Genomic DNA, 288,358 nt, shown 5'->3' on the forward strand with positions numbered 1-288,358 from the left:
TACAGTCCAGACGTAAGAAACTGTCAATAATAATATAAAAAATAATAAAATGGCAAAGGTGAACTCAAAGCCCACAGTGTGCCTGCCACATGGGAGGAGGTAGGCGCGAAGGGATGGGGCGGAGGCGTAAGACAGGGCCCAGCACACGATTATGATCCACCTCACCAACCAAACTCACGAAATCTGTAGCCCATCTTCTTTTGTCCTGCTGGAATACCGCAGGCTGGAGGGGAAAAAAAAGAAAAGTAGATTTTACTCACAGTTGGGCCTGACGCCACCTGCTCCGCTTCAGAGATGGACTTTGTCCTAACGTCACAGCTGGGCGCGAGGGGGCGGCGCCGCTGCAAGTTGGCTTTTATAGCAATCTGATCTCGCGAGACCCAATCCAGTCTCGCGAGACAGACTGGTTCCTAAGGGCGGGGCCTTTCCCCCCCACTCAGGAGGAAGGAAGAACTCAAGACCTAAAGTCCTCTCTTTTGGCCTTCCTTTCCCATGTCCACACTGCCCCACTGGGAGTGAAGGGTTCTATTCATGAACTTCTGGGCGGCATCTTCAAACTGCAGCAGAGGGAAATAGAGTTGGGTGGGGTGGAATTCATAGAGATTTTCGATTCTGGAAGAATATAGATATGTATTTATTTATTTACGATCTTGTCCCAAAGAGGATACACTCATGCATTATTAGGTAAGAAACGGGAAGTTTGCAAAGGCCAGTCAGGTTTGTGGAGAACAGCTTGGGGAAAAATCCTGCAGGTGTCAATGTGCCTGATGTATCTGGAAAAGTGTGCCCAGAACAGTGGAACAAGCAGAAAAGGGACGCACTAGTACAGTACGCTGGGGCCAGGTGGAGAGCCAGGAGGGAGAAACTGCGAATGTTATGAACTTTTCACCTGTGACCAGAAGCCACAATGAACTCTTGAAAATCTGGCTTCTTATTGATGAGTCTAGCCACACATGAATCAATTTATTAGCAGACGTGCTTGAGGGCTCAGCAGAGTGAGATCAGGTAGAATCAAATCTACCTCTCTTGCACACTGTGAAAAGTCATGCAAATGTCTTTTATAGCAAGCTCAGCAAGAAAGGCTTTCATACACCTGTTGATAGATTTATGCAGGAAACTAGGAAAATAGAAATGGCTGTTCAGTACAGATAGAAAGCAGCCACTTACATTTGACCCACAGTATTCATTCCATTATAAATCTTTTTGTTATATAGGGCACTTAAAATGAATGATTCAGATGAGGGAAGAGTCTGAGCCCTACTATGTAAGAAAAGCTGGAGCCAAATTTGTGTTGAATAAAAATTACTTGACTAATGTAACCCTTCTATTAATTACAATAAAAATATATGAAAACAGACAAAAATTACTTGGTTTTAAAAATGAAAATCAGAATATACTCACTACCTTATGAATGTATCTGTAACCCTTCTAATCACTGTGACAATAAAATCAAATTTAAAAAAATGAAAATCAGGTGTTTTCTGTAGCATGTTAGTTTGTCCTTTCTTTCTGTAAGCTGACAAAAAACAATGTTTTCTTTCAACTTGTATTTATAGCACTATTTAAATCCTGTATATGCATTTATTCTAGCTCACACATACACAGAGACACAACATAACAAAAAACTATAGCTACTTGAGTGAAGGAAGTAACTGACCTGCAAGCTGATCTTGGAGAAAGCAAATCTATCTAAAGCAGAACATTCTAGCTACTTGAACTTTGAGTCATGCATTGTGACTCATTGTCAGTGATTAGATTCTGGATGGGATGATTTTCATTATTGACTGACACATGGAGGAAGGACACATCAAAGTACCAGAATGATGGTATAAGTTAGATTATAAAAGTATAGTTTTCAACTCCTGAAATATCTTGTAACCAGAAAAGGCTATTTGAGGAAGACACTGACAATTCAAGTTAGTTTTTACTTTCCTCCTCCAGACTTCCTAAGGACTTACTTTTAATTCCCAGTTTACCCCTCATCCACACTTCCACCCCACCCTGCCACGCTGTCTGTCCTTTTTCAGAGGCAGATGGAATTCTTAATAGGCAAAGCTGCAGTTTCCTTGGATGGTGACAGGAAGACAAATAACTAGGGAGAAGAACGATTCAAAGAGGCTTTCAAAATTATGTAGAGCTCTCTTCCTCATGAAAACGGGTTGTATTTTCTTGACTTCTCTGTTCCTTTTAACCATTTTAAATTACTTTGTGGGATATTTTCCCATCGTGAAGCCTAGGGCAACAGGAAGCAGCTGGCCATTTCGTGTTGAAAGAAGGCAGACCACAAGGTGACTCTTTCACCTCCATGGTTAGACACACCCAGGCACATCTTATGATGACTTTGGGGGTGGGGGATAAACAACCACTCATTATAGACTTTTCTCATCATTTTCATGTAGGTTTCAACATTGATTTTGATAACAATTGATAAGTCCATCCAGTAAAACACTACTTTTTTTTGTCAAGTTAAATTTAAAATCTTCATGTCGAGTGGCAGTGGTTTGTGCCTGTCATCCTACCCACTTGGAAGACTGAGACCTAAATAGTCATGACTCAAAGACAGCTTGGGAAGTGAAGTCAGTGAGACTGTCTCCAATTAACCAGCAAAAAACTGGGCTGGAAGTATGGCTCAAGTGGTAAAGTCCCAGCTGTCATCGAGCTAGCCAAGCAAGTATGAGGCCCAGAGTTCAAAATCTGGTACTGGCAGCAGCAGCAGCTACAACAACAATGATTATGTAGTCCTGATAACATTCTAGTACTCGGCAGGAATACAGAAGAGAGTAGACAGAGAACTTAATTTTTAGAAAATATTTCATATAGGACAGGTCTTTTCTCCATTCTTCTCTACCTTTACTCTTTGTCTTTCCTTCTGTATTCCTCCCTGATTAATAGATAACTATATCAATTCTGGTTAAAGCCTGCCACTGTAGTACTGCATCATATACATGTGAACTACAGGAAGATAAATAAATGAAAAAGCTTCTTTCTGAATTTGAACTTCTAAGTTTTCCTACAAATGAATTCTTGTAAATGACCACAGTGTCAACAGAGATTAGGCAAAGACAAGAACTGATTTTTACTATCATACAAAATTTGGTCAAATGATTGGGAGGGGTTGGGGAAGGAAAATGGGGACAAAAACATGAGAAGGGGTATCAGTGTGTAAGAAGTAATGCATACTACCTGATAAATGTAACTGTAACCCCTCTATACCTTATCCTAACAACATAATAAAATTAAAAAACAAAAACAGAAGAAATCCTCTCTGGTGCTTGGTTGAAAACACAGGAACACACAGGTGCTGTTCTGTGCCTTCTAGCATCATATACAGCATGTCTTTTCACCCACCAAAAATACTGTCTTCTGCAGTAATTGAATCTGTCACTGTCAAAATATGTTACTTGCATTTATCTAAAAAACATTGCATACCTTAAGATAATGCAAGGAAGAATTGGGAATGGCTAGAGAGAAATATATTCATTGGAGCTCTTCAAAGACAACAAAAACAGCAACAAAAAAATCCTTTATCAATTCGTTTATCTATTTATACAGGCATGTATTTGAGATTTGAGTTAGAACATACAATCACATGCAGACTCCCCAAAATAATTCTGATGATGCTGTTACTGGTCCCCAGAAGCAAAGGAATAAGTACCTTATTTATCCCCAAATGATCTCAGCCAATTTCTTGCTGACTTGTGACCTAAAGTGAGTTGAGGATTTTACTGAGAAACTCAAGAGTTCATTTCTGCTTGCTTTTTATGTTAGAATAAAACTAAACTTTTGGCTGGGTGCCAGTGGCTTATGCCTATAATCCTAACTACTTAGGAAGTTGAGTTCTGAGGATCACAGTTCAAAGTCAGTCCATGTAGGGAAGCCCATAAGACTCTTACCCCAACTGACCACCAGAAAACTGGAAGTGATGCTGTGGTTTAAGATGGTACAGCACAAGTGGATCAACAAGATGTGGTATTTATACACAATGGAATTCTATGCTGCTATCAGAAAGAATGACATCCCCTCATTTGTAAGGAAATGGAAAGTCTTAGAAAAAAGCATATAAAGTGAAATAAGCCAGACTCAAAGGAACATAGGCTCAATGGTTTCCCTCATTTGTCATAATCAGTAGAAACCTTGTGCTCTTCTAGCAGAGATTTACAATAGAGCAAAACCTAGATACATAAGGTCATATAGTATGACGCTAAATGTAAGGACCTCCAGGATATAGAAACAAAAGCCATATAATGAGTGGTTTTTGTCCTTAATGTACTATGTTATTTCTCATTTCTTTTGCTGTCCCTTGGTTATCTCATATGGTTACAGTATTTCACTTTGTTATTTGATATATTGTATATATGTTTATTTGGTTATTTGAAATAGAATAGGGAAGTGGGGGAAACAAGATGAGGGGCAGGAGATTGAGGGAGGGAAATTGGGAAGAAGACATGAGAAAGGGTATCAATGTTTATGAAGTAATACATCTTCTATCTGGTGACTATAATGTAACCCTTCTATTAATTACAATAAAAATATATGGAAAAATGGTACAGCACTAGTGTTGAGTGTAAAAGCTCAGAGACAGACAGCATCTAGGCCCTGAGTTCCTGCCCCACAACCAACAACAACAATAAAAAACTTTTAATACAATTCTTTAATACGATTAAGTTGATTAAAAGTATGTATCAGATATTGAACACTTATGATTACATCCTATATATTTATGATTTCCCAATGTGAAATCATTTATGAAAACATGCAACTAATAGTGTTCTTAAATAGATCCACATATTATCATGTAGTAGAGTACTTGTTTTTGTAACTACTACCTTTTCTTCATCTATTTTTGTTGTTGTCAATAATGGTGATTAATGAGGAATAGTCTTACTACATTGCCCAAGCTGTCTCGAATTCAGTCTCCTAAGAAGCTGGAACTATAAGCAGATGCCACCTAACCCAGCTGTATTTACCTAGTTTTAAACATTTTAAATACCTCAACATTTTGCTTTTGTGATGGAATGTTTTATGTTCTCTTGAAGAGGTATACTAGTGTTTTTCTAGTTCTAACCAACAACTACATGTACAAGTCCTATCTGTGTCACAAATAATAAAAAGTTTATATTTTGGGGGGCTATAAAGACTTTTTGTCCTTCTAGCCATACTTTCAGAGGTTTTGTTAATTGTTTTACTACTGTCCCTGATATTAGCTTGCCAACAATATGCAAAAATAAAGCTGGGACTGTGTCAAAAAATTCACTGGCCTACATTCACCCGCCTTTAAGCAAGGAGCCTTTACTCAATAGTGCTCCCCATTCAGCGCCTGTGCCAGCCGGCGGAAACAGCTAGTTGTTGTCTGAAATGAAGAATAATTGGAAACATGGTGCCTGCTTCTTTTCCTGCAAGTAACAATCCATCCATTTAACATTCTTTTGGTGCTCTTGAATGCTCTGGGAGACAGCCTTGTGTTTCCTACTCAGTTGAGAAAAGCTAAGTTAGCCTGCTGTTAATGTGGAACAACCACCACCATCTTATAGCCTGGCTCCTCTGCCCAGAGATGCTTTCCTTGCTGTTTGATGTGGACTGGAAGATGATAAGAGGAAAAGAATCATTTGATAGACAAAGAAACAAAGTCAGAAAGAATAAACCCTTACCTAAGGCCCAATACATGATATGTTGTATACTTGCATTTCTTTTTAAAAAAATAATTATAATTTGTATACTTGCATTTCTTTTTAAAAATAATTATAATTTTATTATCTTTATATAGTTATATAAAAGGGTTTCAGCTCAACATGTCAGTCCATGAATTCATTGTATCTTGATCAGTGTTACCCTTTCATCATTCTCCCCCATCTCCTCAATTTTCCTAGTTCCATTTTCACATATATGCATTGAATATTCACCTTCTTATTCTTTAGCCAATCACATGATTGATTATTTTAACCATTCCATAGATATATAAAAAGTTATGGGCTGGAAGTGTAGCTGAGTGGTAGAGTGCTTGCCTAACGTGCATGAAGTCCTGGGTTCAATTCATCAGTACCACATAAACAGAAAGGGCTGGAAGCGGCACTGTGGCTCAAATGGTAGAGCACCATCCTTGAGCAAAAGAAATTCAGGGACAGTCCCCAGTCCCTGAGTTCAAGCCCCAGGACTGGTTCTAATGTAGTTCAATAAAAATTTATACTTGCCTGACTAGCTTAGGCTGGCCTTGAACTTGATTCTCCTGCCTCAGCTGATTCAGATATACACCATCACATGCTTGGCAACCATTCTCCAAGTCCTGGTTGCACTATGGATCCTAAAGCTTATCCCATATGTATTCCACACAGGAAGGAGGAAAAATGAAACATCAATAGTAGTCTCCAACTGAATTAGACTTTAGGCCTCACCCACTTCTGTTTATAACTGTCTACCTCAATTGTAAATGGAGATGAAAAGATGGGGCTTGTAGCTCAGTGGAAGAGCACTTGTATAGTTCTACTGAGGTTCTAGGCTTTCTTCCTGACACCACAAAAGGGGGAAGGTGCTATGAGAAGATTATTAATTTTTAAAACTAGACACTTTGCCACCTCAAGCTTAATCAGGGTAAATAGATTGCATCTAGCAACCTCTGCCTTTTGTAATTTTAATTCTGTTCTCTTATTCCTATTTGACACATATCCATTTTCCAAATTATGCATTTTCAACCTTTTTGTTTTTAACATAGTATAAAAGTTCGGCTTCCCAAAAGGGTATCCAACCCATTCACATTTGTTTACTTTCATTCCTTCCATTTTATTTTTTTCTGTTCACCACAGATTGTTTTCTGACATATTATTTTTAAAAATAAGTGCTTTTTTGCATTAAATAAATGCCTTTTTCTTCTCCTTTTCTTGGGGGGAGAGAGCGCCATTACTTAAGAAGGAAATCAGGGCCTTGCATTCTTACTCAGCTTTTTCACTTATGGCCAAGGCTCTGCTAATTGAGCGCCACCTCCACTGCTGGGTTGTTGCTAGTTAACTAGAGATAAGAACCTCTGCATGGGCTGGCAGCTGAGAACTGAGATTTACAGATCTAAGACTCCTGAGGAGCTAGAATTTTTATTTGTGGAAATTGCTGGTGCCTGGCTCAGATAAATGCCTTTTTCTGACATAACTATCTTCCTGAGTCTCCAAGATTATCAGTGATTATGCTAAGGAAGAAACACAATTTACTTACATAAGGTCATTTGGTGCTCATTTTCCTCATTTGTTTTAGCATTATGTGTAGAAAGCAACAAATATTTGGCAAGCTCTCTCCAGCAGACCTGGAAAGTCCTGGCTTGAGCAAACTGCAATGTAGTTTCTTGCTCTTTTCCTGGTTTACCTATTGAAGGAAAAGGTAAAGCTTTTATCCCAGAATTCCAAAATCCTCCTTTCAAAATCCTCATATTTCTCTTAGTCTACCAAACGCAAAACAAGTTACAACAATGATAACAACCCTGGGGTACATTTTTGTGGCTCCCTATTCCCAGCACATTTGTTCTTGAAGAGATTGAAACTTTTTCCCATGAAAGCGAGAATCTTGCAAAGTTGGTTATAGTTCTGAAACAGACTTGCAAATGAAACCAGGCTTGAGATTTCTGGTAAAATGATTAATCATTTTAATACTCTTCCACTTACATGAATACATTGCTTCTGAAAGAAGCCATTTTTCCTCTTGTCTAGTTCCCAGTGATAGCTTCCACTTCATACCACAGCAGGACACTTGCTTCCTAGGGGAACCAAGGATCCTGAACTTAGCAAACAGTACAAGTGTTACCAGTTAGATAGGAATGTTGCTGTTTTCACCATGGGGAACAATATGAAAGAAGAAACCCAAGTTTTATTAAAGCCATATAACTTCTCCCCAACTTCACTATTCTAATTGACTTCATTCTTAAATATTATTATTTTAGATCTCCTATGGGTATGATTGGGCTATAAACTGGTATGCATTTTTGTTAAATCTTAGAATGACAGTTATACAGAGCATGTTCTAAAAATGCTTAGTAATACATATAAAATAAATAAACTGTTATAAATAAACCTTGAAATAGTTGGTTCATGGTATTGGGCCTTGTGCTCTCTTCTGAGAGTAGATTGTTGTGACTCCTACCTTACAGTATCTGCTGCTTGTCATATAATTTGGGGGCAGAGGGATGAAAGACCAGTTCTGCTGCTGGAAATGCCTCCATTTCCATCGCTACCACCTTCTCACAACAATTCGATCCACAAGAATGAGGTATAGTGGTCATAAGGAGAAAATAATTAATAAGTTAGTTAATAAAATTTAAACCTCTATTACACTATGAAAGGAACTTGTCTTATCACAGTCCCAGAAGTGAGAGAACTTTGAGGGTGACAAAGAAAAACACTTGATCAAAATAAAATTACTAGAAAAAAAGGTAGATGAATGAACATGACCTTCTTATTTGCACTGTAGAATGTATGTAAGTATGATGTACTGGCTAGTATCTGTTTAAACATGAAGCTTCAGGTACTGGGATTAACTCAGTGGTGGAGAAAAAGTTTAGAACGTAAAAGGCTTTAGGCTCCATACTCAGGACTTAAAAAATTAAAAAGAGGGTTCGCCAATGTTAGAAATAGCTGGGGATGTTGGGGTTTCTCATAGGAATAAGGACACCAACTCAAAAGGAAGTGGGCAAGGCAAAATATACTTCTGCAGAAGAGTGTGCCATCAGCTAAAAATCTGGCAAGCATAAACCAAGAGCAGGCAGGCTGATCCTTTTTTATCTCTAACCCAGCAGGCCCTGTCCCTCTGCTCAGATTGGCTGAGCTCAGATTCACAATCTACAAAAGGATATGGCTTAATAAATGGGATGTATTTGGAAATTCAAGGAGCTTCTAACAGGATGCCTTAACAGTGCAGCAGGAAAGGATGTAATTAAAATGTAATTAACAAGGGCCAAGTCAGGTGGCCAAAGCAGGAACTTAAAAAAAAATGATGTCATGATTAACAGAAAGGAAGCAAAATATGATAGAAAAAAAGCACTTTTCGGATAAGATTGGCTATATGTTGTCAATTGTTGAAGCTTGATGATGTGTTAATAATGAGAGAGGTTAGATGCATTTTTCCTCTTCTTTCTACCTTTTATGCATGCTTAACACTTTGTGTAACAAGTTATTATAAGAATATTTTTAAAAATTAAAAAAAACTGGTCTAAACTTTTTCTGAAGAAAGAGACTTTTCTATGGAGGAAAGCCTTCCTAAAAGGGGCTTTATAATGTATTCATCAGTGGAGTTCAAATCTGATCTGAAGCCAGATGTGGTTTGGGAGGTGAGAGCCAGGGAGCTTGTGAGTTCAAGGCCAGTCTCGGCTACATAGTGAGATCCTGCCTAAAAACAAAACAAAAAAAGAGCAAACAAAACTGTGCCAAATTCAATTTATTTACGTGCTTCAAACCTGGACACGAGTCCTGCAACTGGTATTCTACAACTGAATTTGGAAAAATTAAGCTTTCATGAGTAGCATTTGAAAATGTTGAAATTAAAAAGTTCCAGTGGGAGAAGATAATACTTGCCAGAATTCATTCCTCAGTTCTCTGGTTGTTTTTGTTTTTACAAAATCTAGTTATTTGCACTTTCATGTTTTTTGGGCCCCCAAGGACTAAATGGAGAATCGGGACTTTGTGTAAATTAATCCCTAAAATACAATTCATCTTATCGCTTAATATTTCTATTGTTTTCTCTAGTTAAGAGAGGAAAAACCTTGAGAATTGACTATATAATTTTCTAAAAGCAAAAGATTTTTCTTAGGTATCATAGAGAATCCACTTAAGACACAGATTGCCTCCATTGCTTAAATAAATAAAGAGTATAAATAAATTAATCATTTTAAGAATCTATTTTATAGTGTCACTTCTTTGTGAAATTTCCCAAGTAAAGTATCACATTTTTCATTTTCTCAACTGACCTGCTCTGAAACAATGAGCTGCCATGCTCACTTTCACCTATGTGCTGGATTACAGAAGTATTCAGAATGCTTGTCTAGGGTGTAATTTTAGTGGTCTGACTGCACACAAGAAAGGCTCTCAAATGCTAGCGAGGTAGGAATGCATTGATCCTCACGAGTCCTGTTGGCTCAAGGTGATCATGTCATGCTTTGTGACTTTTTTTATTGTTCTGCTTAGGTTTCAACCAAATTTTCAGGTGACTATGAGGTGAAATGCATGGTGGAACTTATCACACAGTATTAAAAGGATGTGGAGTGGATTTGCTACTCAAAATTAAATCCTGAGAAATAAATTCCTCAAAGGCATTGAATGTATAGGAGAAAAGGGAAGACAATACTTTATCATTAAAAATCAATCCGATATTTAGGCTAAGTGCCTCTTGCGAAAATTTTCTTACATTTCAGTAGCTTGCAAATCTTGGTTTACAAACTACTTTCACACTCATTATTTTCTTTGATCCTCTAACAACCAGGGAGATAAGAAGACAATCTAAAGAAGGAAATTGCATCTTGGATTTAAGCACTTCCAGACGATCTCCACTAGCTGGAGGAATACAGTGATGCTGAAAACTATGCAAGTCACTAAGTACTCTGCCCTCTCCTACCTGCTCCTGTGGCTGTGTTTGCTTCTATGGAGCGTTCAAAGAAGCAAAGACCTGGTGAGTCTTGGTGAAGACCTGAGTCTTGATGAAACACAAGTTTTCATAATGAACAAGCAGACATTGGCTATAAAAAAAAAATGAAGTAGGCCAGGAGTTTGGCCTAGTGGTAGAGTGCTTGCCTAGCGTGCATGAAGACCTGGATTCGATTTCTCAGTACCATATACATAGAAAAAAGCTGGAAGTGAGGCAGAGACTCAAGTGGTAGAGCTCTAGCCTTGAGAAAGTCCAGGGACAGTGCTCAGGCCCTAAGCTCAAGCCCAGGACTGGCAAAACAAACAAACAAACAAACTTGGATTACTTTAATTAGCAAGTAAGATGATGTACGCTCTACCCAATGCTCTATAATTGTGTTTGTAGGTGCCCGAAAATCCTGGTTAAGTAGAGGTTTCAGAAATTTTCCAGCTAGGCAATCAATGTTCCCTGGAAAATCCCATGACTACTTCTTGCCCAGGAGGAAATCCAACACAATCTTGGACAGACCCACAAGGACACACGGTTGCTTGAGGAGTACTTGAAGCTATGAATTTGCTGAGGAGGGCCTCTACCACTTGTACCATACTGTGAAGCCTTACTGCTTTTGGTTGATTTTTAGATAGAGTCTTGCTTTTCTTGATGTGCAAGTCTGAAATATGATCTTCCTACCATTGCCTCTCAAGTACTTAGGATTACTGGCATGCACTACCACACCCTGTTTCTTTTCTTTTTATAGAATAGGGTCTCTCCAGTTTTTGACTGGGCCGACCTTGAATCATGAACTTCCTACCTCTCAAGTAGCTGGAGAGGAGCTTGTTCTTGAGCCTTCAAGTTCTCAGTGGCTCCTGTTGTGTCTCAGATGGAAAACTGGAAACCTATGGGAACTTGCCATGCCCTGACACACTGTCAGGTCCCCTGAGGCATCAGTAGAGGCCACTAAGAAGTGTCTTTCACCTCTGCTGGTTTACCTAATTTGCAAAAGGAGTAAAGGAAAAATGTCCAGTATTTTGGAGAAGACTGCTGAATGGACTCATTGATTCTATATGGACATCAACAGTCTATAGAAATGATATGATCACATTAATAAATTCTGAAGCCCTGGCTCAGGTCTGACATGTTCCAAATTCATATTTGCTTCAGACACAAAATTCAATTCCAAATGTCTGGTCTTTGTCTTTTCAGCAGAATAGGTCTATGCTTGGAGATAGCTGCAGACCTCTCCCTGCCTGTTCCTGCCTTTGTCTTTCCTACTGAGTGGCATATTCCCTGGGAGATCTCAGGATAGTTCCAAAGCCTCGTTGGGTAGCTGGCCATCATGCTTTTACAGAAAGTACCCATGACCAGCCAGGTTCACCAGCATATGGACAGTCAGTTCTTTACAGTCTTCTCCAAACTCTTCCTTTGTTACAGTGTCCACTGGAATGAGCCATGGAGCTAAGCAGGCAAGCATATTCAATAATTTCAATCAAATACAGTACATAACAGATTCTTTGAAAGTGCTTATTATTATAAGCATTAGTATCTACCCACCATAGTATCTACCATCTTGCTCTTGAAGCCACCAGGGAAGACTGAAATCACAGGTGCAGGATGGAGTGGCTCCTCATGCAATAATGAATGCCATCCAAGAGGATGAGGAGACAATAGGGATCAATTAGGTTTCTGACTTCAGCCAGGTGTCAGTGGCTCATGTCTATAATCCTAGCTACTAGGAAGCCTGAGATCTAAAGATCATGGTTCAAAATCACCCTGGGCAAGAAAGTCCATCAGACTCTTATCTCCAATTAACCACCAGAAAATCAGAAATGTCACTGCATTGCTGCTCCAGGGGTTGAAAATGGATTTATGCTGAGTCACCCCAGTTTTCATTTCATCCAGTGATGGTGAGCATAATTTCTGGAACGAGCTTTTATGACCTTGGGAAATAGAAAAAAATATCCCTGTGACTTCTATTCCCCATATGTGACGTTATCATGAATTATACTGCTATCCCCATTAGGCTGAGGAGAAGACTAAATGCATTCACACGGGTGAGGAGCTTAGAACATTGCCTGGCGTGTGTTCTGTGCTGGAGAAGTATTAACTCTTCTCCTCCAGCCATCTAATAGTAATCTACAGTGTCTGCCCTGGATATGGCGAGATATTGAGACATAAAGACAAAAATGCCATGTGTGATCTCCATGGTTATATAATCTACACTCTCAGTTGCTGTTTTATGTACATTTCTTTTTTTCTTACCCAGAAGTTGGAAAGTACTTAATAAATGTTGCTGAATGTATGATTGTCTTTGGGGGCAAGAAAGGCTGCTAGTCATTTTGATCGCATGACAGCATGTAGCCGTGTGTGCTCCATACCATGGGAGTATTAGTTATACTTCAATGATCACTTGAGAAGAATGAATGCTGAGATTGATTGAGTATGTGGACAGTGAGGGGGGAGGGAGAGGAACTGAGGAGCTAGAGGTGCACTGGTGGAAGTCTTCCAAGAGGCAGAATCATTGAGCTCAGTGCTGATCAGAGAGTGGGCGTCCGCCAGTATGAGAAGAGGGCTAAGAGTGTTCCAGGCAGAACGAACATTGTGTGCTGAGTTAGAGAGGCGTGAAATAGCACAATACATCCAGGGAGCTCCAAGTAGGCAAAGTATGAGTGGGGCCCATCCTCATTGTGACATACAGTGTACATTTGTTAAGGGAGTATTTGAGATTTGAGGCTATGAAATGAAACAAAACAAGGGAGATATTCTTTGCATCACTGTCTTTTAGCATTCACTAAACAACTGGTTAAGGACTAAATGACTAGAGTTTTAAGTTGTTCAGTATGGTACTTGCTCTGGGAGGAATGCTGTTGTTCTGTACTGGTTGCTATATAAACAACCCCTTCTTGACATCTGCTAGAAGAAATCCATTTTAATCTTTCTCTTCTCTTCCTTTTTCTCTCTTTCTCACCATCTCTTTTCTTCCCTCCCCCACTCTCTGTCCTCTCCCTCTCCCTTCTTGTCTCTTCCTTCTCCCCTCAAAGTAATGAGGATGAATTACAAGTAAAGTTGCTTGGTATAGGTGAATATATTTTTGCATAGTAACACATTGCTCTAAATCAAAGGTCAGCAAATCACAGCCTGAGGGACAAATCTGCTCCACTGCTTGCTTTTGTACTTAATTTTTATTGGAACACAGCCTTGATCATTTGTTTACATGTTGTATGTGACCATTGTAGTGCTACTAAAGCAGAGCAGTATAGTGAGTGACAGAGACTACGAGGCCTGCACAATGTAACATTACTTACCAGATGTTCCTTTATAGTAAATGTCAATCATTATTTTAGATTCAGCTTTTCTGATCTGACAAGTAGAAGCCAATATTTAAAACGAGGCCTTGAACTGGTTGAGAACCCACATAGCAAACAATAGGCTATTACATTTTTTAAAAAATTCACCATTAAAGAGAAAGAAGGTTGAAAATATGTAAGCCATAGAAAGTGTACTAACATGACTAGATGAATAGATTCTGAGGTGGCCTCAAATTTTCCAGAAACAAACAAGGTGGGATTTTTCCTCTGTATTGGTTATCTATTGCTTCATAACAAATCCCCTTACAATTTAGTAGCTTAAAACAGCTACCATTTGCTGTTTCCCATGAGCCTGGGAGTTGGCTGAGTGGTTTTGCTGACCTGGGCTGGGTCCAGCTGTTCATAGTGGACTTGCTCACACATTTGTGGTCAGCTGGTGTGTTGGCTTGAGACTGGCTGGCCTAGCATGGCCTCAGTTGGGACAGTACACAATTTCTCGTTTTCCTGCAGGCTGGCCTGGGTTTGCTCAGTGAACAGTGGCAGGTTCAAGAGGGAAAATGGAAGTAAACACTTAAGGCTCAGCTTGGACTCCACACACTGTTACTTCCGGTACATTCTAGAAGCCAGCTCAAGTCAAAAGGCCAGCCCAGATTCAAAGGATAGGGACACAGACTCCAATTCTTGGTGCAAGAAGCTGCAAAGTCATCACAAGCAACAGGAAAACAAGAAGGACAGAATTGGGACCATATTTGAAATCACAATCAATCAATTATGATCTAAAACAGCATGTATTCTGACCACAGTTTATTTTTTTTTTAAACTCATCTCTACAGTCTCTACCGGAAAGAAATATTCACCATACATGTCTCTTCCGCCCCGCCCACAGATATGAATCATGGTATTTTCAACTAAGTGGACCATTATCCTCTAGCTAATGACAGATACAGAGGAGGAGCGGAATAGAGTCTGTCAAAATGTACTATCAGATGAGGCTCAGACCCACATTCAAATGCTACTTGAAAAATCTCACCAGGGAATCAGGATTAATTTTAATGGGCAAAGAGGAACAGGGAAATCACTGTCACAGACTTAACTAATGAGTGAGCTTGGACAGACTTTGAGCATAAAGTTTACGCATACGTCTAATGTTCTTGCTAACCATTCTGTTCCCCTTCATTTCTATTATCGGGTGGTGTTAAAATTCATCATTGATGTCATAAGTATATGGATATGAATATGATTGAAGAGGCAGATTTGGGCTATTGTTTGTTATTCAAGGACCATGTAAGGATTCTTTAAAACTCTTGCTAGAAAACCTTTACAATTGCCAAACTTGCCTCGATAAATAATGTTAATTATAAGTAGTGACAGGGATATCCGAAAACTTCCTTAGCTGCTCTTTTCTCTAGACCATAGGAATTCCATTAAGAAAAGAACAAACATAGATAGCCTTTGCTTCTCAGACTATTTCAGAATCCCTGAAAATCTAAAAACAGAAACAAAACTCCCAAACCACTCAGACAAAACCACACAGCTTAGATCTGAAAATGTTCTTTCTGGGCCAAAGCCAGTCAGGGTCCTTGGTCTTATTTTCTGGAAGGCAATGCCTTTATTAAACTCCAACTTCCACTGAGCTATCACTATTGGACTTCTTCAGGGGCAACATTAGTGGGATAGGAAGAATATATTCAAAGTTAGAAAACTATTAGATGCCTGTTAACTCTGGCCCCAGGCATAACTGCAAATGAGAAGATGTGTGGGCAGATGTATACATATACATAGAGTGTATATGTATATATACATGTGTATATACATATGTGTATGTGGAAAGGAACAGAGATATTGACATTGCTGAAGACATAGAGATAAAACCTGCAGGAAGCTTGCAGATGACTGATTATGGGGGGTTAGGAAATAGAATAATCCTGAGAAAAATGGACTTCTAGATTTGGGGTGCAGAGAATCAGAAGCTAACCTTGGGTGGGTCACATGAAGGTGAAATGCTATATCCTATCTACCTGGTGGAGTGCTTAGAAATCTGGACGGAAACAAATGTGTCCTTTCCTCCCTCAGGATCTCCCACCACCTTAGGAATTCCTTACAAAACAAAACTCCTGCCAGCCAGCTGCCACTGGAAAGGAGACAAACAGGATAAGCTGCTAAGAGGTGGTAACAATGAACAAAAACCAGGCTCAGGTGAAAGGAGGGGGTAACTATGTCACCTCTCCTATCTCTCCCTTATCACGGCTCAGAGGCAGCCCAGAGCTCTTCTTTCTGCAGAGGAAGTTGTGTGTGTATGTTCTCTCAGGCCTACCTTGGCATTCCTTGATGTCTCAGGGAAGCAGATGACCCTGGCTGAGCAAGACAGTCAGCAGAACAGCAGCCCTTGATGCTGCATTTGGAAATTTCCATTCTTTGCTTGCAGCTCTGAAAAAAAAAAAAAGAAAGAAAGAAAAAAAAAATCTGAAGAGCCCAGTAGCTGGGAAATTTCCACGATGGAAAATTTTAACATATTCTTTAGCTCTAAACTATGCAGGTTTATAGACACTATTTTTTTTCTTTTGGTAATTTCCTTTCTTAACAATAATTTACGAACGTGGTAACACTGGAGCTGTGGGAATAAGGAGGGCAAGACGACCTGGAGGGGAATGGGCATGGCTCAGACAGTGGGAGGCTGTACTACATAAATGTGTGACCACCCAAACAATAGAAAGGCAGATTGCACAAGACCCACTGGTTGGGAACTCGTCCAAAATTGAGATAAGTTTGCCCTAGAGCACTGCAGAGAAATTGGTGTAGAGCCTGGAAGTAGAAAGGGGATAGGGGCAATTTTAAACAGGAGATGGGGAGAGCAATGCTAGACAGATCCCTTAGACCACTATTTCTTGCACCTAAGGGTGAATAAGAATCACCGGAGACTTCTCTGTAGCAGCTGATCATGATTCAGCAGGTCCAGGAAAGGGCCTGGGTGGGGCCCTAGTGCTTCCCAGGTCACGTTCAGGCAGCAAGCCTTCTCAGGACCACAGTGTACAGGCATAGCCAGGCAAGGCCACAAACAACAACTTCATCAATGTGAGGTCAGCAGAGCAGAGCCTAAGGTTGGCTGGAGGTGAGTTCCTTTGGGGTTGTTTTCTCACATTACAAAACTGAAGCCTAAGCGTAGAACTGAATGTCTGTCTCCTGGCTCTCCGTGGAGATCTGGCTAAGGGGAGATTTTTTGGAATGTGACACTGTCTCCCATTGCCAGAAGGATGACTACTCCAGCAGACTCAATGAGGAGGTCTTCTAGATTAGGTGAAGGAGAGAGATGTTTCAGAGGAAATTACTTCTATCCCAGACAGAATATTTGTTACACTATTACTATTACACAAATTTCCATTTTCCTAACAGGTATTTCATTTTTGAGACATAGCTAGAAAGATAAATAGGTAGTCAGACAGACAGACAGGCGAACAGAGACAGATAAAAATCAGTGGCATCCTTAGTCTAGGATATTACCACTGCTTAATTTGTAGTGTGTCTGCTATTTACATTTTGTTTTCTTTTTTCTTTTGTCAGTCATGGGGCTTGAACTCTGGGCCTGGGCGCTGTCCCTGAGCTCTTCAGCTCAAGGCTACTGCCCTACGCCACTTCTTGTTTGATAGATTAATTGGAGATAAGAGTCTCTGGTACTTTACTGCCCGGACAGGCTTTGAACCTGGATCCTCAGATCTCAGCTGCCTGAGTAGCTAGGATTACAGGTGTGAGCCACCATGCCTGGATACTATTTACATTTTTAAAGTGACATTTGTCTCAGTTTTCATTTTCAGTAGAGTTTCGGATGGTTATGGTTTCATTTCAAATAAAAATACATAGAAAAACATATGGAAGGAAAAAGAAGATTACAATCATGAAAACATGATTGAAATCAGAATGTAACAAGCATATTAACATATATAGTAAGAGTAGATTGATCTAGTATTCTATCACCTGTATATTATTTAAAAATCAATAGATTAAAATGAGTGCTCAGCCAGGCGCCAGTGGCTCACGCCTGTAACCCTAGCTACTCTAGAGGCTGAGATCTGAGGATCAAGGTTCAAAGCCACCCCAAGCACAAAAGGACCTGAGACTCTTATCTCCAATTAACCTCTAGAAAACTGGAAGTGAGGCTGTGGCTCCAGCGGTAGGATGGTAGCCTTGAGCTGAAGAGCTCAGGGACAGGGCCCAGGCTGAGTTCAAGCCCTATGACTCACAAAGAAATAAATAAAAAAATTTTAAAAAGTGTTCCTTCTGGTATGACAACTTATTGTCATACTAGGCCCAAGGATAAGGGAAATATATTAGACAAAAAGATGATTTAAAGCTTGCAGATTGCTTAGAGACTTAAAATTAGTTGATATTTTTTTTACTGTGAGGCCAAAGTGTGATTCAGCATTGACACAAGCCTCCTGATTACTTAAGTAAAATAGTTAGGATTTTTTTCCTTACTGTGGGTCTTAATGAGCAATTACTCACCTGTTTTAAAACCTACAGCCAATCAAACAGAGTTTGTTTGATCCAACAAAAGGTCACATTTTTTTAAGGAATAGTTTTTTTTGTTAATGTTTAAGGTGAAATTCATATTAAAACACTGGCTACTTTTTTCTTCATAAAAACTGGCCATTTTGAAGAGAAACATTTATGACATTGAGTAACTCTACCAGTCATGAGTAGTTCTAAAACATTTTTATCACCCCCAAAAGGAAGCCCACGCACAGTAAGCAGTTGCTGTCCAATCTTCTCTCCCTTTTCCACTCACCCCCAGAACCACCAATTTACTGTTTTTCCTATGGGATTTACCCACCCTGAATATTTCATGTAACTGGATTCCTACATTACGTGGCCCTTTGTAAAGTCGCATCTTTTTAAGAATAGACATTATAAAATAAAATTTAGCATTGAATGCTTGTAAGCATGAAGTCATTATAGGAGTTTATACATGGGGGAATATTATTATATAGATTAATAAATTGGGATTCAAATGAATTGTCTGAGACAAATATGCTCTGGAAAAGCAAGGAATAACCCTCTTTGACAAGGGCTACTTGTTCCCAAATGTCGCAGCTATAGCTCAGCTTCATTTCCCTTATCTCATACAGATGGATAGATACCCCCGCTAGTATAACAACTTCACAGAGGTTGATTCAAACATTGAATGTATTGATAGTTGCTTACAGCTGCTGTTTCTCTGGCAGCGCAATAAGTCCATGCAAACTCTTTTGAAGAGCTCATTAAAACTGCTAAAATAAAGTCTTAGAAGCAGGTGCATTCATTAGCTGAAATGCAGACGATTATGTTAATATCACATTCAGGTGACAAATTTAAAGGCATCAAAATGGTGCAGGATAAAAGAGTCTTCAAGAGCTAAAGTTAACTTCTTCCTTTGCGGAGCTCTTTGTTTTGTGAAGCATGTGACTGGCTCTAGCTTTCCAGTGCAGGATCTCCAGTGTTACCTCACTAAAACCTTTTTCAGTTTTCTATCCCCACACAATTTCCTGGGTGTCTATTTAGGAAAAGGAAGGTAAGAAATGCCTGTAATCCTGGTCCTAAGTCATTAACAACTTATGGCCTGAGGGTAGGAGAAGCACATAAAAAGATGATTCAAATAGGGAGTCTGGGCTAGGGATGCAGCTCAGTGACAGAGCTATATATTCAAGGTCCTGGGTTGATTCCCATTACCAAACAAATAACGAAATGTAGAGAATGATTCTCCATTCTTTTTCTTTTCTTTGCCAGTACTGGGGCTTGAAATCAAGTCTTGAGCACTGTCTTTGGACTTTCTCAAAACTAGCGCTCACAAGACTAGAGCCATAGCACCACTTCCAACTTTTTCTATGTATGTGGTACTGAAGAATTGAACTCAGGTCTTTGTGCATGCTAGGTAAGCACTCTAGCACTAGGCCAAGCTCTTGGCCCTCCCAATTCTTTTATTTTGCCATTTTAAATTTTCACATTATTAATTATTATTAATACATGAAGGATGTATATGACATCTATAATACATGGAACATTGAAAGTCAGAAAGTAAATAAGATATTAGTGTCAATATCTTAATATTTTCCAAAATTTCCATAACAAATATGCAAATTAAAATTTTTCAAAAATTTAAACATTATTAAAAATTCCTGTAGCACCTTTCCATAGTCAGTTTTGTTGCTTGTGAAACTGGATTACTATTTAATTAGCTAATAAGGGGAAGCTTGGTGAAGTTCTCCAGGTCCCTTCCTGCTCTGAAATATAGACTATCTGTGAAAAACTTGGTTCTCCTTCTTTAGAGAAAGAATAAGAAAATACAGAGGATATCAGACCACTTAAAATCTAAGCATGCTAAACTTGGTTTTATGTTTTCCTTCAGAACCTTAGTCAAGTGGGCCCAGAAGTAAATATATCTTGCAAAGGAAAGTGACTTAGGACCACTTCGAGGACAAATGGACTTTCGTATTTTTTAAGGTATATCCTCTGGGAAGCCTTTGTAAGATAATGCCTAACACATTTTTGTGTTTTATTTTCTTCAAAATTCTGTGCTAAAATAACTTACTGATTACAAACTATAAATGTTGAGGAGGCAGGTCCAGTATTTAACTTCTCTACTTACATGGAAGGCTCACATAGTGTGCGTTTCATAAACAGTTCAAAATTAAGTAGCTAAAAGGTCAATTACAAAGTGTAACAGTCCTGTCTTTTTGCCTTTCTTCCTCTTCAAGGTTTCTTGTTTCTTTTGGACAATTGTTATTTTCCTTCTTTCTTCTTGCACAGAATTTAAAATGAAAAGCGGGAAAATCCTTTTGGGTTGGGGGAAGGAAAATATTTGTAGTAAGTGTGTGTTGTGCAGTATTCCTCCTTCATGTGCCGGGGATATATTCCAAAATTCTCAGAAATGTCTAAAATCATAGACAGTACTAAAACCCGTGATGTAACATTTCCCCCACCTAAATCAACACTGTGACCTTCAGTTTTGCAGTTACAGGTTTGACTGCAAAATGAATCCAAAGTGTCTTTTCCTTCTCCTCCAGTCCCTGGTTTTCACTACAGATCTCAACAGACTCATACAATTTTTCCCTTTCTTTATGAAGTCAAGAAGGTTCACTTACAAGAAACACTTTGTAAATTCTCCCAGAACTGTTCAAGTCATTAGCATCTTGTGTGCTAGAGTCTGTATTAACCAAAATAAAGAGCTACTTGAACAAATCACAGCGATGGGTAACATACAGCCCAAGGATACATTGGCCACGGGGATGGTTTACTTCCAAGCTAGGATAGAACAAGATGACATAAAATTTTACCATGCCACTCAGAACTTCATGCAACTTAAAACTTAAGACTCGCCTTTTTAAAAAATTTTTCATTTCTTTCTCTTTTTTTTATCCACTGGATCCAACTCCTGTGGAGTTGGAACTGGGTGAGATAAGGAGAAGTGTCGTATACATGCATGCATATACACCTCTCTCTGTAGGTAAGAATGGCCTAATCAAGTCTCTGTTCCAAATTGCCACTCTAAATTTCACTAGCTGGGACTTAACATAGACACAGCAGCTTTGACTGCTGGACAGCTCCGAGTCTCCTTAGAAGCACTTTCCCATTTACCCTTTTTCCTCTATTTGATTTTCAGAACTGGTGCCCTTCCAGAAGCTGAAGATTCTATACAGAAGTAGGAAGGTGGTTTGAAAAGGCTTCCATCTTTCCCACAAACACTAAGTTCAGAGGGGACACTTCAGAGTACAAGATGAATGTGAAAGGCTCCTACAGTCAGGTTTCTTTCTACGGAGATGTCTCTTTAGGAGCATATCTGGTTTCATGATCTTGAGACTTTCCAAGGATAACAGTCTGTTCTACTTTGTTCCTCCCAGTTTTCTACTCATCGACCAATCAATGGAGCACAAACAGCATTATAACCACAACGCCCAAAAGGAAATAAATAAAAAGAAAATGTTGAGTGAGCCCTGCTCCTGCAACTTAAAAGAAAATAGCTTAATGTTACTGATGTAGGATGTAGTCTCAAAGAAATAGACTCTGGGGCCCTCAGGTCCCTGAAGGATGCAATAAATGAGACAAAATTTTTGGCTGGAAGACACTTGGATTTATTGGTCCAAAGTGTTCATCACATCAGGAGAGCACAAATCCAGAAAGGGAAATTATATAATTGATTTATAAGCCTAAATACCAGTGTGCTGTCTAAACCTTTCCCTATTTCATCTTCTTATGCCCTTTTGATACCTTTTAAGAAGGAAAGAAAGAAAGAGAGAGAGAGAGAGAGAAAGAGAGAGAGAAAGAGAGAAAGAGAGAAAGAAAGATTCTGAAATTATTTCATCTAAGGCCCTTGCCTTAAATGATATTCAAACAATTATAATACTACCTACAATGAACAAGGTACCTAAATTTGACATTCTAGGTACCCCTTTCGGAAGAATTTAGGCAGTGCCACAGTATTCTGAACCAACTAGATACAATAACACAAAGAACAAAAGTAGTAACAAAGATTCTTCTGAGATAGAGTATCATATGGAAACAGCCAGATAGTCTGGCTCTCCACAGTGTCTACATAGGAGATTCTTTCAAAATGAGGTGTAATGATGTAAGTGGGTTTGTGGTTTTAAAAGCCAAATTTGGAAAGTCAATTAGCTAATAGACAGAGGATAGGAGATTGTGAAGTATAATTTTGGCTAAGTAAATAGAACAGTGAGAATTTTAAATGATTATTATTTTAATGAATTGTAAAAAGAAAAGATTCAAACACAGAACAATACCAAGTTGAAAAGAAACACTACAAAGCATCACTGAAAAAATAACTATTATAAATGTTAGAGGACTATCATTTCAGACATGGACATAAGAGATATGTTAGAACTTTAAAAAAATTACTTAACTTGGGCAATTGAGCAGTCTTATTATTGATTGTCCAATTTAAAGAAACTTAAAGCCTTATTAATTTCTTTGCCGGTCCTGGGGCTTGAACTCAGGACCTGAGCACTGTCCTTGGGCTTTCTTTTTTTCATATTGTTTTCTGTTTTTCATATATTTTATTGTAATTAATAGAAGGGTTACATTATATTCACCAGATAGAAAATGCATTACTTCACAAACATTGATACCCTTTCTCATGTCTTGGTCCCCATTTCCCTCCCCCCACCCCTGCCCCTCATCTTGTTCCCCCCCTTCCCTATCCTATTTCCAATAACCAAATAAACATATATACAGTATATCAGATAACTAGGCAAAATACCGTAACCGTATGAGATAACCAAGGGACAGCAAAAGAGATGAGAGATAACATAGTACATTAAAAACAGCAATCACTCATTATATGGCTTTTGTTTCTATATCCTGGAGGTCCTTTCATTTAGCGTCATATTATATGGCCTTATGTATCTAGGTTTTGTTCTATTATAAATCTCTGCTAGGAGAGCCCAAGGTTTCTACTGATTATGACAAATGAGGGAAACCATTGAGCCTATGTTCCTTTGAGTCTGGCTTCCTTCACAATATGATTTTTTCCCAATTCTTTCCATTTCCTTACAAATGGGGCCATGTCATTCTTTCTGACAGCAGCATAGAATTCCATTGTGTATAAATACATCTTGTTGATCCACTCATCAATTGAAGGGCATCTGGGTTGGTTCCCTATCTTTGTGATGGTAACTAGTGCTGAAATGAACATTATTGTGCTAGTGGATTTAGTATGTCCTTATTTCTGGATGATTGGGTAAATAAATGCCAAGTAATGGAATTGTTGGGTCATAGGGGAGCTCTATGTTTAGTCTTTTGAGGAACTTCCATACTGCTTTCCATAGTGGTTGAATGAGTTTGTACTCCCACCAACAGTGTAGTAGTGATCCCTCCTGGCCACATCCCCTCCAGCATCTGTTGTTTTAGTTTTCTTGATCCTGGCCATTCTAGCTGGAGTGAGGTGGAATCTCAGAGTTGTTTTGATTTGCATTTCTTTTATGGCCAGAGATGTCGAGCATTTCTTCATGTGTCTATAGGCCATTCTTATTTCTTCTTCAGAGAAGACTCTCTTTAAGTCTTTGGCCCATCTTTTAATGGGATGGTTGTTTCTTTGGAGACCAGTTTTGGAGTGATTCAATTTTTTGAGCTGTTGATATATTTTAGATATGAGGCCTTTGTTGTATGATTAGTGAGGATCTTCTCCCACTCTGTAGGCTTTCTAGTTAATTTGCCAGCTATGTCCTTTGCCATACAGAAGCTCTGCAGTTTAATGGAGTCCCACTTATCCAGACTTTCTTTGATTTGTTGTGTTTCTGGGTCCTTATTAAGAAAGTTTTGACCTGTGCCAAGGAGATCTAGTTTTCTGCAGGTGCCTAACCAGTTCTGCCAGCACCACTTGTTGAAGAGGTGTCCGTGGGCTTTCTCGTGGCTAGCACTCCATCACTTGATCTATAGGACCACTTTGGCTTTTTCTGTGTCTGTGGTACTGACGAATCGAACCCAGGGCTTTATGCATGCTAGGCAAGCACTCTACCACTAGGCCATGCTCCCGGCCCAAAGCCTTATTATTATTATTTTTTTAGTACTTTATCTGAAAAGCAGAAAGGAATTAATTAGAATTATCAATCAATAAGTAATTATAACCATGTGAGTTCTTTAAAAATTAGCTTTGAATTTTCTTTTATTATTAATTTCCTTTTATTTTAACTTTCTTCTTCTGCTAAAGTAAAACAGTGGACCAGTAAGAGTGTAGCAGATGCTCAGGCCACCAGGGTATCAAGATTATGAAAATCAGATTATTCTTGGTATAGGAGATTCTGTCTATGTTCTGGATAAATTCATGCCCACCACTAAGGCAAAACAAACTCTTCAATCCAAACTTCCCATTTCACATTTTCCTAAAGCATTTAGCAAATACCATTCTTGCTTAGCTAAATCTACTTCCCTGAAAGACAAAAGAAGACCTCTTTGTAAGTAAAGGTAGATAGCATTAGAAAGAGGTGTCGATCATAGTGAGGCCCATTTTGCCTAATGATAGGACTTCTCTGAGCATCCAAATATTTCCATGAGCCAAGTTTTATTTGTTCATTCATTTTGTTCCTTCATTGTCATCTTATTTTAATGTTTGCAGTGTTGATGATCAGACTGTGGGCCTCTTATTCACTAGGCAAATACTCTTATCACTGAATTATACCTTCAATTCAAATTTTATGCTGTTCATTTTCTAGACTTTGGTGTTTAAATGTTTCTTCATGAAACAACTTCATCCCCTGAAAGATTCCTTTTCTTGCAGAGGTGAAGTGTTTTCTACTTTGCTAATTTTTTTTTATTATTAACAGCTAAGAATTGTATTCTCCCTCTTCTGCTCCTACTCTTAAACATATCTCATTGAACTCACTTTGGGGCTAGAACCTAACCGGAGGTATTCAGATTCCAAGTGTTACTCCCTTATGTTGCAAAAAAACCCCCAGAAACATTATGGTCTCTATCATCTGTGTTAAATTTAGGGGACAATGATACCAAATACTCCAGTGGAAGATCATCCCAGTTATTTTTATATAAAATTTGTACGGCAGTTCTCCTATTCTACTTACATTTGAGTAATGCGAATACGAAATTAGATGCCATTTCCTGACTTACTCACCAACTTACATTGAGAAAATACAGGTCAAATAGATGGGGGGTAAAAGACAATATTTCCTGGGTAACTAACATATCACAATGAAAGGTAATTGCTTAATCAAAGCAATCGATTTCCATGCAATAATGGCACTGTTTATCTCATAGACACTGTGACATTTAGTTAACTCACTGTTTTATCCAGGGGGAGGGGAAAGTGTTGAATAAATTTGGTAAATTATTTTTTCCACTGACATTAAAGATATAATTCCACTTTTAATTAAGAGCGGCTGTACATCATTCTTTGGGGGGGGGCAGTCATGGGGCTTGAACTCAACCTGGCTGCTATCCCTGAATTATTCAGCTCGAGGCTACCTCCCTACACTTGATCCAAGCCCCACTTCCTGTTTTCTAGAGGTTAATTGGAGATAAGAGTTCGGGTCTTTTTGTGTGCCTGGGCTGGCTTTGAACCTTGATCCTCAGATCTCAGCCTCCTGAGTAGCTAGGATTACAGGTGTGAGTCACCACACCTGGCCACTTTACTATGGATACTTATAAATATGAAGCAACAGATATCAATACTTCTGCCACTTCCTTTTATTGGTATTTATATGAAGAACAGGAGCCAGAGTATATGGAATTGTGTTAAGGTCCCACTTCACAACACTACTTTTTTCCTCCAATGTATTCAGTGACCATCTCAATTAATTAATGTGGGAAATTTCAGACTTCATTAATTGAGCACTTTAGGAAAAGACCTAATTTGAGTTAGTGAAACTTCCGAACATTAGGATATAAAAATATATATAGTAATAAATAATTCTGACAATGAAAAGAAATTTAAATATATATATATATATAGTATCCATTTATGGTGCATGATACAATCCCAGACTATAGCAGTATCTCCAAGAAGCCTACTTACTGCTAGGACTGCTTTTTAGTGGCAAGATTCTTTAAACTTGAGATCATTGAGTGTCTGATCTGAATATGTTCATTTCATATTCACAGACAGTAAGTATATGCTTGGCCTCATGCTAGAAAGATTTTGTCCTCTTGAGTTAACAATTCATTCTAAATTATCATTCATTTTGCCTTGTGGTGCTGTATCATGCTTCATTCAGCACCTGTCTAAATGTACTCATTTATTCAAAAGACACTTAACATTTATAGTGATTATGGGCATAAATTGGAAGTGACTGAAGTCTTAAGGTGAAAGTCATTTGCCATGTGGCCCAACATCAATCAGTCAATCAATCAATTGATCAACTTCTCTACTTTATCTAATGGAGCTAGTACAAGATGTTCCCATATTGGCATTTATCTACCTTTGGACTGGGTATTTCTTGGTGGTGGGCAATATCCTATATTTTATAGGATATTCAACATGATTCTTGTCCCTTTCTGTTAGATGACATTAACACTTCTATTTCCAGTTCTGATCATCAAAAATATCTTCAACATTGCCAAAGATCCCCAGAACGGGACACATTGCCACGGACTGTTACACCCACTCCCTGCTCCAGCTGGAGCTAGGATATCACATCTATTTTTTTTTGCCAGTCCTGGACCTTGAACTCAGGAGCTGGGCACTGTCCTTGGACTTTCTCAAGGCTAGAGTTCTACCACTTGAGCCACAGCACCACTTCTGGCTTTTTTTTTTCTATGTATGTGGTACTGAGGAATCAAACCCAGGTCTTCATGCATGCTAGGCAAGCACTCTACCTACCACCAGGCTAAACCTGTGACCCCACGCCTATTTGAGTCCATTAGAACACAGATGCAGCCCTATTCATCCTTCTACTATCCCCTCTCCACCAATTAAATTTAGTTTCTATCTCAGAATTGTTTCTTGATGAAATGTTCGGAATAGAACAAAAATCACCTCTACTGCCATCCACCCGCTTGAGGCACTTTGGAAAGTCCAGAATAAGGTGATTAGGATGGATTGTCTAAGAGATTTTTACAGTGTGATGAGCCATCTTTGTTTGGCCCCTCTTTGGTGTGAAATGCCTGAATCTGTATAAGATTTTCCTCCTGCTTGAAGCATGTGTTATGTAAGGCTAATTCATTCAAGTATTAGCCACTTTGGCCCCTGCTGTTCTACCAAGTTCGAGAAACACAGTCTTAGGCATGAATGGGAGGCATTTTAATTTCTGTAGGACTGCCTCTATTTATTGAAAGGAACTCATGGAATGGGTTTAATAATATTAAATTTGAAGTTTGGATGCTTGTTCATCATGTTCGAAGTAGAATATCTAAAAGGCTCTCCAGTGATCTAAGCAATTCTGGTTCACTTCGATTCCTGGAAATTGCCAGAGTGCTTTAAGGGAGGAGTTGAAAAAAAAAAAAAAAGAGTGAGGAAATTTTCCCTGTGGGCAATTGGGGAAAACAAAAATATTTTTGTGCTGTTGGGACTTCTCAGGAAAGAAGTGTTGGCCAGCAGTGGCTGCATCTGCGCAAGGGGAATTTCCACATTTGGGAAAACATGGTCATAATTAATGACTTAGGAAAGCCAAGAAAATGGACCATGTTGAAAAAATATGATCTTCGATGGCCAAGTCATTGTCAACTGATTGGGCCAGAAAATTGGATTGCTTTTGTTTTTTCTAATTTACTTTTATTGTCAAGGTGTTGTACAGATGGGTTATAGTTATATATGTAACTATAGGACATTAGTACTATATATTAGTATATTAGTACATATAGTAACTACGAGTACATTGTTTGTCAAACATTGTTACCCCTTCCTCATTGTTCTCCAATTTTCCCTCCTCCCCGGTCCTTCAACCCCAAGTTCTAAAGTTCATTTAATTTGATTGTTTTGAAGGAGATTTGCATTTGTGGATAGTTGCCTATAGAGTCTTTCTTCTGTCTAATAAATATCCCAGTGCTCTGGCATCCTAACATTTAACCCACTTTCTCTATCTCTACTTGCTGTAAGGGGATGTTTGTAGACTTGGCCTGTAGTTTTTTTGCTTTGACCTTGTCATGATACCTTGGTCTAACCAGCTGGGCTGTTTAGTATGGGTTAGAATAAAGATACAATGTAGGACTGTGGTAAGAGAGTAACATCACCTGGTCCTAAATAGCCATTGTTAACTGAGAGCTCAAAGTCCTAGAACCTGTACTGAGAACATTGAGGTGGGGGAAGGATTTGAATTTGAGTCCTGCTTAGGCCCATCAGATTTTACTGCCAAAGTAATTCACTCCTCTTGCTTCATCCTACATGGAAAGGTAAATCCTACATTGGAACATTCTTGTTTTTTTCTTTCTCCTGAACTGCTACTCTTGTTCCTCCCCTTTTCCCAGATCACTTTGTTTAAAATAGATGGGCTCTAGTTATGTTCATCTGAGTGTTCCACAGTTACCTCTCATTCTCAGGAGGAGAAATCCAGGCTAGCAAGCTCAGGAACTTTCATGTTGCAGTTTACTTCCAGGAGATTATTTGCTCAGAACATTCTTGACCTGCTTTGAGGTTTTCTTTTATCTCCATGATCAGTTTTATCATAACAGGTACAATCCTTTTCTGCCTCTTGGCTCATAATTTTCTCACGATCAGAGATAATTTGCTGGATGACAACAGATTTTTCCAAGGTGAAGGTCAAGTTTTGCAGAAAGGCAAGGGCAGTTCAGGAAGAAAAAACAAACCTTCATTTTTGACATGTTGATACAGGATCCAGTAGAGTATCAATAAAATGTGGCATATTGTTTTGTGAATCGAAAAGGCTATAGATTAAGTCATACCCTCCTTGAAAAAGCAACTCCACAAAGGCCAAATGACATGGCTTCTAAAGTTGGTTCTGTCCTGGAACTGCAATGAATCTTGATAAAGTCAACATAACTAAAACTAAAGAATCTAATTGTCCTTGACTCAACTTCAGTGAGTATTGCAATTCACATAAAAAAAATCAGCATTTGGAAATGATTCGATATATTTCCGCTTAGCTTCAAACATGTAATTAAATTGTTTAATATTTGTTTTGTGTTTCTTGGGTACCGTCATACCTTATTTCCTTTGTTTAGAAACGGGAAAACTGAAGGGCTCCTTGGATTTTTACTGGGAAATGAAGTGCCACAAGTTTAGGAGGTGATAATAGCATCCTATTTATTCTGTAGCTTCTCTGTTTCTCTAGATCTGAAGTCCCAGTAGGTCTGGCTGGATTCTCTGCTTAGAATCTTAGAAGGTAGAAGTCAAGACATTATTTAGGGTGCATTCTTAGAGAACAATGTATTCCCTGGAGGTTTGCTTATACCTCATCTAGTCTTATCTATCTTCCAAGCCATCCTCTCCATCATCACCCTCAAATCCTTTTCTTGTTTGGAATCCCTACAACTTCTCTTCTATTATCAGCCAAGGAAAATTATTCTTTTAAAGGGTTCACTGCATTGGGTCAGCCCCTACCTGGATAATCTCTATATGTTAAAGTAAATTCACTTGGGATTTAAATCCCTTCACAACAGGTTCTAGTTTAGTGATTGGTGCTATAACCCAAGGCTGAGAAGGTGGCAACTATCTTTTAGAATTTTACCAACAGAAGGAAAAAAAATCACCCAGTGAACTTAAGATACTACCTTGAAACAGACTCCCAAACAATATAGAACCAAATAATATAACTGGTTATTTTATTCTCTTAATTGTTTTGTTTAAAAATATATCTAGGGCCCAGGAGTGTGGCCTATTGGTAGAGTACTTGCCTAAATTGAACATGGGTTCAATACACAGAAAAAGCAGGAAGTGGTGCTGTGGCTCAAGTGGTAGAGTGTTAACCTTAAGAAAGCTCAAGGACAGTGCCCGGGCCCTGAGTTCAAGTCCCAGGACTGGCAAAATAAAAATAAAACATATCTATATGATTTATTTTTAGTACGCATAGTTAGGATATGCCCCCTTCTCCCAATTTATGCCAGAGCAACAGCAAAACTATTGCCATGGCTGGTTTTTTTATGTGCTTTGTTTCAAGGGCCTGAGTTCATCTGAGAGGTAATGGCTAGAATTGGGGCTGAACATAGCCGATATGGTAGAAAAATTGCTGTTGAATTTTGGTGCACACATACGAACACTTTCTTTTCTACTTTTATTATGTTCAATGAAGACCTTTGAGGACAGTAATTCTTTTGTTATTTTCTGTAGCCAATCTCAGAAGTTCAAACCTTGAATGATTCTGTGTGTGTGTGTGTGTGTGTGTGTGAGTGTGTACATTTATGTGCAGTATTTGAGACTATTTTGCCTCAATATAGGAATGTTTTAGAATAAGCTGGGATAAGTCTCAGCAGGATGCTGTATTCCTACTATGGATTGAAACTTCCCAAACTTGATTGTTGCACAATCCAATGTGCTAAGACCTCTCGGATGCAGGCCACTGAACCAGAAACCTAGACCTACACAAAGCTTACCTTGGGATTTGAAAGGCCTGCAAAAGGCTTCAAGGATCATAAAGAGAGATGAAAGAAGATGGTCCATTAATTTCTTTGATTTTTATCATTTTACCTGGAGGACAATCTAATGAAGACAATCTAGTATTTTGGTTAAAAGAGTAGAGATGGGTTCAGCCTTTGGGAAGAAAAATATATAGAGAGAAACATGAAAGCCTAAGGTTTCTTTCAAGAATATTTTGGCTCCTGTTGGGGACCGACTGTGGGGTCAATGACCTTGGACCTGACCTTGGACCTACGCAACTGTATACACAAGGAAGTAACTCTTATCATGATGACTTTAAGCAATGTCAATCAGTTCTTATCATGATGACTTTAAGCAATGTCAATCAGTTCTTATCATGATGACTTTAAGCAATGTTAATCCTTTCTCAATTATCCTATATGTGATTTGTTTACTATTTTGTATGAATGTAGCCTCTGGCAGTTCCCTAGTTTTAAGAAGAGTATTTAAGGTCGGAACTTAAAATAAACGACACAGTCTTAGGCAGCAGTCTGGAGCTCACAGTCTTCTTGGACTGCTGACTTGGGCTGTAGTCCTCCCGAACTCCATCTGTTTGTTTCTCTTCCATTTTTTCCTAGTCCTTGCCCCTATTTCAGGAATCCCAATCCGCGAACCCTGGTTTGCTGCCGGCTGGCCCCGGCAGGCTCCCTCTTTTTGAAATCCTGACCAAAATGGAGGAAAGGAAAACATTTCTCAAATGACTTCTTTCAGATTCTCCCAGATCTTCAGAAAATTGTGAGAAATGCAATCACATTATTAAAGAAGCATAAAGAAGTCACTGGAGAAGGTGTTGCAAAACTGCATTGAAAGAACAACATGCTGGGTGCCGGTGGCTCACGCCTGTAATCCTAACTACTCAAGGGGCTGAGATCAGAGGATGGCAGTTCAAAACCATCCTGGGCACAAGAGTCTGTTAGACTCTTATCTCCAATTAATCACCACAAAATTGGAAGTGGCGCTGTGGCTCAAGTGGTAGAGTGCTAGCCTTGAGCTGAAGAGCTCAGGGACAGTGCCCAGGCTGAGAGGTCAAGCCCCACAACCAATTTACAAAAAAAAAAAAAAAAAAAAAAAACAGCATGATTCAGTGTGCATGTGGTGTGTGTACCTTTGGAAAACAGAACACAGAAAGAGGTAAGATGAGAGAGACTAAACTTATTATGATGTCCTAAAGCAAAACACAATTTTCTAAATAAGTGATTTTTCTCCATAAAGGATAACTCTGTGGATACTAATAATATGTTACAGATGTTATTTTTATTCCCTAAGTTTCCACTTAAAAATCTTTCCTTTCATGCATTCATGCATTCAGAAATAACTGATGAGGTTGAGTATGGTGATTCATGCCTATAATCCCAGCTACTTGGAAGGTGGATGCAGGAAGATCACCAAGAGTTCAAGGATAGCCTTGGCAAAGGTAGTGAAACTCTGTCTCAAAAAAAAAAAATGAACAAGAAGGGCTAGGAAGTAGCTCAACTGACAGAGTATCTATCTAGCATTTGCAAGGTCCTAGGTTCAATCCCCAATTCCTAAAATGAGAAGTGGGGAGGAAGAGAGTAAAGGAAATGCTTGATGAGAACTTAGTGTGGTCTTTATCTAGGTGCAAGAAACATGTCAGTGAAGCCCTCCTGGAATGGAGCTTATACTCTAATGAAGAGCAATTAGAAAGCAAATACATTTTGGTACACGACACACAAAGAGATAAATATTTTAAGTATTAGACAGTGATAGCATTGTGGGGAAATAAAACTAATGATGAAGGGGATAGAGAACCAGGTCATGCTACACCAGATGACCAGGGAAGATCACTCTGAAGAGCTGACACTTGAACAGTAATCATAATGACAGAAAGGACCTGGTCAGGAAAAGATGAGAATGAAGAGGACCCTGGGTGGAGAGGGCTGATGGTTCCAAGGTTCTCAGCATGCTAAGAAATTTCCATTTAAGAGGAAAGAAGACCTGAATGGGTAGAATTCAGTGACGAATGGAAACCAACAGAAGGTAAAGTTGAACAACAGGTAGACAGAACCTTTGGTTATTCAGATATAGCAAGATGTGGTAAGGGATTTAGATGTCTCCTCCTCCCTTCTTTTTTTTAAATGTACCCCAAGTTGGCCTCCAACTCACGATCCTTGTGCCTCAGCCTCCTGAGTGTTTGGAATACAAATTACAGATGTGATGGTAGCCAGTCCAATAATTCAGATTTAAGGGAGATAGAGAGCCATTGGGAGGTCTTAAGCAATGAAGGGACTTTCTGTTTGCAAAAAAAAGGCACTGTAAAGAGCGAGAAAGGAAGCACAGAGTCTAGGAAGCATTGTAGTGATTTGGGTGAATAATGGTGGCTTGCTGTATGGTAGTAACAGTGAAGACAGATGAAGACTGTGTGGAAGGCAGATGCAACAGGACCCTCTGGATGGCTTTTTTGTGAAAATGTAAGAAAAAGAAGGACTGGGAATGTAGTTCAGGGGTAGAGCTTTCTTGGCATGCACAAGGCTCTGAGTTCCATTCCCAGCATCTCAAAAACAAACCAACCGACAAAGGAATGCTATCAGAGCTGTTCTCTTATACTTTCAGCTCTGGCTCTAGGTGGATGGCGAGGCAGTAGAAGAGATAGGTGGGCTGAGAAGAAATGTATCAGAACCCTGTTAACTCCCTCCCCGAGAGCTGTTCTCTTCTTCCTGCCTGCTAATAGAGCCCACACTGTGTTTAGGATGACAGTATCCCAGCCCCAGTGATGAATCATGAGTCATACAATTCAGTCATAACAATCCCATTCCCTCTTTCTACATACTCAATTTCCCCATCTCCTTCACTGCTAAGAGAAGCCTTTTCTGGCTAATAAGCTATAAGGGGATAGGTGTGGTTGTCCAGAACATCATCATAATGGCTGGGACCAGATACACATCTTCTCACTTCAAGACCAAAGATATGAAGAATAAACACTGATACATTAATGACAGCGAAGTAGAAAAAAAATATTGAGTCCTGGATAGTGAGTAACTGAAGCAGCACCAGTTAGCATCTATTGCCATTTATACTCCTTGCCCTCAAATCTCTGAATAAGCCTGTTATTTAGATGAGGTTAACAGAAGAACTAAAGCTTTCCTTTGGTTATATTAAACTCGAGATGCCCTGGTGTGTGCGTGCGTGTGTGCGTGTGTGTGTGTGTGTGTGTGTGTGTGTGTGTGTGTGATTTCTGTGGCTTGAACTCATTGCCTAATACATTTGTTCAGCTTGCTTGCTCAGAGCTGGCACTCACCATTTTAACCATACCTCCAGCCTAGAATTTGCTGGTTCATTTGGAAATAAGAGTCTTACAAAATTTTCTGCCTAGGCTGGCTTTGAAACTCAATCCTTTGATCTCAGGCTCTTGAGTAGATAGGATTATAGGAGTGAGCCACTGATGCTTAGTTTGTTTTAGATATTTTTGTAGCATGATTGTCCCATGGCTTCCCTTCCCAATGGAATAAAAAATTCTAGGTATTTAATTCCATAGTACAGAATCACATAGCACATGACTAGAATACCTAAGACTGACTTTGCTGGTATTGTTCAGCTAGCAAGGCTAAAGTTGATTAAGCAGGATGGACAGGACAGTCAAGCTGAGGTGATAGAGGTCTGTGTGAGGACCAGGTGTGTCCTTGCATTTCCTGATACCTTCCATCACCTTCTTGGGGTAACTCAGGTCCAGACTAATATACTTCCTTTTAAGATGCCTTCTTACCTGCATAATCTGGTATTCATGTATTGTAACTAGATTTCCTTTCGTGATATGTAACAAAACAGCCTACTGAAAAATCCCCCACTAACTTACTAAAAGAACATAAAGTAGGCCACATTGAGCTTTTAGCACAGCTTCCGGTTGCTGATAAAAAAATCAGGTCTACAAAACGTGATGGTACCTATTTCTGTTAGAGTTGTCACCCGGTGCTCTAGCTCCAGTTTTGTACCTTACATTTCCCAGCCCATGTATTATTATTATTCCTGAACACTTTCCCTATATGCTGGATGGTTTGCATTCCATCTACAGAAAACGATGTTTTGTTTTGTTTTGTTTTGGTCACTGGCCCATCAGAAGCAGCTATTGATTTTTGTGTGGACAACCGAGTCTGCAGAATTGACTGCTGGCTCTCCATCTTCTATTCTGCCCATGCTTTGAGTGGGTGTTCTCCTGGGGTTAATTGGCAGCTCCTCGTCTTGTTCTCCTGTTTATTGCTAGGCAGCGAGGCTTGGCCCCTACACCTTTCACTTTGTCTTCCTATAATTTATTACAACCAGCTCTTGTATTGTTTTTAACAGCTTTGGATCTGCATTAATTTTTAAGTCCCCGAGGTGCCCGATGTTCCCAAACATTATGTTCTGCACTCTCATGCACACATCACTTTGTGTAATGCCAGACACCTCCTGGGATCCCAGGAAATGTTGTTTCTTTTTAAAAAGATGTGCAATTACTCCGGGATGTCCATAAAAGATCTTTTCCCGTTGAGTTACTTTCACTGTTTATTTATCCCCGGTGGCTTAGGTCAAAATATTGGTTAATAGAGTGTTGGGGAGCGGGCTTGCTAGTCTCCCCTCCTTTCTGGAAAGTGGAGGTAAATACCCACTGGCCTTACTGGAATGTCGGTAAGAAAGGGTGAGGTGTACTGAAGGAGAGAGCCTGAAATGAAAGGCTAGGGGAGGCCAGGGTGTCGTTCTCACCAAGCAAGCCTTCACAGCTCTCTCATGACTAGGTGCTTGTTCAATAGCTATAAAACAATATAGACGTCCGGCAGGACATGTTTCTGCTGGTGGCACAGGCCATCCACAGTAGAAACAATCTGTCCAAATACTCAAGACCAGCTACATCCACATTTCCTCTTCTCTCAGCCTCTCAGCTTTATTTAGTGCATTTTGATGCTGCCTCCAAGGTCAGTTGGAACTGGCTTCTCAACTCTTCTAAGAGTGCCTGGAGACCTAGGGATAGGACCATGGACAGGGGTTTGGGGGAGCAGAAAAACCAGTTCTCTTCCTGCTAAGCCCTGGGAGAGTGTCTGTAAATGGATGCACCTTTCCTTACCTGTCACTCACTTCCTCTATGCTTCTGAGATACCCAAGAAATCCCCATTGTTTGCGACTGCAGCTCCCAAAATACTGAAACATTTTCATTATGAAACATATAGGGAAAAAATGTAGAAACTAAGTTAAGCTTTGTGTAAAAAACTTCCACCTTAACGAATCCTAATATTGGAATTGTTTAAGGCTTATTTTTAAAGCTTCACGGTATAGTTGAAGTCCTCTACCCATCCCTGTTTTCCTCCTTGCTTCTTTTCTCAAAAGTAGCCATTATCTTGAAGTTGCTATAAATCATTCCCATACATACCTTTATATTATAGTATATGAATGTATTCATAAAGGTAGTATTGCTTTGTGTTTGTGAAACAAAGGGAGACCATATATCACACATCATATGGCACCTAACCTTTTGCCATTTTTAATTCAACATTTTTTAGATTTCTTTATATTGGTGAGGTAAAGAATTAACTAACTTGGGGCCGGGAGTTTGGCCTAGTGGTAGAGTGCTTGCCTGGCAAGCACGAAGACCCAGGTTCGATTCCTCAAACATACATAGAAAAAAGCCAGAAGTGGTGCTGTGGCTTAAGTGGTAGAGTCCTAGCCTTGAGAAAATCCAGGGAGAGTGCTCATGCTCTGAGCTCATGTCCAGGACTGGCAAAAAAAAAAAAAAAAGGTATTAACTAACTCATGACTGAAAATGTCTTCAAAGATCACTAAACGTTCTCTTCAGGGCGGTCACCTGTGGTTGAGGGTCACTAATCTTGGCAGTACATACAAGAGACGAGCTTATGAGTGTCAGCATGTACTTTAATGTACATTATCATTTAGCTTTCTGAGAGCTCTGTTTCTCTACATCTTATGGATTTGGGATAGTCTCAGAATTTAACATTTTTTGCTCATTAACTGATATGAAATGGTTATGTTGTTTTATTTTGGTTTGCTTTAATTGCTTTAATTGCAAGTGACAACAATCTTTGCTTGCATGTCTATTGGCCATTGGTTTGTTGTTTTTTTTTTTCCTTCTGTGATAGCCTTATCTTTCCAGGTTTATTTGTTTGTTTTGTATTGTTTTGGTGCTACTAGGGTTTGAAGTTTAGTATGTAGCATCTAATTTGGTTGATACTAGGACTTGCATTTGCTTGACAGGTGAAGGACTGCTTGAATCAAACACCCACTCCTTTTTACTGTAATTATGTTCTTGCTTTTTATCCTGGCCTGGCCCGGACCATGATCCTCCTATTTTATGCTTTCCAGTGTAGTAATGATGACAGGTGGGCATCTTTATACTCAGATTTTTTGTTGTTGTTGAAGTGGAGTCTTATGAACCTTTTGTCTGGGTTGACCTTGAACTTCTAGCTTCTCAATCTCAGCCTCCTACTGACCTGGGATAACAACAGAGAACCTCCACTGTCCAGCAGTTAGTTGTTTGCCTTTATACTGATGTGTAAGAGTCTTTTAAGATTTTTAGATACTAACATTTTGATAGTTTTAGGTCTGGGGGAATATTTTCTTTCACTCTAAGCTTGTCTTTTCACTTCATTGATGGTACTTTTTTATATTATATAGGTAAAATATATGAATATTTCAAGTTTTATATTTTTGTTCTATGTATAAAATTTCTTTCATATTCCAAGGATACGAAAGTAATCTCTTTCCTTTTTCCTAGAAATATAAACATTTATTTTTCCCTGTTATATCTTAACTTTATTGTGACATGACAAAGTAAATATACATATAAATATTCTAACATGTTTTTACTAAATGATTCATCATTTTACTCCTGACTTATTAAGACATCTCTGGTTTTGTTTTTCTATGAAAAATTGTTATTTAAGCTAGGTGTGGTGGCTCATACCTGTAATCCTAGCTACTCAGGGGGCTGAGATCTGAGGATCAAGGTTCAAAGCCAACCCGGGCACTAAAGTCCGTGAGACTCTTATCTCCACTTACCCACTAGAAAACTAGAAGTGGTATTGTGGCTCAAGAGTTAGGGCAGTATCATTGAGCTGAAGAGCTCAGAGTCAATGCCCAGGCCCAAAGTTCAAGTCCCATGACTGACAAAAAAAGATTGTCATTTAATTGTATCCTTATGTATACGTGCATATATGTATGCATGTGTGCATGTATGTATATGTGTATGTATGCATGTATTTTTGAGTCATGGAGCCTGTAGGATTTGTAGTCATCTTGCCTCTGCCTCTTGAGTGAGATTACATGCATATACCGCTACACCCAGCCCTGTTGGTTTCCTTTAGTCTATTATGTCTAAATAAGGAGAATTCATCTTCTTTTCCTACCTAGGGTAGTAGAATGAACTCAGTCATGAAGGCTTGGGGTGGCTAAATCTGAGTTTCTGCCCTCTTTCCTCTTTTGCCACCTCATTCATCTATTCTGTAAGGTCCCTTACAAGGCAACAGGAAGCTTTTTTTTCTTTTCTCTTTAACAAAGCAGTCTGTGTGTAGACATGGTGTTTTTCAGACTAGCCCACAGTTGCATACACCAAACCTACTCCTGTCTAGTGTCCCCTGGTTCCTTTCCTACTGGGCCCCACTAGACCCCTTATCTTCAACCCCATCCCTTGCTTTTTATTTCTGATTCATAGAAAATGTGTATTTGGGTTAGCTATGCTTTGTATATTTTAGTATATACTGTGGTTGTATATGGTTTGGCTATGTTCCCCCAAGGACTCAAGGGTTGAACTTTAATCCTATTTTGAGGTGTATATACAGATTAGAACCTTAATCTGTCTACGATATTTTGATGTAGGGTAATTAGAATTAAATAAGGTCACCAGAGTGGGCTCCCCTTGGTTGAAGACTGATGGCTTTATAAGAAGAGGGATGTGCCGAGCTCTGGTGGCTCACACCTGTTATCTAAGATATCAGGAGGCTGAGATTTGAGGACTGGGGTTTGAAGCCAGCCCAGGCAGTAAAGTCCATGAGACTCTTATCTCTAATTACCCACAAAAAGCCACAATTGGTACTGTGGTAGAGTGCTAACCTTGAACCAAAGAAGCTCAAGGACAGCACCTAAGCCCTGGGTTCAAGCGCCAGAGCCAGCTTTAAAAAAAAAAAAAGATGGATAGAGCCAAGAGTACACACACACACACACACACACACACACACACACACACACACACACACTCCTCATCTCTTTCTTCATGATATCAAGTGCCACATTGGGACTCTAGCACTAGGAAGGTTTACCCTCAGATGTGGCCTCTTCAACCTATAGAAGAACTAGGAGCTAAAAAAATCCAAACACTTTTTTTCTGTATAAAGTTATCAGTCTCAAGGATTTTGATATAGTAATGTAATAACTATTTCTTTGTGTTTATAGAGTTGAGTAAGGGCCTCAAAGTCTTAGACAAAACAGTACTATCTGACCAAAAAAGTAAATTGCACCATGTAGTTTGGAAAGCAGTACAAAACTGATTTCTTCCATTGCTGATACTTAATATAGCAGTTGTTAAACACATTGCTACTCAGAATTTTCCTAATGTGTTTTGTTGTTGTTTTTGCACTGATCCTTGGACTTGAACTCAGGTCCTGAGTGCTGAGTGTTGTCCCTGAGCTTTTTTGTTCAAGGTTAGTGTTCTTGCACTTAAGTCACATCTCTGTTTCTGGCTTTTGTGTGTTTGTGTGTGTGTGTGTGTGTGTGTGTGTGCGCGCGAGCGCACGCGCATGTGCGTGCGTGCGTGCAAGAGTGTGTGTTTAATTGGAGATAAGAGATATGAATCTCACAGACTTTCTTGCCCAGCCTGCCATTGAATCATGATCCTCAAATCTCAGCCTCCTGAGTAGCTAGGATTATCTGGTGCCCAGCTGATGAAGGTTTTAGAGCTGAGAAAACTGAGCTCTAGATCACACCTGAATTCATGTGACTTGATGCCTATGGACCGATAAGACCCCTAAGAGACTCTGCTAAGCTCTGCTCAGTCTCATAACCATAACCAGAAAACAAAGCCAGATAAGAGGTGATTTTAAGCTAAGTTAATGGGAAGGAATTGTCATAGGCATTTCTTCTACAAAGTGAATTTTGATTGAGGTTTAGATATTTTTTATACTAATCTCCTTATATAAACTAGCTTAGTATGTAAATATAATCAAAATAGCATTCATTACAATTGCAAAACTTATTTATTTGAATATGTAAAGCAGCCAGCTGCAACTGTAGTGACTTCGAAGTGTAAAAATATTTTGTTCTACAAATATTTATTGAGTTCCTACTGTGTGCTCGTATGGTCCTGCAAATGGATTAAACAAGTTGAGACCCTGTACATCTAACAACTTCAGTAGGCCGTAGAATGGGCAAATGAATGACAGGATAGGCTTCCTCAAAGAATGTTATTTTAGCCAGGCATAGTAGTTCACGCCTATAATCCTAGCACTTGGGAGGCTGAGGTGAATTCAGGGCCAGTCTATGTTTGAGACTATCTCAAAAGAAGAGAGAAAGTGAGAAGAGAGTTAATTTGCGGAGATAGCATACGCCTGTGTTCACAACAGCATTCTTCACAGAAGCCATTAGGTAGAAGTTACCCACATATCCACTGACATATGAGTGGATATGCACAATGTGCTACACATAGGATGTAAAATGATTCAAGCTTATTAAGGAAGGAGAACTGGGTGTGGTGATATATAATGTAATCCTTGCACTCAGGAGGCTGAGGTAGGAGCTGTTTGAGTTTGAGGTTAGTCTGGGGTAAATAGTAAAACCATGTCTTAAAACACACACACACACACACACACACACACACACACACACACACACACACACACACACGCTAAAAAGGAACTGAATTCTGCTCTATACTACAACATGGACAAATGAATCTTGACACTATTGCTCAATGAAATAAATCACCAAAAGACAAATATTGTTTAGTTCAACATATATGAGATATTTGGAAGTATCAAATTCACAGAGGTAGACAGTGGAATGGCAATTGGCAGGTTTGGAAGGAAAATGGGCTTCTTATTGGATATAGAGTTTAAATTTAATGAGATGATAACTTCCTGGAATCTTGTGCATAATAATATAAACATTTTTTAAATTTAATTTTATCGGCAGAATGATGTACAGAGGAGTTACAGTTACATATGTAAGGTACATTTCTTCTCAAACATTGTTACCCCTCCCACGAAGTGTGTGGTATATTTTACTACAGTGTGTGTGTGTGTGTGTGTGTGTGTGTGTGTGTGTGTGTGTGTGTGTGTGGTGTCTATGTGCCAGTACTGGATCACAGCTGGAGCTCTACCACTTGAGCTAGGTCTCCATTTCCCACTTTTTTTTTTTTTTTTTTTTTTTTGCTGGTGAATTGGAGACAAGAATCTCTCAGATTTCTTTTTTAATGAGGCTGGCTCAGAACCAAGATTCTAAGATCTTAGTCTTCTGACTATTTGGGGTTATAGGTATGAGCCATCAGTGTCAAGAACTAAAGACTTTTTAATGTTAAAAAAATAATAAATCAAGCCCAATGTCCAGAAAAGAGGAAGAAGAAAAAGAAGAAGAAGAAGAAGGAGGAGGAGGAGAAGGAGGAGGAGGAGGAAGAGAGAGTTGAGGGCATGGCTGAAGTAGTATTAATTTACCTGCATACATGAGGACCTGTGTGTTCAATCCCCAGTGCTACACAGATAAATAACTAAAAATTTTTCAAGTCAAAATGTTAGATGTGCTAGTGGCAGAGTGCTTGCCTTGCATGCACGAAGACCTGGATTCAATTCCTTGGTAACACAAACATAGAAAAAAGGCAGAAGTGGTGCTGTGCTCAAGTGGTAGAGCTCTAGCCTGGAGAATACCCAAAGACAATGCTTAGGCCCTAAGCCCAAGCCCAGGACTGGCAAAAAAAAAAAAAGTTAGATGTGCGAGAGCAGGGGCGAGTGAGCCCATTGAGGTCTCTTGTGAATTTCTAGCTTCTAGAAAGCCCCATACACAGTAGGCACTTGACTAATATTTTGCCTTCCTTTGGCTTTTCCTCCCCTTCCAGCATCCTACACATTCGAACAACAAAGGCCAAGTTTTGGGGACTCAATTTGGCAAACAAAAGCACTTCTCTCCTCAGGGAACCCAGGCAAGAATTTCAAATATTTGTGATCTGATACGTGTCCTGGTCACACCAACTATTCTTTACTTCTCAATTAGGCCTATTTGAACTCTTCTGGCATTTAAGTTTCCTAAAGATAGATCCGGCTTCTACTTCCCCAAATGAATAGAATCGAAATGAACTTCGTAAGAAAATTCAAAAGTGGAAGGAAGTCCGTGAGATGAAATGATTATAAGCCAGCCGTGGATCCAACTTGTGCAGGGTGAGGAAGGGTGAAGTCATTAGCCATATTTGCAATTCCCTGCCTGTCTTTGTTTCTTCTCTTCCCTGGCTATGTCTGATTCTCTGTCCTTCCCTTCCCGCCTACCCCCCTCCCCAGCTTAAACAAAAACAAAACAAAAAAAACTTGTACTTACTTGGACTCTTATTTTCCCCACTTCCCTCTGGGGTGTTTGGTTTCTCTCTTGTGATTTTCCTTTCTTCCTGCTACCTGCTGGCTTCTATCCTCTTCTCTCTCTTTCAGTATGGCTGCCCCGTGTTCTGGAACACTAGCTTGGTAACCAGGAATCTTAACAAGGTATCCATGCACAGGACTGAAGGATTGACACCCACAGGATTAGGGACTGAGAAAGATGAGTAGGGGGATTTCCACTGCCAGTTTGGGCTCCTTGTTGTTGCTTCTGGATTGGCCTTGGCCCTGGCAGACACATAGTGAGAATTCAGAGAGGACTGAAGTAGGGTCCCTCTTGCTGGAGGTACAGACCAGAGTCAACCAAAGGCCTTGTTGACCATAGAACCAACCAATGTCCAAGTTTAGAGATTCAATCATGTTACTTTTCATTACTATTTCTATAGCATGCTCATACATCCAAGACCATGTGACAGGCACTTCTCTAAGTACTTTGAAAATAATCTTTTGTCAGAGATTGGGCGCTCTATATCTGAACCTTCTCTGCTGTGTAGTGCTTGCATATCGACTGCCAGTCACATGCTTGCTGGCATCCACCCTGAAAAAGGAATCAGAATCTGACCTCTTTCTCCCCAGGGGTCAGGGAGAAGGGAATACTTTCTACCCATACAAATAGTAAGAAATAAAATATTGGCACATAACAAACCCTGTATCATCTTCCTTGTATGAAGTACTTGCTACCACATAAATAAAGTTACTGCCTTGAGACGTGTCACCAGTCAGAGAAAGTTTGCAAGGAGCCATTCAGGCCCTTGGGGATAAGGTCATGAATTTTTTCATAGTTGGCTACAGATAGAAAAGTGGTTAGGAGCAGAGGCCAGCCCTTTCTGGTGTGGGCAGTAAACTGGTCTGGAGAGAGGCCCCTGACTTTGCCCTCCTTACCCTGGAAAACCGTAGTTAAAGCCTTGAACATCGCAGGGTCCTCTGCGGATCCTGTCATCTTCCTTGAGTCCTTTTTGCTATGTTCCATATGGCTTTTTCTGGTAAGAACTGGGTGAGCAAAAAATGGACTTCCAGAAAGTTCAGATGACCTTGGGTTGCATGGACTGTGAACTCTGATTTCATTGTTACACAGAGAGATTTGGCTCTTCACAGTTTTTCGCCTCCATGCAGAGTCAGCTTCCTGCTTGCAATTCCCAAGGACTCGGTCCAGTCCACTTCCTATTGCCAATTTGCTTTTCCTAGATCTTCCTCCTCTAGGGACCTGTGGACAAGCTGGCCACAACAGTAGAAAGGGAGCCCTGGTAAGAAATGAGCTGATAATGTCTGATTTATAGTCTCTCCTCTATCTGCTGTATTCACATTTCAATAGTGACATAGAAATTTAAAAAGTGAAAATAGAAACTTAGACATTCAAAGGAATGAGCACCCAGGGTTGAATGTTAGCTCCTTGACATGAGAGGAATTCAAGGATGGCTCTTCGTTCACTTGGGATGCCATAACAAAACACCATACACCTGGTAGCTTGTAATGGACAGAAATTGAGTTCTCATAGATCTGAAGGCTGGAAGTTGAAGATCAAGGTGTCAGATTCAGCGTCTTATTGAAGGCTGCTTCCTGGTTCATAGGCAGCCATCTTGCTGGGTTTCTATCTGGCAGAGGAAGGGAAAATAGCCCTATGGGGCCTTTTTCATAAGGGCACTAATCACCATGAAGCTTTGGCCTTCTCTTAATCACTTTCCAAAATCCCTACTTCAAATGCTAACACTTCAATGATGTGATTTTTCACATGAGTTTGTGTGTGTGTGTGGCTAGGGCTGGGGGTGTCGGGTAGAGAAATAGGATGCATTTTATCCACAGCATTTAGTGTGCAGAAGTATTTCCTATATCTATATATGCATCTAAAATTGACCTATGGATGCTTTCAAGTCCAGAATAAGAATAAAAATAGCCACTTTACTACAACAGCTACCTTTCTTTGCACTGCTTAGTAGGACCCACCAAGTCTCCGACCAGATCACACAAGTGAATGAGTTCAACAGTTTAGGCAGTTTAGGAGTCAAGGCTTTTGTCAAGTGTTATTTCCTCTGACGCCACTGGGCTGCTGCTTGCCAAGGCTTCTAGGTGGGTGGTTTTCAGGAAAACCTTCTCTGAAGAGGAGGCCTGGTCTTGGAAGGAAAAGGGCCAGTATTCTGACAAGTGGGGTGTGCCTGCTCCCTGATGGCTTTCCTTAGGACTGGTTCTCTAATTAAAGGCATTATTTTTTGTGTGTGCACCCATAGTGGGGCTTGAATTTGGGACCCAGGCACTGTCCTTGAGCTCTTTTTACTCAAGGCTAGAGCTCTACCACTTTGAGCCATGGCTCTGCATCCAGTTTTCTGGTCATTAATTGGAGATAAGTGTCTCATGGGCTTTTCTTCCAGTATTGGCTTCGAACCAAGATCCTCAAATGTCAGCCTCCTGAGTCGCTAGGATTACAGCTGAGAACCACTGGTGCCCAGAATTGTCCCTTAACTTTCTTGCTGGCACTCAAGCTTTAGAGCCCAGTGTCATTTCCAGCTTTTTGGTGGCAGACTGGAGATAATAGTCTCAGACATTCCTGCCCAGGCTGTCATTAAACCATGATCCTCGGATCTTCACCTTCTGAGTAGCTAGGATTGTAGCTAGGAGCCACTGATACTTGGCTTGTTATGAACTCACTTTTGACCCAAGAGGAAAATAAAGATGTCAACTACACAGCTGTCATAGTCAGCTATTGTGGTCAGAACTTTGGAAATGGTGATATGGTGACAGCCATAAATCAAAAGCTGTCTGTCCTCTCCCCTGTCTCTCTGCTCACTGCTGTCCTCTGAGTGCTGCTCCTGAAGACCTTTGCCATTCAGCTCTTGGTGGCTCTTCCTGTACTCCTTTTCTGAAATATTCTTTTTTCCCTCTCTCAGTGCCAGACTGCCAACATGTGACTTGCATCCTGTGCAGGCTGCCATGTCTGGCTCAGCTGGATTTATAATTGCCTCTGGTTAAAGTTTAAATAGATGGGTTTTAGCCCAAGAGAGAAAAAATGTAAACAAGCCTTTCTGCAGGCTTTCAGGACTTCAGGCTTCCAGAGCTTTGGAATTCTGTGCTATGGGAAATGCATGCTCTTCTCCCTAACCTGGAGCCTCAGACATGCTGTTGCCTAGGCTGTGGGGAGTTCTCAAAGCTGGCGAGTGCCTCTCCCAAGCCAGATAGAGGCTTTTAAAGGACCTATCACCTTTCCTTTTAACTAAATTAAGCTATCAGGATGCAGCTTCCTCTTTAGCCAGTGTCTCTAACCCTCTTTAGCCAGTACACTAAGGTGAGAGAACATGGCTGGCTCCCCACAGGAAGGGAGGGAGAGAATGTCACTTTCCTGCTGTTTGAATTGTTTTCTCTTTGGGGAGGAAGAACCTGGAGCTGTTGCTCCAAGGTTTTGGAGGATGAGATAGATATACTAGGAATCACAAGAAGGGGGCTATTCTTGGACATGATGGGAGGGAGAGAGAAAAAGAAGGACTAGAGTGCCCAAAGACTGGGGTTCCTTAACTGCTGTCGTGCCTTTGAAGTAAGCAGGCAGACTGTATAGTTTGTATACTTACAGTCTGGTGTCAGGATGGATTCAGCAATAATTTGGAATGTTTTGGTCAAAGATGTCATTGGATCCTTGCTTTCCCTTCCTCAAAACCCAACAGTTCTTCAAGTTCTTATTCAAAACTTTCTATGGTCTGCCTCAAACCCCTCTTCATCTTCAACTCCCCACACCTGACTTTTCTACCCTGGTCCTAAGCTGTTCCCTGTCTCTGTAATATCTTACTATGTAGGTCCTGTTCCTGCCATGTGCAACATCTTCTCAGAATGCCTGTGGGGCTTCTCATGCTCTCTGTCCTTCCTTTAGTTCCTTAAAACCTTATGTCATTGTCTATTCATTAGCCAGTATTTGTTTGTCATCAACTTCTCCATATGATGCCCGCTCTGAGTGGAGGATGAGTTCTTCTTATCCCCTGACCTCTACTGTCCCACCTCAGCTGCAGCCCGCTGTCAGTGCTCAATGAATACTCAGTCTTCATTCTTCAACCTTCTGAAAAGATTTAAATGTTTCCAAAAATAGGTCATGGAAGGAACTTAAGAGTAGAGTCCAGGGGCCAGGAATTTGGCCTAGTGGTAGAGTGCTTGCCTAGCATATGTGAAGACCGGAGTTCGATTCCTCCGTATCACATACACAGAAAAGTTAAAAGTAGTGCTATGGCTCAAGAGGTAGAGTGCCAGCCTTGAGGAAAAAGCCCAACGACAGTGCTCAGGCCCTGAGTTTAAGCCCCTGGACTGGCCAAAAAAAAAAAGAGTAGAATCCAACAGATTGAGTTCAAATCTAAGTTTCTCCTAAGTGCCATCCTTTCCAACCCTCCATATGTAAAATGAAGACAGTAGGTCTCTCTTATATAGGCCATTGTACAAATCAAAATGATGTTTTGCTAGTAAGAACCCAACTTCTGTACCCTTTCTTGATATTAGATTTTTTTCCCCCTATGAGATATGCTGTTGCTATGTAGCCCAGGCTGGTCTTGAACTCTCAATCCCCCTGCCTCACATTTCAGACTCTCTAGTGCTAGCAATGTTAAAAAAACAACAACAATAATATTTTAAGTATTTTATTCTGGGACATAGACCTTATCGGTCAATTTATAGAAGGTATGCCATATTTTCCCATTACGGACCCAATTTTCCTTGATGAAATATTGAATTTGTAAGTTGTTGGAAAGGCTGATAGTGTAGACAGAATTGGGCTGATATAGTGATCATTAGAAGAAATTCAGTGGTGGGATGTTGATAAGGCCATTGCTGCCACTCTTTGTTGCAATTATCACTTGTAGTCCATGGCATGGAGGCTCTGTTGTGGTTCTTACACTTAAAGAAGGGAGAATGAAATCAGAGAGGACTTCCTTCATCTTCCCCTTCACCAAATGTCAATAGCTATTTTGCCTATGGGAAGGGCACAAGAATTCCATTCATCCATTCACCATATATTGATACCACTGTGAACCAAGTACTAAGATAACTGATACACTGGTCAAAGTCAATGCCTATAAAAACTTTCAGTCAGTGGACTTAGTGGAATGGGCAGTTGTGCAAGACCAACCTGGATGTATAGATAGAGCAGAGGAGACAGTCAGCATCCCAGAAACAATTTCAGGGAGGGAGGTGGCCACCTAAGCTAAGTCTTGAGGTATTAGTCCATAACTACTAACAGACAGGCACAAGCAAGCAATTCAGATGAAGGACCCTCAACTCTTGTTCCTTCCCCTTTTATCACTCCATGCAACTGGAAACCATTGCCTCTTAAGTCTTTAATCTGTGTAGCCAACTTAGCATTAGCCCAAGGGCCAAAACTACTTCCTAGGACACAGTATTATTAGTGCTGATTCTCATCACAGGCTGGCATTGGGAGCTATGCTACAGCTTTTGGTCCCCAGAGCCAGGAAACAGCTGGAGTGGTCTGAGCTCTCTGCAGTAGGTAAAGTGGAAGAGTCAAAGCTGTGTCTGTGCATTTAAGTCTGTAAGTGTGAGCACATTTGGATGGGTGCTGGATGTTTGTTGGTAGGTGCTGGCACTGCAAAGGGAAGTGGAGACTCAGAAAGCAAAGCAATGGTTCAGGACCTCACAGACCAGCTGAAAAACTGTGCAAGGAAGGGGGAGGTGGCCACAGCCTCAATGAAAACAAAAACAGGGCAGGAAATTGCATCAGAAGAGGAAGAATACCAGTGTCCTCCTTTAGAGCCACAAATGTCACAACACAAACATAAAATGTGTAATTCTTATTTTACCTAGGCAGACATGGTCCCAATACTTTCTTCTTCAGTGTCATAATATTACTGAAATAATATTTGTTGTAGCAAACAAGAATGCAGAAAAACATAAGCAGGATATTGCTTTCATTTTTTAAAAAGTTAAATGCCTCATATTTTTTCATTCACATCAGTAATTGATTAGAACTTTAAACTGGGCCTCCATATAACATTTTTCCTCCATGCACTTAAAAGTTTTAAGAGAACAAATTATGAATTGGTTGATTAACACAAATTGAGAAATTCTAATAAATATATTCTAATAAAAGTATAGGAATTGATTATGTCAGAGGATGAAATATAGATCCATGGATGCTATGAAGGTTTTTTAATACATTCTTTTGACTCAGGGTCTCAACTATGTCACCCATACTGGCTTCCAACTCACAATACTCTTTCCTCCTTCAGTCTCTAGAGTGCTAGATTACTGGCATTCACTAGCACACCCAGCAAAACTTTCATTTCAGTTCCTGTATGAATGTTAGTCTCTTTACCAAACAGAAGTAAAAGGAGAGTTTTCATTCTGATTAGATTCTTGTAACTACACACATGAAAAATTTATAGGACTGGCTTTGAGTGAGAAAGGTTTATAAATAGTTGATCCAATACTGGAATAAGCTTGGCATTTGGGTCTCAGATAAATCTTTTGAATCTATTACTTTATAAATATAGCCATAGCTACTGACATTCTAGCACCTTCCTAATATCGTAATGGCTTGAAATGGCTAGCTGACTTGCCTGTCTCACAAATAGTTCAAAGTATCTTGAATTCTTGGCAGTGAACTGGGAAAGTTTTGTGTGCTTCTGCTAGCATGCAAAATTACTTCCGAAGTGAATAAATTTTTAGCACATCCATGAGGTAACCAGCAGGAGGAATTGGAAAGGAACTTGGGGGTGAACAAAGAGAATGTGGAAAAGCAGGCAAAGAGAAGAGAAGGAACAGAACTTATGCATTCGTCACACTGTCATACTGTAGACTTGAAGTCATTACTGAAGGAAACAACGAATAAAGGAAGCAAAGAAATAAGGAAAAACAAAATAGTGGTATAGGGCTTTCTGCTGTTGCTCTTAATGGACAGAGCCTACCCAGCCTTTCTGGCTCGGCAGCTGGCAGAGAACACCAGGGTGCAGGCCTGTGGCAGGCAGTGCCCGTTCAGTGTGGCGGCTCAGCTGCAGACCATGCCTATCAATGTTGTAGTTCCACTCCCAACATGGTGTGCTACCTCAGGTTTTTATCTCTGAAATTTGATGAATGAAGTCGAGGGCAATGGAGGATGAGTGTGAAGATATTTTTTTTGCAAGTCCTGGGGCTTGAACTCAGAGCCTGACCACTGTCCTTGGGTTTTTTTCAAGGCTAGAGCTCTACCACTTGAACCACAGCACCACTTCTGGCTTTTTTCTATGTATTTGGTACCGAAAAACCTGGGTCTTCACACATGCTAGGCAAGGACTCTCCCACTAGGCCAAACTCCTGGCCCAAGTGTGAAGAACTTTATTCAGAGAAGTATCTAACTTGAAGGCTGCTACTGCTGTTGCTTTGTCTGTCCATCGTGGGTTCGCTCTGTCAGTTGTCCATCCTCTCTTCTTTAGGTGGCTCACTCTGTCCCTGTAGATGGCTCTGTGTCTGCCTCTGTTTCTCTGAGTCTAAAGATTCTTATACACTGGCCAGTGTGCAATTTGGTTGCCCCTATTATAAGCAAGTGTTTGGAAAGGTAACACTTTGGGTCCTATCACATTCTGATTGGTTGTGGATTCCTAATCAGATTTCATCTGTAAACCCTCTCCTCAGGGTCAAGGCTATTTTATCAAAACTAGACAGAGAAAGGAGAGGGCAGAGGCAATATTTCTTTCAGGTTTCAGCCTGCTAGTTCATGATGTTGTCCCCAGTTCCTGGGGTCCTGACTGATTTTCTTTTTTAGTAGCATAAATTCCCATTCCAAAATGAAATTCATATTTGGCTTCATCACAGGATTAAAAAATTTCCCTCATATAGTCTCAGTGGTCTATAAAGATGTAAAATTCTCAGAAGCTGTAAGACCCCCTAAGAAAAAAAATCTGAAAATTTAGTATGGAAATATATGCGAGGCGATGCTTTTAGATTTTTTTCCAAGCTTTTTTTTTTTAAGTCTAAATTCAGAGTCACTTTAGGAACAACCAAAAAAAAATTGAGATGAATCCATTTACTCACAAAATTATTAAACATCTTAAATGACAATTTATTCAAATAATATCAATTTAACTGAAGTGATTACTACTAGGTTTAGAAGCTGTTGAACTATTTTTTCCTATTAATGGCAATACTGGAGTTTGACCTCTGGCCCCACTCTCTATACAGACATCCTACCATTTAAGCCAAGTCCACCTGCCTTTTTATGCTTTAGCTATTTCTCACATTTCTGCTCAGGGTCAGCCTTGGAACTCTGAAATTCCCTTACTCATAGCTTAACTCCCATATGTATGGAATTATAAGTATGCATGACCATTGAAGCTGATTGGTTGAGATAGTCTTGCTAACATTTGGCTTTGGGGTGGCCTTGAACCTCGATTTTCCTCATCTCTACCTCTGGAGTAACTGGAATTGCAGGAGTAAGCCACTGTGCCTGATCCAAACTGCTGAACTTTGAGACATAAAGTATCATTTGATTTGACCATTTGAGAAGTTGTGAAGAGAAAAGCCATAAACCTCATAGTAAAAACAAACTGAATCGGATAGATAGATAGATAGATAGATAGATAGATAGATAGATAGATAGACAGACCTGCCAGCTTGGAGATAGTATTCATTTTTAGAAAAGTTATAGAAAAAAGCATTTGCTTTCAGAAAATCATCTGAGGAGAGGGGCAAGGGAAGAAGAAGAAAAAAATCTAAGCCAAGTTAATTGATCACCAAAGAGTGTTCCCCCAGATAGCCATTGCTCTGCTTTGTGAGCTTCTGTACTCCAGAGACCCCCAGCTAAATACCCATTTAGTCCTACGTATCCGTGGGCCCTGCAACATTAGATTTAACCAACAGCAAATTCAAAACATTTGTGATGAAAATTTGTATTTATCCTGAACATATAGAGACTTTTCCCTTTGTCATCATCCCCGGAACATTGTTTACTTAACATTTATAGTGTGATAAGTATTTGTTGTAAAGTATCTAGAGAGGAATAAAATAATGTTGGAGATTATGCATAGGATCTGTGCAGATACCCATACAGCCTCTTAGTTTGGTGTGGAGAATCAGTCCCTCTGGAAAGACAGTAATCCCTGACTTGGATTTTGTCAAGGATCTGAAACCTCACCCCAGACTTGTTGCACAACTTCCCTGCTTTTCTTATGTGTGAATGAGAAGAGGCTGAGTTCTGTTTTCCGATGTAAGTAAACTCTTATCTTTCAATGAGTCTCAGGCCATTCTTAAATCCTGTTCTTCTACACTGAAGACCTTAGCATCTCTGCCCCTAGAGATCCAAGTAACTTTGCTCTTTGCCCCAAATACTCTCTCCTGAAGCAGTTTCCCTTCCTCTGAGAAATGTCTTGTAAGACTGTACTGCCCTTGAACCAGACAACTTTCTTTGCTTGTCTTTATCTATCTAAATAAAGCTAACCTACATTTGCTGTCTAATTCATTCAGATGCTTACTGATGCTATTTAAAGCATCTCTCTAGGCCCGGAGGAAAACAAGATGCACTAGCTCCTGTAGGGAACCTTAAGGTTGGCTTGTCATATAAGGAATGCAAGAATCAAAAGAATCCATTCAGTCCTTACTAGCTCAAGCACAAGGCACTCCAGATATTTTTTTATTATTACAAGTAATGTTCTTTGATTTATATACATGACTGGGATGAGTCAATAGAAAAGGACTCAGGCTGTGTGTGTGTGTGTGTGTGTGTGTGTGTGTGCTTATACTGAGGATTAAATTCAGGGCCTGGGCACTATCCTTTAGCTGTTTTGCTCCAGTCTAGTACTTTACCACTTGAGCCACAGCTACACTTCTAGCTTTTTTGGTGACTAATTGGGAAAAAAAGATCTTCATGTACTTACCTGCCCAAGCTTGCTTTGAACCAAGTTCCTCAGATTTCAGCCTCCTGAGTAGCTAGGACTACAGATGAGAGCCACCAGTGTCCATCTTTGTATCAAACTTTTCTGAAGAGGAATTGTACAGCAGAATATGCTTTTCATTCTAGGCTGTGATGCTTGGCTAGACCACTCTGAGTTTGCCTGCCTCTGTCAGGAAGTAAATGAGAAAGTTCAAAACCAGCAATCACCTTAATAAGTTGACTTAGGTTGTTTTTTGTTTTTGGTGTTTTTTTTTCTTTCCTTGTTTACATCTCTCCCTCTTCAGCTATCATGTGTCACTTCATTAGAGTCCATTTGTATACTAGAAAAGCACAGGAAATTTTACAGGAAAGGAGCAGAAGAATGGAGTTGTAAATAGATCTCTACTGTGGATTTATATATGACTAGGAGTTCAGAGAGGTTTCAAATCTGCTGTTTGTTGTTCTGGCATTTCTGTGGGTTTCTCGGTTGCGTAGTAGGAGGGCGAGCTGAACGATGGGATTGTTTTAATCATGAGTGCCCCACAGCTACCTTGATGTGAGCTTATTATCAGTATATACTTGCTCAGCCAGGATTCTGTGACGTCCATTGCAGTGAGTGAGTCAGAAGCCACCAGCTAACAGGTCTATTCCTTCCCACCGTCACCTAGGAAACCATCGCATCATCCACAGGAAATGCAGGCCCAATGGGGAGTGTGCCCAGATCGGGTTAGAAAACTGGCAATGAGGTTTTCAAAGGAGGTCAAATAATAATGTGCAGAATCTTTGGTCGAAGAGGGGAGGTGGAGCAGGCTCTGAGGCATGGATTGACGTCTGTCAGGCAGAAATAGCAAGAGAAAATTAATCAGCTAAAAGCCTGTAAGATGCTTTATAGGAAGTTGACCAAGGGCAAGAGATAGGCAGACATGTCTGTGGCTATACCACCCCTGAACACACCCGTTCTCCGCTGATCTCAGAAGCTAAGCAGGGTTAGCCTGATTTGTACTTGGATGGGAGGGCTGCAGACATGATTTAATTATCCCAGGAAGCTGCCTTTGTTTGCTCAGTGGCTGAGGATATTTGCGGGGGGGGGGGGGGGTTGATAGTATAGTTTTATGGTGTATGTGAAAGGAGATGAATAAATTAACACTGCATCACAGCAGGATTTCTACTGAGTGAAATGCATGTCCTTTATTATATGGTCACTGTCCCTACTGACTTAAGAGTGAACCATGTATTGAGTTCCTTCGTGCTTTCATTGTTTTGTTTGTTGGTGCTCTGTCTGGCTTTTTCTCTTTCCTTCACCACTAATTCAGCCAAGTCCTCACACACACAGATGCATATATGTATACATGTATTTATACATATATGCAATTTATCACCCAGTAGCTGGGTATTTGCACATATAAGCTTAGTACAAAGGAGAAAAATTACCTGTCCATTTCATGTCATCTGACAAGCTTGATGTTTCCTGGCAGATCAATACTCCCATTATTGCTGTAAGTAAGAGATTCCATGTCAAAGTATGTACGCTGTCTCAGAACTTCTTGCTGTGTTTTCAAAGAGCATTCAGTCATTTTGTCCAATTACATTGCTTATCACGTGAAAATGTATTCCAGAGTAGTGGAGTGACTTGGCTAAGGTCACATAGTGAGACAGTATATATGTTAGCAGTATGTAAGTTATAGTGAGAGAAATGGAGAGGGGAGAGACAGAAAGCTTGCTTACCCAGAAGGGTGTTTTACTAATTTATTTGCCATCCCTTGGTACAATCAAGTTGACAATGAAGATTAACCATCACAAATGGATTTATAGGTTATACTTGGAAGTGATGTTCGGACATTTAGTTCACCTTCTGTTAGATGTATTTCAATCACTGTCCATACCCAATATAAAAGAAAACTTAAAATGCAATCTAGGGCTTTGGAAGTATCTTAGTAATGGGGTTCTTTCCCACTGGGTTCAATTTTCCACAGTACAAAACCAACCTAGAACATGTTCTCTACTGGATATGGTGGTTCATACTTGCAATCCTCCTCCACATGGGATATGGAATGCTCAAGAAGGGAGAGTCAGCGTTCAGGACCAATCTGGATAAAATAGTAAGCAAAGACTCTAACAAAAACAGAATACTCCCCCAAATAGCCAAACAAAAACCTAAGTTGGGTGTGGTAACACATAAATGTAGTTCTGACATTTAGGAGATTGAGGCAGGATAATTGTTCATGTAAGGCCAGCAACGTGATTGTAAAGTTAAGGCCTTGAACAGAGATCCTTTCTGAAGATAGGATCTAAAACAAGGAAGGCCAAGGGGTGTGACTCAAGTAATGAAGTATACACTGGAGGCCAAACCCTAGTGCTGTCTCAATGAGCCAATCTTTTATTACAATATCCAATTCTGAGATCAATGATTATGGTGACAGACTAAGATAGGGTACAGGGTGGGGAGTGCATTCCATTTATTTATTCTTTTTTTTCATATATTTTTATTGTAATTAATAGAAGGGTTACATGGTATTTGCCAGATAGATGGTGCATTAATTCCCATACCTTGATACCCTTTCACATGTCTTGGCCATTTATTTATTCTTAAATGTTCTTTTTCTTTTCTTTCTATCCTTAGTTGACTAATAAAAATCATACATATTTATGGTATACAATATACAAGGTATTTTGATATATGTCTACATTGTAGAATGGCTAAACCAGGCTAATTAACATATATATTACTGTGCTTAGTTGTTTTTTTTTTAATGGTGAGACAAGAATTTTTTATTTATTTATTTTTTTATTGTAATTAGTAAAAGGGTTACATGATATTTGCCAGATAGAGGTGCATTAATTCACATACATTGATACCCTTTCACATGTCTTGGTACCCGTTTCCCTCCCCCCCCACCCCCCCACCCGTCTTGGTTTTCCCCCCTTCCCTATCAAATTTCAAATATCCAAATACAAATAAGTTCAATATATCAGATAACAAAGTGAGATACTATACCAATATGAGATAACCAAGGGACAGCAAAGGAGATGAGAGACAACATAGTACATTAAGGACAACAATCATTCATTATATGGCTTTTGTTTCACTATCCTGGAGGTCCTTTCAATTAGCTTCACATTATATGTCCTTATGTATCAAGATTTTGCTCTATTGCAAATCTCTGCTGGTAGAGCCCAAGGTTTCTACTGATTATGACGAATGAGGGAAACCATTGAGCCTAAGTTCCTTTGAGTCTGGCTTACTTCACTTAATATGATTTTTTCTAAGGTGAGACAAGAATTTTAAATTTTTTCTTGTTTAATGTCTGTGTCCTTATGTCCTATGTTTACATTAAATGTCTTCCTACTGAAGGTCTCTTGTTCAAGATATATTATGTTGTTGATATTTTGTTTTGTACTGCTAGGGTTGAACAGAGAGCCTGGAAGTTACTAGGCAAGTGCTCTACCACTGAGCTACACTCCCAACCCTGAAATACATTGTTAGGTTAAAAGAGCAAGGTACACTGGCTCATGCCTACAATTCTCGCTGTTCAGAAGGCTGACATTTGAGGATCATTGTTCAAAGCCAGCCTAGGTATAAAAGTCTATGAGACTCTAATTGCCAAGTGTCAGAGTGCCAGCCTTGAGCAAGCTCAGGCCCATGCCTGAGTTCAAGCCCCAGAACCCCTGTCCCTCCCCCAAAAAATAAAGGAGCAAAGTAAGTTGTGAGACTATCTCCAATTAGCCAGCAAAATACCAGGCTGGAGGACTGAGAGTATGGCTCAAATGATAGAGAATCAGTTTAAGCTAAAATAAGAGTGAGAGGCAGTGAGTTAAGCCTTGGTCTCCATCCTCCCCACCCCGACACACACACACACACACACACACACACACACACACACACAGGAGAGCAAGGGAGAATAGAATACACTGTGCAAGAAAGCATTGGAAACATATGTAGGAAACCAAATACCAGGATGAGATCAGAAGGAGGATGGAGACATTGGTAGGGAATCAGACAATATAGTCTTCATATTTTTTCTTTTTTTCTTTCTTTGCAGATCCTGGGGCTTGAACTCAGGGCTTGAGCACTGTCCTTGGGCTTTCCTCAAAGCTAGTGTTCTACCACTTGAGCCATAGTACCATTTCCAGCTTTTTTCTATGTTTATGTGGTACCAAGAAATAGAAATACTCCATTTTAAACTGGGTGTTGATGGGTCATGCCTATCATTCTAGTAACTAAGAGACTGAGATCTGAGAATCACTGTTCAAAGCCAGTCTGGACAGACAAATCCAAAAAACTCTTCTCTCCAAATAACCAAAAATAAAAAAAGCAGAAGTGAAGACATGAATTAAAGAGTATGGTTCAGCTTTTATTACAGAAGAATATTTCACTCAGTGATACATTTCTGTTTCCAGATGAAGAATAAGGTTTCTTGGAAAGGTAAGCAGGGTTTGCTATGAGCCTGAGGCAAAAGTAATGATGAATATGGTGCATTTCTTATTTCAACAAGTCTGTACTAGATGGGATTTTCAAAGGAAACTAGAAAGTATGAATGCAACAGCTTACTTTTTTGTGGGGTCACCTGAAAGTCTCTGAGTGCTTTTATTTTCTTTTTTGCCTGTCCTGCAGCTTGAACTCAGGGCAGGGCCGGAGCACTGTCCTTGGGCTTTGTCCTCAAGGATAGGACTCTACCACCTGAGCCACTGTACCACTTCCAGCTTTTCTCTGTATACGGTACCAAAGAATTGAACCCCAGTCTTAGTGCATTCTAGGCAAGCACTGTACCACTAGGCCAAACTCTGGGCTTCAAGTGTTTTTATATTCAACATCTTTATTTTTATAACATTCCTATGTTAGCTTTCTGTCAGGATGACAAAACATCTGAGTTAATTTATTGAGGAGAAAAGGTTTACTTTGGCTCAATTTTGAAGGTTCCAGCCCCAAGTTGGTCAACCCCATGTCTTTGGGCCTGTGGCAGAGCAGCACTTCATGGTGGGAAGATATGGTAGAACAAAGCCTTTCTTCATCTCATGTCCAAGAGGGGAAAGGGAAAAAAGAAGGGACCAGCGTCCCACAATCTCCTCCGAGGCACACCCCCAGAGATCCAAGGATCTCCTGCTAGTCCCCATTTGACAAAGGTTCTACCACCTTCCAATAGTGCCATTCTACAGAGCAAGCTTTTAACAAATGGGCCTTTTGAAGGACAATATCTAGACTATAGCAAGTCCTAGCAAATCCAGATGTTCAAGTTAACATCTTATTTTGTAAGATACTGTCAGGACCAGGGGTAGGACTATAATTGTCTTCACATTCATGCTGGATAGTATGGGATCCAAATCCTTTATGCTATATAGCATGTTCACAATTATTTTCTCATCTGATCTTCCCATCCATCAGGTGAGTTTACTGGGACTGGTATTAATTCAACTTTAGAGATGTAATTGCAGTGGTAGCCACTATAAATAAAATAAAAAGCCAGTGACAAAATGGGGAAAATAATACAGAAAGTACTATTACAAATCATTGATTAAAAGGCAAATATCCTAAGAGGAAAATTGGCAAGGTACATGAATTTAAAGAATCATTCAGAGATATTAGTAATAACCAAATGAATATTTAAAATATTTTTTGACTTCTTAAAGAAAAAAGAGAGGTAAAGAAAAATAGTCTCTAGTACTGACAAGGCACAGAAAAATGAGGACATTGGCCGTTTTTGTGGAAGAGCTATTCATTGTCAAAACCTTTCCACTGGAAAATTTGAAAATATAGTAAAATGTTTAAAATATGATATACTATAACTGTAATTTATCTTAATTTTATTAATTTATCCTAATAAAATATTCACAGCTGCTAACAATTTATGGCAAATGACATTAATGTCAGTATTCTTTTTTCTTCTTTTTTTGGTCCAGTACTGGGACTTAAAATTCCTGGTCTTATATGCTCTGACTTGGGTTTTTTTCCCATTGATAGATGGCACTTTACCATTTCAGCCATATCTCCACTTCTGAGAGTTTGCTGGTTAATTGGAGATAAAAGTCTCTCAGAGGAGCTAGAGTTATGCCTAGTGGTACAGTGCTTACCTAGCATGCACAAAGACCTGGGTTCAATTCCTTGGTACCACATTTATAGAAAAAGCCTGAAATGTTTCTGTGGCTCAGTTGATAGAGCTCTAGCCTTGAAGAAGCCCAAGGATAGTGCTCAGGCCCTGAGTTCAAGCCCTAGGACTAGCAAAAAATAAATAAATATATAAAGGCTCTCGGGGCTGGGAGCATGGCCTAGTGGTAGAGTGCTTGTCTAGCATCCACGAAGACGAGGGTTCAATTCCTCAGTACCACATACATGGAATAAAAGCCAGAAGAGTATCCAGCAATACCCGCATTTTTAGTCTAACACAAGCTGGATCTGATAATCGAGTAAGAAAATGGGATACCAAGCTACTGTTAAAAAAGAAAATGTGAAAAAATTGGCTACAAACTAAAGGAAAATCTACTCAGTGTTAACTTAAAAATCATGTTTTAAAAGAATTATACAGACATGTTGCATACACTAGTGAATCCCGAAGGACTTAGTAAACAATCTGGCTACCAGTGATTCAATTTAGAAAGATACATTGGTTCTTCAAAGCTACAAGCCGTAGGCAGAGTTCACCCTTTCTCATTGGTATCCATCCTATTGGATCATTCTATTCAAAACAGACACAGTCAGACATATTGAAAACTGGGAAAAGCAGCCTGAGGTGAGCTCTGCAAAGTGTCACGAAAAAGTTCTTAGCAATTCCCATGAGAGACTTTAATGTTGAAGAGATCCACCAGGGCTTGAACCTACGGAACCATCTGTGGCATAAGCGAAGGTTTGGGAAATACATTCACTACACCTTGCTCTTAAATTCTTGCACATAATTTCAGACCTCACAGGAAAATCTATTTGGATTTTAGGATTTCAACATTGTTGTCAGTTCTCTAATCACACAATCAAATTTGTTTCCATCTCTTGGATGACTTTTCCTCATTTTTTTTTCTTGCAAATCACTGTTCACTTCCTAGACCCTGCCAGCATTTGGCACATATTTTGAATCACTCTGTCTTTTAAAATCATCCCTGTTGGGCTTAATGACAGAGTATTTCTATAGCATGCAGGAGGCTCTGGGTTCCAAGCCCAGTACCAAACAATAACAAGGGAGAAAAATATTCCTGTGGACTAATGCTCCATCTCTCACCTACATCAGCATGTAACTTTTCTTAGTGCTTTCGATTTGTTGATCTCTTCGTGTTCATCATAATAAGTTCGTACTCAACAGCGTATCCAACATTCTCATTGCTTTTGCAATGATCAGACACATGAGGTTAATAATGTTGCAAAACACCCAGCACTAAATACAACAAATCTGCTGGTAACAGAAAACTAGTTAGCCAAAGCTAAAGCTACTGCAGCCAAGGACAGTTGCCATCTTCTGGGAGCAGGCAAAGCAGAAATACAGCTTTTTACAGTGAAGTGATCTCTTCCATGAATGTTCACAAGCTGACAAGTTGCCAGGAATCCCCACTCTCTCATCCATCATGAGGAGATCCATTGGAGTCAACAACCATCAAATTATGTATAAGTTTGTAATCAACCAAGGTTATTTTTAGATATTTTTATATTGATTATTTGGGTGGAGGCCATGGGTTTGCTCTGTATGTGGATTATTTAGCACATGACTCAAAACTGTCACCCAGGCAGTTTCTTTCTACCTCCAACTATCTTCATGGCTGAGCTATAGTTATATTAGTTTAGTATAGTCCCTACAGGCCAATGCAGTTTCTAACTCTGAGAACAATGTGTGACCTTGCACTTTTCAAATTCAGAACCTCCATTGGCCATGTGCATGCATGCGTGTGTGTGTGTGTGTGTGTGTGTGTGTGTGTGTGTGTGTGAATGTGTGCTGGTACTGGGGCTTGAACTCAGGGCTTGCGTGCTTCCTTAACTCTACTCCAGGCTGGCTCTCTTGAGCCACAGCTCTACTTTAGGTTTTTGTTGATTAATCAGAAGTAAGAGTCTTACAAATTTTTCTGCCTAGTCTGGCTTTGAACCTAAATTCTCAGATCTCTGCTTCTTGAGTGTCTGGATTACAGGCATGAGCCACTAGCACCCCCCAGGCCATTAACTTAACAAGAGAGGCGCCTTAGTCAGAGGTACAGTTTTTTTAACAATATATTTATAAGCACGGTTTGGATCACAGTGTTCTCAGATTGTTAAACAAAATCAAAGGAGGCTCATTTTTCTAACTGACAGTATGAGAATACTAGAAAATGGTACATGATTCACCCTCACTGTGACAATGAATTCTTATCGGCATTGCCTTCTGACCAAAGTACAGGTCAGTGTCACTGGAGAGCAGCGCACCTTTCTCCAGGCAGAGAAGGTGACAGATTCACATCACAGCTTCTGGTCTATACTGCCATTTTCTCCCTGTTTCAGCATCTGTACCTCCCTCCACTGCCAGAGCTGCAAACAGCTCTCCAAATAACACCAAGTCCCTGATCTCCCAGCTCCCGTTTGAAGGGTTCAGTGTGGCTCCTTTGAGGTCTGTGTCCCTACCCCCCCCCACTGCCACCCTCTCCCAGGCGTCTTGTTCGTCTTGTTCGTGTGAGTCAGCGTCTGAGTCACTTCACTCATTAGTGGAACACAGACTGCCTCTCCATCCTCTGAATCTCTTTTGTCTCCCTTCTTTCAACTGGTTTCCTGGCAGCCTGAGATCTGGGGGCAACCTTGAAGCTAGGGCTGGGCTGCTACCAAGATGGCCTGCTGAGTGCTGAGAGTAGTAGGCAGCAAGTAGATTTAAAATGATGGGGAGGAGGAGGAGGAGGAGGAGGAGGAGGAGGAGGAGGAGGAGGAGGAGGAGGAGGAGGAGGAAAAGACGTACATAGTTACCTCAGAATGATTTTAGTGATCAGGGTTGGTTGCTCTGCTTGTGTTAGTTCATAGGACAGCAGAGTCCTTGAATCTTGATCCCTTTTCTACCCTAGCCTTTTCCTGCCATCCTCCCCTCCATACCTCTAAATAGTGGGTACTCTTTTCTTTTTTTCCATATTTTTTGTAATTGATAGAAGGGTTACATTATATTCACCAGATAGAAAGTGTATTACTTCATAAACATTGATGCCCTTTCTCATGTCTTGATCCACATTTCCCTCCTCCCCACCCCCGTGGGTACTCTTTTCTACTGCTTCTTCAGGCCTGTTCCATTTCTGCTCACTGGAGTTTACATTCCCAATCCTTTCACTATTTGAGGGATGGATGGGAAAGGATGAACACAAGAAGGAATTAGTCTTATTGGTGCCTCCTGGGCTTATCAAGAAGTCCAGCAAAATGATGCTAATAAGATACTAAATTCACTGTAGAAACACCAGTACCAAAGCAGTGTTTATTAATTCATTAATCTTCCTTAAACTGAGTATGACATGTTTCAAAGTCCAGTGATTTCACTTTGCAAGGGGCACCAGAGACTATCTTGTGCATCCTTCCATCCTATCAACAAATGTTTGTCAAGCTCCTGCAAGGAATAAACACGAGCCAGATGCTTTAAGGCTAGGCTGCTGGATGCCACTGGATGTGACATGTATCACCTAGAAGACTAGCTGAGACTCAGATTTTGGTTCAAGAGGCCTCACTTAGTAGTACACATCTATAATCTCAGCATTCAGGAGGCTGAGATAGAATCATGAGTTTGAGACCAACCTGGGCCTAAATAGTGTGTAAAGGACATGGACAATACCTCCAGACAGTGCCTGAATCCTCCTCCAAATGCTATTGACATTCTAATATCTTCACTTCCTGATTTGAGTTTGGGATTAGAACAGGAAAAAGAGCCCATAAGTCTTCAACCTTGACTGTGGGGTCTAGTCCGGCTCAAATTCCAGAAAAATAAGCACAAAACTTTGAGACAAAACTGGCTAATCGTCCAGTTCTTTTATTGTTTGAATGTAACAGGAATATTTTTTATGATTTGAGAGTTTGAACCCCTTCACGTGTTTTTTTTTCCTGTCATGGCCCTTGCTTTTTAATTACTGCTATAATTAAAAGTAATAATCATTGTTAAAATATTAAACAGAATAAAGACCTCCCCATGTATTTTTTTTGTATTTTAACTTTACCTACTAATATAATAGTCTGGAATCTCAGCCTTCAGCCCAGCATTCATTTTCTTCTAATCTGAGTGAGCTTCTTTGTCTGTTGGACCTGGTTTTTGCCTTTGCTATAAATGGCAGTATAAAAATGACCTATCTGGAGGAAGGGTTGAGAATGAAAAGAAAGAACGTGTGGGATCATGTTGTGCAAGCAGTGTGTGGTTGTTTGTTTCCAGAGATTATATTAATCCAATAGTTTTATTGAACCTAGTATGAGGAACAGATGACGGGTGTTGACAAATTCCAGTTTTGTTTTGCTCTGCTTTTAGTTTGGTTTTGATTAAACTGAGCTGGCCACCAGAGACTCACACCTGTAATCCCAGCTGCTCAGGAGGCTTCCATCTGAGAATCAAGATATGAAGTCAACTGAGGCAGACAAAGCAAAGAGACTCATTTGTGATTTGTGTTTATCTTTTAGTTTCCTTGACTACCTCTCTCTTTGCTTTTTGTTGTTGTTGTTGGCTTTTTTATGGGTCCTTTGGTTAGAACTACACCCTAGTAAAGTCATGCTAGTTCCACTTGTTTGCTCAGCTAGTATTCAATTACTTGAGCCATGCCTCTAGCCTAACATTTTATTCGTTTGTCTCATACACTATTCTCCCAGGGCTGGCCTCAAACTGCAGTCCTCTGGATCTCATCCTCCTGGGTAGCTAGGATTACAGACATGAATCACTGGGGGCCTGGCTTCTACTACCTCTTTCTAAATTGTCAACAGACATGTTATTTTCCTACTCTTAAGATATCCAACTGTGAGATCACCTTAACACCAAAACAAATGACCAGGTAGCTCCTTGGTTTCTACATTTGTCATCTCCTCTTGGTTTGAAACTTCTACTTGTTAACATCATTTCTGTAAGAGAATTTGCAAGAGTGGAGATCATATTCTCATTTCAATAGACAAGATTTTGTTTTAACCTTACTAGAAGCTTGGCACATTCCCCTCCCATCTATGAAATTTATTATCTTTTAAATTTTCTTCACTGCTACCTGTAAAAAAAATGATATCAATCATTTAATAGTAAAATACAAAGGTCTCAAGACATGTTTTTGTCTCGGATAGGTATTTAGGTTTTTGGTAGAATTAAAAGAAACTCTAACGGGAAATTTTAACAAGCATCCCAGTAGCAAATACACCCCTTTCCCCTTGTTTGACCCTTGTGATGCTTTCTAAACACAAACCTACCTTATGGGTCCCTCCAGCGAGCAGACACAAAACCCAAAATGTCAATATTATTGAATCCCAACCCTTTGCCAAGCACTGTGCTAAGTGCTTTTACATGCATTTTTTTTCTCTCATTTAATGGATCCTTTGCTTACTTACTGCAGAAGAAAAAGTAAAACTGTGCCTTTGCTTGCTCTCTTCTCCACCCCAGGGCTCTCCTCCTCCCTGGTCGTGCAGCCTGTTCCCTGGTAACAAGGGCAACTTGCTCCCATCTCATTCAGGTCTATGGCAAGAAGACTGTGGAACAGGGCTGAAGGCTGCATGCCCTCCACTCCCACACTGAATGCCCATGTCGGTGGGCACAACTTCTAGTAAAAGGTTTCTCTTTTGCTCTGGCTTCTTTCCCGGGTGATCTCTGGGAGCAGGATCCATATCCATTCCACTTCTCTTGATTGATCTATGACCATAGTTCATTCATCACTCCACCCCCATTCCTATCCTTCCCCCCCCCCAAAAAAAAACCAAGCCCTCCAAAAGTAAAAAGAATCTTGTCTCCTGGAGATATTTGACAGGCCTTATCTAATCCTCATGATTTGCTGCTTTCTCTTCTTAACTGTGACTGAAATGTTGGACTCTATTAAAAAGAAACATTGCCTGGGTGAAGCTATACCACTAGGAGACAAGAATCTTCCCTGGCTTTGGTAGAAGGCGTGTCTCACTATCTCAGCTCTTAGGAATGGCTTTCCAGCTGTTGACAGAGCCACAGGAGCTCAGCCACAGGCCAATAAGGACCTCCCCAATGACTAACCAAAAAGGAACCAGCAGTGGTTTAATCAGAGCTGAGCAGCGGTCGTGGCCCACTCACAAGAGGCCAGCAGACTAAGTCTCAATGCCCAGGCCAGTGTGGCTAACTCTTAGCTGGTCCCAAATCAGACTCTGAGAAAGGCTGCATTTGCTATTAGCATGTGTATATGTGATATAAATATGTCATCTTGCATGCAGGTTCCAAAGTCTGTACTGTGGGGAAAGGTCAAGGACTGCTCTTTCTTCTTCCTTTCTTTCTTTCTTTCTTTCTTTCTTTCTTTCTTTCTTTCTTTCTTTCTTTCTTTCCTTCTTTCCTTCCTTCCTTCCTTCCTTCCTTCCTTCCTTCCTTCCTTCCTTCCTTCCTTCTTTCCTTCTTTCCTTCTTTCTGCCAGTTCTGGGGCTTGAACTCAGGGCCTGAGCACTGTCCTTGGGCTTTCTCAAGGCTAGATCTCTACCACTTGAGCCACAGCACCATTTCTGGCTTCTTCCTGGTACCAAGGAGTCAAACCTGGGCCTTTGTGCATGTTAGGCAAGCACTCTATCACTAGGCCAAACTCCTGGAGCAACAGCTCCACTTACGTACGGCTTTTTCTATGTATGTGGTACCAAGGAATCAAACCTGGGTCTTCGTGCATGCTAGGCAAGACTCTACAACTAGGCCAAATTCCCAGCCCCTGCTCTTCTTTCTTTTATACCATATTTTTCTTTGGATGATACTGAGAATTGAACTCAAAGCCTTGTACTTGATGAGTGGATGCTTTACTCTCTCTCAGCCTGGCATACTTCAGTTATTTTCAGGTAAGGATTAGTGTTTTGGCCCAGAACAGCTCTCAGACTCCATTATTCCTACCTAAAGCTTCGGTATACCTATGGAGGCATACTTACTTCCCTCCCCCCACTCCCCACCAGCCCTGAGCCTTGAAATTCAGGGCCTGAGCGCTGTCCTTGGGCTTTCTCAAGGCTAGAAGTCTACCACTTGAGCCACAGCACCATTTCTGGCTTTTTCTGGTACCAAGGAGTCAAACCGGAGTCTGTGCATGCTAGGCAAGCATTCTAGCACTAGGCCAAACTCTTGGCCTCACTTGCTTTTTTCTGAGATGAGGTTTTGCTAACTTTTTGCCCTGAATTTGTCTTGATTCTCAATCCTACCAATCTTTACCTCCTAAGTGTCTGGGATTATAGGCATGAACCATTCACTATACTTGATTTTTATAGCTTGTTTTCAATCAAACAAACTTCTCATACACATATGCACACACACACAAACACATACAAACGTTCATTAGGAAATACTTTCTCTTAACTGGCCATTCATATTATTTTATTCTTAAAAGCATAATAATTTTTAGAGAGACTCTATTACTTTAGAACAATTAACTTTACCCTGGCTTTCCCATCAGGCATACAAAAATTCCAAGTGGGGACAATTTGGCACAGTAGTATATACCTGTAATCCTAGCACTCAGAATATTAGACTCTTGCTTTAGGATCCTCTTGGATGACAAGTTTCAGGCTAGCATGGGCTATACTGCAAAAACTGGTCTGTTAAAAAAAAGAATTCTAATAAATGTCACAGATTCTTTTAAAAGTATAGTCATCTCTGCAATGCCAATATACAACGTATAACTCTAAGTATGAAGCTTTTCAGTTCATAAACTATCCTGTATTTTGACCTTTCTGTACAGAATTACAGGAGCAATACAGAAAAATCTGTGACTATATATAAATATGTAGATAGATAGATAGATAGATAGATAGATAGATAGATAGATAGATAGAGTTGTCCCCTGCAGTGCTAGGGTACACTGGACTTATTCATCCTGTCTATCTGAATTTGGGCACCTATTATCTAGCTTCCATCTCTTCACATACTATACTCTTCCTACCTTCTCTTAAGGATATCTTATTAGTGATTGTAATTTAGAAACTGGATGCAAAGAATGCAGACATGGAAATATTAGAACCATTGTAGAGAATCATGCAGTAATTAAGGAAATAGCCAGCTACCAGTGGCTTATGCCTGTAAGCTGAGTAAACTCCTGAGGATTACAGTTCAAAGCTAGCCCAGGGAAGAAAAGTCTGAGAGATTCCATCTCCAATTAGCCAGCCAAAAAACTAGACTAGAAGTATGACTCAAGTGGTAGAGCACCAGCCAAGCACATACCAGGCTTTGAGTTCAAACCAGAGGAAGAGACAATAATGTGGGCCTTAAGGGACAAAAAGGAATTATACCAGCTGACAGAGTGAACGCTGCAGGTGGGGATGGGCAGCTAGGATGGCTCTCAGCTTTGGTGTTGGGGGCAATGACAGGTGAAGCAGGTTTTCTGGAAGATGAGTTCACACTGAAGCAGGAACCCTTCCATCTCACTGATAACTGCCGCATATCAGTGGTATTAGGGACTCTGTAGGTACAGTCAAAGGAGGCTTGATGACAAGGCCAGACCCCAGAAGCTAGAGAGGATAGTGCTCTTAATACCTGCCTGGCTCGTTACTATTCAATCCATGCAGGACCGAGGCTCAGACAGAGGTCTTCAGTACCTGCTGCCAAGCAGGGCCTGACAAGCCGTTTCCATGGAGACGCAGCAGTGTGCACGCAGGGGGAGACAGTAGGAGGGCTGATCCATTCCAGAGCCTTGGGTCACAAGGCTGTGACGGGCTAACAAATAAACAGTAAAACGACATGATCAATTGGAAAGGAAGGTTCAAAATTCTTCTCAGCTAATTGAGGCTGTATTGTCCTAATTCTAGACTAAGTTTAGGGAGACCACTCCTGGATCCTGGCAGTCCTTTCTTGTACCACTTAATGAGCAGTGCCAAGGAAGGAGGTGCCAATCCAGGCTAACTCCAAGTGTTCAGAAACCCATCCGAGCTATTGTACATCTCTGGACTTTAAGAAGACTCATTTCCAAGTGTCTGGAGAAACAGCAGGAATGAGAAGTTAATCTCCTCTTTGTTTATCATATCGATGACAGAAATACACAGGAAACCTTTAGAACTCTGTAGAAAATGAGGTGCTGGCAAAGCCCCAGAATGAATATTACTGTTACACAATTTGAGAAACTTTATGCACAGAGAGCCAGCAGCAGTGCATCAGAACCCCAAATGTTCAATCTGTGTATGTTTATGTTAAAATAGATGTAACACAAAAATGACTATTTTGGACATATTTAGGTGTATAATTCAGTGGTCTGGAGATGCAACTCAGTGCTTCAGTGTATTCTTAGCCTGTATAAGGCCTGGGATTCCAGTGTCTCACACACACACACACACACACACACACACACACACACACACACACACACAATACATTCATAGTTTTGTTATCTAATTCCAAAAGTTTATTGTGGTTCTGTTACTAACTCCCATTGAACCTTGTCTTAGTCCCCTCCATTATATTGTAACAGGCTACTTTCTAAAGGAAAGAGATTTATTTGGCTCACAGTTCTAGAGATTTGAGAGGATGGTCTGTTTAGGGAGTATAACAAATGACATCACCATGGCACAACATTACTAGGAACCATATTTTTAGTAAGTGAACCTCTGGAGGACAAACCATACCCAAACTATAGCAGCCCTCAAAGACTTTAGCAGGTGCTGGTAGCACCTACCAGTAACCGAAGCTAGGAGGCTAAAATCTAAGGATCACAGTTTGAGGCCAGACTGCACAGACAAATCCTAGAGACTCTTATCTCCAAATAACTAGCAAAAAAGTGAACGTATGGTTCAAGTAGCAGAGCACCAGGTATGAGGGGGGAAAAAGCTAATTGAGAGCACAAGGCCCAGATTTCAAGTACTGGAACAAAAACTAAAAAAGGATTTAAATGATGTTATTGTGCTACAGAAATTCTTCAGGCAGGATGGGTGGTTTGTCTGTTGCAAGTGAAAGCTGGGTCGGTCGTGGTTTGGTCACTTGAGGCACAGTGATGAAGTGTGGCAAGTCCTTATCATTGTAAGGAAAATGGAGAAGACTGGAAAAGGAATAGGCCGGACTCGATCCTCAACAGGCCAGGACTGTTTACTGAGGACCAGTGAGGGGCATAAACCTTCCAGCAGGATTGGAGGTTGTGCTAGGCACTGGATTTGGGGGTAGGCTTATATGGGGCTTAACAAGGAAGCAAAAATAAAAAAAATGGGTTCTGGTCTCCTGGAAGCCCAGGGTGATATCTTTGGTCAGGCCAAAGGTGGAATGCTCCACCTTAGATGTGGGGGCCATTGTCCCCTGGGGACCAAGGTTACCTACAGACAAGCACGTGAGCATGCACCTGGTGTTTGCTTGACCTTGGGGAATAAGACAAGACTCAATCCTTCAATCATCATCATCATCATCATCATCATCATCCTGCTGGTGAAGTTGTTAAACCTAATCTCTGGGAAGAGATTGATTTTAACCTCTGGAATGACTGATGGGACTTATTAATCTTGATCTCCATGGTGTTCAAATGGCTGAGTACAATGCTTCCTAAATCAGTAGAAATTAAATCAGGGCCACAGGTTTTCATCAAGTTTCTGCCGGGGGCAAACTCTACTCCAAAGACAGTAGAACATAATTGAGAGGAATTGTCAAGGAACCAACTTCACTTTAAGTAACCAAAAATGTTAGTGTCTGGGGAGGAGAGAACATCATTCTGGTGTAGACTATGACCAGAAGACTAGAACCTGAAATTCCAATGAGCCTAATATCCTTTATTTCACTAGTGAACATATTTTGTGTGGGTGGATATAAGGCTTTTCAACTTTACTTGTTCATCCAAATGCAGCTCATGGTTTATACAGATCATGGTTTATACAAGCGAAGGCTCTGCAGTTCACAGCACCAAAGCAGAAATCATCCTCACCAAGGATGGCAGGAAGGAGAAGAAATAGAGTTGAGGCTTCAAAATTACTTTGCAGTAAACACCATCTAAATAGCATGCATCAATTTGAAGACCACAGTGAAAAATGCATAAATATAATATGCCATTCCTGGGAATTTAGCTCACAGAAGGTTGACTGATTTAGGAAACCAGGATGAAACTAAGAACTAAGAATTGGTACCCTTGCTTCCTGAAATCTAGCCTAGTTGTTTCTGTCAGTATCTTTGGAATACAGAAAGAAGATGGTCTTATTGTCCATCAAGTTTTTGTTTGGTCAGGGATGATCTATGAAGCACCTTATCTCCAAATTTACCCCCCATTTAGTCTTCATATTGCACTGAGTTTCCATCAGAACTCAAATCTTGGATGGAAGGAAGTGGAGAAAAAACAGAAAAACATTAGCAGTCAAGAAAATGTTCTAAGAATCATTAAGATCCTATTAGGAGACGACTTCCAGGATGATAGAATGAGGAGCCCTTGTAGTCCCACTCTCAACAAAACAATCATAACTGGTGAAAATTATTTTTAAAACAGCCATTTAAAATCTCTCGAAATTGTTCTGAGCTCATACAACCATTATTCTGGAAAATCTATTACATCTCAGGAACAAGAGGGAGCATTTGTTGCATCTGAATCACAACCCTCCTTTCCATCTTCATCTAACCTAGGTTACTGCAACAAAAACCCCAACCTGAGTAGATGTAGCCAGGAAGACAGAACTTCCTTTCCTACAGCTGTCAGTCAATCAGGGTAGTATCTAATCCCCCCACCTCCACGCTACTGGGGTAAATTCCAGAAACACAGAGCCAAAAAATGAGGGGGATCTGTTTCTCTACCAGATCCCCACTTGTGAAGAAGTATATGACTCCAGTTGTGACAAAACTGGGATCTGAATTGTGTCCATTCATATAACTTCCTTCTCCCAGCCCCTTCCAAAAGAAGTAAGCTGCTGTCATTCCCCAAGTTCTAGAGCACAGATCATATATTTTGCCTAAGCATAGAAGCAGATAAAAAGAACAAGAACACTCAGATCTGACCTTATTTGAAACAAAGCATAGAGAAGCTTCAGCTGAAGTTAGTTCTTGAGAATAATAGAGGAATAAAAGGAAGTTGGTGGTTCCAGGACAGCTAAGCTTTCTGTTGGATAGTTTACTATCAGAGAATATCAGGGTTAGACAGAGCTAAGAAGAGCCCTCTTGGACTGAGACTGACCTCAAAAACTACCCCTGCAAAGATGTCTATAATTTGATCAAACTGTGGAGCAATTTATGTCCAGAACATTATTAATAAAAGATAATGGAACTATTAGCTAGTCACTAATGGAAGTTAACAGCTAGGCATCATATCAACAGGAGTATAGAGGTAGATAACTTGCTAAGGCCAGGGGATTGGAAAGAAGGAGGAAGAGGAGAGTTGGGAGAAAAGAAAAAGAAAGAAAGGAAGAAAGGAAGAAAGGAAGAAAGAAAGAAAGAAAGAAAGAAAGAAAGAAAGAAAGAAAGAAAGGAAGCAAGGAAGGAAGGAAGGAAGGAGGAAAGAAAGAAAGAAAGAAAGAAAGAAAGAAAGAAAGAAAGAAAGAAAGAAAGAAAAAGAGGGAGGGAAGGAAGGAAGGAAGAAAGGGAGGGAGGGATGCAGGGAGGGAAGAAAGGATAGAGACAAAAAAGAGCTTTGCTAAAAGCTCTGCTATCCCAGAATAACTATGCGTATGACCAAATCTGTACCTTTTGAGACAAAAGTGTCAACAATTTTACTCCATGCAAAATAGGTTTTCCTTCACTAAAATAATTTAGCCATTTCACTATAGAAATAACACTAAGCCTTAGATTGACATTCTGTTCAATGTTTCTCAGTAGATGAATTTTTTTTTTGCCAGTCCTGGGACTGAGCTCAGGGTCTGAGCACTGTCCTTGGACTTTCTCAAGGCTAGAGCTCTACCACTTGAGCCTCAGCACCACTTCCGGCTTTTTTCTACATGTGGTACCGAGGAATTGAACCTGGGTCTTCATGCATGCTAGGCAAGCACTTTAACCACTAGGCCAAACTCCCGGCCCCTAGATGAAATTTTTTAAAGGACATGCAAAAAAAAAAAAAAACCAAGGAAGTATAGTATGACTCATACACAGGTAGGTAAAAAGTCAATGGAAATTACCTATGAAAAGGACTGGATATCAGACTTACCTGATAAACACTTTAAAGCAGTTATATAGATATGATCAAAAACTACACCAGATAATGAGTAAACAAGCAAAGGAGGGTATGGTGACAATATCACATTAGGCAGAGATTATCTATATAAGTAAAGACATAGAAATTATTATTACTTTAATTAAAAGAATGGAGTGGCTAGGTACCAATAGCTCATGCTATTGGTTTGTGTGACTCCCACCTCAAACAATAGCTCTTCCTGTCATTTCAACTATGTGAGAGGCTAAGATCAGGAGAATCATTTTAGATTAGCCTATCTCACCAGGAAAATCTTGGTGTGGTGATAGACACCTGTCATCCCACCTATAGCAGAAGCATAAATAGGATCATGGTCCAGGTCTGATCAAACAAAAGGCAAGTCCTTATTTAAAAAAAATAACTAGAGTAAAAAGATTAAATGTTGCCTCTACTTGAGCTTTTTGGTATGTCTGATAGAGAACACTTAGACTTACATAATTATGAGCTCTAGCACTCATTCCGTACCATGCTCCTCCTTCTTACCCACAAGTCTAACCTCCCAGAAGGCATTGTGACAGGACAATCACCAACTGGCTTGCACAAAAATGGTTTTGTTCAGGGTCTTCTCTCCCTTGCATAATCCTACTATGTGGACAAAAGAAGATGGAATAGTATAATGGACTCACAAGATCACTAAGACCAATCAATTACTAAAATTTGGCCATATATATGTTTTATTTTCTTCTTTCTGTCCTGAAATACCTTTATACATATCCTCTAAATTGGAGATAAAATAGCATATTTGTTGGGTAAACACAATTCCATTACTGTGCTTAACAAAAGCCTATACATAGGATCTCAAACATTTTTTTGTATCCACATAATTTGTGCATATTTTTCCAATAGCATTAAATATTGACGTATATTATATTTCCTATTGTCTTTGAAATGTCTTTTTCTTTTTTTGTAAAATATGCATAGCAAAATTGACCATTTCCACCATTTTAAAGCATATAATTCAGTTGACATTAGCACAATCACCTTGTGCAACAATCTCAACACTGCTTAGTCTTCATTTTACAGATAGAAATTGCATATTAAGAAAAATTCTCGCTGGGTATGGTGACTCACGCCTGTAATCCTAGCTACTCAGGAGGCTGAGATCTGAGGATCACAGTCCAAAGCTATCCCTGCACTAAAGAACATGAGACTCTTATCTTCAATTAATCACTAGAAAAGGGGAAGAGGTGCTGTGGCTCTAGAGGTAGAGCAGTAGCCTTGAGCTGAAGAGCTCAGAGACAGTGCCCAGGCCCCATCACCCACAAAAAGTAATAATAATAAATAAATAAAAAGAAAAGAAAAGGAAAAGAAAAATTCTCTATTTAACCTCCTCTAAAATGTCCTAACTTTGGCTAACTGAAAGATTTGAATATCTCATTGAATTATTATGAGACAATTTATATTCATATCTATTTTATTTTCATGAAACTTCTTAATGATTCTGCGATAACACCCTTACATACTATCCCATATTCTGTATCATCTGATTATTACCAAATTGGTTCTTTTGTCCTCTGTGTTTCTTTTTTTTTTTTTGTCAGTTATGGGGCTTGAACTCTTCAGCTCAAGGCTACCGTTCTCCCATGTAGAGCTACAGCACTACTTCCAGTTTTCTAGTGGTTAATTGGAGAAAAGAGTCTCATGGATGTGTTTGCCTGAGATCCTCAGATCTCAGTCTCCTGAGGAGCTAGGATTACAGGCATGAGCTACCCGCCCCAGGCAGCAGCCTATCAGGCCAAACATGTCTTCTTTTCTCACTATGTATAAAAAATAATTATCCTTACTTGAATACTTACATACATGCCTAGGCATTGACAAATAACCTGGCACCTAAGATAAAGTTTGTATCTTACATATAGGAGCCATATTTCCCTCTTTATTGGAGTGGATGTTGGAGTCCAGGCTTATTTCTGTGGGTGGATAATAAGACAGAAACTTCTGAAATATGAGGTCTAGGAGAGACTATTGGTTCATTTAGCCCAGGAAGAAAGTCCCTCTGAAACTAATCATTACCTACAATTTAACCACAGACACGGTGATTTCTGCACTAAACAGCTACTAAAGGCAGCAGGTTACTTTGGGAGTTGCCACACTGAAGAATCTTTCACGGTCTTCTAATGTAACTCTTCTTCATCCTTCCCTTGACAAATCACTTGAGAATTTAAAATTTGAGGACTTGAATGCAAAACAACCAGATCTTTAGATGTTTGTTGAGCAAGAAAAAAATGTTGTTGTGGTTTTATTGTTTGAAGTTATCCTCTTGTTTGTTTTCTTAATCTGCTATAAATGAAACAGATCCAGTGAAAATATAAGGAACTAAGTAAGTTAAAGGAGCACATTGTTAAAATTAAGAATTTGATCTTCTGAGGAAACATAGGTTATTTTTAATTTCAAATAAATATTTTGTTTTAGAGCAATTAGATAGTGACGGCTACTAAACTCTGCCCAAGGTTGCCCTAGATTCCTGAATCCCTGGAAGGGATTTTGTGTTTGTTTTGATTGCTTATTTGTTTTTCTGTTTCTGCTTTCCTATTTAGCTAGGGCAGTTGTGAATTTCTTACATAAAGGAACAGAATTTAACCTTAGCATACTAGACTTTTTTTTCCCCCCTGTGTGGGTCCTGGGGCTTGAATTTAGAACCATGGAGCTGTCCCTGAGGGTTTTGTTTGCTTGCTTTTCCTTTTTGCTTAAGGTTAACACTCTACAGCTTGAGCCACAGCTCTACTTCTGGCTACTGTAGTGCTTAATTGGAGCACAGTCCTTCCTGCCCAGGTGACTTCCAACTATGATCCTCAGATCTCAGCCTCTTGAGTAGCTAGGATTACACGCATGAGCCACCCACACCAGCTAGTACATGAGACTTACTATGTCTATTTTGCAACCATAGTTAGTCATAAAACTTTTTAGTAATTTTAAAGATTCTGGTTTTGAAGTTGCCAATAGGGTAGGAGAGAAGAGTTCCTTTGAGGCAGTAATTATCCCACAGGAGCTTCCACTGGGATCGCAGTCATTCATGGTATCACTACCTTTTAGGATTACTCATTATTTGGCCACAAAGACTCTCCAGTTAAGTCAACAGGCCCAATGGCATAAGGCATTATCTATCCTCTTCATTTATCATTTTTCCCCTTCTCTTCTTTATATATACTCTCCTTTTTTTCTCCTACCTCTGTCCACACTATACTTACTCTTTCTTTTCCCTTCCATTTCTTTCCTTTTGTTCCTAGTACTCAGCAGCCTACGCTGGTATGCTTCAATAACTCTCCCTATTTCCACTAGCAAATTTTGTTTTCTAAAAGGATCTTTCTGCTTCACATCACCCCATGATATGGCACTGAATACAATCAAAGGAATGCAAGAATCTGGGTCTGTGTGCCCGACTTTCTTTTGGCCCACATCCATATGATTTGAATTGCCAGCTGAAGTTTCAAGGCTAGGTTACTTTAACTCTCAGAGGACTATGAGGATCATATTAGAATAGTTGTGCTTAATAAATATCCGGAGGCTAGTGTACATTTACCCATAGTAAAGCTTAAAGAAATCCACTAAGTAACTGAACATGTGGGTTCCTTCTGTTAAGGGGGAATCAGAGACTGAAAGGTTGGGAGAGATCATGTCACACAACTCATTGTGAAAACTACATTCCACATTAAGACATTCTGATTAATTGTGTTGTCTATCTACTAGAGGGAGAATATAGGAAGAAATATGATGTGAATATTACCAGTAAAAGAATTGGGTGGGGTCTGGAGTTTGTCCTAGTGGTAGAGTGCTTGCCTAGCATACACAAAGACCTGGGTTCGATTCCTCAGTACCACATACATAGAAAAAAGCTGGAAATGGTGCTGTGGCTCAAGTGGCAGACTACTGGCCTTGAGAAAAAAGCCCCAAAACAGTGCTCAGGTCCTGAGCTCAAGCCTCAGGATTGGCAAAAAAAAAAAATTAAAAAAATAAAATAAAATATAAAAAAAGAATTGAGCAACTCGCCTAATATTTCTGAACCTCAGTTTATTCACTTGTATAATGGGTATAATGGGGCTAATAATTTGTTTTGCTAAACTACCTTGATGGCTCAAAATAATGTGTTGATCGTTCATTAGTACAATGACTTTGATAACAAATACTTCATGCTTTAATAAATATAATTCATCGGTAGATAAAATTCTTGTAAAGTTTATGGCTCTTGGAAAAAAAAGTGAATCTGATTATTGAGAGTTGAGAAGTACTCTCATGACGTAGCCATATATGACCACACCAGTTTCCCTCAAGATTTTATGCCACGCCTAAGGGCTCTAACTAAGGGGCTATACCAAAAAGTTCTACAACCCTTGGGTTAATAAATGGGTCATATTTTACAGAGAGATACTCAGCCCTGGCCATGACTTAGCATTTGCTTAAGCCCATCTGTCCCTCTGTTCAAAATTCCTATGTGATTTTGACATAGTCCTAGTGATAAACTTTAAGAAGCAGCAGGTCTGTTTCTGACCTTGGGATATGAAGTGAGAAGAAATGGAGTATCTTGGGGAAAGGGATCGAAAATGAAGTAGCTAGAAGAAAGGAGAGGAGTTAGAAGCATTTCCTTAAGGAGAAGAGTACTGTCGTGTTCTACCATCTCAGTTCCTTACATTCTTCTAGAAAATGAGACTTTCTCCTAGGACTCTTCCCTGTTCTTTTCACCTGGGCCTTGATTCCATGTTCAACCTTTTCTCTAAGGTTCTTTTAAGACACAGAGATCAGTTCCTATCTTTCTGTGAATGGACCCAGATTAAAAACAAACTCAGAATCTACCTAGAATTTTCTGCAGCCCTGCTAAGCTTCCTTTACTAGACAATGAGCACCCAGAAGCCCCATTGAATCCAGCTGTTATGCTCAATGTTATACTGAATAGGCCTGATAAATTTGGAGCACATATTTAAGCTGAATTATCCTTTATTATTTTAAAGACTGTAACAAGTTATTTTTTTAAATTTTTTCCATCAGTGCATTTTTATTTCTTGTCCTTAATATCCTGAGGCTACTTGAAGAAGTACTTAAATTTCAAAGTTTAGTAAGTAAACAAAAGTTTCCTAAGAATATCTTCAGGCAAGCACCCTAAGACCTCATTTTTTAAGACCTCATTTTTAACATGGTGTTTAGGTCCCTCTAATTGTTCACTAATACTACGCTTAACCACAACATTTTACAATCGTCTAAAGAAATATACTTCCAGACCCAAACTTGCTTACTAGCTAATTGGTTCTTCTTCTTGGTCATCATGTTTTGAAAAAAAAAAAAAGAAACAAGCGGGTTCAGTGTGGTATTATTTGACTGAACTGTAAATGCATTAAATAGAATAGACTGTGTTGAAAATTCAAATGACAACTAGTTTGGTGATAGTTATTCATTGTTCTCCCATGAGTCTAGCATTATGGTTAGAGACACAGAACTAGTTTAGAATTCATAGCCTCAAGCCAGGGGCTGGTGGCCCATGCCTGTACTCCTAGCTACTCAGAAAGCTGAGATCTGAGGATTGCTGTTCAAAGCCAGCCCACGCATGAAAGTCTGGTCCAAAAGTCTGTGAGATGCTTATCTCCAAATAACCACTAGAAAACCGGAAGTGGTGCTGTGACTTAAAGTAGTAGAGCACTAGCCTTGAGCTGAGAGCTCAGGGACAGCACCTAGGCCTAGAGTTCAAGCCCCACGGCTAATTAAAAAAAAAAAAATTCTTGGCCTCAGCTCTAAGGCTTTATAATTCAGTCTAGCATCCACTATATGCACTGTTCTCGGACACTGAACTTGGTCTCTTGATCATCTGAAGCTATATACTGAGACTCCAGAAATTTACCTATCTCTTTTCCTACTTGTGAACAAAAGGAAGCTTGGGAAATAGTGCTAGTTGGTCAAGATAGGCTAATTATTAACAACCAAATGACCTCAAAAATCTCAATTGTTTGAAACAAACCATTGTGCTGGTCTTATCATAGTCCGACATGCATTGGCAGGAGTGAAGGTTGTCAAACATGGCAGACAATACTATCCAGTAATCCAAAGACATGAGCCTCTTCTGACTTGTGCATCTGTCTTTTCTAAACTTCCGAGTCCTCAATTCAGACAGTGAAACAGAAATCCTAAAGAGAAAAACTGCACAGGAGGTTTTCATGTGCATATCAGGAATTGATACCCTAATGGCTTCCCTATTCCATTGACCAAAATTAATCCAGTGGAAGCTCAACTTTCTGAGAGGCTAGGAAGCCGGAAAAGGTTGCAGGTATGCTCAGCTGAGTGCATGACCAGTGGTTTCTGCCACAAGGGGAGATGCAGGGCTCCTCAGGATATCAAAAGCGTGCTATCCTATTTTAGTTCACTTACTGCCTAGATCTACCACTGTGTTGGTGGTCAGTTTCAGGAAAAAAGTTCATCTGTCAACATCAGCATCAATTGCTTGATATCAGACGAAATGGAAACTTTCATGTTCATAAATAGGACTTTCTAGAGTTTCCAGTTCCCTGGATGGAGCCCATGCAGAGAGGTGGATGGTAAGCGATCCGTGAACTTACACACTGCCCTTCTCATCATATAATTCCCACGATAAGCCTGGTAAGTAATCCGCATTAAGCCCCATGGGTTATCTAAACTAAACTATGCCGTGTGGGTTCTATAAGTATATAAATGTGTCAAACATTTAGAGACTTGTCTTCATACCTATCTTTGTCCATTAGGGATGCTATAACAAAATGGATGGTTTGGAAACAAGAGAAATTTGTATCTCACAAATTGTTGTAAATTCAAGATTTAGGGCACTGAACTGGGTGCCAGTGGCTCATCCCTGTAATTCTATTTATTCAGGAGGTTGAGATTTGAGGGTTGAGGTACAGAGCCAACCAGGCCAGGAAAGTCTGGGAGGCTCTTATTATAATTAGCCACCAGAAAACCAGAAGAGGTGCTATGGCTCAAAGTGGTAGAGCACTAGCCTTAAGCTGAAGAACTCAGGGAGAGCACCCAGGCCCAGAGATCAAGTTCCATAACCAACAACAACAACAACAACAACAACAAAAAGATTAAGGCACTGGCAGACCCGGTGGCTGGTGAGGACTGATTCTTATTGCAAAAATTATGGCTTCTCCTTGTGTGTTCAATGCGGTGAAAGAGGTGCGGGAACTCTTTGGGGTCCTCCATGCCAGTTCTTCTCATGACCTAATCACCTTCCTGAGCCCCATTTTAGGGGTCAGGTTCCAGAACTAGAATTTTGGGGTGATGTGACATTAGGTCTGCAAAAAAACATGAATAACAATTTTAAATTTTGTCTCTTCTCAATCTACTTTCTGCAGTCATCTTGCTTCCATTATTGCCTGCACACTTTCTTCCTGTTTCTCTCATTAACCAATTTAAAAAGGCTATTTCACAGTTCAATCGCTTTAGAGACATCCATTTGTCCCCATTCACTCACAGGCTAGCATTCCCATTGAGATTTGAGCTTCCTCAAATAATGCTTGTTCATCTTCTTATATAAAAGGATAATGACATGGGCTATTCAAGGTAAGGGTGACAAGGTCCTGAGGAGCACTCTGAGTTGTTTTGTTAGTCACAACTGGTGACATTATTCTGGTCCATCTGTCCTTTGCTTTTACAATCTAAGTCACACACTTGGAAGATTGATTTATTCATTGTGTTATCTTGCTTGCTCTCTTTCTTTCTTTCTTTCTTTTTTTTTCCAGTGCTGGGGTCTTGAACATAGGGCCTTGTGCTTCTTAAGCAAGAGTTCTAACACTTGTACATGCCCTAAAATCCTTTTGCTTCCTTTATTTATTATTATTTTTTTTCAGTCATGGGACTTGAACTCTAGGCCTAGGTGTTGTCCCTGAACTCCTCAGCTCAAGGCTAACACTCTACCACTTGAGCCACAGCACCACTTCCAGCTTTCTGGTGGTTAATTGGAGATGAGACGCTTGCGGACTTTTGAACTGTGGGCTCGCTTTGAACTGTGATCCTCAGATCTTGGCCTCCTACATAGGTATGATTACAAGCATGAGCCACCGTGCCTGGCAACTTTCATTATTTTTCCTCTTGTTTAGGCCAACAAGGACAGTGATCGTCCTATTCCTGCTTCCTGTACAACTGGGATAACAAGCATGTACCACTCCATCTGGCTTTTTATTAGTTGAGATGGAGTCTCATGAACATTTTGGTGGAGAGGAGACTTGGGGTTAGCCTCAAAGCACAATCTTCATGAACTCTACCTCCCAAGTATCTAGAATTATAAATATGAGCTACTGTGATTGGCTTATACATTTCTTGATAAATTCATTCATTCCAAAATATTTATTGATTACTTATTACATGGTAGACAGTGCGATAGGTACCAGAGGTAGTGCAAAGAACAATAATATAAGATGTCTATCCTTATGGAGGCTACTGGAAAGTCTCTAAAGAAAAATAAACAAACTATTCATTATAACATTACATTTTATGGGAAATTCATTTTCTTTTTAATATCTCGGAAAATTAGCCTTAAATGACTAATTTTCTTCATTTTACTAAATCTCTGTTCATCTGTAAGAAGCAGCTTCTTTCCTTATGATAATCATCTCTTCATTTGTCTACTCAAAACACATATTAATTGCATTATAAAACTACTATGGACGAGACACTATACCTAAGCTTTCTACTATAAAAGTAACATGACAAACAAAAATAAAATCAGAAATTTCAGAGATTGAAATAAGATCTACTATACATGAAATTGATAAATCAAAAAGTTGGTTCTTTGAAAGAGTCAACAAAATAGACAGACCCTTGGCAAGATTAATCAAAAAAAGGAAAGGGGAGACTCAAATAAACAAGATTAAAGACCCCATGGGAAAAATCACAACTGATTCCCAAGAAATCCAGTCCATAATGAATAGGTACTACCAGGGCCTGTATTCAAAGAAACAAGAAAATCTAGTAGAAATGGATGATTTCTTAAATAAATAGAGGCTACCCACACTGAACAACAATGAGGTAAACAAATTGAACAGACCAATTTCTTACAACGAAATTGTGGAAGCAATCAGGGAAATGCCAACCAAAAAAAAAGCTCAGGTCCAGATGGTTTCACTGCGGAATTCTACAAGACATTTAAAGATGAAATAAGGGGGGTGGGTGGTGGGTGGGGGGGAGGGTGATGGGTACCAAGACATGTGAAAGGGTATCAATGTATGTGAATTAATGCACCTTCTATCTGGCAAATATCATGTAACCCTTTTATTAATTACAATAAAAAATTATTAAAAAAATAAAGATGAAATAACACCTATACTCTTGAAACTCTTCAGAGGAATAGAAACAGAAGGAGCAATACCAAACTCATTTTATGAAGCTAATATTACTCTCATCCCCAAACCAGGGAAAGACCCAACAAAAAAAGAAAACTACAGACCTACCTATCTCTCTAATGAGCACAGATGCAAAACTCCTCAATAAAATATTAGCCAACAGAATCCAGAAACAAATTTTAAAAAATCATACACTATGATCAAGTGGGTTTCATCCCACAAATGCAAGGCTAGTTTAACATTCGCAAATCAGTCAATGTAATACATCATATCAATAGAGTTAAGGATAAGAATCATATGATAATTTCTCTGGACGCGGAGAAGGCATTTGACAAAATACAACATCCACTCATGTTGAAAGCACTAGAAAAAATAGGAATAAGAGGTACATTACTCAAAATAGTGAAAGCCATATATGAAAAACCTACAGCCAGTATTATACTAAATGGTGAAAGACTAAAACCATTCACCTTAAAATCAGGAACTAGACAGGGATGCCCACTCTCTCCACTTCTCTTCAATATAGTGCTGGAACCCTTAGCCAGAGCAATAAGGCAAGAAAAGGACATCAAAGGGATCCACATAGGGAAAGAAGAAATTAAACTATCCCTATTCGCAGACGACATGATCCTCTACTTGAGTGACCCAACAAACTCCACTCCCAAACTCCTAGAATTAATAAACCACTTTAGCAAAGTGGCAGGATACAAAATTAACCTTCAGAAATCAGTAGCCTTCTTGTACGCCAACAATACACAAACAGAAGGCCAAATCAAGAAAATAATCCCATTCACAATAGCCCCCAAAAGAATAAAATACTTAGGAATATATTTAACCAAAGATGTAAAGGAATTATTCAATGAAAACTATAAAAGCCTAATGAAAGAAATTAAAGAGGACACTAGGAAATGGAAAGACATCCCATGCTCATGGCTAGGGAGAACCAACATAGTGAAAATGGGTATACTGCCAAAATTGATATACAAATTCAATGCAATCCCCATCAAAATCCCAAAGACATTCTTTACGGAAATTGAAGATATAATCCAAAGATTCATATGGAACAAGAAAAGACCTAGAATAGCCAAAACAATTCTAGGCAAAAAGAGCAATGCTGGTGGTATTACAATACCAGACTTCAAACTCTACTATAGAGCCATAATAACAAAAACTGCTTGGTATTGGCACAAAAACAGACCACAAGATCAGTGGAACAGAATAGAAGACCCATTAATAGAACCACATACCTATAGGCAACTTGTATTTGACAAAGGAGCCAAAGATATACAGTGGAACAAACACAGTCTATTCAATTATTGGTGCTGGCAAAACTGTGCAGCCACATGCAGAAAACTAAAAATTGACCCTAGCCTTTTGCCATGCACAAGCATTAACTCAAAGTGGATCAAAGACCTCAACGTCAGACCGGAAATGGTGAAACTGCTACATGATAAAGTAGGAGAGACACTGGAACTCATAGGCACAGGCAAAAGATTCCTGAACAGAATCCCAGGGTCACAACAGATTGGAGAGAGACTCGATAAATGGAACTACCTAAAAATAAAAAGTTTCTGTACAGATAAAAAACATAGTTGCAAAAGTAGAGAGACAGCCAACGAACTGGGAAAAGATATTCACCAACAATACATCTGACAAATGCTTAATATCTAGTATCTACAGGGAACTCAAGAAACTAATCCCCCAAAAACCCAATAAACCGTTCACTAAATGCACAAGGGAACTAAAGAGAGACCTATCAGAAGAAGAGAATTAAAATGGCAGAAAAACATATGAGAAAATGTTCATCATCTATGGTCATAAAGGAAATGTAAATAAAAACAACCCTAAGATACCACCTTACCCCAACAAGAATGGCCAAGATTTTGAACTCAGACAATGACAGTTGCTGGCGGGGTTGTGGAGAAAAAAGAACCCTACTACACTGCTGGTGGGAATGTAGAATAGTTCAGCCACTCTGGAAAGCAGTGTGGAGGTTCCTTAAAGAACTGAAAATAGACCTTCCCTATGATCCCGCCATACCACTTCTGGGCATCTATCCTGAACAGCATGACCCAGGATATTATAAAGACACCTGCTCAGCTATGTTCATCTCTGCACTATTCACAATAGCCAGGCGATGGAAACAATCCAGGTGCCCTACTGCAGATGAATGGATACAGAAAATGTGGTATATATACACAATGGAATTCTACATAGCCACCAGACAAGATAAAATAATGGCATTCGCAGGGAAGTGGATGAATCTAGAGCGAATCATGTTGAGTGAGACAAGTCAAGACCTAAGGAACAAAAGGCGCATGGTATCCTTAATATGCGGCTATTAAATCCAAAGAGTACAAGCGAGGACTCAATAACTGCATACCCAAAGCTATGGACATGGTAATGGAAATACAAACATAACTATATAGACATAAAAACCTATGACTCTACAGATACAATGTTTTATTTCATAAATTAATATGTTTCTATGATATACAAACCCTTAGCCTAATTTTGATTAAGTTCTAAATACTAAGTCCCAGTGATTGTAATTACAGATTCCCTCCTTGAACACTTGTTTGTTAAACTTGTCATTTAAAATATGATGTAAGCATAAGCCATATAATTAGTGATTGTTGTTCTTAAGATACTATGTTATCACTCATCACTTTTGCTGTCCCTTGGTTATCTCATATTGTTACACTATCTCACTTTGTTACCTGATACATCAGATATATTTGTATTTGGTTATTTGAAATTGGATAGGGAACGGGGGGGGGGGGGGGGGGGGAACAAGATGAGGGGTGGGGGTGGGGGGAGGGAAATGGGGACCAAGACATGTGAAAGGGTATCAATGTATGGGAATTAATGCACCATCTATCTGGCAAATATCATGTAACCCTTCTATTAATTACAATAAAAATATATGAAAAAAAGAAACAAACATAAAAAAGTAACACGACAAAATTCTTGCCCTCAAGAATCCAGTCAGATGTGGTGGTGTATGTCTGTAATTCCAGCTACTTGAAAGGTAGAAGTAGGATTGCAGGTCTGAGGCAGCTTAGGGAAAAAAAGTGCAATGTTCTATCTTAAATAAATGAACAAAACAACTAAAAATAAATGGATGGGTATGTGGCTAAAGTGGTAGAGCACTTGCCTAGCAATTTTAAGGGCTTTACTCTAAACCTCAATGAAAGAAAGAAGAACCAAAGTTCATTCACAGCACCATGTGATTATTATTATATTGGGGAAAGGTGAAGTCCCAGGAGATCAGGAAACGGAGAGACTAAATCTGCTCCAGCAGGCCAGGCAACACTCCACAAAGGAGGTAGTTCTTAGACTGAGGTTCGATGGGATAAGTCTTAGCAAGGGTCAAGCCAAGGGATGGCATGAGATCCTAGTAAATCACTAAAGACTTATGCTCTCTCACCACAGGAAGACATTTTTATGAAAGGTAAGGATGACCCAACAACTTCCAATCCTTCACACGTGCAGATGGGGCCAAGGGATCCATTCCCATTGTAGAAAACAGGAGTAGAAACGATTGCATTCTTTCTAGGCCAGGTGAAAAGGTTGGTGTGTCTTTCCTTCCTGTTCAGCTGGAGGCAACAGAATTTTGATTTCTGCAGTGAAGGACTCTGAAGCTTTAAGGATGGCAGAGCTGCAACATAAAGAAACCCTAAAAGAAAGGCTACCTGCCACCACTAAACTGTTAATGCCCAGAAATAACCTGTTGTGTTCATCTGCTGATATTGTACAGCCTGTTTGATAAAGTAACAAGCTCTATCCTAAAGAAAGACATTCAAGTCAACATAATACAGTGTATATAACCACTTACAAGAATGAGTGTCTAAAGCAGCTCTGCATGTGTGCTCAGTAAATACTTGATATATCAGTAAGAGCATTATGGGAAAGTCGAAGTAGTCTAGAATGGCCAGAGGTACAAAATCAGTGTTTGGGGAGTAAGGCTGGATAGTCAGGCAGGGAACTACCACAGAGAACTTTGACTGGCATGTTGGACAGTTTTTCCTTATTCTTGTGCAGAAAAGGAAAACCACTGAAGAACATAAAAAGGAGAGAAAGAGAGACAGACAGGCAAGCCAATAGACAGGTTCACTAGAACAACAGAATAATTGCAAAACATAGCATCCTAATTACCTGTCTTAGTTTTCCAGAAACATAAGATGCTAATACAAAGCTGAAAGAAATTTAGGATCAGAAAGCATAAGTCTAGTCAAGTCTCATTTGAGAGATAAGAAAAAGGGACTTGGAGAAGTCTCTCTTTTTGCCAAGATCACCAACCTGATCGTTTCTCTCTTTGTTATGATTACCTTTGCAAAACTAGAAGGTGATCATAGCACCTTCTAGAAGCTAGAAGCTAGAGGCTAGAAGGCTAGTCTCTTTCAACATTGCTCCTTCTGTGGTTCCCTGGTTCTACAAAGTAGTAGACACCAGCTGGTGAGCTTATGTTTTCACTTCTCTTATGAAGATGTTAGAGATCTGGAAGCAAGACATTTTCCATGAAAGGTCAACTTTTCTCATTTGGCTTCAACTACTATTTTGGAAAAGGTCCATTTCTTGGTATCAAATTTTTCTGGAGGACAATCGGGAATGTGCTTTGTGGCCTGTGGAGCATTCTTATATTTTCTGAGCTGTTTCAGAGAAGATAAGAAATAAATAGTAATAGCTCACACTTCTGTAAACACTGTCTTGTCTGTCATCCAGGAGTCCCTTGGCTCACTTTAAGAGCAACTTTCGTTTAGTAACCAAAGGTTCAAACATCAGCTTTGGCTTGTCTGTTTAAAGGGCCAACCACCTGCTACTGACATTTTAATATCATCTCTTGTTCATCAATCCAATACTTCGAGTTTTCATATATTTTTAAGCTAACTCATTATTTGTGATAAAGATCTTTACTCTGTAGGTAGGCTACCCATGGCAGTATGACAAATTTGTTTTTAATGGCAAGGTAGGAATGAAAGGACAAATGTGCTGAGGCCAGTCTCAGACAGATATGACAATATAAGCTGATTTAAGGACATTATTGAATTATTTTGCAACTAGGAAGCTAAAGTACAAATTGGGAATGGAGCTGGTCATTTGTGCAAAAGTCTCTGAGAAGTCTTAGAGAAATGGATTTGTTTTACAGTTTGCACTAGTATAATCATTTTGTTCCTAGTCCTTTGTTTGTATTATGTTTGCATCCTTTGCATGTTACTCACTTGATAGTTTAGTTGGTTACTTATTAACCATAATGAGATATTAACAAAGGTAAGATGGGTTCACCAGTACTCAGAAAGTATCTTACATGCAGACACATACTCTTAAGCAGTGCAAAGTGTTTGGACTTTGAAACTGTTGACATCATATTCCTTAAATGGAATATGGGAAATAAACAGGAGTAATTATGAGGTGTCATGGCTAAGCTTGATTATCTACTTCACCAGATTGAGAGATGTCTAGGAGATTAATAAACCACACTTATGGGTGTGTTTATAAGGGTTCTTCTAGAGATAATCAGATCTTGAGGATGCAGATTTAACCAATAGGTTTGATGAATTCAATATTTTAATAGATTATTGGGAGATAGTGTCACTGTGGAAGGTAGAGCCTAACTATAGGAAATGGATCCCTGAATCTAATATATATCCTTCCTGTCATTGCACTCTGCTTCCTGCCTGCCATGAGGGAAGCATCTTTTTCCTCTCCTCTCTATCCTACCTCAGAAATAATGGTTAGCCAGTCATGGACTGAAAACTCCAAAATGGTGAGACCAAAAAAAAAAAAAATCCTTTCTCCCTTAAAGTATTTTGGCATAGTAATGAATAGACTAACTTTAACAGACATATGAGGATTAAATACATGTAAAATATTTAAAACTAGGGGCCTGGAGTTTGGCCTAGTGGTAGAGTGCTTTGCCTGGCATGCACAAAGACCTGGGTTCAATTCCTTGGTACCACATACATAGCAAAAAGCCAGAAATGGTGCTGTGGCTCAAGTGGTAGAGCTCTAGCCTTGAGAAAACCCAAGGACAGTGCTCAGGCTTTGAGCACAAACCCCAAACTGGCAAAAAAAAAAATTTAAAACTACTTCGTTAGTGCTGAGACAAAATTGGCTCTTACATTAGTTGCTTTTTTTTTTCTTTTTTTCTGGCCAGTCCTGGGCTTGAACTCAGGGCCTGAGCACTGTCCTTGGACTTTCTCAAGGCTAGAGCTCTACCACTTGAGCCACAGCACCACTTCTGGCTTTTTTCCATGTATGTGGTACCAAGGAATTGAACCTGGGTGTTCATGCATGCTAGGCAAGCACTCTACCACTAGGCCAAACTCCTGGCCTTTTTTTTTTTTTTTTTTTGGCCAGTCCTGGGGCTTGAACTCAAGGCCTGAGCACTCTCCTTGGGCTTTCCTCAAAGTCAGTGCTCTACCACTTGAGCCACAGCACCACTTCTGGCTTCTTTTTTTTCAGTGTATGAGGTACTGAGGAATTGAACCCAGAGCATCATGCATGCTAGGTAAGCACTCTACCAGTAGGCCAAACTCCCGGCCCACATTATTCGTTTTTTGGAGTTAGTCAAAAGATCTCATAATTTGGGGGTGTCAGTCTTACTCTGTAGCTAAGGCTAGTCTTAACCATGCTATGTAGCCTAAGCTGGCCTTGAAATCAAGATTCTAATGCCTCAAGCTCTGAAGTGCTGGGATTGCAAGCAGTAACCACCATGCCTTACACATGAATAACATTCTTTATCTACCCTGCATCACTCATTCTGATCAATATGAGAAAGCAAAAAGTGAACAAATAGAGACCAAAATATCACCTTTATCTTTGTCCATTTGACGTGCTATAAAAAGGTACTAAAGACCAGGTGGCTTAGGAGCAACAGACACTTATTTCTCACAGTTCTTGTGGCTAGGAATGTAAGATCAGGATACCTGCATGGCCAGGTCCTCATAAGGCCCTTCCAGGATACCAACTGTTGATTTCTTGCTATCTCTTTCATGGCAGAAAACCAAGGAGAGAACTCTCTGGGCCTGTCTTATAAAAGTCCTAATGTCATTCAAGAGGGCTCTATCCCTATGTCCTATTCACCTCTTGCCTATCTCATCTCTCAATGCTACCACTTTGGGGACTGTTAGGTCAACATAAATTGGATAGGATGTTATTCAATCCTTAGCAACCTTGATTATTGATAAAGATTGTTTATTGTGAGAGATGATATGACTATTAACTGAGTTTCACAATTAGGTAGACTTCCTCTCTAATAGGCAATATTTGATCAAGAGAAGCCTTCAAAACACTAAGGGTGGGGATTAAGCTAAATATGGAGGAACACAGCCAGGGAACATCCTCACTGTGGGTACAGTATCTAAAATGAAGAATGGAGGAGCTTGGCTAAGCATGTCTCCATGTCCTTTAGAAAGTCACCAATCAGATTTAGCTGTTTTAAAGAAGAGGAACAGGAAAATCAGAGTTAGGAGTGCCATATATCCACAGGAAGGAAACCTCAGAAGCATTTCTCTTCTCTTTTGCCCTCCCTTTCCTTCTGCAACATTACTTTCCATCCACTTGGTTCATGGTGTACGCAGGTACCAGTGTGGAGTTGAGGGTAGCTTCAGAGTACATGAAGTTGAGAGCAAGTGTTGAGGGAAAACAAGGTCAAGTGGGACCACAGGTTAAGAATGGGGTAGACACTTCAATCCAAGAAAGAAGACACTAAGTTCAGAGTCAGTGGTTAGAAATGTGGAGGGAGGAAGATAGGTGTTGTTAGACTTGTAGCCAGAAGTCAAAAATTCCCTGGCAGGAGGATATTCTGACATGAAATCCCAAGAGGACAGGTGGGTAACAGCTTTTCATTGGCATTTGGATATGACCCATAAGCCCTGTAGCTGCATCTCCTGGAAATGTCCTCTGCTCCAGTTTTCCATCTCTAAAATACAGCCATTATAAAAATAACACATGCTTAATATGAAAATTCAGAAATGCAGAGAGGCATAAAGAAGAAAACAAAAATAACCTATAATCTCATCACAAGGAGAAGCTAATGTTAACTTTGGCTATATTTCTATGCATATTATTACATATAATGTAATTCTGTCTATACATTCTGATTTTGCATGCTGAATTTTTAACTTAAATTATAATATAATCATTTCTTCATGTTATTAAGAGTTCTCAGTAATTAAACATCATTTAAAATGACATTTTCCCTGGTTTTAAGCACATCTGGATCAGCCTTTACTAGTTGATGAAAATCTCAAGGGTATGGAGAGATCTAAGTATTCACTTTTTGGGGGAATGATACTAGTGCTTGAACTCAAGGTCTTGTGCTTGGTAAGTTAGTTCAGTACCTCTGAACCATACCTCTAGTCCTTTTTCATGTTGTTGGTGTTTTTAGATAGGATCTCACTTCTGCCCTATTCATGCATTTGGGCCATGATCCAACTATTTGTGCTTCTCACAATAGCAGGATTATAGGCAACTGCTGCTAAGTTCAGGTATTGATTGAGAAGGCTCATGTGAACATTTTTGCCTAAGCTGTCTTTAACTTTGATGTTCCTCAGCCTTCCAGGTAATTAGGATTCAACCATGACCCATAGGCGCTTATCTATTTACTTTCCTTTGGACTGGTAAATAGGGCATTCCAAAAGTTCAAGGATTTCCCAGAAGCCTACAAAGGGCAATCACTGTGCAGGACTCAACGTTCTGCAGATTTCTCACATTTCAAACCATTGGTGACAGAGGTCAAAAGATGTTGCCTAACCAAGCAATAACTCAAAGCCTGGTTTGAGGATTGTAGCTCAGTGGCAGAGTGCTTGCCTGACAGGTACAAGGCCACAGATTCAATCCTTACCACCACACACACACACACACACACACACACACACACACACACACACAAAGCCCTATTTTTATATGTAGAATGTATTTCTTATAAAATTGTTTCATACCCCAAAGAACTACATTATGGGTCTGCTAGGGTGCTATAACTAAACACCTCAGACTGAATAGCTTAAAGAACAACAATTTACTATGTTATATTATGGAGACTGGCAATATAAGATCAAAATCTCAGCATGTTTGACTCCTTCTAAAGCCTCTGTTGGAATGTTGTTATCTATGTCCTTGGTCTTTCTCCAGTGTGTGCACAACTTTACTCTTCTTGTAAGGACAATATCCATCCTAAAGGTCTTATTTGATATTATTTATTTGAAGATTTTATCTCTAAATATGATTAGATTCTGAGGTACTGGAATTTAGGACTTCACCACGCATTGGGTTGGATGTGGACACAATTCATAACAACCACACTTTTTAAAAGGAGTAATTGGGAGCTCTAGACTTGAGAAACAGAGAGCAGTAAGACACACTGGTAAAGAAATACTTCATTTTCTAGAAATAAGTGCCATCACTACTATTAAGTAATAGCATCCGAGTATCAGAAGTCTATCCATTCCCAGCATCCAGCAAGGCATCCATTGTACAATGTACTGATTTTTCTGAAAGACAGGCTGCTATCAGTCCCCAGAGAAACGCCTGGAGTTGCCCTGTATCTAAGGCGTCTGGAAGGGCTATAGAGGACTGAGAACCATGAGCTTTTTGCTCAGGGTTAGTGCTCTAACACTTGAGCCACAGCTCCACGTCTAGCTTTTATTTCTTTATTTCTTTATTTCTTTATTTCTTTTAGTTGTTTATTGGAGATAAGGCCTTTCATGTCTGGGCTGGCTTCAAATTGTGATAATCACATCTCAGTCTCCTGAGTAACTAGGATTACAGGTATGAGCTGCTAGTGCCCAACGTGTGTGTGTGTGTGTGTGTGTGTGTGTGTGTGTGTGTATACTTAATTTTTTTCTTATATCTGGATTCTACAGTGTGTTGCATATTTTCTTATACATAGCATTTTGTTACATTATACTTACACTCTATTTATATAGACTTATTATTTTCTTCTTCCTTTAAAAAGCACGCTGTTGACATTTAAGAGACTTTTCTAGGTATTTTTTTCCCCTTTCAAATTCCAAAGCTTGTGAAGACAATTGTGGTACATTGTTACCATCTTCTTCAAACATTCCAAATTTCTTTACTCTGTCCTCTGTCTGGATTGGAAACTCAAACCTTACCACCTCACTGCTTAGGCCAATAACCTGTGGGCAGCAGTGAGGTGCACTGATTTGGGGGCCGAGTTTGGTTTGCCATCTTTCTTAGTCCTCTCCATGACAACCAGTAATGTTTCCCATAATAGCTGTTCCCTCAGCCTGACCCTCGGAGTGAATACAGAAGTAAAATCTCAGCTGACTTCTAGTAGACAAGCACATGAATGAAATAAAAACTGTGTTGTCAGACCCTGAGAGTTGAGGGTTATTTGTTCTTACAACATAACCATAATTTTCCTGATTGATATGCTACCATAGCCTATCATTTCTTTCACAGAAGACAGTAAAGGATAGCTTTCTGTTACACTATCTGACTTCTAATGAGAGCAGAAGCCTGGATATAGAAGTTAATCAGTGGGTAAGTCACTCCCTTGCTGCATGACCTGGCTCCACCCCTCAGCGTCACCCCTCACCTGGTTCACATTTGTGCTTCACTGACAACATGACCCGGATCTTGTAAGTCAACAAGGCAGAGCCAAACACCAAGTGCTATTATGTTAGTACTCAATAGATATTCACTAACTTGTTGTGCAATGTTGAACTGGTAGGTAAAAAAGTGAATGGATTCTGACTGATGGCATAAAAGATCTACCCTTCATTCATTTTCTGCTCTTTCTGGAGCATTCTTTTTTTTTTCTCTCTCTTTTTCCTGTTTATTTATTTATTTATTTGTTGCCAGTCCTGGGCTTGGTCTCAGGGCCTGAGCACTGTCCTTGGGCTTCCTCAAGCCTAGAATTCTACCACTTGAGACACGGCACCACTTCTGGCTTTTTTTTTCCATGTATGTGGTACCAATGAATCAAACCCCAGTCTTCATGCATGCTAGGCAAGCACTCTACTGCTAGGCCAAACTCCTGGCCCCTTTTTCCTGTTTATTTTTAAAAATTGTTTTCCTTTCTCTGTCGTCTCGGTAATCCCAGTGACAATGATAGCTACTAGGCTGAGGATTATAGACCAGTGGCAGATCATAGGCTGAATGTGCAGGAATGAGGCCTTGGGTATAGTCCTCAGCCCATTCACCTGCAAAAAAAAAAAGAAAGAAAAGAATGCTAACAATATACCTATTATTTATAGAATTGAGTTAAGGGGATGTCAAATTCTGGGGTCTTTCAATGCAAAACTTGGGAATCCTTAAAGATAGGACCTAAACATTCTAGTTTTCCCCATGAATCACCCTAATCTGGGTGCTCATTGTCCTCTCTGGACTATTTAAATTACAGTGCTGGTAGTAATAATTGTACTAGTTACTATTAATACTTACTGAATGTCTACCATAAGCATGTCTACCCTCCTAATAATACTATGGGCTAGGTAAGATTTTATTATTATTATTATTATTATTATTATTATTATTATGTGACTTTTTTTTGCCAGTCCTGGGTTTGAGCTCAGGGCCTGAGCACTGTCCTTGGGCTTTCTCAAGGCTAGAACTCTATCACTTGAGCCACAGCACCACTTCTGGTTTTTTTCTATGTATGTGGTACCAAGGAATTGAACTCCAGTCTTTGTGCATGCTAGGCAAGCACTCTACCACTAGGCCAAACTTCCAACCCAATGTTATGTGACTTTTTTGGTAGGATAGAACAGTTAGAGAAATTAAGGGAGTATGGAGATTAACCAACTTTCCCTCAATATACAATACTGATTGAATGTTTAGTATGTTGCCAGACTCTGTATGTCTATGTCTGTGAAAGTACAGGACTTGGAACTTGTACTGTACTGCTTGAGCTGGTTAATTGGAGATAAGAGCCTTGCTGATTTGTCTGCCTTGGGTGGCTTTGAACTATGATCCTTAGATCCCAGTCTCCTAAGTAGCTAGGATTATAGGCATGAGCCACTAGTGCCAGGTCAGATTCTGAAGACATAAAAGTCAAATAGTAAAAAGAATGATCTTCTCATGTAATTTATATTCTAGTGAGATACAAGTAAGAAATGAGTAAAATTAGAATAAGGTGATTTCAGAAAGTGAGAAAAACAAAAGAGGCAATGAGAATGATTGACAGGAGTAGGGGAGATATTTCAAATTGGATGAGGGTTCAGGAAACACAAATGACTAGAAGCCATCAGTACACAAATGTGGGGTACAGCAAATGCCAGGATCTTGAAGCAGGAATGAGCTTAGTATGCATTGTATAGCAACAATAACTGACTGCCAGAATTCCAAGCTTGGTTATTATTTTTTGAACATTCATTATAGCTTTATTGAGATATATTGTACATACCGTAAAAATCATCCATTGAAAAATTTGTATCCAATCTTTTTTTTACTATTTTTTCACAGATTTGTACAACCATCATAAGCATCTAAAATAAGAACATTTTTAGTTTCTTGAAAAGAAACTTTGAATCTAGCTCTACTTTCTGCTTTTTGTTTGTTAATTAGAGATAAGCCTCATGGTCTTCCCTGCCTATTGGTTTCAAAGCTTGATCTTGAGGTCTCAGCCTTCTTAGTAGCTAGGATTACAGGGTCCTGGCCGCCTTTTTAGTTTCTTGGTCTTTCTTTCTTTCTTTCTTCCTTCCTTTCTCTCTCTCTCTCTCTCTCTCTCTCTCTCTCTCTCTCTCTCTCTCTCTCTCTCTCTCTCTCTCTCTCTCTCTTTCTTTCATCAGTTCTCTTGGTTGTGGGGCTTGAACTCTGGCCCTGGGCGCTATGCCTGAGTTCTTCAGCTCAAGGCTATCGCTCTACCACTTGAGCCACTGTGCCACTTCTTTTGTTTGTTTGTTTATTTTTCCTGGTGGTTAACTGGAGATAAGAGTGTCACGGACTTCAGTGCCTAAGCTGGTTTTAAACCTTGATCCTCAGATCTCAGCCTCCTGAGTAGCTAAGATTACAGGCGTGAGCCTACACCACCTGGCTTACTTTCTTACTGGTTATCTTCTGAAGCAAAAAAAGATACTACTTTTGAAGATTAATTTATCTATTTTCTTACTTTATCACTTCTTGTTTTTTCTAGCCCTGTTGCTTGAACTCAGGGCCTTCCTGATGAGCATTATCCTTGGGTTTTTTCCCTAAAGGCTAGAGCTCTGTCACTTGAGCCACAGCATCACTTCCAAATTTTCTGTGTATGTGGTACCAAGGAATTGAACCTGGGTCTTCTTGCATGCTAGGCACTCTACCACTAGGCCAAACTACCTGCCCCTATCACTTGTTTTTTGTTGACCTAGCTAACAAACCATTGCTAAATCCAAGACGTTAAGATTTGCTAGTTTGTTTCTTCTAGCTGTGTTAGTTTTTTTGTTTTGTTTTTGCTGTGGATTGCATTTGCTGAAAGAACTAGATTTTCCTCATTAAGTTGTCTTGATATATTGTTAAAAATTCAATTTCAATCTGGGCTGCTGGCAACAAGTTGCCCCAGCTATTTGAAAGGTAGAGGGAGGAGAATTGGGAGTTCAAGACCAGCCCTGAAAAAATTAGTGAGAACTATCTCCAAAAATAAATAAAAACGAAAGGACTAAAAACATACTTCAAGTGATAGAGCACTTGCTTAACATGAATGAAGACCAAAGACCAGGTTCAGCCCCTATTATCACAGATTTACCAGTTGAGCAGGATGCTTTGTTAAATGGCAACTCCTTTACATAACTACTTACAGATAACATAAAAAGAAACAAGGAAGGAAGGAAGAAGGAAGAGAGGCAAGGAAGGAGGGAAGGGGCCAGTGGTTAACACCTACAATCCTAGCTACTCAGAAGAGTACGATTTGAGGATCACATTTGAAACAATCCCAGACAGATAAATCTGAGACTTTTATCTCTAATTAGTCCAGCAAAAAGCCAGAAATGAATGTAGAGCTCACATGACAGAGTACCAGTGAGCAACAAAAGCTGATCCAGAGTGTCAAACTAGTACCAGCACACACACAAAATTCTAGTCGTTTGTTGTGTCTGTGTGTCCTTACATCTTGTATCTGATTACTATCACTGTGTTCTAGCTTTTGAAACTGAGAAATTGTGCCTCCTAACTTTGTTCTTTCTCAAGATCACTGCGACCACTTTTCTTGTATTTCCCTGTGAATTTTATGATCAGCTTGTCAATTTTTGCAAGAGAAGAAAGTGTGGAGTGTGATAGGGACTATACTGGATTTAATTTTCAGATTTCTTAATTGCTGGTTTAAAGAAAGACAATTGAGTCTTGTATATATTTTTATATATTGATTTTATGTTATATGCTTAATTCTGGTGCTTCACTGCTTACCCTGAATCTTCATATTAGATGCTATTAGAAAATACAGTGATGAGCAGTCTTTGTCCTGAAAAACTATAGAGCAGAAATAAGACTTTAACCTATTGAGTAAATAGCTGTTTTAGGAGTGCAAAAGGAAGTATATAATGCTGCAGATAATTAGAATTCTAGCAAAGTTCCAGGATGAAGAGATGATCCAAAAGGATGAAGAGTTGATGCAAGGCCAGAGAATTCTAGAACAGTGTAGGAAAGGCTCTGAGCTAGAAGATTCACTCTAGCCCTCTGTTACTTCCTTTCTCCTCTAATTTGCTTACTTCTTTTCTTCTCATTTCCCCCTCTCCCCAACTTCTTTGAAAACATTAATAGACTAGAACATGGCTAGTTATTTCAGAAGCCTGTCTGATCATCTGAATCTCTTGGCAAGCCTTTTAAAAATAGATTCCAGAGTCTCACCTCAGAACCACTGTAGCATCAACTGAGATGGCAGGGTACGGACAGCTGCATGAAAATGCTAATCTTATTTGCAGCCAGGGTTAGGAATTTCTGGGTATGACTATTATAATTATATCCACATAGGGACTAATTCCAGTCTTCATTCCATTGAATGTCTGGTCTATGTAGGATGTTGCAAGTCCAGGAGGCCACAGGGCACCTGGGAAGGAGAGTGCATGTGGACTTGCACGCTAGCTCCTGCACTAATGAAGAACGTCTCAGAGCGCCGCACCACCGAGAGGGCTCATTAGTGTCATTTGTGTTTGTGAGGATGGCTCATTATACAAAATGAACTTTTACTTTTCTGTAATTGGGACTCCTAAGGACTTTAGAAGATCCTTTTGCTATGATGGCTGTGACCCTCAGAGTCACCTGTGAAGGCATCTATCTGCCTTTAATGAATGATAACTATCTGCTGTATTTTCTTTATAGTTTTAAATAAAATATTTCTGTTGGAAGAAAAGGTCCTTCTATCTCATCTCTCCCCAGATGTAAGCAATCTCTTCAAGATGGTAGAAACCCTTCCCACATTTAAAAAAAATGTGTCTTTGCTACACACTATGTAGGTTTTGAGAATTTAAGCATGCATATAGTGTATGTTTTTCTATAGCTTGTTTTATTCAACCCTATAACTGTATTATGAAGAATAGACTGGCTCTAGAGGTATCACAAATTATAGTACAGTAATATAGTATAAAGAACTAAAAATATATTATTCTATGGGATAGATATTTTAGGTTCTATTTTCCTGAAGGTAAAAAGTTATTCTATGTGGAGGGGGGAGGCGCACACATGTGGCACTGGTACTGGGTTTAAACTCAGAGCATGAATATTGACCTGAGCTTTTTTGTTCAAGGCTACTGCTCAATCCTTTAGACATAGATCTACTTCCAGCTTTTTAAGATAAGAGTCTTATGTACTTTCCTGTCTGGGTTGGGACTACAGTCCTCAGATCTCAGCCTCCTTAGGAGCTAGGATTATACTAACACCGAGCTCTGTCTAGATTTTTGTTACACAAAATCATTCATATCCTTGTGTATGTTTCATGGACACAGGGAAGTTTTAGGGAAATAAGGTAGACACATCTTAACCTTACCAGGATGCTATCAGGAGTAGCAGAAACAATTTTCACTCTCATCAGTGATAGGAATGTCTCTGCCTTACATTCCAACCAACACAGTCAAATACTTAAAAATACCCAACTGAGTGCTGGGCACAGTGGCTCACACCTGTAATCCTAGCTACTCAGGAGGCTGAGATCTGAGAATTGAAGTTCAAAGCCAACCCGGGCACTAAAGTCCATGAGACTCTTGTCTCCAATTAACCACTAGAAAACCAGAAGTGGTACTATGGCTCAAGGGGTAGGATGGTAGCCTTGAGCTGAAGAGCTCAGGAACAATGCCCAGGCCCAGAGTCCAAGCCCAATGACCGACAAAAACAACAACAACAAAATACACAACTGCGCCAGACAACCAGTAATTCATGTCTATAATCCTAGCTACTCAGAAGGATGAGATCTAAGGATCATGGTTCAGTGCTAGCCTGGGCAGGAAATTCCATGAGACTTATATCTCCAATTAACTACCAAAAACCTCCAGAAAACCAGGAGCTGTGGATTAAGTGGTAGAGCTCTGGCCTTGAACACAAAAGTTTAGGGACAGCACCCAAGACCTGCGCCGAAAAGAGTGTCCTGTTTTCATTCCAGTAGGGTTATTTTGAAAAAGTCAGTGGATTCTTCTACAACACAGCAGTGAGGGTCTCTGCTCCATTTGCATTCACCAGCAAATGTATTAATACATGAACCTGCACAGTGAGACTATTCTTACAAAGACTGTAGGAAGCATCTTCATTTGCGACATCTTTGAAGACCCCAAGTAAGAAGCTGTATTACCCAACCTACCTTGCAGAGGCGTTTTCATAATACAGCAGACTGTGATTTACCAGTACACTGGGTAGTACTTCAAATTCTGCCTTTGCCAGCTAGGCTGATGAGGGTGGAAGGGGTGCTTTCTGTAAGTCCTTGCCTCTTACTAGACACTTGGGTGGGTGTCAGCTGTCAGGGCTTGCGGCAGTACAATCGCTTAGGGCAGAGGGCATGTCAGTGATGTCTGCCAGGCAATGGGTGGTGTCACTGTGTGGAGCATTTGTGGTATTTTCAAAGCCCTGAGGAATCTGAGAAGCAAGTGAGGGGAATGATGCATGAAAACAAAAGGCAGTGGAAAGAGTGACCAGCCAGCAGGCTCCGGCAGGCTAGAACGCTCTGTCCTTGTTGTTACTGCTTCATGAAAATGCCGCCGGCCTTCTGGCAGGATCTAGAGGGTAGAAGCTTCCTGGGAAAACAAGGGCAAGCGATGTGGACTATGAGGCTGGCTGGGCTTCTGGTTTCTCCAGAATCCCCCTTTTCCAGTTTAAGCTTGCTGGGTGAGGATGAGGAATCCTGCTCCCCTTGGTGGATCTCTGCCAGCCTTTTCCTCTCTGCTGGCTGTTTTCCTAACCATTTTTTCCTCCCACTCATAAGTAGCCCAGTTCTGATCTGGGAGGCCTAGCAGGGCTGGCCTGGGAGGTTGGGCGGTGCCAGGGACAGAGTTTCTCCCCAAAGAGCAATCTGAAGGTCAGACTCCAGGAGGAAAAAGGACTCAACCTTCATTCCCATTCAATGGGTGTTTGCCACAAAGACTGCCTCTGGTTGGGGATAATGAGCCAAGGGGTTTTTCTTGTTTTTTGCTCGCCTTCCTCTGAACTGTGAATATCCAGCTACTATGTACACCCACACAACAGCCTATTTCACTTTTGAGAAATGAGTTGGACACTTAGGAAAAGCACCAGCTTCCATCCAAACCCATCCCAGAATAGAATATTTGGGCTCCCTGGAAGTCAACCTCTACTTTCTGTCCCGGTAATCTCTCTCTCTTTTTTGTCATATAAAGTATCCGAGTGCAAAACAGGGATGCAAGGGGTGATCTCTTCTCTTCTCTTAAAAAGGAGCTGTGAGGAGGCTGAATAAAAATAGACCTTTGTGGATACAATAAGGCTGAGCAGGGTGTGGTTTGCTTGGCAAACTGTTCAGTTCAGCTCTGGAATGCTCTTGACTTTGCCTAATGAAGTCCTAAAAATCAAGTTCAAATGTTACTTTTTCTTTTTTCCCCCCCCCGCAGTGAACTACCATCACTACAGTTAATCATTCTCAACTTGCTGGTCCCATAATATTTTACTCTTATAAATAACATTCATCAGGGCCAGTAGTTTGGCCTATTGGTAGAGTGCTTGCCTACCATACACAAAGACCCGGGTTTGGTTCCTCAATACCACATGTATAGAAAAGTCAGAAGTGGTACTGTGGCTCAAGTGGTAGAGCCCTAACCTTGAGAAAAGCCCAAGGACAGTGCTAAGTCCCTGAGTTCAGTACTCAGGAATGGCAAAAAAATGAATAAATAACATTCATCATGTTATGTGACACTTAGTAGGGATCAGATGGAAATTCTTTCTTTCTGAGTTTTCTTAGCATTAAAGACTATATTTTAGTACAATAATTCTTTGATAAATTATTTATTGAATGAACCAAAGGTACTGAGGCTGATCCTCAGTTCTTATGATTTGCTCCTAAGAGGTATGTGTTATTTTGTGAAATTTTTTTTCTTTTACTGCTGAGAATCGAACTAGGGCCTTGCACATCTTAGGCAAGTGCTCAATCGCTAAGCTATACCTCCAGTCCTCTTAATTTTCCTTATTATGCCCTGTGTTTTCCTCCTTAAACTACAAAGTAGTTTTGGCTTGGAAAGGAGGGCTCACTAAAACTAGGTATGATTTTTTTTCCTAAGGAATTGCTCAGCAGGAATGGGTGTTTCAGATGTATTATTATGTTACAGGTACAGAAACTGTTTCCAAGAAACACTGCCATTATTATCTCTGAAAGGCAAGTAAGTGGAAATTGTTATTTTCCATTTACAGATGGACAAATGGGAGCTTTCTTTCTCATTTACCAATTGCAGACTGTCCATTCTGTGCAAAGTACTGTGCAAGGAGTTTTATGAGTTCCGAAGATATGAGAGACAAAGTTCCTGTGGAAAAGTCGAATTCCATATCTTATTTGTCTAAGAAAATCTTTGAATTCCATAAAGCCACTATAATTTGGGAGTAAACAATCTGTAACTTATGAATTGTCCCAACAGAGGTAGCAAAGGGAATGCTGAAAGGTAGGCAAGAATGTTAGATGACATCATCAGAGAACTGTTGTGACATATCAGATGGAAAGATTGCCCATTTTGCCTCTATTGCTTTCTTGGGGCTGCCCTAAAAAAAACTACTAATTTCTCATACTTTTAGAGGCCAGAAATCTGAAATCAAGGTTTTTTTTCAGGGTTAAAGTCTCCTGAAGATTCTAGAGGAGAATCTGTTTCTTGCTTCTTCCACAGTTTGGTAGCCCAACTTTCTTTGGCTTGTGGCCACATCAGTGCAATCTCTGCCTTGTGTCTCTTAAGATTCTCTCTGCTTCTAGATTATGAAGAGATTGTATGATTTCATTTAAGGGCCCACCCCTGTAACCTAGGACAAATTCTTCCTCAAAATATTCTGAACTTAAATCACATCTTTGTGTCATATAACACAATATTTTTAGGTTCTGGGGATTAGGCTGTGGACATTTGGGAGGGAGCAGAGATGACCTACCATATAACCCTGTTGCTTTCTCTGCCTTGTTCTATGCCTGACTAGCTGTTATTCCATATAGTATGCTCACTGTTGGATTTGCCATAGGGAGGCATTAGCTTGTAGCAGAGATTAGGGAGGAAAAGAAATAGAGATATTTTATCTCTGTTCTCTGCTTAAGTATAATGGTTTTGGCAGTAACCATGTCTCTCTTCAATTCCAGTTCTTTCTGGACTTTGATAAAAGTATTTCTTCCTCTTTTTGCTTTAGCCCTGGGCTTCTACTATTGCTGGTTCTTGAGTGCCTTAATGTCCTCTTATGTTTCTGTAACCCTGCCAGATCCCTGTAAATATATCTTCATCACATTAGTTTCAAAGCTGGGTGAGTGTATTTGCAGTTTCCTGCTATGATCTAGACTGGCAGATTCCAAGAGGCAAAAATTTAATTTCCAGAACAGAACAGAACAGAGCTGTGCTCAGGTTGCCTCAATCTAAGTTGACCAATGGACACTGGAAGGTGATTGGGCACACAGGGTAGCCATAGCAACTATGGTTACCCTCTGGGCCCTTCGGCAGTAAAGATCTGTTGCTGTACTCTAATAATCTGCTGTTATTATGACTCTCTGCTTCTGCTGGCCTTGTTCCTCAGTACTTCCTATTCTTTTTGCTGTCTCACAGCTTCTTTGGCCTCATGGTGTCTGCTGCCTCCTGACTTCAGCTGCCTTCCCTCCCTCCGTGGATCTTTTAGCTTCTGCCCGCTGCTAATAGCGTACTCCCTCCAGTGTATTTCCGACTTGAATCCTCAAAAGGATCTGACCAGCTTGGCTGGTCACCAAATGTGGGCCGTTGGGCAGAGCTTCCTGGAAAAAATCATCTCATCAGCATAGATTTGATGCCCTAGATTAGGGGGCCCCTTCCTGGATTCCATGACTTTTTTCAGAATAAGTTGAGACATAATTTGGTGTTTTGTCTATTAAGAGCGGCAATGGGTGTGACGGGCATCTTGACACGTTTACTGGGGATGGGGAGTTATCAAACTCATAAGAAGCTCTGCTGTCCAGCTCAATGACAGAGGTGTGGTGGTCTCAAGAAAGCACAATACATACTTGGAGAAATATATGAGCCCAGATCAGCTGGTGTCATGAGCTGAATAGAGAAAGACTATAATTTGGTATTAAAGCTGGAGATGTATGTCAGAACAGTTTGTGGAGGGCCTCAAGTGCCAGGCTTTAGCTGTTCTCATATCATTACTGAAGAGTAGTTTTACAAGGAACCCTGAGCATTATTCTGTAGTCAGGTAAACGTTACTGTATAGTTTTCAACATGGAGGAGCAAGATCAAATTACCTTGAGGACCATTCATGCTATGACAGTGGTGTTTAGATCATATTGGGGGTAGGGAGAATGTGAAACAGGCAAATATGAAAGCAGTTACAGTAGTTTGGGAGCCCAAACAAGGACAAGACTGCAAAGGAAGGGTACAGCTGGCTGGAGATGTGCAGGAAATGAGCAATTCAGGAGTGAGACTATTAATGAGTTACTGGCTCAGCATCTTTTTAGCACCCAGGTCTCTTTTAATTCTTTCAAGTTTCTTCCAAATAAGCTGTCATGATTTTTTAGGAGAAATGCACAATTTCATCAGGTATTCTGATACATTGACAGTACTACCAGCTATTATCTTTTGGCAAATAGTCTCGGAAGCTTGGCTTTGAATCAAGAAGGAAGGTGGTCCCATGGAGAGAAACCAAACTTGAATAGATTGGATTGTGTTTTCTAGAAAAACAGAACTTCAACCAAGAATCAGTGCTAATGTTTTATTTAGGAGATGCAATCCTAGGGCAGTGACTGAAAGGAGACAAAGAGAAAAAGACAGGAAGTGCTGCCAGAGGATGCTTGAGCAATCTGTAGAAGACAGAGGGTACCCAAGGAGCTGTGCATAATATGGCCAGGCATGGGAGATGATGAAAATATGCATTAGATAACCCACCTTTTTGGAGCCTTCGTTCTCCTATTTCCCAATGATCAAAATTCACAAAGTAGAAGTTATTTCCCTCGGACTGTGGATTGTATCACACCTCTCTCCACTGTAAGCCTCTCAGTGAGTCACACCCTTTAATCTTGGTTAAGAGGGAAACTAGACATTCATGGTAGAAAGCTAGCAAGCCTGCTTGCTCAGTGGCAGATGAGGGGGAAGTGACAGGCTGGGAGAGTGATGGGGAGAGACTGAATGAGTGACTGAGAGTTTGTGAGATGAGCAAGAAGATCTGATATGTGGTGGGGGGTGTGTTATCCTGAAAACAAACAAAAAACTGGGCACCAGTGGTTCACACCTGCAATTCTAGCTACTTAGGATCTTGGTTCAAAGCTAGCCAGGGAAATTAGCCCTTGAGATTCCAATTGCCAAAAATTACCAAAAAGCCAGAAGTGGGGCTGTGACTCAAGTGGTAGAGCATTAGTTCTGAGCAAAAAAAGCTCAAGGACAGATCCCAAACCCTGAGTTCAAGCTCTAGGACCATATTGAAACAAAAGCCATATAACGAATGATTGTTGTCCTTAATGTACTATGTTATCTCTCATCTCCTTTGCTGTCCCTTGGGCATCTCATATTGTTACAGTACCTCACTTTGTTATCTGATATATTGAATTTATTTGTATTTGGTTATCTGAAATTTGATAGGGAAAGGGGGAAAACCAAGATGGGGGGCGGGGGCAGTGGGGGGGAGGGTAAAGGGTACCAAGACATGTGAAAGGATATCAATGTATGTGAATTAATGCACCTTCTATGTGGCAAATATCATATAACCCTTTTATTAATTACAATAAAAAATATATTAAAAAAAAGAGGAAGCAAGGGAAGCTTGCAGTTGTACTTACCATACCCTTAGAATTTCAGAACTGGAACTACTCTCCAGTGGTATTTTGATTGTCCCATAAGCCATTATACTTCATAGTCCAGTTATTAGATTATATTCCTAGATAATATAAACTAGTGAGTAGGAACATAGGCTTTGGACCCAGGCAGAGCTCTACTAAGTCACACTGTTTCCTTAATCTTGCTAAGCCTTAGTTTCCTTGCCCACAACAGAAGGGTGATAATTCTAGACAGCCCATGCCCACAGAGCATTTAGCATGCTGCTAACAAATACTAAGTGCTAAACAAATTATGATAAGGATGCTCCTTAGTATCATTCTTAGATGACTGTGTAACTTCCGGAAACTTCACATCAGGCAGACTCTTCCTGCTTCCGGAAACTTCTCATCAGGCAGACTCTTCCTGTGCTGTTCCTCCACATCTCTTTCATGACACAAGTCACTGGAGCCTGCGTTCTTGGAGCAGATGTTACCAGATTTGTGTAGAGTTGATGTTATGGATCCCCCAATAAGACTGGTAGTCTTGGCGCACTGATACTCCAAGAAGGTAGCACCATTAACTCATCCTCTTTGGCATATATATATATAGGCATATTTCATTTGTGCTTAGAAATTTTCCCTCTTCACAGTATGAAGACAAAGTTTCTGGTCAGAATTTTGCTTTGGTGCTCTCAAAAATGCATGATATTGTTGTAATCACATAATAAAGAGGTTCTTTCTTTTTTTTGTTGGTCATGGGACTTGAATTCTAGGCCTGGGCATTCTCCCTTAGCTCTTCAGCAAAAGGCTAGTGCCCTACTCATTGAGCCACAGTGCCACTTCTGGTTTTCTGGTGGTTAATTGGAGATAAGAGTCTCTTGGACTTTACTGCTCTGACTGGTTTTAAACAGCAATCCTCAGATCTCAGCCTCCTGAGTAGCTAGGATTACAGACATGAGCCACCACACCCGGCATAAAGATGTTCTTCTAAAACAAAAAAGAACAGATTACTTTTGGTAATTAATGGAATACCATCTTTAAACTATAAAAATATAATTTTCTTTGTTCTCATGCATCAAAATCCTTTCAAATCTAGCTTAACCAAACAGCAAGAGAAATAGATACCTAAGATATGCAACTCTTTTGAACATTTCCGGAATAACACCTATCATTCTGTTCAAGACCCTGTCACTCACAATCCATTTTTCTTTCTGCTAGGAGTTAAATCCAGGGCCTCATGTGTGAAAAGAACTGCTCTACTGCTAAACTTTTACTGGATTGTTCTTCACCAATGGCTTTTAGTGACCTATGTATCCTCTAGGGCTTAAAATCACTGATCACTACAGATTTCCAAGTTCTGAACCCAGGACTATTATATTCTAGCTGTATGATTTGGGATAGCTATTTACCCCTCCTTTGATGCAGTTTCCCTATCTGAAATTTAAAAACAGTGAGCGTCCAATTCACATCATTCTGGGGAGGATTAGTTAATATTTGTAAGTGCTTAAAAATAGTACTAGCAGTACAGACTATTTACAGGTTTGTTAAATTAAATATTTCTGCTCTGTTACTCCATTCCAGCCACCATGACCTTGCTGCTCAGAGAATGGCCTTTGTATTGGCTTCCTTCCACATGGCTATGTGACTACCTTCCTTACCTCTTGCAAGCCTTTGCTCAAATACCATCCTTAAAATGATGTCAAACTTGCTTAAAATGGCAATTTTCTAAATGCTCCCTGCTTAATGTTTAAATTTTAAAAATTTTAACTTTCTTTTTTGTGCTGGTACTGGAGCTTGCACTCAGGGCCAGCACACCCTCTCCTTGAGCTTTTCTTGCTCAAGTCCAGCCCTCTACGCCTTGAGTCCCATCTCTACTTCCAGCTTTTGAGTGGCTAATTGGCTGTGGAATCTCATTAACTTTTTTTCCTGTATGAGCTGGCTTCAAACTGTGATCCTCAGATCTCAGCCTCCTAGGAGAGTAGCCAAGATGACAGGTGTGCCTACTTCATTTCTTCTTATTATTAGCACTTGTTTACTTCTAGTACTTTATGTAATCTGCAAATTCATCTGTTTTTCACCTGTGTCCCCCAACGAGAGGACAAGAATATTTGTTTTATTCTTTGACATGTCCCAGATGCCAAGAATATCACAAGGAATAGAGTTGGCGTACAATACAGCATTCATATGCCACCTAAAGATCATTTTGGTAAAAAGCTGACCACATATATGACAGTGGTTCCATGCGGTTATTTAGTGACATCTTAGTTTGTGATTATACATATTGTGATACATGCACACAGTGATGAAATTGCCTAGCTACACATCTCTGAGAACGTATCTGATTACTTGTGAAATGGATGAATAAAGGTGCTGTTTTCAAGTGAAGAAATCTGGAATCTGTTTTGAAGATTTTTAAGTTAGCTTTCTCATAGACACATAAAATGCCAAAACATCTGCTCCCAAAGTTAAGTTGAATAAATGTAATGTTCTTCCTTCATATTGTTTAAGAAATTGATTGGCAAATTCTTTTTCCCCAAAGATATGTAAACTTTAGTTGAAGCCCTATGATTTATCCAGGATGACCTGGAAGTCATAGCCTATCATCAGAATAGCCCTAATAACACCTAGCCTGGGTCAGGTAAGCTATAGGCTGAACTGGAGAGAACAATCTCATTATCACTATTGTACAAGCAAGCAAAACAAGGCTGAGAGAAGTCCCAAATCTTCCACCAAATTCGTGTTAAAGTCAGGATTCAAATCATCAGCTTCTAAAAATTTGTTTTCTTCTATTATCTCATCAGATTTCTCATCTGTAATATGTAGTAACCTTACTGATATACTGAATTTCTGTGACAAAAATAGTATATGCAAAGCTAAAACCTCAGTAAGTGACAGTTCCACTGTATACTTGAGAAATGATGAGATTGTCTGTACATGACAGAAATATGTCTTGTAGAAGCTAATTCCAGTAATAATGTTTACATTTTTTGTTTTGATTTTTTTACTTAAAAAAATCACAGCTATGGCTGGGTGCCGGTGGCTCATGCCTGTAATCCTAGCTACTCAGGAGACTGCTGTCTGAGGAGTGTGGTTCAAAGCCAGCCAGGGCACTGAAGTCCATGAGACTCTAATCTCCAATTAACCACCAGAAAACTGGAAGTGAGGCTGTGGCTCAAGGGGTAGAGTGTTACCCTTGAGCTGAAAAGCTCAGGGACAATGCCCAAGCCTAGAGTTCAAGCCCCACGACTGACCAAAAAAAATCACACGAAAAATGTTGGAAATGGAGCTGTGGCTCAAGCACCATTAAGACACACAGGATATTACCCTATAATTTAACTTTGACAAAGTTATGTAATAATTTTACTAATGTCTAATAGCTATCCCTGAGTGAAAATGCTCAGGTATAGTGCCCCAGCCCTGAGTTCAAGCCATGCAACCACATACACACACACACACACACACACACACACACACACATACACACACACACACATACAAATACACACACACACACATAAAATCAGTTATGCTTTCTTTACTAAGAACTGGCCTTAGGGACTTTCTTTGGTCACAATAATATTATTTGTATAGCTGAATAAAATATTGGGAATATAGCTCCATGACAGAACTCTTGCCTAGCATATGCAAGGCTTTTTATATGCTCTGAAAAAATAGATGGTTGTCTGTATACACACAGACACACACACGCACACACACAGAAAAATTGTATATTTAAATGATTTACCAAATATCATAGTGGTCAAAAGAAAGGAGGAAAGGAGAAAAAAACAGGAAAACAATCTTTCCTTATATAACAATGCCAGCTAATTTTTTTAAGTTGAAGAAATAATGAAACATACGAAAACCATTCCATGTAATATCCAAATGAACAACTAGTTCAAGCAGGGCCCATTGGTGAAAGGTAAAACCACTGAGTATAAGGTGATGGGTAGGTATTAGGATTTGCATGATGTCTTCCAAAAGAAGAGAAAATTTTCCTTGTTCCAAGTATTCCAGAAAATACTTGTACTAGGACACTCTTATTGCAAATGTAATTATGAAGATGAGGTCATTCTGGGGGGGGGGGTTCTAATAAGCAACACCAGTGTTTTTATAGTAAGACAACACATGGAGCCATAGACACATGGGGAGACTGCCATGTGAATATGGGGTCAAACTGAAGAAGTACAGTTGTGAATCATAGAATGCCCAGAGCTACCAGCAACTGGAAAGGCAAAGAAGGATTATTTTCCCCTCCAGGTTTCAGAGGGAACACACTCTGCTGACTCATTATTTTCCTACTCCTAGCCTTTAGACAATACATTTCACAGTTTTAAGCCACTCATTTGTGAGTATTGTTACCACAGTCCTGGGAAACCAATATAATAGGAAGCAGGATAGACACAGCAAACCGAAGTACCACCCCACAGCCATAAAACATTAATGCCTTGCAAAGGAGAGATTTGTCAGTTGCCACTAACGCAAGTATTGAACTTAGCATTAGGAAGAATGGGATAATCTGACACTGTATACCTTCTGATAGAATGCAATAAGAGGTACACAATATCACTTTGATGGGATGATTGCATTGGACTCTAGACTCTCTTTATTACATTATGTTGAAGTAACGGACTGCCAGGTCCAAGCCTACTGCTCAAAGCCTGTTTCCTCTTTCTCTCCTAGTGACTTAGTTTAGCCTGCTAAGCATAACAGACTAAGGGAATTGATCCCAGTGGAGGTCATCTCAGACTGGTGACCTTCCCTTCTTATCAGCCTCAATCAACTCACCAACTTATTTGGGATGCATGAATAGATAAAAAATCAGTTGAGCCCCATCCAGATCAGCAGGACAGCCTAAGCAATAGTTTTTAGTAATATTACCATTTGATTTTGGGGCAAATTTGTTATGCAGTAATAGCTAACTGATATAGTCATTGAGGTAATGTTATTGCCTTTAGTATAAATGGAAACTAGTCCTAAGAAAATAATCCAAAAAAATTTCCAGAGTGGGGGCCGGGAGTATGGCTAGTGATAGAGTGCTTGCCTAGTATGCATGGAGCCCTGTATTCGATTCCCCAGTACCACATAAAGAGAAAAAGCTGGAAGTGATGCTGTGGCTCAAGTGGAAGAGTGCTAGCTTTGGGAAAGCCCAAGGACAGTACCCAGGCCCTGAGTTCAAGCCCCAGGACTGGCAAAAAATAATATACAGAATGGGATATTCTTCAAAACAACTGGTCTAGATGTTAGAGCCATTGGTTATCAAAAACAAGCAAATTTGGAAGCTGTTGAATATAGACTAGAACAAGGATTTTCAACCTTGACATTGATAGACATTTTAAAGCAGGTCATTGCTCCATGAGGCCAGTGCTTTATGGGATATGTACAGGCCTTGCTGGTCCCCTTAATAGGATGCCTGCTATAGATTGGATATGTTTTATTCCCCCAATTTTCCTGTGCTGGAAGTTTGTCCTCAGTGTAGCAATGTTGAAAGGTAGTGAAAGCATGAAGAGGCAGACACTAGTGGAAGGTGAGTAGGTCATAAATGGTACTACTCTTGGAAGAGATTAATGTAGTTCCTGTCATGCCCTAGTTAGTTCCTGAAAGTATGGGTTGTGATAAAGCAATTCCTGTGAGTGGTCCTCCTGAAACAACTTTTGGGGCAAACACCTACTTAGGGTTTTGGGGAAATGCTTGGGACTCAATGAAGAGCAAATGATCTACCACTGACTTTTATCCTTTGTCCCCCCAGTCTCATATATATAGATGTTATGATCTGGCAATTTCATTTACACTAAACTCATACATGTTCCCAATGACATGAGTATAAGGCTAGTCACAGAAACTAAAGTGGAACTGACTTACATGATCACCTCCGGGAGAATAGTTACGGCTACTTATGGTCAATCCTGTGGCTAAAAGCTGGTATGCCAAGATGTAATTCTTATATTCACTGAATAAAGCGAAGTATAGGACACTGTAGATTATATAATATGATCTGTGTAGAAACTCTTACATATCTTTATGTGGACACACACACACACACACACACACACACACACACACACACACGAAATAGCTATTGTAAGGATCGTTAGAAAAAAAACGAAACCCATCACATGGCTCAGGCAGAAAGGAGTTTATTGGTGGGAATGTGCAGTTATTTCTTTTCTTTTTTCTTTTTTCCTTATGGTTAATCTCATGTGGTTAATGTGTCTGACTTTGTTACCTGGTATATTGTATATCCATTTATTTGTTTATTTGAAATAGAAAAGGGAAGGGGAAAACAAGATGATTGGGAGGTGTTGGGGGAGGGAAAGGGGGACAAAAACATGAGAAGGGATATCAATGTTCTAGAAGTAATGCACCCACTACCCGACAAATGTAACTGTAACCCCTCTATACATTATCCTGACAATAAAATACAATTTTTTAAAAAAAGAGTTCATGGCCAGGAGTTTGGCCTAGTGGTAGAGTGCTTGCCTAGCATGCATGAAGACCCAGGTTTGAAACTGTGCTGAGGCTCAAGTGGTAGAGCTCTAGCCTTGAGGGAAAAAAAAAGAATCCAAGGACAGTTCTCAGGCCCTGAGTCCATGCCCAGGACTGGCTAAATAAATAAATATCATTGGTAGGAGAACAAATTGCAGGCCTGCACAAGATGGAGGCATGCAGAACCAGAGGTAAAAGAGAAAGGTAGGAAGGTGGGACCACAGCAGATGGGGAAGTGATCTCAGAACCTAGGGATCCTCTCACTGACCAGTGTGGCTCAGGAAGACCTCAGCAGATGAGAACATGACCTCAAAGCCTGGGATCCTTTGCTGATTTAGTCAGGTGATTAACAGTCGGGTGATTACTGGTTCCAGGCAGGTGAAGAGGAAGGGGGGAGGGACTGTTTCCTGAGCAGATGGGACCTAAGAGTTATCATTGCTTATCTTGTGATAAAAGCAGAAAGGATTTGTTTTCCTCTTCCAGTTTAGCCCATTTAAAATTTTTAGTTTATTTTTATCATGGCCATATCTTAGTTTTATAATTTATAAAACTTTGTAGGTTGAAACAGCTTTTGAAATGTTAATCGGTGCCCTTTCTGATTCTTTCATGGAAAATATATTCATTAATGAATTACACTAAGCACGTAGGGAGGCTACATTGATTTGGGGGAAGTAAGAATGTAAATATGCAAATGAGCTAGCCCATTGCCACTAGAAGGATGAAATCTAACAGACTGCTGGATGAGCTCTGTCAGGAAATTCCTCAGGCCTTGCTTAGTCATTCTCTACCTGGCTCACATTTGATCTTCCACAGTAGTCCTAAGTGGAAAGCCAAAGTGGCCAGTAAGCAAAAAGGACTGGTAAGAAATTTTCTTTTTCCTCTGTCATCACCTCTGTCTGGAATTCCTTCAGGAGTATGGAACTAAAGATATGACGATAATTCAAAGGTACAAAGACAGAGTAAGTATTTTCTTTTTTTTTCCCTATCTCTTCTCTCTTCCTCCTCCTCCTCCTCCACCTCCACCTCCTCCTCGTCCTCCTCCTCTTCTTCTTCTTTGTGCAGACTTGGGCCTCATGCTCTCCCTTGGCTTTTTCTCTCAAGGTTGGTACTCTACTACTTGAGCCACACCTCTTTTTCTGGCCATTAGTTAGCTAGTTAATTGGAAATGAGAATCTGTTGGACTTTTTGCCTAGGCTGGCTTTGAATTATAATCCTCAGAACTCAACCTCTTGAGTATCTAGAATTACAGGCATAAGCCAACAGTGTCTGGCTGACAATAATTCTTGAATGTAGTTAGATGGGTCTTCCACTCTCCACTCTATGTATGTGCTTGGTTGGTCTTCCTGAAAGCTCCCAAGGTATTAATCTGAGAGCACAGCCTCAATCGGGGAAACAATTTTTGTCCTTAGTCAAGTGGTACATCCAATCTCTGGTGCAGCTTCACTTATGCAGCTTTATCTTGGGAAGAGAAAATTTCAGATACTTTGGGCTGATTTCACATGTAGACTAAAAAACAAGGCCTTAACAAGTCTCATTTGTTTTTAACTTCCAAGTGAATAAAACATGTCTTTCTTCATGGAAGTTCCTTTTACATTGTTTTAGTTGTTCACTGATCCATCTACCTCTATTTACTGCCCTGCAGTGCAGAAGGACATCAGACCTCCTATCCTTGTTTATTATTAAATTGATGCTGAATTTTTTTTGCCATTTATGGTATTAAGGTTATTTAGGGACATTGTTTAAAAACACAGGTCAAGTACCACGTGAGACCTCAGAGCTGATCCTAGGTTTGTTATTGTTTAGGCTGTTCAGGGACATTAGATGAATGCACCAATTTGTTGTTGTCGAGTTGCTGTGAATACTGAAGCTACACATACGGGGATCATTATTGTAGATTGGTTTGTGACAGCTGGCCCTGATTTAGTTATTTCCTCAAGAAGACACTTTGAACAATTATTGAAATACCTCCCCTCTGTAATTACAATAATAATGATGATGATTTTGCAACTGAATATGCAATTCAGGGTGTATCTGCTCAACCACTGTGTTTAGCTTGTTTCTCTTTTTGCATCCATGTCAGCTGCTGCTGTCAGGATTATTGAAGCACACAGAACAATTTTGCTATTGAGAGCCAATGAACTTACAAAAAAAAGTCTAGGGTAAATGTTAGGAGTTATTAAAAATAATTATCTTGTAGTTAGCATTTAAGGTGTGTTAAGTATGAGTGCGGATTTTCTTTTTGTCTTTGGAGAGAGAAATGTATTTCCAGTATGTATCAGTTTTTAAATTTAAAAAAATATTTTTTTATTTTTTGTGTGCTAGTACTGGGGTATTGAACTTAGGGCCTCACACTCTTGCTTAACTTCCCTGTCCAGATCATTTCCCCTGCCTTATCACTTGAGCCACATTTCTACTTTCAGGTTTTTTTTGTTGTTGTTGGTTAACTGCAGATAAGTATCTCATGGACTTTTCTGCCTGGACTAGTTTCAAATCTTCATATTTGGATCTCAGCCTCCTGAGTAGCTAGGATTACAGGTCTGAGCTACCTGCACCCAGATAAAATATTTAATAATTATAGTTAATTGATGATGCTTTTTCCCCCATATTGCCTAACTAAGGAGTTAGAAGTAAGAAAGATAGTAAGACATTAGAGAGGGGTGGGCTGCAGGTAGGGGGAAGAAAAGGAGAGTAAGAAAAAATGAGACATATAGGGTAAGCATAGGGGAGGCCCAGCCAGTAAGTAATGAAAGCTCGATGAGGGAGGGGTCGTGTTAATCAGACAGAGTGATAGTGATGGAGTAGAGAGCAGGTGAAGGAGACAGCCAAGTGGGGAAAAGAGAAAGGGACAAAGGGGAAAATGAGTGAAAAGGGAGGAGAGGTACTTTGGACACTAAAAGAGGAAGAAGAAGATTTGGAGGCTAGCTTTCATCTTAAAAATGAAACACCCAACAAGAACAACAACAGCAGAAAAGGACAGACAAAACTGTAGATCTGTAGATTTGTGATACGTGTGTGTGTGTGTGTGTGTGTGTGTGTGTGTGTGTGTGTGTGTGTAGTTTTAAAAGCATTATTTTTGTCTTTAAGCTCAGCATGGGATCTCATAAGTATGGCCATCATTAGTTACCAGCTCTCTTTGAAAGCCTGGTCAGCTACTATTCCTGCTGCTCACAAGGCATCTGGTAGGGGAGGTGGGAAAGTAGAAATGAAAATCCTTTGAAGTGAATGTCCAAGTTGGGAACCACTGTAGCAATAGCATAAGGCTTCTTGATGCTGAAGACTTCCTATTGGAAAAGGCGACTGGCACCCTTCTGCTTTGTTATTATCCTAACCTAATGGGGGCCATTGTCAATCTTAGTGCATAGAAATCTTTTAAGAATCTTTAAAGAATCTATGCTGGTACCAAGGCTCCACCCCTAATGTATAACTGGTTTACAGGTAAATATGAGGATTTTTGAATTCAGGCCCTTGCTATGTAGGTGCTCTACCACTTAAGTCACTCCAAAGCCCTTTTTACATTATACACGATAGGGTCTTACTTTATGCCTAGGCCAGTATGGATCATGATCCTCCTATTGGCGCTTCTCCATATCATAGGGAGAACAGGTGTTTACTATAACTGTTGGGCAAGGTAAAGTCTCATATTTTTTCTGATGTCCTAAAATGGTAATCCTCCTCATCTCTAACATCCAAGTAACTAGGAATGTAGTCCTCAGACACCATCCCTGTACTAGTTTGAGTGCCGAGTGGCACTGTGGCTCAAAGGTCAATGCCCAAGCCCTGAGTTCAAGTCCCAGGATTGGCAAAAAAAAATAGTTCTTCAAATGATTCCAATATGCAGCCAGAGATGAGACTCAGTGCCTGATTCCCTGGCTTTTCTCTGAATACTCCCCAGAGAATACCATTATAATGGTATGCTGACTTATTTTGACCTACGGAAGCAAAGACCCAAACATCAAGTTTGGATACAAATTAAGCCTAAGGTCAGAGGGTCTCAACTTTTAGGCTACCTATTTAGTAACTAGGACGGCTGTAAATTGGTTGTGGAGTTGGAGAGGAAGTTCATTTAGAGCTTATCTGCAAATCCACAGGAAGAAAATAGCATTATCAACATGCTAGGACTGGCCTTTATAAAGATTTGCATTTTTGAAATGATTTCACTTCAACAATATGAAGACATCTGATGTTTGTTTAATGGCAAACTTTTGTTGACCTTGATTCCACTGCTTAGCTCCTCCCTCAGCATCCTGGACCACCTTGGGTTCTGCTCTGTCATGTGGAACCATCCAGAATTTGCAATCACAGATGCCTCCCATTTCTATTCCTCTGTTTCATTAACACTGGAATATTTAATTGGCCTTTCACCTGAGTTAATAGTCTCTTGGGGACCAGGTAGAGGAGTAATCTGTTCCTTCACCCTTTTGTGCCAGGTAAAACATATGAATTCCATTTATTGTGGCTTTCTGAAATAAAATCTTATACACAAGGGGCTTGATTGATTGGTTGGCTGACTGATAGCAGTACTGGGGTTTGAATCCAGAGCGCTGAGCTTGCTTGGCAAGTGCTCTACCACGAAAGCCATACCTCAATTGTCTTAGTTATTTTTTCAGGTAGGATTTCAATTGTTACTCCTGTGTCACTGGGACTATAGGTTAGTACCACCATGCTTGATGTATTGGGCAAACCAAATGATGTCTTGCTAACTTTTTTTCCAGGCTATTCTTGAACTTTCATCCTCTGGATCTCTGTCTTTGGTATAGTATCATCACACTTGGCCTCAGAAGGGGTTTAAATAGATGATGGAGTTCTAATACATGATGCCTTAATATATAAAGCTGGGAGGAAAGGCTTTCTTTGACAGACCCATCAGGATGAATACCTGTAGAACTACAGGATTATGTCTGGATGCTTCTACTATATTATAGGAATAGCCGTCACCAGGGAATACAATATTGTGGTCTTTGATCTTGGAGATAATACTACTGCTAATATTATCTCCATCACTGCCAACCCTTTCTGAATGCAAGTCAATCCACTTAATATCTGACTTACTTAATTGTGGGCTTTGAACAGCCAGGTGTATTCCCAACACCTGGCACATGGAGGTGCGCTGTAAGTGTTTATTGGGTATACAATGGAAGTCTAAGCATTCCAAATAAGCAGAATACAACAGGGTGAGAGGAACTAGCTCTGTCTCCTTGTGCACAACAATCAGACCTCTAGCTGTACATATAGGAGAAAACCAGGAAATCTCCTTAATCTCAGACATTTCCTCCCAGAGAGCTGGGATGCTTTGGTTCAATTCCACTTGTTCCCAAAGGCCTTCTGGTTACAAACATACTAAGAATGAGTGTTAATTGCTTTTTGAGGTGTCACTTTGTCAGCTTTATTTGGATGTGGTAATTTGCAAAGCAACCCCTAGCAGTTGACAGTTCATCCATAGCTGTGTGGTGTCCGGACATTTCCTGGGATTTCTGCCCACCTCCTATGCAGCTGGCAGTGTCTGCCAAGACAGGATATGTGTTCAACAGGGATTAACTTACAACCAGTAACACTTTGTTGTGTCTGAGATTGTTAAAATTCTGAAAGAGTAAAGACCAGTGTTCCTTAATCCTGAGAAGAGCAATAATTATAAATGAAGGAGTAGCAAGCACTTCAAGACAGCCTGGGTAGATCAGGAAGTGGCTGCTCTGACAGGTTTGATGTCAAGGTCAAGTTTGCTGGGCTGATGCCTGATGCATCTATTCTCGTTGTGTGGAACAAAATTGTAACCTGCTGTCCCCTGGCCTTATACTTGTGTATATGTGTTTCAGTCACTGTTTGTTTCTTTTTGAAGCTCTTTTTCCCTGGCCAGAGATTTCCTGATTGTCCTTCACACACACTTCAAGGTCATAGCCTAGACTAAAATGTTTACCAAAAAAGCTGGGCACTTAGAAAGAAATTCATTGCCAGCTTCTCTATTCCCTGTGCCTGACTCCAACCAAGCTTAGCAAAAGGAAGGGATAAAGTGGTCTCTGGAACCAGGAATTTCTAGGTTTGAATGCCAACATGAAAATAAAATTGTGTGATTTCTCCAGCAGGCTGAGGCTGAGGCCGAGGCCGACGCTGTGGCTGTGGCTGTTGCTGCTGCTGCTGCCACCTCCTGGGAGAATGGAGACCTGAGCCTCTTACCTGAAGCTCCTCTCACAGTTCACCTGTGACCTGAGCAAAGAGGGCCCCACTGAGGCGGGACTGCAATTTTTTTTGTCCTAGAAAATAAAAGAGATAGCCTTTTATTCTATAAACAAAAACACTAGGATGCCTTGCATTTCATTCCTTTCTTTTGGCAATGTTATACTCAAACGATTTCAAGGCAGAGACTGGCTCAGTTGTAGAGCATGTATGTGTGAGACCTGGGTTCAATTCTCAGTGCTAGAAAGAAAATATTCCAGAACAGCTAGTTTTAGGAATGTATCAGTGATTCCTGCTTTTGGTTTCCTGATCCCTTAATCCTGGGATGATGTTACAACAGAGATGGTGATGAATCTTACCTTCTCAGAGTCTCACTTTAATAGTGGGGCTGTTCTGAGACTTGAGATACTAAATTTCTGTATGTAAGAGACACCTAATAGGAATTGTAAGGGGGTGAGTTCATTTACAATCTTCCGAGTGGGTTTTCTCTTCAGTTTCTAACCAAAATATGGATACTAAACCATGTCCAGTTTTCTGGTTTATAGATGACTCAACCAATAACTTCTTTATTGAAACATATTCGGGAAAAACTTAAGAGATAAAACCCAGGAAATAATTCTTGAGTACCTACTGTGTGATAGTCATAAGGGATTTGAAGAATAATAAGATAAAAATTTGTGGCATATAAAAATTACATACAATCCCTCATGAAATATGTTAAGAAAAAAGTGACTAATTCAGAGACTTGGGTTGTAGGTCAAGTCTTTAGACAGCTCATTTGTGTAGGTGACATAAACGTAGCAGCTAACAATCCTTTACCAATGAATTATGGTTCCTATTTTAACCAATTATATAGAGCTATGGATTTAGCCCAATCTATTTCCAGGGTTTGATTTTTAAACCTCTTTAGGGACCGAATATTTGCAATCCCTAATTCACATTGAATTCACATTATTCCCAAGGCAACAGTCTTAAGAGATGGAGCCTTGGGAGTTAACTAGGCTATATAGAGTATGCTCTCATGAATGGGGATTAGCACACTTGTTAAAGGACTGGAGAAACCAGCTCCCCTTTAGCCTCCATCCTCTTCCTGACCCTAGGAGGATCAGTACTCTTCCCCTGCAGAGAACATAACAATAAGGAACCATCTTGGAAGCACAGGGACTGGGCCCTTACCAGGCTGAACCTGTTCGCACCTTTGACTTTGACTTTTGGTTCCTTATAATTTTTCCCATCTCAAGGTCTTTTGTTACAGCAGGATATGGATCCATTAATGAATATAACAGCCATTGAGATCCCTTCCTTCACAATGAAAAACACATACATTTTGCCTTTAGCCAAGTGGAATGTACCTTTGCCCCAAAATAAACTCAGCTGCACTTGTTTTTGCTTTTTAACCTTGGTGGCCTTTATTATATTACTCATTGACAATATCTTTCGGAATTTACTAAATTTATTCTCACATATCAACTCATTTGAGAGTTGTGGCATGATAGAATAGGCTTTTGAACCAGAGATTCTGACTCTAGAACTGACTTGCCAAATCACCTTGGATAAAGCACTGCATCTTGTTACTGCCTGGAATTTTTTTCTTTTAACTCGGCCTTTGTATGCTTGGCTTTTTCCCATTGTACAGATATCAGCTCAGCCATTACTTTTTCTCGGAGAAGCTTTCTCTCACAGTCCAGTCTAAGAATGACTCTTGTTTAGTCTCTTTTCAGCAGTTAGCACAGACTAAAATAAATAATTAGTAGTTGTCTTGTTTCTGCCAAGAAGGTAAGCTGTGAAAGGTAGGACCTTTTCTAGTTCTCACAAGCATCTATGCCAGGGCACCTTATTGCTTCTTTGTAAGTCTTTCTTTGCAGCATGGGAGTAAAATAGCAAAATCCTAAATACCACCAGTTACTCTCTCTGAGAAGTGTTAAATATGACCGGTGTGCTGGAAGACTACAGAGGATAACAGGATGACTCTGTCAGTACATCTGTGGTGTCATCATAGCTGCTGTTGATTCTTGATAAAGAATGATTTATTGCTTTCCATGAAGCTATCAGTACATCCTGTCTTTGAAGTGCAGGAGAATTAGAGACTATAAAGCTGCTATCAGTTTCCAGGCCTTCTCAGTACATCCTTCCAAACAACCCCATCACCTGAAGTCACACCCCAAAGACAGAGGAGAATGAAGATATACTCTTGAGATTTCATAATCTAGCTACTATTAGTCTCCTGCACAGCCTGGAATTTCTTATATAATCTTCAATTTTGTTTAGCCATATTTTAGACTCACTATCACAATATATATCGGCCTGCATTTCTTGACATAGGAGTGCTTGAATTAGTTAATCATTTGTGAAGTCAGTGTTGAAGAAAGTTCTGTTCACGGATATTTATTTGTAGAGGTTTTGTCATTCTTTTCTTTGCAATACCTGTCTCTCATTCACGTTCTCTTTTGGAATGATTCACTTGTTCTTCAGTAAAGTATTGAACATCTACTACTGATAGAGACTACAATAGTCTTAACTGATATAGCCATGACTCCTACATTCATAGGAGTTATCCTTTGGGAACAAAAGAAAAGAGGAAATCAAATCATATTGTGATGTTTGCTACACTAGGAAAAAAGAACTCAGGGTACTAAGGGAAATGTAAGGAGAAAAAAAAACTAAACTCAAAATTAATAAGGTAAGATTGCCCATCAACAAAATTTTCTAAAGAATGAGTAAGAATTAGCTAGGTAAAATAGGGGCCAGTGAGTTTCCAGGCTTTGGTTTAGACTTACCCTTGGGGTTAACAGTTACACCAAAAGACCTGGTTTTTTGATTGGAAATAAGAGTCTCACAAATTTTCCTGCGGACCCTAGCCTCAAACTGTAAACTTTAGGATGTTTTTGGCACAGTGAGCTCCTGTGCCAGGCCTATTTGGTATTCTGGTCTGGTATCGTGGGGGAAGGCAACCACATTTCCCCTCAATGGAAACAGGAAGTCAGGAAAGGCCTAGAGGGAATTGAGTCAGGCTAATGATCATAACAAGAGGGAACAGAATAATGGACTCAGTTGATCACTGAGAAACTCTTTGCTTGAGCTTTTTCTAAATGGTACATACCATTTAGGCTTTCAAGAGCCTGGCTCCTTGGGGCAATGATTGACACGTATGTCGATAACTATAGTGCCTAAGCCAAGGAATAACTATGCATACACTTGACAAACTGGTACTTGATTGAAGCATAATCTACACTTGCCACGTAGTCGGACCCAGTGTTCCTCCTGTGGTAAGAAGCTGTGATGCCCATCTGGCTTTTAGCACACAAGGTCTCCTCTTCCTCCACCAGGGCCCCCCCATGTGTGTCAGGACTACATTGTGGCAGATTTACCAACAGGAAATAAGTGATGACACACAGCTACCCAACTCTGTGAAGAATTTTTTTGTGGCTTGTGAATGAACGTCATTCCCTACAGAACTAGTAGGAATGTGACATGTTTACAGCGGCGCAGGACAGAGGACACACTGGCGTTTCCTCTTCCGTCTCCGTCTGACCCGGAACGCAGTGACAACGACATTTCTTTCCTCCCAGAACAAACTCCAGAAGGAAAGGACGGAGGTCACTTGCAATCCAACCCCGTTCAGTGCTGTTTCCTCTCATGAATTTTAAAGCTGGCTTAGAGGGGAGTGTTTCCTAAAAGCGCAAAGGGGAAGTTGGTCATCTCATTTCCCCCTCCTCATCCGTAAGGACAATTTCTTTTAATAACGTGCTTAGCTTTTGTCTTGACCCTGCTTTTCTGAAAGTCATTCTCTTCACAGCATCTCGGAAGAGCCCCCTCCAGAGCCCACCTTCCCGCCCCATACCCGTTTACTGCCAGTCGTCCAGGAGGGACAGCGTGAGAAACCTTCCGACCCGCTCCCACCCAGGGTCTCTGCGCGGCGCGGGTAGCGACGCGGGCCGAGGTCCCTTTAAGAGCAGGCCACGCCCCCTCCGCCTCCCGGCGCGACGCGGCCGACGGCGGCGGCCGCTACGGTGCTGACAAGATGGCGGCTGGCGGGGCTGTTGCTGCGGCGCCCGAGTGCCGGCTTCTGCCCTACGCGCTGCACAAGTGGAGCTCCTTCTCCTCCACCTACCTTCCCGAGTGAGTGCCGGGTCCCGGTCTCGTGCCTTCCGGTTCTCCGGTTGCCTCAAGGGTGCCATGGAGGACCGCGGAGCCGGGGAGGCCCCGGCGGGGCCTGTGAGGGGAACGCGCGGCCTCCGGAGTCTCGGTCCGGCCGCCCACCACGCCGTCGGCCCGGCCGGGCCCCGGGATCCCGGGGGGGGGGGGGTGCGGCGGCCCGGGGCGGGCGCCGGGACGCGGGGTCCAGGCCCGGGCTCCCCTGCGGGAGTGGCGGCCGAGCGGGCCTGGGGTGGGGGGGGGAGCGAGAGGAGGAGGGGGAAGGAGCGGGAGCTGGGGGCGGGGGAGGGCTACCCGCGCCGTGGGGCCGTTCCGCGTGGGAAACGGAGGCGCTGCGGAAGGCCAGGGGGTGGGCCGGGAGCGGTGGGGAAAGTCACGGCGAGGCCGAGAAGTTGTGGAGTCCACTGGAATCCCGACGAGGGGCGGGAACGCGCAGGACTGGCGATGGCTGTCTTTTATGGACTTTACTTTTCGGGTGGAATTTTTTTTGGGGGGGATGGGGGGAGCCAAAACAGCGGGAAGGAGAAAGGTTACATGAGAAGAGGGGTTTCACAGAAGAGCCCAACCTTCAGACATTTACCTTCAAACCACCACTTGATGTGGGATCACAGATTCAAGTATTTAGCCGAACAACCCCCACTGTATTCCTGCCGGACGTTTTCATGTTTATCTTTGAGAGAAGTAGATTTAACTCCCAATTTTACATGCAGATGGAACAAGTGGCTTCGGTGGTTTCCACGTCCCATGGTCCACCCCACTCCCTGGCTCACTGTTTATGAACAAATCATTAAACACGATGACTGCATACGTGATGTGTGCACACACACACTGAAGTTGTCTACATTTCCCCAGATTTGCTTTCTCTGGTCAAATCAGTCCAAAAAAAAAGTCTGACAAAGGAACTGTAACTAGAAGAATCTCAACTCCTGACTTCCAGTCACATCCTGCGAGTTACCAGGTCAAGGGGTTGGTAAAGGGACTATCAAGGATCTGGCTCAAAGAAGAGGGTATCTGGGGTGTGATCTAGCCTGGGTGGGTTATTGATGGCTGGCTGCTGCATAACCGTGTCCCTGATTGGTGCTGAAACCCAGCTTTTCATTTGAGGTTGAAATGTGGACCTTAGTACTTGGTCTCTATTTTGTGGGCTAACTCATTTTTTGTAACTGAAGGTAATCTGTATTTTCTACATGTGGGTTAGAATCAGACATTTGAGAAATGAGATGGTCGTGTTTGGTCTAACGGCTGTACAGACATGTTTCCGCTTTTGAGTTAGGCTATTTCCAGGTTGTCATTTCTTTAAATTCTGGTATAGGCAGGAGATGTGGTTATCACAAGTCCCCTTTGAGTTTGGACATTTTCAAAGCTAGAAAGGATGTGGTCAGATGGTAACCTTTAATTTGACAGGTCTTGAAATCTTGGCCCCTTGACTTGAGTTTGAAAGTCATAGTTTTGGAGTTAGAGGGTAATTGCTTGAAATTGGAGAAATTTTTTGCTATAGTTTTCTCAGGTAGGTACATTGATAAAGGTAGTAGAGTAGTCAATACAAATACAGCTTTCAGAACTTTTACTGTTGTCTTTTAAAGCACTAAATTATTGTAATTGAACAGTAAACAACTTTTTTTTGGTATAATTAAGTAATTTGAATTTTGAGGATTTTGTCTTCTGCGTTGGTGTGTGCCATGGTCACTTGTAAAATTTTTGGTTTTGAACTTCCATTAGCAAATATGTTATAACTGTAAAACAGCAACTATGTGATACAAATTGTTCTCTTTTCCCTACAATTGCCCTAAGGGCAAGTTCTGTCTCTGTTAAAGAACTTGATAAAGAGGTATCATTTTTGGTAGAGCAGTTTGTGGAAATTTCCCTTGAAGTAGCAAAAATGGTTTACACTTTCACATTCTGTATGCTAGTCTTAGTTATGAGTATTTTATTATTTATTACAGTCCTATGAAGAATCTTTTTTTTCTCCCATTGAGGACATAGACATAAACGGACTTACTTGAGGCTGTGGAACTAAATAAGATTTGAATCTAGGCAGTAGGGCTCCATGGTTCTAACTATTTTGCTTTTCTGGTTTTTTTGTTTTTGTTTTTCATAAATTTTTTGCTCAAGGTCATATAGCTTTCAAGGGGCTTGGCAACTTCTCATTTAAAAACTGTTGCACTAGGGCCAGGAGTGTGGCCTAGTGGTAGAGTGCTTGCCTAGCATGCATGAAGCCCTGTGCTCGATTCCTTACCAGTGATGCAAAAAAAGCCTGAAGTGGTGCTGTGGCTCAAGTGGTAGAGCGCTAGCCTTGAGAAAGCTCAAGGACAATGCCCAGGCCCAGAGTTTAAGCCCCATGACTGACCAACACCCCCCCCCCCAAGAAAAGAAAAAGCTCTAAGTTTGAATTTGAGTTATATTTTACAGTGAGGGTAATGGAAGTTAAGAGAGGTGAATACCACTTGAGTCATGCCTTCAGCTCACTTTTTTTGCTGGCTATTTTGGAGATGGAGTTCTCTGGACTTTGCTCCTGGGCTAACTTTGAATTCCAGTCTTCTGGATTTTAGCCTCCTGAGTATCTAGAATTATAGTCATGAGTCAATACTGTGCTATATGACTGTGTTATGTGCCTACTTGGAAATATAGATAAGAAGATATCTAAAGTTAGAAGAGCAAGTCAGGGAAAGATATTTAGATACATTTTATTTTGATATTTAAGCTTTTAATATATTATAAAAACTAAAGGCCTTTTGGAAATATTTTACATAGTAGGTAATTTCATTAATAGAAAATGATCTTTACATAATACTGAATGTCTTAACACTGAAATTTAACAATTAAGACAGGCAAATTTATTTCAACTCCTATTAAGTAATTTAAAATTTTCACATTTAAAAATAGATGTTTTGTTTTTATTGTAAAAGACTTTGTTAGTAGAGCTTTTGCCAAGTACAGATTGGACAGAAAAAAACATAAATTACCCGAATACCCCTCTAGAGATTACTAAATAGCTTGAGATATGTTATTCTAGATATTTCATCCATATGTCTTTTCCAGTTTATTCTTGTCTTCTACTTGTTAATAAACAGATGGAGAATCATTGATCTGACAATCAGAAATCTGAAAGTCTCTGAAATATGAAGCTTTTTGAGAATCTTAAGTTTCAGATTTTAGAGCATTTGGAGCATTTTGGATTATTTCCGGATTAGAGATTCTTTCCTGGTAGATGCTGTGAAAATACTCAAATCTGAAAAACCCTGAAATCTGTGACAGTTCTGTCTTAGTCATTTTGGGCAAGGAATACCTAGTCTATATAATAAAGATTTCCTCACGTCTTTCATATTTATTGGATATTTAGATGTTCTGATTTTGTTTTGTTCTTTGACTTTTATGAGTAATGAGATAGATTACCTTATAGAAGGAAATTTGAACTCAGGTTATTCGTTATGAGTTGAATTGTTAGATAAAAGATATTGAATTTTCTTGTTGTGTAGATGGAGACCTTGGGTACCATAAATTAATTTTCTTAGTATTTTAGGAATGAAGAGGGGTAGTGGGGTGGGGGAAGTTGTGGGGGGGATTCAGTACTGAGACTTGAACTCAGGGCTTGGGTGCTGTCCCTTAACTTTTTCACTTAAGATTGATGCTCTTAGAACCACAGCTTAACTTTCAGCTTTTTAGTGGTTAATTGAAAATAAGAGTCTCACAATATTTCCTGCCTGGGCTAGATTTAAACCATCATCCTCAGAGCTGAGACTCCTGAGTAGCTAGGATTACAGGTGAAAACCATTGGTGCCTGGCCAAGATCTTATACGTGCCTTTGAGTTTCTTACTTGCATTCCTTTTTTCCTACTTGCATTCTTTTTCTTTTTTTTCCCCCTGGTCCTAGGACTTGAACTCTGGCCTGGGCACTGTCCCTGAACCTCTTTGTGCTCAGTGCTAGCACTCTGTACCACTTGAGACACAATGCTACTCCCAGCTTTTTCTGAGTGTTGTATTGGAGAGAAGAGTTAAAGACTTTTCTTCCCTGTGCTGGCTTCGAACTATAATCCTCAGATCTCAGCTTTCTGAGTAGCTAGGATTACAGGCTTAAGCCACCATTGCCCAGCTACATTCTTTATTATGGCCTTTGAATGAATTTTGATTTTATTACATACATTTGAAAAATGGTTTACAGATACTATTGTACCTGTTGGTTTGAAGAATTATTACAGCAATTATATAGGTGCTTGGTACTTAAGTAAATCACTAGTTCGGGAATATTTCACTTCATTTTCATTTTATTTCTGTTTCTTTAAACTGAGATTAGACAATGGGATTGGTTGGGTAACTTTCTAGCTACCAAAAGTTAGTGTGTTTTCAGTGTGGAATTACTAGAACTTAAGAAAAATAAAGACAACCAAAATGATGTGGATTGAGAATTATAATTTGAGTTTTAATGAATTATGATTCTTTTCAGAGCATCACTCATTTTTTTTCTTCTGTAGATTCTTCTTCTCCCCCTTTCTTCCCCCTCCCCCCTTTTTTTGTTTCATTCTGCCAGTCCTGGGGCTTGAACTCAGGGTCTGGGTACTATCCTTGAGCTTTCTCAAGTCTAGTACTCTACCACTTGAGCCGCAGTACTACTTCTGGCCTTTTCTGTTTATGTGGTACTGAGAAATTGAACCCATGGCTTCATGCAAGCTAGGCAAGCACTCTACCCCTAGACCACACTCTGGGTCTAGAAATGCTTTTTATCTTGATCAAATGCTGCAACTTTTTTTTGTTTTTTGGCAGTCCTGGGGCTTAAACTCAGGGCCTGGACACTGTTCTTGGGCTTTCTCAAGGCTAACACCCTACTACTTGAGTCACAGCACCACTTCTGACATTTTCTTTTTTTTTTTCTCCATATATTTTTTATTGTAATTAATAGAAGGGCTACATTATATTCACCAGATAGACAATGCATTATTTCACAAACATTGATAACCCTTTCTCATGTCTTGGTCCCCATTTCCTTCCCCCCACCCCCGCCCCTCATCTTGTTTTCCCCCCTTCCCTATCCTAATTCAAATAACCAAATACAAATATATAATATATCAGATAAGGTGAATTACTGTAACAATATGAGATAACCAAGGGACAGCAAAAGAGATGAGAGATAACATACTACATTAAGAACAACAATCACTCATTTGTGGCTTTTGTTTCTATATCCTAGAGGTCCTTTCGTTTAGCTTCATACTATACACTTCTGACATTTTCTGTATATGTGGTACCAAGGAATCAAACCCATGGCTTGGTACATGCTGGGCAAGCACTTTACCACCAGGCCATGCTCTCAACCCCAACATTTTATAAATGTAAAAAAAATTTTGGCAGAGAAGAGATGGCTGTATCTATATTTAAAGTCTGTTTTGTTAATAGCATACCTTTTCTTTTTTAAACTCAGCCTGAAGTATTTAACCCATTTAGCAGATAGATTACTGATTGTTTTAGGTTTATAAGTATCAATTTAGTTGTTTTTATTTGTCCCAGTTTGAGATACATTATCAACATGAGTGGAAATGTCACAGTGAAATCCCCTTTTTACATACAAGTAATCTATGCTATTAAAAAATCCTTACATCTTTAATAGTTTTTTTATACTCTGGGTGACAAACTTTGTTTGTTTACTTATTTATTTTTGCCAGTCCTGGGGCTTGAACTCAAGACCTGAGCCCTGTCCTTGGACACTTTTTCCTCAAGCCTATCACTCTGCCAGTTGAGCCACAGCACCACTTCTGGCTTTTTCTGTATATGTGGTACAGAGGAATGGAACACCGGTCTTTGTGTATTCTAGGCAAACACTACCAGTAGACCACACTTTCAGCCCTTTTATTTATATTTTTACTGCTGTATTATGATACTTGAATTGCAACTAGTAATGGCTTTTTAGATTTCTGGTTTATCTTTATCATAAACTGTTGAGTGCCTTTGACTGGCCATGTTAGAAAGTAGTAGAGAAAAATCTCTTATGATTCATACATACATACAAGGATTCAGTAGAAAGTAGTAAAAGCTAAATTCAGAGGAATAGTAAAAGCAGTGTAAATGCTACAGAAATGAGAAGTGCAAGCTAGAGAATGTTGCATCCGTTGAATGGGACTTTTCTTTTCTTTCTTTTTTTTTTTTTTTTTTTTTTTGCCAGTTTTGGGGCTTGAACTCAGGACCTGGGCACTGTCCTTGGACACTTTTTGCTCAAGGCTAGTGCTCTGCCACTTGAGCCACAGAGCCACTTTGGCTTTTTCTGTGTTTGTGATACCGAGGAATACAATCCAGGGCTTTGTGAATGCTAGACTGTGCTCCTGGCCCCGAAGGAGGACTTCTTGAAAGAGATAAATTTCTTTTTTTTTTAAATCTAATTTCTTCCTCTATTTTTTGCTTTCCCCCTCCTCTATCCCCTCTTAGTGATGCTGGAGATTGAATTCAAGGCTTAACACATGCAAGGCCAGCACTCCACTACTAAGCTGGACCCATGGCTTTTTGTTTTTTAATGCCTTTTGATGTTGCCTAAAGTCTTAAATATTTCATTTTAGCAAATAACAAATATTACATTTAAATGAGAAAAAATAAATGATTATTTTATGATTTGCTTGAGGTGGATATTTTATTTTATTTTATTTTTTGCCAGTCCTGGGCCTTGAACTTAGGGTCTGAGCACTGTCCTAGGGCTTTCTCCAGGCCAGCACTTTACCACTTGAACCACAGCACTATTTCTGGCTTTTTTCTATGTATGTGGTACCGAAGAATTGAACCCAACCCAGGTCTTCGTGCATGCTAGGCAAGCACTCTTACCACTAGGCTAACTCCTGGCCCTGCTTGAGGGTTTTTTTTTTTTAAATAAACATTTTGTTCTTGTATCTAATATTAGTGATTTTGAATTTTGGTTAGAGAAATAAATGAATAAAGTGTTTATGGCTTAGAATTAAAATTTTCAAATTTTAAGAACTAGCATATTTGGATCTTAGTATCTCAGTTTTAGCATCTTCAAATGGTACATGTTTGTCCATGGGAGTACATGTAGATTTTCAGTGGATTATAGAGCAAAAATTGTTTAAAATAATTCAGTTTCCTGGATCTTGTTCATGTATTCTTTTTATTAAAATTGATTTACCTTGGAATTTGCTCATGGATTAGACCCTTGCTACTCAAAAGTGTGGTTTTGCTCCCCAGTAGTATTATTAATACTGAGTGTATACCTATGAACAGTCTCTTTATTTTGCAGCAGGATTTACCTATATCTGTATATATAATATAATGTTACTATTACCCATGTATGTAATGGGGAATAATTTCTACCACTCTTTTATCTATATTAAATCATTAGCTACCCAAATTTATACTGCATTTATATTGTTTGTTGTAGGATGCTGACTGTGGTATGTAGATGAAATTTCTTAAGTCACTTAGGACCAAAAAAGTTTAATTTATACCCTTTTCCTGTCAGCCATATAGAATGAACAGTAAGAGACTTAGACTTCTGAAGCAGAAATGTGTATATTACATTAGGTAAATTATATGGGATAAGTTTAAGGAGAAACAAATAATTTTGACTGTATAGGAAACCTGTATAATGTTTAAAAAACAGCTGATGATATTTTCATACGATTTTTGGGGGGGGGGTTCAGTTGTGGGTCTTGAGCTCTGGGGCTGGGTGCTGTCCCTGAGTTCTTCAGCTCAAGGATAGTGCTCTACCACTTTGAGCCACAGCACCACTTTCAGTTTTCTGGTGGTTAATTGAAGATAGGAGTCTCATGGACTTTAGCCCATCTGGCTTTGAATTGTGATCCTCAGATCTCAGCCTCCTGAATAGCTAGGACTACAGGTGTGAGCCATCAGCTCCCAACCTACTATTTTGCTTTTGTGAGGAAAAAAAAAAACCCAATGATTTTATTAAGAATGGTAACAGCATACTGGAAATTGCAACCTTTATAATTATAAACTGAAAAAATATTCTTGCAGTTTAAAAATGGTAAGGATATGCATACATTTTCAAAACTAAGTTAGGGAATACTTGAACAGAAAAGCTTGCAGCCTTTAACTGACAGTAGTATATCTTGACTAAAATGCAATTTAATTACTTAAGGATCTTGTAATAATCTGGATGCATAAGTCCAATGTACTAGTTGAGGACCCCACAAAAGTAATGCTTTTTTTCCTGTGAGTATATACACAAGCATATTTACTAGTTATCTAGTTATACACAGAGAAGGATCTGGAAGTTAGACCAAAAAGAAAAAGTTAAGGAACAATATTAGGAAAAAAGGTGAACACAGAAGGTTCTCTCTCTTCACCTTCAAACATGTGGTTAATGAGATAACTTGATTTCACCTTTTTAGTGGGTTCATTTTGTGTGGCGTGGTCTGTATAACGGTATATATTACTTCCTTATTCCTTCTGACTATTAGCAGGTCTAGAAAGAGTTCTGTAGAGAAAAGGGGGAAAAAGTGGAAGAATGTAAGGCTGATTGACTGTATCATGCATAGGTATCTAACATAGGTAAATTTCACCTTTGTATATTCCCATTCTGATCATGTCATTTGCTTAAAAAACTGATCTGAATGTCCGATACACTGTATTTGTAAAAATACCCACAGACATTCTACATTCTAACGTGAGAAGCAATTGGTGTTAGTGGAGCTACAGGAACATAGGAGCTGGGCCTTGTGGAATCCACAGGAATGAAGAGACTCAACAGAAGGAACTCAGAACTGTAGAAATTATATATACAGGGCAAACATGCTTGCATCAAGGAATAAAAATCTTCAATAAGACCCTTACTTTGGGTGACTCTCCTGGCCCCTCCAGTGACAAAGCTTAACATTGTACCCGCTGACAAAGGGAAAATACTTAACAGGACCCAAATCCAGTTTCAAAGAATAATCAAAAACAGTACATTTAGATGTGAAATAGTAACTTCATAGCTTCTAATGTGATTTTTTTCATTAAAAATAATTACCTTTAGGTAGCTGTGCAAAGGATTTTCAATTAAAATCAGTTTGTAAGTATAGCGCATTTTGGTGTCATCCCTTCCATTGTTCTCTCACTAATGTGATTTTTAAAGCTGTTTCCACAGTGTTTAATTTATATTTTAACTGGTTAAATTTTAGAGTCAAACATCTTTTTTTTTTTGGATCACCTGATGGGAATTATTTTAATTGGGTTAATAATACTAGGAGGTTTTAAAAATACTTTTATTTTCGATTCATTCTTATAAAATTCTAGGGGTAATAGAAAAAGTTTTTTTTTTTTTGTCAGTGGTAGGCCTTGAACTCAGGGCCTGACCACTGTCCTTGGACTTTTCTCAAGGTTAGAGCTTTACCACTTGAGCCATAGCACCACTTCCAGCTTTTTTCTAGGTATGTGGTACCAAGGAATCAAACCTGGGTCTTTGTGCATGCTAGGCAAGCACTCTACCACTAGGCCAAACTCCAGGCCCGAAAAGTATTTTTTAAATTTTAAAAATGAGCACTGAATTATAAATATGGTAATGCTTTGGACACTGAAGTGTTTTCTTGCCCCTGGAACCATTATGGTTCAATAACTTGAACTACTGTTTTACCAATTAATGAACATTCCAAAATTAACAAAGCTGACAACGCTAAGATCTTATTAGGATACATACATTGGTGTAGATAGTTGATTATTCCTATTTCAAAGTCATGTCAAACTGCTAACATTCCATATACTTAGTTACTGAAGCACTCCAAATTTGTATTCACTGATCTATAATGAATGTGACGTGCTGTATGTGATACAGCTCTTCAGTAAATTGTGAGGAAAGCAATAAAATAATCAGGATATAGGGACTCCTTTATACTTAGATGGTTCAATGAAATAAACTGACAAGAGACATTAAATAAAAGGCATACTAATTTATTAATATGCAAAAGGAGTAAGATACATGGGGGATAATCACAGAAGTGTGATAATTCAGTAACTCAGCATGACTTCAACAGAGGGAAAGATGGGAAATACAGATTTGTTTTTGCCAGTCCCTGGCCTTGAACTTAAGGCCTGAACGCCGTGTTATCCTTGGGCTTTCTTAAGGCTAGAGCTCTGCCACTTGAGCCACAGCACCATTTCCAGCTTTTTCTGTGTATGTGGTACCGAGGAATCGAACTCCGGTCTTCGTGCATGCTAGACAAGCACTCTACTGCTAGGCCAACTCCCAGCCCTGGGAAATACAGTTTTTTAAAGGGAAAATAGTAAATGATTTTTAGGGACTTGGATAATGAAGCCTTTTGGGTTGCAGTGTAGCTAGTAGATGAGAAATGATTCTCTATGGCATCAAAATAGAGGATAAGCCCTTTTAGGTTCCAAGATAGGTTCTAAGGTTTAAGGTTTTAAGACTCAGCAGACTGAAGCACTAGTCCTTATGGTATTTTTAAGTCCCAACAAAACTAAACAACTTTGCCCAAATATAATTGAACATGTGATTGTGAATGTTATATGATAGATATGTACAAATGAAGATAGAAGTTCATGGGGCCGGGGGTTTGGCCTACTGATAGAGTGCTTGCCTAGCATGCACAAAGATCCAGGTTCGATTCCTTGGTACCACATACATAGAAAAAAGCTGTAAGTGGTAGTGCTGAGGCTCAACTGATAGAGCTCTAGCTTTGAGAAATCCTAAGGATAACACAGTGTTCGGCCCTGAGTTCAAGGCCTGGGACTGGCCAAAAAAAAGAAGAAAGAAAAAGTTCATGAAGATACAGTGATTTGGAAGAATATTAGGTTAAGTTTTTATGAAAGTAGTATGATCTGTAATAATTTTGAATTTAAGTAGTTTTAAGAACATTTAAATAGAAGTTTAATATTTTGTGAATCTTTTGTAGTATCATTCAGGAATAAGTTAGAAAATTATTCTAATTTTCAAAAAAGTATCAGGATTTATTGTCTCAGAAATACCTAATTGAGTTGAAATTACATAAGGAGCTTTGGATTACTTACTAAGGGATTCTTAATACAGCAATTTAAGTTGCTGCCCTAAAATGAATGGTGGTTAGATAAGGAAGATATGAAAGAGCTAAATTGTGTAGTTTAGAGGGAATATAGAGTAAGAGATATGGGCCCTAACTCTAGTTCTAACACTGGTTAATTTGGTTAATTTATAGATCAGTCATTTAGTTTCTCAAATACTTTATTTTCATTTAAAATAGGTGATTTTGGTACTTAAGATCTTTTGGTATAGGATTCTGTAGAGTTGAAATTACAGAATAAATTTAAAAAGACATCCCTTCCCCCAATAGTAACTCATTAAACTTAATGGGGTATTTTAAGAACTTGATTATGTCAAAAGATAATAGTGGGTATTGTAGTAAAATTACCGTGTGCATATTGTTACAGTATCTCACTTTGTTATCTGATATATTGAATTTATTTGTATTTGGTTATCTGAAACTTGATAGGGAAGGGGGGAAAACCAATACGGGGAGTAGGTGGTGGGTGGGGGGAGGGTAATGGGTACCAAGACATGTGAAAGGATATCAATGTATGTGAATTAATGCACCTTCTGTCTGGCAAATATCATGTAACCCTTTTAATTAATTACAATAAAATATATTAAAAAAAGAAACCTTTGAGGGTACTTAGACATAGTTTTATATCTTATCTTTCTTGAGGCTAGAAGAAAGTGTATGTTAACAGCATTTTTTTTTCTATTATCATGTCCAAATTTAACATTTTAAGTAGAAAGGGGGCCTGTTCTTACTCTTGAAATGCATACTGAAGGGCAAATCATTTGTTCCCTGAAAAGACTATTAGTTCAAGCCTTGGAGATATTCAGTGAATCAAGACTTTATGGGAATGCCAAGGAGAATTTTCTGGATTTCTTTTTGAGCCATCAAACCATTTCATCTAGCTTTTTAGTTTGATTGTGGCCACCAGAATTTCCTATTCTGTATTAGAATGTTTATTTTGTTGCCATGGTCTTTTCCCTGTTGTTGCTTGGTTTATTTCTGTGGAGTACTTGTAGGTTTGTGTTCCCAACGTGCTTTGAATCCTTAGAGATAATTACTATAGGCTCAAACATTTTCAGGTGCTTGGTGATAAGTGATTACTGCAGTGAACAGTTTTCTAGGCCACTGATATCCTGTGATTCTCAATCTTTATTTGGCATCTAGCTGTTTTTTTCTTGTTCATTTGTTTTAAAATAAGATATATTATTTTAGTCCTAAATAATTGAGTGTGCATCAAGAAAAAGACATTACAGTAATTATCTATTGCTCTGTAACAAATTAACACAAACTTAGTAGCTTAAAACCATATACTTTTTGTGTGGTCCTGGGACTTGAACTCAGGGCCTGAGCACTGTCCTTAAGTTTTTGTGCTCCAGACCAGCACCTCTACCACTTGAGACACAGTTGTGTTGTTGTTGCTATTTCTGCTGCTGCTCTTCTTTTTCTTCCTCTTCCTCCTCCTCCTCTTTCTCCTTCTCCTCTTATCATCAAAATTATGGTTAATTGAAGATAAGAGTCTCTCAGATTTGTCTGCCCAGGCTGGCTTCAAACTGTAGCCCTCAGATAGCCTCCTGAGTAGCTATGATTACAGGTGTGAGCCAGCAGTGCCCAGCTGGGAGAAATTTTTTTTTTCTTTTAAAAATTGTAGCCAGGCATGGTGGCTCACGAGTCTACTCAGGAGGCTGAGATCTGAGGTCATAGTTTGAAGCCAGCCCAGGCACTAAAGTCCGAAAGACTCTTGTCTCCAATTAATCACTAGAAAATGGGAAGTGGGGCTGTGGCTCCAGAGGTAAGGCGGTAGCCTTGAGCTGAAGAGTTCTAGGACAGCACGGAGGACCAGAGTTCAAGCCCCACAACCAGCCCTTGTAAAAAAAAGTGTTATTATGGGGCTGGGAGTTTGGCCTAGTAGTAGAGTGCTTGCCTAGCATGCACGAAGACCCCTCCCGGTTCAATTCTTCAGTACCACATACATAGAAAAGCCAGAAGTGGTTGTGGCTCAAGTGGTAGAATGCTAGCCTTGAGGAAAAGGAGTTCAAGCCCCAGGACTCCACCCCCCTCCCCCAAAAAAGAAAAAAGTATTGTTATTATAAGGGTGATGAACAGGAGGGTTACATTTCTTTTTGGATAGTGTCACCCCTTCCCTTGTTCTCTCCCAGTTTTTCCTTCCTGTCCCTCCACACAGATTGCATAGTTTCATTTTCAACATAGTGAGTAAACACTTCTGTTTTTGTCCATCCTTTGTCCTTCCATTTCTGTGCTTCCCCCATATCCTCCCAAAGACAGGTAAACAAACAAGATAGAAAACAAAAACACAATAAAGAAAAAAAGTCTTGTTTCCATTTCCTAGAGTTTGGAAGAAATTTTATTTTTTGGTCATGGGGCTTGAACTCTGGGCCTGGGTGCTATCTTCAAGCTTTTCTGCTCAGGACTAGCGCTCTACACTTGAACCACAACACCACTTTCGGAAGAAATTTTTTTTAAGAAAAAAAACCTACCTAGTTCAGATCATTTCAAACAAAGTATCTTTGAACAACAACATTGATATAAGGACTGTTTTGCCATTTGTATAATGTACATAAATATGAAAGCTTGTTTCAAAGTGATAATATCAGTAAGAACTTTATTGATGAATAAAGTTTAACTTTTTCTCCTGAAGAGTATTCTACTAGGTTAGTAAAAATAGTTTTTTAAGATTAATTGGAATGTATTCATTTATAAAAATTCTCTTCAGTGCCCTGTGCTGTTGGCTCATGCCTGTAATCCTAGCTATTAAGGAGTCTGAGGCCTGAGGATTGCAGTTCAAAGCCAGCCTGGGCAGGAAAGTGCAAGAGACTTATCTCCAATTAATGGCCAGAAAATTAGAAATGGGGCTGTAGCTCAAAGTGGTAGAGCAAAAATGTTCACGACCAGCGCCCAGGCCCTGCGTTCAAGCCCCATGACCAACCATAACAAAAATCTCTGTTATATCAACAACTTGATATCCAACTAAGTTTTCTTTTTGCTTTGCTTATTTTACATTAAACATGTGCATATTTTCAAGTTTTAAACTGCACTGTTTTGATTTCTGTTATTCCAAATCCCCCTTAATACAGACAGCCATTTTTATTAGCTTTTGGGTCATCCTTCCATTGTGTAATTTTTGGAAATACAAGCAACTACATATGTATCTGTTCATTCAGATGTATCACAGGTTGTTTATTCTTTCATCAGTAGAAGGACATCTTGATTATTTCCAGTTTGGGATTATTAGAAATGAAACTGCTTTAAACATTTGTGCACAGGTTTTTGTTTGAACATTAAGATTTCATTTCTTTGAATAAATAGCCAAGGGTCCATATTATTAGATTATGTGGATAGTAGTCTTGTAAGAAACTCATTCTCTTTCCTAGAATTTAACAATCTTACATTTAATCCTATACATTTAACAATCTTATCAATAATGTATGAGTGATACAGTTTCTCAGAATTTATGCTGTCAGCTGCTATCAAGACTTTTAAAAAATTGTAGTCTTTATCTTGTCTTTATTTGGATTTTCATAATAGCTAATGATGCACATCTTTTCATGTGCTATTTTGCCATCTGTATAGTCTCAATGAAGTGTTTATCCATGTTTTTCTTGGTTTCTAATTGAATTGTTTGCTTTGTTAAGCTGTTAAGTGTTAAGAACTTTGTATATTATAGATGAAGGATTTTTTTCTCTCTTCAACCCATTCTTTCTATGTATCCAAAGATGGAATATGAAGGATTGACACCCCCCCACAGTTTTTCAAGGGTACCCCCTTTCCCATAGTTGAGTGTGTTCCCTGCACAAGCAACACTAGGCCTTTTGATTAAGGCAGTGAATAGCTAAAAGCTCATCTTGAAACAGCTTTTCTCTGAGGCATCTGACTCTCAGGCCTGGGCAGCAGCCATGATGAAGCCCCTAATTCTCGTGTCTACCCCAGAGTCTCCACCTTCTCTCTACCCCCTAAGGTCGCAGATTATATAGGTCACCCCAGACAGTAGCTGTGATTTCTTCTCTCTCGTGAGAAGGGGTCTTGCCGGTCCCTCGCTGGCAATAAATGATCCTAGCCTGTTGAGATCAAGTCTGGCCTATTCTTTCGTTTCTTTTCCACTGAATGTTTTTTATTCTGTAGCTTTCTTTTCATCCCATTAACAGTCTTTCTCAGAGCAAGTTTTTAGTTTTGTTGAAGTCTGTTTTACTTTTATGGCTTGTGCATTTTGTATAGTAAGAACTCCTTGCCTTAGATGTAGAGAAAAGAGAATTATTATTTATTGCTGGTAGGAATGCAAATTAGTACAACCATTATGGAAAACAGTATGGAGACCACACACACACACACACACACACAATCAAATGATCCAGAAGTCCACTACTGAATATATAAAAATTGTTACATCAAAGAGATAACTGCTTGTCTGTTTATTGCAGCACTATTCACAAACGTGAAGATCATCCAAGATGTCCATTGCTCAATGAATGGATTTTAAGAAGTGATAGGATCACATACTCTCTCCTACCATCTTCCCAAGTATTACTTATCTGTACAAAGGGATCATCGATACATTAAGGAAATAAACCAGGCACAGGAGAACAAATATCACATATGCTTACTCATTTGTGGAAACTAAAGTTAATCACAAAGAATATAAAATAGATGTCAGTAGAGGGTAATGGGGAGAGATTTAAATAGAAGATAGATTAATTAGTACCAAAATACAGGATGTGTGTATGGTAGTTCTACTTTTATATAGCATAAAATTACAATTAGTCTACAACTGACTGTACCAATAATATATAGCTATAATATTCTGCATGGTATTCATGTACCAAATTATAATACTGTACCCCCAAAACACATACCAATGTTATATGTTAGTTAAAAGAAACTCTAATCTTTAATTAAATACCAGAAAAGCTGGCAGTGGGGCTGTGGTTCAAGTGGTAGAACACTAGTTTTGAGCATAAAAGCTCAAGGATAGTGCCCAGGAGGCCCAGAGTTCAAGCTCCAGGACTGGCAAAAACAAAACAAAACAAAAAACCAGAAACATTATATCCTGAGGAGATTTTCCCCGGTATTTCTTTAAGCTTCATGTATCCATGATTCATTATTTTTTTTTTTTTTAAGTGAAGTGGGAGCTTTAGGTTAAGATTAACTTTTTTTTTTTTTTTTTGCCAGTCCGGGGCTTGAGCTCAGGGCCTGAGCACTGTCCTTGGACTTTCTCAAGGCTAGAGCTCAGCACCACTTCCGGCTTTTTTTCTATATGTGATACTGAGGAATTGAACCCGGGTCTTCATGCATGCTAGGCAAGCACTTTAACCACTAGGCCAAACTCCCGGCCCCAAAATTAACTTTTTTGGAGGGGAGGTTCTGTGGATCTCCAACTGCTTTAGCATTACTTGTTGCAAAGGTTCCCTTTCCATTAATTTGAGTTCTTTTATATATCTTGGGTGGATCTTTTTAGCTTCCTTTCTATCTCTTTGCTAATGTCTTGTTTTTATTCTTCTGGTCCTGGGACTGGAACTCCTCCTGAGCCTTTTTTTTGTTCTTGAGGCTAGCTATCTCTTTACCACTTAAGCCATAGTGCCATTTCCAGCTTTTCTGAGTAGGTTTTTTGTTTGTTTAAAAATTTTTATTGCTTTTTTGCCTTTTTAGGGCTTCTACCATTTTTATACTATATTAGTAAGTACATATGCTGTGATATATTATTCATTAGAAATTATTAACCCCTCAGGTCTTCTCTTTTTTTCAAGGAATTGCTTGCTTGTAGTATTCATTTTATTGTCTTTTCAATATTTTACATATTAGTGTTGATGATTTTTTTTTCATTCCTAGTATTGGTTACTTGTATATTGTTTCTCTACTTCTTAGCCTAATGAGAGGTGTGACCATTTTATTGGTGTTTTCTGGTGGCAGCTTTTACTTTCATTCCCCCCCCCCATTCATTTCCTGTCTTCAGTTTCATTTATTTTTATTCTAATTTGTTTATTTTCTTCTGCTTTATGCTTAAATTGTTCTTCTTTCCCATAGTACAAAACAGGTAATTTATTTTTGAATCTTTCTAATATTCTAATGTGGATTTAGTGATGTACAAATCTCCTTCTAACATTGCTTTTGACCATCTCACCATATTGATAAGTTCTGTTTTCACTTTTACTTAGTTCAAAGTGCTTTTGTGTATCTTGAGATTTTCTTGACCCATGTATTATTTGGAAGTGTGTTGTTTACTCAACTTGTTTTAGGAATTTCTGGCTTTTTGTAAACAATTCCTTATTTAATTCCATCATGGTCTGAGAAAATACTTAGTATAATCTGTTATTTTATATTATAAATGTGTGTTTGTGTCTGTCTTGGTGAAAGTACTTGTGTGAGTTTGAGAAAAATGTATATTGTCTTTGGATAAAGTATTTTATAAATATCAATTAGATCCAGTTGATTGATGGTGCTATTCAGTTCAGTGGTATTCTGACTTTCTGCTGGCTAAATTTTTCAATTACTGAGAGAGGAAGGATGCTGTCTCAAATTATAATAGTGCTTCTTGCAGTTCTGTCAGTTTTTCCCTCAAGTATTTTGACATATTTTTTGCTTTGTACACATACATTAGACATTGTTATGTCCTGAAGAATTACATTTTTAAATGCCCCTCTTCATCCCTGATGATTTTTTATGTTCTTAAATCTGCCTGGTATTGATATAACCATTCCAGCTGTACCAGTTTTAGCATATGATATTTATACACTTTTTTTACATCTGTGTGTTAACATTTATAGTGGGCTTATCAGACAACATATTTGAACTTTTTTTCTACCATTCTGGTTGTCTTTCTTTTGTTGGCTACCATATTTGTAACTGTCTTCTGTTCACTATACAGTTTAAGTTTTTTTACTTTTTTTGTTGCTGTCTTTGATTTGAAGTGAGTGTTCAGTGTGATTTCATTTCTTCTGAACGTATCAATTACATTTCTTTTTCCTTTTTCTTTTTGCTAGTCGTGGGGCTTGAACTCAGGGCCTGAGCGCTGTCCTTGAACTTTTTTCAAGGCTAGAGCTCTACCACTTGAGCCACAGCACCACTTCCAGCTTTTTTCTATGCATGTGGTACCAAGGAATTGAACCGGGCCTTTGTGTATGCTAGGCAAGGGCTCTACCACTAGGCCAAACTCCCGGCCCTTCTTTTTTTTTTTTTTTTTTTTGCCAGTCCTGGGGCTTGAACTCGGGGCCTGAGCACTGTCCATGTACTTTTCTCAAGGCTAGAGCTCTACCATGTCTGGCTATTTTCTATGTATGTAGTACCAAGAAATCCAACCTGGGTCTTCTTGCATGCTATGTGAGCACTCTACCACTAGGCCTCACTCCTGGCCCCAGTTACATTTCTTTTTCTTTCTTTTTTTGGTCAATTGTGGGACTTGAACTCTGGACCTGGGCTTTGTCCCTGAGCTCTTCAGCTCAAGGCTACCTCTGGACCTGGGCTTTGTCCCTGAGCTCTTCAGCTCAAGGCTGCCTCCCTACCCCTTGGCCTGGGCATTATCCCTGAGCCCTTCAGCTCAAGGCTACCCTTCTACCCCTTGAGCCACAGTGCCACTTCCGGTTTTCTGGTGATTAATTGAAGATAAGAGTCTGACCGGCTTTGTAGTGCCGGGCTGGCTTTGAACCTCTGTCCTCAGATCTTAGCCTCCTGAGTAGCTAGCATTACAGGTGTGAGCCACCTTGCCCAGCTTCCAATTACATTTCTTTTAAACTTGTTTGTAGAGGTTGTCCAAGAGTTTGTAATATAATTTATAGTGATTCTTATTCTCACAGCAATTTTTCTTTTTTTTTTTTTTGGCCAGTCCTGGGCTTGAGCTCAGGGCCTGAGCACTGTCCTTGGACTTGCGCAAGGCTAGAGCTCTGCTGGGCTTGAGCCTCAGCATCACTTCTGGCTTTTTTCTATGTATGTGGTACCGAGGAATCGAACCCGGGTCTTCATGCATGCTAGGCAAGCACTTTAACCACTAGGCCAAACTCCCAGCCTCTCACAGCATTTTTGAAGAATAATTTTATTGGATAATAAACTTTAAGTTGGTGTTTTCTTTCAACACTTGAAATATTTTAGTACTCATATTTTGCTTGATTGCGGTTTTCTTTCTGTTTGTTTTGTTTTGTTGGTGCTGTTCCTGGGGATTGAAGTCAGGAGGCTGAGAGATCTGAGGATATCAGTTCCAAGCCACTTTCTCATCAGTTTATTCACTTTCTCACTAGTGTTTTCTTCTTAAACACTTCAGGGGAGTGATCTTTGGGGAAGACGACCTTTGTACTTTAGTCTTTGTTTCTAAAAAACATGTATACACACACACACACACACACACACACAACTTCATTCCTTTTTGAGTATCTGTCCCTATCATCTGGCTGTACTATTTCTGAACTATTATAATTTTAACCTTTTGTTGTCCCTGAGCTTTTTTGCTCAAGGTTAGTGCTCCACTGCTTTAAGCCATAGCTTAACTTCCCGTTTTTAGGTGGTTAATTGGTGATAAGAATCTTTACTGGCCTGGCTAGCTTTAAACCATGTTTCTCAGTCTTAGCCTCCTGAGTAGCTAGGATTACAGGTGTGACCCACCAGCATCTGGTGGTAGACAGGGTCCAAATTTATATAAATTCTGCTCTTCCTGCCTCAGCCTCCCCAGTACTGAGATTACAGACATATACCATCATAGTCAGCTCTAGCATGCTTTTCAATTTTATTTATTTATTTATTTGCCAGTCCTGGGCTTGAGCTCAGGGCCTGAGCCACTGTCCTTGGACTTCCTCAAGGTTAGATCTCTACCACTTGAGCCTCAGCACCACTTCTGGCTTTTTTTTCTATATATGTGGTACTGAGGAATTGAACCCAGGTCTTCGTGCATGCTAGGCAAGCACTCTACCACTAGGCCAACTCTCAGCCCAAATTTTATTATTTTTTTACTTTTTGGTTTTCTTCAATCCAGTTTCTTTAATATTATACTTAAAATGTTTTATTCTGTACAATTACATAAGTCAGATAATGAGTACATTTCTTTTTGAACAGTGTCATTTCCTCACAAATACTACACTCTTAAATCTTCAGATCTTCTCTTTTCCCTCTTTCCCAACATTTAAGTGATGAACTTTTCAGTTAATATTTGTGTAGCATTTAATAAGAATATTCTAATATCCACTTCTGTCTATCCTTTTCTCATATTTTGGAGTTAGATCTTTTTGTAGCACATACATTCTATTATCTGGGTTTTTTTTTTTCCAAAGTAACTAGATGAGCCTCATTTGCCTTACAGTATGAATATTAGAAACATAAAATAGGATATAAATCTCTATAATTGGGTCTGACATATATTAACTGTGGAAAGTGAATCAGGATTCCACAAGGATTACTTTTTCCCGCATTTTCTGTAGTACATTTTAATAATTATTTATATAAGAGGCACATAGGCATTATATCCCCTAAGATCATTCTTCTTTGGTTTCACTGTGTGTGGATGCCTATAGTTCTGTATAATTTATTATGTTATCCATTTCTTTATGGTTAGTTTTAGTTCTGTAGTTCAGTGTTGTTAATTTATGTGACCAGATTTTGTCCTGAGACTTTCAAGTCATTTTTGGTTATGTACAGTTTATTCTTTAGTGGGTTCTTCAGGAAGTATTCAAGAACATGTAACTATCTTTAAACCTGGAGGACAGTTTGACTATTCATAAAGCTCTAAGCTTACCTAGTGTATTAATTTTGTGATCTGTTATACTTCGGTAAGAAACAGAACTTGTCATGAAGTCTTTTGACAGAATTTTTTCTCATGTGTCTTAATATTTTTTACCTGAATGCCCCAATAAGTTCTTTTTTTTAAGTCCCACTTGGTTGTATCCCATCTTCGGGGGGGGGGGTGTATTTCCCTAGGATATCACCCTCCCCTACCTTTTCCTTTTCCTCCCCTCCCTTGCTTCTCCCCTCTCCTTGATCCCTGTCTTTCTCTTTTTTGTGTCAGTCCTGGGACTTGCTTGAACTCAGGGCTTGGGTGCTGTCACTGAGCTTTTTGTTCTCAAGGCTCTACCACTTTGAGCCACATCTCCATTTCTGGCTTTTTTGTGGTTAATTGATGATAAGGTCTCAGGACTTTTCCTTTCTGGGCTGGCTTGGAACTGATATCCTCAGATCTCAGCCTCCTGAGTTGCCAGGATTATATGCATGAACCACTGGCACCTGGCTATCATATTTCTTTTTAGTGTATAGGTTCAAGTTTTAATATAGAAACATTTGCTTAAAATATGATTTGAATAGCTGTCATCTTTCAGTAATTAATTCCTGGCCAACTACGTGCTATTCTTTATTTTTTGCCGGTCCTAGGACTTGAACTCAAGGCCTGAGCTCTATCACTTGAGCCACGGTACCACTTCTAGCTTTTTCTGTGTATGTGATACCAAGGAATTGCCAGGTCTTTGTACATGCTAGGCAAGCACTCTACTACTAGGCCATATGCCCAGCCTGTTCCTTCCACTTTTATGTTTCATTATTTTTATTTACTTTCTCATCAGTTTTTTCTTTTTAAATACTCTAGGGAAGTGATTTTTGGGGAGAGGATCTTTGTAATTTAGTCTTTATTTCTAAGAGAAACAACTTCACTCCTTTTTGAGTCTTAGTATCTGTCCCTATCATTTGGCTGTTCTTTTGCTGTTTAATAACATACTAATGTCTCTTAGATCATTTTGAAATATATTTTTCATCTTTTTGTGGCTATATTTCTCTAATTTTAAATTTGATATTGAATGTTATTTTCTCACAGTATTTTAGTGTGGGCTCTCATTCTTTTTTTTTTTTTTTTTTTTTTTTGCCAGTCCTGGGTTTGAGCTCAGGGCCTTAGCACTGTCCACTGTCCTTGGACTTTCTCAAGGCTAGAGCTCTACTACTGAGCTTCAGCACCACTTCCAGCTTTTTTCTATGTATGTGGTACTGAGGAATCGAATCTGGGTCTTTGTGCATGCTAGGCAAGCACTCTACCACTAGGCCAAACTCCCAGCCCCTCATTCTAGTTTTTAAACATTGGTTTTCTCATCACTACAGAAGAAAGATCTAATGTAGGAGGAGGGAATGGTGTTTTCCTTATTTTAGATATTTTCTTTGTTTTTTTAATATCTAAAATATATGAAAGTTTACTTAGTGTGAGAATATAACTTGTTTGTTTTTTTTGGTTTTTTTTTTTGATGCTGAGTACTCAGGGTTTGGGCACTGTCCCCGAGCTTTTTGTGCTCAAGGCTAGTGGTACACCACTTTGAGCTCACAGCTTCTTTCTGGGTTTTTTTGTTTTTTTTTTCTTTTTTATCATTAATTGGAGGTAAGAGTCTCATGAACTTTTCTGCCTGGGCTGACTTTGAACCACAGTTCTCAGATCTCAGCCTCCCAAGTAGATGAGATGACAGGCATGAGCCACTAGTGCTTGCCTGAAATAACTTTTTAAAAATAGATTTGCCTTCTAAGAACTCTAGCTTTATTTTCCCATTGTTTGAAATTTGTTAGCAATAGCTTGAGATGTTGAGGTTGGTACATAAGAAGAAGGATAACTTGAAAGTTTACTTTTGATGAGCCAAAAAACCTAGCAAGGAAACGTACAGAATAGGCAGGCTCTAACCTGGCAGGCCCTGCTCCTTTCTTACATTGACTGAGCTCAGGTTCACAATCTGCAAAAGGATAAGGCTTAATTAATAGAATGTAATTAAAATTCTCGGAGGTTCTAACAGGATGGGACTTAAAGTGCTCAGTATAAGGATGTGTGTAACTAAAATCTAAAGATTACCAGAAAAGAAGCAAACTACCTTGACAGAAAGGCTTTTCCCACAAGTGTGACCTTTATCATGTATATAGACTAGAGAGTATGTATGTATACTATAGAGTGTACACACACACACACACTTATTGTTGTTCTGAGACAAGGTCTTGCTCTGTAGTCTAGGCTGGCCTGAAACTTGCTGTATAGCTCAGACTGGTCTTGAACTTGTGATCCTTCTGCCTCAGCCTCTCTAGTATTGGTATAATAATTATATATTGTATGTCCAGTGTCATTTATCCTGTTTTAAAATCTTACATATGCTAAAGGCTTTCTTTGCCGCTTATTCTGTCTTATATTCCATTCAGCTTTCAGACACCAAATAAACTTTATGATAGTCTTAGCACCCAGGAGTAGATTATCATCCTTTTTGTACATTTATATTCATTTTAAGTAGTTGTTAAAATTTCCTTTCTTTATTTCAGGAACATTTTAGTGGATAAACCAAATGACCAATCTTCAAGATGGTCTTCAGAGAGCAACTATCCTCCCCAGGTAAGATTGTATGTAGCAATTGACCCTATGTGTGTGTGTGTGTGTGTGTGTGTGTGTGTGTGTGTGTGTGTGTGTGTTGTAATTAATAGAAGGGTTACAGTTATATTTGCCAAATAGAAGGTGCATTACTTCACACACATTGATACCCCTTCTCATGTTTTTGTCCCCATTTCCTTCCCCCACCCCCTCCTCTCATCTTGTTTTCCCCCCGTCTCTTTCCTATTTCAAATAAACAAATAAATGTATGTACAATATACCAGATAACAAGGTAAGATACTGTAACAATATGAGAATAGCAAGGGACAACAAAAGAAATGAGAAATAACATAGTACATTAAGAACAACAATTACATGATATAGGCTCTTGTTTCTATATACTGGAGGTCCTTTAATTTAGCTTCATCCTATATTGCCTTATGTATCTTCGTTTTGAGCTGTTACAATCCTCTGCTAGGAGAGTCCAATGTTTTACTAATTATTAGAAATAAGGGAAACCATTGAGCCTATGTTCCTTTGGGTCTGGCTTACATCACAATATGATTTTTTCCAAGTCTTTCCATTTCCTTACAAATGGGGCGATGTTCTTTCTGATGGCAGCATAAAAGTCCATTGTTTATAAATACCACATCTTGTTGATCCAGTCATCTAGTAAGGAGCATCTGGGTTGGTTCCATATGTTTGCTATGGTAAATAGTGCTTTAATGAACACAGTTGTGCTAGTGGCTTTAGTATGTCCTTGTTTCTGGACAATTGTGTAAATTCCAAGATACAATTAGGAAGCCTAATTTAAGGCTAATTGGTATTGGGGAGGGCCTGGAGAAAGAGGTCAATGGAATTGGAAATACACTTCAAGGAATCATCTCAGCGAACTTCCTAAATATCCAGAAGGGCAGGCCCATCCAGATACAAGAAGCTTTAGACCCCCAAACAGATCTGACCAGAAAAGGACATCCCACTGCCACATTATAATCCATACAGCATCAATACAGACCAAGGAAAGGATCCTAAAAGCAGCCCAGAAGAGAACAATCACCTACAAAAGAAAACCAATCAAAATAACCACAGATTTCTCAGCAGAGACCACGCAAGCAAAAAGAGCTTGGAAGGATGTATGTCATGCCCTAAAGACAAATAACTACCAACCAAGAATATTGTACCCAGCTAAGGTCTCATTCATAACTGAAAGAACAATAAAAACCTTCCATTCCAAGGAAACATTGCAACATTATGTAGCTACCAAAACAGCATTACAGAAAATTCTCAAAGATGTTCTACACATTGAAAAACAACACAAACGTGGTACTGACAGAGAAATGGCACCTAAAAATCATACCAGCTAATTACCATAAGAACTGACAAACCACAGATCCTGTGTTTTAAATGGACACATAATGTGATGTCTATTAATAGTTTATTTTGTGGTTCAGATTGTGAATTACCTTTTTATTTTCTTATTTTTTAATTTTGGAAGAATTTTATTTCATAGGCAAATATACTGTGGGATTTGTTGTAGCAAACTTTTAATTTCTCAACATTAATGAGAAAAATGTCAACCAAAGACAGCCTTTTTCTTTTTTTTCTTTTTTTTTTTTGCCAATCAGGTCTGGGACTTGAACTTAGAGCCTGGGTACTGTCCTTGAGCCTTCTCAAGCACAGCACTCTACTACCTGAGCCACAGCACTGCTTTTGGCTTTTTCTGTATATGTGCTACCAAGGAGTTGAATCTAGGTGTTTGTGCTTGCTAGGCAAGCACTCTACCATTAGGTCATACTCCTGCCCTTCCCCCTAGTATGGTATTTTTGACAGCATTTGAGTGAAGTAAATTAGAAATACATATTGTATGTACACTTTAAAAAATGCAAACTATAAAACCAAAGTGTTTTTTCCCCATTTGCTTATTAACTTGTCCATTTGTTTTTCTTCTTCTTCTCCCCCCCGCTTTTTTTTTTTTTCGTGTGCTGAGCATTGACTGGTCTCACACATGCTAGGCCAACACTTTACCATGGCATTATATAGTTTTTATTTCTGTTGCAGAAATGAGGTTTGAACTCAACGCCTCTTGCCAGGCACTCTGCCACTTGAGCTATACCTCTTAAGTAGCTGAGGTTTTCTGTATGAGCCAATCAATGAAACCAGCTAATTTTTTTTTTTTTTTAACTTTAGAGCCTTGTGGTTGCTAGACTGGCACTCCTATCACTTGAACAGCTCTTTTTGCTAGTTGCTTTGGAGATAGTGTCTAACAAACCTTTCCATCCATGCTGGCATTCTACTACTTGAACACTTACCCTGTTGTTTTCTTACTGTTCAACTTTAAGTGTTTTTTATAGTTTTAAGTTTTTTCTCAAATGTATTTTCAAATATTTTCTCTCTGTGGCTTTCCTCTTTATACCATACCCATACTCCAGCCATCCTAGAGGGAATTACCTGTCATTGAGTATCATACTAACTATGGATTTGGGGGGATATATTAGTTTGAGAAGCTTACTTCTGTTTATAATTATCTGAGTTTCTAATTTTGAATGATACTGAATTTTGTTGTTGCTGCAGAATACTTCAAAATATTTTTATATTCCTTTCTTTCCCTTAAAATAGAATCTCTATTTCTTTCTTTATTTATTTTTGTCTGTCATAGGGCTTGAACTTTGGGCCTGGGTGCTGTCCCTGAGCTCTTCAGCTCAAGGCTACTGCCCTACCCATTTAGCCATAGCACCACTTCTGTTTTTTTCTGGTGGTTAATTGGAGATAAGAGTCTCATGGACTTTAGTGCCCGGGCTGGCTTTTAACCTTGTGCCTCAGATCTCAGCCTCCTGTGTAGCCAGGATTATGGGCGTGAGCCACTGTACCCAGCCAGACTCTCTTTTTCTTAACATGTCATAAATTGTAGTTCCTTCTAGTGAGATGCTTTCTACCTCACTATGTCTTGAATCTTGCTTGTGATGAAGTATTATTGCAATATCTAAGTTGATAATTCACCTAGGCCTCTTAGAACTCTGGGATAACTTGTGCTTTGATGGAAGCCTGTGTAGCCTCCTTGAGGGGGAAGTCTTCAGTAGAGATGCCCAATCCTGGCTTAGCCTAGCCTTCCCATCTCCTACCCCATCTAAGCCCAGTTATCTTACTACCTTAATAGCTGAAATGAGTCTAGGAGCTATTCAGTGGGAGAAATATCTAGCACATCATGAGAAATGATGTTCCACTGTTGATTTACAAACAAAACAAAACAGAGTATGACTAGCCAAGTTCCAGTGGATACATCTGTAATCCCAGCTACTTAGAAGGCTGAGATCTGAGGATCACAGTTCAAAGTTAGCCTGGGAAGGGAAGTCTGTGAGACTTTTCTCCAGTTAACCACTAAGAAACTAGAAATAGCCTAAGTGGTAGAGTTCTATCCTTAAGCAAAAAAGCTTAGGAATAGTGCCTAGACCCTGAGTTCAAGTGCCAGGACTGGCACAGAAACAAGGAATAAATAAATAAAAGACTCAAACAAAATCAGGGCGATATATAGGCCTTTCATATATATAGATACACAGCATGAACCTTATTAGTCTTTTTTTTTTTTTTTTTTTGCCAGTCCTGGGGCTTTAACTCAGGGCCTGGGCATTGTCCTTGAACTTTCTCAAGGGCAGTCCTCTACCACCTGAGCCATAGCACCATTTCCAATTTCTTCTGTGTATGTGGTACTGAGAAATTTAATCCAGGGCTTCATGCATGCTAAGTAATCACTCTTCAGCCTGACCAAGCTCCCAAACCCTGAGCCTTACTAGTCTCATTTCATGTTTTCTGTTAGCCAATTCTTCCCCTCAGAGTAAATGATTCTTCCCTGCTACTGAAATCAGAAACTGTCATTCTTGATACCTTCATTTTCCCTTCTGTATCTAATCTGTCCCCAGATCTTATCAATAATTTTTCTTACACATATGTCAAAACTATCTAGTCCTCTCTTTGGGCTTTCTTAAGGTTAGTTTTGAGCCATAGCACCAGTTCAAACCTTTTCTGTGTATGTCGTAGCAAAGAATCGAACCTGGGTCTTTATACATGCTAGGCAAGCACTCTACCACTAGGCCAAACTCCTGGTTAATTCATCTTATCTCTTACCTGCTAGTTCCGATAGTCTATTTTTCTTGTAACTGTGTATTTGAATGTGTGATCAGATCTTGACTTTCCACTGCACTAAACAAATCTTAAGTGTATTTTTCTTTTTTTTTTTTTTTTTGACAGGCCTTGAACTCAGGGCCTGACCACTGTTCTTGGGCTATGTCAGGGCTAGAGCTCTACCAGTTGAGCCACAGCACCACTTACGACTTTTTTCTAAGTATACAGTACTGAGGGAGTGAACCAGCTCTTCATGCATGCTAGGCAAGCACTCTATCACTAGGCCAAACTCCCAGCCCTTAAGTGTATTTTTCTAATTTGGGCTCTGTCAAATATTATAGACTACATAATCTAGTGGTAGCCTTCATTTTCAGCATTTACCACTTTCTTTCATGCTTTCTAAGTTTCAACTACACTGATATTTCACATCTTTTTTTTTTTTTTTGCCTGCCTGATTGTATAATGGTTTGAATAGTAGCTATCCCCTTTTGGGCTGACCCTGTATATGGGACCTTAGATTATGACCTTTTTTAGTAGAGTAGTTTAGCAAAAATAATTGAGGTAACAATCTTTAGTTGAAAGATCATTCTTTGGTTAAAGTAAATTGTAAATCCAGTGACAAATATTTTTATTAGACACAGAAAAGGAAAGACGGGAAAAAATGCTATGTGAAGTAGCAGTGATCAGAGTTATGCTGTCATCAGCCTAACACAAGAAACTAACTGGGCAATAATCTCTTGTATTCTTGCCAGCAGGAATCCAGGTTGGAGGCATGGAAAATGTCTTTCTGTAGATTCTTTGGAGGGAGTCTAACTACTGACATGTTGATTTCAGAATTAGGATCTTTTGTGTTTAACTTTTTAATTCATGTTGTAGTACATATCAGCACTGATACTCCATAGTATAGTTGGAAATATTGAATTACTACCTAACTATTCTACTCATAGGTTCATACTCAGAGAAGCTGAAAAAAGATATTTAAAAAAAAATCCTCATAGGGGCCGGGAGTTTGGCCTAGTGATTAAAGTGCTTGCCTAGCATGCATGAAGACCCAGGTTCGATTCCTCGGTACCACATACATAGAAAAAAGCCAGAAGTGGTTCTGAGGCTCAAGTGGTAGAGCTCTAGCCTTGAGAAAGTCCAAGGACAGTGCTCAGGCCCTGAGCTCAAGCCCTGGACTGGCGCAAAAAAAAAAAACAAAAAAAAAACTCATAAATGTTCATGGCAGTATTGTTTATAATAGCCCAAGAGTTGAATCAATCCAAACATCTGTCAAATAGTGAATGACAAAACAAAATGTAGTATTTTCATGGTATTGGAATATCAATAAGGATAGGGATATGTAATTTGGTTGTGTTTTTTGTTTTTTAGTACTTGATTCTGAAGCTTGAAAGGCCTGCTATCGTTCAGAATATTACATTTGGAAAATATGAGAAAACACATGTTTGTAATTTGAAGAAGTTTAAAGTCTTTGGTGGAATGAATGAAGAAAATATGACTGAACTATTGTCTAGGTGAGTTTTGGTAAAGGGAAAGAAGAGCTATTTTTGAAACAAAATTTTAGTAGCTCTATCTCCAATGGGTTTTTCAAAGGGATTAAGGAATATTTCTTCTCTTTTACTCTTGATTCCTTTTACAAATGTCTTGAGAGTTTTTGGGTCATTTGTTGTTTTTGGCACCCATCCTGGGATTTGAACTCAGTGCTTGGGTGCTGTTTCTGAATTTTTGTGCTTAAGTCTAGTATTCTAACACTTGAGCCATAGCTCTAGTTCCTGCTTTTTTGGCAGCTAACTGGAGATAAAAATCTCATTACTTTCTTGTCTGGGCTGTCTTTGAACTGTGATCCTCAGATATCAGTCTCCTGAGACTTTCAACCTAGATGATCTAGATCTAGCTAGGATTACAAGTGAGAGCTGTTGATACCTAGGAACATTTTTGTTTTTCCTCAAAAACATTTTTATTTTATTATTTATTTATTTATTTATTTTTGTTGGTCATGAAGCACTGGGCTTGGGCTCTGACCCTGAGCTCTTCAGCTCAAGGCCCTACCCCTTGAGCCACAGTGCCACTTCCGGTTTTCTAGTGATTAATTGGAGATAAGAATCTCATGGACTTTAGTGACCTGGATGGCTTTGAACCAAGTAGCTAGGATTACAGGCATGAGCCACCACACCCAGCTCAGGAACATTTTTTTTTTATTGCCATATATTTGTTTCTGTTTTTCACCAATCAAAGCATAAATTTGTTGTTTCTTTCCTTTTTCTAGTCATATTTTTGAACTGTTAAAAACTTCAGAAATACTTTCAACTTAAATTTTAAAAAGTTTTGCTTATAGTAGAAGGCTCTGGTGTAAACCACAGCAATACAACAAAACAAAACAAAAAACCTAGAAGAGGGACCGGGAGTTTGCCCTAGTGGTAGAGTGCTTGCCTACCATGCACAAGACCTGGGTTTAATTCCTCGGTATCACATACTAGAAAAAGCTGGAAGTGGTGCGATGGCTTAAGTGGTATAGTTTCTAACCTTGAGAAAGCCCAAGGACAGTGCTCAGGCCCTGAGTTCAAGCCCCAGGACTGGCAAACAAAACAAAACAAAAGATAAAACCATATGAAATTTTGCTATAAATTTTTTTCTTTTAAAAGTGGAGGCCCTGTTAAAAAGATTGATTGCCATGATTCATTACAATGTTCTAATACTTTACTGTGAACTAGAGACTAAAAAGGAGAAGGTTCTCTGTAAATCAAAGAAATAGAAGAAATAGCAACTAAGCGTTGATTAGTGCTTGCCACTTGGAAAGAGCTCAGTGTGTGTGTGTGTGTGTGTGTGTGTGTGTGTGTGTGTGTGTGTGTGTGAATCATCATGAATATTGTCCCCCATTAAAACCAAAATCTAAGCTGGGCATTGGTGGGTAGCACCTGTAAAACTAGCTATTCAGGAGGCTGAGATCTGAGGATTCCACTTCAAAGCTAGCCCAGGCATGAAATTCTGTAAGACTCCAGTTAGCATTAGATATTTAATAGGAATGTCAAATAAAGCTATGGAAGTTTAAAATGTGTTTGTGACATTAGTATGTTTAATTAGCAAAGTATTTTATTGTAAATCTATGGTCTATTTAAGTGATAGAAGCATTTTAGTACATAAGACAGCCTTAAGGCCAGTGATTTTATCCCATATACTTCTGCTAATCCTAGTTTGTTAATTAGAAAGGTAACCCAGGCTAATTTTTATATATGATAATGTAAATGCTGTTAACAGAATATAGTTGTTTTTGAAAATTTGTTTAATTGTAAAAGGAATATTAGCATTTCAAGAGTCAGGTCACTTAATTCTTTGACAAATTCTGGCATTGGCTTTAAGCTATCAGACATGAATGTGAGCTGTCATTTGTTTAGGTTTCCTACTGCTTGAAAAAATGTGTCAGATTCACTTGTATGTTCAAAGCATTTGATTCTGTCACGTATTTCAACATAGCTATATTCATTAATAGTCCTTACATGATAAAAAGAATGCAGTTGGCTTGAGTGTACTTGATCTGATCTATATCCTTACTCAACTTTATGTTCATATTTTCTTTGCCATACGTTTAGAGTATTAGTTTAAACTTAATATTTGAGTATATCATTCATCTCTCTTGCAGTGTGGTCAGCTTTGGTAACCTAATATTTTTTCTTCACAGTGGCTTAAAGAATGACTACAACAAAGAAACATTCACCTTAAAACATAAAATTGATGAACAGATGTTCCCTTGTCGATTCATTAAAATAGGTATGTTTTTTTAGTATTTGGAAATTGAACAAATTCCTTATGCAGGTCCCTGTCTTTTTAAATGAAATTTTATAGGAACATTCCCACACTGTTTAGTTTACATATTACCTACTTTAGTTTGAATTTATACTCATGGTTGAAGTGAATAATTATAAGAAAACATATAACCATTCTTTTCTCATCTGAAAGTTTTTCTTAGAAAATTTTACGGATACCATGATTTTATTGACTTAATTGTTTTTTGTTTAGTTTTGTTTGCCAGTCCCGGGGACCGAACTTGGGTCCTGAGCAGTGTCCTTGGGCTTTCCTCAAGGTTAGAGTTCTACCAGTTGAGCCACAGCACCACTTCTTACTTTTCTATGTATATGATCTTGAGGAATCAAACCTGGGTCTTGGTGTATGCTAGGCAAGCCCTCTACCACTAGGCCAAACTTCCAGCCCAGACTTCATTGTTTTGTAGAAGTTATTCTAGACTTGTAACATCCCTAAAACTAAATTTGATTTAATTATATTTTCTTTTCCTCTGTCCTGTTCTCTTCTCCTTTTCCCCCCTTCCCCTCCTCTACTCTGATATGAACCTGCAGCCTTCCACTTGCTAAATAGGTACACCATATCTACAGACAGTTCTGCTTTAGTTCTTTTAAAACAGTGTTTCATTTTTCTGAGGCCTACCTCAGATGATAGTCCTGGTACACTGCCTTCTGCATAGCTGAGATTACACTGTAGTAATTTTGTTGATTGGTATGGATTCTTGCTAACTTTCCATCTGGGTTGTTTGTGAATTTAAGACTCCTCTGCCTTCTGACTGGCTGGAAATGCAGTTCTTCACACCCAGTCCAAATGTGGATGCATTTCTTAAGGCTGTGTATTTCTATTTTGTTTTATCGTTTAAGGAAAAAGCTGATCAAACCCAGTATGTTAATTTTACGGTACATTATTGTGATGCAAATCATGCTTGCTAAACAGGTACTTTGTCACTGAGTCATAACTCCAGACTTTTGTTTACATAGATTTTTTTTTTATTTTTGTTTTTGTTTTTGCCAGTCCTGGGCTTGGACTCAGGGCCTGAGCATTGTCCTTGGATTTTTCTCAAGGCTAGAACTCTACCACTTGAGCCTCAGCACCACTTCTGGCTTTTTCTAAGTATGTGGTACCAAGGAATTGAACCCGGGTCTTCATGCATGTTAGGCAAGCACTCTACCATTAGGCCAAACTCCCGGCCCATACATAGGTTATTTTTGATATAGGGTCTCACTTTTGTCCAGGTTAGTACCTGAACTGAGATTTTCTTCATTTGCCTTCTCCCCATAGCTAGGGGGTTCAGGTGCACATCACTGAGCTTCTTCCATTGAGACAGAATTGTGTGCAAGTGCTGGATTGGACTCTAACCATGATCTCAGCCTCCCATGTAGCTAGGTAGACAGGTGTATAATACCATATCCAACTATAGCTTGAGAAGGGATCTCATGTATGTCCTGGCTGGCCTTGAATCATCCTTTTGTTCTCAGTTTCTCAAGTAGTTAGAATTACAGATATGCCTATATGCTGATAATAGTTTTATAATTACCTGTAGATTTGGTAAATTTTACATGTGAATTTATCTAATTCTTACTGGTTGACTGATCACTTTCAATTTATCTTAGTGTTTTTCCCTCATTAACATTAATTAGTTGTTACACAAAAGCCTTTCATTTTAAAATGTCCATTTATATATACATGTCTCAATCCCTCCTTACACTTATTTTGTTAACCAAGGAAATCACATGGTATCATAGGTCAGATGTTTATTTCTTGGGGAGGTAGTTTGAGATCTAGTTTCGTTGTGTAATACAGGCTAGCCTTGAACTCATGATTCAGGTTCCAAGTGCTGGGATTATAGTCATATACTACCAAGCCTGGAAAATCCCCTCCCTTCCACCATCCCCTTTTCCTCCTTCCTCCCCCCTCCCTTCTCTGCCTCTTATCTCTGTCTCCTTCTTCTTTCTTCCCTATCCCCTCTCTCTGTGTCTCTGTCTCTCTTGCTGCTATATAGCTTAGCAACTTTTCATAGTGCTGACATATAAATTATATTCTGGAAATTTGTTGAATAAATCCTTGTAGGCTTGCATAGTGATTTTACTTTGCTTAAATTTTACTTGAACTATGTAATTTATTTTTTATTCATTTCATTATTTTTTCTTCTTCTTAAAGTGCCACTCTTGTCCTGGGGACCCAGCTTCAACTTTAGCATCTGGTATGTTGAACTTAGTGGAATTGATGATCCCGATGTAGTACAACCCTGTCTCAACTGGTATAGCAAGGTAGGACTGTAGTTAAAATTTTGACTTTATATTTAACACTTACAGAGGGAAAAATGTGTTTGCTTTTCATCTTCATTGTAACTAATTTTTAATTATATGTCATTGTAATGATAGCAAGCTAGAATGATTAATCGTCTTACTAATTACGCATTTATAACCTGCAAGCTCTATGCAATCTTTTTTTGTATGTTTTGTCGGCCATGAGGCTTGAACTCTGGGCCTGGGCTCATTCCTGAGATCTTCAGCTCAAAGCAATTGCTCTGTCACTTGAGCCACACTGTCACTTCTGGTTTTCTGCTCTCATGTGCTGGGGGTCGAGTAACGCCATGTCTAACTTTTAGCTGTATTGTTGGTATTGTGAATTACTTTCTGCTGAGAGGCAAGGCAACACACAACTGTTATTGCTTTGAGGCAAGGGGCAATAAGGCAAGGTGCAAGAGGCAAGGCGCAAGAAACACATGGACCTCCCTGTCCTGCCCACCTTGTGCTATATTAGCTGGAGGGACTTCCTCAAAAAGGGGTTTGGGGTTAGAGTTCCTGCCTTGACAAAGCTGCCTGATGTGTCTGTTGGTGCTGTGGAGAAGGAGGCCTGGGTGCGGGTTGTCAGTGGGCCCTCTCCTCTCTAGGCTTGTCCTAGTCCGGGTGTGTTCTTCCTATCCCTCTTGCTGATCGAGAGGGACCAGGGACAGAAGATCCTGACACTCATGGACTTCCATGCTTGGGCTGCCTTTGAACCGTGATCCTCAGATCTCAGCCTTCTGTATAGCTGAGATTACAGGCGTGAGCCACCAGCACCTGGCATCTGTGCAATCTTAACTCAGTTGTTTGCATACTTTGAGAAATTGAATTATTAATCCTCATTTCACTGATGAGGGGAAATGGAACACAGAAAGGTTAAACTTTTTGCTTAAGGTCACATAGTTATAAAGTTCTCAAGCTACACGTTCTTAGGTAGTCTGGCCCACAGTTTGCCATTATTATACCCATTGGACCTAAGTTTGTTTTTAAAGTTCATTGATATAAAGGTATATGTTGAATGTAATACTTAGTGGGTTTGTTTTATAGCCTGATGGAAAATTGAAGATGTGTTCAAGTGCTAGTAGCTCATACCTCTAATCCTGACTACTCAAGAGGCTGAGATCTGAGGATTGTGGCTTAAATTCTAACAAGGGCAGAAAAGTCTATTAGACTTTCATTAGAGATCCTTAATCTCCAGTTAACTACCAAAAAGTGGAGCTGTGGCATAGTGGTAAATTGCTAGTCTTGAGCCACAAAGCTCAGGGACAGCTTTCAGGCCAAGATTAAGCCCTGGGTATCAGCACCAAGGAAAAAAAAATTAAGATGTGGTTTTAATTGAGAATCTTGGTTTATATGATTAAGAGGTATTACTGTTTAATATAACTAAATATTGTTATATTGTTTATGGCAAATCTTTTTTAGAGGCCAAGAATAAAACATAAATGCAAAATTAACATAGATACACAGAATCATTGATGATGATGATGATTTTGACAATACTTGTATTTGAACTCAGAGCCTTGTTTTCTAACACTTTTACTCTGGCCCCAGCCCATCATTCATTGCTTATTTGATGACATTAAATCTTACTAATTATAGTGTATAATAAGTCAGCTAATAAGTACATTTCTTTTTGGACAATGTTACCCCTTTCCTTGCTCTCCCAGTCATCTCCCCCATCCACAAGTTGTATAGTTAGTTCATTTTCAACAGTGTCTAGTGAGTACCTCTACCAGCACATATTCTTTGTGTGTGTGTGTGTGGCGGGGGGGTGTTATGGGGCTTGAAATCAGCACATATTCTTGAAGTTGATGCTTTAAAAAAAAATTTGTGAGCTTGTATTTCTGACATCCTGTTTTAATGTTATAAAGTAAATGCTTACTTTTTTGACTATTTTATAGTTGTTTAATACATGAGGATCCCAGGCTTTGAAAAAACAATAAAATTAAGTCTATTTGTGATGATATTTTGATGATAAGGTTGTTTATAAATTTGGCACAATTTATACATTTGAATAGTACTTGTCATTCATATGATAGTTTACTTAATGATTCATGGGCTTTTCATGCCTGCATTATAATATGATTAGTGTATATCATGGGAAATTAAAATCTTTACAACCTTCAATTTTCATTTTTAAAATTTGTGTGTATTCTGGGGCTATATTTAGGCCCTTGTGCTCTTATTCAGGTACATCTTGCTTGCTTACATCTGTCACTCTACCACTTGAGCTATGCTTCCAGTGTGGCTTTTTGGTGGCTTCATGGGGGAAAGTCTTATGGAATTTTCTTCCTGGACTATCTTCAGACTGATACTTAAATGTCAGCCTACTGAGTAGATAAAATTATAGGAATGAGTCAATATCACCCAGCAATTTTTTTTTAAATAATCTTAAATGAACTTGGATGCACAGTGTGTTGCTTCTTGTTTTTCTTGCTTGAACTCTGGGCCTGTCCGCTGTCCCAGAGGTCTTCACCTCAAGGCTACTATCCTGTCTCTGGGCCTGGGCATTGTCCCTGAGCTCTTTAGCTCAAGGCTACTGCTCTACCCCTTGAGCCATAGCCCCACTTCCTGTTTTCTAGTGGTTAGTTGGAGATAAGAGTCTCAGTTCTTTAGTATCTGGACTAGCTTTGAACCGTGATCCTCAGATCTCAGCCTCCTGAGTATCTAGAATTACAGTCATGAGCCATCATAGCTGGTACTTCTTGTTTTTCTTAAGCTCAGGTTCTGGAATTTGGTCTGGTTTCACCTTCAGTAACGTACTTTGTGACACTAGGCAGGTTATGACAATGTGCTAAGCTTCAGTTTTGCTCTTTAAATGGTGAAAATTATCCTACCTAATGAGTCGGATAAATATAGCACTTAGGAAATTCCAAATGCTTAGTTTAGATTATTTTCACTGTTATCATTTCCTACACTAGCAACTAAGCAAGTCTCTTCTTTGTATACTTTCTCTTGTGTTCTAGTAGTACCGTGAACAGGAGGCCATTCGCCTTTGCCTAAAACATTTCAGGCAACACAACTATACAGAAGCTTTTGAATCCCTGCAAAAGAAAACCAAGATCGCACTGGAGCATCCTATGTTGACAGATATGCATGACAAGCTGGTATTGAAGGGTGACTTTGATGCTTGTGAAGAGTTGATTGAAAAAGCCGTGAATGGTATGAAATTTAGATTGATAATTAGGTACTTTTAAGTAAAGAAACCTGCTTTTCAAAGAGGACATACTTTTATCAGTTCTTGTTTTTTTTTTTAAACCTGTTTTTTGGTGTGTGTGTCTTTTGTTTTTTTCACTCTAAAGCTAGGAATTAGACTAGGAAACTGTTTCATATAGAGGGCCATAATGCACTGAGATTTAAAATAATGAAAACATTACTTGAAATAAGCCACCCAGCTTGAAATTCTCCTGAAAACTGTACTTAACTAGGAGTAAGTCAGGTTAGAAACATTATATTTACTTTCACTTATCCATAGCTTGTTTTGATACTTAGATCAGTTGATAATGTTCTTTAAGAGTATAATTTTGGGGAGAAGGGTTTGGATATTAAAAATTATTAGTAGATAATTATAATGAACAAGTAGATTTGTATTCAACATGCTTCTTTGTGGTGACTGCTTTGGCGGATGACACTAATATTTAAAATAAAAGAGGATGCTATACCTCCTGATAGAATATTATTCCCCCCCCCTTTTTTTTCTTTACAGGGACCAAACTCAAAATAGATACATAATATAAAACTTGTTAGTAGAAATATATATATATATGTGTGTGTGTGTGTGTGTGTGTCTAGATACATATATATACACATATACATATGTACACATATATACACATACATACATATATATGTATAATTTTTATTGGGGGGGGTCATGAGGCTTGAACTTGGCCTGTGTGCTGTCTCTGAGCTCTTCAGCTCAAGACTACCACCCTACCCTTGAGCCAAGCCCCACTCCCTATTTTCTTTTTTTTTTTTTTTTTGCCAGTCCTGGGCTTTGAGCTCAGGGCCTGAGCACTGTCCTTGGACTTTCTCAAGGCTAGAGCTCTACCACTTGAGCCTCAGCACCACTTCCGGCTTTTTTTTATGTATGTGGTATCAAGGAATCGAACCCAGGCCTTTGTGTATGCTAGGCAAGCACTCTACCACTAGGCCAAACTCCCAGCTCCAACCCCACTCCCTGTTTTCTAAAGGTTAATTGGAGATAATAATCTCTGGTCTTTTTGTGCCCGGGATGGCTTTAAACCTTGATCCCTTGATCTCAGCCTTCTGAGTAGCTAGGACTATAGGCATGAGCCACTGCTCCTGGCTAAATGTTTATTTTTATAGAAAGAAATAACACTTTAGGGCCGGGAGCATATAGAACTTTGACGACTACAGAGACTCTAGAATGGGAACCAAGTTTAGGAAATAGATAGTAATTGTTTTTGAACCTGAGAGCCAAGACTTATTTCTGAACTGCTTTGGACTTTCCTCATGTAGCTTAGAATACAATTAATAAAAATTCCTTCCATGGTTGTTCAGTTTGCTACTGACCTCAGTGGTGATGATTTGATGGACAAATAAGGAAGTAAACAGTGAAGAATTTTTGGCTTCTGCTCCACTAAAAACAGCAGAGAAGGACAAGAAGTTCTTGCCTACTAAATAGGAAAGTAGGGCATCAAAAGATCTCCATCAAGCTTCTTATAATGGAGCAAACAAAAGCTACTCAGTATGTTTCATATGTTCCCTAGTTTGATTTTAAGGTATAATTTGTATTTAAATAAGTGTTAGGCTGTATTTATTTCGCTTCTCTTTGCCTAGAAACACCTCACTATTTACATTCAATTTTATTAGACGTGATCACCGAATCAATAATCACTCCTTCTCTGAATCCTAGTGATAAATTGTCAGTAATAACCACAAATAGGAAAGTTTCACTCAAAGAGATATGAACCACTACCTTATGAATGTAACTTTAACCCATCTATCTATAAATCACCCTGATAATAAAATTTTTGTTTGTTTGTTTGTTTTTGTTTTTTGCCAGTCCTGGGCTTGAGCTCAGGGCCTGAGCACTGTCCTTGGATTTTCTCAAGGCTAGAGCTCTACCACTTGAGCCTCAGCACCACTTCTGGCTTTTTTCTATGTATATGGTACTGAGGAATCGAACCCGGGTCTTCGTGCATGCTAGGCAAGCACTCTACCACTAGGCCAAACTCCCAGCCCCTGATAATAAAATTTTTAAAAAAAGAGAGATGATATTGTAGCTGGGTACATGGTTTATGACTGTAATCCTAACCATGTGGAAGGCTGAAAATAGAAGGACTGCAATTTAAGGATAACTTTGACAGAAAACTTGAGACCCCCTTTGCAACTTATAAACTGGGTATAGTGTCATATGCTAGTTTTGTAGGAGCTGAGATTGGAAAGATTGTAGTTCTGTGTCTCAGTTCTGATCAGATTGTAAAAAAGGAAGAAAGAAGGATGGTATGAAACTATCATCCCTGCTATGATGGGAAGCCAAAAATAGCCAGATTGTAGACTTGGCGTAGAACTGGACAAGAAGCAAGACACTTTCTAAAACTAAAGAATACATAAACAAGCTGGAGGCATGGCTCAGTGGTAGAATGACTACCTAGCAAGTATAAGGTTCTGAGTACAAAATTGTAGTGTCACAAGCAGAGCCAGAGAAGAGGAGAGCAAGAGAGTGAGGGAAGAAAACAGGGAGAGAAGGAGATAGATTGTACTAAAGACATTTGTTTTCTTAGTATTTACCTTATTTGCTATTGGGATAAGAATTTGGTGTTAGAAAATATCCTTCTCTACTTGTTGTCACTACTCATTTGAAGCTTTTATATCAGAGTTAGAATGGCTGTGTGACAAGTTGACAGATGGTCTTTTTTTTTTTTTTTTTTTTTTGTCGGTCATGGGGCTTGAACTCTAGGCCTGGGCAAACTGTGCCTACTGCCCTCCACCTTGAACCACAGCACCACTTCCAGTTTTCTGTTGGTTAATTGGAAGTAATAGTCTCTGGAACTTTAGTGCCCAGGCTGGCTTGAACTGCGATCCTCAGATCTAAGCCTCCTGAGTACCCAGGATTATAGGTGTGAGCCATATATATATATATATATATATATATATATAATTTTTTTTTTTTTTTGCCAGTCATGGGCTTGATCTCAGGGCTTGAGCACTGTCCTTGGACTTTCTCAAGGCTAGAGCTGTACCACTTGAGCCTCAGCACCACTTCTGGCTTTTTTCTATGTATGTGGTACCAAGGAATTGAACCCGGGTCTTCGTGCATGCTAGGCAAGCACTTTAACCACTAGGCCAAACTCCCGGCCTCTGCTATATTTTTTTAATAAGGTCTTAGCTTTCTGCCAAGTACAGTCACAAACACTTCATCATATCATCATTGTTGTCATCATCATTGTCATCATCACTAACTTACATATGAATTTATTTCTCATACCTATCTCTTCTGTAGTAAGTACAGAGTTGTTATCTCCTAAAAGAATGAGATTATGTAAATAATTTTCTTAAATTAGTATAACTATTCAACAGCATAGGTCAGATATAAATTCAGGTAATCACATACCACATACCAAAATTTATACTCTTTTTTTTTTTTTTTTTGCCAGTCATGGGCTTGAGCTTAGGGCCTGAGCACTGTCCTTGGACTTTCTCAAGGCTAGAGCTCTACCACTTGAGCCTCAGCACCATTTCTGGCTTTTTTCTATGTTTGTGGTACCGAGGAATCGAACCCAGGTCCTCATGCATGCTAGGCAAGCACTCTACCACTAGGCCAAACTCCCAGGCCCTCTTTTTTTTTTTTTTTTTAAACTACATTCTTGATCTAGTAAAGGTTGGCTACTTCTGTTTCCTAGTATTGACTATTGAATTATAAACTGGTAGTCGTCACATAATTCTTTTTCAGAATTAGAACAAATTCTCAGGGTGAATAGAGAAGGTGAAAGATGGTGAATATGGTCAAAATAGTTTATATACATGCTTGAAAATGGACAAATGAATAAAGAATATCAAAGTGAATCTCATCAGGGTACATTGTATGTGTATAGTGTTATCTTTTTTATTATTATTATTTTGCCAGTCCTGAGCTTGAGCTCAGGGCCTGAGCACTGTTGTTGGACTTTCTCAGGGCTTGAGCTCTACCACTTGAGCTTTAGCACCACTTCCGGCTTTTTTCTATGTATGTGGTACTGAGGAATTGAACCTAGGCCTCCGTGCATGCTAGGCAAGCACTTTACCACTAGGCCAAACTCCTTGCCTGTATAGTGATATTTCTGAATGAAACTCCCCATGTTTGATCCTGTGGAATCTTGTAGGAAAGAATTTGAACAACTGCTTCTTAAAATGAATTTTGGTTATTATTTTCAAATGATCATAAAGGATTTTATGCCCTACAAGGTATTTACCTTTAAGTACATTCATTCATTCATTCATTCATTTATTGCCAGTCCTGGGCTTGAGCTCAGGGTTTGAGCATTGTCCTTGGACTTGAACCTCAGCCCTACTTCCAGCTTTTTTCTATGTATATGGTACTGAGGTATCAAACCTGGGTCTTTGTGCCATGCTAGGCAAGCACTCTACTACTAGGTCAAACTCCCGGCCAATAAGTATATTTTTGAAAAACAGTTACTTTCTTTGAATGTAATCTTAGTTTGCATAATAAACCAAGTTTGATTGCTGGGATGTATGTAGCTCAGTGGCAAAGCACTTGCCTAGCAAGTATAACATCCTGGGGTCGATCCTCTGTAACAAAAAAAGGAAGGCAAAAAACCAAGTTTGATAAACAGCAGTATTAAACTGTCACTTTGTTTTAATCTTGAATGAGATTTGGATATCTCATTTTCCTTTAGCTTTAAAGCCTTGTTTTTTATGTGATGCACTTTTTAAGAGTATCTGTTATTAGATAAATGGAGTTTCAAAGCCAGGCTGGAGAGGAAAGTTTGGGAAATTTTGGCCTCCAATTAACCACCAGAAAATTGAAAGTGGAGTTGTGGCTCAAAGTGGTAGCTAGTCTTGAAAACAGCTCACGGACAGCTTCCAGGCCCTGAGTTCCAAGGTATTAGGCCTTGCTTCAGTGTAATAAAATGCTCCTATTTCTTTCTGTTGCTACTGCTTTGAAGCTCTTAACTTGTACTGTTTTGACCTCTAACTTTTTTTTCCACCCAGGTGATTTCTTTTAAGTTGTTAGTTTAAACCTACTAATATCACGTAAGTGTCTATTAAGTGCAGTAATAGGTTTTTTTTTTATTTTTTTGCTAGTCCTGGGCCTTGAACTCAGGGCCTGGGCACTGTCCTTGGGCTTTCTCAAGGCTAGAGCTTTACCACTTGAGCCACAGCACCATTTCTGGCTTTTTTCTTTGTTTGTGGTATCAAGGAATTGAACCCGGATCTTCCTGCATGCTAGGCAAGCACTCTACCACTAGGCCAAACTCCCTGCCCAAGTACAGTAATAGCTTTATGTCTAATAAGTACAAAAATGATGATAAGTGTAGTTAGTTTAATATGAGCTGCCAGTAGTGCAATTTACAATGTGTGTCAACTAATACTAATATTTATATCTTGATTGATAGAAATGCAGAATAATAATGCTGCATATTTTATGAAAAAGTGCTAGTATATGAATAACATTGTATGAGTATATGTGAGTAACATGTTAGAATTTCTCAGTGTAAACTTCTATGTTTTAATCTTATTTTTGGTATAATAAAAGGTCTAGCTAAGATAAATGAAAGGACTGCCAGGATATGGAAACAAGAGCCATATAATGTGTGATTATTGTTCTTAATGTATTATGTTCTTTATCATCTCTTTTGTTGTCCCTTGGTTATCTTATATTGTTACAGTATTTTACCTTGTTATCTGATATATTGTATATATGTTTATTTGTTTATTTGAAATAGGATAGGGAAGGGGGGAAACAAGATGAGGGGAGGAGGAGGAGGAGGGAAAGGGAAATGGGGACAAAAACATGAGAAGGGATAGCAATGCTTGTGAAGTAATACACCTTCTATCTGGCGAATATAATGTAACCCTTCTATTAACTACAATAAAAATATATTAAAGAATAAAAAAGGTCTTGCTAAGATGTAATTTTTTTCATCCTTTGACATTTGCAGACGGCTTGTTCAATCAGTATATCAGTCAACAAGAATATAAACCACGATGGAGTCAAATCATTCCCAAAAGCACCAAAGGCAAGTCATACCTTATAGCTTGTAGTCTTCCTTGTGTAATGTCTCTGTTTACAGTTTTCTCAAGGTAGCTCGAGTGTTATAACACTTGTTAGTAAAGAACAGATTTTGAAGCAGATATAGTTTCTTTAACTAGGTACCAGAAGTAGTTGCAATATATATTTGTTTCCTGTGTCCACAGCACTAGTTTGTCATATTGCAGATTATCTTTTCAAGGTTTTCTTTTTGTTTGTTTACATGAATATCATTAGAATACCTTATATTGTTTCTGTAGTAATACCATGTGAAATGATAGGATATATTATAATGTAATCTAGTAAAACATTAAGTTCTTTAAAAACCACTCACTAAATCTAACTGGGCCTTGGAGAAAAAATGGAGGCAGATTATTCTAAGTTTATAACCAGATACCAATAAGAATTGTTTTAGTAATTTTAATATGAATACAGTATGACTTAAGTAATTGAAGCCATTTATATTGAGGCCCATAGTGAGTTTGGAGCCCTAGTGTTGGAACTTAAGTTTCCTAATCTTGAACACATTGATCCTACAAGGACTTGGTTTTAATAGGAACTATTGTCAAAACTCAAAATATGATTCAGAGTTTAGTCTTCTTCATTAATTTTGTATTTTCAGAGGGGAAATTTTTGTTATCTGTTCCTACTGCTTTGCTATATAGTTAATATAGTAGAAAATGTGACAGAATTTAATGTACCTACTTTCCTTAAGAGAAAATTCTTTAGATGTTCAGATTTTTTTCCCTGAAGCCATTCTATATTGCCAAGGCCTTCTTTATAATTGTGGGAGTTTATCCTTGAAAGCATTAAACATTAAATAAGTGTGGAAAATGCTTCTGAACTTTTGTAATTTGTTAAATTTCTTTAAAAGCAAGTAGTTGTAAACAAATAGATTTAATTTGTAAAATACAATGACAATAATTCTGTGTCTTCTTGATTTAAAAAAAAATTATTCCTTTGTGACACTGGGCTTAACTTAGGCAATGGATGTCTTTCTGTGGTTTTTTTTTTTTTTTTTTTTTTGGTGGGTTATGGGGCTTGAACTGGGCCTGGGTGCTGTTTCTGAGCTCTTCAGTTCAAGGTTACTGCCCTACCCTTGAGCCAAACCCCACTTCCTGTTTTCTAGAGGTTAATTGGAGATAAGAGTCTCAGATCCTTTGTGCCTGGGCTGGCTTTGAACTTTGATCCTTTGATCTCAGCCTCCTGAATAACTAGGATTACATATGTGAGCCATCACACCCCCCCTCTGTGCTTTTTTTCCTGGAAGCTGGAGTGCTAACATTTGAGCCCACCTCCACTTGGGTTTTTTTTTTTTTTTTTTTTATGATGATTAACTGGGGATAAGAGTCTTTCAGGTTTCTGAACTGGGCTGAATTTGAATTGAGCTCCTCAGATTCCAGCATCTTGAGTAGCAAAGATGAGAATGATCCACCAGCACTAAATCCCTCTTTCTTTTTCTTTCTCTTTCCATTTTCTCTTTTGTCTTTCTTTGCTTAAACCCATTGAACTCAGCTTCCAGCTCTCCAATGGCATTTTCACTAAAGATTGGCACTCTTAATGCTGGAGCCATAGTTCTACTTTGGTATTTTATTTTATTGACTGGAGACTTCTACTTTAGTATTTTGCTAGCAAATTAGAGATAAAAAGTCTTAGGGACTTTTTTTTTTTTTTTTGCCCCTGCTGGCTTCAAACTTTTCAAATCTCAGCTTCCTGAGTTCCTAGGTGTGAGCCACCAGTCCCTGGCTTCTTACTCTGTTCTTAATTGTAGCAATTGATAGGAAGAAGAGAAGGACAAAGCTTAAGTGATAATGAGCTGTACCTTACTATTAGAATGGAAAAGAAATTTGCCAAAACTTTAGCTACTGTATACAGTAGAAATAAGATTTGGGCATATGTATTGTATTGTTTTCTGTATATAGTCATGTGCTGCGTGATATTTGGGTGAATGATAACGGTCCCATGAGTTTCAGTTCCTATAATTTAGGGAATTTTATTGTATTTATAGTCATTTATATATACTGATTCATAACCATTGTATTAAAATTTTGTTGTGTTTAACACAGTGATATATATAGTTCTATTGCCTAAGGGCAATAAAATTTAGCACATGTCTAGCTAAGTTGTATTATCTATCATTTGTATGATGTTTGAACAGTTGGCAAAATCTTCTAGCAACACATTTCTCAAAAAGTATCCTGGACTTTCCCCCCTCATTTTGTAATACTATTGCAAAGTGAATAAAAAGTTAGGTAGTGTCTTATTTTTCATAGGAAAACAGGGAAGCCTATAGCTTGTGATAGGTTTCAACTGATGAAAGATTCATGAGGAAAACTTTAGATTTTTGGTTTTGACCACATGAAATATTAGAATCCTATAACTTTTGAACCATTAAAATGAGATTTTTTTCATAGATTTAGTATAAGAGCTACATAACTCAAAAGCTATCTGGAAAAAAAGAAAAACAATAAAATTACAAAGCTGGACACAGAGGCTCATGCCTGTAATCCTACCTGCTCAGGAGACTGAGATCTGAGGATCATGGTTCAAAGCCAGCCCAGGCACTAAAGAACTAGTGACTCTTATCTCCAATTAATCACTAAAGAATGGGAAGTGGTTCTGTGGCGTCAGAGTAAAGTGGTAGCCTTGAGCTATAGAGCTCAGGGCCAGCGCCTATACCCAGAGTTCAAGCCCCATGGCCCCCACAAAAGAAAAAAAAAAAACCCAAAACTTCTCTTGACTATATTTAAAACTGCCTTTAAGCTTTGTGTAGAAAGAAAAATTAAAGGAAGTAAATCCTTTTTTTTAGTCAGTATTCTAGTCAAATAGTTGATAAATGATGTGATAGCTTATTTCTGAATGATGGCTAAAAAAAATACAATAAGGAAATTCTCTATAAGACTTTATAACATTTTAGTTTAAAACTGCCAGATTTATGAACCTTAAAACTGATCCTTATATAAAAATCTCTGTCCAAAGTAGGTCATAGACCTTACTTGATATTTTTATCTTCACTTAGGGATGTAAGTTTCAATGTTTTGGTTTTTTTCTCTGAAGTTTCTTTTATAAAATTCTTATTTTAAAATAATTCCTGGAGGCGGGAGTTTGGCGTAGTGGTAAAGTGCATGCCTAGCATGCACAAAAACCTGGTTTGATTCCTTGGTACCACATACATAGAAAAATGCCAGAAGTGGTACTGTGGCTCAAATGGTAGAGTTCTAGCCTTGAGAAAGCCCAAGGACAGTGCTCAGGTCCAGAACTCAAGCCCCAGACTGGCAATAAATAAAGAAAAAATAATAATAAAATAAAAAATAATTTGTTTACATAGTTTGAAAGAACAAGTGTAGGTTTTTTTTATTTGTTTTTTTTTTTACCATAAGATTGAAGTTATTCTAGGTTCATAGTTGTTTATTATTCTTGTAAGATAAAATAATGTTTGGCTTCAGGTGATGGAGAAGATAACCGACCAGGAATGAGAGGTGGCCATCAGATGGTTATCGATGTTCAAACGGGTGAGAATCTTTTAAAATTATACTTTGTTTTCCAAGATTTCAGCAAAATTCTAGAGATTTTATTATACTTCAGCAGTAAATTCATGTAAAACATGCCAATGCATACTTACCTATCTATGTTTTTAAATATCAGGTAAAGATGACTATACTGCTTTCTTTTCATTTTACAGGTTAAGTGTATTGATTATAATTTAGTAGCAAAAGAAATAAGCACCAGTATAGCCTAATCAGGCTATGGTACTTGGTAAAAGAGAAGTTACTACTGTACAAGTAAAATTATATCTCCTAAAAAAAATGTCATGTGTAGCTTTTTGCCTACATGTGTGCACATGTAAATAGCTTGTTTGTGTTGCATTTTCATGGAAAAGTATAATGTTTCTGAATTTGGTGTGCATTTGTATTTATAGATTATCTACTGATGGAAATTATTAGAATGAAAGAAAATTAAGATAACATCTTTAAAGAGAAAAATTAGCACATATTGAAGTATTCTTATTCATATTAATTTATTAATTTTTAATTATCATTAGTAAGCTTCTAAAAATTGTCTTAGTTATTTTTGCTGCATTTTCTGTTTTATTTTGAATCCTTCCTGGGTTCCTAGAGTACGGGATAAATTAAATGCCATTATATTAATAGTTTATGGCAAGCTATATAATTTTGGGAATAAATAATTCCAAGAATCTAGGACACTTCTGTTTGATTTTAGAAACTTTACTGTATATAATGAAATGCCACTTAACATTTTGCTTTTTTAGAAGTAATAAATACTCATTTAAGTCTTTATAGATTGTTGTGAAAGAATTCAAAATATCTTTAAAATACGGATATTAAATTATGCTGGCATGAATGTATTTTCATAAAATTTTTGGTAATAGAAGGGAGATTTTAAGTTAGGCACAGGTGGCTCAGTCTTTAATTCTACCTAGTTAGGAGTTGAGATCTGATCATGGTTTGAAACCAATCTGGACAGGAAAGTCTGAGACAGTTAGCTTTAATTAACCACCAAAAAGCCAGAAATGGAACTGTGAATTAAGTGGTAAAGTACCAGTCTTGAATGAAAAAACATAGTCAGTGCCCAGGCCCTGAGTTCAATCACCTGTACCAGAGTTTGTGTGTGCTTTTTCATTTAAAATTAACTGCTGGGACTGGGAGCATAGCCTAGTGGTAGAGTGTTTGCCCAGCATGCACAAAGTCCTGGGTTTGATACCTTGGTACCACATACTCAGAAAAGGCCAGAAGTAGAGCTGTAGCTCAAGTGGTAGAGCGCTAGCCTTGAGCAAAAAGTGTCCAAAGACAGTGCCCAGGCCCTGAGTTCAAGCCCCATGACTGGCACAAAAAAAAAAATTGACTGCTAATATATAGTTAACATCTGAGTTGCTTGTTAGAGTCTCTTTGGGAAAAATTTATTTCAAAGTGTAAAAATTTACTTTTCTAATTGTAGCCTGCCTCTGAACTATTGTCTCCCTAAATAAACAGGCTTAGTTTTGAATTAATGATAGTTTTGGGTAGTTGTTTTCTGTCCGGTAGTTTAGACTGTAAATGTGTTTAGTGTTTATTTATTAAGGAGCAGATTTATATACCAATTGTTCTCTTTATCTTGGATAATTTTAATACCTAATAAAAACATGCAAAAATATGCATTAATTGGTATTTTTATGTTGTGCATGATAATAGCAGTTTTCCTTTTGAACAAAGTGGGATTTGTAATACCTTTTTTCTTCCTTAGTCCTATAAGGAAATTTTTACTAAACCATTAAAAAAAACTTACTAATTATATACTGAAGGAAAGTCCTTATTTGAAAGGTTCTTATTTCCAAAAGAAAGTATACTTTTCTCAAAATGTGAAGATAATTGTGGTGCTCTTTTAACATTTAAGTTCACCTTATTAGGGGACCCAAGGGGGAAAAAAGTTATTGATCCACGGTAAAAGTACTCATTACCTATGGCTGCTCATTGACTGTGCCCCACTTCCTTATCAAAAGGGAAATTTCAAAGTGCTTACTGTGTTGTTTATGGGAAAAGTACATTTCTAAGAAAGGTTTTTGTTGTTGTTGTTTTGAGACCAGGGCTTTCTGTGTAGCTTGGCTAGCCTTGAACTCTTGATCCTCCTGCCTCAGCCTCATGGCTGGAATTACAGATGTGTACCACCATGCTGGGCTAAGTTTTCCACTCTCTTTAAAAACAGTTTTAGGCTGGGTTCATAGATCAAATGCTTGTATATCATGTGAATGTGAATAGACGGAATTTAAAGCATTGAGCTTGATGCACTCAGAGGACTTACCTGATACCCAGTTCTTCTGCATGCCTAGATGTCAGATAGTCTTGAAACCCACCCTCTGGGTGTGTCAGCAAATGGCTTTGCCGGCTGGAGGAGAAACATGCCTAAATAGAGTACCTAGAACTGGCCTTACAAATACATGTAGTCATGTGTGCCTCCTTAGTCATCTAAACTGGCCAGTTAACCATCAGTCTCAAGAAAAAATGGTTTCTAATCCCTGTCATGTCTCTTACCAGAATTCCACTGCAAATATTTTTGTGGATTTGTTTCAGTTGCATTGTTTTTGTGTCAACCTAGACTTCTGTATAACTGCTAATAAGACAGTGTGGCTATATTTGTTGTGAGTTCCAGAGGAAATGAAAATGTAGATAGTTGAGTTTCCAAAGTAGCCAAACCAAGGGCAACATCTCAAAATGGTTGCCACAATTATAGGCTGGGAAATGCAGTGCTTTTCCAGTACCAGCTGCTGTGCTGATCCCAGGTGATCAATGCATGTTCAAACTGCTTTTCTGTTCTGTATCTTAATTTCCATGCTAATTTTGTGCATAGAGTTTCCTTCCATTTCTACCTTCTGCCTTTGTGAAATGTGTTCTTATTTTCTGTTTTAATACCCAGAATGTCTGATGGTAGACTCTCTGCCCAATATTGAACTTCTCTTAGTCTTTCACCTCACTGAGGACTATTCTCTAGTGGTTTTTATTCCAAATTGAGGAGAAATTGGAGGTCACTACTTATTTCTAATATGCCATTTTGGACATTCTTCTTTCTTTTTTATATGCTATTTTAATTGGTTATTGTGGAAGAAAAGGAGAACTATAAATATATTTTTAAATTTTTAAAGAAAAATATTAAAATTTTGCTTAGGAAGATTATGTAGGCTAAGCCAGATGTGATGGTGCATGCCTATAATCCTGACACTCAAGAGTGAAAAATAGAAGAATCACATTTCAGGGTCAGCCTTAACTCTAAGATCTTGTCTGGAGCTGGGTGCCAATGGCTCAACTCAGGAGACTAAGATCTGAAGATCACGGTTCAAAGCCAGGCCAGGCATGAAAATCCAGTGAAAATTGGAGACTTATCTCCAATTAACCACCAGAAAACTGAAAGTGGCACCATGGCTCAAGTGGTAGAGCATTAGCCTTGAGCTGAAGAGCTCAGGGACAGTGCCCAGGCCCAGAGTTCAATCCCTATGACCAACTCCCCCCCCCCCCCCCCAAAAAAAAAAAAAAGATCTTGTCTCAGAAACCAACAAAACAAGCTGGGCATCAGTGGCTCCTGTCTGTAATCCTAGCTTCTCAAGAGGCTGAGAGCTGAGGATCAAGACTTGCATCCAGCCTTAGCAAGAAAGTTGGTTGGGCTGGGAGTTTGGCCTAGTGGTAGAGTGCGAGCCTAGCATGCACAAAGACCGGGATTCAATTCCTCGGTACCACATGCATAGAAAAAAGGTGGAAGTGGTGCTGAGGCTCAGGTGGTAGAGCCTTGAGAAAGTCCAAGGACAATGCTCAGGCCCTGAGCTCAAGCCCAGGAAGAAAGAGAGAGACAGACAGAGAGAGAGAGAGAGTTTGTGAGACTCTTGTCTCCAATTAGTTACCAAAAAAGCTAGAAGAAAAACTCAGAGACTGTGCCCTGAATTCAACTCCCAGAACTGGCACCACCAACACCAAAAAGAAATCCAACAAAAATACATTAGGCAGATGTAATTGTAATGAATGACTTTCTTAGGGCCTGGAGTTTGTCCTGATGGTAGAGTGCTTGCCTAGCATGCACAAAAACCTGGGTTTGATTTCTTAGTACCACACACATAGAAAAAGCTGGAAGTGGTACTGTGGCTCAAGTGGTAGAGTTCTAGCCTTGAGAAAGCTCAAGGACAGTGCTCAGGCTCTGAGTTCAAGTCCTAAGACTGGCAAAAAAAAAAAAAAAAGAATGATTTGCTCTATGTAATGCTTGCGGAACCTGATAGTTGCATCTTAGCAATATTGATGCATAAGAATCAAATAGAGAAGCTAGATTTTTGGAGCAGGGATTTTTTTTCCCCTTTCTTCTTTTTTCCTTTTTGCTAGTCCTAGACTTGAGATAAAGGCCTGAACACTGTTCTTGGGCTTTCTCAAGGCTAGAGCTCTACCACTTGAGCCACAGCTTTACTTTTAGCTTTTTCTATGAGGAATCGAACCTGGTCTTAGTGCATGCTAAGCAAGCACTCTACCACTAGGCCAAACTCCTGGCCGCTAGCAAGGGCTTTTTATCTATTGAAATTAGATGCAATATTTTGTTTGTATATTTTTTGAGAATACATGATTTTAGATTATCAGAGACTCAAATTAAGAAGTCACAGTAAAACTAAAGAAAATTTATTGTATCTTATAGAATGTGCCTTACATTTCAAAGCAGTTATTGCCTCCCAGTGTTTCATATACCTTTCATATATTTAATGATATTTTAAGAGCTGTTAAATCCTTTAGTATTATTAATTCTTTAATATTTAAAATTTAATAGTGTTAACTTTTATTTTTCTTTTTAGTTGATAGTTGTTTGGGGTTGGGTTTCTGTTTTTGTCATATTACTATTAGGTTTATGGATAGAGTTACCATAAAATGAATGATAATATAAATTTTACTATTTTCAAAACTTTCTTCCATCCTGTAGGAATCATATCATGATAGCACTGGAATGTATGTTATTTATCCTACTAAGTTTGTATTCTAGCTTTATTCTGATTCTTGAATCTTTCCATTCAACATTCTTAAACTATGAACTAGATTTCTTTTTTTTTTTTGGCCATACCTTAGGCTTGAACTCAGGGCCTAGGCACTGTCCTGGAGCTTTTTGAAGACTAGTCCTCTACACTTGAGCTACAGCACTACTACTTGCTTTTTCTGTGTATGTGGAATCCAGAAATTGAACTCCGGGGCTTCGTGCTTGTTAGGCAAACACTCTACCACTCAGCCACACTCCCAGCCCCATGAACTAGATTTTAATTCTGGGTAGTATAAGTTGAATAGGAGAGAAAAGCATGTCTACTTTGTGTCCACAAGGAACTTTGTTCATTTAGAAATGTTTATATTGCACTAGGCAATTACTGCTGTATAATTTCTAGTGAATTTTGGAAACCTCCCCTCAGAATAAATACATAAGATTTAAAGCAATGCTCCATTATTTGATATCTGTGAAAGAAGTTGGTTCCTTATCACTTCCAAGTGATATTTTTGTACAGATTGTGTGAGTGTGCTTGTGTGGACTTGTGTGCCATCTCTGTTTCTATCTGAGTGTGTCTTTCTCTCCTATACATATGATGCTACATGCAGTTTATTTACTTCATTTTCCTTAAATTTTTTTTTGGGGGGGGGGGTAGTGGGTTATAGGCTTGAGCTCAGGGCCTGAGTGCTGTCCATGAACTCTTTTACTCAAGACTAGCTCTCTGTCACTTTGAATCACAACTCTACTTCTAGCTTTTGAAAGAAATGAGTGAAGATGAATTTTGGTTTGCAACATATTCCATGTGGGTATGTTTCTGAACCTATATGTGATGTGCATCTTTTCCTTTCATGCTATAATCAAAAGAAATTGAGTTTAATTAAAAATAGAGTATATGACTACCATCATAAAGTGTAACTTTTTATCAAGAAAAGTAACTTTGTAGAATTCCTCTAAAATCTAGATTAATGAATTTAATAAAGGAGGCAGAGAATTCAGTTGGTAATCTGATGTGTCATGGTAGGGTATACTTGGCTAGGCCTCTAATTAAAAAAAAGAAAGGTAAGCTAGGAATTTGGCCTGCTGATAGAGTGCTTGTTACCACGTACATAGAAAAAGCCAGAGTGGTGCTGTTGCTCAAGTGGAAGAGCCCTAGCCTTGAGAAAGCCCAAGGACAGTGGTTAGGCCCTGAGCTCAAGCCTAGAACTGGCAAAAAAAAAAAAAGTAATTTTCAAAATAGCTTTATGAAATAGATAGCATATCACATTTTAGAGGTTAGGAAGATAGTGGTTAGAGACCTTTAGTCTTCATACATTTAACTACTTGAGAGTCCTCTTCTCTGTCTGCTAGAATACAAAATCACATGATGTATAAGTTAAATACTATTGTCATCACAAATCTTTCCTGAATGCTGAATCCCGTCAACCAGGTTTACTCTTATTTTTAAATTCTAGTGTTTTTTTTTTTTGTCGGTAGTGGGGTTTGAACTCTGGGCCTAGGTGTTGTCCCTGAGCTCTTTAGCTCAAGCTGGTGTTCTACCACTTGAGCGCAGTGCCACTTCCAGTTTTCTGTTAATTAATTAGAGATAAAAGTCTCACAGACTTCACTGCACTGGTTGGCTTTGAACTGCGATCCTCAGATTTCAGCCTCCTGAGTAGCTAGGAATATAGGTGTGAGCCACTAGCGCCCATCTAAACCCTAGTTCCTTCTTCCTTTCTACAGTGCTTTGCTGGATCGTGGTGATTTATGTATCTCCTTTATATTCTTGACTAGATTGTAAGCTCTTTGAATATATGGCCTAGGTCATCTTTGTTTTGGGGGTTTTTTTTGTTTTGTTTTTGTTTTGGGACACATTTTGCTCAAGACTAGTGCCCTGCCACTTGAGTTACAGCACCACATGAGTATGTAGTACTGAGGAATTGAACCCAGGGCTTCATACATGCTAGGCAAGCCCTCTACCACTAGGCTACGCTTCCAGCTTCCCTTATCTTTGTTTTCCAGCCCTAAAGTGCTTTGCCAAGTCAAATTAGTATTCAAAGAATATTGAATAGATACTGTTTTAGTGCTGAAAGAAATGCACAACCACAGTAGCCTGTGCCTGTGTTCTTTTAAGAAAAAAATAGACTCAAACATGTATTAATATGCATAGGGACTATGTAAAAAGCGTTGTTACTTGAAGGTGAGTGTACTGCCTAAAGATATATTTGGATTCTTATGCATAAAATCTGTGTTTTCCTATTAATTTCAATCTACTAGCCTGCTATACAGATAAAAAGGTTTCTATTTTCTTTCTACAGTTCTCTTCAAAAATTCCCATCATTTTCATCCATGAAATAACACACTTTCTGGTGTTTGTTTCTAGATAATAATGTTATTTTTGAGTGATTTTAATGATTTGATTATTTAAAATTTTTCTTAGGTATTTTCATTTAGGTACAGCAAAATGTCCAATTTCCTACAACTTTAATTTTAAACTGCACCTAAACCCACAAAGCTTTCATGGACAGGAATGACATCTTGGCTTAATTCTGTTGATATGCTTGCTTCGTGCCAGATTTTATTTTGCTCAGCTATCAATGAGGCTGTTGTGGAAATGTGGGTTTTCTTTGCTGTGAGAATTTATGGGTACAAAGAGACCTGCTTTTCAGAAAGAACATTGAGAACCCAGATCCCAGGGGGAAGGGTTATTATAGTTAATGAACCAGATTAACCTTTTCCAAAGTGTGCCCAGAAACACTACGAAACAAAAGGTCAGTTTGCTATTGCTATTTTAGTTAGATGCCCCTTTTCTAGGCATTTGAATTTTGTGAGGCCTTGAGAAATACTTTTAAACTACATGTTAGGTAGGCCTGGGATGTAGTGCAGTGGCAAAGTACTTACCTAGCAAGTGCAACATCCTGGGTTCGATCCCCAGTACAAAAAGAAAAAGGAAAATATAGTAAACTACATGGTTGGGGGAGGGAGTGTTGCTTTTTTTTTTTTTTCCTTCTTTTTTTGTAATTATGTTTCTGGATATAACTTGGTATCATCTGGAAAGCAAAATGCTACAGTCAGTGGCTGTCTTTTCATTCTGAGATAAGATAGTTTTTTAGTAGTTTAAAATAATTGCCATTATTTCAAATTATGCAGTGTTAAATGGATTCTTGGTACTGAATTAGACAAGAAATCAGATAGAGTAATCATGTTTGTATTGCATGTTGATACTTAAGAACTAGAAAGTATTTTTATATTTGTGCATATTTTAAAGGTAGAAACATGTTCGTGCTTGATAGACTTCAGGATGTTTTTGTATAACTTAGAGCTGAGGAACTATTCCACGCTTAGAGTTTGTAAATAAAAAAATAATAATAATAAGATCTAAGGAGCTTAAGTAATCCATATTGGTTACCCAGTATGTTAGTTAGATTTGTATCACTGTGACTGCACACCTGGGAAAACTACATGGGGGAAGGAGGAATTTATTTTGGGTCATGGGTTGAGAGGTTGCAGTCTATCTTGGTAAAGAGGGTATGATGGAGCAACTTTTATCATGGCAGCTAGGCAGGGGGGAGGGTCAGTGAGAGGACCTAGGAGAAGACACACCTCCCAAAGATACACTTTAAGTGACGTACTTTCTAAAGTTTCCAGAGCCTCTCCAAGTAGCACTACCAGCTAGAGACCAAGCCTTCAACAGTAAACCTGTTGGAACATTTCATATTTAAACCATGATACCCTGTTAGTACAGAAGTCAGTTCTGCTCTTGTAGATGTTTTTATTCAGAGAAATTTTTTGATTTCCTGAAGTTATTTGAGGAATAGAATGGATTTACGTAAGAAAATTCACTGAGGAATTTGAAACTACATGAAAATATGCAAAAAATGTCTTAGAAGACTGCTTGACTCTGAATGACAAGTGGGTTCTTAGTGTTAATAGTGTTTTGCATGAATTTTATATTGTAAACTTTACGGCACCATTTCTGGCTTTTTTTCTATGTATGTGGAATTGAACCCAGGTTTTTGTGCATACTAGGCAAACACTCTACCACTAAGCCAAACTCCTGGCCCTTTTCTTGTAATCTTTTACCTAACTTAAAAATAATTGATGGGCTTGTGTAACCAGTAGTCATAAGATATTTTAAAAGGGATGAAAATTTCAAAACTAAAGACATTGTATAAGAAAGAATAGAATAATTTTTTCCCCAGTGTTAAAAGTCTGTAAGTGGCAAGAGACATTTCAGAGTGAGAAAAAAATCTATTTCTTAAGGTATCTGGAAAGACTTAATGGTTAGTTTTTGAAGAGTTAAGACTTGCATATGTCTCAACTTTCAGACTTTTTTGCGGGGGAGGGTGGGTTGATCATGTAGCTTGAACTTAGCCTACTCCCAAATTAACTGCATATCAGATTCATTTGGGGTACTTGAAATAATCGGGCTCTTTTTTTTTTAATTGACTAAACAATGATGAAGTCAGAATTGTAGGGAACAATACCTAGTGATGTTATAAAAATAAATGTCCAAAAATGTGTTTCTGAAAGAGTCTTTCCAAATATTGATATGTAGAAAATATTTGGTATACATTTTAGAAAGTAATCTTTTTTATGATACTAGGATTTGTACTCAGGGCCGCACACTTGTGCTTTACAACTTAAGCTATTTTTTCCAGCTATTTCTTGTTTTTCAGATAGAGTCTTAAGAGGATCAGTCTCTGACTTCTATGGCCTTATACATAGCTATAATTATAGGTGTGAGCCACCGTGCTTGGCAAAGGGTATTTTCTTCATTGATCTTTGAAACAACTAGTTAGATCTGGTGCTTACTTTTGTCCTTAAATTTGTGTGTGTGTGTGTGTGTGTGTGTGTGTGTGTGTGTGTGTGTGTGTGTGTGTGTTCACATGCGCACATGCATGTGTGTTTTATTTAACACATTTTTCTGATTTTCATAGAGACTGTTTATTTGTTTGGTGGCTGGGATGGAACACAAGATCTAGCTGACTTCTGGGCATACAGTGTGAAGGAGAACCAGTGGACATGTATCTCTAGAGATACTGAGAAAGAGGCAAGTTTGGAATTTTTTGTACATGTGTATTACATTAGGAGAATGGGTTTATACTTTTTCTGCATGATTGTTTTCTTTTCATATTTCAGCAGTACTAGCAAAAGAATTTGTGATGAACAAGTTTGATTAAACACTTCAACATTTCTGCTTTCATAAAATTTTTCCTTTTTATAGTTATTATTAAGCAGTTATACAAAGGGTTTATAATTCATAAGTCAGGTAATGAATACAATGTTTCTTGAGCAATGTCATCCTTTGCTTTTACCATTCTTCTCTATTCTGTCCCTTCCTATCGATTGCATAGTTCATTTTGTACATAGTGTATATTGACTATCATTATTGCATCCTTTCAGCCTTCCTCTTTTTATTCCTGTGCCCCTCTATTGCCCTCCCCTCACCCTGAAAAAGACAAAAGAGAAAAAGAACAACAAAAACAATACCACATTTCTGCTTCATAACTGGTTTGTCAACTACCAACATAATCCTTAGCTTTTAAAATAGTTCAGCTAACCAATATAATTTATATGATTTTGTTTAATGCTTTAGCCTAAAAACGGAAATGTATAACTTGTCTTTTTTTCTGGTCCCTGTTGATTTTATTCTTGTTTTCAACATTGCATTCTTGGGACCCAGGGCCTTATGCTTGCTTACTAGGCACATGCACTACCACTGAGCTTTAACTTTGCCTGCCCCCATCTTATTTCCTCTGGGAAAAAAATGCTTTTGATGTTCTAGTCCATCACTTTCTCACTACTTTGGCCTCTCACTATTTTACTGTTCAGACATGTCCTACATAACAATATTTCAGATAGTCATGTGCCATATACTTCATGATACTTCTAAAAGTTATGTTGCTTAGTGAGTGACATCGTTGAATATCTTAGTTATAAAAGTATACTCTATTGTATAATCTTTTTGATTTCACAGTTATTAAATTACCTAACAATACATTACCCAGAATATATCATCATTATTCAGTTATTCATGACTGTATATCAACTTTCATAAATGATGTATAGCTTATTTTAAATTAATTTTTATGTATGTATATATTTATGTGCCCAAATAAAATATTTTGATATGAAAAAAGATGGCTTGGGTTTATCGCTTTGAATTAAACAAATAGATGGTTATATAGTAGAATAAAGCAAATAAGAATTTATTAATTTCCCCCAGCAGAACCTTTGTTTCCTTCATCTAAGTTGCTTCAGATTGTAAATTAAAATTTAAACTACAACAAAACAAGTTGAAGGGGTCTGTGGAGAGTATCCTAATTCAGACTCCACTGATTTTTTTTTTATTTAGGAAGGGCCAGATCTGGTGGTGTGGAATTCAATTGGATTGTTTCTTACTCCGTTCCAGTGATTAATTGTTTGGGTAATTTTTATTTTTTCAAAAAGATACTGAAATTCATGGTTTCTTTTTCTTACCCTAAATAAATATGTAAAAATTGGCTATTTTCAATATTGAAGTACCAATTTTCTCATCAAATTTGTTATTGTCTCACTAGTGAACAGAAGAGGTGTAGAGTTAGTGTTGGTACTGCTAAAAGGAACAGATACAAAGAAGTAGGAATAATGAATATAAGTTGCTTATCTTGGTTTCTTTTGCTTAGAATAAAAGCCCTAAATTTTTCATCAATGTTTAGTTTTCACCTATTTTTTCAGACTTACCTGACTTTATGTTCATTCCTGGACTTACTCAGCTTCTCATTTGTCTTATTTGGCAGTGTATTCCTTGTTGTATTTAAATAGGGGGTCTCCCCACTAGCTTTTACCTAGTAAATTACCTGCCTGTTTTTTAAAACTTAGTTCAGAGTTCACTTCCTTTCTGAAGTCTTTCTTGACTTCTGTAAGCTAAATGAAATACTTCTGTTTCTACTACTACCTTCTTTTTTGTAATGTTATTTGAATTTCAGTCCTCAGAAAATTAAGCTTGAAATAGAGCAAAATAATAAGCTTAAAAAGTTTTTCTTTTTCTTTTCTAAAAAAAAATTGTCTGAAATAGATATTTCATTGTTACATGCTTGATGTTTGCCATTGTGGGGCCAGGCAGCAATGGCTCACTTTTATAATACTAGCTACTGGGGAGGCTGAGATCTAAGGATTGTGGTTTGAACCCACCATGGACAACGAAGTCCATAAAACTCTGAACTTCAGTTAAGCACCCCAAAAGCCAGAAGCTCAAGTTGTAGAGTTGTAGAATGCTCAAGGAACAATGCCCTAGCCCTGACTTTAAGCTCTAGTACTAGACACACACTATTGTAAATATCTGAGCCTGAAGTTATCATTATGGAAATCATTTAAGTGATAAATTTAATTTTTCAGTAGATAAAAGTAACTTGTATTTCCCCTCCTTTAATAAAAAATTGGCCTAAGCAGTAGCCTTGAGCGGAACTTAGGGACAGCGCCTAAGCCAGAGTTCAAGCTCCATGACCCCGCCCCCCAAAAAAGAAAAAAGAAATTGGCCTAAGCAGGACACAGTGTCTCATGCCTGTAATCCTAGCTACTCAGGAGCCTGATATCTGAGGATCTTGGTTCAAAGCCAGCCTGGGCACTCAAGTCCGTGAGACTCTTATCTCCAATTAACCACCAGAAAACCAGAAGTGGTGCTGTGGCTCAAGGGGTAGGAGCCTGGAGCTGAAGAACTCAAGGACAATGCCCAGGCTCACAACCAATCACAACAACAACAAAAGGCCTTGTTAGTGGTTTACACTGTCATCATTCTTTCATTAAACCAACTGGTTAATTTCCTCTAATTTTACATGTTTTCAATTTTATCAATTCTTTTATTAACTTTTTTTTCTTACGGTGTAATTTGTTCATGATTATAATAGTATTCCTAACTTAGCTGTTACTAAACTTAAGTTTTTAAATTCCATGCTGCAGGAAATAGGGCATGGATTTTATGTTACTCTTACCTTTTTTAAAAAATTACTTAGCTATGAAAACAATCCCTTCTTAAATAAAATTTCTGGTGAAATCTTGACAAAATCTTTAAAAAAAATAAGTATTAAGATAGTAATTTATATGAATAATAAACATAAGTTCACATCAGCTTCATATCTGAATTATTTACACTAGGGCTGTAGCTTTAGCTCAGCTTGAGGACTTCTTAGCATTCACAAGCTGATTTTGATCCCTAGTAACACACAAAATAACCCAGCATGAATTAATAGCACTAATCGTCTTTCATTTAAGCAAATAAATTCTGCTATAGTACTCTTTTTTTTAGAATATTGTTTTCGTGTGTTCTATCTTGTTCTAGATACATTGTTTTGTTGTTGGGCAGATCAGTCTTTATATCAGACTTCCTATTTCTTATGCTACAGTTTCATAATTTCTTTAGTAGGATCTTAGCACATCACAATCACATATGCCATATTAACAACTGTATTTTTCCTTTTTATCAAAATCTACTTGCAAGAAAAACATAGCTCCACTTTTGGCTTTTTTGGTGATTAATTGGAGATGAGTCTTATGGACTTTCCTGACTTCCTGACTTTCCTGTCTGTCTTTGAACTGTGATCCTCAGTTTTCAGCCTTCTAAAAAGCTAGGGTTACAGACAAGAACCGTTGACACCTAATTTACGAATTCTTTTGGGTACCTCTTTTGTACTTTATTATGGCAATTGAGGCAAAAATGTTTTTAAAGACTAAAGGTTTAAAGGTACCTTAAACAAATGGGGAATTTAGTTAAATGATGACTAAAATATAATGCAGTATATAATAGGCCGTAAGGTCCAGATTTGTTCATCTCATCTTTCCTGACAAATTTTAAGCATTTCTGAGGTAAAATTTGCATCTCCTACCGCTTTTGTTTTCTTTAAAACTAAGTCTAGGGGCTAGTAGTATGGCCTACTGGTAAAGTGCTTGCCTAGCATGCACGAAGCCCCAGGTTCGATTCCTTGGTACCACATACAGAGAAAAAAGCGAGATGTAGTGCTGTGGCTCAAGTGTAGAGCACTAGTTTTGAGAAAAACCTCAAGGACTGTGCCTAGGCCTTGAGTTCAAGCCCTAGGACTGGCACACACATACACAAAAATAATGTTTAGTATTAGACCCATATTAGGTGATTTCATTTGTGTTTCTGAGCAAATCCCTTATTGCAAAGTAACAAAAAAAAATGACATCTGATTTTATTTTGTTATTTGTTCTTTGACTCCCCACTTGTTTTCTTTCTCTGCAGAATGGCCCTAGTGCCAGATCGTGTCATAAAATGTGCATTGACATTCAACGGAGGCAAATCTACACATTGGGACGTTATTTGGATTCCTCTGTGAGGAATAGCAAATCTTTGAAAAGTGACTTCTATCGTTATGACATTGACACAAACACGTGGATGCTACTAAGTGAAGACACTGCTGCTGATGGTGGGCCAAAATTGGTGTTTGATCATCAGGTTTGTGCCATCTTACCCAGCTATGAATTGTTAAGAGTCTGGTCTGAGCCACCAGCACCCAGCTTAACAATTGAATTGTAAATGAACTATAGCATAGTTCAAAGAAAATTAAATTATAGAGCATAAAAGGAAACAGAAGCCTTCATCCTATAGAAGTCTGTCTAGAGACAAATTATTTGCAAATGTCTTTGTTTTACTAGTTTGAAATAATACAATTTGAAGAATTTGGTAAAGTACATTGAGAAGTGAATAACGGCATCAGTCTTACTTGCATATTCGCTTTCTTATTAAACAGGTAACATTATTAGGATAGTTTCCTAGAGTAGAAAGAATTTGCTCGTAAGCAGGATGAGAAAGGAGAATGTGATCGCTATTCACCAATATACTGATCAGTATTAATACATCATATATCTTTGGTTAATTTGGGGTAAAATTATTTCGTCCCCAAAAGAAGTTGTGGGCTGGGAATGTGGCATAGTGATATAGTGTTTTCTTGGCATGCACAAAGCCCTGGGTTCAATTCCTTGGTACCACATATACTGAAAAGGCCAGAAGTGGTCTGTGGCTTGAGTGTTAGACCGCTAGCCTTGAGAAAGCTCAAAGATAGTGCCCAGGCCCTGAGTTCAAGCCCCAGGACTGGCAAAAACAAAAAACAAAAGTTTCTTAACATATTTAACTTGGATTGGAACAATAGAAGCCTCAAAAAATATTTAGAGATCTATCCGAACTGGATTACAGTATGAGTATGTACTAACCAAAGCATAATAAGGACAAAGGTTCAGGTTTTCTTTTTTTTTTTTTGCCAGTTCTAGAGCTTGAACTCAGGGCTTGAGCTCTCCTTGGGCTTTTTCTTCAAGGCTAGCACTCTGCCACTTGAGTTACAGCACCACTTCCAGTTTTCTTTTATGTATGCAGTGCTAAGGAATCAAACCCAGGTCTTCACCCATCCTAGGCAAGCATTCTACCACTAGGCCACACTCCCGGCCATGTTGGGATTTTTTTGTTTTCATTCTTGTAGCTATGGTTAGAACAAACTAACAATGTCTTCTCTCTTTCTGATAGATGTGTATGGACTCAGAAAAACACATGATCTATACCTTTGGTGGCAGAATTTTGACATGTAATGGCAGCGTTGATGATAGCAGAGCCAGTGAACCACAATTCAGTGGGTTGTTTGCTTTCAACTGTCAGTGTCAGACCTGGAAACTTCTTCGAGAGGATTCTTGTAATGCGGGGCCAGAGGACATCCAGTCTCGGATAGGACACTGCATGTTATTCCACTCAGTAAGAATACTCTATCCCTTACAGTATGTTGTTTTGTCACATATATCTTTATAGAATTGGTAAGATAATTGTTTAATAGGGGATCAAAGCTTTTCATTAGAAGTAAATAATTAGTGTAGCAGTGACAAAGGAAAAGGAAACTTAACAGTGAATTGTTGGCTGTTTGAGACTCTTCTTATTAATGTAATAGCTTCAAACTAGTTATGACCTTAATAATAATCTAGACAGTTCTGTGAAGAACTTGATTGCTTATCCAGATAGCCGGTAGCTATTGCCCTTTCATACAGCTTTCTATTACTGAGTTTACTTAGCAATTTAGGACAATTTTTTAATCTGCTTTCCCCTTTGCCTATTCTTTATTAAGACATAGAATTAAGAGTTAATTCTATTGAATTAGAATTAAAGTTTCTAAAACCAACAAAAAGACTTTGCTTTACCTTTTTCAAGTATATACATGAAATCTGAGACTTCCATTTGTGAAAATAGCTGTTTAAATAATTTTACAAAACATTTTACAGAGCTGGACGCAGTGGCTCATGCCTGTAATCCTAGCTACTCAGGAGGCTGATATCTGAGGATCGAGGTTCAAAGCCAGCCTGAGCACTAAAGAAACGCTTATCTCCAATTAACCACTGAAAAACCAGAAGTGGTACTGTGGCTCAAAGAGTAGGGTGGTAGCCTTGAGGCTGAAGAGCTTAGGGACAACACCCAGGCCGAGGGGTAGGGTGGTAGCCTTGTTCTGAAGGGCTCAGGGACAGTGCCCAGGCCCAGAATTCAAGCCCCATGACTGACCCTCCCCCCCAAAAAAAGAGCTGTCTTCATGAAGCGAAAAGAAATAATTTTCTGAGTACTCATCTATCAATTTCAACAATAATTATAATTGTTCATTTTCATACATTTACCCTCCCTTGGTATATCTTTGATTTTTGTAAGTTTATTCTTAAGTTGCATTGTGGTGGACTATTTTTAAAAGCAAATCTACTATTTATAAATTGTCCTTATAGTATCTGTAGCTTCTGCAGGTACAGAATCTACTGGCTGTGGATTAAAAGTATGAAAAAGGTTTTGTCTGCAATGAACATATACATTTTTGTCTTTATCTCCTAAATCATTCTGTACAACTGTGTACCATATGCATTATGAAATATACATTGAAATCATATGACAGGAAGTATGCAGATAATATGCAGATATTATGCCATTTGCTCAAATGGCAGAGTATTAGCCTTGAGCAAAGAGTGTCCAAGGATAGTGCCCAGGCCCTGAGTTCAAGCCACAGGTCTGGTTAAAAAAAAAAAAAAAAAAAAAAGATTTTTCTGGGGACTTTTCAGCCCAGGCTGGCTTCAAACCATGATCCTCAGATACCAGCCTTCTGAGTAGCTAGAATTATAGATTTGAACCACCATCACCTGGCCTGTTTTTTTATTAGGTTTTGGTTTATCTAGTCACTCTTATATCCCCAACACATACACAAACAGAACCTTTCCTTCTTGCTCTCGCTCTCTCTCTTCCTCTCCCTGCTTCCTTCCCTCCCTTTCTCCTTTCCTCCCTCCCTCCCTCCCTCCCTCCCTTGCTGCCTGCCTCCCTCCCCTTTCTCTCTTCTCCCCTCCCCCACAGAGGTATTTTTATTCTTTTTTACATAGAAAGGTAGCAGCTTGTATACATTTTTCTGCATGTCCTTCTGTTACTTTAACAAGTTCTCCTGGACTACCTATTAGTAGGCCCTCCATTCCTCCTTATTCTAGGTTAGTACTATTACGTGAGAACTACCATAAAACTACTTTTGTAGAGGCATTTGAAAGGATCATTGGGTTCTTCATAGAGGTGACAGCTTTCTCCCGTTTCTTGTTTTTCAGAAAAATCGTTGCCTCTATGTGTTTGGTGGTCAGCGATCAAAGACCTATTTGAATGATTTCTTTAGTTATGATGTGGACTCTGATCATGTAGACATAATATCAGATGGCACCAAGAAAGACTCTGGGATGGGTAAGACATTTTAGTGTTTTCTTCTCTCATCCATGACTTCAGCTACTTTAGGTGGAAAACTGTAGCCTACTTTCTTTTCTTTTTTACCGTTCTTCACCCTTTGTCTGTTTTTCTAATTACAGTAATTCTGAGTAAGGAAAATAAAATTCTCTAATTCTGTCTGTTTAAAACACTAATCATGGCTTAATGGGAGAGCACCTGCTTAGCAAGAATGAGGCCCTGAATTTAAACCCAGGATTGCTCCCATAAAAACAGTTGAGTTACAAAAATTATTTTCTTCAAACAGAAAAACACTAAATTCTCTTTGTGTTTATAGGGGAATAGAGTGCTTTCAGTATCTTATTCTATTATTATAGAATCTTAAATACTGTATTTTGTATTTACTAAGCCTTCCTATTGTGTTTTCACTGTAATGAAATACAGATTATGTACTATTATAATAGGGTATATCTTTATTCTAAAGGAGATTTTTGTATAATTAATAGTAATGTGAGTTTATAAAATCAGCATCTAGAACGTTTCTTCTCTAGTAATAAACTAATTGGTTTCACCAGTTTATACTTATTGCCCTGGCATAATAATTAATGTCCTGTTCATTATTAAAGGTTTTATATACTTTTCCAATTTAGGAGTTGCTTTATCAGTGATTACTATACTCAGAAGAGTGGCTTGACTAATGCCTAATGATTTAAATGCCTAATTTGAGCAATAGGACTAGAAATTGCTCAATTTACTTTTCCTTTTACTGTTATACATAAGTAGATCTTTTGTGTGTGTGTGTGTGTGTGTGTGTGTGTGTGTGTGTGTGTGTGTGTGAGGGGGGGGGGGATCATGGGGCGTCAACTCTGGGCCTGGGTGCTATCCCCTGAGCTCTTTACCTCAAGGCTGCTGCCCTACCCCTTGAGCCACAGCCCCACTTCCTGTTTTCTAGTGATTAATCAGAAATAAGAGTCTCAAGTTCCTTAGTGCCTGGGCTGGCTTTGAACCAAGGTCTTCAGTGCTCAGCCTCTTGAGTAGCTAGGATTACAGGCATGTGTCGCCATGCCTGGCTTAAAATACATCTTTTTTTATGTTAGGTAGTCATCCCTTACTATATCTTGGTTCACTTATTGCTACTTGGGAGATTTTCAGCTATCAAAGGGGTCTCTGGAACATAACTCCCATGATAGGTGAGATATCACTATTTACATTTTTTTTAAGCCTGCAATAGAGTGAAACCCTAATAAGTGAATTATGAGAACCATATTATAGCAAGGAACAACTTCTTTCTTTTTTTGGGGGGGGGTAACTTGTGGGGCTTGAATTCTGGGCCTGTCCACTGTCCCTGAGCTCTTCAGCTCAAGGCCACCGCCCTACCACTGGGCCTGGATGCTGTCCCTGGTCTCTTTAGCTAAAGGCTACCATCCTACCCCCTTGAGCCACAGCCCCACTTCCAGTTTTCTAGTGGTTAATTGGAGATAAGAGTCTCACTGGACTTTAATGCCCAAGCTGGCTTTGAACAGCAATCCTCAGATCTCAGCCTCCTGAGTAGCTAGGATTACAGGTGTGAGCTTCCATGCCCAGCTTGAGAGACGAGACTTGTATTGACAGATTCAATAAAAAGGTACAACAGAAATTTTTGTGCCAATAATGTAGCCTACTTTATGCAGTTTCATGTTGTGAATGCTCAGCTTCCTGTATATATGGTATATGTCAGTTTGAGTATTCCTGAACATCTGTGGTTTTCTTCAGTGATGGTCCCTGTGGAACCCTATACCTTCAGATTCCAAGATTCTGCATGATGTTTAAGAAATGGAGTGCAAAGAATATGTGCTTTCTACTATACTGAACTACTTTCCAAGAAAAACAAGTGACAGCTAACAAAACTTTTTACTTTGCCGGATGTGGTGGCTCACATTTGTAATCCTAGCTACTCAGGAGGCTGAGATCTGAGGATCAAGGTTCAAAACTAACCAGGGAACAAAAGGATTGGAGACTTATCTCCAGTTAACCTGTAGAAAATGGGAAGTGGGGCTTGGCTCAAGGGTAGGGCAGTAGCTTTGAGCTAAAGAGCTCAGGGACAGCACCCAGGTTGAGTTTAAGCCTCATGAACCGCCCCCCCCCCCAAAAAAAAAAATGAAACAGGATAGTATTTAAATTTCCGCTTCATTGCATATTCTTAGACAACATCCTTTTTTTTTTCTAGTATGTATGTAGATTGTAACTTACATAACCAGTCTATTGTTTTTGAGCTGTTTTTCTAAAGCTTTTTTGCTACAGTAAATTACTGTAATTTGAGATGGACTTAACACGTAATTACTGTGTTTATAATTCACTAATCAGGGTTATTTTTTATTAAAGCTGCATTTATAATATGAATTTTAATTTGAATTCTTTGAAATTATGATATAAATTTGCTTGAACTATTGAGATCACCAATTAGAGACAATATATTTCTAAGAGTCAAATGGCTATTGCTTACTGTAATTTTTTTTCTTTTTTATTAAAGAATTTATTAACATTGATTTTTACATCATATTTCAAATGGCATGTTTAATGAACAAGTGTTCAAGAAGGGAATCTATATACAATCACTGGCACTTAGTTTTTAGAACATAATCAACATTAGGCTAAGGGTTTGTATATCATAGATACATATTTATGAAGTAAAACATTATGTCTATAGACAGTCATAGGTTTTTATATCTATGTAGTTATGTTTATATTTCCAATACCATGTCCATAGCATTGGGTATGCAAATATTGAGTCCTCGCTCTTGTACTGTTTGGATCTAATAGCCACATATTAAGGATACCATGCGCCTTTTATTCCTTTGGTCTTGACTTGTCTCACTCAACATGATTTGCTCTAGATTCATCCACTTCCCTGCGAATGCCATTATTTTATCTTGTCTGTTGGCTATGTAGAATTCCATTGTATATATATACCATATTTTCTGTATCCATTCATCTGCAGTAGGGCATCTGGATTGTTTCCATCACCTGGCTATTGTGAATAGTGCAGAGATAAACCTAGCTGAGCAGGTGTCCTTATCATATCTTGGGTTATGATGTTCAGGGTAGATGCCCAGAAGTGGTATGGCGGGATCGTAGGGAAGGTCAGTTTTCAGTTCTTTAAGAAACCTCCACACTGCTTTCCAGAGTGGCTGAACTAGTTTACAATCCCACCTTGCTTACTATAATTTTATATGTCAGATACTATAATACTAAATCATTGCTTGTTATAATTATTCAAATATAATGTCTTAGATTTAACATTTCAGGATCCGAGGGAACTTTTAACTTATTTTTTAACTTGACTATAACAGTTTTGTTCTCTTCAGAAATTACAATTTAAATCAATGGACTGGCAGCTACTTAGAAAGGATTTAGTAGCAAATGAGTCTAACACATAGAAAATTACATCAAAATTCAGCATGTCTAACATTTGGGTTTGTGTCTGAGTAACTTTTAGCAATAAGACTGAACACAAGGATTTCAGCAGATTCCCCAAATGTAAGCTCTGTATTTAACCCTAACTGAGGATTATGTTTAGAAGATGATCTGTCGCAGAGCTTCATGATTGACTATAGATTACTTTCTCAAATCTGTTTTCATTCAGGATAAGAAATGTGTGGAGCTTTCACCATTTGCCAGATGTTATGCACTGATGATATGGAACCCTAAAACCTGTACCCTCTGTTCTGTGGTAGTTACATGTTTACTTGCTTAGTTTCTTAAATTCTGCCTGCTCTTTTTTTTCCTGTACCTGTCTCTACTTATTTCATTCTGTTCTAACAATTTTGGCAAATTAGTATAATTGAAAGAATAATGGATTGAGAGCAAAAATCTTCATCTTTCTTCATCTGGGTCTTATCATTCTGCTACTTTGGCAAAATTGTGTAACTTCTAGAATTGTTCATTCATTGGAAAATGACGAGTCTGAACCGATTGATCTTAAAGCTTTATCTATCACAAACTTTGATAGTAAACTTCATTCCCTTCTGCTATTAATCTGTGAATTACATCTAGGAGGGCTGTGTGAATTATATCTATAAGATTTGATTTATCCAAGGGGCCGGGAGTTTGGCCTAGTGGTAGAGTGCTTGCCTAGCATGTATGAAGACCCGGGTTTGATTCCTCGGTACCACATACATAGAAAAAAGCCGGAAATGGTGCTGAGGCTCAAGTGGTAGAGCTTCTAGCCTTGAGAAAGTCCAAGGACAGTGCTCAGACCCTAAGCTCAAGCCCAGGACTGGCAAAAAAAAAAAAAAAAAAAAAAGATTTGATTTATCCATAAATGTTCTCATGAGAACTTTAAAAACAAAATCTTATTTTAATTTTGGCCCTACAAGTGTGCTTATTGTGCTTCTTAGCACTAAACATAAATAGTGTAATAATAAGTTCTTATGATTTTTGACCCTTTTTTAGACATAGACTTTGATCTAAAAGGTCGAAATCCTTTTCAATCTTGACCATTTGACAAGACTGACACTAATAGTTTTCTATCAGTTCATTTCTGAGCTAGGAATGATAGTTCTTAATTTTCAGTGGAACTAAGTTTTACTATTTCTGTTTTGTATGTGTATTTAGTTACTTTGCCACTAAATTGTAGTAATAATTTTCTTCCTCCTATCTTGTTAGAGTAGAAGCTTACTTGGTTACAAGCTTATGGAAATATTTAATGTTTTTAAAATGAAAATTATTTACAAATGGAGACATAGCTGCTGCCACTGTGACCACTATTATTGCTCACTGTGGCTATAGTCTCTCAGTGGTGAGGAACACAGACAAGGTGAGCTGTTAGGCTACAGCCTGAGCAGTGGGGACTTCAGCTACCATGTTGGATCCAAGGGGACAGAGAAAGTCTACTCTGAAGGAAGACCAAATGGGTTCACTGAGGTCGAACAAGTTGACTCTGTTTGTGTCGTGGAAGGGCAATTACTTGCACAGTGGAATGAATCCCTACCCATGGAGCCAAAGATAGAAATGGAATGTATGGAGGACCATCTTACATGCAACTTTCAGCCTTGGGAACTAGTAGGAAGTATTGGAAAGATAGCAAGGCCATCATGCCATTTAGCATTTGGAAATGAAAGCAGTTTTATCTTTGGTATGGAAGAGGAGTGGAGTAACCAACTACAGAATTACATGCCTCTGTGATTGACTTTCCTGAAGATCTGTATCATAGACAGAAGAGGTTGGCCATTGCTGCTGGAAGCTGAGGGCTCCTAGAAGAGTAAAAGAAGTAGCTTATAGGTATGACTCACCATACCAAGCTGCTTCTGTAAGAGTGGAGTCTTGCAGGTTTTTCTGTCATAGGTGGCTCAGGCATGGACAAGAAGTGAAATCCATCTCAGCTTCCATCAGCTGGGAGAAGAGCTGGCTTTGAACTAAGATTTTCCTGACTCAGCTTCCCAAGTATCTAGAAATACAGGCACTAGCCAAAGAGGATAGTGGGTCATTAGAAATCCTAGTGAGAAAGAACAAAACAGAATTTTAAAGATGTCAGTCTGAGTCTGGATGCCCTCTTTTAGGGATACTCTACAGCATGTCCCTAATATCTTAGTGGCTGCATATGCTACAAAGGATTTAGAGTAAGGCACCCAGAGGGAGCTGTTTCTTTACTCTTGTAGGTTGGGCTAGAGGGGAGGGACTATAGATATAAATGTCATTGTGCCTCCAAGCATTCAATCTGAATCACAGGATTCTGGTCACAGCTCTGTTTTTTCATGTCTCATTCTGACCAGTGGAATACAAAAATTGAGTCCGTGCCCACATTCCATACTGCCTAGTAGCACTGCTAATCCCCTAGCAGTGGTAGAGAGAGGTAGAGGTGCTACAGGGTAATAGAAAGAATAGAGCTGATTTCAGAGTTACAATAGTAAATAGTTATAGTTGGTAGTGATTGTGAGAGGAGAGGAAGTTTCAGAAAGCCTGGGAATGTGGCCCCACTCACTTACCTTGTGCAAGCACTGGACAAAGTGAAAAAAAAAAAAAGCTTCAGGAAAGAAACTACTGCAAGAATACATACAGCAAAATCCAAGAAAAAGAAGAACATTGAAAAGGGAGGTAACCCCAAAACAAACAGCATTGTGGTCTGTCATTCAAATGACTATGTGACCAAAGAACATGCAGACTCTGCCTCCCCCTCCATTGGGCCCTATCAGAGCTTCTAGGGTTAAGAGTCTCATATGTCCCAATAACATCGAGGACCTAGAATGGCACTACCAACACTTGCTTGCCCTGGACTCCAGCAGAATACAAAACCAGTAGCTCTACCTGTGAAATTGAACAACTAAAGCAGGAAATGAAAGATCTGCAGGAGCAACTGGGAAAGAAAATGAGAAGATGTCGTATGTTTAGGAAGCATAGAGAACAGCTATAGCTCCACAAGCTAACAGTACAGATGTTGGTTTCAGAGAAAGATTTGATTTACAATCTGCCCTGACCCTTGTGCAGCAGGTAGCCAATGAAAGAACTGAAGCATGAGGGGCCTTCCAGCCACCTGCAGGCGTTGCCACAGCATGTTACAGAGCTAGAGTTCTGCAGTCTCCATCATGCAGAATGGGACCAATGAGAACAACCTAGAGCTCATTAGAGCCTGAATGACATGAAGCTGTAACAACCTGGAGGAAGAGAACACTGAGCTGCAGGAGAGGCTGAAAGTGTGCCTAACACAGAAGGCCGGCCACCATGATTAAAACTCCCAGGTTACAATAAGCACTAGTGGAGCAGGCAGAGTTGGAAAGACAACTAGACAGCATAGAAGAGTTGGTAAGAGAATTAATGTAGGACGGAGACAGCTTTGTGGAGGACTTGAGGGTGTAGAGTAACAGGTAGAAGGTGAAGGTCCAGCAGCTCCTGGAGTAGATACGCCAACTGAGGGAGGAGAAAAAGCAAGGTGTGAAGCAGGTTTTGTACTGAGACCATCACCTAGTGAAACTGAGAAAGCAGGTGTCAGAGCTGCCGTTCCTATAGTCCTCAAGCCATCTCAGGCTGAGCAGCAGCTGTAAGCCCAGGCCCTCTAGTGGCAGAAGGAGCTCAAGGACCAGGAGGAACAACTTCACATACAGGTACAGGAAAACTAGAGCCTCAGTCTCCAAATCTGGAACAGTAGGAGTGGCTAATACTGGAGGGAGAAGGCTAATGAATGGGATCAACTTGCCAAAGATTGGCACAAAATCCTTGAGACAATGGAAAAGAAACCTGAGACTATGAGATGCACACTTGTGCACAACTGGGAACTGAAAGATCAGCTAGCCCATCTGCAGGAAGCCTTCCAGAGGCTAAGTGGTGAGCTTGCCAGCATTCTGCAATCAGAGCAGCTTGTGGAGACAAATCTGTAGAAGCTAAGCCAGCTAGAGAAGTTTGGAGAAAGAGAAAAAATAACCAAGTTGAAAAGCCTAGCAGCTCAGAATCTGCAGAAGCTACATGACCAGTACCTTGCCCAGCTACAGGAGGTCAAAGCCTCTAATCAACAGCTGACCTCAGAGAAGGAAGCCCTATAGCAACATCTGTTGAGACAGACCCAGCTACTGAAGCAGGAACAGCTGCAGAGCAAATTGGGGCCCAGATAGAAAGTAAAAAGTTACAGGATACTCTGAAGTGCCTGGAAGAAACAAGACATCAGAACAAGCAGCTGCAGGCCCATCTGAGCTTTCTGACTTTCCCTAGGGGAGGTGAAGGAGTGAGCAAAGAAGAAAGGAAGAAGAGGCAACTCCCCGTAATGTGATTGTCCCAGAGAATGTAACCAACCCTCAAACCATGTGGGATTTTTACCTTGAACCATTATCCTTTGCTGAATCAAAATGAAGCTCTGCTGACAGATGCAGGAGCAGGTGCCTGAGTAACCCGGCGACCCATTGCCAGAGAAAGCTGGAGCACCAGGCTCTCTCCTCCAAGAGCTATATCTATGGTGTATTTGGGAAGAGGAAGCACAACACCAAGAAGAAGATGAAAATCTGCTTCGTGCCTTGTGAGGGCACAGAGTACAAGGATAAGATGCTGACAGCTGCCCAGACTTCCTGCTGAAGATACCTTAGACCTTTCTGGCCTCGTGAAGATTGAAGTTACAGGAACAGCAAGATTTTGAAGACAACATGAAGCCTGTCCATGAAGACACTAGGGTGCCTGGGACCCTGGATAAACCCCACTGCAGATCATGTGGTAGCTCTGCTGCCTGATAGCCAGCACCAACCAGAATCTGCAGCCTTGGGTGATGAGCCCTACCTTCCTTTCTTCTACAAAACAGATGCAGATGGTGAATTTGGGATAATTAATATCCAGACACCTGGGTTACTATCCTCTAAAACATACTTTGGGGCATGAAAGCTTAATTAAAATGGGTTGTGGAAGAAAAGGAATTAACTTTAGGCCAGACAGAACAGAAGCTGCTGGGAGGTGACCCAAGCTCTCGGGACATCTAAGAGTCCATTGGTTACCAAGGAAGGGGTGCGGGAAAGGGTTACTACAGTCAGTTCTTTACAAAGGAAGGTAGGCAGTAATGCCACAATTTTATATTACTACTTTATAATAGTGATAGTTATTATTTTATGGCATACGTTAATATAATTTCATAACATTCATTTTATCTAAAGCTTACACTGCAGTATTGTATATATTAATCATTTCATGTTATATTTGGTACATTTATGGTATAGTCAATTGCATTTTCAGAATGCACTGAACTCTGAACCAGTAATAGAAAATTTTCTTGTTTGAATACTAAAGGCCATGATGGGGGTACTGAAATGAAAAAATAGTAATAAAAAAACCATAGAAACATGAATCAGAATGAAACATCACCTTACAGAAATTAAACCCTTCATCTCTTGAGAAAGAAGAATCCTCAGGGTTGGGGGAGGGGGGTCCCTTGCAAAATACAGGCACAAGAAGCAGAGTGAGAGATGCACTCGGGAAAAGAAGGGAGGGACCACTGAGGCCATTCGGAAGCCACAAAAGAAGACTAATTTTTTTTTATTTTTATTGTCAGGGTAATGGGGTTACAGTTACATACACTAGATCGCAGGTGCATTATTTTATCACATATTGACACCCCTTCTTATGTGTTTGTCCCCATTTCCCTCCTCCCACCCCCTCCCAATCATCTTGTTTTCCCCCCATTCCCTTTCCTATTTCAAATAAACAAGTAAACATTAAAAAAAACATAGAAAACAAGAAAAAGTTGTTAATGCTGAATGTTTTGGGGAGAAAATGTGAGTAGAACAATTGGAGATATGATGGAATTGCAAAACACTAAATGGGGTACAGAATTTTAATCCAAAAGGAATATAGTATTATATGATCTATAGAATATTTTGTATATGTTACCTTAAATATTTAAATTACACATACTTAAAAGCAAGTGTGAGAGGATTAAAATTCCACCTTTAAGCACAAGCTTTGCACTAGTAGCAATGCCTGTAGTCTTAACTACTTAGGAAGCTGAGCTCTAGAGCCACTGTGGTTCAGAGCCACTTGGGACAGGCAGGTCTGAAAGATTCCCATCTCCAAAACCAACAAGAAAATGCTGGGTAGAAGTGTGGCTCAAGTAGTAGAGCACAAAACACGATCAACCAAAAAAAAAAAGCATAATTCAAATAGTAAAGTTGCTTATACATAAATTTTATTCATAATTTTAAAAATATAACTTTAGGAGCCAGTAGTTCGGCCTAGTGGTAAGAGTGCTTGCGTAGCATGCATGAAGACCCAAAGCCGGAAGTGATGATGAGGCTCGGGTGGTAGAGCTCTAGACTTGAGAAAGGCCAAGGACAGTGCTCAGGCCCTGAGCTCAAGCCCAGGACTGGCAAAAAAAGAAAAAAGAAAATAACAAAGGCATGGCCTGGAGTGTGGCCTAGTGGTAGGTGGAGTACTTGCTTAGCATGCATGAATCTCTGGGTTCGAGTCCTCAGTACCACATACACAGAAAAAGCCAGAAGGACTGAGGGAAAAACAGGTCAGCCTCAAATAACCTTCCTAGAACCCTTCCTAGAGCTCTCATTCAAGTAAATGTATGCCTCTGGGGTCTAAACATGAAGGGAGGGAAGATAGGAAGATAACAAAGGCAAAAGGAGGCTGGAGGCATAACTGAAGTAGCTGAGGTACCTGTGAGGAGCAGGCACTGGATTCCAACACCAGTACTGGAGTGTGGGGGGGGGGCATGAAAGAACAACCAAATGAAACTGTCCTATATAGAAAATACAACTGAACTATATACATACAAATAGGGTATGAATGAACTAAAATCAATTGAAAGACTAGGCAACTTTTCCATAAAAATTAGGGGAAAAATTAAGGAGGTAAAAAATGCATAAGAAAAAAATAAAGAGAATAATTATGCAAGTACCAACATCTTAGCAGGAATTCCAGAAAAAGAGAAAAACATCTTAAAGTTGAATTAATTAAATAATGGAATTTTATTTCTCTGAATTCAAAATCAGTGAAAGGATGCCAGGCATGGTAGTATTTATTTGAAATCCCAGCCCTCACTTAGATGCTCACATTTGAGTCCATCTTGGGCACTTTAGTAAGACTCAAAATCTAGGAGATGCTACCAAGTCTGTGATAAATTATAATCAAAATTCAAGTAAATGAAATTATGATGAAGGAATGGTAATGAACATTAAGATAGGAGCTATTCATGAGAACCTCCCCACAGTCTATTTCTGTTTTTTCTATTTGATGAATTGTATGGACATTTTCCATCTTTTTTTCTTTTTTGGGGGGGTGGTCAGTGGTGGGGCTTGGACTCTTGGCCTGGGTGCTGTCCCAGAGTTCTTCAGCTCAAGGCTACTGCCCTACCCTTTGAGTCTCAGCGCCACTTCTGGTTTTCTAGAGGTTAATTGGAGCTAAGGGTCTTACTGGACTTTAGTGCCTGGGCTGGCTTTGAAACTTGATCCTCAGATCTCAGCCTCCAGAGTAGGGAGGATTACAGACATGAGCCACTGCGCCTGGCTCCATCTTTTTCTCTAGTTCATAGAGCTGACTTTTTTCTTGACTGTGGCCTCACTTATCAGTATGATTCCAACTGCTGTTTTTAGTAAGTGGGGTATAATGATACATACGTATTGCTTGGGAGGTACAGGCCTGAGGATCACATGTTTAAGGCTGGCATAGACAAAGTTATTGGTGCCTTTCTTGGGGACAAAATACAAACAAAAGATCAGGGAGCATGACTCTTGGGTGGTAGAACATTTGCCTAGGTTTAACTTCCTACTTCAAAAAAGGGGTTTTTTATATGTGTTCATATAATCACAGGTTTATTTTTCATGCATATTATGTTTGGTATGTTGATATAATTTTATATCTTTATTGGAAAGTGTTTGAATAGTATATCCCAAAATGATGAAATAGAGCTTTAAAGAGTCACATATGTTTTAATGTAAACTAAGAAAAAAAAACTGGATTATTTGCCCTTGAAAAAGTAAAAAATAAGGGGCCGGGAGTTTGGCCTAGTGGTAGAGTGCTTGCCTAGCATGCACGAAGACCCGGGTTCGTTTCCTCGGTACTACATACATAGAAAAAAAGCAGGAAGTGGTGCTGAGGCTCAAGTGGTAGAGTGCTAGCCTTGAGACAGTCCAAGGACAGTGTTCAGGCCTGAGCCCAAGCCCAGGACTGGCAAAAAAAAAAAAAAAAAAAGTAAAAAATAAGTATCAATACAACTAGCATGTCCACCCTGGTCTTCTAGATTTATTTAAATATATACAATCTATTTATTTAATTTTTTGAGTATATGGTAACTGGAAGTATAGTATTGAAGTAGTGACTTTTATATTGTAACAAGTATATTATAAAATATGGTTATGTATGGCTGTGCAAACTATAAGGTGTATGGATTATGCATGAAATTCAACTAAATATTTCTAAATTTAAAATTGCGTTTGTTGTATCTGTATTTTTACAAATTACTGAGTATTGCAAAGTGACTAGATTTTCTAGAAAACTGAAGCATTACTGTGGGGAAATTAAGCTACCTAAGAACATGAAATGTATAGTATACCTCAGAAATTTTTTTCTTTTTTTTCTCTTTTTTTTGTCCATCATAAGGCTTGAACCCTGGGCCTGGGTGCTGTCCCTGAACTCTTCAGCTTAAGGCTACTGCCCTACCCCTTGAACCTCAGCCCCATTTCCTGTTTTCTAGAGGTTAATTGGGGTTAAGAGTCTTACTGGATGTTAGTGTCTCGGCTGGCTTTGAACTGCAATCCTCAGATCTCAGCCTCCTGAGTAGCTAGGGTTACACGCGTAAGCCATTGTGCCCACAGAATTTTTCATTTTTCCTTGGATATTTTTATATGTCATGAACAAATATTTTAAAGGATTCAAACCTTATTAAATCTATAGGGTCTTTTTTGTCTTAAGTTTTTCGTTTTTCAAGTCAGTATTTGAATATTTTATCTCTGTTTTTTTTGTGGGGGGTGCCAGTCTTGAGGCTTGAACTTAGGGGTCCTGTCCTTGGGTTTTTCAAAGCTAGAGCTCTACCACTTGAGCTGCAGCACCACTTCTAGCTTTTTCTATGTTTGTGGTACCTAAGAATCAAACCTAGGCAAGCACTCTACCACTAGGCCAAACTCACAACCCTATGACTACTAGAACTGGTCCTTGTACTAAATCAAATCAATTAATTGCAACATTACCCTTTCCCAACTTATACTAAAAAGATTATCTATTGTCATATCTCCTTTCCCAGTCTAGCTCCATGTTGGTAGTTAGTATTCATTTATTGTTTCCAGAAATAACTCTTTTATACCAAGCACTGTCCTAGGCACTAGAAACAGAATACTAGAAACATAATAATGAATAAAATAATCTCTGCCATGTGAAGGTTGCATTTATTATGAAAGATGCTAGATGATAAATACTGTGGACACACAGGAAAATAAAGATATATAATCTTTTTAAAAATTAGTACTAATCTGTTATCTTACATGAATATTACCATCTTATTTTTTTTCCCCTTGATTTATAGTTCCAATGACAGGATTCACACAGAGAGCAACTATTGATCCAGAACTGAATGAAATACATGTCTTGTCTGGGCTCAGCAAAGACAAAGAAAAGAGGGAAGAGAATGTCAGAAATTCATTCTGGATTTATGACATTGTGAGGAATAGTTGGTAAGGATTTCTTGTCTGATAATCTAATGTGATATTTATATGAGGTTGTTGAGTATATGTGGGTTTTTAATCATAGAGCATTTTATAGGACTGGTATTGATAGTTGACTTTGAGAGCAGCTTGTGCAGATTATTTAACTCTCAAATTCCATGATTGCCCCATATGTGAATATTTTCTAGAACAGAAAAACTACAAATTATCTCCTCTGGAGAGTAGCTGAGCCAGCTGAGCACCAGTGGCTTTCATCTTTAATCCTAGCCACTTGATCTGAAGAATCGTGGTTTGAGGCCACCTGGGCAGAAAAGTTTGCTAGAATCTATCTGCAAAATAACCAGCAAAAAAGCAAAGCTTGGCAATTTGGCCCAAATGGTAGAGGGCCAGTCTAGCAACTGCAAAGCCTTGAGCTCAAACCCCATTTCCACCCCACCCCAGCAAAGGAGAGTAGTGCTCATCAGCTAAGGAATTACTTTTTTCTAAATAGGACATTTATTTGCAGCCAAAATGAAAGCACTATATTATGCATCTTTTTATTGCAAACAAACGGGATCACTTTTCCTTTCAGTCCTAAGTATTAGCTTTGATATGCAGGTATTATGTTTCATAGCATGAGATATCTTGTTCCAAAGTGCTCTATTTGATGACAATTTCAAAGAGTTTCAGAACTCAGTTCTAACAGGGTTGAACTTTAAGCTTTGATGTAAACAAGTACACTTTTTCTCTGTTGGTAATTTGGACATTGGTGGTCATTTTAAAATTATATTTGCTGCTAACTTTCTAGAGTAGAAGGTTATCAAAAGCAATATCTTACAGGTCTTGTGTGTATAAAAATGATCAAGCTGCAAAGGATAATCCAAGTAAAAGTCTGCAGGAGGAAGAACCTTGTCCAAGATTTGCCCATCAGCTTGTTTATGATGAGTTACACAAGGTATGCCAACTACTTTGACCTGTAAAACATTCTATATTATACAATTCAGATTATTCCCAAACAATACCTTTCTGATTGTAAGGGATTTAAATAAAAGTATAATACAGAGCAGACACTTAATAGGCATTCAATATTACTTTTTCCTGTTTTCATTTTAAGGAGAATAAACATTTTTGCATAGTCCGTAGTTCCTGATATTTTTCCTTTCTTTAATTTCTTTTTTTTGTGTGTGTGCCAGTCCTGGACTTGAGCTCAGGGCCTGAATACTGAACACTGTTCTTGGACTTTCTCTACCACTTGAACCTCAGCACCACTTCTGGCTTTTTTTCTATGTATGTGGTACTAAGGAATCGAACCCAGGTCTTCGTGCATGCTAGGCAAGCACTCTACCACTAGGCCAAACTCCTGGCCATCTTTAATTTTTTTTTTTTTTTTTTTTTTTTTGAGATAGGATCTTATGTAGCCAGGCTGGCCCCAAACTCACTCATAGTTTTCCTATCTCAACCTCATGAGTACTACACTTACAGATGTGCATTACCATTCCCAGCTACTTTACCTCTTTTGCAAATAGTCAGTGACTGCCTCTTAGCTGCATAGGTCAGATATAGAGCATGGCTTATTGTTTCCTCAACATGCATGTCTAGTAAAAGATTCATAGTTTTAGCATATTAGTGACCTCTGTTCCATTAGTCGTGTGACAGTCTGAGCACTGTCCTTGGACTTTCTCACGGCTAGAGCTCTACCACTTGAACCTCAGCATCACTTCCAGCTTTTTTCTATGTATGTGGTACCGAGGAATCGAACCTGGGTCATCGTGCATGCTAGGCAAGCACTCTACCACTAGGCCAAACTCCCGGCCCCAAAACCAATTTGTTTTTTACGTTGGATACATAGTTTAGAGGTTAGACTCAGATTATAAAGATGTTTATAGCAAAATTCTTTCTAGGCCATCAATGAATGTTGAAAGTATCTGCTATATTGTTTGAGACATCTGGATTAAAGATACGATGAGAGTGAATAAAAGTCCTTCCACTTGAAATTCCCAGTTTATAGGGTTAATCAATATCTGTCTAATATTGTAGAGATAATATATTTCATAATGCCATTGAATAGTAGTTTTCTCAAGGCATCTCTGTTGAGAAAGATGCCTTCAAACTTTATACAGAGGGACAGGGAGCTTGACCTAGTGATAGACAGCTTGCCTAGCATGCACGAAGGCAAAGCTGAAGCAGAAGGTGAAGGCCGGAGTTCAATTCCTCAGTACTGCATATATAGAAAAAGCCAAAAGTGCTGGGCACGGTGGTTCACGCCTATAATCCTAGTTACTCAAGAGGCTGAGATCTAAAGGATCTCAGTTCAAAGCCAACCCGGACACTAAAGACCACTGGAGTCAGGTAGACTCTTATCTCCAATTAACCTCTAGAAGTTAACCTCAGGAAGTGAGGCTGTGGCTCAAGGATAGGGCAGTAGCCTTCAGCTGAAGAGCTAGGGAAAATGCCCAAGGGTAGGGCAATAGCCTTGAGCTGAAAAGCTCAGGAACAGCGCCCAGGCCCAGAGTTCGAGCCCTATGACCAACATTTATACACGCGCGCGCGCACGCACGCATGCACGCATGCACGTCCACACGTCCACATGCCATGTGTAGGGCCAGAAGCTTTTCCTAGTGGTACAGTGCTTGACTAGTATGCACAAAGCCCTAGGTTCAATTCCTCACTACCACATACACAGGAAAGGCTGGAAATGGTGTGTTGGCTCAAGTGGTAGAGTGCTAGCCTTGAGAAAATCCAAGAACAGTGCCCAGGCCTTGAGTTCAAGCCCCAGGGCTGGCAAAAAAAAAAAAAAAATATATATATATATATATATATACATATATATATACACATACACAAATATGTTTGTATGCATCCATATATACATATGTCAACATACATATGTGTACATACATATGCCATGTGTGATTTCAAAAAATATTAACTTGATAATCCCTGTTACTTGTTATATTCTATGAACTGTCTCTTGGGGATTGCCTTCTTTTATTATTGCTCTTGTTTTACCTTCTACTTCATTGTAATTTTGACAGTGTAACCTACTTTAATGTAAAATGTACTATAGGAAAGTAGCTGTAATGCTTTAAAGTAAAATGGGAACTGGAAAAAGCAATTAAGGGTATTTTTTAGATGAATGAGGCAAAGGAGGTTATTATCTGTTATGTACTAATACCATTTTACTATGACTTCTGCAGTTCCTTAAGAATGTATGAGTTTTTACAAATTTAGTTTATTCTGCTTATTATAGGTTCATTATTTATTTGGTGGGAATCCAGGAAAATCCTGCTCTCCCAAGATGAGACTAGATGACTTCTGGTCACTGAAATTGTGTAGACCATCAAAAGATTACTTACTGAGACATTGCAAGTACCTCATAAGGAAACACAGGTATATAAAAATAATTTACTGAAAAATCTTTTGCATTATCAGCTGTTATCTAGCTTTGGACATAAAAGTTTCTATTGTATCTCTAGGCTTGTAACATTAATAGAAAATGTAAATCCTGTGAATATTGTATATTTTGTAGATGCCCTGTTATTCTACTTTTTGCTGTCTTCTTCCAGAGTGACTGATAAAATTATAAATTTATTTTAAAATATAGAGCAAGTGAAATTTTGCAAATGTCATAAAAAGTTTCTGTGAGGTTACTGTGCCTATTCAAGTCTTACCCACTATACATTAGACTAACTTTTAGAATAATGGCCTATGTGAGACTGGTTAACTCTTAGTATTGAGTGTGGTGATATCATTATTGCACCATATCTTTATAGTTTGGTGTTTCACGGTACACCCAAACAAAACTAAACAAAATAATTTACATTATTCTCCGAAAAACTAGAATTCAATAATCAAACATTCTCCGATATGTCTCCTAGAATGTGTTTGCTTTTCAGTCTTAGTAGATTAAAAAAAATACTAAAAAAAAGTGTAGGAAATTGTATCTGTCCTTTGGGTTACTGATATATGTTAGATTGTAATAAGATATACACTTTAGAAGGAAAGGCTGATATTTTGTGGCAATGAGACCTGCAAGTAAAAGGGAGCGCCTGCCAGAGCAGGACTGAACCCTGTGCCTGGGTAACTGACAAGTGCCCATGTAGCCCACCCAGGTCTGGAGAGGACTCAAGATGACCAAAAAAAGCCTATTTCTAAAAAGATCCAACTGAGTGAACAGACATCCAAGTTATGGCACGAGATGAGTTAATCCTAAAATGGAAGCAGTATGAAGCATATGTCCACACTTTGGAGGGCAAGTACACAGATCTTAACTCAAATGATGTAACTATCTTAAGGGAGTCTGAAGAAAAACTAAAGCAGCAACAGCAGGAGTCCGCCTAAAGACAAAACCATCTTTGTAATGTGACTAGCAACAAGTGATACAAGAGTGTACTGCTCAAATCTAGTACTTCAAGCAAGTCCAACAGCAAGTCTTGCCCAACTGAGATCTAAAATGGTCGACCCAGTGATCAACTTGCTTTTCCTCAGAATGAAAGATGAACTGGAAAAGACTAAAGACAAACTGGAACAAGCCCCAAATGAACTGAATGCCTGGAAGTTTATGCCTGATAGGTAAATAAATCATACTCCTCAGTCAAGACTTCCCTGACAGGCCCACTGCAATAATGCTGTGAGGGGTCAGCCAACTACTGGTTCTCATACCAAGACTCAAACTTTTAGGCGCCCTCCCCCCACCCCCCCAAAAAAGTCCACATTGTTAAACTTTCTCTCTTCCCCTTTCCTTTGCTTCAAAGGCCTGATTGACATCAGACTATTCTGAAGAAGAGGCCACCTCCAAAAAATTCCCGTTCTAGAACATGTAGACACTTGAGGAACGTTTCTGTTTGAAGAAAATACAAGGGAGAGAAATGTTTTAAGTCTGTGGCACACTATGTCTTCAGACAATTTGAATGATTGAAAACCTCTACTTTAATCATGAATTGAATGTGTAAAATTACTATAAGATAGGGCTGGAATCATGGCCTAGTGATAGTGTGCCCACCTAACATGCACGAAACCCTGGATTCAATTCCCCGGAACCACATACACAGAAAAGGCCGGAAATGGCACTGTGGCCTCAAATGGCAGAGTGCTAGCCTTGAGCAAAAATTGTCTAAGGACAGTGCCCAGGCCCTGAATTCAAGCACCAGGACTGGCAAAAAAAAAAAAAGGAAAGAAAGAAAATTACTATAAAATGTAAAAGCTGGAATATTATCACTTGTAACCTTGAGCACAATGACTTAGGGACACAGCATATCACTTCACTTTTATTGATAAGACTGTGGACTTCATTATTCTTAAACTATGGATTAAAACTAAAATTAGGTGAATTTTGCTTTTAAAGGTTTCACTTGGTAAGAACCAACTTTGAATAGCCATGAAAAAATCAGGTACTCGATGTCAGATAGTGTAAATAATTCATTGATTAGCTTAGAACTCTGAATTCCTCAACAGAGCCTTAAATCAATATGTTTACAGTGTTTTTAAAAAACAGACAATCTTACCTGAGGAATGTACAAACAAGGTGTGTGGTATCAAACTTGAGTTTTAAACTGTTTGAAACATGAACATTTGTTTCATAACTAGATTGTATGTCTATGATGAGGTTTTCTGCATTATTTTTCCAGTGGTGAACTTAAACTCTTATCCCATCAAATAGGCACATGTTAAAAGAGCACTGTTTTTGGTGTTAATGGGGGAATGTATTCCTTCATTGTACTTGGGCATTTTATGTTGCACTCTTGATAGTAATTAAATGTGCCTTTAAAAAAAAGGAAAGAGGAACTTTTATTAAGTAGTTATTGTATTAAAAGACAAATTCAGAAATACTGCAATGATTTTGTTTTCTACTTTTGTTTGAAGTACACTGGTAGTTAGAAAGTCAAATTGAGTTCTTTAAAAATTATTCCCTGTGGCTAGGTGCTGGTAGCTCACACCTGTAATCCTAGTTACTCAGGAGGCCGAGACCTGAGGATTTTGGTTCAAAGCTAGCCTGGGAATGACTTTGTGACTCTTATATCTGATTATCCACCAGAAAACTGGAAATGTCATTGTGATTCAATGAGTAGGGCAGTAGCCTTGAACTGAAGAACTCAGGAGCATCATCCAGGCCCAGAGTTCAAGTCCCACGACTGACCAAAAACAAAACAAAATTCCTGTGGGGTTGGGAATATGGCTTAGTTGTAGAGTGCTTACCTACCATCCATGAAGCCCTGAGTTTGATTTCTAAATACCATATAAACAGAAAAAGCCAGAAGTGGTGCTGTGGCCTTCCAAAAGAAGCTTAGAAGAAGACAAGGGAGGAACAAACCTTTCAAGAAACTGATATCTTTATTGAACTTAATAGAATGGAAAATAAGTTAATTGGAGGATTTTTTAAAGGATAAGTAAGTATATGATTAAGGTTGCTTGTGCAGAATGAATTCGTTTCTAAGACTAGCCAGGGAGCCTTGGTGTCAGTGGCTTAGAACTGTGTAAGTACTGTAGTAGCCGAGATCTGGAACTAGCCACAAAAGAGAAGTCCATAAGAGCCCATCCATATGACAGTCAGAAAGCCAAGCTGGAGGTATGGCTCACTTGGTGGAGCACCAGCCTTGAACAAAATAGTGGCCATAAGGCTAGCCATAACACTAAGGGATATTTTCAGTATTTATTAGAATCCAAATAGAAAATTATTTTGGATACTAGAACAATTCTAGTCATCAGGAATTTCAATCATTGCATTTCTTCTTCTTCTTTGACTCCTACTTAGCTGACTACTTTTTGTGGGCATGGGGAGAGGAAGTTACTCAATGCCTCATGCTTGCTAGGATGTGTACTTTAGCTCTTGAATTATACTTCAGCTCAGCTGACTACCCACAACTTGGATAAATGTATATATGACAGAATCTAGCATTTCATGACTCTACTTACTACTTTCTCAATTGTGTCCTATTTCTCACCTTTTAATTCTCTTAAGAAAGGGAGGATTCCTCACCAGCACGTGGTGGCTCATGCCTGTAATCCTAGCTGAGTTACTCTGGAGGCTGAGATCTGAGGATCAAGGTTCAGAGTGAGTGTGGGCACAAAAGGACCTAAGACTCATCTCCAATTAACCTCTGGAAGTGGGGCTTAGTCCAAGGGTTGGATAGGAGCCTTTTGCTGAAGAGCTCAGGGATAGTTCCCCGGGCCAGGTTCAAGCCCCATGACCTACCAAAAAAAAAAAAGCCAGGAGCATTCCTTGAAGAAAGAGTCCCTATTGAAAATTCTGCCAATAAGTTACTGATCATGCTTGATACAAATACTCTTAGGTTAGGTGCCACACTCATCTAATCTGTTGAGTATGAGAGGGTAACATAACATTACTTCTGCCTAGAAATTTCTTAAGAGAGCAGGCAGTGCTAGCAAGAACAAGGCTCTGAGTTCAAAACCACAGTACCATATAAAAAGGTCTAAGCAATGTTAATGACATTTTCAGTTTCCAAAGCTAGGTTAAACATATTCTGTAAATCTAAGAAAGCATTTTTATTTCATATCTTTTTTATTTTGGGGGGGTAGATCAATCGTGGTACTTGGACTCTGGGCCTGGGTGTTGTCCCTAAGCTCTTCAGATCAAGGCTAGTGCTTTAGCACTTGAGCCAGAGCACCACTTCCTGGATATTTTTCTTTTTTTAAACAGATTACTAGGGTTTGAACGCAGGACCTCATACTTGCTAAGCAGATGCTACTACTGAGCCACACCTCCAACTCTGCATCTCCTGGGTTTGATTAAACACACTGGGTTCTTTTGCAGTTGTGTTATGTAAAATATTTGGCATATTCTCTGCTTTGTTCTTGATTTAAGAGAAGGGTAAGAAGAACTCTGTTTTGTAGTATGACAACTATTTATGGGCAACTGGAATTGTTAGTACATCTCCTAGGACTCTAAAATCCAGTGTTTTCATGGTATTATCCTTCCAGTAGATTCCCAAATACAAGTTTTTTAGATATTCAGAATATGCATTATATCTCATTCTACATTTTAAGGGTACTTCTCGTAATTCATGATCATTGTTATTCTTTTGTTTTCTAGGTTTGAAGAAAAGGCTCAAATGGATCCCCTTAGTGCTTTGAAATACCTGCAAAATGATCTTTATATAACTGTGGATCATTCAGACCCAGAAGAGACAAAAGAGGTAATGAAAAATGGTAGTGAACTTAAGAAATTGAGTATTTTTTAAATGTCTTTAGCTTGATTGTTCAAAAGGAAAATGAAGAAAACACAATAACACTACTCTTAAAATTGTCACAAAGCAAATGAGATAAAAATTGAACAAGTTACAACAGAAAAGCCTTGATGCATTAAAAAACAAATATTTGAATATAAAGTTTTAACTTACAAGTTTTGTGTTTTACTTTTTCCATGGTTCTTTTACATAAAAACTATGTAATGTTTCAATATAAACTTTTCTGTTGATAAGATTTCTTGAAAGGAATGAAAACTCCCTTTTATTGTAGGGAGATGGGTAAGAGGGGTTGGTGACAGTAGAGTCCCATGTTTTCTTAGTGTGACAGGAATGTTGTATGCAGTATAGTTTGACTATAGACCTTGAAAAGCTTAGAAATTAGCTGTTCTGTTTCATGAGATAAAAGCAACTATTTCTAAAGATTTTGTGCTCTTTTTTGGGGGGGGGGGTCTGTGGTGGTGCTTGAACTCTGGGGCCGAGGGCCCTGTCCCTGAGCTCTTCAGCTCAAGGCTATCGCCCTAACCCTTAAAGATTTTGTATTTTTAGTTTTTATTTATTTTTTTGCCAGTCCTGGGCTTGGGCTCAGGGCTTGAGCACTGTCCTTAGCACTTTCTCAAGGCTAGAGCTTCTACCACTTGAGCCACAGCATCATTTCTAGCTTTTTCTATGAATGTGGTACAAGGGAATCGAAACCTGGTCTTCGTGCATGCTAGGCAAGCACTCTACCACTAGGCCAAACTCCTGGTCCCATTTTCATAGTTTTATAACCTCTTTTTCCACTAACTTCCAAGATTACTTTTGCCATTTTTTTCTTTTGGCCAATCATCCTTATTAATCTAATAATATCTGACGTGTAATCCATTTTAAAGGTTAAAAAATGAGTGGGAAGCCCACTCAATTAGTGCTGATGATATATGGTTGTGTCTTGTTCATCTATTTCCTTAGTAGTTATTGTTTTTCTCTGGCTTTGTAATAGCAGTATCAAGCCATGCTTAATTTCTTCCCTTCAGCTTCGACACGGGTTTTAGACTTCCAGGTAACAGGCTCATTGTATTTTCAGAGCAATACCTGCAAGAAATATTTTTTCATAGTTTCTCGTTGTTGAATTCTATTTTTCTCACCCAGTATTAGTTGAAACTCTTCACGAGTTACATAAATCAGCAGAATATACTGTAGAACTTTATGTGTCAGGACAGTTCATTGCTCTTCTTTGAGATTAATAATTCATGATGCTGTATAAATTAGAGGAAATGATCATGGTTTTCCTAAGAAGACGTTTGGTTTAACTTGCTGTGATTTATAAGTCTACATAGTTGTGAAGAGTTTATTTTGTTGTGAAGTGTTAATTTTGTTGGATAATGAATTTAACAGATAAATAGATATTGTTATGGCTTCTGTGTGTCCTATATAAAATGAACATAACTGGGAATACTCATTTTTCCCAGCCAACCAAAACAGTATTCTTAAAGATGAGTAGAACAGATACAGATAGGAAGATATCTCAAGTTCCATTTAAAATTTTTTCTTGCAAGTAGCACTGTGGCTCAAGTGGTAGAGCGCTAGCCTTGAGTTGAAGAGTTCAAGGACAGCACCCAGGCCCAGAGTTCAAGCCCCACAGACCGACCCTCTTCCCCCCACAAATTTTTTTTTCTTTAAAAAATCATAACATTTTGCGTCAGGTGTAGTGGCTCACTCCTGTAATCCTAGTTACGTAGGAGGCTGAGATCTGAAGATCGAAGTTCAAAGCTAGCTCAGACATAAAACCTGAGCCTCATTTCCAATTAATCACTAGAAACCAGGAAAGGGGGCTGTGGCTCAGCGGTAGGGTGGTAGCCTTAAGCTGAAGAGCCCAGGGACATGGCCCAGGTCCAGGGGTAGGGCAGTAACCTTGAGCTGAAGAGCTCAGGGACAGCGTCCAGGCCCAGAGTTCAAGCCCCAAGACCCACCAAAAAAAAAAAATTAAAATCATAACATTTCATGTTTTACATATTATAGACTCCCATTTCATGTCATAAAAGCTTAATCAAGAGCTGATTAACCCCAGTTAGTAAGATGGTGGCATGTGTTAATATCAGAATCATCTCAGAAAATTTCAGAAAAACATTCTTATTCAAAACTTTTTTCTGTCAGCATATAAAAACAGAAAATGGAAGTCGGGCATGGTGGCTCACACCTGTAATCCTAGCTACTCAGGAGGCTGAGATCTGAGGATGAAGTCTGAAAGACTCTTATCTCTATTAACCAACAGAAAATGAGAAGTGGTGCTGTGGTTCCAGGGTAGGGTGGTAGCCTTGAGCTTGAAGAGCCCAGGGACAGTACCCAAGCCCAGAGTTCAAGCCCCATGACCCACAAAAAATAAAATAAAAACAGAAAATGGAAAACATTTTTGTTCTGGTCAGTAAGATTATTATTTTGTCCAAAAAATGTGTAAACAGATTTAACTTTTTTTTTTTGGTCAGTCATGGCACTTGAACTCTGGGCCTGGGTGTTATCCCTGAGCTCTTCATCTCAAGGCTACCGACCTACCACTGGAGCCACAGTGCTACTTCCAGTTTTCTGGTGATTAATTGGAGATAAAGAAATCTCCCAGGCTTTGTTGTGCTCTGGCTGGCTTTGAACTGCAATCCTCAGATCTCAGCTTCTTGAGTAACTAGGATTACAGGAGAGAGCCACCGCACCCGGCATCAGATTTAACTTTTAAACCTTTTTATATTACAGCATTCTGTTTTGGGGAAAGAAATCTATTTCATCAGCTGAAATATACGAAACACTTTATTTGTCCATGTGGCAAATTGCCATTTTAGGGGATTGTTCCACTTAATAGAGGAAGGCCTTGCTCCTAATCATTTTCTAGAAAATTTGGTTTTCTTCTCTTGTACAAGATTTTCATTTAAGTGACTTTTCAGTAACTAAAACTTGTTGTTTTTCATAATATTTTGTGTATATGGTTAATTTTGTGATCATCATTATAGATAAGTACAGTTTTGGACAGAATGGTTGTATCAGGATAGTAGCTGTTGGGTATAACTGTGTACCAAAGCATTTGTTTCCTCCAGTCTCTAGTGATGAACTTCAAATAAGCCTTATAGGAAAGTATTTTTTTTTCTAGAAAAGGATATCATTTTCAGAGAGGATTTTATAGTGAAGGAAATGGAAAAACAAGTTTTCAGTCAGTGTAGCACATTTTGTATTAATTATATGGTACTTTTGCTAATATCAGAGTACTGGTATCATTCATTTAACAACTGCATATTGATTCACTAGGCATGGGAGATACATCAGCAAACCAAATGAATCCCTGCCAAGGCAGTGCTTACATCTTAGTGGGAGAGACAGACAGTAAGCATTGAATAAAACAAGTTTTATATATGTATATATCTATGTGTGTATATATATTCCATTAGAATTAATTGTTATGAAAAAAATGTTATAAGTATGAAGGAGACTAGAAGTACACAAGTGAAGATTGAGAAGTTACACTCTCAAATAGGTTAATGATAATACTTCTCAATTAGAAATAAGAATGTACCAGTATTTAAAGATGTAGGGAGTGATCTAAGCAGATAATTTGGTAAGATAATTTCTGGCAAAGTTTTGGCTTGTAGTATGGGAGCATTCTTTAATTGTTTAGAATGACAAGAAATCTTCTGAAGTAACATGGTAAGAGAAGTAAGTTGCGTGAGATCAGAAATGAAGTCAGAGAGATTATGGTAACCAACAGCTTAGGAAATGAAAGCATAAAATATATACTATTAAAATATGGCAAATTTGTAGCCATAAGTCTGTTATAAAACACTAGTGAAGGCTATTAGGTGTGATGATGCATCTTAGAAGGTCTAGACCAAAGGATTGAGAGTTTGTAGCCAGCCCTACCGAAGTTAGCAATACCCTGTCTCAAAGACAATAAAGGCTTTAAAAGGGTTGATCATTCCCTTTGAGAGTATCCACACTCTTGGTGTGCACTTCTGTCTTTCTGCTTATTGATTTGTCTGCTTTTTGTCTGTTTTCCTACTTTCTTACTTAATAAAGTTCTGCCATATTTTCTTACAAAAAAATAAAAGCATGAGCACTTGCCTCACTAATTCTGGGCTCAATTCCCAATACTTAAAAGAGCAGAAGTAAGGAGGTATAAAGAGAGGGAAGGAGGAAGGAAGGAATTAAAGAAAACCTAAATAAATTTTGAAGTATTTATGGATTGAAAAACTAAAAGTTGTTTAAATGTCCTCATTCTCTGCAGAGTGGTCTTTTGCTTAGCTTAATATAATTCCTATGAATATTCTGGTAACTTAAGATTTTTTTTGTCATTATTGAGACATAAACTTAATCTAAAATCTGTGTGGAAATACAGAAGAGCTTAAGCTTTACTACCTAAAACTGCATCCACATCCTTTTTGCTTTTACTTCATCTGTGGGATAGAGTATTGCTAACTTTGCCCAGTCTGACCACACATTCTTAATCTTCCTGTCCTTTGCCTTCCATGCAGCCAACATTCCAGGCATGTATCTATTATTTGGGAATAGACTATAAACTGCCTTTTCTTATTTTTTGATTTACAAAACAGAGATATCAGATAAAGGGCATGTTTGTTAGTATAATGAATACATTATACCAAAAATTCAATAAGCATCCAAAGTATCAGTCTATCCATATGTGATAAGTCCCATGTGAGTATTTTTCCCTTTTATTATAGTCAACTTGTTTTTCCTTAATAAACACATACTTTAGTTTTATTAAAATAATTTCAGGACTTGGTCTAATATTTGGGAAAACAGTAATAGTCATCCAGAAAAAAACAGCATTATCACTCAGAAGTGATGGCCCATGCTGATGGTCCAAGCATGAGGCAAAAGAATCAGAAGTTGGAGGACTCTGGACTGTGTCTAAAGAAAGAAAAGTCACCATATGGGCCAGGAGTTTGGCCTAGTGGTTAAAGTGCTTGCCTAGCATGCATGAAGACCCGGGTTCGATTCCTCGGTACCACATACATAGATAAAAGCCAGAAGTGGTGCTGAGGCTCAAGTGGTAGAGCTCTAGCCTTGAGAAAGTCCAAGGACAGTGCTCAAGCCTTGAGCTCAAGCCCAGGACTGGCAAAAAAAAAAAAAAAAGTCACCATATTTTTTAAATGTGATGTCATTCTTGCCATTATTTGGTGAATAGACCTGGGCAAACAGGTGCATAGGTCTAAATAATGCTCAAAATTCTCAGAGTCATGTTTTGTAAATGTGCTAGCCAGATAATTTGACTCTGTTTTTCTTTTTCAGTTTCAGCTCCTAGCTTCAGCTTTATTCAAATCTAGTTCAGATTTTACAGCACTCGGTAAGTATATCTGTTTTCCAGTCAGTTGTCCTAACCCTTTGAATGTTAGACTTTGGCTTATTTTGAAGTAAACATTATGGCTAGAGGTGTGGCTTGAATGGGCAGAGTGCTTGCTAGTATGCTCAAACTACAAACCCCTAGCCCTGTCAAAGAAGAAAGGAGGGAGGGGAGGCAAGGAAAGAAAAAGCAATAAGTGAAACATACATCCAAATAAATGGAGCAAGTTTTCACAATAACAAGTAAAATTTCTAATAACCTACTAAAAGTTTGCTTTCTAAGCATCATTTACCAGTTAATGGATCAGTTTGCAATTCTATTATACCAGTTATAGGAATTATGATCCACATAGATGGTACTAGCATCATGGTCAAAATACAGTTTTTCCCTGGTTTGTGCTCTACTCCTGCATCCTTTATTCTCTTCCTTTTGCCAGTCCTATAGATGATCAACATGGGGTCACTCACTGAATATCGGCACAATTTGCTTTGTTGAGATCTCTGTTAAGAGTCTTTTGTTAGGCAGGACTAGGAAGACGATGGCCTTTAAAAATTATTTCTTGAAACTGGAAAAAAAATACAGTTTTTCTTCAGCATTACTTTGGACTTCAGTTTTGTGATATTGTTGGATGAATGGTTTGATTTTTGTGGAATTGTATAATTTCAAAAGAACATTGAATGGAGCAGACAGTGAATATATTAGAAGCCGTGAACATGACCATTTCTTTAAAATGAGCATTTTTTGGCATGTTAATTGCTTAAATTATCTTGGAAACTTTGATATTGGCATCAGTCTTCATTAAGAAGTACTGTATTATTATTAATGACTTATTTGAAAAATGTGTGTGGTATTTGGGGACCAAATTATATAAATGAACAATTGAAGTAGTTCAGCTAGGCTATAGTAAAATTAGTTCATATAAGTTGTAGGGCTCAGAGACTCATTGTTATAGTTTCAGTTTTTCACCCACCTAGTAGTAATCTTTTGAATAGGAGAGTTTTCAGTTCTCTTAATTGTCATTACAAGATATAGTTACACAGTGAATCAAAGTAACTATATTTATAAAGTAATATTTAGAAGTTACAGTTAAATTTCTTCATTGTCATTTTCTCTGTTAAATTAAGTTAACTTTCTTAGAAAATAAAAGTATAGGCCGGGAGTTTGGCCTAGTGGTTAAAGTGCTTGCCTAGCATGCATGAAGACCCAGGTTCAATTCCTCGGTACCACATACATAGAAAAAAGCCAGAAGTGGTTCTGAGGCTCAAGTGGTAGAGCTCTAGCCTTGAGAAAGTCCAAGGACAGTGCTCAGGCCCTGAGCTCAAGCCCAGGACTGGCAAAAAAAAAAAAGAAAAGAAAAATATAGAATTTATGTAATGCTGGTGCTTTTCATTCCTTTGGGGGGGGGGAGGAATGGTATTTCTTGAAGAAGTCTTGCCATCTCTTTTTTTTCATAGCAAATCATTGAGGATTCTTTACTAATCAAGGCAATTTCAGTCTTGTGTAATAAGCTGCTTTTTTGTTTTCTTGGGATTTGAACATAATTAGGGGTTTAGCACTTGCTCACTTGAATTCAGCTTCCAACCCAACTTTTTGCTGATTATTTTTGACATGATGTCTCAAAAGACTTTTCTGCCTGAGTAGCTAGAATTATACCAACACCTAGCTTTCCATTCCTAAATTCTGATTCCACAGGTAAACATAGCAGGCTGTTAACAAAATATGACTTCAGTATATTCCAAGAATTTAGATAATGGTTTACCACTACATCATGTACTTGAGGGCCTTAAATAAATAAACACACACATACACGAGTGCACATATTTGCACACACACAAACATTCAGTTACAAGAAATTGAGACTCTGTGGTAATGGAGAGTATTATTTCAGGAATCTCAGGCTTTTCTGAATGTATCATTTCAAACAGTGTCCAAGTTGGAATCCTGATACTTGTGTGTGTACCTTATGTATGAATATCAGAGCACAGAACTATGATTTATTTTTATCTATTTATTTCATTTTATCTTAATTTTTGTTGATCATGAGGCTTGAACTCTGGGCCTGGGCACTGTCCCTGAGCTCTTCACCTCAAGGCTGCCACCCTACCTATTGGGCCTGGGCGTTGCCCCTGAGCTCTTTAGCTCAAGGCGCCCTACCCCTTGAGCCTCATTGCCACTTCTGGTTTTCTAGTCATTAATTGGAGATAAGAGTCTCATGGATTTTAGTGCCCTGGCAGGCTTTGAACCTCGATCCTCATATCTCAGTCTCCTGAGTAGCTAGGATTACAGGCGTGAGCCACTGTATCCTGACCAGGATTTTTATTGATTAGTGAGCCAAATTATCTCTGAGGTAACCTTTAGTGATTTTTGGTTATTCGTTGGTTGGTCTGTTTGTTTACTTTTATTTCTCATTCATTTCTCATATTTTTATTATCATTAAGTAGTGATACAAAGGAGCAAAGGAGTTAGCATTCAACAAATCAGTTTATGAATACAATGCATTTTTTTTTTTGCCAGTCCTGGGCTTGAGCTCAGGACCTGTGCACTGTCCTTGGGCTTTCTCAAGGCTAGAGCTCTACCACTTGAGCCTCAGCATCACTTCCGGCTTTTTTCTGTGTATGTGATACCAAGGAATTAAACCTGGGTCTTCGTGCATGCTAGGCAAACTCCCGGCACCTACAGTGCATCTTGATCTATGTCATTCCTCTCATCCCTCCCACCCCCACACCTCCTAACAGTCTTTACAACAAAGATTTCTTGGCAATAATTTAAATATGTTAGGATGATGTCCACAAATATTTCTATTTTAGCTCAACCTCTTTTGTATCTGCCTTATTCTCTGTCAACTAACATTTTGTCAGGAACAGTTTTTTTTATTTGGATTCTAAACAAACTTTTAGATCAAAAACAATACAAACACATGAAATACAAATACAAAAAGAAAATTCCAAAGAGGCTTTACTTCCTACTTTGTCTTAAAAACAATATAGTTTTGTAGTTAGGAGTTAGATTATAGCATATTGGTCACAAGTCAGAATTGCAGATCAAATAGCAGTTCTGTCACTGGCTAATTTTAAAAATGACTGTGAAGCCACACTTGGTGCCTGTAGTCCCAGCTACATGAGATGTGGAGATTGAGAGGATCTCAGCTAGAGGTCAAGCAGGCGAAAGCACATGTCCTGTGTAACAAATAACCTAAAACAAAAAGGACCAGAAGTGGGCTGGGAGTTTGGCCTAGTGGTAGAGTGCTTGTCTACCATGCACGAAGACCTGGGTTCGATTCCTCCGTACCACATACACAGAAAACAGCCAAAAGTGGTGCTGAGGCTCAAGTGGTAGAGCTCTAGCCTTGAGAAAGCCCAAGGATATGCTCAGGCCCTGAGTTCAAGGCCCAGGACTGGGAAAAAAAAAACAAAACTGAGGTATAAGAGTACTGAGAATTAAATGAAATAATTAGGGAGGGAAACCACATAAGGCAGTAAGACAGTAAATGCTACATTCAAGGTACTATTTTTTTGTCTGCTTTAAAAGGGCCATCTTTGTAATGAAGGTATATTTTGATAAGCCAATTATCTTGCATATTAATTTTAATACTGAGAATTTTTATAAATTATTTATACATGAGTATGTCTTTAGATTTCAGGTTTATTTATCTTAGTTCTTGCTCTTACTGTCCAGTTACTTTACTCTTTATAATTAGAGCTTTTAAAAAACAAGTTATTGATTGTAAATAGAGATTCCCTTCTTGAACACTTGTTTGTTAAACTTGTCATTTAAAATATGATGTAAAAATCAACGTTAATAAATTCTTTAATTAAAAAAAACAGGTTATTGACTAGTCCTTTCAGGGTATAGATGAATATTGCACTTTCTAAACTATAAATAATAATAATGTCAGCACAACTTTTTGATTCTTTAAAATTAATCCAGTTTATGTTAACTTCTTAATGAGAATAAGAATCTTAATAATAGCTGTAAATTCAAGAGAATTAGAAAGTGATTTAGAATCATCTAATATTATCTTAGTTTTTGCAAATGACTGACTTCAGAGTCAGCTTCCAAGAATCCTTATTTTAGAATTCCAGATTACTCTTCACTTCTGCTCATTAAACACTGCTGTGTTTGAATTATGCATGTGGCAGAAAGCAATAGAATTACAGCAAAAATAAAAAATATAAAAATGTGTTTCTGCCTTAAAAAAAAAAAAAAGAATTTCAGATTACTGTGGGTGTCTTTGAAATTGAATGGCACTGTTTTGCCCATTTCCAGAATTATGTCTTCAGGAAAATGTACTGGAGCAATTAAGCTTATTTTCAGCAAGGTATATGGCAAGTAGGGAAAATAGGTAAATAAAGCATATTGAGTTTTTCAGTCATCATACTTCCCTTCAGAAGAGAGCTTGCATTGCAGATAGGATGTGCAGGTAATGAATTAATGAATTTCATGTAAGTGCTTGAAACACTAAGTACTATTGATATTTATGAGTTAGAATTGTGAGTTAAGAATCTCATGCCATTTGCTGCACCTTTTTTCCCCTCCCTCTACCACTTTGAGGCACTGTTTCACTTCCAGGTTTTAGGTGATTAATTAGATCAGTGTCTCAAGGACTTTTCCTTCTTGGGCTGGCTTCAAACTGCAGGTCTCAGATCGCAGCCTCCCAAGTAGCTAGGATTATAGGCGTGAGCCACAGTGCCTGTCTGCTATACTTCTTTAAGCTTTATAATTTTTTTACACTCATCAAAGCTAGATTTCAATGAGACACTTTCTATAGCCTTTTTAGCCAACTTTTAAGTTTATAGGGGCTTTTTATAGAAATAACAGTTTTGTATTAGAAATAGAAAATATAGATTTTGTCTTTAACTCCTATGCCTAGAGGAAAGTGCAGTTTGTCACTGTCTCAAGGCCAGCTGGTCTGTGTAAGCTACCAAGTTAAAGTAGATCACCTGTTTTATAGCAGTCATAATCTCTAGTTCTAGTAGTGATGACCTAATGATAACTAGTTAATATTCATGGATTACTTACCATGATGAGGTCAGGCTCTATTCTTAGCATTTGCATGCTATATCCCATCAAATACCAACCACACTAACCATATGCAATGAAGTAGCTGCTGTTTGATCTCTTTTTATGTATGGAAACTGGATCACCTAAAAGCTAAAGTAACTTTATAAAGAGTACTAGTGATCAGCAGTGCCAGGATTCAGACCCTATGAGTGTGGTGTCAGCTGTGTGTGTTATATAAGTGGGCATTCTTTTCTTAACTAAGCTTAGGAATTCAAGGATGAGGATGTGTAAAATTTATCATCAGGTCATTTCACAAAATAGATATTAGTGACATATATAGTACATGCACACACTAAGAACACATTTAATGAAATGTTAACAGATTCTTAGTGAAGGAATGAAGAATATATATAAGTGCTTATTGCACTATTGAAAATTTCAAACCCATAAAAGTTTTAAGAAAGAAAGCCCACTTGGAAATTTCAGAAAAGTGTAATATAGAAAGAAATATCTCACCAGCGATAAACTTTGTTAGTATTTTGGGAAATTTCCTTTTATTCATTTCTATGATATGATAGTAGGCCTGTTAAATCTTAAGCTCAGCCCCAAGAAGGAAACGTTTTCCCTTCTAAAACAACAATAATAATATAGTTTTAAAAATAAAAAGGAATGTACATTCTTGAGGCATTATTTCCTTCCAGGAAACTGTATCCTTGACAATATTCCATTCCTATTCTTTACAAGATTGAAGCAGATTGTGAGATTGAAACATTCCCAGGTGGGGTGAACCATTCTGATTTGAAAGTCTTCTCTAAACCATCACTACATATTAAACTTTTTATGGCTCCAGTTTTGTTTCTGATGGTACTTCCTATGAGCAAGGAAGTCATTTATTTTTTGTCATTTAACTACCTTAATAACCCTGTTAAAAACTGGAAGCTTCTGGATTGGGAGTTTGGCCTAGTGGTAAGTGTTTGCCTAGTATGCACAAAGCCCCGGGTTTGATTCCTTGGTATCATATACATAGAAAAAGCCGGATGTGGTGCTGTGGCTCAAGGATAGAGCATTATGCCTTGAGAAAGCCCACAAAGTAGTGTGTTTCTCCATTCTAATATGTGCTTAGAAGTACCATGACTGTATTCTTTATATTGTATACGTATTTCTTTCCTTCTCTCAGCATCTACATCTTTACCCAGTTTTCTTGGTAGTATTTCCAGCTCTCAACATCTTATTGATTTTAGGCTACTTTGATTCTTTTCATTTTGATTCTATTTTCATTATCAAAAAAAAATAAGATAAATTTCCTGAAGGAAGAGATGAAAAATTAATGTTCCCCAAATGTTAGTTTTTCTTCTTTTTTACATAAATTGCATTTAATCTTCACAATAGTCCTATGAAGCAAACAGGATTATCAGATTCATAGTTGAGGAAACATTTGCTAACAGCAAAAGAGGCTGATATCACTTCATTCAGTCTGTATCACTACCAGGTAAGAGACATAAGATCACATTAATGGAGTCTGGCTGGTTTTGAAGCCTGATTGGATTTTATTCTGTATTATACATTGTTGTTATACATTGTTGTTGTTCACAATTAACTTTTCTGTTCTACATTGTACTTTGAACACAGTAGATGAGTTTGTTTCTCTCTTCTTTACCAGGCTTTTCAGATGTGGATCACACCTATGCTCAAAGAACTCAGCTCTTTGACACCTTAGTAAACTTCTTTCCTGATAGCATGACTCCTCCTAAAGGTAACCTGGTAGACCTCATCACACTGTGACCATCGCTGGGAACAGAAAGGGAGAATAGGAGTCTTTCAGCGTTGTGGATTGCAACTCTGTCCATGGATGTCAAGTTGCAGTGATTGAGGACTGCATCAGAGTTTTGAAGGGATCCTTACCATCACAAGTCTCAATCCTCTTTCTTCATACCTGACCTCAGCCCTGTTCTCCTCTTACTCCTAAATTAGGCTAATAAAGTGAAGTTGGTATACTTTCCATTTAATTACATATATTTTTCTTTAATTTTTAAGAATTAACAAGTATAAAAAGAAAGAATTAGGCAGTTTACCCTTTTCTAATTTTTTAATTTTTTAAATTGGGGAATAGCACTATTAACAGACTCAGTGCTATGAGAATTTTGAATTTTGCTGTTAGGTTGTTTGACCTTTATTACCTTTATCTTCTCCCCTTTTCACTTTACCTCACATCACACAACTGTTTGTGTTGTCACCAGTTTATCTCTTCATATAGTATGTAGTTCTATAGGGACAGTTGGTATATGTTAAGGTGATATGTGTGTATATTGATTGTCTTATATTACACTGAACAATAGACAGGATACAAGATTCAAATTAAACTAAAATATGAAATCCAACATTGACCCAGGCCCCCTATCAAAGATTGGTATAGACATTTTCTATAATGTTATATTTTGTGATAAACACTATGCTCACTTTGGGCATCAAGTCACAGAAACCTAAAACAAAGAAGACTGTGGTTCAGAAACTTGTAAGACCCTTTCTAGAAAGGACTACTGGAAAGGTCTAATAGTATTTAATATGTTCATTGATGTCTTTGTAACAATATTAAAAGAAAGAAAGTCTTTCATCTGGTACAACTATCAGAACCAAGGCTCTCATTTCTGCTTTGTGATCCCTCTCTCATTTGGAACGATGTGTTTCCAGAGCTGCACTTTGATTTTTTTTCCCACTTCATCTGTCTGTATTTACTAATATTTTGAAGAGCAGTGTCTTGTGGTTTTCCATTAGTGTACAGTTGGTAGGCATTTTTATTAAGCACATGAATGACACTTTTTTAAATGAGCAGAAGGAGAAAATGATAGGTCAAGTATTTTTTCACTAAACAAAAGGTATAACATCTGGGCTTTTTGGTGATTTCATTTTTGTGAGTTGAGGAATAGAGGTACATAGCTTTCCCACTAGGTGCTATGGAATGTTACAAAGGAAGTCTATGCATTGATAATGCTTACATTTGCTCAAAAAGTTGCTTTAGGCAAATGATACCCTCTATGCCAAAGCTGACTCTCTAATGTCCGTCAGCTATTTAGAATGAGCTGAGAATCTGTAGCTCACACCTATAATCCTAGCTACTCAGGAGGTTGAGCTCTGAGGATCATGGTTCAAAGCCATCTGAGGGCAGGAAGGTTAGTGAGACTTAAAAAGCCAGAAGTAGAGTTGTGGCTCAAGTGGTAGAACACTAATCTTGAGTGACAAAACTTAAGAGATAGCCCCTGAATCATGAGTGCAGAATGACTATAAAATTATTTCCTGGAGTAACAAGATTAAGTATCACTGGAGAGTTGAAAAATTGATACGCACTTTAAAAGTTTCACTTATAGAAATGAAACCTTGAAATGTTTCTTCACTCTGACTTTTATTATATAATTTTACTTCTTTGGGAAATGGACAGCAGTGTTCTGTGATTGTTTTACTACTTTTAGGCTTGAATCATGGGCTTCTTAGCATCCCAAAGAAATTAGTAGTAATTTATTAAACATTTAGATCTGTACATTATCTTGTGAAAAAGTAAGCTATATGCTTCAGCAAGTACCATATTGTGTAGATGCAGAATAAACCAGCTAATTAGCTATTCAGTTGAATAACATTCTATTTATAAATTTATATAGTATCATAAAACAATTCCTCTGACAGCCAAGAACATAAAATATTATCGCTAATGTTAATGTCTGTTGGATCATTTTGTAGAGATATGTGCAAATCAGATTGACAGAGAAGAACTTGATGACTTCCAAACTTTTAAATCTTTGATTATTATGAATTCTGGCACTTTGAAGACATTAGCCAAATGAAATTTTTTTGCCCTCCTTAACTCCTGTCACTTGGTGGTTGGTTTTTGTTGTGTGTAAGTAGGGGCTTGTTTATTTATTGGTATTGGAATTGAAAGTGGAATTCTTGAGTTCTGTGGGTTTGCTTTTTTTTTTTTTTTTTTTTTTTTGGTGGATCATGGGGCCTGAACTAGGCCTGTACACTGTGCCTGGGCTGGCTTTGAACCTTGAATCTCAGCTTCCTGAGTAGCTAGGATTTACAGGTGTGAGCCACTGTGCCCAGCTTGCTTTGTTTTTATCTATTGTTTTAAAAAGTATATGCCTCTTTTCATTTTATCTTTCTTAATTTAGATGAAGTTTTCCCATTCATTTAAATGTAGTATAGTGAATCACTTCATATTGCCTAAGTGAGACACACTTGCCAAGTAGATAATTAACAAGATTAATTAGAATTTGTGCCTTGAGGATTGAATGAGATGCTACCAGGAATGACAGTGGCTTTGAATATTCATGACCATGACTGACAACTTTGCTGGAAACTTTTCACATCAGAATCCTAATTTGAAAGTTGTTTATATATTTGGTAAAAGGCAGTATATATTTGGTAGCAATTTGTGCTTTGTTACTCAAAAAAAGTTTTTCTTAGTGAATCCCAAATTGAAGGCCTTGCTGGTGTTTTAAACACATTAATTAATGGAATACAATTTGCTCAGTTTTATCCTCAGCTTTAACCTCATTCCCATTTCTTTTTTCCCACTGTAATATATTAATTTCAGCCAGAAATCAACTAGAACTATACTATTATTTTCAGTGATTGTATTTTATTAAAAATTGTCAGATTTGCAAGTGACTTCAATTGCTATTTGCATTTTATTTTGTGAAATGACAGAGGTCTTATGTAGTTTAAAAATATACCAATCTTACTCAAGCACGGGAGTTTGCAGTTGGATGTCTTACCTTTGTGTGCAAGCTAACAGGCAATATTAATTAATCTTTATCCAGATCATCTTTTTAGATGTGATTTCCATCTACACAAAAACTTTTTTGTCCATATCCAATTAGTAAAAGCTGATGGAAAACATTGGAAAATTAAGTCATTTGTCATAGAAATGTTTCTCAGATTTAGAGCTCGGTGATTTAAGTTCATACAGCTACATTTTTGAATATATATATATATATTGTATATAAATGTTTGGCATCTTAAAAGTGCCATGTAAAGATACATATTAACAGTTTCATTTAATGAAAACGTATTTTAAATTTTAACCTATAAACAAAAGCTAGCTTGAGGCACTTAATCATTTAGAGAATGAGAATGTTGCGCTTGAAAATATGTTCCTGGTTGTACTCCCTGAATTATATTTGATTTTATGGTAATTACACAAAGAAGTTTCCCTGTGCTTATTCTGAATATACTATGTGAAATTTGTTAGTAATTGTGAATCATTTGATTATTCCTTGAGTGTGCGTTTTATGAAATCCTTGGCAGGCTGAGTGTTGTAAACAGCTGGGACCTTGATAGTGTGTACTATATAAATTAATATTAAAGTCACCTTATTTTTTTAAGTCTTCCTAATACTTAAGATCCTTGTTCATCTGTCTTATTATACTATCACAGAAATTCTTGCCTGTACTTTGTGATTGCCAAGGGGTTATTTTTGTTTGTTTCTGGTTTTTTTGCCAGTCCTGGGGTTTGAACTCTACTGTCCTGAGTTTTTGTACTCAAGGATAGCACTCTACCACTTGAGCCACAGCTTTTTCTGGTTGGAGATAAGAATTTCATGGTCTTCAAACCACAATCCTCAGATCTCAGCCTCCTGAGTAGCTATGGTTACAGGCATGAGCCACTGGTGGCTGGCATGATCATCACCCCATTGTAATTAGTCCTTGGTTTAGGATATTCATATGACTGAGGGATAGGTGGACTACCTTGTTGGAGGAGTTTCATAAAGATGGGCAAGTAACAGTGAATGTAGATTAAATCTTTGGAATTTCATTATAATTTTGTTTTCTATATTCCAAATTGTTTTATTCTTTCAACTTTTGACTATGACTTCTGTCTGCATGGTTTGTCTTAATTCTGAAAATGTGAGTATCTAAAACTTCTAAAGATTTGCCAGTTGAAAGTTGAAGTTTCTGGGTTTATTGAAATAATATGAGGTGACTAGCTGAGCTGAATGACATTACCATAGTTCTTCCCCCTTTGGGGTGAAAGACTATAACTCATAGTCTCCTGATTTCTTTACCAAATTCTCTTTTTGTTTTCCTCAATAAATAAAGTTTCAGAGACTTACTTAGACATGGTTTTTTAGCCTTGAATTCCTTCTCACCTAACAGTATAAATTGTACTTCCATTTGTTTTTCTTAGCCAGTTTTACTTTATTCTCACTTTGTTTCCCCCCAGTCTTTCTAAATTTTCTGTAGCATTGCTTAGAACTATTAGAGGACATGGGAAAAACAGGTCAAAGTTATTGTGCTCTACTATCTTTGCTTATGACAAAAGTGAAATTAAAATTTGTATATTATTAAAGAAGTGGCAGCATTTAAACCTTACTGTAAAAATAATGTCATTTTTGCTTGTGAGGCTGTAGCCTCTTTAATTGAGAAATCTGAATTGACTTATTTTCCTAGCACTAGGGATTATTTGTAGAGTACAAATTTTATAAGATTGTTTATGGAATGCAGCATACCACCAGAATTCCATTTGCCTATTTTCTTTTTGTTATATTCTTTACCACATCCATGGGTAGCATTAATTTTTCTGCTGAAGCGTTAAAATTTGACTTTGAATTTCTAACAAGTTAAATCTTAAAAGAATGGAGTTTTTTTTTGCTATAAAATGATTAGTAATCTATCCTTAAGTAAAGATAATACAGGTATATAATTGTCTCTTCCTATCAAGAATGTAATTTTTAGATCTAATTCCAAATGGCTAGACTTCTTATAAATCCAATTATAAAACTCATCTGTCAGTAGCTTCCATAGCCAAGAACCTACTAGATATTATTGTAAAAATAAATTTTCTAATTATGTGGTGTGAAAGAACCATATGAGAAACCCTTGTCACAATCTGTGTTTTTCTGTCAGGTAGAACTTGAAAGTTACAGATCTTGAACTGGATCGCAGTTCATAACACAAAGCAAAGGGGGTTTATCTTTAGAATTAGAGATTATCGTTTGGAAGTTAAATGTGCCAATAGGCAATCATGTTCTCTAAATATTTCCAAGTTTGCCTAAAAGCAGAATTATATACGATACCATTCTACAGCTATCAGAACCAAAACACAAAGTTGGTGGTGTTGGTGGAATGTTTGGTAGGGAAGACCAGTTCTAAGATATTACAGTTATGAAGATGTATGTCTTGCCTTCTAATCTGCTATGCAAGAGCCATAGAACCATCATACACTTCTGTACAACATCCTGCTTTGCCTGTTCCAGGCATTTTTGACACGCAAATATTGAACCTCAGAAACAGAGCTAGAGAGGAGAATGAGGATATGGAGGAAAATGGGAGCCGTTTGCTTATGTTTGAAGGTTCACAAATCTAAATGAAATAGAAAAACTCTTCACTCTGAATGATTTTATCAGTGCAGAGTTAGGAAAAACTATCAAAAGAAAGAGCTCATTTTTCCAGAATATAATAGTCCTTACAGAAAGAAATCGTCCTTAGAAAGCATTTCTTGGATGGTTACCTTTCTTCCCTTCTCCCAAACAGTGAACAAGAATCCTTAAAGCAAGACCTTTAGATCTTGAACTAGGTAGTCAGTTTTCTATGTCCAGCCAGTCCCTGATAAAGATCTCTGAATTGTTGGGCTCCCAGAGAACTTCCCTATCCATCAGGTGTCAGTAGCTAGACCCCAGTGGGGTGTTAGCATTCCTGAAGAGAGAATTCATTAGTTTCATTCACTGCTTAATGACCACCAGATTAATTGGCAAGAAAGAAAAACACTTTAATATCAAGGAGTATAAACAGACCTGTGTGTGTGGTTTTCAGCTTTATTTCTCCCCTTTTTTAGTGATCTCTCCTTTTTTTGTGTGAATCTCAAGTCTTACAGTTTAGTGTTTTTATGTTGTTTGTTAATTATGCCTTTAAAATAGGAAGAAAGTTGTCATTTCATGTATTATAGGTTATAACCTGTACAGAATTGAACTAATGTTAATTTCCATGCCTTAAAATAAACCAGTCATATGTAATCCCAGGGGTCTTTGCTTATTTTTGCTTTGCCAGTAAATAAATACTTAAGTCTTGGATATCAGAGGTGTTATAATACTGGCTTAAGGTTTACATGTATAAAATGATTAAATAAGGGAATGTGTCTAGAATAAGGCTCAATTTTATTGTAGCTGGCAAAGTTTTTGGTTTTTTTTGGTTTGTTTTTGTTTTTTTGGTGTATTATGGGGCTTGAACTTGGCCTGGGCACTGTCCCTGAGCTCTTCAGCTTAAGGCTACCACCCTACCCTTAACCTGAGCTCCACTTCCCGTTTTCTAGTAATTAATTGGAGATAAGAGTCTCAGGTCCTTTTGTGCCTGGGCTGGCTTTGAACCTTGATCCTCAGATCTCAACCTCATGAATAGCTAGGGTTACAGTCCCAAGCCACTTTGCCTGGCTGTAGCTGGCAAGGTTTTATAAATTCAGTTGCAACCAAAGAAAGGATCTTAAATCATCAAGGCCATGCTAGTGAGTATTTATAAGTGGCTGTTTAACAAAAAGTTGCCTTATAGTTTTATATTTTACCTGATTGAAATGCAAGGGGGAGCTATAGAGACAGGCATGTGGCTATACATCTTTTTAATTGCTCACTTTAGAAGTTCTGTGCTACTTCTGCCTTGGTCAAGGTTTGGCTTAGTTAGCTCTTACATGTTAGCTCTATCTGTAAAAGAACTAAATACAGAGTTCTAAGACCTGGAGAAATATTTGTCAAGTCAGTGCTGAACTGAATAATACAATACGAGATTATGTGAGATGTATTTTCTAGGGCATGCACTTGATCCCCTCCCTCAAAAACAAATAATGTTGATGACTAACCAGTTAAAATTTTGAACCATTTGGAAAAATAAAAATGGGGTTCTTTTCCTAACCATTACCTTTAGCCTGGGTGAGATACATTGTGATTATAGTAGTCTTAAAAGACAGACCTTTTTGACGTATGTGAAATGTCTTTTGAAGTGAATTAAGATTATTTGTGTAGTTCAATATCATTTATGTGTAGCACTCAGATCAATTTGAAAGTTGGAATATGTTGTTTTTCTGTGAGCAGATTTCTTTGTGGATATATGTATAGCTGAATTGTTTTCTTCTTAAAGAGATTCATTTCTTTACTGCCATTCAAAAAGCTGTGTATAATTGAGTTTTTGCCCTCAGAAGAGTAAAAGAAAGCTAGGGACCTCTGGTTTTTCTTAGTTCTGAGAAAAAACAATATTCCATTTTTCCAAAAATGACATATTTATAAATCACTTGGAAAAGATGTTAAATTTTTTCTAAAGTCAACTCCTCTACTTTTGTAACTGACAAATACTTGGTGGCTAAAAATTAATAATTCTGATAGAATTACAGAAGCATCTTCAGAAAGATCCTCATAAGCAGAAAGAGGCTAGAAATTAGATTGAGCTCTGTGATAGCCAAGGGAGCCTCTTCTTTGTAGGTCTGTTTCTTGGTGCTGCAGCAAGTCTTCCCTGTGGGACCTTCTCCTGGCCTGGGAACAGGTTATAGTAGCTACCAGCACATGGGAAAGCTGAAGAGTGGTAAATATCCTTTATGTAACTACAAAAACATTTATTAATTATAAAAATATATACTGATCACAGAAAATTAGGAAATTGTGAGAGTAAAGGATTGTCTCTTTTTTCTGGCTTCTTCTCATTATCAAACATGATAAAGTCCAAAAATATTTTTTTTGAGTTAGCAGCTTTCATTGTCTCCATCACGTGTATGCAGGAAGGACCAAGATGTAAGTATATTTCTTTATAGTTTCCCCTGTTTCGATGTGTTAAGCAAACTCTACCTGGGGATTCTAAACGTAATTTTATTGATGTATCTTTAAGCTTGAAGTGTGTGGCTGCAAGATACTGTCCAGCAGCTGTAGAGAGCTACTACTTGTCAGGCCATTGGAAATTTCATCCCTATGACTCAACTGAATTTGTTTGTTTGGTTGGTTGGTTTTGGTGGGTCATGGTTTGAACTCGGCCTGGGCACTGTCCCTGAGCTCTTCAACTCAAGGCTACTGCCCTACCCCTAGGCCTGGGCATTGTCCTTGAGCTCTTCAGCTTAAGGCTACCACCCTACCGCTGAGCCACAGCCCCACTTCCCCCCACTTTCTAGTGACTAAATGGAGATGAGGGTCTTGAGGTCTTTTGTGCCCACAGGGCTGGCTTTGAACAGGCGATCCTCAGATCTCAGCCTCCTGAGTAGCTAGGGTTACAGGCATGAGCCACCTCACCTGGCTTCAACTCAGTTTTTACACCCTTTTAGTACTATGGTAAGCACACATGTATTCATATCATGAGGAGCATTCTGTTGCTGGGCGGTTTTGTGTGGCCATAATTAAACCTGCACACAAAAAGCATGAGGCACTTTTTATACAGACAATATGAACAGAATGTAAAAAGTAATGGATTAAGAGTTTCTTATCATGGTAAAAAGTAATGGATTAAGAGTTTCTTATCATGGCTTAGCAAATGTCTCTCAAAAAACTCTAAATACCAGCTCGGTTTTGCATCTCAGTTATTTACTCCTGTAAAAATAGGAAAAGAACATCAACGTGTTGGGTTGTCCTTATTCCTTCCCCTAGCTACCTGCTCCTGTAATACTCCTAACATCCCTGCAGTAGGAGTGGAAACTACATCTGGAAGGCTGGCATTTGCTAATTAGAGCATTTGAGAGTTTGGATCTCAACATTATTGTTTTAAGTTGTTGCTGGGCTATATTGAGTTATTTGGTCTTTCCCATGCCTTTCATGATCTTCGATTCACCTTTTGTCCTATTCATGCGGACATTTTAGAATTTCTTTTTGGTAGTTTGATCCAATTTGATACATTATCACCACGTGAATAAATGAGTTATCTGCTTAATGATTGCACTTGTAGAATTGTATGTAATGTACATATGGAGAAAGAATGTATTTTGTTCATTTTCTTAATAAAAAAATTATGTATGGACACAGAATGTCTTCTTGTTTTCCAAAACTATTCAGCAATTTAAATATTTGTGTACAGTTGTTGTGTTTTCCTCAAAAGGTGTTTTACTCAAGTCCACATGTATTTATTCAAAATAGATTATTTTCTTCATTTGCAAATCAACCCATATCTCACTGCATAGCTTTCATTTTTAGGGTGTGCTTTGAGTGTTGTTGAGAAATAACATTTGTGTTCTCAAAACAGAAAAACACGAGGTAAACTGATAAGGTAAAGAATTGCCCTTTCTTTGGTTAATTCAGAAGACTCAAAAGGATCAGAATGAGACACCACTCCTCACAGCAGTAAGCTTCAAGTGAGATGAGCGTGGTAACTAATGTGGGCTATGACTTGGTACTTTATTTAGGCCACCTAATTTTTTCTGAGACATAATCACAAAGTTCATAGAAATGAGGTTGGAAGGTGAGGGAAGGGAAATTAGGACCCTATAGTATAAGTCCTGGAGAGGTTGAAATATTGGCACAGGCATTCCACTTTCTCTAGCACTGTGACTTAGAGTGAGACTGTGGTATAGGAGGTGTGTGAACTTATGCCGCCATTCCTGCCCTGCAGTGGCCTGTCCACTATGTTATTTTGACTATTGGGATACCCAAAGTGGAAGATGGTCCCCTAGACTTGGTACCCTCTTTAACTTAGGGCAGAGAATGGGCAGCCTAGGAAACCTGAATTCCGCTATCAACATAAGCACAAACTTCTGTATAGTGTTGAGTAGTCTTAAACCTGTCCATAATTTGCAAATCTTGCTTGCGAGGGTTACTGGAAAATAATATCTCAGTATTCACTAGTGTTCATGTAGAGTTGCCAGTCCTGTTTACATTTTTCCCTTGAAACACAGAAGAAAGCTTTGAAAGGAGCTTAGAGAATGTGAGGTGTGAATGTCAGACATTTAAAATGCCAACAGTGAGAGCACTTTGGTCTGGTGTCAGGGAGCAGGGTCAGTGACCACTTCAAGAAGAGAATGAAGCCTTAGATCTAATTTGTGGCCATGATAAACTGAGCCACTGCTGGAAGTGTCCCTGAGCTAGGCCAGGGCCCTGTGAGGGTTCCTGGCATTTCTAGTTCCTTACTGTGTTCGAGGCACACTCATGAAGTTAATCTCAAAACGCTCTGGGCCCAGGTACAGTTCAGAGGTTCTGCTGCCTTTTGGCACTTCTAGGTAAAATTACATAGTAATCTAAAAATAAAATTAATTTTATGTTTGAACTGAAATATGAGTGTAAGAATGTGGCATGGGCCGGGAGTTTGGCCTAGCATGCACAAAGACCCGGGTTCAATTCCACATACATAGAAAAAAGCCGAAAGTTGTGCTGAGGCTCAAGTGGTAGAGCTCTAGCCTTGAGAAAGTCCAAGGACAGTGCTCAGGCCCTGAGCCCAAGGGCCCAGGACTGGCAAAAAAAAAAAAAAAAAAAAAAAAAAATGTGACATGGGAGGGAGCCAAGGTTTAAGACTTGTGTTAGTGGCTGTGTAAACCCAAAGAGAATAGTTTGTACCTCATTTCTCCATTTAAGTTTTCTAATGGCAGGAAGTGTTGGGGGCAGAGTAACCCCATGTCTAATAACTTTCTGCTGAGACAAGGCAAGGCGCAAGACTTGATTACCATTGGTTACAAATGTGTTACTGCTTATCACTCTCTGCTGGGACCTAGAGTGAGGGTATATTAGGTGGAGGGACTTCCTCAGGAGGGGGTTTTTTGGAGAGAGCTTTTCCTGCCTTGATGAAGCGTCTCTGTCGGGCTCCAGGGAAGGAAGGCTGAGTGCAGGAGGACGGTGGGCCCTCTCCTCTCGCAGCTTGGACACATCGGTGTGTGTTTCCCCATCCCTCCTACTAGTCTGGCAGTCATTTCTCTCCTGCAAGCTGAGAATAAGTTTACCTGTCCTGGAAAGGTACAGGTGACAGTCCCACCAACCTAGTGCTTGCTGTCTACCTGAAGAACAGACAAGCGAGTAAAACCGATCCTTTTATGGGTAGAAACAGGGCCAAAACAGAGCTTGTTGTCTCTTGGATTTTTGTGTTTGTCTCTTGGCCAATGCTTCTGCTCAGAGTTCAGTAGCTCCCAGAGGGATCCTCGGTAGTGGTGACTCATAGTTGTATCCAAGGCAGAACAGAGAGCAAGACAATGTATAAAGAACAAGATGTGCATAAAACAGTGCCTTGGAAAGACACAAGGTCCTCCCTTGTAGTCATTAACCTGGCCAGCATGAGGTGGCGTGAACTGTTACCACCTCCAGTTTCTCCCTTGCCTCCCCTCTACCAGCACGTATCAGGAATCATAAAGTCCAGGGTTGCTGCACACTTGAATTAGAGGGGATGGGAGACCTGATGTGCTTCACTGATAAAGCATGTCAAGAATTTAAGCATGGAGCAAAGGACTAAGGCTTGAACCAACTTAGACAAAAGCATTTTAATTGACAGTGTAGAACTTCCCAAAATATATTTTGTAAGAAAATGCAATAATTAGGTACATAGGCTTTACAAACAATTTATAAATTCCAGTGTACTTCAGACCCCTGAACACTAAGACATGTTCCTTCAGTCTCCTGGGCAAATGGCTTAATGTTTCACTAGTAACAAGAAAACCTGTGAAATGAGAAACCCCCCCCTCCTCCCCAGAGCTAGGAGTCAGTGGCGGCAACAAAAGCTGCACTGTGGTTTTGCCCTTACCTTCTCTGCCATTTCCTATCGTGTTACCTTTGACCCTTGGTCTTCTAAATATAAGCTTGTTCAGCTACCAAGGAAGAAAGATCCGAGGAAATGTAAGGGACTAGTGGCATGCCCATTTTTGCCTTGATGCCCTCCCCCATCTTGCCAGGGAATTTTTTTTGGTGGGGGAGGGGGGATGATATCTATGTTCTGGTGTCTTCAAGTGACACACCTTTGTAGGACATAGCATTCTGTGAACCCAGGTTTTAATATTTGTCACTGTGTGATTTCAGCCAATTTGCTACCTTTGTGGGTATCAGAATTACCCCAGCCCTCACTACAATGGGACTTGACTGTGGAGGGGCAGACATATTTTAAAATTAAAGCCCTATCTGTAAGACATATTTATCACCAGTCATAATATTTTTCTTTAAAAAATTGACATTTCTAGTAAGATATTTACATCCTTGTTCAGAGGGAAAAATCAGCTGTGTTTTAGCTAACATGTTCTTTGTTTCAAGGTATATTCACTTTATGTAGTGAGGGGGAGATTAATGTGTGGCTGCTATATTTACATTGTCATAAAATATGAATATATGTTTGAATTTGTTCTTCAAAGCCTTGAGTGTATTCCTCCTCCCTCCTGAAGTGATCAAGCTCAAGCTTTAGAAGGGGGAAAATCTGGACTCAACTAAATTAAATCCATTTTCTGTGTTTATGAAGCAGACTAGTCTGTACCTCTTTCGTAAGCAGGAATGCTCAGTGCCATGCAGCATTCTCCTGACAGCTTGCTGCCTTCTTGTGTTGTCCCCACCAAACTCTGCAAGCCTGTGGTTTTTTGCAGCTTTGAGGAAACCAGTTGCCACTGAAACAGAACTCTTAATTTCTTTGGTAGAACTGATTTTAAAGTATTGATGAGGCCCTGGTGTTCCTCTTAATCTTCTTGGTCCACATTATCAGAGAGCACTGAAAACCCAGTGAAGATGAAAGACTCAAGATGCTGCTGGTGTGAACTAACTATTCACACCTCTGATACTTAGGTTCCAGCGGTGATAGCAAGCCAAGGCCAGATAGCTAATTTTTAAAGTTGCACTCAAAAGCCAACACAATTTAGGTGTTAAGGAACCTCTAGTCAGCTTCAAGCTTCCTCAGGTTCTCTGTGGACCATAAAGTCGTTATTGCTCTGAGGTGTGGCAGTTGCAGCCTTTCACCAATTTGATGGAAAAGCCTTCACTGTCTTTGTCCAATGCCCTGGCTGGTGATTGTGATCCAGAATCATCCAAATCCAGTGTGGCCTTCTGCACACAGCTCATGACAGAAATGCACAGGAGGGACACAGCCTAATGCTGGGCAGGAAGGAAGTAAGCAGATTTCTCTTTTCAGAATAATAAGATCTCTGCTGACCCCCAAACTAACACAGTTTTCTGTCCTAGCCTTTCTCTACCTCCTAGAGAAGCACTGACACATGTGTTTAGAACCTGGTCACCCTACTTAGTATCTCTCAACTGTTGGAAGATTCTCAGGCTTTCCTTGATCCCTTGGCTTTCCCTTTTTCCCCTATAGCATCAGAGCAGTTAATAGCTGTAAAGAAGAACTCCACAACTCTCAAGTAAACTACTCACAGTCCAGAGCCAGTTCCAGGTTTTTTACACCCCAGAGCAATACATACCATGTCAAAAGTTTAAGATTCCACACAGGGGGCCCAGGCAAAACTTCCCAACACCCCGTTCTCAGGAACCTTCTACAAGGCACCTGATGGCTGAGCTTATCAATACCCTGTGTGCTGAGATTGAAATGGCTTTGTGTTTTGCTGAGATGCCACCAGAAACTGATGAGAATTGCAGTGGCCCAACCAAGAACACAGAGAAAAGGAAACAGCAAAGCCTGGCTATAGCCCCAGAAACAGGCACCTTAGTTAAGATGCACTGTGTGTTCTGGACCTTTTTTCTCTGGCAGGAGAAGCCAAATTAGTGAGATTAATCTCCAGCGTTCAAACTTTGGCAGTGGAAAGCTGAATTAACAAACAAATACACAACACTCAGCAACTTGAAAGTCCCTGATTCCCTGTGAAATAATAATGCCCAACTTGTAGCTGTTTGTCGATTGTCTAGTGAGATGCATCTGCTGATCAGGGCCCTGGGATGGATCTGTTCCCTATGCTTGCTTGCTCTTTGACACCAGGCCTCATGGATCCATCCCATCAGCAAGCAGTGAATTTTAAAAAGCATCTTATTTTCAGTAGGTACTGTAGATTTTAGTTGCTGGTAGGAGTGGAAGTAGGGGATCTTGGAGAGGGTCTTGAAGGATTGCCTTGGAATAGGCTAGTATTAGTTCTGAGTCCCAAATTGGCTGCCAAGAGTTTACCCTGGGATGAGAAGCCCTCCCACCCCACTTTTACCTTCCCGCCCCTTAAGCACACCTCTTTCACCAAGTCTCAATCTCATTAGGCAAATACAAGGAAATCCAAACCAGAAACAACATCTAGAACAAAGGAGCTAAGGGATGGGCCTGAGCTAATTTCAGGGACTTTGGGATACAGGGAGAAAAGAAACATGGTTCAAGTGAAGATGTGGGGAAAGGAAGGTAGAAGGGACACTGGAAGACAAGTCAAGGGTTGGACATGGAAGTTCAGGGAGTATCCTTTGAACAATCAGATCCCCTAAGACAGGATACAGACCTGCTGGCCTTCCCAGCCTACCCCTCCCCCCACACCTGCTTGGGACAGCCCTGGGGAGAGGCCTGGGTGAGCACAGCAACATAACTGATACAGGCACTGGACCAAAGGGAGGAGTATTTGCTACCTATGCAAGTTACTTGGCAAGTCTCTTCAGGCCTTGGTCATCTCATCTGCAAAATAAAAAGGATTCTAACAGAGGACCTCTAAAGTCCCTTACATGGCTTCTCCATCTTCCTACTACTCACCTTCCAGCAGCTCTGAGCTCAGGCACTACAGGATTGCTTTATAAGAGGAATCTAGACAGAATGTTATTTTTTCAGGGAAAAATTAAGGCCCTGGGGGATTAGGAGACGGTAACCTTCAGAGTCTGCTCTTAGCTCCCCTGTCTTTCCCTTTTCTAATAGAAAATTTCCTCCTCTGTCCAGATGGCACTTTAGGTGGTCAATTTGGAGCTCTGATGCTGTTGGGAGGTTGTCAGCAGACTCAGAGGTGTGTATCTTCTTCCTCATCGAAGTCATCCTTGGTCAGGTTGTCCAGGGGCACAATCCAGCTGTCTCCCAGCTCTCCGTTAAGGTTGACTACCTTCTTCTCTTGCATCTCTGAAGTAGTCTCCATCACGTCTAGCGTTGGGTTGTCATGGTAACCATTCTCCACTGTCTGCAGCTCCTCTGTGAGTCGTTGCTAGGGGGCACAGAGACCCAGAGAAAGGGTAATTTGGAAAGGCCATGAGACTTCATATAGACTTAATATAGTATATACACCCCATTCAGCCTAGGAACTCCTATTCAACTTAAGCAACCACGTATTGCTCTTATGTGGGACTGGTGACTCCTTTTGGACACCTTGACTACTTACTGGCTTGCCCATCTCACAGAGATCTGCTTAGATTCTAAACAGTTTCCCAAATGGCCTCACCTTTGCCCAGGTGTCAAATTTGCTTCCAGTGGAAACATGAGAATTTTTTGTCCTCTTCGCTCATTTCTCTTTGGTATTTCTTACCCCAAAACACTTCTCTAGGCTCCTATCTTGTCCCATGGGAATACACAGGCAAGACTGTAAGTGACCCCCCCCCCCCACCTCCCTTCTCCCCTTCTTAGGACAGGGCTTGGGAAGTGCTAAGATTACAGATTTATGCTACCATGCCCTGAAAGATGGGAGCTTTAGGAAGTCAGTTGACTGCATTTTTTTCAGTTGGACATGCACAGAAACATATTAACTACTTAAGAGTAGCTCTACCAAGTGGATATTATCCCATTTATGCAAGAGACCATTCTGAAACTCAGGGTCACACAATGAGTGAAGAAGACCCACAGTCCTTCTGCCTCCAAAGCCCTTCTTTCCAGCTATGCCTCCTCTCCCATATTGGATGCAAGTAGGCCTACCAGGGGGTATGGAGAGTTCTCCCTGCCAGCCTGCCAGAAGGATCCAGGCCCACTCACTTCCTCCTCCCTTACATAGAATGAGGAAGTAATCCTGAGGAGGATCAGCCAGTGATAGTCTGCCCCTGACTTACCTGGTCCTTCCTCTGGGAAAGGCGCTGGTGGCAGCAGCCATAGAGGGCAGCAACAAGCAGCAAGAAGCAGGCCATGCAGACGATAGTGGTGATGAGGGGTGTGCTGAAGTGGTCCTCATAATCTTCTGGGCTCTCATTTCCCAGGTGCATGTCACTGACTCCCGCCTGGCCAGGAAAGATAAGTTACATGGCCAGAAGCGGAGTCTGGGGCCTGTCTGTCTGAACCCAATTCATTCATAGGCTCATTTGTGTGGTGGAATCACCACCTTCCCCGCCCCTGCTCTGCTCCTGTAGGCCCTCAGACCATGAGTGCTGGAGGATTCCTCCACACAGAAGGCACTGCACTCTCGGAAGTGCCTGACAGAGCCCACTTACCTCCTTTAGGATACCCCACTTGTCCCTCAGCTGTTCATACACATCCTTGAGAGGCAGTTTTGCTGTGGATGAGAGGGAGAGAAGCTGCCTATAGGTCCAGCTCTGAGTTAGATGGTAAGGATAAAAATGAGTCCCCAAGAGGACATACTATATATGTCCTCAGGGAGGATATCTGGTTTGACAATTCTTTGGAAACTGAGAAGGAGCCACTCTGACCCACAGTGAGACTCCTGCCCTGCCACCTCCTGCCCTGCTCCTACCCACCCAGGCCAAGCCCCAGCTCCTGACTCACTTTCAATAGTTACTCCTTTCACTGCCACAGCCTGGCTTTCTAGAACACGTGCCAGCTTTAGAGTGCACTCATCTTGAGCCGGGTTGAAGTTGGCTTTGACTGATCGGCACAGCAGAGAGACGAGTTTGTCATCCGGAGGGCTCCCTGCCTATTGTGAAGAGAGAACAAGTGAGGTGAGCTGTGTGGCCACCTCCTGCACTGTGGGATACATCTCCTTCTCTGGTTCCACTGGGCTCATCTTATTTCCTTCCTAGGCCAGTCTGTGCCTTCTCTGCTTTGTTCCAACCTTTCCCCTAATTTCTCAGCCTGTTTATCTTGTCCCTGGGTCACAAAGCCTTTCTCCCTAGTACCCTTTCCTCCCCATAAGCATTGAATCAGAATTGGTGCCTGCCCTGCCTCTCAATAAAAGGGGCAGGAGGGGCCCACCACTGCCAATGGAAGAATCCCATACTCCCTGAACCTGCTTCACGGCCAGCTAAAACCTCAGGCGGTGATGACCACAGCTCTTAGCTCAAAGGGGCTTGTCCCCCAAATGCTATTCCTATCCCCTCCCCAGGCTAAACCTGACAGGGAAGCAGACTAACAGGGAAGGGAAGGTGCAGCAGCATGATTTTGAGGCTGAGGGATAGAATAAAAATGTGGGCATCTTTAACCCCAACCCATCAAGTCATCAAGGGCTTCTCTCCCTGCTTCTCTGACCTGATTGTGAAATAAAGAGCTGAGATGTAGAAAAGGGTTGGGTTTTTTTTTCTTTTTTTTTTTTTTTGCATATTTACTGGTGCTTACACTCAAATCTAGCTATTAAGCCTTAGGGGTTTTTTTTGTTTTGTTTTGTTGGTTTGTTTTTTTAAGACAAAAATCTCACTTGGAGTTCTTGATCTTCCTACTCAGCCTCTTGAGTACTGGGACTATAAGCATGGACCACTATACTTGGCTAGTAAAGAACTTTGGGGCCTGGCTTCCCTGGAGACTCACCTCAGAGCCACCTCTAGGGTTTCGCCTACCATTTCCTTAAGCTTTACAAATCCCCCCCAAACACACCCTCATCAAGAAGGGATCTAGAATATTCTCTCTCAAGCAAAATTAAGAAAATGCTTCTCATAAATACAACCTGCCAGATTCAGCTCGATGATTACCTCCAGGTCAATCTTAATGCCATGTCTGCCTCATCCTAAAAGCCTAATCCCAGGAAAATTCTGCACTTTCTAAAAGTGCTAATAATCAAAGGTGTACTTCTATAAGGCTGACCTGGAAAACTGACATCCAGAAGAAAAAGAGAGGGCCTGGGTGTGTAGCCCAGTGGTAGAGTGCTCACTCAGCATGCACAAAGCCCTGCGTTCCATTCCTTAGTACCACATACACAGAAAAAGCTGGAAGTGGTGCTAGTCTTGAGCAAAATGTGTCCAAGCACAGTGTCCAGACCCTGAGTTCAAGTCCCAGGACAAGAAAGAGAGAGAGAGAGAGAGAGAGAGAGAGAGAGAGAGAGAGAGAGAGAGAGAGGGAGGGAGGGAGGGAGGGAGGGAGGGAGGGAGGGAGGGAGGGAGGGAGGGAGGGAGGGAGGGAGGGGGAGAGGGAGAGGGAGAGGGAGAGGGAGAGGGAGAGGGAGAGGGAGAGGGAGAGGGAGAGGGAGAGGGAGAGGGAGAGGGAGAGGGAGAGGGAGAGGGAGAGGGAGAGGGAGAGACAGAGACAAGCAGAGCTCAAGTTCTCCAAGCTATAGAAAGCCAGTCCTGTTTTGGGTAATGGTAGTAGCAAAAACAGGCACTGGCCAGTAGAGGACAGCAGTGAGCCATTACTAGGCTCTAGGGCTTGTTGCAGCTTTAGCACTGCACAGCTGACACAGTCCCTTGGAGACTGCCTATGTAAAGGCAGATACATACATTTCCCTATGGAGACCCATGGCTCAGTCCCTTTGAGAAGGAACCCTGTGCCTCCCTTGCCTTGGCACCTACAGGGGCAGACTGGGGCTCAATAGATACTCACACAGAAGCTGGCTGTCGTGAAGTTCAGAATGAGCAGGTCATCACTTGGTTTTACAGCAGGATCACATTTTACCTAAGTGTGAGATGAAGGTTCAGACCCAGAGTCAGCAGATCTAGACTCTTCCCTCCCCGAGAGTAGGTATGTGGGTGACCAGGAACGAGCACAGGACAGTCTGGGCGTAGCTGATGGCTGTCTGCAACCTTGGGCAAGGACCAGAAGAGGGCTCATGGACAGCAGTCCCCCACAGTCCCAGCCAGGGGGAAGGGAAACACCTTTCTTGGGGTCTGGCTTCTCTTTCTTGTCCTGCCTCTGCTGGAATTACCTTGTTACTTCCAACAGTCCATGTGGGAAAGGAGGTACTGAAGCCTTGGGGAGCAGTTGGAGCCAATTTAGTGCTGAAGCCTGTGGATTCCCAGAAAGCAGATGTGGCCTGAGTTCTTGCTGAAGAGCTGGTGGGCTGCAGTGCCACAGAGACAGGTGGTTCTGAGCTGGATGGCATCTGGCTGAAGGGCAGCTGAGACCCTTGAGGGGTATCTGACACCACTGTAATGGGCAGAGAAGAGGCTTTGAGGAGAGTGGGTGATGCCTTGTAGAGCAAAAGACAGTTTTTCTTGCTCTCCAGTTAGGAGCTGGAGTTAGCAAGCTATGAGGAAGAGGCAGAGGAATGGAGCAGAGAATTGGACCATTTTATAGGAAGTGTCAGAAGGGGCGAGGCCACAGCTAACATCCACCAGGTACTTGCTTTGTGGGAGGGATTGCTAAGTGTTGCTAAGGTCCCTCCCTAAGAGAGATGCCATCATTACCCCGATTTATGAACAAGGAAGCCAAGACTCTGAGAGCCCAATGATTTGCCCAAGATCATAAGCTAATGGATGGCAGTGAGGTATGTGGTACCGAGGAATCGAATCCAGGTCCTCGTGCAGGCTAGGCAAGCACTCTACCACTAGGCCAAACTCCCGGCCCCCAGATAACAGTTTTGAAAATCTTCAAAACTCGGGAGGTATGGGTAGGTTTGGGAATTCCGTTACGAGATGAACACAAAAGTGGTTCATGCTTTGGATCTCAGCCATACTTGAAAGACAGTGACTAGGACGAATGACAATTGATGCTAGCTAAAGTCAAATGTTAGCAAGAGCCTAACCCAATCAATAAGTCAGGTGTGACGGTTTGCATATTTGATCCCAGCATCACAGGAGGCCACAGGTTAAGAAAATGGTGGTCTAGGATGGCATGGGCAAAAGTCTAGGATGACCTATCTGAAAACTAACAAAAAAAAAGCTAGGATAGCAGAAGTGCTAGAGTGCCTGATTAGCAAGCAAAAGGCCCAGTATAACAGAGTGACAAGAGTGACAGAGACAGGGAGAGGAATGAAAGAAGGAAAGGAGGAAGGAAGGAAAACAAAGAGAGAAAGCAAAGAAAGGGACAAAGGGAATAGAATAGGAAACAGGATTATAACAGTTCTACTTAGCAAACATGTTTTCTGCATGTGTGTTATAAGTATGTATTTTGGATGAAGATGTAACCAAACATTTCTTATGGTGGGTTGCCATGAAACTAGCCTGAAAAGCACTTCCAGACCATGCCGCCACAGCCCCGTATTCCTGCCTGAGGATACACTGCTGTCTTGTTTATGTGCTGCTGAGCAGACTAGAACTCACTCCCATCAACACATACACGCTGCTGGCCACTGATTAGCCCTGAAAAGGAAATTAAGTCTGGGTCTACAACTGCTCCTGAGCTTGGAAAAAGACCACCAAACAGGTTTTCTTTTGGAAGAAACCAAACCCCCAACACTGTGGAACTACTTACTGTGTGAGGTGAGCGTCGCCTGCATTGTAGGGGTGAGGTCAGCGCTGGATGCTAGACCTGAACTGGTAGTCTTCGTGACTGAGCTTGGTTGCCCCTCTGGAGGGCTCTCTGGGGCCTTTGAAGTGACCACAGTCAATGGATAAGGGCTTGTTGTGCTGAGCATTTGGGGAGCAATGGTTGTAGTCTGGAGGGGCAACTGGCCTTCTCCCTGAGCGGTCGTGGTCTCAGTGGACACAGGACTAGTAGTCTGGTTTCCAGAGACAGCTGGTTGTTTGTCTCCATTCTGGTGGCCTTTGGTTACAGGGCTGGTCGAGGCCACAGAGGATGGTAGAGTCATAGAATTGCTGGCCTGGGAGCCACTGGCCGTGGTGATGCTGTCCCCACCAGTTTTTCTAGTGGGAGTGGGGGTTGGCATTGTGAAACTCTGCTGAGCTGCAGCTGTCGTCATCTTGGGGTCTTTGGTCACTGGGGGGCTATTTTCCTTGACTGGCACTGAGACAGTGGCTGAACCATGGTGCGTTGTGCTGTCTATGGTCATAGCCGCGGTGGGTTTGCTAGTTGTTGTAGGAGATTCTGTTGAGGCTGATGAGTTATCCTGGATCTTGACTATGGTGGACAAGACAATGGGAAAAAAATCAAGACAGTGTGTTAGGCAAAGCTTTTTTTTTTTTCTTTCTAGCTCCTCCTATCCCTCCCTCCCATTTTCTTTGCTGAAGACCTGGGTCATTTGTGGGTCCAGAATTTTCTCCAAAGATCTCTAGAATAGAAGCTGAGAGTGAAAAGCGAAGTACAGGGAAGGTATAAAGAGGAAGGTGAGGCAAGTAGGTCTGGCTGCAGTGTCCTCTAGCCTTGGATCTGCCCCACACCCACCATGTGAAGCTCCAGAAGACCCACATACTGCCACAGCATAGACTTCCCTGGCCTTGGGGTAAGTACACAACCTTTCCCAAGGGAGATGGGTGATGAACTGGGGCTTGAAGACCACCACTGTCTCAGCCCCACAGCTAAGCTATAGAAGAAAACGGCAGAACATCTGGGCTGTGCTTGGCATGGAGTCTTAACAGAAGTCAGGGAAGGAAGACCAATTTACTTGTCTATTTAGCAATGTATTTATTGAGGATAATGTTACAGGGTAATGTTGGCGCCAACAAATACAGCGAAGAACAAGAGACACAGATAGCAAAGCTCAGTGTCAGACTGATACGTTGTTGTTGATGGTGGGACTTGAACTCAGGGCCAGGGCACTATCCCTGAGCTCTTTTGCTCAAGGCTAGCATTCTGTCACTTGAGCCACAGTGCTACTTCCAGTTTTCTGTGATCAACTGCAAATAAGAGTGTCAAGGACTCTCCTGCTCAGGCTGGCTTAGAACCAGATCCTTAGATCTCAACCTCCTGAGTAGCTAGGATTACAGGTATGAGTAACCGGTGCCTGGTGTTAGGCCCTGAGTTGAAACCCCCAATTGGGCAAAAACAAATTAAAAAAATAAAAAACAGGCCACCTATAATCCTAGCCACTCTGGAGGCTGAGATCTAAACACTGCAGTTCCCACCAGCCCAGGCAGAAATGTCTGTAAGACTGTGACCTCCAATGAATCACTCAGAAAAAGCTGAAAGTGATGCCATGGCTCCAGTGGTAGAGCGCTAACCTTGAGCAAAAGACATTCCAGGCCAGTACGTAGGCCCCAAATTCAAGCCCCAGGACAAACAAATAAACTAACAAAAAGCCATTGACATTAGCAAAGGTAGGAGTTGGTATGAGGAAACAAATACTACTAGAGGGAAAGGAAAGGAGGCAGCATGCAGCAAGAAAGTCAAGCCAGGAAAGATCTAACCTGGACATCAGATAAAATGGATTATGGCCATCTGAAGTGGAGACAGAAGATGGCTCCAGGAGTGCACTTTGGAGAGCAACTGCTGAGAGAGTAGAGGAAGGAGAATATCTCTGCTGGGTCCTGGCTTCCTGGCCTGGTGGGAAATGGTGCTCTAGCACTGAAGCTTGCAGGACCTACATCACCCCTGTCTGACCCTGCCTGTAGTCTCAGAGCTTGGGAGGGTGAGGCAGGAGGATGGTGACTGTGATTGGCAGGCTAGCCCGGGGCCCTTAGTGAGACCTTCGATCTCTGTCATGACTGGATAGAACATCTGGTTTCTTAGAGTTCATAAAGTCACGATGTGTCTTACAACTGATGGTAATCATGGTGCCTGTCTCTATGATTGCTGAGGAGGTAACTGCATTCCAGGGATGTGGAATGGGGCAGTTACTTCTTGCTGGGGTGAACAGCAGGACTACTCACATTTTTTGGACCAGGAAGCTGACCTTTGTGTGTTACATAGGATGTAAGTAACACATATTCCCCTCTCCAGTTGTGACAACCAAAAATATCCCCACAGTTATTACCAAACATCCCCCTCCCGCTGGGACTTGGCAGGGGGGAGCCCAGTGAAAACTACTAATTTAAAGAAAGAAAGCAGCAGCCAGACATCGGTGGCTCAAACCTAACCTACATTCCTGGAGAAGTGTAGGAGGCTGAGATCTGAGGTTCGTGGTTCGAGGTTCAAAGCCAGCTCAGCGGGACTCTTAATCTCCAATCCCCCCCCCCCCCCCCGCAAAGGGAAAAATAAATTAAAACAAAACAAAAACAAGAACTAGAGATATGGCTCAAGTAATATATAGCAAAGCCTTGAGTGAAAAGCTAAAGGACACTGTCCAGACCCTGGTGCCCTGGTGCATACACATGCACAAACACACACACACACACACACACACAACTCTCTCACACACACACGCTCACACACACGCATGTGTGCATGCATGCACACCAGGAAAAGAATAGCAACAAGTTCAAACAAGTTCAAGTTCCTAAGTTCTCCTATCATAGCACATTTCAGAGACTTCCTTCCCCTAGGAGGATCTCTTCTTATTGGCAGCTGACAGAATTCTGTCTGATGTCATGAGCTGCCAAATTACAATTTCACTCATAATGTCACCACAAATAGGACCTGGACACTTGGCTGGTGAAATATGAAAGGAGAGAGAAGAATCAAACTTCCTATAAACCCCCATCTTCATGGCATTCACAGGCCAGCAGACTTGACTTCTCTGCCACCTTGCTCAAGAAACCAGCAGTACTCTCTGAGCTCACTGGCCCAGAGCCACATCTATCTCTTTGGCATGTTCATTGCTCTCACCTTCTTCAAACCTAACATAATAGTCAAGTTCTCATAGGTCCCAGGAAGATATCAAAAAACTTCCATGCTAAATACCTAAAATACACACGGAGAAATCTAGCAAACGTATATGGTATGCTAGAACAGGGAAGGTTAATACTCAGCACCAAGCTAAATTTACCAATATGGGTACACTTACTAGAGTTTACATTCCACATACACCAACTCAAACTGTTATCTTTCTTTTAACTTCTTTTTTCCCCCAAGCAGTGCAGGGGAAAAACTGCACATACTTGCTCTTCCTAGACAGGGGGTCTTCCACTGGAGCCACAACCCCTGAGCTGCAAGCAGTTATGATTGTTTTCTCAATTGTTGAATTGAGAGATGGTTTACTCTCTCCAAAGGTTCATGTGCTACAAGCTTGGTCTCCAATGTTGTATTTCGGATCAAACCCAAGGCCTTGCACATGCTAAACATGAAATCTACCACCGACATACACCACCAGGCCAGGCATGTATATACTTTATATTCCATTAGTGCTAAGGATTAAGCCAAGGTCTTACAGATGTTGGGCATGCCCTCTAGCACCAGGCGAAAGCAGCCTCTCTTCTTACAGGGGCAGCAGCTCTTGATCCAGTATGATCTCATCTTACCCTATTCCATCTGTAAAGGCCTTATTTCCAGTGCTGGTCATACCTGTACCACTGGGGGCTAGTGCACCTTCTAGTTTAGTTTGCTCATCACCTACTCAGGATTCACAGTTTCAAACATTAAAAACCAACTCTATACTATCATCAGTGAATTTCTAAGATAATAGCAGCTGGGCAATAGCAGGAGATGGCTCATGCCTGTAATCCTAGCTACTCAGAGCTGAGGATCAAAGTTCAAAGCCAGCCTAGGCAGGAGTCCATGAGACATTTATCTGCAGTTAATCACCAAAAAGCCAGAAGTGGCAGAGCACTAGCCTTTATCAAAAAAAAAGCTCAGGGACCCCAAAATCCCAAGTTTAAGCCCTAGGACGTGCGTGTGTGTGTGTGTGTGTGTGTGTGTGTGTGTGTGTGTGTGTGTGTGTGTGTCTGTGTGTGTGTGTGTGTCTGTGTCTGGATAATTAGTAAGCAAATGCCGGAGATAGCTAAATAGCCAGCTTAAGTCATGCAATGCCGGGGTCTCTCCTCCAGAATTGGCCTGACAAGGTCATCCATGCACCAGCACAAAGCACAGGGTGCTTTGCTTTACACCTCTGATGCCAAGAATGCTGCACCCTGGCTTCAGTTGGAAGGGCGGCAGCCTTTACGGATGCTGTTAGTAAGAGGTTTTCACATTTCCTTTTATGACTGAACATCACAGGGAATCCCGTGAGCCCTATCCATATTTCTCCCAGCTTCATTATTTAGCAGCATGTAGGGATCCTGGCAAGACAACCAAATCTTAGAAGCACAATGCTCCACTATTATGCCAAGTCAATTCCATGGGAAAGCCAGGTGCTCTGAGGGCTAGCCTGGCCTAGGTAAGGTATTCTGAGTCCATGCTTAGAAGCATGGCAGGTCCAGAATAAGCCTGGTTTCGCTCCCTATGCCACAGCTACATGATCCTGAGCCCATAAAGCAATCACTGAATTATGGAGAAAGAATAGATATGCTCAATGAACCATCTGGCCCATCAGATTCTCCCCAGCCACTCTGGGTAAAACAAATCCCTCTCACATAGGCAGCCCACCAAACCCATCACAAGCGGACACTCTTGTGCACTCATTATCCACTTCTATTCTTTCTACATTTCTTTTTTTTTTCCAGTCCTGGGGCTTGAACTCAGGGCCTGAACACTGTCCTTGGGCTTTCTTCAAAGCTAGGCTCTACCACTTGAGCCACAGCACCACTTCTAGCTTTTTCTATATAGGTGGTACTTCCACAATTTCTTTAAACACATGGAGAGAGTTGGGAAGAGCCACTCCCATTCGTAGAACAAGAAAGAGCTGAGAAATGACAATGACTTTTCTTTAGGCTACCAGTGAACCAAGGTGCTGAAGAGAACTGGAAGCACTTCTTCAGATGGGACTGATCAAGTATTTGCTGAGCTGGAACAAAGTGCAATAGGAACCTCCAGGTGGATGTTTATTTAATTTCTTACCATTATTGTCATTATTGGGGATAAACCAGGACCCCATGCATGCATGGTACACAAACTCTAAAACTGAGCTCCAGGTAAAACTCCAGATGAACTCCTACAAGCTGGGTTTGGGTAGATGGGAAAGTTTTATGCTCTAGGCACTGTAGATACTGAGATTCTGTCCAACAGGTCCTCTCCAGGAAGCCTTGAGAAAGCACCCCTGTGGATGGAGCTGACTGGGGAAAAACATTCCAGAAAATTCCATATCCTTTTATGGAGAATAAAGTAGAGGGTACCTCTCCAATACAGTAAAACACAGTGTATAGCTTGAGGATACTGACGAAGCCCATTGCAGCTAGGAAACACAACAGGAATGGTAATAATAATCTTAAAAGCTCCAGAAGGGCTTTGTGCTAAGTGTAACATCTAGAAAAGAGCCAGGAACACTGGTGAAAGCTGCACCCTGGGACCAGTTTCCCTTTGCCCGAGTGAGAATGAATCAGAATACCAGAGCATGTCCTTCCCTGCACTGCAACACCAGTGAGTGCTGTAACAACCCAAAACGGCTGAGGGGAGCTGAAAAGGGCACACTCTAGGGTACAGAAAAAAAAATCCACAGCCATGCCAGGAGACAAACTGGGTGTACTTCTGGAGGACTGCGTAGCCTCTGGGACACTAAAGATATCCATAGCAACAACAAATTTTAAACCCAACCCTGCTAGCATAACACACTAAAGACATGGTAGTAGAAAAGTGTCATGGTTGCCTATGGCAACCACTAATCTACTTTTTGTCTATGGATTTGCTTACTCTGGACATTTCCTATAAAATGTTATCCTGCAATATGTGGCCTTCAGTGGCTGTGTCTTTTCCTCTCCACTCTTAATTCCAAGCTTCTCACTTCTGTTTGTCCAGTTAATCCAGGCTGTACCATGTGTTGGTTTTTTGTTCTGTTTTTCCTGCCTGCCAAGTGATAGTTCATAGTATGGCTCTGCCACCTGCCCTTCATCCTTTCACCAGTTGTTTTGACTTTTGGGCTGTTGGGGGAAATGCCGCCATACACACATTGGTGCCCACATTTTTATACAGACATGTGTTTTCACTGTATTGAAGGAGCTATTTGGTCTTAGGTAACTATAGTTAACACTACCAGACTATTTTTTCCAAACTGGCCACATCATTTTACATGGCAACCGTGACTTTTTGGGGGATTCAATTTTTCCAAAACTTCCTCAGCAAGTTCATCTTTCATTCCGGCCTCCTAAAGAAGGAACAAAGTGGCATCTCACTGAGATTTGCATAGCAGAATCGACAGTGGATAATATTCCATGACCAAGTGAGATTCATCTCATGAGAATTCAGTACTTGATAATCAAGCTACACAATTCATCATAATAAAATAAGAAAATGAGAAAGAAAATAACCCTACCACATGATTGTCTTACTCATAATTTAAACAGAAATGACCTGTAATTAAACTAGAACTAGAAAGGAATGTCCCCCAGTAAATAGTATCTCAACTTTCCAGCTAACATCTTACATGGCCAAAGAATGTCTTACCCTCAAGTTTGGGAAAAGGCAAAAACGTTCTCTCACCACTTATACAGGTGAAAATATTTCTTTTCCCAGACCTGGGGTGTGAACTCAGGGCCTGAGCATTGTCCTTGGGCTTTCTCAAGACTAGAGTTCTACCACTTGAGCCACAGCACCACTTCTGGCTTTTTCTATGTATGCGGTTCCAGGAAATCAAATCTGGCTCTTTGTGCATGCTAGGCAAGCACTCTATCACTAGGCCAAACTCCCCAAATATTTTTTAAAGTACTTTTCAAGTGAACAAAAGAGGGCTACAAGATGTAGCCTGGCAGTAGAGTGCTTGCTGGGCATGCATGAGTTCCATTCCTAAAACCCCGCCCCCCATCCACCCAAGAAAAACCTGCAAAAAAGACCGAAAAGGAAAAATCTTCAGATATATTAATGGTAAATAAACATATTAAAAGGTGTTCAGTATTAGTCACTAGGCAAATGAAGTAAAAATGCAAATTTGCTCAGCTCTTTGTGAAACAGTTCAGGGGCTCTTTTGTTTGTGTTGCTAAGAATGAAATCCAGGGCAACATTCTTCCACTGAGCTCCCACCCCACTGCCCATCAAGTCCACCATGGTTTGGGACTGGCTGTCACTACACATAGCTCAGGCTGGTTTTGAACACTGTATGTAGCCTAAGGTGGCTGAGATTACAAGCATGAACAACTGCACCTGTATAACTTGCTTCTTCCTTCCTTCCTTCCTTCCTTCCTTCCTTCCTTCCTTCCTTCCTTCCTTCCTTCCTTCCTTCACCTGCCTGCCTTCCTCCTCCCTCCCTCTCTCCTTCTCTCCCTCCCTCCCTTCCTTCCTATCTTCCTACCTTCCTTTCTGGATTTTGAACTCCTGCCCTGGGTTCCTGAGTTCTTTTGCTCAAGGCTAGTGTTCTGCCACTTTGAGTGACAGTTTCGCTTCTGGTTTTCTGGTGGTTAAATAGAGATAAACCTCACAGAAGTTCCTGCCTGGGCTGGCTTTGAACCAGGATCCTTAGATCTCAGCATCCTGAGTAGACCAGCCTAGATAGCAATTTCTTTTAAAGTTTATGACATGCTCCAGCAATTCCATTCTTATTTATTTCAAAGAAAAGTGTGGTCACACAAAACCCTACATTTAATAGGATGCTGGTGGCTCATGTCTATAATCCTAACCCCACAACCAACAACAATAACAAAAACAAAAACCTACATGTGATGGAAATGTCACAAGGAAGACTTATACAAGAAAACTGCAAAATAAAATCTTTAAAAGACAAAAAAAGGCCAGAGACTTGGATCGCGTGGTAGAGCACCTCTGCCTTAGCGTGACAGTGCCCTGACTTCAAACCCCAGCACTCTGAGAAGGAAACAGAGACAAAATAAATTAAACAGATGGTTTGCATCTGAAATGTCACCAAAGGACGTCTGGTTTGCCAGCGTATGGCATTATAGGGAAGGAGCAGGACTTAGCTGGAGGAAGGGGGGTGGGGCATGCCCTTCAAGGTATTAGCTTGTCTCCCTCCTTCCCTCCCTCCCTTCTCCTTCACGGCTCCATAAGTGACAATCTCTTGCCACCCTTCCACCATGATTCGTGATTGAAGCCTAGGACCAATGGGCTGAGGCCAGCAACCAGAGGCCTGTACTTTTTGAAACCCCGAGGCCTGAGGAGAAATCAGTTCCATGAAGTGACTCCTACATGTTTGAAAGAAAACTTGCCTGTAAGCCCCCCACTGCTCATGTACCAATTCATGAAATGCCAACCAAAATGAGGAATTTTCATTTCCTACCCACCAAGATAAGTTACAATTTTTTAAGTCAAATAAGATTTTGTTTAAGACAGACAATCTAAAGGTAGCAAGAATCCGTAGTGAAAACTGATAGGTAGTGTAGCACCAATACCAAGCAAAGTTGGGCATGAAGGTGGCTCTCAATCCACAATTTCCAATTGTACTACTAGGTGTTTCCCCGAGGGGGATAAATATGTATCTCTAAAAAATATCTTTATTTTTACTTTTGTTTGTGCGTGTGGCCGTCCTGGTGCTTGAACTCAGGGATTACTGCATAGTTCTTGAGCTTCTTTTCCTTAAAGCTAGCAGTCTAGCACTGGAGCCACAGCTCTACTTCCAGCTGCCTTTGTGCTTAGATATAACAGTCTCTAGGATTGCAGGCATGAGCCACTAGTGCCTGGCCAAAAAAAAAAAAGTTTATATTGGCCCTATTTAGGTAAGATGCAACTAACCAAACAACAGTAGCAAGGAATGCATAAACCCAACAGCTATGGTGTCTTTGTGAAGGTAAGAGGAGCCAGCTTGAATAAGAATATTCCTTTTATGACAGGGTCCCTACAATGGGAGGGATGAGTACTTTTTGAAAGGTCAGGGAAGATGGCAGTGATACAACCCTCTCTACATCCCCTCTCTGAACTGTGCTTTTCCCTTTGATAGTGTGAGAGTTTGCATTGGAGGCGGCAGTGTTGGCAGGTGCAGGTAAAAGGGTTGAGATGGAAGAGGAGATGTGGAAAGTTGAGGAAATACATGTGAGACGCTCCCCTGAGACAAGGCACGGTGAAGCTGCCAGGAAAGCAGTCCCCCAAGAACTCCAACTGCTGGGTCTAGCCCCCTGTCCTCATTCGCCTCATTCTCAGTGTGCAGATTCTGCTGCTGCTGCTCAGAAGGCCAGACTTTGAGAAGCATGCTCCAGAAAGAAGACTGATTGATGCCAGATTAAAGCATTTAAAATTAATCCAGCCAGACTGCAGGCTTTGACACTAACAGTGCCTGTGCCCAGGATGGCAAAGCAGAGCTAGTAGCATACCTTGGAAAGAGGCTTGAGGACAACTGTTTGGCAGCATAGTAACAGCAGACAAGAAAAACAGAAGATGCACAGAGAAAAAATGAGCTGGGAGCTGGCAGTTCATGCCTGTAACCTTAACTACTCAGGAGGCTCAGATCTGAGGATCTAGGTTCAGAGTCAACCTACAAAGACCAGTCCATGAGGTTCTCATCTCCAATGAACTAGCAAAAAGCTGCAACTGGAGATGTTTCAAGTGGTAGAGTTCCAGCTGTCTTGCTGTGAGTGAAAAAAAAGCCAAGGAATCACACGTGACCCTGAGCTCAAACCCAAGTTTTATACTGTAACAACAGCATAAGCAGAGAGGAGGGAGAAGAGAGGATGGAGAAGGGGGGAGGAGAGAGGGAGAGGGAGAAGGAAGACGAAGGGAGGAACTCTGGAGGAAAACAGAAGGGCTATTTGGAGTTCATGCCCTGTGACGACAGTGTACAGTTGGCTCTCACAGCCCTGGACACTACTCATTGACTCAATCAGGAACCAAAAAATGGTATCTATGAGCAGATCTTTTTCTTCCCTTCCTTCTCTAAGCACTACAGTGTAACAGCTTTTGATAGCATTTGTACTGAAGCACATAGAAGGCTGTGTGAAGGTTCTACCACGTGGACTGAAGAGTCTGACAATTTTGTTACCTGAGAGGCAGGGATGGGAGAGACGCTGGAACAAGCCTGCAGCAGATGATTCAAATGGGCTGGGGACCCAGAGAACCCAGTTCTGAGGGTGGCATGTCTGCATTGCAGGAGTGGTGGGTGGGGTGGTGATATGGGCTGGGGTGTGCAGAGAGAATGGAGATGACGTTGAGCCAGAACAGGGTTAAGAGAAAGACTGGGCTATTTGTTTCTTTGTCCATGCAAGACCTGAAGTCCCACAGGACAGCATGTTGAAGTTAGAAACAACAGAGAAGAGGCTCAGCAGATTGCAGAGAACACAGAAGTCAGGAGAAAGCAGCAGGGCCCAGGCATCCCCGCAGTCAGGTGCTCAGGCAGGGTAGAGGAGAGCAAGGACCAATGTTAGCCTTCTCCTCACGGAGAGGTGGACACTGCTTAGCTGCTCCTGGAGGACCAGAGGCCCTCCTGTTCCCTGCCACTTCAGACGCAGGGCTGGCTAACTATTAATAGCAGGAAAGGAAACTGGAAAGAATGCCCCAGGAAGAGGGTGTGTGGACAGCAGGCAGGAAGGCAACAGAGACCCCGCCTGGACACCCTGGTCAGCCTCCCTTACCCCCAGCTGTCATCTCCACTGAAACAAAACCAGAGTTCCACGGGACCCTGTCTTCCTGGTGGGTTCAAGGGGTGAACTTGAGCTGCCTCTGGACCAGCCATTTGCCCCATGGAAGCACATCTGTAAAGCGGGTGGATTCTAATGCCCCTCTGAACATGGACGTCCTTTTCTAGGTGAGACACTGTGCACAGCAGCTGGGCCTTCAGAGTCACCTAACTCAGCAGACACTGGAGACACCTTGCTTTGGGCCTTGCTCGGGGTCTAGACTGGGGGACCTTCCCCAGAGCTGCCCACCTCAGCATCCATTTTCCCAGTGGGTGACATTTGCTCCGTGGGTGCCAGGAGGAGCTACCAGTCATAGGGAAGGATCTGGCAGGAGTAGCTTGGGCTCAGGCAAGTGACATGGGACCCCTCCCTGCTCCCCTGTCTAGGCCTACCCTTCCCAGTTTCCGGGCACACTACCAGTTAGTAGGTGGTGACTGGGCAGAATGATGGAGCAAGGCTGGGCTCACAGTTGGTTCTGTTTCCCTTGCATAAGGCTCCCTCATCCTCAAGCACAGGATGGGGGCCCGTGCATGCCCCACCTGTGTCCCAGGTTCCACTGTTAACATCAGTGCCATCACTTGAGGGGAGTCTTCCCCATGCCACCTGCAGAGACTGGCCATACTTTCTCATCTTTTGCTTAGCTAAGCACTGGTTTCTTTCTGCTCAAAGACCCTTCCAGAACTTCCCTCCGGTCATGTGTGGCTCCTCCCCTTGGAGCCACAGCCAGAGAACTCCTACCCACCCCGTGTCTTAAAGTTCTGGAAGGCAGAAATCTACAATTAAGGTCTGTGAGCTGTGTGCACTCTGGAGATGCTAGAGGTGTGTCCATTTCTCGTCTCTTCCAGCACCCCCTGGCTCACAATGTCACCACTCTATCTCCTTGCGCTGTGCCCACATGTTCTTTACAAGGACAGATGTTAATGGACTTAGAGCCCACCCACATAATCCAAGATGTTCTCATCTCAAGATGTTTAACTTAATTACATCAGCAAAGACACTTTGTCCGAATGCAATGCTTAGGGAAGATTCTAAGATTTTTACCTTTGCTGGCATGGTAGTGTGGCACTTTGATCTGCCAAAGGTCTCCATACCAAAAACGAGGACAAACCTGCTTTCTACACTGCTATCTGTTGCTATTAGTCCTGGGGTTCATCAGACCTGGACGTTGTCTCTGAGTTTTTTCACTCAAGGCTAGCACTCTACCACTTTCAGCTATAGTGCCACTTCCACTTGTCTCATTATTTGGAGATGAGTCTCAAGGACTTTCCTGCCCAGGATGTCTTTGAATCCCCATCCTCAGATCAAGCGTCCTGAGTAGCTAGGCTTACAGGCATGAGCCACAGGCACCTGGTTCTACTCCTCGTAATGGTCCCAGAGATGAAGTGGCTCAAGTTCCTTGCCAGAGGATATTTATGGACCATGTGCCCCCACTTTCTGGACCCATGAGAGCCCCCACTGTGATGGAGTTAGGGGTGGGACCTTTAAGGTAGTAACTGGTTTCAGGTGAAGTCATGAGCATGATGCCCCTGCCAGAGGATTAATGTCCTTCTAAGAAGACGAAGAGAAGCCAGGCATGGTGGCTCACGCCTATAATCCTAGCTACTCAGGATGCTGAGATCTGAGGATCAAGGTTCAAAGCCAGCACAGGCACAAAAGGACCTGAGACTCTTATCTCCAATTAACCTCTAAAAAATGGAAAATGGGGCTTGGATCAAGGGTAGGGTGGTAGGTAGCCTTGCGCTGAAGAGATCAGGGACAGCTCCCAGGCCTAGTTCAAGCCCCATGACCTACAAAAAGAGGAAGAGGAGGAGGAGGAGGAGGAGGAGGAGGAGGAGGAGGAGGAGGAGGAGGAGGAGGAGAAACTAGAGCTCCCTGGCTGAACTGGTATGAGGCCACAAGAAGATGGTCATCAAGATGGTCATCTCCGTTCAAGCCCCATGACCCACCCAAAAAAAAAAAAAGATCATCTCTAAGACAGGAGAACTGTAACTACGTGCCTGATGCTTAAGCATGCCACTAGCACGTAGTATTTTGTTTGATTGGCACAGGAGCTGGACTTGTTAAGACAAAGGGTTCCGGGTAGAGACCGCCAGCAAGGGTGGGTCCCCAACATCCTGTTACCCTCCCATGCCTTCTGGTTTGCTGCTGTGATCTGGGTGGCTGTTCCCAGGAGGCTTATTGGGCCCTACCCCTCAGCTCACCTCTACCAGAGAAGGGGGCCCAGACAACCCTTGCAGAGGAGATCGTTCCAGGCATTCTTCAAATCTGAAACTGCTTTGCCCTTATCTGCTTGTTTCAGCTGGCCTGCCTGGCACTCACTCCCCAGGGTGGAGCCCTGCCTGCCAGAGTGGCCACTGACCAGTGGAGGCATCTCAGCGATGGAGAAAGGAAGCTTTCCTTGTATCAACACGCCCTGACTCATCCCCCTTCCTTCTCAGTGCCCCTGGCTCCTTCTCCTGAGAGTGGGGTACAATGCCCAGACTCAGATATATCTGCCACATGTTCTTGCCTGGTCCCACTTTAACCTCCAGGAATGGAATGGAGAATGCTTGGCAAGAGTGCACACCACCAGCTCCAAGTCCTCGAACTGGCCGTTTGCCTAAACAGGCGACTCAATTTAACACAGAAGTCAACTCCATTCTTCAGACTCTCCATCTGTCAAAGGGAACAGGAGGTAACTAACATGTACTTTTAAGTACCTGGAGCACTGGATGCATATAGCTAGGTGTGCTGTGCCCAAGGGAGGAGGAGCAAGGTCTTCCACTCTCTCACCCTCACTTTGGTCCCCACCTGCTACCTGCCATACATCTGTGCTGATCATCCCCATCCATCTCTCAAGATGTTCATGCCTGCACAGGACTTACCAAGCAGAGGTTGGAACCACTAGGCTCTGTCCTCCTTTGTTTCCAGGAGGAAGCAATTTGAGAAGGACCACAAGACGGCCGCAATGAAAGGGAGACCCAGGCTAGGGGTGGGGCCTGAGTCTACCAGGAGAAGGACAAAAACCAGAGAACTGGGCAAACTGTGTCCTCACCCTAGGGAAAAGAAGCCTTTCCTCCTGTCAGCCTGAAGTTATGCCCTGACTGCCATCCCAGCATGACCACAGAAACACAGCAGGAAAAGGCTGAGCAGCTGGAACCTCCATCTATCACAGTATTTCAGGCCTGCTGCGATCCCATTCCTTGCAGTCAGGGCCAAGTGATGGCAATAGGACAAAAGTGGGAAATGAGGGCTACTCTCTCAGGTGTGCCTCTCTCTGGCATAGGGTTCTTGCTCAGGGAAATGAAACTGTCATTCCCACCTCCTTCCTCTCTCTTGAAGGCTGTGGATGGAGATGAGAGGTCTGATAAGGATGAGGGCAGAAGAAACCCTCGCTATGACATTAAAATACACTGACTATGGACTGAGTGATTACATCTGTGCTTACATGACGTGAAAGGACAGGAGGCTTGGTGCGGTGATTCTGTAAGAAGGCTGGGCTCAGAGGGACAAGGAGTCTTACAGAGCAGAGCTGCAGTTTGAAAAGCTGAAAATGGTCTGTAGGTGGTATCGGTAGAGGAGGTAGTGGTTGGTGGTGGTGTCTGCAAACTGTGAACAGGGAACTCTTTGGACTCCTGGAGCTGGGTGCTATGGTTCCTGAGGATCTGTTATTGGGGTCCTCAGAGACCAGCCCCTTTGCCCTCTTTTAACAACTCTTTTGAGGTGCATGGTTCTTCCATTTTCTGGATGGAGCAAATGGGCAGGCAAGACCACTGCTGGGAAGTTCCATCTTATGGCTAGGGAAGGGGTGTGCAGACTTCCACATCTGGGTTGTCTTGTAGCCCTCACAGAGGCTGAGCCCTCCAGCAGCCAGCCCACTGGTTCCGATGTTCACTCTGACTCTGTGGCTTCCAAAATCACCTGTTACCCGAACTGTACACTACAGTCTCATTTCCTCTATGTCCATGGGATCTGCACCAAGACACACGAATGACCAAAACGTGGTTTCTGTCCTAGTGAACAATTGTGGGAAGAGGGGCTTGGGCCACAGGAAGTGCCTTGCTGGGCTTGTACCTCATGTGACTTAACTACACAGGCCCATTTCCTCTTGTGATAGATGGAGGTTCATTCTGTGGAGACCTCTGAGGGTCTGAATTTCAGGACCCACTGCTCTCACTGTAGGAAGAGAACAAAAGGACCTAGTATGGTGTATATTCTTCTTTTTTTTTTTTAAACTTTTACTTAGGAGGCACCTTGATTGTACTTGGACATTGAAGCCTTTTACAAGGAAGCTCCATGGATTTAAGATTAAAACTTGGTTTTCAAAGAAAGAAAATGTTCCATTGAAGAATTACAGATATTACAGTACATTAAGTAAGATCTCAGAGAAGATGGCAAAACATCTGACATCACCCCAGGAGTGCCCTGTGAGCCTTTTGCCACCACCCAGAGGTAATTACTATTCTGACTTTTGTGGCAGGAGTTTGCTTTGCCTATTTATTTATTCATTCATTCACTCACTCATTCACTCACTCAATTTCTTTACCTCAGAGCCTCACATATAACCAATAACTACTGAACACCAATTTTGTTTGGCTTTGAATTCCCTATCAGCACCATCTTTCCTCCCCTGCTCTGGCTTTAGACTCTGGCTTTAGACTGTTCCTTCTCGTGGTGTGTCCTTGTTCACTGCCATTGTGCTCGAGTGTTCTGCTGTGCAGCCTGTCACCATATATATGCACCACACTCACTGGCAGTTCGGGTTGACTTCTACTTTGCAGCCAGTAAGAACAGGGCTACCATGAATGCCATGGGCTAGGACATAGGTAATACACGAATATACTTCAAACCGGCTTGGGTCAAGGCAGAGTAGGGCCTGTGGTCCTGCAGAGCACGGATTGAGATGAACCAGAAAGCCCCTGCCCCACATCCCCCCCTCACTGCAAGCTCCGTGTCCCACACCCCACTGGCTGTCACTCAAGTGGCGAGTGCAGAGGGAAGAGGCTCTCAGGAAGCCACCGGCTGCTCTACCGCCAGCTCAGCAGGCTTCAAATCCCACAGGATACACAGAGGGGTGGGGCTCAGTAACCTCTTGCCATTCCATCTAATAAAAATCAGAGGCTAGAAGTTGGCAACACACTAGTCTGCCCCTTAGACCCTCTCTAGGCTGAGGTCAAGGGCCAAACCTCGCTGCTGCTCCTATACTTGAACTCCTGTGTAGGAAGCTTCTATTCTTTGAACTTTCTCTATTCTAACTGCATAGCTAAAGGCACAGAGTAAGAAGAAAGCTCTGGAACATCATCAACTACATCATGGAGGACTCCTGGCCTGCTTCTGGGGCCCTCAGCTGCCCTTCTGCTTCTTCTTCTGATCTCCTAGCCTGTCACAGCTGCGTGCCTGAGGCCCAGGGAAGGGTCTAGGTTCTTGTGTGGAAAGAGCCACTAACCTTAAAACAATCCCCTCCCTGGGCCTCCTAATCCCCTGGCCTGCTGCCGGCCATGTGAATCCTGATCTGTCCTGCCTGGCAGCTGGCCTATGAGCAGCCAGCCTATTACCAATAGGTGAGAGGGGGGTGGAGAGGAGATACTTACTACTGCCTTGACTCCTCTCACCTGCACAGGGCTCCTGGACAAAGGTCACAACAGCATGGCACCTGGGGGTAAAAGCTGGTGCCCTTCACTCTGCCTAAGGCCACTAGTGAGACCTAAACACGACACTCATACAAAAGGCTGAAGTGAGCTCTAGGAATGGGAGGCCTGGACCCTGTGTGGGGCTGGGGTCTTTCAGGGCCTTGATTTCCCTGTCTGTCAAAAAAGGGAGAAATACCTATTTAGGGATTAAAAGTCAACACTAAGAAATAGATGCTTATCCGAATGTATACGTCTACAGAGAATGTCCTCACTGAGGTGGGGTCTGGCTGATTGAGGAAGCCAGTGTCCTCCAGTGGCCTGGGGACAAAGCCTGGCCCAGTCTGGCTGCTGTGTGTGTCCTTCTCCTCAATCCCCAGGACAGAAGTGTCCTCAGGTGCTGCAATTCTCTATGCATCCATTATCACATGCCTGCCTCCATCGTGTCTCATCTTACAGGACCACAAACATTTCTTGAGGCCTTCTCATTTTCTTCAGATGCTGCTTTTATTCTTTTCCTTGTGCAGAGAGGAGACTCAGACTGACAAGACTAGGGAAGTCCACACGGCCCAGATCAAGGATCAGACTGTAACCCAAGCCATGTGGAGAGGCCATCTTAGGCTGTGCTCCATGGCGCTGGCCTTGCCCCCTCCCAGGAGGGCCTGCTTTGTGACCCTGGGCCTTGCACACACACTTCCAGAGCCAAAGCACGTGTGCATCTGGCACTCCACTCTTCCTTTTGCCGTAAGTTGGTAAATATTTTTCTGAGGGAGCACGCTGTCATTCCCACGGGTCCCCTCCCACCTCCTGCGGCCACGAAAGCGCCAGATGTGTCCAGTTTCTCAGTGGGCTCTGGCAACCTCTACCAGGGAGCAGCCTCCTTTCCTGGCCAGACACAAATAGGGCTCCAGACCAGGGGGCAGTCCAGCATCCTTAGCTGTGGGACAGTCACCTCTGAGACCCAGAGGGACAAAGTTTTGTGAAGTGTGCCTGTGAATTTCCCAGGGAGGGACCAGCTTCCACCAAATGGAACCCAAGGGTCATGGCAGCAAGGGACACTTGCCAAGTCTCCAAAGTGTGTGGGGTGGGGAGACATTCCCATACCCACCCCTAAGCACTGGCCTCCCTGCTGGGGAGGAGCAGAGGCTGCTCAGGACTGGCTGCTCCTCTGCCAGTTAAAAGAAAGACCAAACTCCTTCTAAACAGAGATCATTTCCCTACCCTGCTCCACCTTGGAAGAGAATCGAGATCCCTGCCAGCCCCAGGCTGGAGCCTGAGTTCTTTGTGGTAATCAAGAAGGTTTGGTGACATCTGAGGTGACAGAGGCAGGAGCCAGTAAACACATACAAATGCACACAAGTACACGTGTGCTTGGATTTGACAGCTCTTTCCTTCCCGGAAAACTGAGAGTGGGATGGAATGTTCCATTTGAGGCTTTGCAAGTCAGGAAAGGGGTTGGGTTGATTTAGATCTCTCAAGATCTCTCAGGGGTATAAGAAGAGAGGGGGTTCCCAGCCACTCCATGGCTGATCCATTCCCATCCACACTTTCATTCTTTTGTTTTCCTTTGCTTTCTTTCATTCCCATCTGTACCTTCCTTCCTTTTTTCTCCTTCCTTCCTTCCTTGCTTTCCTTCCTCCCTTCTTTCTTCATTCTTTCTGCAGTTTTGGTGTTTCAACAGATCCTCATCCTCACTATGAAGATACCCTACTTCTGAGTTACTCCTCCTGCCTAATTTTTGCTGGTCAATGCCTGAAACTACAATTGGCATATTTTAGGTTTCCCATCATTGCTGGAATGACAGGCACAGGCCACCATGTCCCTCGCCCTCTGCTGAGAGTCTCAAGACCTTTTCTACCCCTACCTGGCATGGAACTGTGATCTACCCACCCCCAATCTCAGCCTCTCAAATAAACTGGAGTATAGAACCGAATCACCAGTACTTAGCTAAGTGTTCAGCTCACTTATTTGTTAAGACATAATCTCCATGAACTTTTGACAGGCTTGCCTTCAACGACTGCTATTCTCCTGATTCCTACCTCTCATGTAGCTGGGATTACAGGCATGAATAGCCTCATCTGGCCTTCCACTCAGCCCCACTTTCTTTTTCTGCCCTATTTGGTGCAGCATTTGCAGGCTAGCTACCCCTGCCGGTGGTGGTCGAAGTTGAGAGGTGGAGGCCAGGTTTCTCCAGCCCCTCGAGCCCAGAGCATAAAGCAAATCTGAAGTAGAGGGGATCCTTAAGACATGATTCTGGGTACCTAGGTCAGTCCTCTACCTTGGAGGTTCCATGTGGAAAGTGTGGCGGTAACATATAGAGATTTCCTCATAGTGGAGCAGGCAACAGCATGGAGGCCAGAGGATATCAAAGATCCCGGGTCTGGGCCTGCTGCCACCTGTCTCAGTGACTCTAGAGCCTGAACTCTGCTGGTGCAGGATGACCTGATGCCCAGGTGAAGGAGCAGGGCCCACCCTTCTGGCTGGAGAGGGCAGGTGAGGGTCCCTCTTGGCTGCATCCACAGTGTTTCCTGATCTGGATCTGTACCTGCCTCTTTCAAAGCTGGAAAGCATCCCCAGAGTCACGTGAGACACTGACTGATCCCACTGCAGTGAGGACAGCTTCTCCTGCTGCCACCCAAAGGGCTCCATGTGTCAGCAGTCCCCTCTGCACCACACATGTGACTCTGGTCCATTCTAGCAGACATGGACTGGGATCTTCAGTAATGGGAAACCAGAATCCCAGGGCCTAAGTCCAGAGGAGGCTCACAGGAGCTGCTGAAGCAAAGGCTGCTAGGGATGGCAGTATCTGGCCCACTGTGGCCGTGGAGAGGCCCAAGCCAGGGCGGCCTCAGGAGGAAAACCAACATTGCACAGTGCTTCCAGATGGGTCATGGGCCCACAAGGGCAGGTGACATTTCAGGTGTGGGAATGGGGCCAGCAGGGCCACTATATTTGCCAGCACTGGCTTGGCAGTGTCCCATAGGACAGAGGTGCTGTTTGTTACCTGTGTGTGCTTACTGTCTGGGGAGGGTGACTTCACAGACCTGTGTTGCTTGCAAAGCTTACAGGGGCTAGTGGCCTCCTAGCAGCCACTGCTGAGTTCCCCACCTCCCAGTGCTGAGATCCAGGCACGAAGCTGCAGTCTGGGTGACAGCACAGAGGTCAGTGAGTGAAGTGAGCATCCCCTCCTCCAGCCCCAGGGTGGGGCAGGTTGATGGCACTCACACTGAATTAAAAACTGAATGTGAGGCTGCAGGGGTGCAGGAGTCCACACACCAGGGACCAGGGGCACCTCGGGAAAACAAAAGCCAGAAGCAAACAGCAAACCAGGCCCCAGGCATCCTGTACCCTGCTGTTCTCTTCAGCGGGCCTCCAACTTTTCTCTAAGAAGTAACATTACTGTTAACACCCAGCAGGAACCACCAAGCCAGGACAGTAACTTGTTCTAAAGAACTCTTATTCACTTAAGAACCTTCTCACAATCTGCAGCTTTTCTTATGGTTTCCTATAATCCCTTTAAAAAAAAAAATACCAGGTGGTGGTTCTTGCCTGTAATCCCAGCACTCTACCAATCATGCAGGAAGATCAATAGTTCAATGAGACCCTGGCTGAGAAACAGAAAAGAAAATTAAAGAAAAGAAAAAAGTGAAGAGAAAAGAGAAATACAGGGAAGGGCAGGGAAGGGCAGGGAAGGGAAGGGCCAGGAAGGGAAGGGTAGGGAAAGGAAGACTAGAAGAAGAAAGGAATCTAAGGTATCACTATCATTTCAACCACGTCTTGCTTACCCAACCCAGACACAAACCAGATATTTTGGTGGTTTATACTATGTTGGTGTATCCCAGGACACAGGAATCTCCAGGGTTCAGTACTGAAATCACTATACCCCAAGACAGCCTGTGTATCCTGGACAAACTGCAATGTTTCACGGATATTAATACATGTTCTATAAAAACAGGGTGGACACAGAATTGATGTATATTTGAGGGTGTACAGACAAATAAAGGTAATAATCCTATTTAGAGAACATCTCAGGGCTGATAAGATCATAACATGAACTGAGCTTACAAGAAGGGGAGGAAAGTAAGGCAGCAGTTCCCAAACTCTACAATCATGGCTTGCTGTTATTCATAGAACCATTTTAAGTCATTTATCAAATACTCTTTGTGAACCTATTAAAATCTTCAGTACTAGCATCCTTTTTGAACCGTTTGGTATGCAGTTTACTTACTAAGTGTAAAAGCAGTGAAACTCCATGTGGTGTAATTTATTTTGCTATCTGGGTAAACTGAGGCCTGGGGTTAGCACAGGTCTGCGAGTCCTTTCCTGGCTTTATTCTAACTTTCCTTCCACCTCTCCTTTTTTGTAAGTAAATATTCCTTTTCCTGCTTTCTATCTATTGGTCTAGAACTTTATGTGTCTCCCCTCCCTCTCTCCCTCCCATCCTCGCTTCTCCCACAGGAACAGGGAAATGTGAGCTGGCTGTAGAAGGGCCAACATCATGCTTCATTGCTCCATGGCGTCACCAGGACTTTGGTTCTGGAGTTGAGGTAGGGTAGAATGATGCCATGCTAGAAAGGAAGCTACTCAGAGGAAGTGAGAGGGAGAGACTGGAATGCATGGCAGAGGGAGAACGCAGCAGGCTGCCCAGAGGGCCTTCTGAAGACCATGGGCACATTCACCCAAATACAAGCAGGGCCTCTGGAGCAGCGCCCTTTAGGGCTGGAGTGAGAAATATCTGTCTAGGAACCAGGAGGCGGGGAAGCTGGCTTACCCAAGTCCCTTTTAGCTGAACCTCCTCTAGAACTGGGACAAGATTTTGAAGGGAAAAGATTGGCCCAGCAGAGTCACAAAGCTGGGGGCTGCAGTATGGGAAGGTCCAGGGGCGGGGGCTTTAATCTCGGCATGCACTGAGCTCAGGCACAACAATTCCATCATTTGACTCGCTGTGGAAGAAGGCATCTGTGCCCGTTTCACTGTTAGAGAAACAGAGGCTGGGGGAAAAAGTCCAAAACAATGAACCCATCAAGTGCTAAAACCTCTTAAGTTCAAGGTCGGGGCCTTCCCATCAAAAGACTTCCTCTTCGGTCTCTTCTCTGCAGCTTTCTGTTCCCAGTGAACCAGCCAGACCAAATCAGGGCTGCACTCAGTAGGTAGACATGAACCTTGTCCCCAAATCAACCCACTCCATATACCTTAAACACTCAGTGACCTCTTCCTGTCCACAGGTCTACAGAACACCTCCGCCAGGTTTCAAAGCCACCGGCCCTCACCTGCTCTCACCAAGGGGACAGAGAGCCTATGACAGTGTGTGTTGTCCTCTGCCCTGTACTTGGCACCATAAACAAGAGCAAAAGATGGCACACAGAGGCACTTATCCCCATCTGAAGGCTAGTATAGGAACCCAGGGCCTCCCCATGCCTTCTTCAGTGAGGCTCAGCTCAGGAGAGTCTCCAGGGACCCCCAGCTCACTGTGCTGCTCTGGGCTGAGGGACCTGAGTGGGCAGAGCCATGCCTTCAGGCTGGCTTTGCTTTAGTGAATTTTCACTAAAGCCAGGGCAGCCTCAGACTCCCAACCCGTGGCCTCTTGTGTAACTGAGACCAGGAGTGTGCACCACTGTGCCTAACTTATTGATTGAAACTTTTTTTTTGCCAGTTGTAGGACTTGAACTCAGGGCCTGAGCACTGTCCTTGGACTTTTCTCAAGGCTAGAGCTCTACCACTGGAGCCACAGCACCACTTCTGGCTTTTTTCTATGAATGTGGTACCGAGGAGCCTGGGCCTTTGTGCATGCTAGGCAAGCACTCTACCAGTAGGCCAAACTCCTGGCCCCTAACTTACTGATTGAAATGGTTAACTTTGGCCTAGGCTAACACTGAACAGTGATCCTCTTGAGTAGCTGGATTACAGGCTTGGTTCTGAGTCTGGCTTCCTATCCACTGAAATTGACTCATCAAAACTAGGCTTTGGGCTACACCTGGAGGAGCTACAGTGATGAGCAGAACTTAGAAGCCATCAAAGCCTGGGTCTGTGGGAAACATGGAAATAACTGCTAGCCTTTCCCTCCTGCACAGGTGATGCTCTGGGCCACGTGATAAGAGAATAACAAGAGTAGCTGGAGACTCGTGGTTTTCAGGAACCAGATAAAAGTCTCACAGCCTTTTGTGCCCAGGCTGGTTTCAAACTGTTCTCTTCAGATCTCGGTCTCCTTGGTAGCTAGGACTACAGCACCAGGCCTCTCCTGCTTCTTTGTAACTGAGTCACCTTATTTTCAGTGAGGTACCTGAGTGCCTGAAATAAAAATTTCTCTGTCTTAAAGAGAGTGACCTTTCTGGCTTCCCTTGCAGTTAGATGTGAGACTACATTCTATTCAGTAAAAGGCAAGTGTGAGGGTTTTTGTTGTAGTTGTTTTTTCCGGAGATGGCCTCAGAGGAGAAGCTGTAGCCCTCTTTTAACTTCTACTTTGTTCATTTACTTTATTTTTAGTGCCTGTCCTGGGGCTTGAACTCAGTGTTCCTTGAGCTTTTTTGTTCAAGGCTGGTGCTTTGCCACCTGAGCCACAGCTCTACTGGCTTTTTAGTGATTCGTTGGAGATAAGAGTCTTACAGACTTTCCTGCCTGGGCCAGCTTAAAACCTCAAAGACCTCAGATGTCAGTGTCCTGAGTAGCTAGGATTACAAGAGCCACCAGTACCTGGTTCTACATTCTTAATGGTTAGGATTTCAGCAGCCATCCTAGATGCCACACTCTGATCTTCTAGCCATGAGATAACACACCTGTCCTCTGAACTTCACTACATGGGTGACAAAACTTCTATCATGGTTTATCCACTACGTTTTAGTTTGAAGCAATCAAACCAAATTCTAACAACTAGCCACCTAAATGTTGTGTTTGATGTGAAACAGCACAGAAGACCTGAGGCTATACCTACCACAACCCCCTCTTCTCATGCCCACTTCTCTAAGACCCAGGACAGCCTCTGTCTGCCACCTGCCTCCCTTCTTTCAGAGCCAAGTTGAGAGTTGGAGAGTTGGAGAGCACAGGGCTGTAGATGAAGCTTTTTAGTTCCAAAACAACTAGGCCCCTCCCTCCATCTCTTCCTCCCTTTCTCTCTCCCTCCCTCAGCAGGTGTTTATTGAAAATCTGCTCTGTGCCAGGCATCTTCTAGATGCTGCAGAAGTCCTTGTTCTCACAGAACTTAAGATCTCATGTGGGCAATACAGAGAGAGGTGTGAACATGAGGTCAGGGGTGCTGCAGAGAAAATGAAGCAGAATGAAGGGACAGGGTAGGGAAAGTGAGGAACTTTATGCAAGATGACCCAGACAATCTCAAGAGGTGGCTCTCAGGTTGAGATGGAGGAAGTCACCAAATAAGCCATGGGGATATTTGGGAGTTGGTTGTGTGATTGTCTTTGTGCCTGTTCCTCAGTTTCCCCATTGAAATAGGCTACTTGATGGCAATATGACCTAGCCAGGGCACTGGAGTAGGCTGGCATTGGGATCAGACTGGATGGAGACCCATGGGGTCACTTGAACAGGACTGTGGGTTTCAGCTTAGTACCTGTCACCTGTCTCACACACAGATCTGTTCAAGAATTCCATAGGCCCTCTTCTTTTTTTTGGGGGGGGGGGGGGTCATGGGGCTTGAACTTGGCCTGGGTGCTGTCCCTGAGCTCTTCAGCTCAAGGCTACCACCCTACCTTGATCCAAGCCCCATTTCCCATTTCTAGAGGTTAATTGGAGATAAGTGTGCCTGGGCTGGCTTTGAACCTTGTTCCACAGATCTCAGCCTCCTGAGTAGTTAGGATTACAAGCATGAGCCACCACGCCCGGCTCACAGTGCCCTCTCTTGAGCTTCGCCTGGCCACTGTACCTTCTACCCCAAGCAGGGTCAGGTGGCTACAAGGTTAGAGATCAGACAACTGGGGAACCCTATTCTGTCCAGGTCTCCAGGGGCTGGGAGGGCTCCCCTGCTCCCCCGCTACCCCCACTCCCTAGCACCCAAGCCCAGGGCTGAATGCAAGGTTCACTTAGCCACTCCTCAAAATTCTCTTCCCCTGGGCTGAGGCATGCAGCTTTCCGGCTGTGACAATTGGCGGACGGGGTGCCACCCTGTGCCCTGGCCCTAGGGAAGTGCGAGGTGGCTGACCCAAAGGGGATAAGGCTGCAAAGGAAAGGAGGGTGGTGGTGATGTGTCAGGGAATAGGGTGGAGTTGGAAGAGAGGAGAGGAAGGACTGGAGCCCCTGAGACCAGCTGAATGGGGGGGGGGGGGGCTGGCTGTTAAGGTAAACCAGAGATGCAGGAGATGGGGCGGGGGCAAACTGGGGGGCGGGGACCAAGGATGCATGGAAATTACCCACTGTCCTTTGGGGTCCATTTTGGTAAATCCACTGGTGTCTACTTGAAGGACGGTTAGGAATGACTTACACCGGTACAAAGCAGCTCTCTGTACTGTCTCTCATGTTGACTATCTTGAAGGCTGAGTTTCTCTAATTTCCAGGAAAGTCCTGGCACCAAGGTGGCCGAGTTCTGCTACTGGCTCATTATATATCTCTGCTGAGCTGCAAAGGTAAGAAACCCATCTCTCGCCTGCACCCCTCACTGGTAAAATGAGTAGGATTTAGCAGTTGATTTCTAATCCTAGCTACTCAGAAGGCTGAGATTAGGAGGATCATGGTTCTAGGCCAACCCAGGCAGAAAGTTCAAGAGATCTCTTCCCAACAGAGAAGGCTGGATGTGTTCATGTGCAGGAAGCACAAATAGGAGGATCACAGTCCAGTATGGTCTGAGCAAAAATCAAGATCCTATCTCAAAAATAAACAAAGCAAAAATGGTTAGAGACGTGGCTCAGTGGTAGAATACCTGCCTCTCAGGGGCAAAGCTTGGAGTTCACACACAAAGGGGAAAAAAAAGGAAAAAAGTATGCAAATTAAACATTGCCCACTGGGGTCTGTTTGAAATGGCTGCTACTTGAAGGACTCTTAGAAATCATTGCTCTTGCAGAGACTCTCCAGGTAGATTTTCTTGACTTTTCTTACAAAGAATATTTATATAAAGCCAGGCATGGGTGACTCACACCTATAATCCTAGTTGCTCGGGAGGCTGAGATCATGGTTCAAAGCCATCCTGAGCAGGAAATGTTCCAAACCAGGCTGGGCAGGAAAGTCCATGAGTCTTATCTCTAATTAAACAGCAAAAAGTCAAAAGTAGAGATTTGATTCAATTGGTAGAATGCTAGCTTAGAGCATAAAAGCTCAAGGATAGTGGCCAGGCCCTAAGTTCAAGCCCCAGGACCAATACCAAAAATAAAATATAATAATAATGATGATGATGATGATGATGATGATGCTATTTGGCTTTTGGGACTCTACCAGTCATATCCCAGGCCTACCACTTCCTCCTATCTCCTAACAGCCCACAATAGAGGGGACACATGACAAAGAACCATCCACCTTCATGGTGATCCTGTGCCAGAAAACCCCACCAAGCTGAACTCCCTGGCCAGCCTCATGCCCTTGGGAACAAATAGGAAAGAAGCCTAGCACTCTGGCTGAGATTATGACAAGCTTCCTTGGGCTGATGGGTAGGGGGCACAGAGCAGCAGCATCAGTTCATCCACGGTGGAGAACTAGTTCCATCGGGCTAAAGCAAAACCTTCCATTCAGCAGACTAGAAAAGGAGTGAGGCCTCTTTAGAACTCATGTGGGTGAGTAGCCCAGATATCTACACCCGAACCCTTTCCTAAACCATTCCTGAACTCCAGCCATGGTGGAGGGCTCCTTGCCCTGCCCACTGGAGGTAATGGCCTTCAAACTACACTCGAACCAACCTCACAAGTCACAGGAGACAAGTTGCCCTGGGGATGTCCTTCCTGAGAACTGGGCCCCTTCAGTTCAAGACTCTAGAGAGAATCTCCCAAGTGCCTGCTGGGCCATTGTGGGACGCTGGGCTGGGCCAGGAAGAGGAAATGAGTCTGGTACTGACCCCCTCCCTTGGAAGATTCCATGAATGTTGGGGAGACTCACAGCCATAGAATACAACCTGGCTCCACCTGGAAAACCAGGGAAACTTCTAGCAGAGAGGATCCTTCTATCTACCTCTCCCCACCCAGGGCTCTGACCCCTACTGGTCCCCCTACACTCCCAAGAGCCAGAGGTGTGGCAGGAGTCCACCCCTTCCCTGGGCTCTGACAGCCTCCAACTAACTCTCCCTGACCTATGCCTAGTCTTCTGTAGGCCCAGGTCAACCAACCCCTTAACACTCTCCTGGGTACTTCAAGATGCTGGCTTCATACCTCCCTTGGTGACTCTGCCCCCAGGCCTGGCTACAGTGCCATCTGGTGTTTCTGTGACTCCTTAGGTCTGCCTGAACCAGGTCTGCTCCTGGCCCTGTGTTCCGGCTCACTAAGCAAGTCCTGTCCCACCTGTGCCCTGCCAGAGAACCTCTCCACCCCTCCACTTAATCCTTCCCCAATGCCTTCCTGCTGCTCACTGACCCCATCGTGGGTCCCCAACCCCCACGCCTACAATTCATCCCACTGTATCCTTTGCATTTTAAAGCCCCCATGTGAGGTTGCTACCTCCTACAGGAAAGTTTTCTGCAGACTCACCTCCCCCAATTCCCTCACCCTTCCCTCACCGCTGGTTTCAGCTTCTGATATCCACATGAATCATTAGAGTCAGCCCATGGTGTGCCTTAAACCCATGGATGTTCAGCCCAAGAAAAGGCTGCTCCCCATTCAGAGCAACCTACCAGACAGGTTTGTGATCATTTCACAGGGAAACTGAGGCTCTGGTGTCCACCACCTCATCCACAGTGACATAGGTGTCACTGACCCAGTCTTCCTGCTCAAATCACTATCAGGCTGACAGTACTACATAGCCCATTCCTTTAGCAGCTGAGGGAAGCCCAAAAATCTTACAGTGGTGGAACGAGGGGTCCCTTCAGCCCTGGGTCTCTATCACACAAATAAGAACACTGCGTTTCAGAGGACGACTTGCAGTGCAGCTCCGCAAAATGGATATGAAAAGGAAGAAACACTTGAGTCTAATGCTGTTTACCAGCACTGAAAGCCACTTGATCCGTATTAGACAGTCAATGTCAGAGGGCCTGTCTGGGAATAATTCTTTTGTTACAGACACACACACACCATCTCAACCTATGTAGCTTTGCATACAGCACCTGCAGATCGAAGAATTCTGTTTGGGGAGTTGATGCCTTTTCTGGTTAGAGCAGCGGATGGAGCTGTGTTCTCAGAGCATGTAAGCCTGACTGCAGCTCCTCAACACCAAGCTTGCTCCCTCAGAATTTTTCTGAAATAGTTATCATCTTCATGGTGGTCATTCCCCCTCACCTCTATGTATTTCTCAAAGCATCTGCCTATTTGTAAAAATCACTTTTGAGGGGCTGGACACCTACGGCTCAGAGGGGCCCACAGACTTGCTGGTTGGGGCCAGAATTCTAACCTTTGACCACCTGTTTCAGGGCATCATGGCTGATAGATGGTTCCTGGGCTGTGCCCAAATTCCAGGAAAGAACTCCAAGTCTTGAAGTCAGCAGGGGGCTAGGCTTGGCGCTCCCCTACCCACCCACCCCATCCCAGAGCGCCCGGAGGGATCTTTTCCCACAATCCTGCCTTCTCCTTTTTGAAAGAGTAGTCTCGGCCTCTTTCAGCTCACTCCCTGGTTGGAGCTAAGGGGCTCCCCACGACCTCAAAAGTTTGCTGTCTGCCAGGCAGCAAAGCTTCAGCCACTTCTCAGTCCTGAAGTCTCAACATAGCCCCCCTCCTCACACCTCCTTCAGGGGCACACACCCCTTCCCCCGTTGGCGTGCCCTTCCTTTTCCCGCCAGGACGCTGGAGTCCCGGGGCACCCCCCTGGGAGCCCCAGCCAGCGCTCACCCCACACGACCCATTTACTGCGGAGTTGAGGTTGTGCAGCCAGGCCTCTTCCCCTCCCTGGAGAATTCAGTCCCAAGCCCACCAGCACCTGCAGAAGCAGGGTTCCTTTCCTTCCTAGCGGTCCCTCAGTGCTCAAGTGTGAGCCCCCTCCCCGCTTTCACCCCACACTGCGGGGCGAGGGATCAGAAAACGCACCTCTCTCCTGGTTCTTTGCAGGCGCTTTGGGGACCCCGGCTCTGGTTAGATCTGCAGCCATTGCCTCCCCCCTCCTGCCCCCACTCACAAACAAAAAGAAAAAGTAACATTTTGCCATTAGAAGAAAGTAGGTGTCTCTCCAAGGTGCCGTTCCCGCTTTCATGAAAAACGCTTGGTTTTTTTCAGGGTTTTCTAAGACGCAGCCCAGATGCTTCCGAGCTGAAAAGTTTCTTGTGTGCACAAAGGGGCTGGAAGGGGTGGCATCATCTTGTCTGTTCCTTTGTCGATCCAGAGGCTGGCGGTCCCCACCGGGCCAGGTGGCCTTGAGGCTGCAGGGTGGGGGGGGGCGCTGACTCCCCTCCACCGACCGCCCACGGCCCGCGTGGGCTCTCACTGGAGGCTCGCGACCCACCCAAGGGACTCGGCTCCGCGGCTCCCAGCCCCGTCGCTTTGCGCGATTTCTCTCCCCGAACCCCACGCTGGAAAGGAGTAATCGCCCCATGAGGGTCCCGCAGCAGCCTGGGGCTGCCTCGAGCTCCCCCTCTTCGAGCCCCTTTGCCACCGCACGCTCTACCGCCCACTCTGCGGCGGGGAGACTCGAGACGCCCACGCCGAACCCGGGACCCGCACCTGCGGCGTCCCCGAGCGTGGAGGGGGCGTGGAGGGCGCAAGGTCGGGGCTGCCGGCGCCGCGCGGGGCAACCGGGGCGGCTCCCGGAGGACCACGCGGCGCGCTGGGCTTCCCCGCAGCTCGGCCCCGCAGGGGAGCTGGGGTCCCGGCTGGGGATGGGGGGTCGGCCACTCACCGTCATTCTGCGAGAGCGCGGGCGGCGGCAGCAGCAGCAGCAGCAGCAGCAGCGCGGAGAGCGCCAGCGCGGAGCGCATCGCGTCCTCGCCGCCGGCGCGGAGCAGGTGCTGCGGGGCGAGCGCGGGGTCGGCGCGTCTGGGCAGCGGGCGGGGGCGAGGGCGCCGATCGGGGAGGCCTGGCGGTGGCTCCCGCGGCCGGACGACGGCCCGGCGACGGCTCGGGGCGCTCCTCGGTGGCGCTCGGGCGGCCCGTCTCCCTGCGGCAGAGCCGGGCTGGGGCGCGGAGCCAGCTGCGGAGGACCGGCGGCGGCTGCGTCCCGGGTGGTGTCTGCGCGGTGGCGAGCCCGCCGGCGGCTGCTACGACTCCCGCCCCGTCCCGTGCGCGCCGGCCTCCGCCCCCTCCCCCAGGAGCGCGCCGGCGGCGGAGGCGGCGGGGCCGGGCGGGGCGGCGGCGGGGCGGCGGCTGGGCGGGCGCTGGGCCGCGAACAATGAGCCGCGGAGGAAACTCCGCCCCGGAGCGCTGCGGGCGGGGGAGAGCCAGCGCCAGAATGGCGGGGGGTAGGAGCGGGGACACCGGGGGCGGGGGTGGGAGTTGGCCCTTCGGCCCTGGAGCGCAGGTGTCCTCCGTTAAAGCTCCAGCCGGGGACCAGGCCCCACCCCCACCCTCCCCCGGGCCTTTGCACGCTCCGGTCCCTAGCGAGCCTTGCGGGGTCCCTATCGTCCCCGAGGCCTCTGGGGCCGCCGGGGAGCTCGAGATGCACACTCCCCGCCCCCGGCCCGCAGGCACCCCTCACCTGCCGCCCCGCCCGGGTCCGCACGGCTTCAGGACGCGTTCTGGGCCGTCGGGACCCACGTGCTTCTTAGCTTGTCCTAACCCAGGGACCCACACCCCCCACCCCGAGGGATGGAAATGATCATTATTTTTTTAAGCCCACGTTTCGGGGATCAGGTCAGTTGTGTGTGTTCCCTGCGTTAATCCACTTACTCTTCACAAAGGCCTTATCTTAGTGTTGTTTACCCGGCAGGGAAACTGAGTCCTAAAGCGATTAAGAAATTTGTTCGGGATCACGTACTTGGTAAGTGGCAAACTGGCCTCTGTAGAGTAGTAGTGCGTGGCAGATTGCTACATTACCATAGAGCCATCGTTCCTAGGTTATTATTCCTGTAGTGTAAAGCAGGGTCTGGGCGTCAAACCCTACATGGGCTTAACACACAGATGTGTCCGTTGTGCCTGGGTTCTTTTCAGACGGCCACGACGGCACCTCCTTCCAGGGATTTCTGGGAGGTTTAGCTGTGATCATACAGGAAAAGCACTTAACTTTTCCCAGGCACCAAGCAGCTACTGTGGTGCAGGCCGGGGTGGGGGTAGGAGCTGGAGAATTCCATAAATCCGAGTTCACCCGAGAGATAGCAAGGAAGCCACGAAGGCACCCTCTTTCCAGAGCTCCCCCAATCCCCTCCCCCCCACACATGGACGGGGGGTGGTGGTGCAGATATGGTAACCCGCAGCGGAGAATGAATGACTGCATCCCCGGGACGCCTGGCTGCAGAGCTGGAGGGGGAGGGGCGGCCTGCACCGACGCGCAGACTTGTCACACGTGACCACAGACAGGGTTGTGATCTGGAGTCCTTCTGCCAGAAGGGGCTGGGTGGAGGGGTTGTCCCCTGACCCGACCCGGCCTGGTCCCGAGGACGGTGCGAGTCTGAGCTCCTCCAACCCGCTGCGGCGCCGGCGCTGGGCAGCGCTGGAGGAGCCGGGCTAAGGGTTTGGTTAGTCCCGGCTTCATGCTTGGGAAGGGCTGCTGGGTTGTTTTCTTCAGGAAGTTTCTGCAGGATCGTTCTGGCCTGGTTTTCCACACCTCGTGGGAGAGAGGGTGTTCCCCAGTCACTACTCCGCGTGCATGTGTGTGTGTGTGTGTGTGTGTGTGTGTGATTTTGATGCTTTGGTAGAGTTCACTTGTGCCTACTTGCTTGTCTTCTGAAAACAAGGGATCTTAAAAAAACAAACAAACAAACACAACTCGGACTAAAACTTTGTGTTTTCTGCTTTATGATTTAGCCAGTATTCTTGCACTCAAGGAATCAAACACAGAAGTAGTCACATTGACTCTGTAAAGCTCTGGACATTTTAAAGCCCCATCATGTGAAATGGACATAAGAGCATATCTGGGCTTAGGACATGGGCAAGTTAGAACAGTGCTGGGCAGTTCCTGAAACCTGACAGGGCCCCTCCCCCAGCGCGCACAGTGGAGGTGGCTTTGGAGATCATGTGTGGATCAGCCGGGGCTGCCCCAGGTCAATAACTTCTCGCCTTTTAGTGTTATACCCCAACCAGGGCATTTGCAGTCCCAGAACCAGAGATTATAACTGAAATGCATTGCCTTTTTGTAAATCTGTTCCATGCTCTCTAGAATTTACTGCCTTTTGGTTTTTCATGTTCATTTGTTAACTTCCCTGGTAAACTTGGAACTTCTGAACACAGGTCTTTCTTATGCATCGTTTACTTCCTGTGACCACTTAGACCACTCACCATAACTTACACAGAAAGAAGTACATACATAGAGCTAGAGATGCAGGTGCTGAGTACAAACACCAGTGCAAGCTGGGGGCCATTGCACAGCAGCCTAGGGCACATGACTGCAAGTGTGTTTCCATGGTCTCTGGCAGTCAGTGTTACAAGTCATGATTCCCAGCTGCAGGTGGGTCTTGGTAGTATTACTAACCACATCCCAAGGCCTAGGCCTGATAAGCCACCGCCACCGCCACCGCCACCACCACCTCCTCCTCCTCCTCCTCCTCCTCCTCCTCCTCCTCCTCCTCCTCCTCCTCCTCCTCTTCCTCTTCCTTCTCTTCGTTCTTCCTCTTCTTCATCCTCTTGCCCATTTCCTCCTCCTCCATTCTTTCTCCTCCTCCTCTTCCTTCTCCTCCTCCTTCTGCATGTATGTGCCAGTATAAGGACTTGAACTCAGAGCCTGAGAGCTATCCCTTAGCTTTTTCACTCAAGACTGGTGGCACTGTGCCACTTGGGTCACTGCTCCACTTCCAGCTCTTGGTGAACCACTGAAGATTCTCACAGATTTTCCTGCCTAGACTGTCTTTGAACCATGATCCTCGGGCACTAGGCTTACAGATAAGAGCTACTAGTTACTGGCATTCCTCTTTTTAAAAGAAAATCATTTAAAAAATATCTTTAAATAATTGTACAAAGGGACTCCTATTCAACATGCCAGTTTTTGTACAATGCATCTTTTTTCCTTCCATGTATTCTCCCCTTCTTCCAGTAAGTCCTCCTGGTTCTCATCTAGTCCCAACATCCAGGGGTAGGCAGAGACTCCTCTATTACATTCCCCCATAAAGGCTGAGTGTACAGATTTCTCCATTCTGAAGCCACTACACCTGTCATAAGGAGTCAGAGATGATTTTTTTTCTTGGGTGTTTGAACCTCTAGCCAGAGCAGTGTCTCATTCATCTTGGACTATAGTAGCTAGGATATAGAGCCTTTCCCTCCCAGGTGCCTGGCCCATGAAGACTGAGTAGATGAAGAAGTGGTTGGTTAAAGCCCAGCAAGACTGGCCTTTATCTCCGGCTGCCTAGTTGTGTGCCTCTGTAAACTTTAGCTGGGGATCAAGTTGAGTAGCTCACCCCAAAGACATGCCCTCTGCATTCTTACCCAGCCATATCTGCTCTCGCAGGCGGTGTACCAGGTGCTGTGCTCCATGCTGAGAAAGTAAATGCAAAGGCATGCGGACTTGAGCAGAGGACCTGTGCATACACATGGCTGGCAGGTGGTAGGGACTTGCCAGATGGCCTGGGCAGCAGAGAGCAGGCTAGCACAGCTCAGCTAGGTAGGGCATCTGGGGAGGCTCTTGTAGAAAGGGTGAGAGATTCTGGGGAGGTATCAGACTTGATGAGGGAAAAGGAAAAGGCAAGGCCTCTTAGGAAGGTGAAACAATCAGGGAAAACAAAAACAAAAACCAAATCTGAGATCTGCAGGGGAATTTTCCTAAGCAGAATACAGGGTTTATGGAGGTGGGGGGAGAGATGAAGCTACAAATCAATATCACGATAACCGACTTTTCATGTGAGAAAGAACATTCTAGCTGCAGTGCACTTAGTTGTACCTGCTGAGCAGGTACAACTTAAGAGCTGACCACAGCACACATTGTCTGAAACTCAGACAATAGTGGCAGGAAAGAACAAGAGAGACCTGAGGCAAGAGGTATCTGGGGGCAGCAGGATATGACCTGACATGATGCTGGGTGTATGGAGTACTGAGATGACATAGATCTCCATTTCCTGTTGGGTTGCTGGGTGAGTTATCAGAAAGGCAACAAAACTCACTGAAACTGAACACTTCGAACCTCAACCCTGAGGTCAGAGCAGGAGTAGCCATTGGAGAACCACAAATATACAGGTAGAATTATCCAGAATTGTAGCTGGACCTTAGAGAATAGGCACAAGATACTCTGCAGAAGGAAAGATGGTGGAATGCATTGCTGAAGGGAGCAACTAAGAGAACAGGTACCACAGACCCGAGGGAGGCAGATGGTTTGACTTGAACCAGGTGGGTGCGAGTATCACCTGCCACAAGGACTACGATGCACTACTCAGTGTCTGGCAATGCGAAGGCCCTTGGGATCTTACCCAGAGGGATTTCTGTGGAGTGTGATGGTTTGGGGGAAAGTGAATGGAGATGAAGAAATAGAATCCTGTGAATGTGAAGAGAAGTAAGAAGAACATGAGAACAGGAGGCATAGCTTGTTCCCTTGCTTTGTTTGAAGACTGGAGATATGTCTGTGCTTATGGGCTGGAAAGAAGTTAAGGAAAAGGGAGAGGTTATAAGAAATTAAATGAGAAACAGAAAAGGAGATACTATATAGGTAAAGGTATGTGTTTGAGATTCTGTCTGTCATGATAGATGGGAGATGGCTGTGGGGGGAGTCAGCCTAGAGCTTCATCCTCTTTAATGTGGTGACCACATGACCTTAACCTTTAACCTCTGTGAGCCACAGAGGTTATTTCCTCTATAAAAGAAACAATGACATCAATCTGACAGAATTTCCATGGGTGCATGCTGCCTGTGGGTGCCCAATAAATGGATGGTGATGTTCCTATTGCCACAGAAGAGCTGCTCCAATGCCCACATGGTTCCTAGAGTTTGTGCTTCCCTTTTGGAAATTATGTCCCCAGTCAGAAGTCATGGCCCAGGTCAGTGGGTTTTCCACAATGGCTACATCTGTCACAGCCAGGAAAACAGGATGCAAATAGATTGCCCCTCCTGCTCAGTGGAGTTACAGGTGTGTACATACAGAGCCCTACAAGTGTCCTAAAACCCTATAAATCAGATTACCCAAGGCTGAAGACCTTACAGGTCATGAAACACAAAGCCATCAACCAAAGAAAGAAAAATGAGGCCTGAAGAATTGACATAACATCCTCCCTGATAGAGCTTATAAAACAAAAAGGTTTCAGAAGGCAGCCTATACCTTTGGTTACTATTCTAATGAGCCCCTCAAGATTATCCTTATTTAAAGCCAATCTTGGTGGCTCACACTTATAATCCTAGCAGGAAGCTGAGATCTGATGATCTCACAGTTTGAAGTCTGTGAGACTCTTTCTGTAATTTATCACCAAAGCCAGAAGGAAAGCTGTGGCTCAAAGTGGTACAACGCCAACCTTGAGCAAAAAAAAAGCTAAGTGACAGCATCTTGGTCCTGAATTCAAGCCCTACACCGGCATATGCGTGCATGTGCGCACACACACACACACACACACACACACACACACACACACACACAGACTAGCCTTATTTACCCATTTGTGCCCTGCAACTGTTGGTCTTACAGTGAAGAAAGCTACAGACCCCTGGCAGAAGCAGAAAAAAATGCGTTGCAGAGAAGGATCTAGAATACTAAAAATAAAAGAAGCTCAAGGCATCAGCTGTGGCTTGGTCTTCACCGTGGAGCCCAGCCTCCCTTCCTGCCTCACCTCCACAGAGTATCCTTTCTATTCTTCTGGTCAGGACAAAACCAGTATCCAGGGAGTCTCCACCACCCTAAAGCTTACTTGAGTAATAGTGCACAGAGCTCAGCCCTTAGTTTAGACATGGCGCATAACACTTCACTGTCCTGTCATGCTCAAAGTCCAAGAAAGTAACTGTATTCCCATTATTCTATTTTACAGGCGAGGAAATGACAACCTTGTTTTCCTGACATCCACCACGAAGGCAGACAGGACATTGTATGCTTGCACCTCACCCAAGTAAGTCCAAGCTCCATGAAGGCAAAAGCTGTGGCTCCCACGAGACCCTTACCAACATCTGGTTCTTCAACTGTCCCCTTTCTCCTCTCCTGTCTGCTTCACCAGACTGTTTGCCTCTGCTCTCTTCTGCTCTTGGCATTGAAAGCCTTCCAAATCCTGGTTTCGACTAACTTTCCCTTCCTCTTCTCCCAGCGCTTGGGAGAAGGTCTGATTCAACGTGGCTCCTTACTTCCCAGGCCAGGCCTTGCTGATGCTGCACTTGGAGTTTAGGAACTTCCTACTCATCTGTTCGCTTGAAGACTGTTTTCATATAACATCTTCTCATCTAGCCTCTCACTTCTCGGGTCTTAATTGTTGGTCGGGTCTTAATTTACTGCCCCATATAGGGGGTTTTGTTATTGTCGTTGTTTTGTGCTGACACAAACTCAGGGCCTCACATTCTAGGTTGGATTTTCACTCGTGGCTGGTGCTCTACCACTTGAGCCGTGCTTCCAGCCCAATTTTTGTGATGGTTAATTGGACATAAATATCTCATGGACTTTTCTACTTGGGCTGGCCTCAAGCTGTGATCCTCAGATCTCGGCCTCCTGCGTAGCTACGATGATAGGTATGAGTACTGAGCACCTAACCTCACACCATTGTACCCCACTTCTTCCTTTCTCAGTTTCAGTGATTTCACAACTCTCTTCACTCAGCTGAGAATTGTTTCAGAAATTTTTACTTTCTTGGTTGCTTTGTTCTATAAGACTTTGTAGTCTTGTTATTCCTTTTATCTTGGGGTATATGGTTCATTCAAAGCATCTCTGGAAAGGTGTGTGGCTCAGTCCATGGCTGCAGAATGGGACCAGGTAGAGCAGCTCTGCCAGGACCTCCAGGGACAGGGCTGCAGACCTTGAGGACAAACACAACAGCTCAGATAGGATCAAATGACAGCGGTGGACAAGGCTGGGACTGAGCAGCTGAGGCTCCCATGACTTCATTAACCCCTGGGCCATTGTTCTTCCTCATCACCGGACATTTTGCTAACATTTGTGCACTCAAGGTGCACAACTGGGGTTGTAGGAGTGCCTCTGCAGCAGGGAAAGTCAGAGCCACAGCTGGGCTCAGCAAGCCTGCTGCAAAAAGGAGCCAAGGATACAGGAACCCTCTGTTCCCATCATCCCCATGCTTTTGGCATGGGAATTCCAACTTGAATGGTTAGGTTGGGAAGGTCCTGGCAATGGAGTAGCTGAAGGAGTGAAAGAAATCACAGACCTGGGCTGGGATGTCATTCAGTGGTACAGTGCTTGCCCAGGATTTCATCTCCAGCATTGCAAATCAAATCAAATCAGACTTAGAGAAGCCTAGAATTTAAGGGGTCTCCCTGATAACTCCACTCTTCCCTCTTCCAGATCTGTTTTTGTATGTGGCCTCCTCGCTGCGCTCAAAGCTCCAAGAAGGCTCAGGACTGGTAACTCATGCCTGAAATCCCCGCTCCTGGGAGGTTGAGGGGGGAGGGAAATGGGGACAAAAACATGAGAAGGGCTGTGGTGGAGCTCAGTGGCAGAGTGCTTACCTAGCACATTTAAAGGCCTTGGTTTGATCCCCAGCAATTGCAAAATAAAAGGAGAAAAAAATGACCTATTCAGCCTTTAAATAAATCCTGAACATCTCCCCTGTGCTGTCTAAACAGCATAGCCAAGTCTTATCCTGGAGCTGGTGGTGGTCCACAATGGTGTGGGGCATGGGTCAAACCATTGTCTCTTTGCCCTCAGGTGGGACATCACCTGGTTCCTTCTTTCTGATGGAGAGAGAGGGCCTGCCAGGCAATGGAGTTTTCACCTCTGCTGAAAGATTTCAGTGGCTCCAACTAGATAGTCCTCACCCCAGACTGTTGAACTCATTGGGAACTCAGTTCCCAATGAGGAAAAAAGCCTGGAATGTTAATTAAGATGTGTGCTTGGAGACCATCTGTCACAAAGGCCACACTCCCTTCCCCTTTTCCTTTCACCCTGGTAACAACAACAACAAGTTTTCTAGCAGTGATCATCTACAGGGTCAAAAGACTGTCCAGTCCAGTTTATACCACTGATGTATGTCATGCTGTGTTGAACTCCATAGAACACGAGGTGTTCACTGCTCCACAATGCCCTGTGTATCCTCAAGACCCAGGTCTCTGCTTTGTCATGCTCAGTATCCTCAGTTCTCTGCCTGCCTGCCTGCCTCTCTCTGTTCTCTCTCTGTCTCTGCCGCTGTCTGTGTGTGTGTGTGTGTGTGTGTGTGTGTGTGTGTGTGTGTGTGTCTCTGTCTCTCTCTGTCTCTCTCATATGAGTCCAGCCACTTGCATTCAGAGCATGGGCATTGTCCCTGAGCCATTTTGCTCAAAGCTATCACTGTACCACTTGAGCCACACTCCCACTTCTGGCTTTCTGGTGGTTAATTTGTAGATGAGAGTCTCATAGACTTTCCTGCCTGGGCTTGAACCTTAAGATCTCAGATCGCAGCCTCCTGAGTAGCAAGGTGTGATAGGCATGAACCACTAGCGGCCAACCTCAGATTCATCTTAGAACCTGTCAATATTTTCCTCTCTATTTTTTTTTTTATCCCCCCACTAATTTTTGAGACAGGGTCATATTATGTAGCCAGGCAGGCCTCAAGTTCAAGGTCATCCTGTGTACCTTAGTGCACAGCTTCTTTTATGAAACCCAAATCCCACCCAAGATAGGGAAGTTTTACCCGGAAACTAAAGACACTTGAGTCTCTGCAACAAGGTGTTCCTGGGGTCACCTGAAGACAGAGAGTCTGAACTAACTACAGATTTAGAAATCCAAGGAATTTAGAAAGCCCTGGAATTCAAGCTTGGAAGATATTTTCTTCTTTGTGTAATAGATAACAATCTAATGTTCCCAGAACCGTAGCTGCTGCTGGGGCACTTGCTTCATGCCAGGCCCTTATTGAAATATGTTGCAGTATTATCGGATTTAATTTTCATACCAGACTGACCAGGAAAGGACTACTGTGCTCCTATTTTACAGATAAGAAGACTGAGGCCTAGTTGGTCAAATAAATTGCCCAAAGTCATGCAGATAGTAGCACAGTGAAGCCGACAGTGAACTGCACATGCTCTTAATGGGTCTACCATAGCTATTTCAAGAACTACATTCTTCAAGAGGGTCCCTTTTCTCCCAGAGACTTATCTGTATTCTTTAAAAGGCTTGTTTCACAGTGCCTCAATTGCTAGCTGGTTTTCTGCCTTTATCTCCTCTGTAGCAGTCTGTTCTTGCTCTGGGAGCCTCTTGATGCTCTGTAAATGCCCCTCCCCCTCCCTCCTCCCCTCCCCTCCCATTCTGTTCCTCTGTTCTAGAGGGAGGGTGCTGTCTCTTCCCTATTGCAGGCCTGCACCAGGGTGAGTGTCGTACCATGGGGATCCTGGAGGATAGAGAATGAATGAAACATGTGACACTGGTTGTCCACAGCTTAAGGACTGAGCTGGGAAATTACATGTGTATAGCCTAGCACATAGCTAAAGGTTTATGAAGTGATGTTTCAGCAAGATAAAGCAAATTGATGAGGAGATAGGCAGGCATATACAGATTCAGAAAGGATCTGAGGGATCTTATAGATGACTAATACAGTTAGTGACTTTTGAATTCTTTAAGACTGTGTGTGTGTGTGTGTGTGTGTGTGTGTGTGTGTGTGTGTGTGTACCAGTCCTGGGTTTGAACTCAGAGACTGGGTCCTGCCCCTCAGCATTTTTACTCAAGGTTAGTGTGCTACCACTTGAGCCAGAGCTCTACTTCTGCCTTTTAGGCACTTAATTGGAGATAAAGGTCTCACAGGCCTTCTTGCCTGGGTTGACTTTGAACCATGATCCTCAGATCTCAGTGTCCTGAATAGCTAGGATTATAGGTGTGAGCCATCCTCATCCAGCTCTTCTAGAATAATTCTATTCACATATTCACATGCTGGGGATATATATCTAATATATTTTAACCATAAAATAATCTATGTGCAAAGTATATTTTACATACCCATTTGTTAGGAATTAAACTATGGACTAGGCCATCAGCCAGCTACCGATGGCTCACACTTGTAATTCTAGCTGCTTAGGAGGCTGAATTCTAAGGATCACAGTTCAAAGCCAGCCTGACAGGGAAGTCCCTGAGACTCTTATCTCCAATTAAGCATAAAAAAAAACAAACACTAAAGTGAAGCTATAGCTCAGTGATAGAATGCTTGCTTTGAGCATAAAAGCTAAAGGACAGTGTCCAGGTCTTGAGTTGAAGCCCCAGTACCAACACACACACACACACACACACACACACACACACACACACACACACACACACACCCCACAGTCATTTACAGCCAAGCACTAGTGGCTCCTATCTATAATCCTAGCTACTCAGGAGGGTGAGGATCTGTGGATCAAGGTTCAAAGCCAGCCTATCCAGGAAAATCCATGAGACTATCTCCAGTTAACCCCCAGAAAACTGGATGTGGAGCTGTAGCTCAAAGTGGCAGAGCACTAGCCTTGAGCAAAATAGTTCAAGGACAGCACCCAGGGCCTGAGTTCAAGTCTGACAACTGACCAAAGAAAAAAATGCCATGTGTTTTGTCAGGAATTACACACAATATCCATGGAAGCCTGGATCCTGTGGGCCACGATCTCCACATCAGTGTGAATTGAGAATGGTCCATTTGCCTTTAAAGACAGGGATGGCTGGAGACAGAGTCAGGAATGGGGGGAAGAGAGAGGATAGGGTGAATGAAGTGGGTGGGTTTATTCTGGAGGTACTGGTGTTTGAACTTTGAGCCTCAAATTTGGTAACCTACCATTTGAGATGTATCCCCCATCCGATCCCTTTGGGGGCAGTTATTTTTCAGATAGGCTCCCCTTTGTTTTGCCCTGAGAGGGCTTCTGTCTTTGATCTTCCTATTGATAGTGTTCAGGTAGATGTGATCACAGACAGGCAGTGACACATCCGGTGTATTGCTTAATACCTTGATACCATCTTGCCCAGACTGGCCTCAAACCACAATCCTCTTCATCTCTGCCTCTCAAGTAGCTGGAAATAGAGAGGTGAGCAAGCAAGCCCAGTTTTGAATGTTGTTGTGGTTGTTTTTGTTTTCTTTTTAGAAGAGTGAATCAGGGGCTGGGAATGTGGCTTAGTGGTAGATTGCTCAGGGACAGTGCCCAGGCCCTGAGTTCAAGCCTCAGGACTGACCAAAAAAAAAAAGTGAATCGCTCTTGTCTTTTTGCATTAATCAGAAAGTGAATCACTGCAGCTGGAGGGTGAAGTAAAAACTTGTCATTGGAAAGCCCAGATGTGACTGGGGTTATTCTAAGAGCAAAGAACCATAAACCTTTACAATCACTTAAAATAATAAACCTATGCTCCAAAACTTTTAACTATATATGGTGGATTCCACTGATTACACCAAAGGCCCAATGAGCCATAAAAAAAAAAGAATATACAGCACAGCCTTGCTGTCTCATAAATGTCCCCATGGTCCAATATATCACAAAGATGGCATTAATCAAGACTGATTACTCATCATGCTCCCTGCTCTTCATAGAATTTAGAAAGATTTTCATAAGAATAGTTTGGAGATAACATAAGATAATGTTGTAGAAGCACTGGCGCTGACGGTGAACAGCACTCAAGGCCTCCTACACATGCCAAGATGCACCCTAGCTCTGCCTAAGTGGCATTTTTTGAACTGATAATTTAATAAAATTTGAGAGATACCTGGAAAGCCAGAGTTCATGAAAAACAGATTAAGCTGGATCTCAGCCGCTCATGTCTATAATTCTAGCTACTCAGGAGGCTGAGATCTGAAAATCACAGTGTGAAGCCAACTGAGCGGGAAAGTCTGTGAGACTTATAGCTCCATTTAACCAACAGAAAGCTGAGAAGTGGTAGAGTGCTAGCCTTGAGGGGGCAAAAAGCTCTGGACATTGCCCAGACTATGGGTTCAAGCCCCAAGACTGGAACCAAGGAGGGAAGGAAGGGAGGGAGGGAGGGAGGGAGGGAAGGAGGGAAGGATGGAAGGAGGAAAGAAAGAGGGAGAAAGAAAAAAATTCAAGAGGGATAAAAGTAAAGTTGTGAGGTTTTAAATGTGGTTTAGTGATAGAGCCTAAATGTAGTATATATCATGTCCTGGGTTCCATTTTCAGTACCACAAAACAAAAAGGAAATAACTTACTCAAGATAGCTTGAACCATGGCTTAATTCTTCTCTTAAACTTATATATGTGATTTTATAAATAACTTTATAAATAAATGTATTTTATAATATAAATATATACAAATATATATATTTTTTTCATCCAGAAGCTGGTGGCTCAGTGCCTATCATCTTAGCTACTCAGAAGGCTGAGATCTGAGGATCACTGTTGGAAGCCATTCCAGGTAATACTTTTCTTCAATTAACCACCAAAAAGCCAGAAGTGGAGCTATGGCTCAGATACTAGAACACTAGTCTTGAGCAGGACAGCGCCTAAGCCCTAAGTTCAAGTCCCAGGGACTGGAAAAAGCAATTCTACTTAGACTGTCAGCCACTGATTGTGCTTAAATGTGCTGTCAGAGCCCATCGTATTTCAGGTACTAGCTGCTACCTGCTTAGATTGACAGCTATAAAGATGATACGCGCCCCCCCACCCCGTCCTTCTGACTCAACAGGTGCCATTCTTCTGCACAGCCTAATGAGATGGACACAGAGGGCTGTGGAGGAATAAAGTAGAGGAATCCCAAGAAAATGTGCATTGAGGGTGCCTATTTCTTTGATCACTGAATCTATAGGACCTAACTCAGAGCCCAGGGCAGACAGGCTTTCAATAACTATCTGTGGAATGCATGATCAGGAGGAGAATCTCCTTGTGATCCTGCCTATGCTGCAGGAAAGCATCCATGTGTATGGACACAAGTAGTCCTCACTGTGAGGAGGAGTGCAAGTATCACTGCTCTTGTAGTTGACCTGTTTTGGTTTTGGTCTTGCCAGTATTGATACAGAAAAAGATCATGACAGTGTAGAACGTGAGAATGAAGAATTCTACATAAGCTAGGTGCCCGTGGCTCACATCTATAATCCTCTCTACTCAGGAGATGGAGAGCTGAGGAGCTCAGTTTGAAGCCAGCCTGGGCAGATGAGTCCAAGAGACAAAAAGCCAGAAGTGGAGGTTTGGTTCAAGCAGTAAAGCATGAGCCTGGGGGAGGTGGGGGGTGAGGGTAGGGGTAGGATAAGGGACAATGCCCTGAGTTCAAGTCCCAGGACTTGTGATGCAGACACACAGGCAAAAAGAAAGAAGAAAAAGACTTTCACATAAATGATGATGCTGGAGAAGATTCTGGATCCACAGGTAACTTTGTCTACAAACATGCACCCCAACTGTAGAGAAGCAGAAGCTGATGGTGAAGAAGCCAGGAAACAAGATTTTCCTGTGGCAGAAAGAGGGTCCCATACTAACTCTGAGGACCTAGGAGACAGACAGGACACCCAGGTACATACCACGCCACACGGACCCAAAGTGGGGCAGCCAGCAGGGTGCCATGTGGACAGGGTACTATTCTCCAAAATGTGCCAGAGGAGTGTGTGAAACATTCTACAGGTACACAAATACCAGGCAGGCTTAGTTTTGGTGTATATGGTGACATTATTTTAATTCAGCAGTCCTGTCCCGGGCAGGCATCCTGCCAGTCTGCATCCCACATCCTCTGCTGGCTCCTGGGCCCACCCATTTCTATATTGAGCTGCTTTGCTCCATAAATAAAGATCAGGAGCCAGGCACGAAAGAAAGACCATCACATGGTCAACAAAGAGCAGGAAGTACAGGGCGGTGGCCCCTTCTGTCCCTCCCAGGATCCAGCTCACCTGGCTGGGTTATGGAGCCTTTGTGCAAAAAATGTCAGGCCCAAGTCCCCAATTTCCTGCCATTTGTCAGGCTGGGCCATGACCCAGAGTTCACTGAAATGCTCCCTGCTCCCAACAATGCACACATACATCCTTCGGAAAAATTCTCTCTCTTCTCCCATCCCGGCTCAACAGCTTATTATGGAAGCAGCTGGAGGGCCCGGCTGAGCAGTGGAAAGTTTAGGTTGTACTTCTGGGGAGGGAAGAGACTAGGCCCAAAGCAGGAGGGGAAGGGAGGGGAGAGACGGAAACACTGAGCTGACCCCTACAGGAGCCATGAAGCTCTGGTGCAGGGCAGACTTTCTGTGATACATTGTTTTTTGCTTCTGCCCAGCATTCCAGATGCCCCAGTCATACCCATGATTGGAAGATGCCACTGCCTAAGAGGAAAACAGAGTTGGTATCCTGCACAGAATCAGCATCATCCGAGGTGATGCTAGAAGCCAGGCCTGGCTCCCACACTACAGAAACTATCAGGGCCCTGAGCAGCTCCTGGGCTTCACAAGGTCTGTCAACAGCTGGCATCTACTGCTTTCCACTCTCCTGATCTGTGCTCAGCCCAGCCCAGGGAGGGTCACTGAACAGAAGAAAACCCATCCTTTGTGAGTGGGAAAAAAAGCGACTTGTGGTATATTTTCCCTCTTTTGCTAACTGACTCCATTGAAACAATCCTTAGCTAGGTACCAGGGGCTCATACCTGTAATCCTAGCTACTAAGGAAGCTGAGATCTGGAATGGGGGAGGATGATATTAAATAAGTCCAGGGGAACCGTAGGTCTCAGGCAAACATGGTCAGCTGATGCAATAGGGAGCAGAGAGCCACAGAACATTCTTGAACAGGGAAATGCTGGCAGAAGTAGCAGTTGAAATCTGTTGACTAGAGGCTGCTTATGGGAGGTTAGAAATCCCAGAAGTCCAGGGGAGGCTGTTAGAGGACTGCACCAGGAAGGGCAGGAACCCAAGAGGAGGGGTAGTGCTGATAAGATGCCCAAGGTACAAGATGGTGACTGAGGTGTTAGTCTGAGAGTGTCCACATGTTTTGGAGTGACTAGATAGATGCCCTATGGGAGAGGTGGAGATTGGAGATTCATCTTTGCTTTGGTCTGGTGTCTTTAAGGGGGCATTGAACTTCCATGTCCCTATTTTCAGGTGCTGATGAGAGGCAAAAAACTCACCCCTAGATGACCAGAGAAGAGGTGGTGCCAAAAGGGGAGCCAGAGCTGGGACTCTCAAAGGACTCCAGCTTGGCCTAACAACACTGGAATTTGTGTGTGGATTGAAGGAGGAAGGACCACCAGAGACGAGAAGGGAGGGGCCTCTTGCCCCCTTCCCCCCACCCAGAGACAAGCAGGCAGGCAGGCTCCACCCAGACCCACAGCTTAGATAGCCCTGAGCTATTTCAGGAAGATAGCTCTAAGAAGATAAACAGGCTGGGGCCAGCAGATGGACAGATAACCTGTCCTAATCTCCAGGGGAAGGCTAGAGAGGGCTCTTTAGGGACAGGAAGGTGCTAAAGTGAGTCACAGAGAGAGTGGTGGGGAGGGGAACACAAGAGGTGAGATAAAGTGAGATGGAGAGACAGAAGGACACAGAGACAGAGAGAGAGAGAGAGAGGGAAGGAGGGAGGGAGGGAAGGGGGGGGTAGGAGCAGACCCTAAGCTTTGGCTCCAGTTAAGGAGCAGGCAGTGCCTCCTGCAGCTGAATATGCGTGGCTGACCAGGTTCTTGTGCTTTTGGTGGACAATATGGACAGGGATTCCTTGAGGTCATACTAAAATTAAGAGAAGCAAATCTTATTTGGGGTCTGAATGCCCAGCAAGAGTCCCAGAGACCTCTTGCAATGTGCAAGAATTATTCACAAGTCAGAGACCAGTCTTGATGTCAGAGCCTCATGCCTGTGATCCTAACTACTCAGGAGTCTTAAGATCTGAGAACCTGAAGTTTGAAACCAGCCCAGGCAGGAAAATACATGAGATTCTTTTTTTCCCCCTCCAGTTAACCATCCAAAAGCCAGAAGTAGAGATATGGCTCAAGCGATAGAACATTATCCTTGAGTGAAAAAGCTAAGGGACAGTACTCAAGCCCTGAGTTCAAGACCTACTACTGGTACAAAAAGGAGAGGAAAGGAAGGAAAGAAAAAGAAGGAGAAAGACAGAGAACAAGTCAGCATGTCAGGGACCTGTGCGTGTATATGTGGTCCAGCTTCTGTGGAGGGCAGTATATGGTGTGCTGGTAAGAGGGAGGCAGAATGATATTCTGAGGACCGGGAAGAAGGCCAGTTCCTGCCTGCATCTTTCTTAGAGGCCAAGTCCCTGCCTACTCAGAATACCTTGGGCTGAGGTCCCCCCAGTGCATGGCCATAAGCCCCCACACTTTTCAGCCTCCCTTCCCATCCCCACAGCTCTGTGTCTCTTCCAGGCCATGTGCTTTCCTGTGTTTGGGCCACCAGCTGCTTGCGCAGTTTCCTCCCTGGGGATGGCCCTACCCACCCTCTCTACCATTGAAGGAAGGCATCCTTGTCCTTGAAGCCAGGCCCAGTACCTTTCCTGGCCATCTCCCCCTGTCTCCCCCAGCTCCCAGTCCTACTCCAGTTGGATTTTTATTTCCTTCCACCAAGGAGGAAATACAAATTCTCTGTCCGCTCACCTCCCTTTTGGTGCCAGTATTGGGGCTTGAACTCAGGATTTATGGCCTTGCTCTCTCACTTGGTTTTTTTCCGCTCAGGGTTGGTGCTCTGCCATTTGAGTCACATCTCCATGTTTGGCTTTTTGATGATAAATTGAAGATCAGAGTCTCAAAGACTTTCTTGCCCATGCTGGCTTCAAAGTTCCATCCTTAGATCTCAGCCTCCTGACTAGCTAGGATTACAGATAGACAGATAGAGAACAAGTCAGCCATCAGCTCCTGGCCTAAACATTCTTATTCATAAATAATAACAAGGCATATTCATGAGGTAGTTTTTCCACTCAGGTTAGGAGCCTGAGGAGCTCAAAGGAGCTCCTGGCCTCCAACTCCAGAGTCCACTGGGATAATGCACAGTGAATGTGCAGGACAGAGCCACTTTTGGACCTTGGAAAGAATTTGATGGCTGTGTACTCGGCAGCAAAGGTCATATGGGAGGTTTGGCACACACACCTAGAATGGTGACTCATCACCCATTGCCAACAAGAATTTCTTTGTTGCCTTGTAGGAGCCATCTTTGAATGTTCCTTAGCTATACAGTCTGCTTCCATCTTCTGCCCTATTCTTGTTGGATTATGGCCTTCTCCTTGTTGATTTTTGGAATTCCTTTCCATATTACAGATGTTAGACTAGACCTAATGGTAGTTTCTCCTTTTCCATCATTCAACTACACATTTATTCCCGGTCTATTTCCTTAACAATAAGGAATGTTCTCATACTTCCATCCTTTAATTTTTGGAGGTATGCTTTTTGGGGTTTGTTTGTTTGTTTGTTTCTGTTTGTGTGTGTGTGCTGGTTATGGGACTTAAACTCAAGGCTGCACTCTTGCTAAGTTAGCTTGCTCAACATTTGAGCCATACTTTTTGTTTTTTCCAGTCCTAGGGCTTTAACTCAGGGCCTGAGCACTGTCCTTGGACTTTCTCAAGTCTAGAGCTCTACCACTTGAATCACAGTACCACTTCCATCTTTTTCTATGTATGAGGTACGAAGTAATCAAATCCGGGTCTTCATGCATGCTAGGTAAGCACTAGGCCAAACTCCTGGCCCCTGAACCAAAGTTCCAGTCCAGCTTTTTGCTAGTTGATTGGAGATAGATGTTGACCCTCACAGACTTTTCTGCCTGGGTTGGTTTTGAATCCTGATTCTCTGGTCTCAGTCTCTTAGGTAGCTAGGATTACAACTTTGAACTCAACATGGGTGCCTGGCAAGTCTTTTGCATTTTGATGTTGTGTTTCCATATCTTAAGTCACAAAAAATATTCCCCTCCATTTTCTCATGTGAGCTTTATGTTTTTGTCCACCGAGTGTATTCTGGTGTAACGAGTGTTTTGTAAGGAGCTTTGTGGAGTCCCGTTTATTAGGTGGAGATGGATATATTGGGCCTGTTTCCTTTGCATGCTTAATCCTCATGACAACTCTGCTATTGTCACCCTTTCTGCTACACCTATAAGGAGCAGCCCTGCTGCGGGCTGACTTATGTCACTGGGGTCATGCTGAAAATGAGTTGAAATGTCAGGGAGACTGACAACAAGGCCTGTCTTCTCCAACTCTGTGCTAACTATTGCAGATCTTTACCAGCCCTAAGTTATGATCAGATTAGACATTAGATTAGATTAGACCCTGGCCCTGGCTTCCAGATCCTTGAGCTCCTGCTGTCTTAGCCTCAGTTCCTGCTACCAGAGGGACCCCTGAGACAGATGGGGACTGGATCTAGGTGGTTCTATGGGTAAGTGACCCCTAAAGAACAGGAGCTAGCAATGGTTTCCCTCATTCGTCATAATCAGTAGAAACCTTGGGCTCTACTAGCAGAGATCTGCAATAGAGCAAAATCTCGATACATAAGGCCATATAGTATGAAGCTAATTGAAAGGACTTCCAAGATATTGAAACAAAAGCCATATAACGAATGATTGTTGTCCTTAATGTACTATGTTGTCTCTCATCTCCTTTGCTGTCCCTTGGTTATCTCATATTGTTATAGTATCTCACTTTGTTATCTGATATATTGAATTTATTTGTATTTGGTTATTTGAAATTTGATAGGGAAGGGGGTGAGGGGGGTGGGGGGAGGGTAATGGGTACCAAGACATGTGAAAGGATATCAATGTATGTGAATTAATGCACCTTCTATCTGGCAAATATCATGTAACCCTTTTATTAATTACAATTAAAAAAAAAAAAGAACAGGAGCTAGATGACTTGAGAGAGGGATAGGGAAAGAAGGAAACCAATCCAAAGATGGGTTATGAAGATGGCCACTGCTGAGCAACCAGACCAGTGACCTCTAAGGAGACATCTATGAATGAGTCTCAGAAGCACAGAAGGGGCCAGCTCCCATTCTCCATCGGGTCTTGTGATTTCTCCCAGCAGATAGCTGGCTCCGAGGAGGCAGACACTATTTCCTTTCTTTTCTTTGCTTTTTCTTTCTTTCTTTTCTTTTTTTTGGTCAGTCCTGGGGTTTGAATTCAGTGCCTGAGCACTGTCCTTGGGCTTTTCTCAAGACTAGAGCTCTACCACTTGAACCACAGCACTACTTCTAGCTTTTTCTATGTATGTGGTACCAAGAAATCAAACCTAGGTCTTCATGCATTCTAGGCAAGCACTCTACCACTAGGCCAAACTCCTGGCCCCAGACACTATTTCTTTCATCTTCTTGTTCTCCATGGTGCCTGGCATGGCCCTGGGAACAAACTACATCCCAGGCATTGAAGGGTGATCTCCCTGCAGCTCGAATGACCTTGTATGCAGGCGGCACTTACTGTACTGTTAGGTCTGTTAGGGAGAACAGCCCTCCTGCTTCTTCCGCATCGTGAAAGACAGTGCTTAGCCTTATCAGAAATGGCCTGCCTGAAACCAGTAATCACCTGTCAATCCCCTGACTGAGTCAGCAGACGACCTCAGACTTGAAGCTCACTTCCTCACCACTGAGGTCATTTCCTGAACCGCCCAGGTCCTGCCACCTTCAAACCAAGAGAGGGTCCTTAGGTTCTGAGATCACTTCCTCCTGCCCCCACCTCTCCTTATATAATTCCTCTCAACCACAAGTTTCCTCTTCTCTTTTGTCCTCTCTTCCTCTTCATTCTTTTCTCTTTCTACATACCTCCATCTTGTGCAGGCCAGTGCCTGAAGCATGTGGTAGTCTCCTTTCACCAAGCCTTACAGTAACTGCTTTAGGAAGGGGGACAGTGAAGCCAGGTGGCTGACACTTATAATCCTAACTACTCGGGAGACTGAGATCTGAGGATTGCCATTCAAAGCCAGCCTGGGCAGGAAAGTACACGAGACCCTTATCTCTTAATTGATCACCAGGAAAGTAGAAGTGGATTTGTGGCTCAAAGTGACAGAGTGCTAGTCTGGAGCAAAAGAAGCTCAGGGACAGTGTCCAGACCCCGAGTTCAAGCCTTAGGACCAACAAACAAACAAAAAAGCTAAGAGTGTAGAAGCGGTAAAAACAGAATCCCGCAGAAGCCACACAGAGGCCTAGAGTGATTTTTGTGCTGGCTGGAGGTGGTGATGGGAAAGGAGCATTCCCAGCTAGCTTCTGCCTGCACTAGGAAGATACATGGGCATGGATAGGGAGAGAGGCTTCAGGCAAAGGAAATAGCCATAGCCTTAACAAAAGACCCTAGGCAGGAAAGCCAGGGCCAGCGGTTTAGCCAAGAAACTAGTAAGAGGCATGAAAGAATTGCTATAATGCTGGCATAGCATGGGAGGGGGAGAGGAAGGAAGGTCCATCTTTCTAAGGTTAGCTAATGAGGTTGAGGGGCTGGTGCTAGGCTTTAAGGGACCTGTCACATTACCATCTCCTGAGACCAGAGATTCCTGCTTCTAGTTTATGCTAGAGGGAGGTAGATACCACCCATCTGAGGAGATGTTGCCTGTGTCTTGGCCAGGGAGGATGGGAACATAAGCCTGGAGTCTGGCCAGGTGGACTATTCTTGGCTGGCCTTCCCAGCTAGTTTCCCTGGCTAGTTTCCTTTTTCCTATCTACACTGCCCACCAGACCACCTCCCATGCCTGCTAGCACTTCCCTCATAGACTTCCAGGAGAGTCCTTGGGGAAAGGAGTTGGGTAGTGTCTTGCAAGGCAGAGGCTGCCCTCCCTGCCACCACACCATACATGCCACACCATACACTCAATTCAGTGGCAGTGAGCATGAGAAAGGGCAAGAAGAGATTTCTGGAGCTGTGGCCAGTGAGTGAAAGAGACGAAATGTGTCCTTGTCTTCCTTCTGCAGGTCCCTTTTCTGACTTTGGCAATTTTTATTTTATTTTATTCTTCATTTTGTTGATCATGGGGCTTGAACTCAGGGCCTGGATGCTGTCCCTTAGCTTTTTGTTTGTTTGTTTTCTTTTTATCTTCTTTTTTTTTTTTCACCAGTCCTGGGCTTGGGCTCAGGGCCTGAGCACTATCCCTGGATTTTCTCAAGGCTAGGGCTCTACCACTTGAGCCA

At 40.8% G+C, this 288,358-nt stretch overlaps 2 protein-coding genes, 1 long non-coding RNA gene and 1 other non-coding gene across 9 annotated transcripts; 1 reads left to right on the forward strand and 3 right to left on the reverse strand.

Annotated features, from left to right (window-relative positions):
* Positions 1-10,450: 10,450 nt before the first annotated feature.
* Mkln1 (muskelin 1) lies at positions 10,451-217,349 on the forward strand. 6 transcript variants are annotated; one of them, XM_090333314.1, is made up of 18 exons: positions 10,543-10,632; positions 143,112-143,181; positions 148,645-148,787; positions 150,950-151,038; positions 153,229-153,338; positions 156,326-156,518; positions 162,485-162,562; positions 166,020-166,085; positions 175,977-176,089; positions 180,278-180,490; positions 181,553-181,774; positions 183,631-183,760; positions 196,707-196,854; positions 197,665-197,779; positions 200,075-200,214; positions 204,875-204,977; positions 210,291-210,345; positions 217,004-217,349. In XM_090333314.1, the coding sequence occupies exons 3-18, from the start codon at positions 148,753-148,755 to the stop codon at positions 217,123-217,125; spliced, it is 1,932 nt and encodes a 643-aa protein (XP_090189440.1). In that variant the 5' UTR covers positions 10,543-10,632; positions 143,112-143,181; positions 148,645-148,752; the 3' UTR covers positions 217,126-217,349. The 6 variants fall into 6 exon arrangements, with proteins under 6 accessions (XP_090189439.1, XP_090189440.1, XP_090189436.1 ...); XM_090333310.1 differs by lacking the exon at positions 10,543-10,632 and adding an exon at positions 119,755-119,862; XM_090333313.1 differs by lacking the exon at positions 148,645-148,787 and having other exon boundaries at positions 10,451-10,632.
* LOC150063585 (uncharacterized) lies at positions 47,090-120,004 on the reverse strand. The gene is made up of 3 exons (XR_016535560.1): positions 119,855-120,004; positions 52,298-52,480; positions 47,090-47,333 (listed from the first exon to the last, which is right to left on the reverse strand). It is a non-coding gene; the product is annotated as an uncharacterized LOC150063585 (long non-coding RNA).
* On the reverse strand, positions 166,119-166,196 carry LOC150063586 (small nucleolar RNA SNORD45). The gene has a single exon (XR_016535750.1). It is a non-coding gene; the product is annotated as a small nucleolar RNA SNORD45 (small nucleolar RNA).
* Positions 217,350-230,888: 13,539 nt separating the features above from the next.
* On the reverse strand, positions 230,889-267,392 carry Podxl (podocalyxin like). The gene is made up of 8 exons (XM_090333316.1): positions 267,073-267,392; positions 237,630-238,235; positions 236,143-236,363; positions 235,821-235,892; positions 233,841-233,988; positions 233,549-233,610; positions 233,174-233,338; positions 230,889-232,341 (listed from the first exon to the last, which is right to left on the reverse strand). The coding sequence occupies exons 1-8, from the start codon at positions 267,149-267,151 to the stop codon at positions 232,144-232,146; spliced, it is 1,551 nt and encodes a 516-aa protein (XP_090189442.1). The 5' UTR covers positions 267,152-267,392; the 3' UTR covers positions 230,889-232,143.
* Positions 267,393-288,358: the final 20,966 nt, after the last annotated feature.

Source organism: Megascapheus bottae, chromosome 5, assembly GCF_031878675.1.
Source record: "Megascapheus bottae isolate mThoBot1 chromosome 5, mThoBot2.hap1, whole genome shotgun sequence".
Classification (NCBI taxonomy): Eukaryota; Metazoa; Chordata; class Mammalia; order Rodentia; family Geomyidae; genus Megascapheus; species Megascapheus bottae.

What these genes read in the sequence shown, in the direction of transcription:
- Mkln1 (XM_090333310.1), top strand. Translation starts at nt 119,765, where the DNA reads ATGGCGGCTGGCGGGGCTGTTGCTGCGGCGCCCGAGTGCCGGCTTCTG. An exon ending in AATTGGTGTTTGATCATCAG is followed by an intron (nt 180,491 to 181,552) that starts GTTTGTGCCATC and finishes TCTTTCTGATAG; the next exon opens with ATGTGTATGGACTCAGAAAA. An exon ending in TACCTCATAAGGAAACACAG is followed by an intron (nt 200,215 to 204,874) that starts GTATATAAAAAT and finishes TTTGTTTTCTAG; the next exon opens with GTTTGAAGAAAAGGCTCAAA.
- Podxl (XM_090333316.1), bottom strand. Translation starts at nt 267,151, where the DNA reads ATGCGCTCCGCGCTGGCGCTCTCCGCGCTGCTGCTGCTGCTGCTGCTG. An exon ending in GGCGACGCTCACCTCACACA is followed by an intron (nt 236,364 to 237,629) that starts GTAAGTAGTTCC and finishes TGCCCATTACAG; the next exon opens with TGGTGTCAGATACCCCTCAA. An exon ending in GAAAGGAGTAACTATTGAAA is followed by an intron (nt 233,611 to 233,840) that starts GTGAGTCAGGAG and finishes TCTCATCCACAG; the next exon opens with CAAAACTGCCTCTCAAGGAT.